General features: G+C 41.0%; 1 protein-coding gene and 2 pseudogenes across 4 annotated transcripts; 2 read left to right on the top strand and 1 right to left on the bottom strand.

Moving 5' to 3' along the window:
• The first annotated feature begins 38432 nt into the window (after nt 1-38432).
• SPTBN1 (spectrin beta, non-erythrocytic 1) lies at nt 38433-218529 on the top strand. Of its 4 annotated transcripts, none has more exons than XM_039887149.1 (36): nt 38433-38631; nt 88480-88674; nt 150612-150763; nt 161874-162047; nt 165855-165946; nt 167175-167255; nt 167630-167745; nt 170960-171072; nt 171873-172060; nt 173106-173223; nt 174281-174439; nt 175100-175402; nt 177158-177311; nt 178014-178884; nt 178982-179119; nt 179959-180715; nt 181558-181760; nt 186389-186479; nt 191354-191500; nt 192389-192652; nt 193973-194197; nt 194667-194756; nt 194933-195214; nt 195883-196013; nt 197115-197319; nt 197705-198079; nt 202381-202625; nt 203843-203981; nt 204719-204803; nt 206623-206819; nt 207950-208062; nt 208777-208840; nt 213208-213446; nt 214679-214852; nt 216358-216400; nt 217203-218529. In XM_039887149.1, exons 2-36 carry the CDS (start codon nt 88527-88529, stop codon nt 217419-217421), a joined length of 7095 nt encoding a protein of 2364 aa, XP_039743083.1. In that variant the 5' UTR covers nt 38433-38631; nt 88480-88526; the 3' UTR covers nt 217422-218529. The 4 variants fall into 4 exon arrangements, with proteins under 4 accessions (XP_039743083.1, XP_039743084.1, XP_039743086.1 ...); XM_039887150.1 differs by lacking the exon at nt 38433-38631 and adding an exon at nt 39277-39392; XM_039887151.1 differs by lacking the exons at nt 38433-38631; nt 88480-88674 and adding an exon at nt 115286-115817.
• On the bottom strand, nt 88027-88145 carry LOC120622514 (uncharacterized; annotated as a pseudogene).
• LOC120622419 (uncharacterized) lies at nt 143436-143554 on the top strand (annotated as a pseudogene).
• Nucleotides 218530-224700: the final 6171 nt, after the last annotated feature.

Raw genomic sequence — 224700 nt, 5'->3', positions numbered from 1 at the left:
TGGTTTCTGAGAAAGTTTTTGTTTTCCTGATGAAGGAACTGATGTAATTCTCGCTGCCCTTCCTTCATGCTTTGAATACAGTATTCTTCCTGCTTTAAATACAGACATGAGAACTTGAGGTCCAACAGCCATACTGGAACCCTGAGGTGATAAGCATGAGGGAAAGGCAGAGAGAATTTTGGAGTCTCCAGTCCCAGCCAGCATCACTGAAATGATGCTAGAAGCTACTATATTAATACTATATTAATCATTAATCTGTTTTCGAATTTTTCTGTCCCTTACAATATTTTAATATCTTAAAAATCTTGCTGGCCAAGTAGAAACTGCCCTTTCAGAGCTAGCTAATGCCTAAAAATAGTAAACAACTTACTCAGGAAGTACACTTCTTGTGTACAACCCAACCATCCCCTTTATTTCTCTCACACACCAAGCCAATATTTCCCCAGCCCTAAATCATCTCAGGACCAAGTACCGGACAACTAGAGACCATCCTTACAGCCCAAAGCCCACCAGAATTATTCAAACTAGCCAAGCTGTTTACGCTGCCTTGCCTTTCCTGCGGAAATCTCAAAAAAGGACCAAGACCTGATGCTTCTCCTGCGGCTCTATGAGGCATGGCATGCGCTCTTCAATCAAAAAATGTAAATAAATTTTTTTGTAATGGCATTGATCTCTCCATGTCGTCATTCAGTCACCTCTATAAATTAAAATTCCACAGGTACATCTTGAGAATGCTAGCAACTTCCGGACTTCTAAAGTGAGAAAAGTAAACCCCTTTTTGTTAAAGTTACTGTTATTTGGAATTTTGTTACTTGCAGTCACATAATCGTAACTGATACAAGGAATATTTGATAAAAAGTACTAGAATTGGTGATAGCAGTTTTAAAAGTAACTAAATGCTCAGTATACTCCAGATGGAATGAGTTAATTTTTTTATTATGAAAAAAGAACAAAATATTGAATAAAAGATTTAGCAAATCCATGAGGAAGAACTTTTTTTCCTTAAAACTTTATAAGGAATCATAAAGAAGAAAGTGAAAGGTAAATGCATATATAAATTTTAAACTTCTGTACAATCAAAACCATAAAACATAAGAAAACAATACAAAATACAAAAAATATATCAAATATGACAGACTATATGGTCATAAGTAAAATATAAAAGGATTTTATTCAAATTTATTAGCTATATTTCTTTACTCTGATAGATAAATGGGCCAAGAATATGAACATGCAATTCCCCCAAGGAGAAACAGAAACAGTAAATAAACACCTGAGAAAATGTTCAGCCCTGGTAGTGATCAAAGAAATGCAAATTAAAGCAACCTTGAAATGTCATTTGACACCTACTAAATTAGCATTTTTAAAAATGATGGCTGGCGAGGTGACAGTGATATTGGCACACTCATTCATTTCAGGTGGCACTGCAAATTAATACTACCTTTGAGAAAGCACTATGGCAAGCATGCAGAAACATTCGTGCTTTTTGACCCAGTAATTCCTGTTTTTGCAATTAGCTCTGAGGAGAATAATTCAACAGAAGCAAAGAGACACACTCAGCACTGTTTTTCAGAGTCTTAGCAATTCAATTAAATTCAATTAACTATATTTTACACCTTCCACCTGCCAAGCAGAGACAACAGGGAATCAGAAATTAATAAGACACTGTATCTGACCACAGTCCAGCGGAGGAATCAGGTAGGTAAATACAGTACAGAATGGTGTAATAAGTCCAGCAATAAAAACACAGATAAAGTCGAATAAATCAGACTTTTAAAAATTAAGTTTATTGGGGTAACATTAGTTAATACAATTATATAATTTTCAGGTGTACATTCTAATTTCACATCTGTATATCCTATTGTGTGTTTACCAAAGTTCAGTTTCCTTCAGCTACCATATATTTGATCCCCTTTACTCACTTCACCCTCTCCCTACCCCACTATATTTGACCCCCTTAACCCCGTCTACCTCCCCTTTTCTCCCCCTCCCCCATCTCTGGTAACCACTAGTCTATAGTCCATGTCCATGAGTCTCTGTTGGTTTGTCCTGTTCATTTGGTGCTTTTAGGTTTATATCCCACATATAAGTGATATCATGTGATTTTCAATCTTTTCTGTCTGGCTTATTTTGCTTAGCATGATTATCTCAAGGTCCATCCATATTGTTGCAAATGGCAGTTATTTCATCTCTTCTTATGGCTGAGTAATATTCCATTGTATATATGTACCACAGCTTCTTTAGCCAATCACTTATTGTTGCTTCCATGTCCTGGCCACTGTGAATAATGCTGCTATGAACATCAGTGTACAAATATCTTTATGGATATGAGTTTTCAAGTCTTTGGGGTAAATATCCAGTAGAGAGATTGCTGGATATGGGAATCAATTCTTAGTTTTTTGAGGAACCTCCATACTGTTTTCTATAGTGGCTGTAGCAATTTGCAGTCCCATCAGCAGAGTATGAGGGTTCCTTTTTCTCCGCATCCTCTCCAACATTTGTTATTACTTGTCCTGTTGATTATAGCTATTCTAACAGAAATGAACTAGATTTTGATGATGGGGGCTAAGCAGGGTAGGTGAGCGGGGAGAAGACAGGGTTGAGAGAAGGCTTACTAAGGGGACAAGGTGAACCTATAGGCAAAAAGGCTCAGAGAGTTAAAATAGAGTCAGTGAGAGTCCAGTACTGTGGGAATAGCGCTTTCAAGAGGAAGTTTGTGGAAAACCAAAATTTGTGGCAGAGCAGAAAGAGCTTTATTGCCCTTGTTTGCCGTCTATAATAGCAAGAAATGAAACATTCTTAAATCACCAACATTGGAAATATCTCTTTATGAATTATGATACACAATGGACCTTTGTTCTACCATAAGAATGAAAATTAGGAAAAGTAATATAAGGTACTTTTAAACATGTACGATATGCAGGCAGGATACCTGAAGGGAGAGCATTGCTCTGAAATTTACCTCTGCTTCTTTTTTCTCTCAAAATTTTTTTATTGAAATATAATTCATACACTATAAAGTCCACCCATTTAAAGTATACAAGTCAATGCTTTTAACATATTCGCAAAGTTGTACGACAATCACCACTACATAATTCCAGAATATTTTCATCATCTGTAAAAAGGAACTCATTGGCAGTCACTGACTATTCCTTCCAGCCTGTGGCAACTACTACTCTACCTTGCCCTTTGAGAAGCCTCCCAAACCCCTGCTGTCCTCCCCAGGCTTGAGTAAGCAGAGGCAGCACCTATTCGATGCTCTGGTCCCAGTGGGATATTGGCCCTCCCCAGAGTGTAGTTGTCTGAACACAAGTAAGTACCACCTTTTAAAGCCTCAGACATAACACAGTAAATTAAATATAGACTATGTAAAACTAAAATATGTTATAAGAACAGGTAGCTTGCTCTGTGGGGTTATCAAGGTCACAATCCTCACCTGAACTTCTCCTCCCTGAGGTGAGTCCCATTTTAGCTCCCACCTCCCAGCTTTCCTCCTTGATATCTAGAGCCAAGAGAGTAGGACCAGTGAAAACCAGTGCGAAGAGAGCATGAGGGTGGGGCAGGAAGCACACCTTCCTGGACAAACACACGCAAAGGAAATGGTGCGTTTTCATTTTCCACTCCAGCACTTGCACAAGGTATGGTTACTGTGGTGGCTTGGTCTCTGGCCACCTTCACCAAGTTCATTATCTCTTCCTCTCCAGCCTGCAAGAGACTGTTTTGTTCCTTTCCCAGGGACACTGAGTGTAAAAGCTGCAGTTCTCTGTGGAAATGACCACAGATGAGTTTCCTTGCGATTGTGTTTGCTGCAATTTCCTGACTAGCTAAGGAAGACACTGCACATTTGCTGGTGAAGTTTGACCTTTTTGTCACCACGGCACATTCTCTTTAGCGGTCTCAGTGGTTAGAAGACTTTACTTCACTCTCCACAAACTACAGGAGTGATTCATTGCCCTGTTTCTCCCAGTCTCCTGATACACTGTGTAGTGAAGACAGGGATGAACCATAACAGCATGTTGAAAGCACAGACATAGAGGCAGGCCAGCAACATTAGGAGGAGCACTGACCAGGAGTCAGCATGTGTAGGCTTGGGTGTAACCTCTCTGTTCTCAGTTCCTTCGCTGATAAAGTGAGGGTTGGACTAGAAAAAGGCCCCAGCAGTCCCTGCTACATTGAAATTCCATAGTTTCTTCAAATTAGTAAGGTCAGGCCCAGGTCTCATTGTTTAGGAGATGTCTGGTCTCAGGGTCCTTGTGAGAGAGGAGGGGAGGCAGAGGTGGCAGGGGAAACAAGACAGAAGGGAATATAAGGGACAGGAGGAGAAGGTTCAGGAGGTGATGGAAGAAAAGGAGAAAAGCGGAGATGGGAAAGGACAAAGGGGAAGGAAGGGGAGGTGAGGGAAGGCATAGGAAGGGATAAATAGAGGGAGGAAAGAGCAGATAGGGATGAGAGGAGAAAGTAAAGGAGGGAAGGGGACTGGAGAGGAGAGTACAGATGGACAGGAGGGAAGAGGAGGGGATGGACGGACAAGAGGAGAATGGAGGGGAGGAAACAAATAGGGAGGGGAAAACGGGAGAGAAGAATGGCAAAATTATTAAGAAGAAAATGGAAAGAAGGTGGGAAGAATGGAACTAACATTTCCAATGTCCTACTAGATATCAATTTCAAAATGACCTTCCAGGGAGGTACTGATATTGCTCTTTCACCAACGAGAACCTGAAGTTTCAGATTATTTGGGACTGTCTCCTGCACATGGAATAAGCAATAACCCTCTCCTCCAAAGGATTTTGATGCAGTTAGACAGTTTTTGAGACAAGCCAGTCTAAGTAATTTGCCCAAAATCTCACCGAGTTAATCATGGTGCTAAAACTCATACTCAGGCCCATCCAATTCTGAGACCTGTGTTCCTTCTACCCTACTAGGCTAAGAAAAGAAAACACAAAAAGAAGTGAGGAAAGGTTTCAGAGTGGATACCTCTTCGTGCATATAATAAAAAATGGAGTGAAAAACCCTCTCAATAAAATCTACTGTCCAAAAATAAAATAGAGGAAGGAAAAATTAGGCTGAATTAAGTGAAACCTATTCAATTCAAGGAACATATTTAAGATAAAATTTCAGAGGCATTCTAGGTACATTAGACTTTTTCCATAATTAACATGTCTCTCTCTGCACTGGGCTGGCAATAACTCTTACTGTTTTATTTTTTAATAGGGATCTAGATTTAACAGTGCATTTTATTTCACAGCATGTTCACAATCTTGATAGCACTTTCACATTCATTATTTCTTTTGACCTTTAAAATAATGATAATAAGTAGGATTTCAAACAAAGATTTTGGAATAAGACCTCAGTTTGATTGCCACACCCGTCACTTATGAGCTGTGTGACTTTAGGCAGGTTAATTAACCATTCTGAGCTTCAAAATTCTGTCTTATAATATGGAGATAATAAAAGTGCCTACCTCATAGGGCTGTGGTGAGCATCCAAAAAGATAACACCTGTCGAGTGTTACCTAGCTCATAAAGAGTACTCAAATAATGTTAATCAGTATTATTTTTACATATGTTTGTCAGAAAAATTATCTGACATTTAAAAACTGGCAGAAAAGATTACCAGACCTTCTTTTAGTGCAGTACTGGGCGTGATTTTTCTATTGACTTTACAACTCTGTAGGTACAGACCTGAAAATTTGTGCCTGGTAAAGAGGCAAATAAATAAAATCTTTAACATGTATTCATACTATATTTGCCTAAGAGATATGCTTTCTCCCTCTTGAAAATTATATTCTATTTGAAGCTAATACAGATAGGCCTGCCCTATTTACTTGAAAGACTCTCAGAAAGGTTGTGACTCCGAGAGTTTGAAATAAATTTCAGTTTTCTCAAATTCCAGGCAAGTATTTTTGTTCTGTCCTATTCCTTTGCCAAAAATATTCAAAAATAGAATAACAATAAAGAATATAATACAAAAGAATATAAGGCCATACTCTTCCATTAGGCTTCAGCAGTTTCCAGGCTATCATCACAGCCTTCACTCAAAGCGAGAAACACCATGTGAAACTGCTTTCTAAATGTTCTGCTTCTCTAAATGATTTTCAAACCCGTAGAGGAAAAAGGGACACTCTTTAAAGACAGCAATAGTTTTAAAAAGGGATGGGGTCAGGAATCTGATGGTTCTCTAACCTAGTTAATGGGAAATCAAAACTATTCGATGCAAAACAAATTTAATCTACACTGATTAGATAGAGGAAGACTGGGTTAAATCTATCTTGGTGTTTGAGCAGACTCAGCATCTCTGAAATCTTTATATTCTCTTTTCTGGGCCCAACAGGAAAGTAAGCTTTCAAAATTAGAAGAGTAATTGAGAGGGAACCCTGTATCGGTGGGCTAAACTCATTGTTATGCTCTGGATGGGGACACCAGTTGAGACATGACCTTGAATTTCTAAATTGATTTGGGGATAGTAAATCCCCTTTGGTATGGTGAGGAGAACACAGGATGTGTGGAGGGAGGGAGGTAAGCAAGAAGAACATGAAGAAGTAAACTGTTCACTTTCCACACATCAAGATTCCAAATAATTTCTAAGTGTCCAGAAAAAACTTTGAGTGAAAGACATAGAGTAATCATTTTATTTTTATTTTGCCAAGTAAGATAAAATCAGGGGAAAAGTTATCATCTACTGTCACCATCACCATCATGTCATAAAATAAAGAACATTTAATTTCCAAAAAGTAGAAAAGATGTAAATTTCATAGTTTTTAAAAACTAAATAAACTTGGTGTTATGAAAAGTTCCTATACTGACTATTTCTTCCATTGTGCCATGGTCCTTTAGAAATGTCACCACTGACATAGTGGGAAACCACTGACTTAAGTGACTGGTTCAAGGTCAATGACTAATCACAGACAAGTTTCCCAAGTCTGTACTTCTCTACATGTCTATGGCCAAATAAAGTTCTCTAATAAATACTCTCTAGTAGGGTATTGTAATGTATAGGTGAGTAGGTGATCTCGGAAACTTGACATTAAAATGTTACTTAGAATTTTTTCCCATACATTAACTGATTATAAGCCTAGACATACCCCCAAAAAAGGTTATATGAACATAATAAATATACGTGTGTGTGCATAGATGTGTGTGTATGTGTGTGTTTAATGCGTTATGGAAGAATTCTTTAAAAATATTTTTTAAAAATTTTAATATGTAAATTAGTACATACCTGCTGAAACTAATGACTAAGACATCTAATATAGTTATGTCACATATAACACAAGTAGAATTTCCTTTCATTTCACTGTAAATTGTTTTAAAAATAAATATTTTTTAAAGAATAAGATAAAAAGGCACAAATAACAGAGACAATTGAAAAAAATGTTTGGTCTACTGGGGCAACTAAGAAACAAAACCAAACAAGGCAGATGATATCAAGCGTTATTCATTTACAACTAAACCAATTTATTTAGGAATAACACCTACATGAGAAAGAGAATATATTTTGAAAATGGAAATGTGAATAATTTCCTTAGATGACTTAATTTATATGAAGAGGAAAATCTGCTCACAGAGAATATGCAGAACACAAATGACAGTGATTGGAAACAAAGCTGTAAAAGGAGGAGAGAAATATTCCAGGCCAAGGAAGCGTTGGCCAGCTCATACTTGAAGTGGGGGGCTGAGACATATGTCATAGCCCATTAGACGCCATTTTAAGAAATTAATAATTTAGGGCCCAAGGGGAGCATTGGGTGACTGTAGTCATACATATAAGCGAATAACAATAAGGACTAAGTGTTCTGTCATTTCATTGCCCTACAGGTTCCTGGAGAACAGTAAACAGGGGCACAGTGTTTGACTCACTAGATAAACAACAATAATAAGAGGAATCATTATGGTTCCAATTCGGAACTCTAGCTCTGCAGGAGGAAGCCACATAATCCACTCAAGTCAAAGAATAAGAAAACTCAATTAGCAGCTATCCTCCACCCCCAACCCCCTCTGATGAGGGAAAGGAGCAGAATTTTCTCCCCATACTCCCTAAGCCATGGAGGTGTCTCTTGAGCATCTGAACAGCAGTCAGGAAAAGAGGCTGTTCAGTAAGTTGATACTGTAAACCACAGGTCCTCTGAAAGAGCTTAAATGGAAAAATAACACTAGTGGATAGATTTGAATTCCCAGTAAAACCAAAGTTATTCTTCCTATTTAGTTCTGGTAGACACTTTCATATTTTAAATAAACCCTGTATAATATTTGTGATTTAGAATCAGATTTAAAATCTTATCTTTTGATGCAACAAGCAGTCTAGCTTTTCCTGGCACTCAGGACAAGCAAAGGAAGCTGTTATCAAGCTTCCCAGGCCTGAGAATGTCCACCCAACACGCCCCTCCTGGAAACATCTTGAAAACAAAATGACTCCCAGACCCTCCCATTTCCCTTGGTTATTGCAGTCAGAGCCCATCGTGAGCTTAAATCCTGTGTCCTACTGGAATATATCCCCAAGCAGAAGAAAACAGACCTCGTGATCCTGATTTTTTTGAATTTTAATAAAAAAGCTAGAAATACTTCTGATTCCTTTTGCTTCAAGCTTCATCTCAGCTGAACTCATGTTAGTCTTTCATTTATAGGGACAGTCTCTGTGAAGAAGTGGGGAAAGCATGAGGGAGGAAGAGTTCACGGACCTGGCTTTACTCTGCCTGTACCAGCGCCAGCTGTGTGTTGATTGTGATCATGCCATTTTATTTTCTATCTCTGAGCTTTAATTTCTTTAGCTGGATAATTAGGATCTTTTCTAGTTTCAAAATAATATGATTTGATGTTTATAACTCTGTGCGATTGGGCAGAAAGTTTGAATAGTTCTGTTGCCCAAAAATAAACTGGCTATATCACTCCATTGTTGAATGATCAAGGTAACCAAATTTAAAAACCCTTGGCTTATTATTGTAGCAACCTTAACTACTTACTGGCTTGACCATGAAGCAGTCCTTTTGATTACTTAAAACAGCAATCGAAAAGATGCTCAACGGACTTAGAAGAAGTATAGATGAATTCAGCGAGAACTTTAACAAAGAGATAAAAAACATAAAAATGGCAATGGATATTCTAAAAGGGAACCAGTCAGAAATGAAGAACACATTATCTAAGATGAAAAGTATATTAAATTGAATAAACGGAGTGAATAAAGAAGAGGATCAAATGACCTACATAGAGGATGGGGAGCCAAGGACAATTAATCAGAATGACAAGAAAAAAGAAGCCAAGACTATAATAATAATTTAAGGAGCCTAAGGGACACTAGTAAAGGTAAAAATATCCATGTCGTAGGGGTCGCAGAAGGAAAACAAGATGTTGAAGAGCTATTTGAAGAAATAATGATGGAAAATTTCCCTAATCTGGTGAAGGAAATAGACATAAAACCCCAGGAAGCTCAAAGAGTCCTCAAAACCAGGAACCCAAAGAGGCCCACACCAAGACACATCATAATTAAAATGCCAAAGGTTAAATACAAAGAGAAAATCTTAAAAGCAGCAGGAGAAAAACAGTTACCTACAAGGGAGCAGTCATAATACTGGAAGCTGATTTCTCAAAAGAAACGGTGCAAGACAGAAGGGCTTGGCACAAAATATTCGACGTGATGAAGACCCAGGACCTACAACCAAGAATGTTTTATCCACCAAAGCTATCATTTAGAGTTGAAGGACAGATAAAGAGCTTCCTAGACAGAAATAAGCTAAGAGAGTTTATCAACACCAAGCCAATATTACAGAAAATGTTGAAGGAACTTTTTTAAGAAGGAAAAATATGTATCAAAAACAGGAATAAAGAATGGTAATAACTACATTCTTATCAACAAGTACCTCAAATGGAAAATAATTAAGTGCTCTCACCAAAAGATAGAGTGGCTAAATGGGTAAGAAAACAAGACCCCTACCTATGCTGCCTACAAGAGACTCACTTCAGATTAAAAGACACACACAGACTAAAAGGAAGGGGACAGAAAAAGATATTGCCTTGATGGACCCAGAGGGTATTGTGCTGAATGAAATGGGTCGGATAGAGGAAGACAAATATCATATCATTTCACATTCATGTGGAATCTAAAGAACAAAATAAACAACAACAAAAGCGGAAATAAATTCATAGATACAGAGAATATCTTGAAGGCTACTAGATGGGAGGGGGTTTGGGGGTGACAACAAATAAAAGCAAAGGGATTAAGAGGTACAAAGAGATAGTTGCAGAATAGACATGGAGATGTAGAGTGTAGTATGGGGAAGATATCAATAATGTTGTAATAAATATGTAAGGGGAAGAGGTGTACTAGATTTAGTGGGGTGATTGCTTTGCAAGTTATGTGAATCTCTGATCACTATGCTATACAACTGAAACTGGTATATTATTGTATGCCAATTATAATTGAAAAAAACTCATTGAATTGTAAAATGTAAATACAAGCAACTAATTGTCTATTATATTTCAATAAAGCCAGGGGGAAAAAACAGCAATCAAAACAGTTAAAATGGCTTAAAAAAATAAAAACCATCTTTGATCGATTGGTCTTAATCACATAATCTGAGCTTGAGACACATATCCCACAGGTTGCTTTGTAAACTCTCCTCCCTTAGTGTCTATAAACACAACTCTGCTGCATCCTGGATGCTGCTTCTTATTCAATTTTACAACTCCTCTTTCTCTGTCCACCCTCTACATGTAACTTCCTTAGTATTCCTTCTCAGACCTTTTCCTCTCTCACAGTATTTGCTCTCCTTAGATGATTTCACCTTCAGCCCACAATAGTGTGTAGTAAATGTTAACAAACAGGGAGATTAAAAAGTCCAGATTTTAGTGTTTGCTAACTTCTGTGATGTAAATACTCTGACCACTGCTGGATTCAAGCTACCAATCATTGTGGAGTTGGGAGCTGATGCACAAAATCAGCCCTTACCAGCTGTATGAGCTAGCTCCAGCATACCACCACACCCATCCTTTCAATTACTACCTACATGCTCTCTTTCTCTCTCTTGTCCAGACTCAAATCTATCTGAATTTCACATCTTCTCAACATCATCAAGGGAAAAACAGACACATGATCTTCCTAGCAATCTTTTCCTGTATTCCCAGTGTATCAAGGTAACCATGGAGAAAAGTGAGTGACCCAGACTATGAGAGATGTGCTAACCTTGAACTATTGTGTGAATACATCTTTTGAGCAACAGACTATGACTATATGCTGGTGGATGGGAATAGAGTTTTTCCCAGCAGGGAATAGATTTTTCTGCTCAGTCATCACGTGAAGTGGTTTCTCTTGGAACAAGAAATGGGAGATGAAGAATGCTTTGAACTGAAAGAGAGAAAGATCTAGGGCCTAAGACCAACTAAGTCTGAATCTGAAGTATAGAGAAGCCTAGAGTTGTTCTGCTAGCAGAGGAACTGCTGCTATCACATGGAGGCAGTGGATGTTAACACCAAGTTTCTAATCCAGCAGCAACATGGAGGCTGAAAAGGCAAGGCAGAAAAGGGGCCAATTTCTGGAGATGCCAGACTGAGGCAGCAATTATGGACCTGGTTAGTCTTCAGAGGGGACAAGCCATTTCCAAGGCTGGAATGGAGATACATAGGCAGCAGTCACTCATAAGTTGGCTGATCCCAGGGAGTCAGGATCTCAGAAGGGCATTAACAGTAGCAGCAGTAGCAGCCAAGCATCAGTATTAGAAGGTTAGAGGGGAAGAACCCAAGGGACTTGCTCTGCAGCTCAACTGAGAAGCGCTCCAAGATACTCTCAGAAATAACTGATAGGACAATGACAGCAGCTGGTTTCCAGCAAGTAGTTCCACACAAGCCCAACGCTATAAGAAATTAATATACCAAGGAATAATAACTATGTTTTAGTCACAGGCCAGTAGGGCCAGGGTATTCCCTTGCATTACATTTATTTCCATCTATATCAGACCATCTATCCTGATGCCTAAGCCTGAAAACTGGGAGTCATCCTGTATTTTCTGACCTACCTCACATGACTAGTCACAAAGTTAGCGGTCTCCGACCTTTTTGGCACCAGGGACTAGTGCTCCCATGAGAATCTAATGCCTGATGATCTGAGGTGGAGCTGAGGTGGTGATGCTAGCATTGAGGAGCAGCTGCAAATACAGATGAAGCTTCTGGAGCCTGCCACTCATCTCTTGCTGTACAGCCCAGTTCTAACAGGCCATGGACCAGAACTGGTTCACGGACCAGGATTTGGGGACCCCTGATTTAAATGTACCTTTGATTTATTAGTTCTTTGCCCTAGACTGAACCAACAATGGCTTGAAGAACTTTCTGGGCATTTTCTCCTATGCTTTTCATCAGCTAAATATGGATGAAGAAAACTGAAAGATATAATCTTGTCATCCTCAATAAAGTACATTTTCATATTCACTAAGATATTACATTTAGAATAAGACACAACATTTAGATGTATTCCACACTTATATGTATTCACAAAGAAATAGAAAACAAATGCAGGTTAAACTTAAATTTTTCTCATTCATGCAAGTTTAATAATAATTAATAACTTTTAATAATAAAAAATTGTAGACTCTGGTTTTAACTTTAATTTTAATCAAGGCTGAATCAAATATATTTGAGGTTTATATTAGTTTTTTTTTTCCAAATATTTACTTCACATTATCTCATTTAGTCCTCACAGTAGCTCCAGAAGGAAGTTACTGTTTTTATTAATTCGTTAATTTATAGTTGGGGTAATGGAAGTTTAGTATTGTATAATAAATAGGTCAGGGTCACACAGCTAGTAAATGAGGGGGCAAGGGTTTAAATTTTTGTAGTCTGCCTCCAGGGCGACTCTTAGACAAACTGCTAAATTGGCACCTCCCTCTCCTTTACTCCTGACATCTAATTGATATGACAATTCTCTTTCCCATTTATTGACCTAACTAACCCCTTCTATCTAATCCAACTAGCCTGAGTTTGTTCAGGCTTCTTGCCTAGATTATTCCTTTAGCTTTTTCATTAGTCTCTTTGTTTCTAGTCCTGCAACTAAAATACAAATCTGATAACTTCCTTCTCTTATTTGAAATGTATACAAATTAAAACTACAATGCGATTTCACTACTCTTATTAGTCTGCTTGGGCTGCCATAACAAGTTACCACAGACTGGATGGTTTAAACCAGGGGTCCCCAACTCCCGGGCCATGGACTGGTACCGGTCTGTGGCCTATTAGGAACCGGGCCACACAGCAGGAGGTGAGTAGCAGGTGAGCTAGCAAACCTTCATCTGTATTTGCAGCTGCTCGCCAATGCTAGCATCACCGCCTCAGCTCCACCTCAGATCATTAGGCATTAGATTCTCATGGGAGCATCAGTCCCTGCCGATTGGGGACCGCAGGTTTAAACAACAGACATTTATTTTATCAGAGCTCTGTAGGCTGAAAGTTCACGATCAAGGTGCCAGCAGGGCTGGTTTCTAGTGAGGGCTCTTTTTCTGACCTGTAGCTGGCCTTATCTCTGTATGTATGGAAAGAGAGACAGACACACATGCACATACGTGCGCACACACACACCCACACACAGTGTATCTTCCTCTTCTTATATGAACACCGGTCCTATCAGATTAGGGCCCCTTTCTTACGACTTCATTTAATTTAACCTTAATTACTTCAATAAAGATTCTAACTCCAAACACAGTCACATTTGGAGTTAGGGCTTCAACAAATGAGTGGGGGGAGTAGGGGACACAATTCAGCCCATAACAACTACACACACATGTGCGAGTACACACACACACACACACACAGAGCAAAATGACTAAAATGAAAAAAAAACAATATAAATTGCTGGAAACTGGAACAACTGGAACTCTCATATACTGCTGCTGAGACTTTAAATTAGTCCAATCACTTTGTTAAACTGTCAGAATCCAACAAAGCCAAATATATACTTATGACCCAGAGATTCCACTCCGAGGTATTTTGTCCAGTGGAAATGCAAACATGTACCAACCAAATGACAAGTACAAGAACAGGCACAGCAGCACTATTCATGATAACCTCAAAATGGAAAGAACTCAAATGTTGATATGAAACAGAAAGGAAAAATAAATTATGGCAAATTCATATGAGGAATATTATATAACCATAAGACTGAATGAACTACATCTCCACATGACAGAATGGATGGTGCTCAGAAACGTAATGCCATCTGATAGAAGCCAGATGCAAAAGAGCACATATTTTAAAAATCCACATAAATAATGTTCCAAAACAGGCAAAACAAATCTATCATGTGGTCCCAGTTGTCCCCCTTGGAAAAAGGAGTAGTGACCAGAAAAGAACAAAATAGGGTTTTAGGGGTTCTGATTACTTTATGATCTAGTTTCAGGCTATGCAGCTGTGTTCAGTTCATGAAAATTCATTAAGCTGAATATTGATCATATGTGCACATTTCTGCATATATTTTACAATTCGATAAAAATTATTCTTAAAAAGAAATATTCTAAAGACTCCATATCACTCTAGAATAAAGTCCTAATACTTCAGCCTGGTTCCCAGGCCAACCTTTCCAGCCCCATTTATATTATTCCTGGCCTAAACTCCAGCCAAAACGAGCTATCATCAATACTCACAATGCATCATGCTCTTTGATGCTTTCTTCCTGCCTGAATACTCTTTCGATTTCATCTGTTTCATCTACCTGGTTGACTTCTTTTAAATTTTAAAAATCAGCTCAGGCTTCATTCTCTACCGGGAAGTTTCCCCTCACCACTCCCAACCCCAGCTGAGTTAGAAGTCCCTGCTCTTTCCTCCCTTCACATTCCATGTACTTATCACCCTTAGTACACTGCAATGTCATTTTTGGTTTATAAATCTGTCTTCGCTGCTGGACTGTGATGTGATGAGGGCAAAGACCATGTCCTTTATCTTAGCATACACAGTATCTAGTGCTGGGCCCACCACATAGCAAATGCCCAAGAACAGCAAATGAATTAATAAAGAGATTAATGAAATTTACTTATATTTTCATTTTGGCACAAGATTTTTCTTTAGTCATACTAGCAAGAAAAAAATTTTTTAAATGAAACTAATTTGGTGTCACAGGCTATCCTATGCCCCAAATTTAGTTTGCAATGAGTGCTTTGTTCCCCATGAACATAAATGTCAGGGAAACCAAATACACATTTCTTAAAATATATAACAGTAATATTGCCCATTCCCTAAAGACTGTCCAACTGTACAAAATAACTGCATTCCTCTGGAATATGGGTGAAGTGTTAATGTTCTTGGTTGGCTTGAAACTCAAGAAATTCCTCTAACATCTAGATTGGCCATGTTTCTTGGTGGATCTGCCAAAAATTCCTCAGATATCCTGGTCTAGGATTTATGAACTGCGAGGTTTATAATATTGCAGAGTGTAGAATAGACTATTGTTTTACATATTAGACAAGTCAAGTAAATGCAGTGAAAGCTGCGATTGGGCTTGGGGCCTGAAAAGTGAACCAAGTTGACAATAGTCATTTTCTATGCAAGTTCTAAACAGGCTTACACCAGGCAAAAGGCTAAGTAGTGGTCATATTGGATTCTGTACAATATTTCTTCCTACGTCTGAGTTTGAGCTTCAGGTATGGTTCCAAAATAGAAAGCCAGAAAAGGTATTAATGATAACAGGTAGGATAAAAAGGATAGTATCATAGCTTTATTATCCTTGTGCCCTTGATGATATTATATCCTTGATAATAATTCCTGGTAAATAAGGGTGAACTATTTGCAACAGAACAAGCACAGATGTGAAACCTGACCTCAAACTGATTATCACCCAAAAAAGTTAAGGCAAAGGTAAAGAGACAGCAGTCTATTTTAAATACTTGTACAATCTGAGTAGTGAACCTAGACCTGCTTTTAGAGTATTTGCCTACTCCCTCTGGATGAAAAACTCTCACCTACTGCATCTCAAGGATCGGACTTGCAGACTTATTTGTACTATCACTGATACTACCCATCCTCTTGAGCCACAGCTGATTGGACCAGACATAGACACGTGACTCAAGCTGAGCCAATCAAATGCTCTGTTTGGATTTGGGCGGTAGTTAAGCCAGTGTTCCAAATGAGAGAAACAGTAGGGCTGCCTGCCCCGCGATTTAAAGTGGAAAGGAGAGAGGAAGCAGAGAAAAGTGGACAGAAGGGATAAAGAAGAGATACAATAAACCATTACGGTGGGATAAGGAGTTGCTGTTTCTGTTTCCAATCCTCTGGAGAGATCTGATATATTCTCCACCCAAGTCTGGCATGCTCTTTATGACAAAACACCATATTTTGTTCCTGCTGGTTTAAGTGGGTTGCTTAAGTCCTGGGACTATGGCATGAGTGCTCTGGTTCAGGCAGGAGGTTTGTCTTTACTCCCCCAGTGCCTTGGAAAATTGAGAGAAGGTACAACTGAGCCCAGCCCTCATAGTCACTGCCACCAGCTGGAGTTTTAGCTCTGAATTCCAGGGGCTTGTGAGCTGTTGGTTAGTGGGGGTGTTACATGGTTCTTTAAAAAAGGAAGCATGACATCGTGAATAATGACATTCGAGTGTCAACAATACACATTTAAGCCTGTGGAAAATTTTAATTATGATAGCTAACATAGGAAATTGCATTTATGTACGGAAACTAAATTTAGAAGCCTGGACAGATTGTCAGGATCCCTCCTAAATCCATGTAAATAGCTCATGCCAGGTGCCAGGAAGTTAACTGCAGTAGCAGGGACTGGCCAGGCAGGCAGGTCCCTTGGATATCCTAAAGTCTGAAGAAAAAGGTCTTTTCTCTAGGCAAGTTTATTTTTTCAGAAGTCTTATCTTCCAAATTAAGAGAGAATTAACAGTTTCTGAATCATTTTCAAGGCGGTTCCTATTCTCTCCTTGCTCTGTGTCCATAAACAAGGAAAGGGTGTGGTCACAACTTGGATTAGCTCAGGGCAGTGTTTCTATAGTCCAGGCCAGCTGCCAGAGGCAGGACTCAACAGAAAAGGGGAAGTGTGGGAGTGGGTGAGGGGAAATCCCTAAGGCTCCTTCCTCTCACCACTGTGCCCCCCATTCTTAGGGTCTCCTTCTTCCATGGTGTTCTTCTACCACGTCAAGTCCTAGTAACATGAAAACTGCAGTCAGAGATGAAGGAAGTGACATTAATGGTGGATCACTAGGGCAAGGACATTGTAGTCAAGCAGACATGTTTAAAGCCCTGGTAGTACCATCATAGCTACTCTCAGATCCAGGCAAGAGAGGCCTCTTGAGGGCCATGAGCTCTAGAGAGCCCTACTCTGGTCTTTCTTAGCAGTGCTCCAGCCCATGGACTGAAGAGTCCACAGGGTCAAAGGAACATGCCCACCTAGCCCATCTCTCTCCTCTACACCATGTTCCAGGTCCTGAGACACCAGAATTCCCAGAGTCCTGCTTCCAGAACCTGGGCAGGCCTCTTCCTAGGCATATCCTCTCAAGGGTGTGTATTTTGATTTCAGGGTGTCTTAAGAGCCGTTGTTTGTAGAGTGTGGACAAGAGTTGGTTGTTGCCTGCTGCAGTACAGGCCCATGAGTTTCAGGGGTGGAAAGAAAAGAGCACCAGGCCAGGGACTGGGGCTTGACAATCTATGTAGCACCTCTTTCTAACTCACAACAGAGTCTAAAAATTCTAAATTTGAATCTCACTTTCCAGGTTGTTATGAAGGTTTATTTTTCAAAGCAGGAGGAGAGAACGTATTTTATTTTTATTTACCTATTAGCTTGACGTATAACTTTTGCCATGGTATATGGCTCTCTATTTGTACTCTTCCTCTAGGCTCCCCAAATGTTAGGAGTGGGTTACGCCACTACTTCAACACTGTGTGACCGTAATTAAGTTGCTTTATGTCTCTGAGTCCCAATTTCCTTATTTGCAAAATGAAGGCAAAACAATGGCAGTTATTTTGAGAATTTAAAAAGTAATTAGTTTTATTATTGTTATGTGCCCTTTGGCAAGTTACTTAATTTCTCTGTGCCTCAGTTTTCTCATCTGTCACATTGGAGAATACTAACAGTACCTGTCTTATGGGTTATTATCAATTAATGTATGTAAGGGTCTTAAGAACAGTGTCTGGAGCATAGTAATGCTATGTAAATATTAGTTGTTATTATCATCCACTGCCCACTACCACCACCTGGCCAATTGGATTAAAGGAAACAGCATGTGCAGTGTGTAGGTCACAGTAAGACACACCTCTGCCACATGTTTTAGTTACTTTGAGACTTTTCTTGTACTCCATATTCATCCTGTGATTTCAAAATCCCTACCAGACTTAGGAAGTAAGAAGCCTGTTCCTGGTTCCAACTGTGACTGTTGCTTTGGCCAAGTGTAATCTGATGAATACAAACTAAGAGTCCTGTCCTGGAATAACCCTCATTCTTGTCTGTAAAGGCTTTGAGATCCACTCAGAAAGGTGCAAAACAAATCTTAAATCTCTAGGCAGAGATGTGATGGTGGCAGCAAGTGAGAAATGGGGGAGGGATGTTGGCCCTTCTCCTGAGATCCACCAATTGCCATTCCTTGCTATGGAAGTGTTTCTGCAGCCCTGTGCATTGGCAGGCTCTCCAGTCTGGGCGGGGTTTGGGAATTAACTTGAAATGTTAATTTTGTAAATTAAATCTAGAGAAGGCTGATCTTCCATAAGAGGATACTTGATCACACAATACCCATAAGCCACAGAGAGCTACAAAAGGGTTTCCAAACCACAAGTCCCACTGCCTTCTGCTACACAACACTGTTTTTGTGGATGAGCAGCTTTCTTCTACTCAGCACCCAGGCAACTCACTCCCTGTCTGCTTCGACTTTGTGAGCGATCACCAACAGGCAACTTAGATACCAGAGCTCTCATCTCTGGTATCTAAGCTTTCACTCATGGGAGTGAAATTTAAGAAGGGTACCAGAGAGGCCATTAGCAAAACATCAAGCATCAAGCCTCCAGCTCCTCACTTCAGTAGCATCCTCTCTCCAAGGACCCACTGCAGGCAGGTTCTTCCTACATCTCCGTGCTCTAAAGACACATTTTATCTTAGGAATGTTCTATTCCTTATTCACATTAAGCCATAAGTAACTTAAGAACAGCATGGAGTATTATAATACCCCTCTCAAATTTTTCATTTTAAAAAGGCTTAAGGAAGTCCTAAGCCAAAGAAATAAGGCAATTTCAGACAGCAGTCAGCAGTTGGAGAGGGTTTTTGCCAGGGTGGTGGTCCTGAGGAATGGCAGGCTTATTCCAAAATCCTTCTCACCTCAGAATCTGTTTATTCAGCCTAAATGCTTCCCAATCGGTGCTTTCAAGTATATTAGGAATTGACTCCACAAATTCATTGGTGTCACTGTGGTTTGGGGCTGGTCGCATGGCTATTCCCCAGGGCCTATGAGCAGTGACCATTAAATCCCTGTGGCTATGGTTTCTGTTGAGGCCTTTGCTTTGGAGTCCCCTTCTCATTATGGTCAACAGCTCTGAGTTTTATGGACAGCCAGGAAGTGGTACCCTCATCGTCTTTTATTTGTGTTCAGTGGCTCTGACCACATACATCACTGCTACATCATAGCAGTGGATCATTTAAACATATGGAAAAATGCTAGAGTGAGGAAAAGGAGCACCATGGTGCTGCCAACGAGGGTACTTGCTTAAATTGATATAAGTGGTACCTTTGTTTTTAAGATAATATTTGAGGCAGGGTGAAAATAGGTAAATTAGTTTGCATGCTATGCTGAACAAGACCAGCAATAATTATAAACACCCTTGTGACATTTCTTAAAGGAAGTAGCTTCTCTTATGACTAGTAAAAACTTTTTCAAGAGTTAAACATCTGAGCTATTTAAATTCCTCTGCTTAGTGTGAAAAGCAAATTAAGTAATCACATTGCAATCACTCAAATCAGAAGAATGAACAGTGTGGTTGTTTTTTGTGTTTTTTTGTTTGTTTGTTTTTCTTTTAACTGGTGGGATAGTAGGGGAACATTTAAACTGTCAAAATTCAGTCAAAATCTTTAGCCATTAAAAGTTTTCAGGAGATATATAATATGCCTTACAGATGATTAGCTAGGATGAATATCCTTATGGAACAATCAAACTAACATCTATTTGATTATTGACTGCTGTGTACTACAGAATGAGTGTGGAAGTTCAGGGCATGGGGAGACCATTGTGTGCTATAGGGAGACCATTGTGTTATGGGTGTGTCCATAAAGCTGCAGAAATATTTTTCTTAACGTTCTGTTTATGAAGCTTAGTTTGTTGGACAGCTGCTGAAGAGTCAAACCAAAGGATATGATAGTTACTATTTTCATCCTAATTTAAATGAAATATCTAATTTAATGAAATATCGGTGATACAATAAGCCATAGTTTACACCAGCTCTTCTCTGCTCAAAAGAAAACAGAGCTATCTCTAGTTTATTTCTCATGAAGTAAAGATTTGATTCCACCCTGAATATATCTCTGTTTATTTGTAGAGCTGTTTCCTGTTTTCTTTTTTTATCAAAATATTTCAGCTGTAGCTTAACAAATTGAGTAGGTATAGGAGCTTTTGCCCCAACCCTGTTAGTCAAGTGTGTTTAATCACAGCTCTGAAGCAGATCCACAATGCTAGTAATTGAGATATTTAGAAAAAATAAAAGGGAAAAATATTTTTATTCTACTGAGAATCTCCAATGGGAAAAAAATGCAGATAGAAAGAATAGCAATGATAAAACAAAATGAGTATACCTATATTATATAACAACCAAAAAAAGTGTCATGTCGCATTTCTACGTTTCCTTTCAAATAATGAGCATGTTCTTTTTTTTCTTTGAATATTCTTTGATGTTTGAGTCAGCAGTCTTAAAGGCCTAGGATGATTGATGTCTACCCCTTTATGAAGACTTTACATATCCCTATCCAGTGCCATTATTTGTTGATTTCATAGTCAATACTCAGAATATATGTTTGTTTCTCTATTTCCTATTTCTTGGCTGTGATGGTGGCTGAGGGTGGATATCTTACTTTTGCCCTCGCGGACCACCTACACAAGTGAAATCAAATTCCAAGGAAATGTAGTCTAACTCCCTCAAGCAATACATAAAAATGTTTTATTACTGGAGACTGAATATATACCAGTCTGTTAACAAATGCAGCTTTGGGGTATCAAAAGTTGGAGACTTTTTTCCTGTTTCTTTCTACAGAGGAGTCAATAATACTGAACAAGAAAGAACTGTGTTACTTTTAGGCCAGAAGAGTGAAGGCAGCACTTGGGGAAGTAGGAGAGTTAATCTCCTAAATTGAGCTGGCAGAGGTATACTTAGTGAATCCAGTTAACTAATCTTTAATTTTTGTACTAGGCACAGAGCCAGCATGTCCAGTTAACCAGGAAAGATGATTAAAGAGAACACTATAAAAATGCTGAACATAATTCACGATCACTAAATTAGGTATCTCTAAAGCTGACGATCTCGCTCATATAAAATGCAATGACATGACCCAAATTGTGAGGAAAGGAATCCAACTTGGTTGGAATAGAAAAGACAAAACAAAAAGAAGGAAACTTTGTCCCATGAGTCGTTTTTGTTTGGAAAGATTTCTAAAGATTGAATTTAGGCCTACAGTGCACCTAACTGCAAACTGCAGCCTGCCGATAAGCAACCATGGAACTAAACTCGGCAGTTCAAGGTGGGAGAAAATTAAGTGGACAGAGTCTTCTAAAGATGCTCTTCTTACCAGAGCTTATTTAAAAAATAACAGTATGAACATCATTTAAGTAGTTTTCTTACCAAACAAGTTAAATCTGAATCTCAACATGAGGAAACAGTTTCATAAATTCAGATTGTGATATTCCACACGATAAACAGTCCGGAGTCCTTCAATTTATCAATATTATAAAAAATGAGAAGAGACCGTTCCAGATAAAACATAAGACTGTTCTACATTAAAAATAACTAAAGAGGTCACTCACCCTTCTTGCTTCACTGCATCCTCATAATGACCGCACGCAGGAGGCAATTAGCTCCATTTTACAGACTTGAAAATGGAGCCCAGCAAAAGAAAACGGTTTGCCCCACCCCCAACGCCAGGGCACCTGTCCAGATCCAGGCTGCATCATTTCCCTTTTTTACTTCATTGGTAGGCTTATGTCATCGGCATGATTGCCAAAATGCACAATTTCTTTTTTAGATTATAAGAAGTAATGCTTATACATTTTGTAATATCATAAACGTACCTTCTCTCTGAATATATTGTTGGCTGCTGGGTCATGAGGCACGTAAATGTCCACCTCTAGATGGCCATAGCAAGCCTGTTACCAAAGGCGGTAACAGGCCGTCTGATTGGTCCACATCCCTGTCAATGACTGGTGGATGCCTGGCCATGTGATGCCCACCTGGCCAATGAGAATGAGGAGAGGGTTCTCCAAGGTATGCTGGGAAATTCGCTTAATCCCAGAAATGGCTAACCCTAACCCTAATCTTAACTCACAGTGGGAGTGGGGCTCTCTTCTCCTTCAGGACATGAGGCTCCAGCCACCTTGTGACCACTAGGAGAGCAGAGAAAAGCAAAGAGACGGAGAGACCTGGGTCCTAGGCAGCCATCACAGAGCCCCTGAATTAACCACCCCAGAGGCTGCCCTGCCTTTGGACTTAAGCTTGTTACAGAGAACACTGTATTTTCTTGCTGTTTTAGTCACTCTGAGTTGGGTTGCTGTTACTTTCATGTTTGCTATTACTTTCAGCTGTTACTTTGAACTGCCTCCCAGCCTAGTTTTCGCGCAATTCCATCATGACTCACTCTCCTTTTTAGCGAATCCTTTTTCTGCTTTAATCAGCTAGAACTGATTTCGGTTACTTGCTGCTTAGAATCCTAATGACATAGAAGAGAGTCTGAACTCAGGCCTGTCTGCCAACGAACAAAGGTTCCGAGACAGGAACAAGGGAGAGTATTTGGAGATGGACATGAGAGGAGGTAGGACAGAGGCTGGAGCTCCAAGGGTTACCTGCCCTCTCTTGGGTAGGAACACTGAAGGTCATAGTGCAAGGCCATAGCAGGGGTCAGATCCTGGTGGGGCTTGAATACTAAGCAGAAGAATGTTGACTTTATAAAGTCACGAGATTTTACCCAAAGAGTCACTCACTGAAATTTTTATTTTAGGGAGTTTGCCCAGACACGGTATTTGGGGGCCCTGAGCGGGAACTCTGCTATCCTCTGAGCTTCTACTGTGAGCCATTCAGGTCTCCACACCATCTCTGCTAAGCCACACAGCTCCCCTCTCAGAGATTATTTTTCCAGATGAGAAGCCTGTGGTGCAAATCAGGGAAGGGACTGCCCAAAGCCCCTACACTGGTCAGGGGCATTGCCTCCCCATGCATTAGAAGAGAGTTAGCACTCCCGGACTAATCCTGCCAAAATAATCCGCACAACTCCAGGAAGGGAGAAGCCTTTGTACTGATCAGCAAAATGTTTCTGTAATTCTCAAAACCCAGTGATCAGGTCACTTTAAGGTTGTCTCTTCTTATGGCTACTAAGGCTGATAAGTGACATCCCATCTTTTTATGCTACATTAAATAAAGCCTTTGCCACATGACAATAAATAATAACTAAAGAGAACCGATAACTAAATGCAATGTGTGATCTTTGATTGGAGCCTGTATGCATAAAATCATTATAAAGGACTTTTTAGGACACAATCACCTTGGTAAATCTAGATGAAAGAACAGGATTTCAAGAATTATATTTTGAGAAATGCGAGTATGGGAAATACTCCTTTAACTGAAAAGTATTGTACTCCGCCATGCTAGATGTTCTCAAGGATATATTATCTCATTTAATCTTGGTTATTTATAGGAGAAGTTGATTTCCTATCGAAGGTAAAACTCTAATTATTACTATGATTGATGAGGGACACCAATATAATCAATTGTAGAATATCTTATCTGGTTTATAGATTTCCAGTTAGTGCCTAAATGCCAATTAGGATATATCATTAGGTTGAGGAATTTCAAATCTTTGAGGTTACTTGAGATCAATCTTCATCATTTTCTAGATGAGCAAAAGGGACCCAGTTGGGCTAAGTGATGTATCCATAGCAGTTAGAAGGAAAACTGGTTTTGCAAATCTTGCCCTTATAATTTAGTACCCTTATAATAAAGCCATAAAGATTGATTTAACCCTTGCTTAATATTAACAATAGACTATGCATCATAACAGCCTGCCCTGAGATAGTACCCTTGCATAGAAAGAGCTTGCTTGGCTTAACAACTTTAGGAGGAATTGCATGATAATCCTCAAGGAGCAAAGAGCCTCCAACTCCTAGCACTTGTAATAATGCAGGCAGTCTGCCGAGTCCAAGCCAAACCAAGACATGCCCTTTGCTTGACTTTTTTTTTATTACATAAGAAAGCACCAGGAGTTCAAGCCAACACATTTTTCTACCTAGAAAAAAAAGAAAAAAGAAAAAAAACTACAAAAGAAAAAAAGAACTGAGCGCTTATGGATGATGGATTACAAAAGAGTCCTAAGTCTTTTACTTATCCTCCTGACAAACATTTCCCTTGTAACACGTTCCCAGCAGGCCTCAACCCATCTGGTGGAATGATGGGAGAGAGATTAAATCAGTTTTCTCTTTTATAAAACGTGTGTACCTCCTTCTCAGCTGGACTAAGACTTCAAATTTACATCCCCTATTTTATATCTTCTTCTGGGAATAATCTCATGACTCACACAGTGGATTTAAGGAAATTAAAAAGCCTTTCCTCTTAAAATGACATCCCTGACTGGGTCATGCTCACTCTTCAGGGGCCAGTGGAATGTCTCAAATTGGTGATAGTGAGAGTGTGACTTCTCCTTGTGGTGGGGCAGATACTGGTGGGGTAGGGCAGGCAAAGGGCTCTAGAGGGTACAGTGAACCACAGAGGTATTTATAGAGGTAAGCCCAAGTGTAAATAGCTGGAAGAACACATACAATGCCAAGAGGGGAGGCTACTGAGATTGGGGTTACTAAGGGTTTGGAATTGAATGGAAATTGGCTTATAGCACAAATGGGTCAGGGCCAGGCAAGAGGGTCTCTTGGAAAACAGCCCCAGATTCTAGCTGGCAAGTGTGGCTCATCATTTGTGGATGGCAGGGCCTGGTGTCTTGAATTGGCCAAGATCAATGGACTTGAAAGAGGCACTGGTCAATGAACAAAACTAAGAACACTAATCCTTACATCTGAGGAGATCAGCAAGGTGTGAAGTCAAGGACAAACCCATAATTGGACAAATAATCAAGTTTGACAAGGGAAGAACAAGAATGCAAGCACGAGGCCAAGGTGGTCAATGACAAAGGAGTGCAGTACAGTGCTAGAGGTGGGATAAAAGAGTGATGCCAGAGCCAAGGAGTGGATGGTACAGGCACTCTTCATTCTGTTCCTGCTGCTCTGATGGGATGTCTCGTACCACCAGAAGCTTGTTTATTCTGTTTCCTTGCAGTTCACTGAGAATACAAAGGGGAAGGAGAAGTTCGTTTTGGGGTAAGAGTATGTTTGTGTTGATTGAAAGTTTGAGCTCATAGGAACACCAGAATTTCAAACATGCAGGCATTACTACTGGAATATGCAGTAGGGGCAGTAGGAATGGGGAAATAGGGTCTAAAGGACTGCTCCATGATCGGCCACACTGAGTTCTCTTACTGACTGGGTGGAGATCCATGGCTCAGGCCAATGTGTACTTTTTAGACAAACTCAGTGGGAATGCATACATCAGGGGGAGAATGCATACATTTGCACTCAAGAGCCCTAACAGCTCAGCTCAGATACATTTATGCTTATGCTTGGAGGGGACAGAATGAGACAGCTAAGGTGCTGGGGAATGCTAGGTTCCTAGCAAGTAAGCCTGAGAACACTGGGCACCAACAGGGCAGGACAGAAACCGGGGCAGGTAAGCCCTAGGGGTGCTCCAGAGCCTGCTCAAAGAAGTGGGTAGAGCGTGGGGTCCAGTTGACAGGATGTCAGTTTACCTACCTTTACCACAGCTTCTGCCACCTACCTTTACCACAGCTTCAACTTTCATCTATTTTGCACATTGGGTTTCTGTGATTTTCTTTCATTTGGCTTTAGGTCATTTGAAAACCACCACCCTATATCAACAACACTAAGTGTTGTTCATGTTCTCAGCTCTGTTAGATGCTATCTTGACTATTCCTCAAGGAGTTTGTAGTCTCTCTGGAAATCATATTAACAAAAAGGACAGAACAATATAGGGTAGGACTTAAATGCTAAGCAATGTGTTAGGGGTTACATATGCCTCATAACTGCAAGAAAAAAGAGATCCCCAAGTTGTGGGGGTGAGGGGCCATGTCAAAAAGTAGAGAAGTTTCTATCAAAAGAAAAAAAAAGTGGCATTTGAGCTGAACCTTAAAGGAGGAGAGGATTTGAATAAGGAGGTAGGTTATTCCAAGCTGAGAGAAAAGCATGAACAAAGGTATCGAGTTAGGAACTGTCAAGGCTAGTTTTGGAAACAGTAAATAGAGAAAACATATGGATGACTGATAGTGTTTTCCATTTTTCAAATTACTTATTCAGATTGTATCCTGAGCAAGAACAATTCCCTGTGGTTTATAAATAGGTCCCAGTTGTTTTAGTAGAATGCAGTAATGATGATCATTCATGGAATGTTTCAAAGAGATTTCAGTTTTTCAAGGGCCAGGAGAGAAAATGTATAAATGTGTAAGTAATGGTCCAGTGCATAAAACATCATGAATAAAACCTAATACAAAGTTTATGCAGAAACTTAGTGTTGCTATCAGGTACTTGTCTCTGTCTCATTTTCCCTCCAAAGATTTGCTCCTGATTTACTATGCAAAATGCCTAAGGCTTCAGATGGCATGTACCTCTGGAAATAAAAGAACAAGAATAGAAATTGAGAGATTAAAAAAAAAAAAAACAAGCACAAGAGATTAAGTCATTTGTCTGAGCTGACAGGAAGGGTGGTGCCAAGGTTACAATTCAGGACGCCCTACTCAGGTTTCCTTTCAGCCAAGATCTTGAATACTGAATTTCTATCCACCTCTGTAACCAAGAAGCCACTAAAATTGTACAGAATTCCAATTCCTGCGATTCCTAAGATGAAAACCATTTTACTGTTTCATAGTTTGGGGATCCCAGTTGCCTATATTTGAAAAACATTCTAGTGCTTATGTATATGTTACATGGTGTCTAAAAGAAAAATGTTTATATTGAGTTAATTAGGTTTGAGACAAATCTGTATTTTTTTTTTTGCAATTAACATCATCTTCAATTTTCTAGCACTGTTCTTTTTTCCAATCACTAACATTTATATCACTATATATTGTTCATTTTGGCCTAAGAAAGATTTGAATGAATACATCTTTTTTATTTGTATTTTTCCCTTTGGTTTCCTCTAGTACTATACACTGAGGACAAAAATAAACTGATGATTATCTCAAATATTCTACCTTCCAGTCATAACTGGACCCTGAACTTTGTTCACAGCTTGGACTGATTAAAATTAAGTTTTAATAAAAGTTACAGTAGCAGCAAACTACTTTATTACAAAAAAATTACTTAAGAAAAACATCCAACAGCCAATCCTATCTTATATCTTAAGAGATCACTATCGAACAGCTCCAAAACTATGAAATAACTCTGTTACTAGTGATCCTACAAGTTTTTGCAAGAATTTGAAGTTGTATCCGCCCCAGCTCTCTAAATAAGAATGAGCGTTATTAAGTAGTCCTCTCATTTATCTTATGGGGTAATAAAACCCCCACCAAAAGCATTTCTGACCATTCTAATAACCTTCTCAAAAATTCTTAAAATACTCCTTGAATTGAAAAGGTAGCTCCACTCAACTTATCAAATGTAATAACTGCCTACCAAAAATGTCCTTTGACAAGCAGAATTTGTAGCCAAAGTGTACTATTATCACACCATATTTAAGATTTACAGAATCTTTTCTCAATAACAAAAGCTTTACTTGGTTTAGCCATGCCATGTGTGTAAGTTTTACATTTCATGAGGATTTTCAGAGGGAGTGGGTGAAGTATTCTTTTTTGGACATACTCTCTTTTACAGTGCTATGATAGCAACACTGGATTATATATTAAACCATCAGCTAATTAGCAATGAAGTTTACAGGCATAACCTAGATAAGCATAGTCTACATATGTTTTTTGGTTTCCAACATCCCAACATCTTTACCTTGGGTATAAAAGAACTAGAATAGAATTTGGGAGATTTCTACTCTAGAAGTAAAATCAGGCTTTTCCATTTGATACATAAAACAAATAAAGACAAAACAAAGAACAAAACACACCAGTTTTCTGAGATGTAGAAGTTTAGATAACTTCCTTTCTATGCAGTCCTCAGGAAGTAAGATTCAAAATATGCTCACCAATATTTTAGCATTATATAAATTGTAAAGAGCGGCTACATACACAGGTGATCAAGAAGCACACCTTCCTTTCTCCATGATGGTCTAGTTAGGCTTTCCCAAGCTGGTACCCCTCCTAGCACTATTTCACTGACTGTGACTTGAACAAAAGACTTGAGAGTAGTGGCAGAGTATTGTGGTAATATTGTTTTGAAAATTTGAGATGCAACATCTACCTCTTGGTTGACTTATGAAGCCTGGCAGTACATTAAAGGATCAGAGAAAATCTTCAATTAAGGTCTATTTTTGGTTATCTTAGCATTTCCCAAGCTTAGTTGACTACAGAACCCCATTCCTCTCTAGGCCATGCACTAGTATTCTGTGAGCTACCTTTGATTAAATGTTGGCTTGTGCAAGAGTGTCGCCTATCACTCAGACACAGAGGCCTCAAAGGCTCACTCAATAGCTTTGAGACCTTGAGCAAGTTACCCTCTTAAAATCCTAGTTTCCTCATCTGAATTAAGAAGTAGAAAATAATATCTATCTCTTATGATGTTTGAAAACAGATTCTATGCTAAATAAATATGCATCTCCTTCCACTTACAATCCATGGTAGTATAAATCTTTGTCTCAACATGCATTCCTATATTCTCTGTGATAGGACTACTTTCTCCAATATCATCTTCCAGTAACATGGAGATGTAACCTCACTAGCTGACTTTTGACTTCAGGCAAGTTACCCTCCCTCTTTGTGTCTCTGTCTGTAAAATGGAGATAATAATGGTACTTGCTTCATAGAGTTTTAAAGATTAAAGTTTAATATAGATTAAGCACTCAGAATAACACCTGGCATAAAGAAAGTGCTCAATAATCTCAATAAAGCTACCACTAGTCTTATCTTCTAATTATACACTGTGCTCTAGGCACAGTCAGCTCCTTGCTACCAAGGATACCTGATGTTTTCCCATGTCCATGTCTTTGTTCTTGCTGATCTCTTCACCTAGAATGCCCTTCTTCATCTTTTCTACCTGGTGATATCCTGTCCATCCTTCCCAGGCCATCACAAATGCTACTATCTTGGTGAAGCCTGTCCAGATTCCCCCGGTTTTCACCCTCACTGAATGAAACTCGTCAGGGCTTTATAGCTCTCTCTTGGCTTTTATCAGATTATACTTTATATCCAGTGAATTTTACACTCCTGGAGGAGCAACATACACACACACACTTAGCCCCAAACACATCACCACACATTACCACCACACACACTCAGTACCCAGCAGTGTAATCCAGCCCCTGCTTTGGACTAGGAACCAGGAAATCTGGGCTCTGGTCCCTGGCCAACCACTCTGTAACCTTGGGCAAGTCACTTCACAGGAGCTTTGGTTTCCTCTTTCTTAAAATAGTGGGTTGGAGTAGACCAGCTCTAAAGCCTCTTCGATTTTTACCTTTCTGTAAGTCTAGTACACCCTTCTTGGGCAGCTACATACAGGCAAGTGGAATTTCAAGTGAATAGAAGGAATGAAGTTTGAGTCAGAAATGTCTGATCAGACATTGCACTGTTTGTAAAAGCAAAAGACTAAATAACCTACTTAAATAAAGTGTGGCAAATAATAAAATGCTATGCAGCTGGAATAAAAGGAGGTAGAGGAGTTTAGGGGAGAGGAGGAAGGAAGCTTACCTTGTGTGGTAAGGAAAGATCTCTAGGATGTATTAAGTGAAAAAATAGCAAGGTTCAGAACTGTTTGTGGTATACTACCTGTTGTCTAATAAAGGGAGAGAAGTAATAGAAATATATATTTGATTTTATTTATATATGCTCAAGGAGACACTGGGCAGGTACCCTAAAAGAATATATAAGAAATTTTAAAAAGTAGTTACCAATAGGGAATTGGGGTAGAGTATATGGTGGATGGGCACACAATAAGAGTGAGAATTTCAATGCATACCTTTTAGTATTATTTTGATTTTTTAATCAAAATGTGAATGTATTTCATGTGAATATATTTCCTACACGAAGAAAAAGCTAAAATTAAAAGTGAAACCTCTGATTGTGACAATGAGTATTTTAAACAAAAGCAGATGTTTATCTTATTTATTTTCAGTTTTCCATGGGGCTGGGAAAGAACTAAGGAATGATTCACTACTTTATTGCTGCAGCTTTGTACTAAAGTATGAAGCCCCGTGGTAAACTTGTCATTACAAAGGTAAAACTTGACAGTTAATGTGTTCCTGGAGTTTTCTTGTGAGGCCAGCCACATTGATTCTCCAGTTCATGCCACCTGATGCAGATGGCTGAGAAAGCAGACGCTTCCATCCATCTGGGATGTAGCTGGTGATCGTGTGGAAGGTGAATGGTACCAGAATCAGCACCCCTGCTCTTTCTGGAGGATCTGGGAAAATTCTGTTGAGGAAGAACGGAGGGTCAGCCTAGCAAATTCTCAAATCCTCTGGGAGGGCAAATTAACAGAGAAATGATTAGAGAGGGCTCTTAAAGATGGTCAAAAATAGCTATGCCTACATTACAATAGCTAAGACACAATTCGGAGGAAGCTTTCAAATAACTTTCCTAGCCTACCCATAGAATCTACCTCTCAGATAGCATAAATCTTCCCACCAAATGAGTGAAATCCCAGGTTTTTCTCAAATTAAGTTAGCCCACTGCCTTAAGAAACTTAGATCTATAAATATTTTTTGTTCCTACCACAGAGTGCCGTAGCAATTAGAAATCCAGTGTATAATTTTCTCAGCTTGCTTTGGTCCAAGGTCCTCTTTGCAGAGAATCCTGAGAGTGTAAATTACTTGCAGCTGAGACAGGCCCATACTTACCCAGCATGGACTGCACCAAACCCCAGCACTCCTCCTTGGCTGCTCTTGGGAAAGCCTCAGAAGGGCTTTTCAAAGTGGACCTCATAAAAACAAACACCCCACCTCTACCCCCATCTCCTGTTTCCTTCAAAAAACAAACAACAATACTGCTCTGTTCACCAAACACAGGAGGATTTTCTGTTTAAAGTCTTTTTTCTTATTCCATATTGGCAGCATTTATTAAGGAGCGGATGACTTTCAATTTGGGTGAACTTTGCTTGAAACATTAGTCCATCAGAATCCAGGTGTTTAAAACTTTTTAAGACTTAGATACATCCATAGCCTTTATCTAAAAAACGTATTTTGAAAATTCTATTAAAAGTACGTCAATTAAAAAAAGGATGCCTTTGAATACATATCGCCAGTCATTATGTTTGCTTTTAAAGCTAGTAATAAAATGTCTAAGATCTTATTTCCCTTTTCAAACGCTGGAAACAGTTTGGTGTCAGATGAACCTGGGTTTGAATTTTGTTTTCATCACTTATTAGCTGTAAGACCTTAGGCAACTGACCCAACTTCTTTGTGCCTCAATTTCCTCATTGATAAAATGGGAATAATAACAGTATATCCCACATAGATTAGTTGTGAGGATTAAATGAGTACAGTAAGTCCTCACTTAACAACATCAAGGTGTTCTTGGAACTGTGGCAAAACAATGTATAACAAAATCAATTTTACCATAGGCTAATTGATATAAAAACAAGAGTTAGTTCATCAATAGTACAACAAAATGATGTTGAACAAAACATTACTCAAGAACCTACCTACATGTAAAGTGCTTAGCAGAGGGCCTAGAGATATATATGAGTAGTAAAAATAATAATGTTAAAACAATAACAAAAAAATCATTATGCCTTGTATCTGATTTGGGGGAAATGCTTATTAACCAAAATCTAGCAAATACTTCTTCATTTTTGTGATTCTTAAAGGCTTCGATTTCCATCTTAAATAAGGGCTTATCATTGAAATTGAACTCTTGCTTGTTCTAAACTGTGTATAAAAGAAAGAACTCAAGAGAAGAAACTAGCTTGCCAACCATGAGAAATAAGCAAGGAAAGAATTTCACTGCCTCCATGGCAAGCGTTCAGATCGTCTTAGTGCTTTTAGTCATCCTCTGAAAATGAGACGTAACGTTTATGTTGTGACCATGCATCCCCACCCACACAGCATCAGAAGGCATAGGATGGGAAATGAGGATACCCCAACATTGGAAGTATGATTAGAGAGCAAGATCTAACCACTCGATCCAGGCAAAAGAGTTTCTCCTCAAATCAGCTACATGTTAAATTTCTCTGAACTCTGTGGGGGAGTGATTTTTCTCTCTTTCTCTTTGTTCCTCACCCATCAGCCTATGAATTTCTGCAATTTCTTGGATGAATTCTAGGCATGAATCTAGCCCACTTCTGGAATCCTTTACACAGGCTGGAAAACTATGTCAAATTGGGGGTTTAGGGTGACAGGTGATTTATCTTGAAGTAATGGCACTCTGACATTGCCAAGGTTATCTTTGGACTATCAAAAGAATGACACCAGTCATGAAAATATTAGCCATACTTGTTTTCTGCTCATAGGACAGCATCATGGCTTGGCACCCGCAGATACCAAGGCCATTCTGATGGATGCACTACGGGAAGCCTGGAACTCAAAAACAACTTCACTTTGGAGTTCTTGCTTTGTGGCATATTCCAAGTTCTCGTTGCTTTTCTTTAGTTTTCCTGAGCCTAAATAGTGAGGATGCCAATTACCGCGATCCTCGTTGACAGTGTCTGGAACAGACTTGCCCAACAGAAATACAATGTGAACCATGTGTTTTATTTTAAAATTTTGTAATAGTTATATTTGAAAAAATAAAAATAGATGGTGAAATATTAAAAATAGGTTTTATTTAACCTACTATATTTAAGATAGTATCATTGCAACATATAATTGATATTTTAAAAATTGAAATTTTATATTTCTTTTTTTAACTGTCTTTGAATCTGATGTGTATGTAGATTTTATAAAATTCACAGTTAAATAAGTAGATTCAGATACCCCACTTGTTCCAAACATTCGTAAAACTTTTCTGATAACTGAACCAAGACTCAAAATTTAAATTTAAATTTAAATTAATTAAAATTAAGTAAAATTAATCCTCTTTCCTGCCTCTTTCCCCAGGCCCTGGCAACCATCAATCTGTTTTCTATCTCTACGGATTTACCTATTCTGGATATTCCATTTAAATAGGAAAACAATATGTGACCTTTTGTGTCTGGCTTTTTTTGCATTATGCTGTGTACATATGCTAAATATACTACACTAAGTGTACAATGTACTAATACACTGTAACATGTACTAGTGCTTCATTCCTTTTATGGCTGAATAGTATTCCATTGTATGCATGTACCACATTTTACTCATTAATTTATCCATTGATGGACATTTGAGTTGTTTTCACCTTTTGGCTATTGTGAATAGTGCTACTATGAACATTTTGTGTACCTGTTTTCAATTCTTTGGGGCATATAGCTAGGAGTGTAATTGCTGGATCATATGGTAATTCTATGTTCAACTTTTTGAAGGACTGACAAACTGTTTCCCATAGCAGCTGCATCACTTTACATTCCCACTAGCGATGGTAAGAGGCTTTTAATTCCACCACATTCTCGCCAATACTTGTTATTTTCTGTCCCCCCCACCACCACCATGTTTATTGAGCTATACTTGATATATAGTACTATATAAGTTTAAGGCATACATTATAATAATTTGATGTATGTATATTGTGAAATGACTAACACAAAAAGTTTAGTTAACATCCATCATCTCAAATAGATACAAAATAAAAGATAAAGAATATTTATTTCCTTAAAATGAAAACTCAAGATTTACTCTTAACAATTTTCATATATATCAAACAGCAGTGTTAATTATTGTCATCATGTTGTGCATTACATTCCCAGGATTTATTTATCTTGTAGCACCATTTGACCACATTTATCCAAACCCCATTCCCCCACTCCACCAAATTTGATCTCTTCCACTTACGAAAAAAAAAAAATTAAATCTATCCTAGTGGTATGAAGTGGTATCTCCTAGTGGTTTTGATTTGCACTTCCCTGATGACTAATGATATTGAACATATTTTTTATGTGCTTGTTGACTATTTGTATATCTTCTTTGGAGAAAATTTTATTCAACTCCTTTGTCCATTTTTTAATTGAGTTGTTTGTCTTTTTGTTGTTGAGTTGTAAGGGTTCTTTGTGTATTCTGAATACTAGACCCTTACTAAATATATGATTTGCAAATATTTCCTCCTATTCTGTAGATTGTCTTTTCACTTTCTTGATAATGTCCTTTGATGCACAAATTTTAAATTTCGATGGAGTCCAGTTTGTCTATTTTTGTTGTTGTTGTCAGGCTTTTTGGTGTCATATTTAATTATCGATTGCTTATTCCTTGAAGCACATTTCAAAAGAAAAATAAAATGATAGCTTTATACCTGAAAAAATACAAGTTTTATTTTACTCGAAATTTATAAATTTACATTCACTCGCTAATTGGTTGATAAACAAAATGTTTCTTTGAACATGTTTACTGAGCAAAAGGTCGCTTCTGTTTTGCATAAGCCACAGCTATCAGATTTTTGGTTTTCTTTTAAGAACTTAGAAACAATTATAAAGCAATCTGGACTCTAAATATTTCAGTTTTTGTGACTTCCATCCCTCCCTACTTTTTTTTACTGTTATCTTGCCCATATATATTTTGATGGCAATATTTTTAGTCTTTAATCAGACATTTAAAAAATACGCAACTTAGTTTTCACTGAAAGAACTCTCTTTTCACACTCATATTTAATTGGTTTATGTAATGTTTAATTATAATAAGTGTCCTTACTAAGTATAATAAGCATAACTGCCATAAACGAATTTGGGAACAAACACAACTGACTTTGTAAGTATACAGCGTGACTGTAGAGAGCTGAAATTACAGGTGTAGCAGACTACAGCCTACTAGCAGAGTTTGTTTAGAGTGCCATGGACATGGGTCAATATGTTTACAACACAGAGGGAGTGAACAGAGGGAGGCAATTCAACAAGTGGGTTAAATGAAGAATTAAGAGTGCATCTATTCTACTATTTTAGAGGTGTAAATTCAGAATTACTTGAAAAACTGTAAAAAAAAATGTTATAACATACACATAGCATAAAACCATTTAAACCATTTTGTGTACAGTTCAATGGTATTAAGTACCTTCACATTGTTGTGCAACCATCACCACCATCCATCTCCATAACTTTTTTCATCTTGCAAACAGAATACTTCTTAATAATTAATATACAATTCCAAGACACACAACTCTGATATGCTAGCTTCTAAGCAGATATCTCTGGTACTTAGTAGCTGTGTAAATAAACGTGGACAACTCACTTAACCTACCGGTGTTTCAGTTTTCTCATCTATAAAATAGAACTAATATCTATCCCACAGAACTGACAAAAGACAAAATAATATGTTAAAGGACTTTAAAAAATGGAAAGCATTTTATAGTTGCTACTTATGATCACTATTATTGGTAACAGAAAATTTGAAGATCCTTTATATCTGTAAAAATTTTGTAATAAAGTACTATTTCTGTGGGAGACAAAGCCATATATAATCACATGGTTCTAAAAATGGAGAGTAGAATGGTACAGACATGATATCAATGAGTTCTAGATTCCTTTAAATTGACCTTAATTCTATTGTGAAATAATAAACTTCAGCAAAACTGCTTCAGAGATATTTGAGATATTTGAGGCGTATTATCTTTTCTAGATTCCTGCCTTCCATAGAGATATATGTTTTCTCCAATAATCTCTCCAGATTTAGACTGTCTTTTCTTTGACCTGTTACTTCCTTTTTGTTCAGTGGTACATTGTGCTCTCTTGGATGATGATTTTTTTCACCAAAAGGTAAAAATTTGAAATTGTGAGCAGGTATTTAATCTGAAATCTTGCCCTTTACATTTCTGGAATACTTACTGCCACTTCATCAGAGTACCTAGCTAAGGTTGTGTGTGGTCTCGCTTTCTGAAGAAAATATTTTAAAAAGTAAGTGGGAATGGAATGGGGTAGGGGAGGTGACTCATCCATCAAATAAAGATTTATTCAAGTACTGTTATCTGTGATAAAGGAAGCAGTTAAGAGTCACATTTCAGAATAGCATTGGAAGAATTTAAACTGAGGCATTTCCCAGTATTGCCATTGTTTTCTTTGGTATTTCATTAACACTGTGGGTGGGGAGGTGCAGGGGAGGGCAATGGCCCTAAATAAGTGAAAGGGAAACAACTTCCATTCCTAGTGGATTTCCCTTATTACCTAATATGTTGATTCTGTTCAATTCAATTCAACAAAAAATTTTGAGTACCTCTGAAGTGTCTGCTTTGTACAGTAAACAAATGAACCCTACCCTTGGAGAGTTTACCTTCTGGTTGTGTTAATCAATCTTCTGAGAAAAACGTTAAATTATTTTCCTTTCTCAATTTTTTCCATATATATCAAATATAAGCATTGGTACATTCAAAGTGATGGTGAAGGCCTAAAAGGAAGAATCATCTTCATAACTTGCTGGGGACAATTTAATTTAGTTTTATTCAAAAATATTCATTAAAAAATACATACAAAAGTATAAACCCATCAAGTTTCAGTTCTATTGATTTGAGATATAAGCATGATCTAAACTATTTGCCCGTCTTTTATTTGTGTGTTATTCAGGGGTTGAGGGCTCGATCTTTCCTATTTTTTATTTTAATTTTGTTAATGTTTTTTTCAATTACAGTTGACACACAATATTACTTTCAGGTGTAAACGTAGTGATTAGACATTTATATAACCTACCAAATGATCACCATGATAAATCTAGTACTCATCTGACACCATATAATTATTATATTATTGACTATATTCCTTATGCTATACTTTACATCTCCATGACTATTTTGTAACTACCAAAATTGTATTTTTTTAAGGTTAGTCTTTAGGGGAAAAGCCTTGGGGCTTTTCCAACAGAGAAGGGGCCTCTTCCCTCTTAAGCTTACAGTGCCTCCACAGTCGGGCATCTATAGAGCAGGCAGAAAATCAGTTTCTCCAGACTCTGCTTTCTATAGAGTATTTCTAGTCCTGGTCATGGTGATGACACCATTCTTTCCTTCCCAACAGTGGTGGTGCCATAATTTCTACATAGCCTGAGGGATAGACCGGGTCGACCACCTGATCGAGAAGTGGCCCTGGCACTTGACAGAAACCTCGCCACTCTCAGGGTATGTGGCTAGGGGGAGAACTCAAGCCCTCGCCCGCGCCTTCACTACAGCCAGGTCGTCCCTTTTCCCCAGGAGTGGCTCCGGGAGATTACCCACTTCAGGTGAAAGGGAGCTGGCGTTATGGCCAGAGGCGGGAGCAGGACGAACCACTTGTAGGGTCTGTTCCCAGCTACCCCCAGGGAAAGGGTGAAAAAGCACTCAACAAAGGAGAAAGATCTTGACTTCGCCGTAGGAACAACCCTCCTACCCCCATCGCCCAGTTTCTCACGGGGTCACCGTCGCTCTACATTAGGGTGGGCAGAACTTACAAAACACCACCACCTAGATCTGAACCAAAATCAACCAAACGACGCTTTAAAACCTCCCTCAACACTCTATCCATCGCTTTCCAAACGCAAACGTCGCGGGCGAAAAGAGGCTGCACAAGTCACTTAGACAATTACGCTGCCCCTTTCCATGGCGATAACCAAATTAGCCTCAAATTAAACGTGAAATTGGCCCTCGCCGGCTGTGAGAACAAAGTCCCCATTGTCCCTTTGCCCGGGGGCGGCTGTGCCCACCCTGCCCAGGCTAGCCCTGGCCAGACCCCGCGGCAGGGGACGAGATCCGGGCTGAGCCCGAACAGAGCCTCGGCTGAGGAGAGGGAGGACGCGCCCCAGGTCCAACGCGCTGGCGGAGCAGGCGCCGGGTGGGCGGCTGTGGGACTCCCCGCAGGCGCTGAGGGCGGGAGAGAGGGAAGAATCGAAGCAGGAATCAGGATGTGCGGGAGAGGACTGTGCACGCGCGTTTGCGCGCGCTCCCGGCTCCCGCGCGCTCCCTCTCCCCGCCCTTCGTCCCCCGCCTTGCCTGCTCCCTCCCCTCCTCCCCCGCCCCGCGCTCCCGCCCAGCCCCCGGAATCAGTGCAGCTGTTGCCGTGCAGGCTGCGGATTCCTCCAGTCCCTCCCTCGGCCGCCTCTCCGCCCGGAGCAAGCGCGCAGCCCCGCGCAGCAGCGCCCACCGGTCCTGTCCTGTGAGCCCCGGCCCCAGCCGCGGACAGCCCCGCGGAGTCGCCTCCCGGCCCACCCGCCCGGCCGCCGAGGAGCGGGAGGAGGACGGGACCCCGGCGCCCCCACCCCCTATCCGCGGGAGGTAGGTAGGGGGCCTGAGGCAGGAAGATGCCAACTCACTGAGGCTGCCTCCTGGGCGGCGGGCGGGCGGGCGGGCGACCGGGAGGAGGGGCGCGGGCCCAGGCCGGGAGGACGCCGCTGCCCTGCCGCTGCCCTGCGCCCCGGGAGCGGCGTGGGGGCGGGGAGGCTGCAGAGCCCGGGCGGAGGCGGTGCAGAAAGCCTGGGTCTTCAGTGCTTACTAGTACTCGGGTTTTGTGGGGGCAGGGGCGGCAGGCCCCGCGGTGAGGCCGATCACCGGTGAGCAGCAGATCACCGGTGCGCACCGTGGCAGCCCAGCCTCATCCCCAGCGCAGGGCCGCCGATTCCTCCTCCCTGTCTCCGCCGCTGAGTCTCTCCAGCTGGACGCAGCGGCCCCTGGCGCGGGGGTGGGTGCGGAGTGGGCAGCAGCGAGGGTATATTTTCGGGTGCCCTCGTTCTAGCCCGGCTGTAGGGAGCGGGGGCGGTGTTGACAGGGCCGAGCTCTGCGCGTAACGGTACGGGGGATGCGGCCAGGCGTGGTCGGGGCTGCGCTGCGCTGCAGCTGAGCCGGAGGCGGCGGCCCGGCGTCACCCCCCCGTCCCCCAGTCCATCCAGCCCATCCAGCCCATCCCTCGCGTCCCCCGCCCGCCCCCCCGCCCCCTCCCTGCAGTTCCCACTCTCCCAAGGGCTGGGGCGTGAGCCGCCTGCGGGCGCGGAGCGGCCGCTGCGCCCGCCCTTCAGCTCCTGCCATCCTCTCTTCAACAGGTTTGTACCAGCGCGGGGACTCTCTGAGCCTGCCGTTGGGGTGGTGGGCTGGACGCCCCTCTCCTCATCCTCTCATACCACGCCCGCGGCCTTTTTTTGGGGGGAGATTTTGTTTTTGTGATAGGAAAGATGCCAAGTGGCTGCCATCAGATGGGGAGGGGAAGTGTTGTGGGGAATCAGTACACAAACCATGTTCATTATTTTTTTATTCAAAAGCTATGCCACATAGTGAGGAGAGGGCAAGTGTGGGGTGCTTCCGCAGAGGAGAAAAATATATTCGGTGGATTTATTTGGGTGGGGATGTGCTTTTTTGGCAAGATGGATGGCTCACGGTTCCCTCGCCGTGATGCAGCACAATGCAGCAGTATCGCAGCCTCCCCGGGTTCTCGTTGGCGGGGCTTGGCACGGCCACTCGGCGCCTGCGGCCCCCGCCCGGCCCCACCCAGGCCCGAGGCTGCCCTTGGCAGAGGCTCGGAACTGCTTCTACCTTGTCATGCTTCAGTGGGACATGGCGTCTAGAGGACCAGGTCACCTAGCTGTGAGGGTGGACTCTTCTCTTTGGGGTGACTCCCTCCCGCCCAGCCTGTTAGGCCGTACTCTGATGAAGGGGCGCCCTGCAGCGCTATTGCGGGCAGAGGTAGCGGGCCTGCGGCTGCGGATCAGAATCTGATCTAGGACCAAGGGACCTGAGTGGTAGGGAGGGGCTGCAGGGAGGACGCGGCCCACTGGTGTGCGGAGGCAGTGATGCAGTCAGTATTGGGAGTCGCAGTGTCTTTCTGTGGATCACCCATTATTTTAACCACAATTAAGCTGTCCATCAATTTCATATATGAAAAGTTGATGTTTATTGGGTCTTTACAGCTATTACAATGGTTAATACTAAGAATATGAATTTTTCCGACAGGGAACCTTTTTTTTAAAAAAAAATAATTAAACGATTACTCTGTTTTAGTTCTTATGTCCCTGAGACATTTCTAAAAATATCAACATTCAGTAAGTTTTATATATTTTTTGGTAGGTAGTAAATGATTAATCTGTATTTGCTTTGCTTTCCTTGTTTGCTTTTTCTGTAAATCCAATTACATATTTGGATGCTTTATTAGGGATTATTAGGTAAAAGAGCATCAATTGATGGTGAATCGGTATTCAAACTTATTGATTTAGATAGCCAAGTTAATTATAACTAATGGGATTATGACGGTAACTGACTTCATTTATGTTTATTTACATATATTTTTTTGTATACGTATTTTTTGCAGATGTGGCTGGGGAGGGGATTGAAGACAGACCACCAAGGCCTCTGTGGCTGATATCTGGTCAGAAGGAGATGGTTGCCAGTGTTCTCATCAGTTTAGTACACAGGAAGTTTCCCCTCTAAATGCCAATTCTACAGTTCATTTATTCAGTGTGGGGTGGCACATGGGTGCATTTCATATGTCATCCAGACTCTTCTAAAATGTAGATAGGTGAAAAAAGGAATTTCAGTGTGCTAACTGGAAGGAAAGGTCAGTGTTTCAAAGCAAGGGTGTGTCTACTTTTTTTTTTTTTTAATTTCTCATTAATTCAGATTGGTGGCATTTGATAACACATGGCTCTGTAGAGTAGAACTGAATGCAGATTGTGTGGTTTATGTTCATTATTTTCAGTTTCTCTTAAAAGAGAGCCATTAATATATAGAACTTCTTGGATTTGGGTTTTGTTGTGCTGGTTGTAGGAAATCGTATTGTATAAAGATGTCTGGGAGTACTGTTAGCATGGATTATCCAGACATTTGGGATTTACTACGTTGTAAGAAAATATCCTGTGTTGATGTCACGGGAGGTTTATCTGTTCTGACTTACACACCAGGTGCTGAATTCTGTTAAGTTAAGCTCTTTGTAACTCTGTCCTTTCTGGACTGACCAAAACCTTCATCTGAGAGAATGAGAAGTTTGGGGCCAGCCAAGAAACTGGTAGTCTCATCTCCTGTCACACAGGGTTTCTGAAGAGAATCTTTTGGGTGATAATAGTAACAACTGTCTGTGATGTCGTAAAAGCAAGTGAGAAGACCTCACTCTCTACGTGTGACACATCCTGAACAGAGACTTGGCATTGGCAGAATTTCATTGTTAGTTTGTTGAAGTGGTTATTTTGTCTTGCTTTATGAAAGTATGACTTTACATGTGGAAGTACTATTTTGAGATGGAAGGATTTTACTACTAGTAAACAAATAGACATGATGAGTGGAAATTATTTGATGTGGTTTTGTTGAAATAAGCTTTTCATTTTAAGAGCGTATTCTTAGAGAGAATTTTAAAACCCAATATATATATTTTTTACATGTGGTGATGTGATGCTCCTTTAATTATGTTGGGCACTGACCAACATCTGCATTATAATCAGGCTTTAATTAATGTTCTGTGGTTGTCCTTATGGTAGTCCTGGTTTCTTCCTGAGATACGATTGTGAATGTAAACCTTTCTGCCATAAGGAGAAGGCTAATACTGCTTCTGGAAAAGTTACTTCTATAGGTCTGTGGAGGTGAGTAAAACATCTTATGGATTTTTCTTGTAAGTTTCCCGTCTTTGCTGTTTCTCAAAGCAACTTTTCCTTGCAAAAGATCTAGTTTAATACTCTTGATTTTTCTGTTAACAATTGTCCTGTATTCAGGTTCTTATAGTGTAGGAATAACATCAGTCTCTTTACCTCTATTCCAATTAGATAGACCCAAACTTCTATTTTTAAACATCACTGGAGAAGGCATTTTTAGTAATGTCCCTTGTTATCATAATGAGGTTCATGGACAGTGAACATCAGGATCTACTGGGAGTTTGTTATAAATCAGATTCTTAGAGCCCCCAACCCAGATTTGTCCAATATTAATTTGTATTTTTTTTGGTTAGTAATTATAGGTTTTATTTCTTGATCTACCACTTAACCATTTATAGCATCGATAAAGCCAGTTTAACAAAATGAAAACTACATATGCATGCAAAATATACATACTAGATGCTGTAAACTGTAGACAAAAACTATCATAAAAATTGGTCATAATGTATTTTTAGAAAATATTTGTATAAATATGTAGACTGTATTATTGCCTTATTAACATTTTTAAAATTTTTATTTTATTATTGGTTTCAAGTTCATGGTTTGTATTTTAACAAAACCCCTAAGAGATTTGTATGCACACTAAATTGAGAAGTTGCTCCACTGCTTCAGCTAAGGGACCTCCATATCAAAAAGTTCCTTCTCATATTTTACTTTTTTCTTTTGCTGAAGTATCAACACATTATTTTCCCTTGTGTCACTAAGTGGCATTGAAGAGTGATGCACTCACTGTGAATTACTTAATACAGAAAAACTTTATAAAGTTCTTCTTTAACATTTTGGTGGAATAAAATTATTTGGTGGAATAAACTATAACTATTTGTTATAGTTTATCTAAATTAATTAGTTTTGGGGGTTTTAAAATATTTTTTTTGGTTCTTTTTTAAAGTTGAAAAACAACACCCCCCCCCACCCTCCCCCGGTGGCATTGGCTTTGAGACAGCAGAGCTGGAGTCCAGGATATGTAGGATCCTCTCTGCTCTCCTCTGGCATCTTGTTCTCTGTCATCAGCTGTTTCTTTTAGTATATTCATATCCTGGCCTTCTAGTCCATTCTTTTCTTAAAGTTGTTTTTGTACATCCAGTGATAATAAAAAAATATGTTACAAAATCATAAACCAGTGGACACTCAGGCAGTGACTACCTAGCTCAAGAAGAGGAACCTTATCATACATTCAGAGTTCCCTGTGTGCCCCTCTGTCATCCCATCTGAAGCAACCACTGTCATGAATTTTGTGGTTCTCATTTCCTTGCTCTTTATGGGTTATCCTTTTTAGAATTATTATTGTATTTTTATATTTTTGAACTTTATATAAATGAAATTATACTTTATGTATTTTTCTGTGACTTACACTTTTAGATTAACATATTTCTGAGATTCATTCATTTTGTTGCTATAGTTCATTCATTTTCACTGCTGTATAGTATTCCACAATGACTTACTTATTCCTATTACTGTTGATGGCAATTTAATTTGATTCCAATATTTTGCTGTTATAAAAGGGCTGCTATAAACGGTTCTTGTATATGTCTCTTAGTACATATGTGGAGACAGACACACACACACAAACATACAAGTTGTCTGTTTCTCTATTTCTGGAATGAAATTTGTGGATCATAGATATGTTTATGATCAGCCTTACTAGATAATACCAAACTTTTTCCAAAGTGATTATACCGTTTACATTCGCCCTAGTTGTGTGTGTTACTGTTGTTCTATAACCTTGCTAGTACTTCGTTTACCAGACTTTGAAATGTCCAGGCAATACTTGTGAAATGTTATCTTATTGTGTTTTTTGTTTGCAATTTCCTTAATTATTGTGGTTAAGTATCTATTTATATTATTAACCATTTGGGTTCCTTACTTGTGAAATCCCTGTTGAGTCTTTTGCCCGTTTATCTTGTAGATGGTTTTCCTTACTGATTTGTAGGAGTTCTTTATGTTGATTGCTTACTAATCCTTTGTGGATTATAAGTATTACAAAAATTACCTCCCAGTTTGTGTTTTTTAAAGAAACTTTTTGTGGTTTTTTTTGATGAATAATTCATAATTTCAGTAGAGTCATAATTAGTTTTTGTTTTTTAAGGTTTGTGAGAGCGATTTCTTTATAGCAGAAAATTTTTTCTTAGTTTGGATTTTGTAGTCAAATCTTGACTCAAATCCTAATGTTTTTGAATACCAGTTATGTGGTCATAGCTAAATTCTAGACTTGAGCTAGTTCAGTACTCTTGGAACCACAGTTTCCTCATCAGTAAAATCGAAATAATAATACTTATACAGTTGTGAGACAGCAGTGTACAGTGCTGGGGACATAGGTGTTTAGCTGATAATAGTTCCATTACTTTCTCTTCAGACTGCCTAAGCTATATGAGCCACCATCTTCTTTTGAAATGCTTTGCAAAAGCTACCTTAACATTTTGATGTCAAAAGAGCTATTAAACAGATTATTTTATTTTTTAGAAGTTATGTATTGATTTTATATATATGGATAAGACCACTTACTGGTCAGTTCAGGTTTCCATTTTAAAAAGTAGTGTAATTACATTTTTCTTTTTACCAACAAGTATTTATACTAATGTTCTCTCTTGTCTGCTACTTGAAGATCACTTTGTAGAATTTTTAAAAATTATTATTTAGTAAATAATTACTGGATACCTTCTCTTGCCAGGACTTGAAGTTGGGTTAGGGTGATAATGGTGTGGGCTAGCTTAAAGTTGGATAAGAATTAGTTCCTGGATGCAAGAACAATATATTCTACTATATTGATTTTACCCTATATATGTACGCAGAAGATAGAAGAGCTTTTACTGACTAGATATGTGACTTCAGCAAGCTATTAACCCTTTCAGTCTCAGATTTAAATGTATGAAGTGAAAAACTTAGATGAAATTGTAGTGGAGTTAAAACATGGCAGATATGGGTACTACTCCCTTTGTCCCTCGCAGACATGGAAAATAATCATGACATTCTTTCTGCAGAGCTGAGATAGAGGGTTAGTAACATTCTCAGTGTTGTGTCCTAGGCAGTAACTACCAATTGACCAGGTTTGGCCCTTAGATTTTAAGATCCTGTAACTTCTAAAATTCTGTGATGATAAGATATTTGAGTAACACCTCAGCCATGTTCAAAATACAGTGGAATGGAAAAAAACTAGAAGTAAAGAAACAAAAAGGTGATTGTGGGGGTCCAGAGGGTAAGGGAGCAAGTTATGGTGGTGGCCATGGGAATGAGATGGAGGAGAAAGATGGAAGGAAGGTTATCAAGAGCCAACCCTGTGACAACTATTTGTAGGGTACGTGGGTGGGAAGTGAGCCTAAGTGGTTGGGACGAGAATCAGTTTGTCTTTAAACATGTTGTTTGAGGTTTCAGCAGAAACCTAGTGGAGACAATGTTCAAAAAGTTGAAGTTAGGTCAGGGATAGTGTGGCTGACGGGAGGCGACTGGATGCAGGAGTCCTGAGCTTTGGGTCCTGGAAATAAACAACCAGGTCTCTCCAGGCACTGACAAAGTGACCTTGGCTCCTATGTGTGCTTCAGAATCTTCATCTGTAAAATAGAGGGAATGACAGTACTTATCAAAAAGGATTATTAAAGCTAAGTGAGATAATCCAGTGCCCAATCACAGTATAGTTTAATTACCATAAAATGTGGAATTTTTGCTTTGTCTCAATTTTATGCTTTCTTTCAAATAAATAATTTGATTTGTTCAGAAAAGATACATTCCAGTAAATAATACCATTTATTCAGATAAATAATGCTGAATCAGATCTGTATTAAACTTGTTCTTATGTATTATGTCAAAATGCAGAAATAGGAAAGGCAAACCTGATTAATATTTATTTTTAATGAATAAAACACTAAAACCCTAGTATGTGGGAAAAGGCTAGGAACAAATAGTTTATAAAAGAAGAAATCAGGGAAGCCAATATCTATATTAAATTGTTCAAACTCACTAGTACTATAAAATACAAATTAAAACGAATAGATTAATTTTCCTACTTAAGTTGATAGGTAGAGAATGCTCTCTGAGATGCTATGAGATGACAACTGCAGCACCTGTTGAGAGAATATTTGGCTTAACATACACCTAGTTTGAAAACAGTTAGGTTATATATACATATATAGATAACAGAAACCTTAAATGTCGATACCTTTTGGACTGAAATTTTCACTTGTAGCTCTATAATCTAAAGAAAGAATTAAAAATAGAGCAGTTAGTTTTAAATAAGGGTTTTAGCAACAATGACAGTGAAAAGGCAAATGGGGCATAATCAAATAAATTATGGCACAGTCATAGGATAGAATTCAATGTAGTGCCTAAAATAATGGTTTGGAAGAATATCACTGAAGTGGGAAAATGCTAACAATATAATTCAGTGGAAATAATCTGTATAACATGGTATAACTCCAGTTTTGTTCCATTAAATAGAAGACTGAAAGAAAATACATTAAAATGTTAATAGTTTGCATTGGATGGTGGATTGATGGGAGATTTCCTTTCCTGTATGAAAGGAAATTTCTATGACTTAATGTTTCTCATTTTGAATTTTGAAATATTTTACCCATAGAGAAGAGTACAATCAATAATATAATAGACTACCATGAGATCATTTTTTTTATAATCAAAAAGCAATCAACACTTTAATTTTTAAAAAAGGAAAGAAGAAAGCAAACCTGGCCAGGTGTAGATCTTCGTTAAGGAATGGTTTAAAATTCCAATGGATTGTCACATCCGTCCTTCTCTGTACTTACCTCAGAACAGTGGGGAAGTGTGTAACAGCATCTTGAGGGGGTGGGTCTGAGAGAGAAGTGAAGCATCCCAGGGTAATGGAATGCTGCCTCGAGTCTCTGCAGTCATCTGGGCCAGCTTATAAAGTGGGGAAGACCAGGACATTTTGGTATTTCGGAACTTGAAGCTTGCTGGGAGAGAGGAGTGGAATTCTGTGACGTGCTTGTTCTCACTTGTGGAAACCCATACTGCTGTTGGAACACATTTTGTAACCATAAGACCACCATGTATCATTGGAATTGGTTGGAAATATAGATAAAATTCCAAGTGAAAATTTTAAAATAAAAATGACTCCAGATTTAGATTACTTCCAGTTAATGGTTTCTCAGCATTTGAGAATATTGTAGGCGAAGAGTGGGAGGAATGAATTTTAATGATATCCTTTTTTATATGAAAGGAAATTCTTATGTAATGTTATATATGATGTTTATATATACAAATATGAAGCATCTACCTGTTCTATCTTATCTATATATCTGTATCACATAGGTGAGAGAGTTGAGTGTGATTGAGTAATCTCCATCATGAAGGGAGGCAAAGGGCTATTTTAAGGCTTTTTAATTGGGGAATATTATAGGGAGAGTATTTTGAAGATGAATCCCAGGAATGAGTCACGTCCGTAGCTGGAGTGGGAAACGTTTGGGAGAAAATAGTACTTTCTGTTTTATGGACCAAGTCCCTAACTGTATTGGCACTTTGTAAAATTTATCTTATAAAAGTGAACTAACTTACTTCCCATGAATTTTGTATGTTTCCTGCTGTGAACCTTAAACAATTGATTGAGGAAGGTTTTAGGATTAAGTGTGTTTTGAGATATGAAAGTAAGATGTTACAGTTTCAAGATGGCTTTAAAATTGACCCTCCTTTATACGTGTCATTAATTCCATTCTTAGTAAACTCTAAACTGTGAGAGTAAACTCCTGAATGGCTTTTAGAACAGTTGGATATCTCTGCTCTAGAATCTAGAGATCTCTGCTTGTTCTGATCTTTAACATATAAACTTGAAGCTGTTAGGTAGTAAAATCCGTATGAGAACATAACTACAGATTTTTACCCAACAAATGAACTAGGATGAAATTTGGAGCGATATATAAATATAATTGTATTCTTTTAAGCATATATGTTCAGTATTTAATTTGTGTAATTAAATATGTTTGTGCTTAGAGAGTTCATTAGCCTGATAGAAGTTATCTCTGGGTGATGGAATCGTGGAAGAGTTCTAATTTCATTTCTCCATATTTTCCTAATTTTTGTAAATGCTTCACAATAAACTCTTGTTTTTTTATCAAAAATAGTCTAACACCATAATACCTCATTTTAGCTGGCTAAGAATGAAATAAAATGATTAATCAGCTAATATGCCTTTTGCTGTTCAAATTTTTTCTACCATAAATTTCAGAAAAGTAATATTAACACTGAAGGTGTAGAGAACCCCAAAATTTTAAAAATATTTTTCCATTCCTCATTTAAATGTGCATTTGGTTAGGGCCTTGCCATTTCATTACTTCCATGGAGTGTGGGAAAAGATGTAGGAACTGGGCCCCAAGGGAGCCTCACAAACATCCTCCAGGAGATCAGCCTCCATGGCTACTGCCTTTGGCCCTGGATGAAGTTCTTGTTGTTCCTGACCCTCTTGGGTGGCTGCTTCAGGGATAATTTTTGTTCTAGTGTGTTTGTCTTAAGACCAAATCTAAATGTTCAAGGGATTCATATTTTTCTGGAATGTTCTTCACCAGCTGTACAGCATCTTTGGGGTAGGATAATTCATGTTCTTATTGTGGCTTAGGACCTTTGTGGGGGGCTTTTATCTTATTTATTTAAAGGAGAAAGAAAACCTAGATTCTTCCCTAAAATGATGCTATTTACTTCATTCCATGATGTTTAAACATTTTCCATGGTATTTTTTTACCGAAATTTATTTATTTCTTTTAATTAGTTTCAAGTATACAGTAGGTTAGACATTTATATAGTTTATAAAACAATCCCCCCTAATTGCTCTTCTCTCCTCTGGTTTTCCACCTAGCCAATACATTAATGCTAACTGCATTCCCTCTGCCGTGCTCCCCATCCCTATGACCATCTATCAACTACTAATTTGTACTTCTTTTACCATTCAACCCATTCTCCCCAACCTACCCCCGCCCCATTGTATTTTTAACCTGTAACATACTTTTAGGGTGAGAACAATAGTCTTAAAAGTTAAAATACTCATTTCTTTACCTTTTTAGAATCCCTGAATATTTGATAATCTGGTAATATACACAGAGTGTATAATTTTATTCCGAATAGCTTCTGAAGAATATATACTTTCATAAAAGTATAAATTAACACAAATCATGACATAAAGTTAAAAAATTTTTAAAAATATTTTCTTTTTATTAACCAAAATAATATTTATTGTGGGTCATATGAAAAATAAAAATGAATATAAAGAAGAAAATTAAAATCACTAGGTGAATTCAGTGACCCTATAAACTTGGAGTTAACGTTTTAGTGTTTATCCTTTAAACCTTTTTTTCCTGGTGCACATATTTGTTCATGTCACAAATAAGGATCAGTTCTCAAATCTTAGGCTGAAGATGTAAAATTTTGACAGTCTAAATAATCACTTGATGTTTATCGCTTTCAGTTTATACTTGTAGCATTGCAAAACAAAATCTTTTACTGGTCATATTTAAAGCTATGGTGTAAATACTGTTTATTGCTCTGAGCTGTTTTTCGTGATGGAGATGTTAAAGAAAAACAGTGAAGAAACAGAATGTCAAATTTGCTTATTATAGATACTTCTTGCCAGGAGGGGGGTGCGGAAACTTTTACAGTGGAAAAACACCAGAAATTAAGTTCTCATTAGATAATGTGTGCTTTCTGTTTTGTTTTGAAAGGAACTCCCATCAGAATTGCCTTAATTCTCTTGAGAGATATCTTCATATACTTCAGACAACATGTGATTTTACTTTTGTCTTCAGATTTCAGAGTCTTTGAAATAGCTACCCCATAAAATGGAATGGATGTGGTTATTATAATCTTGGTTTTAAATGTAATAAATTTTACCGGGCTGGGTTTGGTTATAACTGTTGAAAGCATACATAAGAACTCAGCTTTCTTATGGTCTATTTATTAACTGAATTCTTTAAAATTCTACCTTTGAATCTAGGATCTGTTTCAAGGAGAAAAAGCAATATTTGTATTTGGTTATGCAAGTCAATTCTTTAAGCTCTGTTACATGAGATGGGTGGAGGTGACTTTTTGGCACTTCTTTGTTGTCTTAATTCTAGTATTTGACCTCTTCCTGAAGAAGGTGCTAAAGTGGTTTCTTCATGTCCTAAAGAAAGAGGGAGTGGAGAGAGGGGAGAAATACCCTTTCCTTGGAAGAGAAAGAAAGCCCTTTTCAGCAGTTTCCACAAGGTGTTCTATTGGTCTTCTTTGGGGTGGTGGGCCCTGAGGAAAAGTGGCAAATGACCTTCTTCCCAGGTTTAAACACTGAAGGCCAGTGGCAGCTCTTTTCATAGTTTAGAGGGAAAATCTGAGCTGGTGGTGTGAGGGATGGAGTAGAGTTTGGTGATGGAGCTCAGCCGCACTAATAGACTCCCTCTGTCCAAACGGGTTCTTCAGAAACTGCCGACCTGATGGGAATCATACCTTTTGGGGGTGACTAAAACCCTTCAAAGGAAATGCTTGATGGTTAATGTGCCTATGCTATCCGAAGCCTGGAGTAGGGATCTCAACTTAACCTCCAGGCAGCTGCAAATGTTGGGCCTAGCACTTGAGAGAGGCATCCAGCTGAGACAGTGAGCATACTGGTCCCTGTGCCCCAGGTTAGGGGAGAGCAGGAGGCTGGAATGTGGCCTTATCTGGACCTCTGACCGGATGAGCACACCTGCCGCTATTTTAGGAGGTGAGTGGTGGTCAGAGATATCAGTCGGGTGACTTCTCTGAGAGGGACCTGGCCCTTCTCACAGTGGGGTTGACAACTCTGTGCTGCCAGCTGTCCTTAAATACCCAATTTATCTCCTGGGGCGGAGTTGAGGACACATCACAGGTCTTAGAGCAGATATTTGTGTGCCATTCGAGCAGGAAAGAAACCAGTGCACACCTTGGGTTTTATTCTTTGTTTTAAAGGTAAGTTTTTTTTTGTTTGCTTGCTTGTTTTTTAAATCAACACCCACTGCTAAAGGAATTCCTGAGTTTCCGTGATAATAAGGATGATTTGTCATTTTGAAAGGCTTATTTTGCTTTTGAAGTATATGTTTCTGACATTAATACCAGCTTTCAGTCTAGTTCTAGAAATCTCGTTTGATTTTTAAAGGGCAAAAACTTAATTAGAGAGCAGGCTTATTTATTGTCTTATTCCTGAAGAAGACTATTCTTATTTGGCAGTTTTTCATATATATACTTCCAGCTCTGAAGAATTATTTTGTTAGTATACGTTTGTATGAATATTTTATTCTTAATTATATTATGTATATCTGTTGGGCTATATTATTAAGGAAAACTTGTTCACATGAATTAAATATATCTTTAGTGGGTCATCCTTGAGAACTGCTTTTTCGTCTTCTCAACTTTTAAAGTTAAGTAGATATTTAATGTAAAGTATATTGATAGCTGGCCTATCACTGGAATGTTGTGCAGCTGTGCAAAGCATGAGGCTCAGATGTGCTAATTTTATGTGTGTGTGTGTGTGTGTGTGTGTATACACATGTATATATATATATATATATTTATATTTATATGCAGGAATGGAATGTAGCAGCATGTGGTTAACCATTCTAGTTTGTTTTCAAAGAGCACTTTTTTTTTTTTTTTTTTTTTGCCAAATATTAACAATTAGAACATTGGCTTAGAGGATGTACTGCTATGTTAAACTGTTCTTATCATGGAGGTAATGGGATTCATTAAATACTAAGATTATCCTTTCAAATATACCCTGTGCTTCGAAGTGTGGGCAGTGGGGCATAGCTGGAGTTTAGCATCTATAGTCAAGGTGTCCCTTTTTAAAGATTTGATCTTGCTCTTTCCCCGTCCTTATCAGTTATCTTTCCTTAGTCCGTGAGTAGTCAACCTTTCTTTGGGCAGTGAGACACAGCGTTCTCCCCCAGTTTGAGCAGTATTCTGATACTCGTTTTGGGGACCAATGTGAACCATTTGGACTAAGTCACATCCACATGGGAATTAGTTTGATTTTTTTTTTTTAAAATCCAGGCACTGTGTGAAGTGACCTGATGGGAATAAATGACAGATTGGTTATATAATGTGGCAACATCTTTCTTAATGTGTCTTCAGAGATAAGTGGAATGTGATCCCAGGAAGGCTGTGCATAAAAAGTTGGAATGTGTTGGAGAACTGCCAAGAGATTGGGAGCAAGCACTAATGCAACCTTAGCCTGCCTTTAAATAGCTATAGTTCAACAGAATATCTTAAAATTTGTTGCTTCACTCAAGCAAATTTGCTCCTCTAAGTGTATGACCAAGAAAGAGAGATGGTTGTTTTCCTCTTTAGTTTATCAAGTTTTTTAATTTTTTAAGGTTTATTTCATTCATCTTTTAGTTTCGACAGTCTTAAAAAATCTAGTGACTATCTAGATGTAGGAAAATACTTCTGTGCAACCTCTTATCTTGCATTTTTTAAAATAATGCAAAGACAGATTTATTTGTTTGCATAACTGTGAGGAATCGGATACTAGATAAGGAAAGCAGTCTTATATGGAGAACAACAAGATTTTTTAAGTAATCTAACTTTGGGGCCTACTTATCTTGCATGGTTTTACCTGGACTAATTACTAATGTATTATCCCAGTTTTCATGTTGAGCTTCTCCTCACCCACCACACTTATTGCAAAATATGCAGTCTTCGTTTTTTAAATAAAAGTTGGGGCCCTGGAGGTTTAAAATAAAAGCCTATATTTTATATGTCTGATATATTGATATTTGAACACTAAAACATTGTAGAAGCAGAGTAAAAGGCATTTGTTACTGTCTTGCATAATCTTATTTTTTTATTCACTTTTTGACTTAGTATTAAGTTCCTTGGCAGTTTGTCTGCAATACTTGATTCTTGTTTGTAATTGATTTATTTTCTAACTGTGGTCTCTCAATTTTTAAGAAGTAGATAGGCTTGTTTTTTAAGTCAGGATGGTAAAAACGTGGGAGGGAATGCAGTCTTTAGGAGGGGTCCTGTACTGATTTGAGCCTAATGGTGACATGATCAGTGCCTGCAGATAGTGGGGGGATAGGTAGAGGTGGGGGCTGCCTGCCGGGATAATCCTAACAACCTATTAATTTGGTTGCTATGAAGATGAATTTTTTTAAAATGCAGTATTTGGATTAGTGAATGGAAATAAGAAAACAGAGAGGATTTAGATGTTAAATATAATATGAAAATAGTGAATGAATTTTATATTGAGAGGCTTAAATACATACCAAGTTTCTATTATTTAAGAATTTCTTAAAAGGTGATGTTAACAGATATCTTAATTATCCTGTAACAGAGTGTATTAGAAATTTGGATTTAGACATTGCAGTAATTTTATAGCTTTTTATAGTAGCCCGCGGATGATTTTATGTCTTTGTATTGCTGTCTTCAGATTTATAAGTCTGAATTTTGCTTTGTCACTCTTGGTATCTTACATATATTGCGGAGGGGGTCTCCTTATAGAGAAACATTATTTCTGGCTTTATGTAAATGCCTTATACAGAGATTTATAGTTTGTAATTATTAACCCTTTGGTCAGTAGAGTTGAGGTTATTTTTTTAGGTATGTTTTTGTAATATGAAAAATACATTTTGTTTTTAAAACATGAAAACATTTTGTGGAAAACGTGGGGATACTTAGCTTCTTTAGATGTATTGATCTCATTATTACATGACAAATGGTGTTGGTGACATGTTGGAAAATTTCTTTATTGAGCCAATGATTTCAAAAATTTTTAAATTATGTTTTTGCCTTTCCCTTCTCGTACACATTCCTTGTTTTTAAAAACGTACTCTTGGATAGTCAAATAGATAAACTGAGTTCAGAGATGTGTGAACTGTGAGCCAGAGCCACTGGTTTTCTTTGTGCTTAGCATACTATTATCTGATCTGCTTGTGTGAACTTGCTTTTGGATAGTTTTTACTTTAGACCATCCATTGATCTAGAGTATGCATTCCTTTAATCTTGCAAGAGTCTTCAATCATTCACTATCAGATAAGCAGGCAAAAAATAAAATATTTGAATATTCTATTTTCTGGATTATTGTCCAAATTAGAAAAATAATTTTAATTTTACACATGCATATTGAATGTTACCTCTCTGTGTATGCCTTGTATTGGCATAAGCTCATGAGACTAGGAACATACAAGATTAGCATATAAAATATTCCAGACATAAAAGTTGACAGAATTTGCTTATATGTATTGGGGTTGCACAGAACAGAACCAGTGTTTTAACTGGCTTTTTGTGCAGTGGAAAGGCAGATGGAAACCTTACAGAAATCTGCTTACATGGCAATGAATTGGACAGGTGAAGACCATGTGGAAGTTCATACCACGGGTAGGTGGAGTAATGAGCTGGTTTATGAAATGCTAGCCATCTTAGATGTTTCTACAGCTGTTGTCAGCTAGCTGAAAATAAATTGAACTTGTTGGAATGGTAAGAGTTTTGCTCTCTTGTAGGCTTAAAGTAGTGCTTTAGATGCCTATGAAGATATCTACTTTAACATTATTGTAATAGAAAAAAATTGGTAATAGCCCAAATGTCCATCATTGATAAGTAGAAGAAGGAATTTTATAGTACAGTGTTGTAGTGGTTAAGAGAGGCTGCCTTGGTCTGAATCCTGACTCCATCATGGGCTCTGTGGCATTGGGCAAGTCAGTTTCCTCATCTGTAAGATGGGGGCAATCTTGATACAGACCGTAGAGAGTCGTTGTGAAAATTAAATAAATTAATATAAGTAAAGTGATTAACCTAATGTCTGACAAATACATAACTATTTAACTATTGGTTATTACTATATTGATAAAAATATTATTATTGAAAACCTAATAACATAGGAAGGTTTTTAATTTAAGGGGAAAAGGCACAAGTTTATATAAATGGTATGATTTCAACTATGTAGAACAACAAAGAAAAAGAGGTAAGGAGGAAATATTTTGGGGGGAGAGTGGTGGGATCATTTGTGATTTTTGTTTTTGTCCTTTAGTGAAGGACTTGTCAGAGCCTTTCTAAGCTTAATAGGCATTCTAGGGGAGAGAATAATATACGGTATTTCCCAAACTTACCTGACCTTGGAATTCTTTTATTGCCATAGCCTCTCTTAGGCCCACGGTTTCGTAGAACATGCTTTGAGACACCCTAGTCTAATCTGTTCTTACACAAAGCAGAAATGTTAGAATCGCATTTTAATTATTCCATACTTTGGGAAGAAGCTTTGCTTTTGTTAGAGTTCATTATTTGATGAGTGATTTTTTATTATTATCAATCTAATTGCAGGCAGTGTGTGTGTGTGTGTGTGTGTGTGTGTGTGTGTGTGTGTTTAAATTTAGTCATTATTGGTTAACATGCCTGTGTTGAATCCATAGGATTTTTTTTCTTCATTTAGTTGTTTTTGTGTCCTAAATTTACCATTGGAAAGAATAAGGTTAAACAAGCCATGACCACACATCTTAGTGGTTATAAAGGATTAAATTGGTTTGAACAGATGGCCCCAAAACATGTAATTTTTTTGGGGGCTTCACCATTTGTTCTTGGTTTTCTCTGATTTTCCATAACAAATTTTCTGAAAGTTTTGACACTACTGAAATGAGGGCTCTGATAAGAGGTATTACTTCTTTCTCTACCAAAAGGTTTTGGATTAAGACATAGTATTTGTTGCCAGGGATTTGATGCATGCGTATGTAACAGATCTTATTATGGAAGTTTTTGCTTAAATGTGGCTATAAACTTCGTATAATAAAGCTTTAGGTAAGAAGGATCTCCTCTTTCATAACTATGTATTAGTAAAACTTTATAAAGACTAACTCCCCAGACCTTTGAATTTATGGCATTATGGTTTTTTTTTGTTATGAATTCAGTTTTTATTAGAAATAATGTGAAATCGAGGCTGAGAATTTAATTTTCATGCTGTTTAATTTTTTTCCTTTGCTAGTGAAAAGGTGTGAAGGTCAGTTGCTGTTTCCTGACAGGAGACACACTTTTAAATCTCTCAGTAACTCAGCAGTCCCCCATTCTTCCTCTTTCCCACTGTCATTGACCAGTGGTAGACTTGCCTTCTGAAGGTGCCTTGTGAAGATTTGAGGCAGAAAAACCTTCCTTAGAGCATAGTTTCCAGTTTTGCCCTTTTTGTTGATTTTAGAATCATTGTAGAAAAAGCATTCATGACCCACCACGAAACAAACATTAAAAAATGTTTTTCACATGGCCTGACGCTGACAGGAGTCAAACTTAATATATCAAGGAGTATTACAAACATGAGAGTCGTCACTGTTCACTGCAGGGCTGCTCCCAGGCCTGGTCCCAGGACCCTTGCCTGTTGCAGGCTTCCCAGGTATTTGGTGACCTCAGATGCTTGTGTTGGGTTTCAGCACCGTTAGCCTCGCTGTAGGTCTGCTTTTGAGAGAGGATTGTTTATTTCCATCACTTCAGGGACTTGGAGTGCGGTCCCCTCATGGACCACCCTGTGGACCAGCTAGGAAGGCAGCTGTTAGGTTTGTGGTCGAGCGCTGTTTTCACATTGCTGGCTGCAGCTCATGGTCAGAAAGACTGTAGAGGATACATAGAATTAGAAATTTCAGAGCTGGGTATGATCCTGTAGATTTCAGTACATCCACACCATTGTGTAAAATAGGAGACAAGCTCAGAGAGGCCAGGTGAGTTCACACAGCCTCACACAGTGTCAGGGAGCATTATTCTGAGCCATTTGTAGATATGTAGGAACACTCAGTTTCCTTGTGACCATCTTTAAAGTGCTGAACCTTGAGAGACATCTTACCTCTGCTTATTTTGACCACTTGTGATACATTTAAAAATTATATTAGAAGGTGAGCCTACGAGTTAATGCTCTTGTGGGCAGTTAACAGCTCTGTCAAACTAGCATTAACATTTATTGGGAAACATTTATTGGGAAAATAGATTACATTTTACCAAAGATTAAAAGAGAGATTTTTTTTTTTTTTTTTTTACTTAGGGAAAGAAGTATGGAACTAAAAGTCAGCACATACAGCATGTCTACCTTTGTCTTAATAAAAATAGCAAACAACTGTGCCCTCACTGCCCCAGCTGGGCTGAAGGAAGGTGAAAGTCATTCCAAGATAGAAAAGGATCTGGTTAAACATTACTTTGATAAGTTGAATATGCTTAAAATTTTTCAGACCCAGGGTTGTAGATATGGGCGGACGGAGGAATTCTGTCTGCTCGCAGATGATTTGTGTTGTGTATTATCAGTGATTTAAAAGGGGATAAAGGACAGTTCTGAAAAACATGATCCTCACCTCCCCCAACCCCTCACCCCACATGGATTTGTAACCATTTAGGAAATCTAGGGTACAATGGGTGAAAGTAAAAAAAGTTAATCCCATCTTCCCTTGGAATCTTCTTCTGTGGAAGGTAAGACTAGGCAAGGAGTATCTTTCCATGGTTGAGTTCTGTTTCAGAGCCATACGACATGGGTGAGACCCTACCTTTGCTAGTTTCTTTGGTAGGTGACCATAAAATTTATCATCCAGATTGTGTAATTTATGGGAATGAAAGGGGACACTCTAAACAATTGTACCATGACAGCAGGCATAAACTGAGACTATCAGAGGCAAACCAGACAATATGGTCAGCCGAGTCTTATCAAAATACCTAATCTCAGTGTTTTACTTTCTTCATGTTATAAAATGGGCAGGATGATAGTATTCATTTTTTAGGGGATAAGGATTAAGTGCAATAAAACATGTAAAGAGTTTGGAATGTTTGATGCCTAACCGTTCAATAGAGTTATCTATTTTTTAAAAACTGTTATTTAAAGTATTTAATTCACATAATAATCACTTACATATCCAGTATACTTTCTGTTATCTTCATATAATTTCTCCATAGCAAATTTTGCTTTTAATTTTATTGAATTAATAACATTTACTAATAACTTCTTTCTTTTATGGCACTTACTCAAACTTAATTACTTGCTTTTATCTAGGCCCTTTACTCAAGTGAAGGCCCTGAAAGTAAAATTTACTTTTACTTTGTCAGCTACCCATGTATCTGGCACTTAATTGGATAAGTAGCATCTGTGGGCCAGAGAAGGATGGGCATTGGGCACTTGTTTATTAGGTGGTGACTAATTAGTATCCACACTAGAAAGAACAGTTTTTACAGTTGACCTTGAAATATTGGAATTGTTGAATGGGTGGGGAGTGCCAAAACTAGATCTCCTTGCCTCTCTCAAGTTGGTTTCTCCTAGCATAGTGACATATAGGATTGCCAGATTTGGGGAAAACAAACCAGAATGCCCAGATAAATTTGAATTTCAGATAAACACATCTTCTTTAGTAAAAGTTTATCTCATGCAATATTTGGGGCACATGTAAACTAAAAATTCATTTTTTATCTGAAATTCAGCTTTAACTTGTCATTATGTAATTATCTGGTAATCCAGTTATATAGTCTAAAGAGACTTTTTACCCTGTTCAATATAACCCACATTCAAATGTGTCTACAAAAGCATAGTCCAGTTCCTATTATAAGTATTGTGTTAACTTTTAAAAGTCCATGTTTTTTTACCCGTCATTGGAATGGACATTTGAGAAGTTGTTACTGAGTAGCTGCTGCTGGGTAAGGCCAAGATAAAAAGGAATTCAATCTGGTTTGCCACAGCAGCAGGGATTACATTTGCTGTGTGAGAACTTCTTGGCTGTGAGTATGGGTGGACTTAAGCCAGCTCTTTCTCCTTGGAGGGGAGTCCATTGGTTAAGGTGATTTATTGGAGCCTTGGCCAACTCAGGGAGTTTTCAGTTCTGAGGCTGAATTACTTTAGTAATACTCTGAGGAGAGGGAGTTTAATTTTGCATCATTTATATTTCACTTGTGAACGTAGAGGGAACAACTTCTATTGTCATTAAGCGTGACCTTCAAATACTCTTCCCATTAAAATCTCTTCTTCCTGTTTTTGACTTTCATTAGTACTGCCTAGAAAATGCCGGTGAATTTTTTGCATTAGCCTTGGAACTCTGTCAGTATTCATTCTGAAGGGCACTGCATGCCTTTGGGAAATGGTGATTGGAAGATTAGGGCCTGTGGAAACCTGAGAGTCTGCATTTTTTGTACTCTGGATATGATGACTGTTAAGTCAGGACCCAGAGAAAAAGCTTTACCAGGTTAATGATACACTTGGTGAAATTAGTAATGGTAAGTGAAAATTGAGATTGTGCCTACTGGAGAAGAGCATGCCAGAACAAACGGGTTTTGGACCAGTACTGGCTTTGTAATTGCTGCCATTTAAAAAGCTTACCCAATGAAAAGCCACAAGTTTCAGATTATACTTGAAGAAAAATGCACAGTGGTAAGAGCTTACTATCAGGCACAGATAGTGTGTAGGTGGATCAGCCAAGGGGAAAAAAATTCAATTAGAGCTGTTTGTTCAGAGTACCAGATTTGGAGGTGTATTTTGTTGTTAACTGGTGACTTTCCAGAAAATAATTTCTTTGTATATAAAGACTCATGCTAGCCAGGCTTTGGATGCTGATAGTTATTTTGAGAAACTTTTTTCCTCCTTTTACCTTCCTTTCTGAGCTTGCTTCTCTTCTCCTCATTGCTTCCTTAGTGGCTTATTCCTTTTGGACACTGTTTTGCTCTTCAGGAACAAAACCCAACGTTTGTCATTGTGTCATAGGATCAGTTTGCACGATGGATGGAATTAGTGTTCATATGTGTCTGGTTGGATGTTAATGGTAGAAATGTTTACATTTTTGAGCAGTGATTCTCCATTTTGGCAGCACATTGGTATCACCTAAGGAGCCTTTAAAAATGCAGATGTCTGGGTCCCACTCCCAGAAAATTCTGTTTAATTATCTGGAGGTATTGAATGGGCACCAGGACTTTTAAGACTTCCCTGGTTGTTTCTAATACATAGCCAAGTTTGCAAGTTATCCTTTGGTCTACTCTCAGAATTATGGCTCTAGCCTATGCTATCTGATAAGGTAGTCATCAGCCCCCATATGGCTACTTACATTTAAATTAATTAAAGTTTAGTAAAACTAAAAATTCAGTTCCTCAGTCACACTAGTCACATTTCAAATGCTCAGTAACCATGTAAGGCTCATGGTTACTGTTTTGGACAGTGCAGGTATAGAACATTTCCAACATGATAGAAAGATATTTGGACAGCCTAGATTTAGGCTGTCTGTGGAATGTCAACAAAACAGGGCAGGAGTGGTGAACATTTGAGAAGTCTAACACAGGAAGGACAGGCTGGGAATAAGGCTAATCCAACAGGACCTGCCAGTGCTGAGTTACCGCATACGTTTTTAGCAGCCTTTTTCTCAATGGTCTTTTGGCACCACAAGCCCTGCAGCAGTTGGTGCAATGGATTATGTGTCACAACTTGCTGAAAGGCCCTGTTTAAAGCAAGCTGGCCTGCAGGGGTGTGGTAAGGACTGAGGGCAGGAAATGTGAACTCTGAATCAGGGTCTATAGCCAGGGAAGAGAGAATTAAGCTTTATTCCTGCAGAGTTGAGGAATGCCCTTTAAGGAACTGAAGCATGGGTATTTGGGGTAAAACTAAGAGAGAGAGAATTCTATCCCTTCTGCTGTAAAACACCTGCCTCAGTTATTTGCCTCTTCTGGCTCATCTCTAGTGTGTAGGTGAGAAAGACAGTGTTAGCACGCATTACCAGTGAAATAAAGTTTTATGTGGGCCCCATGTTCTTAGGAATAGGGCAGGGAAGAGTTGAGGGGATCAAAGTAAATCATTTTTATTCAGACATATCACATAAAAATGCAAGTAGGGTAGGGTCATGAAAAGGAGAAAGGGGGAAAATGAAGTTTGCCAAAGAATGTGGACTTTCTAAATGATGCTTTCTTCAGGCAGGTTGTCTTTCTAGAATCTGCATCCTGCAGGAGCGAGAAACCCTCAGGCCAGTAATCCAGTCTGTACTCTTCAGGCTCTTTGGTGAGCCTCCTGTCTCGTATTACCCTGAACATTAGCACCTCCCGAGGGACAGATTTCTGTTGCTTTTTCCTGAGCTCACCAAAAAGGAAAAGCCAAGTGTTCATGGGCGCAGAGAGTGGGTAGGAAAAGCTCTGCCAGTGCATGAATCAGAAGCATGCAAGTGGTCCAGGGGCACGAGTCACAATGGCTTAGCAGGGCCTGTGAGTCAACTTGAATTTTTCCTTATTTTGTCATTGTCTGCTATTAATCCAGGATTAAGTTTAAGGGACTGTTGCAGGTGTCATTTCCTTGTTTTGTTAACATTTTGCCACGTTAAATGTTATTCATGGGGTTGTATCTAAATATCTGTATTGGGAAGTGATAACCACATAGCACTCACCCTTTATCCTCCTGAGGAATGAGTGATCAGGACCTGTCCACTCTGCTTTTGACTGCTGGGGAAGGAGGCATATTTCCTTCCTTTCCATTCCCATTGTCAATTTTTATACATTTTGTTAACACTCATCTTTTATTTTGAATTATGTTCAGCATTTTTATTTTACCTGTTTTTCTATATTCTCTTGAGCTTAGAGAGCTGGAGGAAATGTTAATAACTTCTTTTAAAAATAGGAAAATGGAAGATTGAGAAGGCCAACAAGAAGAATAACAAGCAAGCAAGCATTAATTAATATCTCGTGTGGCGTAGGACGCCATCTTGGTAACTCGAGAGAGGTCCTCTATTGTTTGTGGATTTTGGACGTCTTTAAGAATTGAATTTTAAAGGGCAAGTGAAAATTTACCTCTAAGCCCTTGAAAATTTGCATTCTGAAGTACTGCAGTTCTTAATATAGTATATGCGAAATCTAGAAATAAGTAGATCTGGGTTCTCAACAAAGATTAAGTTGCAAGTTAAAAAAAAAGGGTGAGGTGTGGTCCTTCAGGATCATCTTGTTTGGTGGTTTCCAGACGAGTACCTCAGAACCACCTGAGAGACTTTTTAAAAATTACAGGTTTGCTGCATCCCATCCCTGTTGAGTAGAATTTGCAGGCTCTGGGTCCAGGCATCAGTATTTAAAATTTCTAGGTGATTTTGCTAAGCAGCCAAGTTTAAGGACCATAGGCCGTACTGGTTTGCCTCAATTTTCAGATGAGGAAACTAAGGACTAGGGAAGTGAACTGATTTCCTTGCAATTAAAGGTAGCCAGTTAGATTAGAGAGGGATGATTAGATCGTGGACCTTTCTAAGGTCCCTTACACCCCTGCGAATTTATGACTCTAGTTTTACCTTAGACTGATGTGATGTCTGATTTATACTATAGTCTTACTGAAATTTACTTCTTTTCATTTTATTTTTAATTTTTGGCAGTATTCTCCTTTTTCATTCCTAGAGCGCTGTTTCTTGCTTCATTACAACAGGTGGCATGTCACAGGTCACATAAACCCGGTGTGAACTTGGAGAGTGATCTCTGGGACCTTTTTTCTCAGATTTTAGAGTTTTGCATTATCTCATCCTGGTGGCTTCTTTGTGACTTACAGTTTCCTCCCTCTCTTCATTAAAAAAAAAAGTTCTATCTCTCGATATATTTTTGGCTGCAGAATAACTCCAGATGGTACATTTTGTATAGGGAAAAAATAACAGAATTTTTCACACTTTTTTGTGAATTATTTTCCTACTTTTAATTTTATTGAATGTATTAATCTTACAAAGGACTCATTTTGTATAGAGACTAATCGCTGAGCAAACACACTTGTTTAACATCTTTAATTCCGTTGGCAGAAATTAAAGGTATTGTTACTCTTACATTGTTACATCATTTGTACTGTCTTACATCTTTAGCATATGCTAAAATAATCCAATTTTCTAGAAATAGAAAATTAAGAACTTTTAATACTTGGGTTTTGTCATTGAGAAAAGAGTACCAAAAATGGGATCAAATAAAATGATGTAATTGAAAGTACTTTGAAAAATACATGGCAATATACAGATACAAGTTATTGATTTTTTGAAATCATAATTCTGACTTGAGAGCTGACATGGTTTCAAATAATTAAGAGCTTTCACAGGAGCATGCATACAGAAATCCCTAATTGCGAATAATGTTTCGCATAATATTAGTAAGTATGTGAGTTATTTCTAGAAAATGTTCTTTACTTTGATCTTTTCACTGATTTTTTATTAGTTGGATTTTTCTGGATCAAGGATAGAGGACCTATGATCTTTGAGCTTAAAATATTTTGAACCCTAGCTGTGATTCTGGAAACTAGGAGAGCACCTTAAGGTTAATCATTCATGCTGCTCTTACAGAGCCAGCCCAAGAATCTGCTTAATTGTGCTGGGTTGATGATGTAAAAGATAAAAAACAACTTTTTGGTCTTCTTATAAAGAGGTCTTTTAATTCAGAAAGAATTTAAGGGGTCTCCACTGGTAGTGCTTTAATTCAGGTAGAATCAAAAAAAAAAAAAAAGGGAAAACAGGACATTTGAGAAATCTTGAAAACATTGAAATAGTGATGAGAGAGTTCCTTCAAAAGGCAGTTTCTCCAGAAATTTCTGACTGGGAATAAGCACTTAGAAATAATTGAATGCTTTGATTAATCTACTGTGTCCGAATTTTCCCTTAGTTGTGGATGTGTTTTCTCAGACTAAGCTGGATAACTGCTTCAGTAGCATAGATGGGCATGGAGCTTCTGTCAGAAAGTGGAGTACTTCCCATTGCTGGGGTCTGTGCTGGCATCAGAGCACAGTTCTGCCCTCACAGGGCGAGAGTTCAGAGGAGGAAATGGGGAACCAGTGACAAGTCCTTGCCAGGATTAGTGTATAAACTGCAGACTCAGAATTGGTGTGTCTTATTCAGGTAGGTGCCAGACAGGATAGGAACAGCTTTCTGAAGAAAGATGATGCCTGAGACAACTCTTGAAGAACGAACGAAAGATTAGCTGTGAGAGAGTCTTAGGCTGAGGGAACAACATTACACAAAGCCATGGAGAGAGGAGTGTGTTTTGGGAAGTGTTCTGTTGTGGCCAGAACAGAGTGAAGGGAGCTGAGGCAAGGCGAAAGGTCTTGCATGCCTTGAAAGGAAGTCGTACCCAAAAAAGGAAGGGAGAGGGTGTTGAAAGATTTTAGGCAAGTTTATGTGTTATTCAAAGCTCACTAGAGCTCCATTATGAAAGAGAATGAATTTCAATAAGGCAAAATGGAAGAGTAGACAATAATTCTGTCCAGAAACACTGAGGGACTTCACGTAGGTCAGGATTATGGTTCTTAATTTTTCTGGCTCCAGAGAAATTGTTAATAATAAATGTGACAGGAAAAACTGAATTCCCCATACATCATAATCTGTCACTGTGAGGGTTTACTCTCTCTCCCATATAGTCATACGTTGTAAAGTCTCCAAATCCATATTTAAGGGTTTCGAAGATTGCCAGCATCATTAACAGGACTTTATAATTTTCATTATCAGCCAGATATTACAATTTGAACTGTTGTGGTTAATGTTCTTGGTGAAGAACAAATTGGTAATTTTTGGCCATATTATGTAAGAATAATTTTTTTTGAGTAATGTTCCTGAAGACTTGCATGCAAAGTAGAATTTTCAACATTGTAAGTGCATTATAGCCATGCACCACTTAAATTAATCTTCTTGAAACTTCTGTGAGTTAAGGAGTCATTTTTAAGTAATTCTTATTTCTCTTCAAAATCTAGATTTTCCTATTAGGCTTTGCCTATAGGCCCTTAAAGAAACAAACATTCAGCATTGCTGGTGAATGTAGTTATTTATATGTTTCCAGAGAAATAATGTGGTACTTTAAGAGCTTGAAAAAAAACCCTGTAAAATATTTATTTCAAGGATACATTGTAATTTTTAAAATAACTTCTAATTATGAAAGTAATACATTAATGAGCTTTCATGTAATCATTCCAGGGCTAACACCTGTTAACTTTTTGGCATATTTCTTGGTCTTTTTTATTCACACTTGCTCACGTGCATATTCTCACATACTTTTTTTACATAATGGTGCTCACTTTGTAATGTCATGAATTGTATCCATTTTTAAAACTTTTTTCAATAACATTTTTTCATGGCTGTGTAAGTACCCATACATTCCCCTATTACTGGACATTTAGGTTGTCTTCAGATTTTTTTGCCACCATCAAAAGCACAGTGATAAGTATCATTGCATTCACATTTTTATCCACATTTACCTTTTCCCATAGATTCCTAAGAGGGTAATTGCTGAGTCTAAGGAGTTTTATTTAATACCTGTTTCTGAAGATGTGCATTCCCATGACCTTCTTACTATTCTTGTGTTGACCAGCTTTACTCCTGTGGCAGATGTCTTCAAACTTAAGCAAGCTGGCAGCATTTTATATGGGATTTGTCTTTTTTTACTTTAAAGGTTGGCTTCTGGAACATTTATGTAGATCACAGGAGTCTTCATGCTGAGGACACATGGACATGTGTCTTATGTCTCAAGCAAAGATATTCCCAGCCTACAGTAGAAATGTAATTGACTACTGGGTGAATTTCCCTTTAATGTGGACTAGGAATGAGATTTATTGGGTTGTATAAACTTGAGCAGAAAAGTTAATAGAAATAATAAAAACTGTCAGACTCTGTTTAGTTCTACTATGCTTTTAAACTCAGATTCTTTTAAAACTGTTTAGAAAATTGTTGTGCAGTTTAATGTGTCTACAGAATATTGAATATAATATTTGCCGGAAAATCCCATCCTTTGACGTTTAGTTAGAACCAAAGAGTATATCTCAGTGTTTTCAGTTTTCTTATCATTTCTGCTGTGGTCTGGATTGCTCTTACTTACATATTCTATACACCCTATGCTTCGATATGTTCTAAATTTAAGTAGGTTAAGGCAGGGAGAGAGGGTCTAAGCCTATGTGCCAAGGTAGAATATTTTCACGTTAGAATTTTCTATTTTTAGCTCACGTAATATTTACGGCTGAATGGCCTCTTCAACAGGAAGCCTTTTAAATCTTACATCTAATTTTAGGTGCCGATATGGTGCCTATCGAAGACATAGAAAGTTAATGTGACTTCCCCAGAATCACATGAGCGGATTACTGTCTTGTCTTGGAACACCTACAAAGAAAGGGTCCTTCTTCAAGACAGATACAGTCACGACACAATCTCTTTTCTTACAGCAGCACTGTAGAGAATTAAAGAGAAAGAAGCAATTAAATGTGGCATCCAAATCCTGAAAACAGTGAGGTGCAATATAGGAGAACTGGGCAGCGGACAGAGTGCAAATTTTTATGTAACTGTAATGAATACAGGCATGACTCATTTGAAGTTAACTTCAGATGTGAAGATTGGGTTTTAAAAGTTACAGAGAATGATTATTCACGTTATAAAATGACTCATTCCTTATAAAAAGGACTTACTATCTTTCTTTTAAGAGGATAGTCCCCTGGTGCATTTGGGTACTTGTCTGCCCCCCCCCTTTTTTTAATTGAATAAGAATGCCCTATGATACAGTTTCTTTAAAAATAACAACATGACCTATGATATGACCCAGGTGTTCTACTTCTAGACATTTACCCAAGAGAAGTGAAAGCACATGTCCACACAAAAACTTGTACACAAATATTCACAGCAGCTTTATTTGTAGTGGCCAAACTGGAAACAACTCAGATGTCCATCACAGGTGAATGGATAAGTAAACTGTGTTATAGCCATATAATGAAGGTCTCTTTCTATATAATTTAACCAAGCTCTTTTTGGAATGTTTTATTGTTGTTGTTCTTACAAAATTTTGTTATAACATTTTTTAAATTCTGGGAAAGTCAGAATTTTATTTTAAAAAAGGTAAATTGAAGAATGTACAATTTATTCAAATGTGTTTTTTCATGTCTTACAGAAAAATAGCCTTGGTCTAGTAGATATTATAACTGAACTAATGGGAGGAGGGTTTGGGTTTGGGTGAAAAAAGAAGAGGGTTTAAGAGGTACAGATTGACAATTATGAAATAGTCATGGGGATGTAAAGCAAAGCATAGGTTATATAGTCATTACTATTGTAACAACTGTATGTAGTGCCAGGTGGGTGGGTACTAGACAAGTCAGGGAGATCACTTTGTAAATTATATAAATGTTTAACCACTATGCTGTACACCTGAAAGTAATGTAAAATAATATTGAATGTCAATGCTGAGGAATAAAAATTTTAAAAAATAAATAAATGAAGAGGAGGGACGTCCACTTCTACAGTTAAACACAGATGGGTACATACAGTGGTATTTTTGTTACCCAGTGATAATTACTTCATCTGTGCTGTTCACAAAAAGTAACCACCAATGTGAACTCTGTTGTTTCAAAGGAAGAGTTATTCTTTATCAGAAATAAGTTAAAAAGTATAAATATCAGAAATAAATTAAAAGCATATAAATAACAGTAATGCTTTCTGAATGTTCCATATATTGTTTTAAGCATTTTATATGCATTAACTCATTTAATTCTCAGAACAATTCAGAGATATACGTTTAATTATTAGTCCTGTTTTACCTATAAAGTGAAGCACAGAGAGTGCTTAGTAATTTAACCAAATAAGTAAGTGATCAGTTTAGATTATGATAAGTCAACACCGTTTCACTAGTAGGCAAAGACATGCAGATTAAAATAATGATGGGATGTCACTTTAGAGACCTTTTGTGATCTTAACCATAATACTTGGTGTCGATCAGGGTAGAATGAAAACAGGCCCTCTCATACAGTGCTAGCGGGAGAGTCCATTTCTGTAGGGCAATAGATTTCTAGAAATTTATCCTAAGAAAATAATGGCCAATAATGATTAACAATAATATTAACCACATTCATGAAAATATCATTGAGGATAGTGAACAACTGTATGTCTTATAGAAAGGACTCGGTTAAATAAATTATGGTATATCCAAACTGTAGAACACTGCTCAGCTACCAAAAACAATAATTTGGGCATGTGTTTATGGAAATAGTTGTTCAGGAAGTAGTAAACAGGGATAAACATACAGTGCAAAACATGACAACCCAACATCTGTGCACGCCCTGTGTTCCTGGTTGTGGGTATTTGGCTCCCCACCAGGGAACCAGCATACCCAGCTTCCTCCTGTGCTTACTGCAGTGCCGAAGAAACTTGTCATCTCTTGACTCATAACATGCATGTCCAAGGAACTCCTGGGGTTTCCTTGGGGAACTCTCTGGGGTTCTCTAAAAATACGCATCATAAAAAATGGCTGGCTTAGAGGAGAGAGAGAAGGAATGAATATATTTTGTTATATCTCTTATGTTAACTCCATTTAACAAATGCAGAAACAGAATTTTAAAGCTAGGAAATCCAGCCACAGCAGAACATCACATTAGTTTTGTTTTTCCAGTCTTCTCTAAGCCCACTTGAGTATCATCTTTCTCCTTCCCTTGAGACCTGCTCCACCCAATGAGTTTTCTTCTTTACCTTTTTGTTGTCATGCCCTCCTCGGTGCTAGGACTTTACTTATTTTCCTGCCAAAATATACCCTTTCAAATGAAGTCTCATTTCCTCTCAAGTCCTTTTGGATGTAGATGTTATATTGAACAATGGCATGGTGTGTTACCGTTCTCGGGTAATTGAACATAATCAGCTCCCTTTTATCAAAGGTGTAACTATTTGAGGAATCACAGAAATTATAACACCCGCCCCCGACCCCAGCCCACAGTGGTAGCTCTCCCTGAATCCTCTTCCAATACATAGAATTTAAAGGCCTCCTTGATACCAAAAACCTTGTTTCTTGTGTTACAGGAAGAACCTTCTGTGGTGCGCTTTCTGCAGTTTGAAAAATGCCTGCGAATATTTTGGGAACTGAATATTTGGGAAGGGTTACCCTCTGGCTGAACTCTGCTTGCAAAATCCATAAATACAGGGTTTTGGCCCTTCACAGCAGGACAGGTGCAAGTGTGCACCAGTGACCTAACAGCCAGAGACCATTTCTGTTCACATCCTGCCAAGAGAAGAGAGAATAACAAAGGAAAAAAAATTATAGTTGGCTTTCCTATTGAGGACATCCATTAAGAACCAAGCTGTTGTCGACTTGTTCTTATATATTTTTGCTTAAAGAATGGATGTTAGAGTCCCAATTGGAAAGACCCTTTGTTATGTTTTATGAGGTTGAGGGTGTGTCATGGAGATGGGACTTCAGAGTTTGGAACCAAACCCAAATTGAGAGGCAACAATAGAGTATTTATTGCCTAAGAGCATAGACCAGTGTTTCCAGTGGGGCTTTCTGAGGTGACGGAAATATTCTATGTCCACGCTGCTCAGTTGAGTCTTCATGAGCCACACGTGGCTCCTAAGTGCATATAGCTAGTGCCCTTAGGAGCTGAATTTTAAATCGTATTCAGTTTTAATTCATTTAACTTAAATAACCACATGTGCCTCATAGCAATCATATTGAACAGCATAGGATAGATTCAAAAACTAGACCACTTGAGTTCAAGTCTATATTCCACTAACTTTTTACTTCTCCTTAATCTTAGGCAAGTTCCTTAGCCACTTGTGCCACAATTTTCTCATCTGTAAAGTACAAAAGACAATAGTGCCAACCTCAGAAATGTTATTTTGAGGGTTACATGAATTAATATTTGTAAAGGGTTTGGGCCTGGCACGTAGAGCTATATAAGTGTTTGCTAAATAATGCGCATATATATATATTTTAAATATATATATAAATTTTAAATTTTACGAGTGTGTGTGTGTGTGTATTTATATATATATAAATAAATCCAGTTCCATGTTGTATTTTCTTTCAAGAAGCTCCCATGCATTCATTATCAGTGCATTTTCCCTTAAACCTTTCAAGTACTGTGGAGATCAGAAAAGTCATTTAATATTTATTGAGGCCTTTGTGGCAAGTGCTGTGCTGAGTGCTGGAGATAACACATTGTGGGGGCATAGGAAACTTGGCTCTTACCCCTCATCCTAATAAAATAGGTAAAATCTAGCAGAGTTTTCTTATCTAATGTTTGTGGATGTTTAGCACAGAAAGAGACTTTAGAAGTAGGGTAAATGTTTAGGTTTAGACCCAGAAACCTGGAAAAACTTTGTTCCTGCTCCTGGTCAGCTTGTGGGTACTTCAGCTTCCACCTCCTGACCGTTAGCTCACACTGTCCTTTGCACCTATGAGGCCAGATGTGTCCTGAGGCACTCACCACCCACTTCAGAAGCCTCGATGTACAAATTACCATTTGTCTCAACTGCAAAGGATCTTTCAATTCTCAGATGAAGATGATTATTGTTCTCCTATTTTAGTTCTTCTTTACAAAATAGTGGGAATATTGGATAGTAGTTTTTTCTTTTAATTTTTACCCTTAACTAAATAAAATTTGGAAACCATGTTGGTCCCTCTATTTTTTTGTTTAACTTTACAGATTCATGAGATTGAAAAGTCTGTGCGAGACCATGCTATTCTTTTTGGTTTATATAAACCTTTTTTAAAAATAATATAAGCCCCCACATTTATGAAACACTAAAAGTGAGAGGTTTTGGACCATAATTTGAGAAGAAATGGACATAATGAAGGAAGGCAAATGGTTGGTTGTCTGTTGATTTGCTTTCAGCACTTGCTAAAAAGTGGAGGGAGGAGGAATTCCGACAGTTTGCTTTACATATGAAAAATATTAAAATGTCAGCATGGCCCAGCCACTGACATAAGAAAAATTGTTTAAAGTCTCTAAATGATGCCCTAAAAAACAGATTTGTAATTATCTAATTAAATTAATAAAGGCTACAGGTAATAGAAATAATATGGGAGGCATTTTCTGGCAGATAAAGCTTCAAAAACGTTTATTCACATCTGTAGATGGTTATGGAACCCCTGTTGTTACTTTGCTTTCTCCCTTCCTTAGCCCACATTTCTCACTACGAACTAATAGTACATAATAATAAAACCCTGGATGTCAGCCAACACAGAATTTTGGCTAACTTTTAGAGTGTTTGTGAAAGTTGAAAAAGCAATGCAGCTGTTATACTGGGTACTTTCCAATGGAGGATATGTTTTCCAGATGAAAGCACAAATAGTCATTGAAATGTAATCAGTATTTTTGGTATTTGGTATAATAATTTCTTTCACGTTTTGTTATGTTAATTAATCATTTCTTAGGGTTTGTTTTGTGCTTTTTTTGCAGCCTATAATCAACTAAAAGTGAGGGAATGAATGAATGTTTTAGGCAGTTTTTCATTGTATGTTGAAAAAAAAAAACAGTGGCAAGTAGCTTCATTTGTTAGCCAGAGACTTATTTTTAAATAACCACATAATTTTTGTTTAAGATATTTTATTGTGAGACTGATGTTTTAGGCAACAGAGGGACTATAAATCCCAAATACAGTTCCAAATAAGTTCCAAATTTTAGAACTGGAAACTTCTAGATCATTCAGGTAGCCTGCAGCCTCAGTGTTCAGGTGTCCTCGGGGCTAGACTGGCTAGAGATGCCTTTTCCTATGAGAGACTTGACTTACTCAGTGAAGAGCTCGCCTTTTTCATCCCCATCCACCACCCTAATTGAGAAGGGGCGTGCAGGTGATTTCATTGGTACTTGGGGCTTAGAAACTGTTCTGTTTTAAATTAGAAGGGGCTCTAGTTAATCAAGTTCTCAGCCCTTACTTTTAAAGACCCTGTTACCCACACCTGAGCCTAATTAAATCAGTATCACCAGAAGTGCTGCCCAGGCTGGAAACCACCATTCTCGTCCCGTCTTCTGTCTTTATAGATGGGGAAACAGGCCCTGAGCCCCTAGGTGACATGTCCCAAGGTCCCTACTGACACTGACCTGAACTTAGGATAATGGTTTACTAGAAGAGATATCAGTCTCTGATTCGGGATCTCTGGTGATCTCTCCTAAGAGGCTGGGAACTGCCCTGTGGAGAGTGGGGTCACGAGGCACAGAGAGCAGGACCCCAGGGAAGAGGATGGAGCATTGATCTCCCTGCCCCTTTCACTCAAGTAGGAACCGCTAGTGGTTTTCCCACAGGAGCTACTACATTCCTCACTAGGAATGAAAACTGCCTCAAGTGCTCCAGTTTTTTTTCCCCCAGAAACAAATAGGTTTATAATTAAGCTAAATGAAATGGCAGCTTTCAGACCAGTTGCTGTTTATCACAAAAGAGCTTTTTGAATAGTTGGTCACCTCTGCATTCCTTAGAAGCCTCTTTCTCCCCTTTTAGAGAATAGTACATTTTGTTTAGGCACAGAAGTTGGTATAACTGACCATTTCTAATGCTACCTGTATCCATTAAGGAAAACTTAAACCAATTAAGTGCTAACCTGGCTGAATAGCAAGGTGTAGGTCTGTGGTATCCAAAAAGAGGGGTTGGACCCCACGGACTCTGAGTTGGTCTGTTCCCAGCCCGTCTGAGTTGAAGGCTTTGTCTAAACTGCCGTTCTTACCTGCACACTTCGTCTGGCTGCAGCTACACACCTGAGGGTGGTAACCTGGCTTGTCCCCTTGCCCTGCACTGGGCACCTTTGGGGTACTCTACCTGGTGCATGAAGCCTCTGAGGACAAGAGAGCACAGAGGAAGGGGTTCTGGGGAGCTGTGAGAGAAGAGGAAGCCGGGATATGGAACAATTTGTGTGCATAGAAGCTTTCCTTGAGAAAAGTTTGATTACATTTTTGGTAAGTATAGCTCCCTGAAAATTTGTACTGCAGGTGACATTAGCATATTTTGGAATGTTTGGTAGAAAAACATTTGCATTGTAAAGGAAGACTGGATTAAAGGGCTTTGGTTCATTTCCAGACCTGCCGTTTATTTTTGTAACATGACAGCATCTGTTTCCAAATGTAAAACCCAGAGAAATGAAGAAAAGAAAAACATGGGTATTTTTATTTTCAGGATGTCAATCAGAGAATTCACCCATCCCTTATTTACAGCACTGACTGGCCTCTGAAATGACCCCCTCCACCCCTTTCCCCCAGTGTGAGACTGTGGCTGTGAAGTGGGAATTGGTGGTTTTCTGCTTTCTGTTCCAGAAGGCCTCAGTGCTGATATCATCTAGAAGCTGATGGTGAGGGTTTGTCACTCTTGTCAGGAGCCGGTTACAGGGACCTAAGGAATGTGCACCAGATTGGGCAGCTGGCATCAATTTAGGCTGTGGGATGATCAGGCTGACACGCTTGTCTGACTTTACCTGCCCATCCCCCTGCTCTTTGAGGAGTTGGTTTACATCAGAGAAGGCTGCTTCTGACGTTGCTGACTATTTCTGGCAACAGGCGCAATAGAGATGGAAGATGCCTCCTGCCATTTAGAGGAAATGAAATATTCACTTCAGAGAATACATTTCGAGGCCAGGATGTACATGCATGGGTGACAGCTCCTTGCCTGCTTTTCCTGCAAGGTTCTGTACCTAGAGAAAGATTAATGGACTTAGCCTGAAGTCAGAGTTGTGTTCATGAAAAATCTATCTCACTGCAAAACCAAGGACAAACTCTGGCTTTGCTGGTTTTTTCCCCCCCTTTTTGGAATGTACACTGAAAGCAAGGGGGAAGGGGGCTCCTCATCCTTCATTTGTAAAGCTTATTCAGCTGGTTAGCAGGAACTTTCCGGAACTTCTAGAGGGAGGGTTTTGGAGCATGTGAGTGGTAAGCAATCAGGTTGAAGAGCACTAGCGCTTATTGGCTTTGCCCTCATTAAGAGTAAAGAGGGAGCTCTGTACAGACTCCTGAGCTAATATCATGAGCCTGCTCACCACAGAGAAGAATGCTCTTGACATCATTGCCATGAGAAAAGACGAGAGCTGATAGTCTCTGCCTGTGTAGCTGGTGTCTTTCTTGGCACAGCAGTCACTCTGGATTTTACACTAAGAAGGGTTTTAACAATTGTGATCCTTAAGTTAAAAAAAAAAAAAAATCCCTTTGCTCTTTGGAGCTTACTCTATTGAGCTTATTAATTGAAAAACAAAAAAACATTTTTGGGCCCTGGTCATCCAGTCTCACCTGTCCCCAAGACTAGAATCTCCATTCTGCTGTGTTATACTGTTTCTTTGCATGTTGCATTTGGAGATGTGAGAATGATTTCATAGGAATGCTGAATAAACCAATGGCTTCCTTCCTGTTCTTGGAAGACTAGGCATAGTGTGAGGGGTCTCTTTGCTCACTTGCTTAGTACCTTTGCAGTCACAGCAAACTAAGGAGACCAGCGCCCTCCCTATCATCCGCCTACAAGCCCAGTGTGGGGCAAAATGTGTTTTAGAGAAATCTCTTTGACAGGGGCTGCCTATTCCTTCTTCTGGAGGGTCTGAGGGATTAAGCAGATTTTAAGAGTATCCAAGGCTTTGAGACAAGAAATCTTCATAAGCATGAAAATGACCATCCTTTTAGGTCACCATTTTGACCCATGCTCTCATCACTAATCTCACAAATAGGTCTTCTTTCTAGCATCGAACATGTCAGTATCAAAACAACAACAACAACAACAACACATGCCCATAGCCAAAAGCAAAACCAGCCAACTTATGGCTGAGAAATTGCTAAAAAGGCCTAACACTTAATCATCCCATAGCTGAATGTGGTTACGATGAATGGCTTTCCCATACATTCTTGCTGTTTCCACGTGTATCAGTTCACTTATTTTTTCAGAAATGTTTCAATGCTGTCATCTTTCTATAGAAAATGGGTGAGATCTGGACACTTCTGGGAACTGCATTTAAACCACCATAACAAAACAAATTCTATAGCTTGTGTGGTACCTAGGTTATTTGACTTGGTTTGTCACCAGTTCATCTTCTAGTATATCCCCCTCATTGGGTCAGGACGTGGCTTCAAAATGACTGATACTAGATATGTGTGCATTGATGTTTAATGTCTGGGCTGGGGAGGCAGGGAGGTGGGGACTGATGAGTTCAGATTCCACTCCATTAGAGCAAAAATCACAGTAATTTCTTAGGGAAACTCCTTGGAATGCAACCCTCTAAATTGAAGAAGCAAAGAGATTTTCATTTAAGCAGTATAAACAAAGGACTTGAAACACAAGCTGTTTTATATTCTGATGTTCTGACTTTCTTAAATAAAAACTATTTTTGTGCTTTCACAACTATTTAGGTAGCAGGAATGTCTCCACCTTTTGCAAAAGGCAAAATCCCAGATTCAGTAATATGCCCTATGTGACAGAGTGTCACCCCAGCATAGGTAGTATTTTCTAATTAAAAGCTTTTATTAATAAACATGTTTTATTTGGTACTTTATATTTTAAAAAGTGTAAAAAAAATTAAGTATATAGTTGCCTAGAAATAATCGTTCTGATAAATATTTCAAATGATGTACTTAGTGTTTCCATCGAAATGTAAAAGCTGTTTTCAGAACTTCTTGCCTATTTTTTTAATGGAGTCGTAAAACCTAATGAAAATGTTTATAAATGTAGAAAAATACTTTAATTTTAAAGAGAATGCAAATATTTTCTTAATATGAAAGCATCCCAACAAAGAAAGGTTATAATTAAAGTAATATTCAGTTAAAAATAGGAATAGAAAAGCCATTCTTTTGAAATATCCTCTGAGCCCCATCAAAGAGAGTATCATGCATACCTTGGACACCACGATTTGAGTACTGTAGTATTCCTACAGTGTACTGATCCCAAGAATGGTGAACACTTTGTGGTTAACCAAATCACAGAGGTTAATTGAAAGGGATCTTAGAATTCTTGCAGCCCAACTTCCCACACAGTACTTGGGCTGTCAAATGGTACTTCTCCACCCTGTAGGAACCTCTGGTGATATTGTGAACTCCCTGCTCTCTGGCCAGCCCTCTGCATTTTTGGCGAGCTCTAGTTGTTAGAAAGCTCCTTCTAACCCTGAGTCTTGATGAGTTTATTGCTCCCTGACTGCCAGGGAGCCTGTGCCAGAGCCCACACGAGAGCTTCTGGAGCTACTTAAAGGTTGTTTCTGAGTATCCCTTTAAATCTTTTTCCTCTGTGGGTTCAGGCTCCTGGGCTGGAAATCCCAGGTGTCTTACAGCCTGGCTGCCCCCTTCTGGACAGTCTTGAGTAGGTGAGTACCCCGGGGTTTTCTCACAATGAGGCCACCTACGACCAGGCTGCCTTCTGCTAGTGCTTCACTGTGAGCTGACCACATTTTCTTTGGACTGCTGTCAGTTTTCACCTTTTCTAACTTGAGGTACTTTAAAAATCTCAATGTCGGACTGTATGTGTTCTTGAACAATTTTGAGTCTCTTCTCAGTCCAGGATCCTCCACTGTGCTCAATGTACTTACTGAGGTAGTGAGGAAAGCGCTGACCTGGGCCCTGGAATATGAACCTGCCCCTTCTCTCTCCCACTTTGATCCTTTAATCTTCAAGCCAAGTGTGGCTGTTCAGTCAGCAATGAAAATTTGATTTGGGAAATTAGCCTCTATAGTTTAGACAGAAATTTGAAGTTGCCGTTGAAATTTTTCCTGTGGTCTGCGGGGGAAATACAGTAAAAAAAAAAAAAGTGTAGATAATTCTCAATTTAGGGATTTATTTCAGTTTTTGTTTGTTTTTAACTATTTATAGCTTTCGTTTGAACAAATTTACCATTGGTTAAACTGGAAGATTTTTTCTTCTTGATAGGGCAGATTTGGTAGGGAAAGTGCTTATACTACTCTTGAAAGATGAGAAAGTTTTAAGTATAAAGTTTATTAAATGTTTACTTATTGTCTATTATGTGCTGGACATTATCTAGAGATACACTGATTTAAAAAAGAATGCCTAATCATGGAGAGAATAGTGTATAAGATGAGACAGTTAATTAACAAATAATGGCACAGGTAATTATTGAAACATTGTTGGTACTTGCCCTGAAGAAAAGATAAAAATGAGCATGTGACAGGAGGCCCTGGGCTGGGCTGGGGGCTTCAGAAGAAACTTCTTAGAGAAAGACTGACCTGATTTTCATTTATCTGAGAATCACAAGTTACTGAGACATAGCAACTCCATTGCTAATGAAATTAGAAAGCCTTCCTTGATGACAGCATCCTTTTGGGGTTGGGATTGGCATTGGCATTGAATGGCACAAAAGATAGCCATTAGAGTTCACTCTGACAGCACTAAATATCCGGCCACCACTGCAGAAGCACAGAAGGCTAGCAGTTTGTTTCTCTCCAGTTCTCTAAATTGCCCTACCATCCTGTTCCTTCTTCACTCTGGTGATGAGTTTGACCAAAAAAAGCAACTAACTACTTTGAAAGCAATTGGTGGAAGCAGGAAAAACAAAATGCATGTTATGTTGTAGATATTTTGGGAAGTAGGAAATGGGTTTATTAATAACATATTTCAAGGAGATGAAAGGACAGGCTTGATTTTGGTCAGGCAAGAACTTCAAAGATGCAGTTTCCAAAGTCCCATCACCAGGGAGCTTTTAAAAAAGTCAGAGTGGTCTGGATGTTCTAGTTCTTGTTCTTTTAAGCCTCTTTCTCCCTGTTGGGAATACAAGGAAAGTTGCTGCTTTCCTTTGCTCTTGAACTTGATTGAGGGCTTCACCAACTAAGACCTTATTTTCACTTTGAAGTAATTTAAGCACTAGAGTGGGGCTGGCAAGCAAATTTGAGGTGCAAGCCCCTGTAGCTTTGGATAGGCTGTACTTGAATCCTGTGCCTTTTTGAGAAGTTGAGGTGTTGGGTTGTTGGTTCAGTTGATTGGATTATGGTCTGACCTTGTGGTAGATATACTTAGTTATGTCTAGTCACCTATGATGAACTCATGCTCTTAGTTATGTATCAGAGAGCTCTGTGATTCTAAACTTATGGCAATATTTTAAACACTGGCTAATTTTTCTTGTACATCAGTGTTTAAATATAGAAAACCAAAGTGAATCCCCATGTTTACTTTAACTGGCCTTTGTTTACCAAGCTCGATATCGAGCACCTTTGGAATCAAGCTTTTAAACAGTAATGTGAAACATTCTAATGGATTCCAGCCTGTACACATTGTTAAATAGGGCTTAATTTTTTTTTTTTTCGGATCGATCAGATTAAGACAAATTTTAATAATAGAGGTTTGATCATGTTAAAATTGGAATTATTTGCATGGTTTTTCTAGGGTTGATGTCACTTCTCCTTTTCGAGTATCATAGGCCAACCTCTACTTATTTCATTTATTTGAAAGTTTACAGATGTGTAAGTAAGTTTGGGAAACATTTACCAAGCATACAAAAAGAAAAGACTGTTGTTAACCTAAACAAGTTTGAACTTCTCTCTGAGAAATTTTAATAATATTTAAGACTTTAGAAATTTGGATATTATTAGGCAAGCCTAGGCTTCAGGTCATTTTGCAAAGGAGAATGATTCTTAAAATATTACATATTAAGACAAATGTTTATTTATCCCTAGTGTGATTGTGAAATTAGTGATTACTCCATTCCTATCCAAATATGACCTGTCTTTATTTTGCAACAGTTGAAAATAAACGTCTTATAAAAAATAAATTCTTTGCTAAGGGAAAGTGAAAAAGTTGTTCCTTATATAACAATGAGAATTTTACTAGGGTCCAAAATACATTCTATTATGGCAGAGGGAAGCATTGTGTGTTAGAGTTACATTGCTTGGAGAGACACTGCTCCTAACACCTACCATTTTATTTCACAGTTATTTCTGAGCACCCGCTGTGGCTTAAGCGTGTTGCTGGTGGAATAAAGACGAACAGAGCAGAGAGGGTCCTGGCCCTCGTGGAGCTTAGTGTCTCTGTGTGTGTGCGCCACATTCATTTCATGTCGTGTTGCTTTTCATTACGGTTTTATATATTTCTTTCATTTGACCATTATTCCAGGTATTTGAGATATACATTTTTTTCTTGGTAGATAGGCAGAGAATTGAGGCTCTGGAATGCTCTAAGAGTAAAAGTCAGCTTCCAAATAGCACATGATTGATCCTCTGTTTTTGGGCACACACGATACTGACTTATGAAATTTTACAAAAAATAAGGCAGTGAAATGCCAGACTCACCGAACATTCAGGATCAGCATTTTGGTAGCAGTGCCGTTAGACCTATATTATAAGGTATTTAAAAGTATCTGGAAGTAGGAGTAAGACCAAAATGGTTATTTATAGTGGCTGAGAAACACCATATTGGCCATAAGATTATGGCATTAGGTCTGCATTGAGTTAATGATTTTGATTTTAATTATTCCTCTATTAGGAGAACAAAAATAAGGATGATCTTTAACTATCAAGTATACAAAGATGGCCATGTACTTCGTAGAAATTATTTTAAGCATATTTTGTTTGAGTCAAGGTAGGTGATTTTGAGACTTAGAGACATTGGAAAAGCTGACATTTCTAGATCTGTTTTCAAAATAAAGCTAGTTTAAAAATTTTTTAGGGCTCGTACATTTATATTTAGAATCTAGATGTTATTGTTTTTAGGCAGAGAAAAGAAATAAGGTACTGTATTTAAAATGTTAATTTAAAAAATAGTAAATGAGGATAATTTTTATGCAGTATATTAAGAATTTTTCTTTCATTTGAGGCATTCAGTAAATCTGTTTATGGTTTCACTGTTCTTTGTACAGTTTACTCTGTAAAATGGAGGAAGGTGAAGGAGATGCCCTGTTTTCCCCCTTATATTGTACTCTTCCTTTTTGTAGAAATGCATTCTTGGTCATACTGCGTAATGTGTTATTAAGCCATAGTACTTTTTTTTAAGTAAGGGAAGATTTATTGATAGAAAAAAAGCCCTAGTAGTTCCTCCAATCCACCTTTAGTGATGGGTTCTTTTTAATGGATTGTTTTAAAATAAAATGAATTATGATCATTATATGTTTCTCTAGAAAAGTCTTTAAAAATAATTAATTTCCTTTATAATAAGGGTTAATTTTGTTCCTCGAAACAGTGGAGCTTGGTGTTAACTTGCCCATGTTAAAAAATAAAATTTGTCTCTGGAGTTTTATTTGTAAAACTGGAACTAGCCTTCCAGTGGCATCTTTCATCATTGTAGGAAAGAGGTTATTTCTGAATATTGGGAATGAAGGTGTCTTAGTCTGTTTGAGCTGCTGTAACAAAATACCATAGATGGGGTGGCTTATAAACAATAAACGGTTATTCCTCATAGTTCTGGAATCTGGAAAGCCCAAGACCCAGGCTCCAGTACTTTTGGTGTCTGGTGAGGACTGCCCCGTGGTTCATAGACTGCTGTCATCTTGCTCCAACCTCATGTGGCGGAAGAAATGAGGTTACACTCTGGATGTCATCTATAACAGCACTGATCCCATTCATGAGGGCTCTGCCTTCATGACTAATCTCCTCTCAAAAGCCACACCTCTAGATGCCATCACATTGGGCATTAGGATTTAACATGTGAATTTCGGGGAGACACACACATTCAGTCTATAGCAGGAGGTTTATAATGGGCGCTTTAGTCTTTGAGTATTGTAGACAGAAAATGGCTAAACCATCACTGTTTCCCTCAAGTACAGCTGTGAGTGTTTGTGGAGAGCAGCTCACTGTGAAATTTTTGTATCAGAGACGTGATGAATGGGACCCATGGTATGGGACATTCTGATTCTTTTGTACAAAGAAATATGCTCTTTATTTTGTGATCTTCTAGGCCTGACTTCAAAGTCTTCACTTACTTAAAGGTGATACACATTTTCTCTTAACTTAGACAGTGTTTCTTAAACTTTTTTTCATTATTCCTTTTCTTTACCGGGAATCTTTTAGACATTTTTTTCCTAATCTCCCACCCATGAAATTTTAATAACACAGAATGCTGGATCTCTATGCTTATGTGAAAATGAGTGAATTTTTTCACTCCATCCCCAAAATAAATTTTCATTCTTTGGGAGCAATACCACCCCCATTAAGAATGCACAGAGCTAGGAGGCTTGGTTAGGTGGGTTGCTGCCCTGTGCAGTAATTAGAATTTGAACAGAGTTAACCTGTTTACTTCTTTAAGAACCTTGAGTCCATTAGATATTTTTCTGATATATGGGCCACTATTAAAGTTTTGTGCCTCAAAATACAGGCAAAATTATTTGTTTAAAGCATGGGCTTTGCAGCCATACACACCTGGTTCAGATCCTCTTGGCTTCTTCATTTCCTTGCTATGCTACCACAGGCAAAACCTTAGTTTATTCATCTGTAAAATAGGGCTAATAATAATATCTACCTCAAAAGTTTGCTAGGGAAGACTGAATAAAATAGCAAGTAAAGTACCATTGACATATAAAGTAAACCAGCAAGAAAATTAAATTATTTGTAATAGTATTGGACTTTTCTTTGGTTGTTAGACTCATCCGTTCTGCATTTTAAAGATTAGTTTGAGTTCTGATGGTCCTGGATTCAATAATTTATTAAAGATATTATAGATGTTGGATTTAGAGCTGTGTGACTCAATCCAGTTGTTTAACTCTTTGGTAGGCCCCAGTTTCCACATTTTATTAAGATAGAAAACAAAATAAACTGGTCGGAACTTCGTATATGGTGGTAATCCTAAGAAATATAAATTAATTATGTTTGCCCACTAAACAACAGAGCTTCTTGGATTTTAAAAATAAGAGAAATACCTAAAACAAAGATGAAAAGATGAACTACCAGAATGGAAAAAATATATACCAGTCAAATATTCTATCAATAAAAGTAGAATTAATGTGTAAATAGGGAGAAAATAGAATATTTTATAACATTAACAACCTACCAAAAAGATAAAATAATTGTGATTTTTATATGTATCCAGGGAATTAGAAGGAAAATCTGATCAGACTGTGATCATAGTGGGAGCTTTTAACATGCTAAATAAAACAGATGAAAATTAGTATAGGGTATTTGAAGGCCACCTTTGACGAGGTTTAATTATTGAGCATCTCTCAGTACCCTTCTGTCTCCAAATGGTCTATGAATTTTGGTGAGTTTGTACAGCTGTGTCATACTTTTTATATAGTTGATGTGTTCCTGTAAAGCTGTAAGTAACTTGGATGATTTAAAAGGTAAATGATACTGTTAAACAGTAACCTTCAAGGCCAAAAGTTTTTCTGAAAGAGTTTATTGAGCCAGAAAAAGGACCAGGACCTGAGGCATGCAGCCTACACTACCAGCAGCAGGGCTAGGTGGGGAAGACAAACGTGCCTGCCATCCTGGGGTTGACTCTAATATATAATCAGTTTGAGAAAGAAAGATGTAAATTGTTTTGAAAGACTTTACCTTGGCTCTAGATAAGGGGCCAGAGAAGATGAAGCAGAGCTAGTTCTGGCGTAGGTGTGTAATTTGTAAGGTAGAAGTTTTTGCTGCTCTTGGATTGGTTGTGGGCATCAGGAAAGTTCACTCATACACAGGATATGGTGGCATCTGGTGGTTGGCTGTTCTCTCTGTAAGAGCTGAAATGGCCATGTCTTCGTGAGCAGAGAACTCAGAATCTTTAGAATGGTATCTTGGGGCTTTTTTGTGGAGCTAGCCCCACGAACCTGAGTAACCATATGTTGGCCAAGTTTATTTGCCACCTTGGTGCTAGGTGTGGCTTCCTGCAGATATTCCTCCTTATTGACTGTTTTATGCATGCTGCAGGATTCTTGGATGGGCAAATTGTATACATCTGCTTTCTGGTGACTGAAGAGTTGAGAAAGGTGAGGCAGAACTCTTAACAGGTCTCTTTCTGGAAATGCTCAGGCACCCAGTTTGGTCTCTGAGGGTCCCTGAGCAGGAAGATAGCACACACACCAGCAGTCCAATACATGCTTTTTCAAGTCTTTATGAGCATAGTGGAAGGGTTTTAAGTGTTTGCGGAACATTTGGTCTGTGAATTCTGCCAAAGTAATTGTTAGCATATGGTTTTCCTCCTCAAAAAGGATTGGCAAATGTTAGTCACCTTTTTAAGTTTTGCTTAACTTATTTGAGCTTTTAATTAAGATTGGTTGTGTGTGTGTGTGTGTGTGTGTCCTCTTTTTTGCTTTACTCTCTGAAATCTGAGTAGTTTAGATTAAAAAAAAAATTATTTTCATGAATAAAAATTAAAGAGGGAAGCCGAAATTTTAATATGCACATGGAGAGGCACCTTACTAAATGTGTATTCATGTTCATTAGCAGCTTTGTCTAAAAATGTAACTTCCCGGAAAGCACAGTGCTTGTTGCCAGGTCCATGCTGCTCAGAGGAGTATGTGTTGTGGGCTTTGCGACTGATGGAGATAGACCAGGGTGGCAGCTTGAATTGACATTGCTCCTATGGCTTCACCTTCCAGTCCTCCATCTACTAGTTTTTCACCCACCTAGCCAGCCCATAAATAAATAATTAGCAAACACTTAATGTTTCTAGGCACCCCGGTAGAAGTTGAGAGAGAAAGACATTATGATGGAGACATGACCTCAAGTCTTTGGCCTATTGACAATACGTAAACAGAAGTTTTGTAATTATGAAACAATCTTATAATGATAAGTGATAGGTCAAAGTGTATATGTCTGGGAGGGAGTACAGATGCGGGCTGTCCAAGGTTGTCTAATTTAGGTGGTGGTGGTGGGTAATTAGTGGTGGCTTCCTGGAGGAAGTGATAGATTCATTAGGATTTGTGGGAAAGGTGGAGAGCTGTTTGGGTACTAGTTTTGGAAGCGAGACAAGAACATGAACTTTTTCCTCAGGAACTGCAAGAGCTTAGGACAGGAATAGTGGGTTTAGGACAAGAATATTAAGACCTGGTTGGAGAGCTGGGCAGGATCCCCTCATGAAGGATCTCATTTCTCTTCAAGCTTTCTGACATTAGTCTAAAGGCATGGGGAGTTATTATTCTGAAGGCATGGGCATTGGTGGGTGTTAGTTCCAGGAATGAAATGATTAGAATTATATTTGAGGAAGGTCCCTCTGGTGGCAATGCAGGGAAATGGATTAGGGGTTAAAATTAGAGGTGAGGCATCACGTAGCAAACTATTGCTTGAGCTAACTCACAAAGTTTCCAGGAGGTAGAAGCAGCCATGGGGCGTGAATATGGGAGGAGAGGGAGAAATGAAGGATGACTGAAAGGTTTCTGGTTGAGGCAACCGGGAGAAATCAGGGTGCTAGCTAGTGAGGGAGTGACAGGAAAAACAGGGCTTGGAGAGAGGAATTGTGAGTTTAGTTTTAGACACTGATTTATTGATCCGTAGGAGATAACTACACTTAGCCATCCAGGGAGCAGTTGTCAGCACAGGGTAGGAGCCAAGACAGGGGAGTGGGTAATGTCTGCTCCCCAGGGATTTTGTACAGTTACAGAGAGGGAAGCTTAGAGATAAACTGTAAAGAACAAAAACCTGTGCATTGGTCTAATACCTGTGTGACATGGAAAATAGATGTGGGATCTTGGAAAGTAACAGAACAAATAAAATGTTTTTTGTCTGGGCTTTGCCAGGTATTGACTTTCATAATTTTAATCAGTAAAGAGGAGAACTAATAGAATACTCCTAAGATTTGGAACAATGATGCTCCAGTTTTTTTCCTAATGGTTATGACCTTGTAGCAGGCAGCACATGCCAGAGTTGTAGGAACCTCTTTGCCTCATAGGTCCAAGATAATTGTTACTCATCTATTTCTGTTTTGGTCTTATTGAAGCAGAAAATGATGAAGCTTTTAGAATTTCTTTTTATCTTTTGGAAAATTCTAGTTCAGAGGACATGGAGTAGAGAAGAGAAATTTGGTGGAGAAGGCTTGGCTTTTTTTACATATTCCTTTCTGTCTGTCTGTCTCTCTCTCTGTGTCTCTCTGTCTCTCTTTCCCTCTGTCTCTCAGGATGAAGAAGAGCAGGGAAGGTAGATATGTGCTTTTAACCATCTTCCCAAAACCTAGCCATAAAAAGCATGGTTATTATGCATATTGCAGCCAGGATATTACTGCTTTTTATTCATTCAAGGATTATTTTAAAAGTTCCTGCTGTGGTGATCAAGTTGAATAGAATCTGGGCCATCACGCAGCCCGCAGAGGCAATGAGAACCCTTCCCTGGTAGAGGAGATTGGGTTTTTTCATGCCAACTTTACATAGTCTTTTCAAGCTTTCCTAAAGGCAGATCCACCAGGCAGAATTCCAAGATGGCCAGGCTTCCTCTCTTCTCTCCTCCTAATCTTCCCACAGCCATTTAAGAAGTACAGATTACTTCACTGGCCCTTGGGACACATGGCTGATGGCACCTTGGGAAAATCTAGCCTTTTATAGATAACTTCCTGGGGACACCTATATGTGTGATACAACTGCCTTCATAGCTGACACAGTTCCTTGTTGAAATGGGTTAAAGGATAATTATGTGTTTGCAGCATGCTGCATTTTCTGGACTCCCCATGCTGTGTGCACACCTGTCCATGCTCTTTCCTGGATTCTGACTATCCCTTTATCCTCACATTGCTCCACTGTTGCTGTTGAATTCCTGTTGTTGCTGTTGAATACTTAGAAGGACCCTTTCACTATGGCCCTGGTGGGGATGTGGGATGTTTTGCTTTGACATTGCCCTGAAAATTAAAAAATGTCCCTGATATCCACATTCTTAGAAACCTGAATGAAGCAATACCTTATAGCATTAATATTTCTTTGTACACAGACTAGTATCAAATTTTAAGACTCTAAATGTTAAGAGCAACTGTAAAATCACTCAATAGAATATACTTACTGGCTTAGGTGCTTCTCACCCTCATTTTTGTTTTAAGGGACAATGGTGTTAAGAATACCATTAAAGAATTATTAGGGGAAAAATATGCTTATGTTCTCGTTAAGGACTTATTTTAAGCTTAAGGAAAGGATTAACACTTTCTCATTGAGAAATTTGTGGAAAGCAGTTGGTGATTTGGGGGATAATTCAGTAGTAGGAAAAGATTCATGGGGAGCAAAGGGTTGTGGCTGGGTTTACTCAAGAGTCAGGTGTGGTGAAGCTAGGGCACAGGTTGGTTAGCTGCCCAGAAGGCTGCGGTGTGGCTTGTTCTCAGCGGTCAGCAGGTGGCACCAGATAGCCAAAACCAGTCTAGAGAGAGGTGTGTGATGGTTAGATTTCACCTGGGATTGTGTGAAATCGCTCTTTCTATGCTTTCATAAATTTGGAATTACTAGCACTTTTACATTTTCCCCTTAAAGATGGCAGCCTCCAAGGCCGAACTTTATAAAAGTCTTTGATATTGATATAGTCAAGAAAATTAACCATCTCAAAGTTCAAATGACAGTATCAAATTTTAAGACTCTAAATGTTAAGAGCAACTGTAAGATCACTGAATAGAATATACTTACTGGCTTAGGTTTTTGAAATATTTTGTTTTTATGAAATCTTATAAATACATCGCTAATAATAGTTGGTAAAAATAGTTTATCTACTGACAAATTTATGTTGTTGGGATTGATTGTCTGCCTGATGGGAATACAGGATTTTATATGCAACAAAGATCTTTTTGTGTGAGCAAAGATGGGTGACTATTTGAGTTACAGATGTCTGGCTCAGTTGTAAGGTGGACACAGTGCTTTTTCCTTAGGAATATGTAGAGTGTGTTGGTGATGTTCTTGAGTAACTGGGGATGAAACAGCTAATGACAAAAGGGGAGGCAGTTCTATGTTCTTCCACCAATAATTATACTGATTAAGGTGCAGTTCATTTGTTTCAGCTTAGTTTATTTACTATGGGAATCTGGTTGCATGTGACACCTGTGGTTCTGTGCTAGAACTTGAGAAAAGCTACATTTGAAGCACAATAAGAGAAGTGTTTCTTTTCTGCATATGTGGCTTTATTTTCTTTGTATGGTGGCATCTGTGAGGGGAAAAATCAGCTCTAGTGATTATTTTGTGGTTGCTGGTGGTGGTCAGGTTTTTTTAGTGTATAAACTCGAGAGATGAGGCCTGCTTTACTCTGATCCGTGTGCATATTCTTGGTGCACAGCGAATGAGACTTTCATTAAATAAGCATATGATAAATTATTGAATCTTAAGATGAAGGAGTGGGACAGGATGGGAGGGAGAACAAACAACATTTTCCTTGGGACTTCCTCCTTCTCTTCCTCTTAACTTACCTAGCTAGCTTTGTATATAAAACATATAGAAATTTAAACACACAAGTAGGAATTAAGAACTCGTCCTTGCTGAAAATGTATCTTCCATGCAGCACCAGGATTTATCTTTTAAAAACATAACATCCAGTAGTGTCAGTTATTAGCTGAAAATCCTGCTGTGCCTTTCATCGCACTTAGGTTCACAGAGCCCTTTGTGGTCTGGTCCCACCTACCTTTCCAACCTCATTTCCTTGGCTGTCCCCCTGACCACCAGACAGATTCCAGCCTCACTGACCTAGTCATTCCTCCAACAAGTGATGGGTGTCTCACTGTAGAGCCTATACACAGGCCGTTTCCTTTGCCTGGAATGCCATTCCTTTTGCTCAGGGCGTGACTTGTTCCCTTTTGACATTGGGATCTCAGTTTAAATAAACACTGAGAGAGGTCCTCCCTGACCACCAAATCTAAAATGTGTTCTCACTCACCTTCTATCATATCACTTCACTTTTATTTTCTTTCAACCGCCTTGCTTTTGGTCTGGCTCCTCCTACCAGGACATAAGCTCGACTAGAGCCTGGTCCTTATCCTTGTTTACTGTTATCTCTAGCATCTGGAACTGGCTGAGCATGGAGTAAGTCCTCAGTACATTCTGGATGAATAATAGTTGTATTGAGGAAGCCATATTGAAAGCTAAATGTATTTATTTCTCTTAATTTTATTAGGTATTGTAATAAACTGAAGACAGCAGTGGGCCAAAAATTGAGGCCTAGATTTTTGTTTCCCATTTATCCCTGAAAAAATTGTGTGACCATGGGTGGATCCCTGGGGTGTGGGTAGTAAGAATTCATAGCAACACAGCAACATAAATTATTGCAGCCATTACTTATTGAATATCTACTATGCACCGATACTGTCCTTGGTGCCACACATTTACTATCTCATTTAATCTCAGGCATCAGTTTTCTAATATGTAAATGAGATGTTTAGATGAAAAATGCTCTGTTCTCTTATATAACATTTTATGAATTTCCAGGAGAAGCTTAAAGATTATAGTTTATGTTGACACATAATAGAAATAAATGAGTTCATTCAGAAGCCCCAAGTAGCTATTCACCTAGCTCTGATAAAACTTTCAAATTGCAAAGTTTATTTTTTTATTATGTATTTATTATTTTTTTATTTGTTAGGCGAAGCAACCCTTGGTTGACCTCACAGATTGCAATGACCTTGTCAACTTACAGTCTCTTGTTTTTTAATTTTTTACGCCTGCAGCACCTGGTCTTCCTAGGTGGTCTCCCATCCAAGTAATAACCAGGGCTGACCCTGCTTAGCTTCCGAGATCAGCCGGGATCGGGCTTGTTTAGAGTAGCATGGCTGTAGACTAAAGTTGTGAAGTTTAAATTTTAGAAAGAAGGAAGAAGCTCATCCTTTGTTGGGCATTCATCATATTCAACTCTCTCAACAATTTATAGAGTTATCTTCCCTCTTTGATGGTTGGGGAAATGGAAGGTTAGAGATGTTAAGTACCTTGGCCAAGGTCACACACATGTTTTGAAGAAGTGCTGAAAGTTCAAAACCAGCTTTGCTTGACTCCAGAGACCTGTTCTTGATCTGTGTAAATTGTTTTACCTTCTACTCACCTTTATCCCAGTAGGTTTTGTGGGGTTTCTGCACTCTTTAGATGACTCCACAAGTTTTTCCTTGTCTTTCTCACAGAATTCTAAGGAGGAGCTGATGTGGAGGAGCCGCTGAGACAGTTCAGGATGACGACCACAGTAGCCACAGACTACGACAACATTGAGATCCAGCAGCAGTACAGCGATGTCAACAACCGTTGGGACGTGGATGACTGGGACAATGAGAACAGCTCCGCAAGGCTCTTTGAGCGGTCTCGCATCAAGGCTCTGGCAGGTAAGTGTCCTTCAAACTCTGTCACAGAGACCCAGGATGCCTTACAGTTCCTTTTAAAATCATCCACCCTGGCTCCCTTACAAGACTGGCTCACCTCTACTTAAACATGTCCCATGAGAGCTAGCTGACCATTGTATAAAGTAACCAGTTCCATATTGGGAGAACTATCAGTCTTAAGTCCAAAATGATGCAGAACAGAGAGATTTTTATGACAGTTCAGCAAGAGCTGCCCTAGAATTGTAAGAATTTTATTTTTGATGCATCTTACGTTTCAAAATGATGAAGCTTAAATATATAAATATAGCTGTGTACTTAGTGCCTGTGATGTATTAATTGACCTGACCTGTTACAATATTTACTTTGAATGATCAAGGTTAGTTAGCATTACCTGCAAGGGTTTTAGATCAAAAAGGACTAGCTTAATCTGATGAGGGGACATTTAATGCTATAACAGGTAAGTTTGCCATTGATTCATTAAAATTAGCAGAAACACATCCTCTCGTTGTGATTTCTTGCTCCCTTGTTGCTGCTGAATATCTAGAACACACTTTCACCATGGCCCTGGTTGGGGTGAGGACTGTTTTGCCCTGAAAATCAGAAAAGAGTTTTTTCACAATGAATAATCAGCAGTACTGAATCAATTTAAACCAAGGGTCATAATGGAGTTTATGCAAGGTCTTGCATCTGTACTTTGAGATTTCAAATAAAATAGTTTCTAGGTGAGAAAAGTGGGTTTATGATTTTTTTTTTCTTAATGTAATCATAGTCATGACTTAAACAGGTAAGTTTATTGTTGTTTGTGAAAATAGCTCACTTTTTTGTTACCTATACAGTGTAATTTGATTCGAGGCTTGTATCATTTTAGAGACCTCTTGATTGTAAGCAAAAGGAAAACTAACCCAAAGTGGTTTAAATGACAAAGAGAGTTTACTGATCAAATAGTAAACAAATTGGTCTTCAAGCAAGAGTTACTCCTGGTGTTAAACAGTGTGATCAGTTTCTTTCTGCCCGCTTTTTGGCTTTACTCAGTAGTGTGGACTCATTTTCAGGAAGGCTCTGGGAACACTGTAATCCCAAGATAGGTGACCTGGGTCCCAGATCTGTCTGTGAGGACATCGAGCAGAAAAGAGCACCCCTGCACCCCGAGCACTTCCACCACGGCCCTGGGACCAGTCTCACTTACGCGATTGATTTTGACGTGGGTCCTGTGCCTTTCTCAGAACCTTTCTCCAGTTGGAATCAGAGAAGAGGATATGCTGATTGACATCAGCTAATCAGGACACACTCTAGGAGTGAGGTGGTGGTGGGGAGGGGTCAGTCCCACCCAAATAGTTTAGGTAGAAAATTTGGAATATAGCAGGAAGTGGGAAGAGGGAAAAAGATGTTGGGAATACAGACAATTAAATGCTACAGGAAAATTATTTAGCTGCCTTAAAATCATTTGTTTCTTCAGTGGTGGTGATTTGAAGATCTTTCTTGAGCTTGCCTGCTTTGAGGACATAAATGAATGATTAACCAGATAGTCACTCTAGAATTGGAGCTTTATTTTCCAGCTTATTCATTAACATGAAACCTTAAGAAAACCATGATTCTGACTTGTGCTAGTGGATTGATTTTTTACATCTCTTACCTCTTTTTCTCACATCTTCATTTGAGCCTTTAGACCAGTATGATATTGGTGGCTAGTTATCTTTGAACGTGAGCCATTTATTTTCTGTTTCATTAATAGGAATTTATCTTTTAACAATGCAGTGCATCTTGTGTTGGTAGTGTAACTGCTACCTTGTGTTGTGTCCTTTACTAAGTGGCTTTAAATGTCTGTATCTCTGAGGAAATAAGGTGAGTTAAACTACTTCCTACTTCATCTTTAGGAATTGCTTTTAACAATGGTATAGTAAGAAATAAATTTTGTCTTCTCTCCAGTTCCTGACACAGAGCTCCTAAAACCCTTGGAATTTCCTGAGTGGCTTTTGTTATTCTAAAGAGTCTCTTTCCTCATACCTGGATTTATGCTAATGAGGTGACTTAGGGTCTATCCCCTATGTAGCCTTACTACTGGACCCTGGTCACTGGAGACACCAAGTGATTAGAAGGTGGGAACTTTCAGCCCTATCCACTAATCTCCTGGGAAGGTGGGGCTGGAGATTGGGCTTAATCACCAGTGGCCAATGATTTAATCAATCATGCCTACATAATAAAACCTCCATAAAAACCCGTAACTGTGATTGGGTTTGGAGAGCTTCTGGGTTGGGGAACATATCACTGTGCTGGGAGCTGGTACACCCTGAGAGGGCATAGAAGTTGTGCGTCCTGCTGTACCTTGCCCTATGCACCTGTTTATCCATTTGGCTGTTTATCCTGGGTTGTCCTTTATAATAAACTGAGAAACATAAGTAAAGTGTTTTCCTGAGTTTTGTAAGTTCTAGCAAATTATTGAACCTGAGGAGTGGGAATGGTCATGGAAACTCCTGAATTTATAGCCACTCAGTCAGAAGTACAGTGGCCTGGCACTGGCGATTGGCATCTGGGGTAGTAGCAGTCTAGTGGGACAGAGCCCTTAACTTGTGGGGTCTGTGCTAACTCAGGTAGTTAGTGTCAGAATTGAATTGAACTCTCGGACACCCTTTTGGTGTCAGAGTATCAGACTCAGTAAGATATTTCACGGGGAAGATGTATAATATCTTCTCTGGTGTGTGTAACGTCCATTTAACAAAAGTAGGAATCGGGCCTACAACCACTCGTGAAATGCCAGTTTATTACTGCAAGGATGAAAGAGTCTGGAGCTGGTTCATGTCCATTGTCCAGTGAGCTTTGAACCATTCCATTCTCCTTAAACTTTTTTGCTTGAAAATCTGACTCATATCTCAGTCACTCATCACCCCTCCTGCTCCTCAGTAGTTAGAAACATCAGAGGGAAACACCAAGTGGAAGCATAGAGAACTGAGCTCTCCCGTCTTCATGGTGTATAGCCATCCCCAACCTTTCTGGCACCAGGGACCGGTGCTCCTATGAGAATCTAATGCCTGATGATCTGGGGTGGAGCTGTGGTGGTGATGCTAGCGTTGGGGAGCGGCTGCAAATACAGTTGGTGGGGGAGGGTTGGGGACCCCTGGTCTTCCTAGAGCCTCTCCTAGTGGAATTTGAAAACAGAAACTTTTTCTCAAAGTAAAGAAAAGCTTCATCTGAAAGCATTTCCCTCACACAAGTTGGGTGAAGAGGGAGTCTCTCAAATCTTTAGCTTGTAAAAGTTCAAGACTTAGGCATGTTTTAGAAAATAATTAAAATTATTATTGACAGTAGCCACATTTTCAAAATTTTATATACACGAAACTGGTGAGATATATACTTATGCCTAAAATTGAATGTGCTACCATTTACAGTTCAGAAGGAAGATGAGAACTTTGATCCATCATGTTGTATAGCAAAGAGATTATGGCATGCTAATTCAGCCTGGGGACAGAGCTGTGAAGTGATTTTTATGCATTCTGTAAATGATTTCCCACATCCCATGAGGGCATACCCACATTCCTGACCTCTGACCAGATTACCTCAGTAGTGTGGAACACGTGGTGAGAAAGAAAGTAATTCAAAATAAGCTGGACTTCTGGGAAACCAGCATTTTATTTGAAATGAAACATAAAACTTTAAACTTTTAAGAAATGTAAACATTAAATGTTTTTGTTTTTATTTTACAAGTGATAGGCGTTTATGGTTGTAGGTTATATTTTGTGGAATCAACACAAATTAGGGGAAGTAGGAAAAGTCATCTTCTAAAAAGTACATTAAGCTTGAAAATATTGATAAAGTAATTACAGTTAATATCTTATATCAATACTCATAAACAGTGAATATAAAAAATTGGGAGAATACCAAAATATTCACTGTTTATTTCTGAGTGACTTTCCTATTTTCTTACCTTATTTGGATTTTTTCCTGAAAGAAAATCTGAGCTATTTTGTAATTAGGGGGAAACATCTTAACATCCAATGTTACATTGAGAAGTTTAGATTAATTTTTTTTCCCCAAAAATAAAGGCATATAGAGGAAAAAGCTTTCATATTAATGAGCATTAAAAAAAGAGACAAATTTAAAAAGAGATTACTCTGGGAGTTGTCACTCAACATTTATGAGATAAAGTTTTGCATAAGAGCCTTTCTGCTAAGCTATGGACATGACAAAAGAAATTGACTGAGTTTACATGGTTATGAGGAACTCAGACAGCTGATAGCCATAGGAAGATGAGGTAAAAGCACCTAATTGTTTCTTTTACATTACATGTGTAGAGTAAAGAATTATTATTGGCTGTGTTTATAGGCCAGACTCCTTTTAAACATAGTCATTTATTTGAGTGACCAAGAAATTTGGTGAAGCTTTTAAATTAGCTAAAGTAGTGATTTATTTCAAATATTTAGATTACTCCAAAAGAAATGTAACACTAGCCACATGTAATTTTGTTTTCTAAGTAAGATATTTCAGTTAATCAATTATGTAAAATATTATGCTGTCACCACATAGTCAGTATAAAAAATTATTAGTGAGATACTTTCCATCTTTTATATTAAGTCTTTGAAATCCATTATGTATTTTACTACCCACATTTCACATAGTAGTTGCATGTGCCCAGTGGCTACCGATTGGGACAGTGAAACTCAATTGCTTTCACGTATGCACTTCTATTGGCTAAAACTTTATAGATCCTGCCAAATAAATGTGAGCCTTAAAATACCCATCAAGTATTTGGTCTTGGGTCTATTTATGAAGCAGTAAGTAAATAGTTGGTCACTTGGCTAAATGTGAATTTCAGTTTTGATGAGGAATAATACATCAACCGAATTATTATTTTAAAAACATTTTAGTGCTTTCCAGTGCTAAACTGTTATCAAGTGGATGCAAGATCCTCTACAACATCTATAACTTTGCTCTTTCACCTGAAAACTTTGCACCCTCCTCAAGCACTGTTTTTGGATGCAGAAGACTCTGTACCACATTTGTTTAAAAATGCACATTCCAGGGTCCTTCCAGCCCCCATAAATTGAGTCTCACTACTGTGGGAGGGAGCACAGGAATCTCCATTCTTAATGCCTACAATACACTTTGAGAAACACTTTCCTGGGACATGACCTAAGTGTCCTCACTTAATATTCAAATCCTTTTATCCTTGAGTATTCCCACCAAAGTGAATCAACTCTTTATCTTTCCTTTAAAATAGTAATCTTTATTTTCCCTCAGTTAGCAGGTCACAGTTTATGTTCTGGTATCTTGACACCTAAGAAGGCGTAATGTTCTGCTCAAACTGAGTATAGTGCTATCTCCTGGCAGGGGGAACACACATTCTTCCTGTAATACCTGGCCTCACACACCCCTGTCTGGGTGGATCCTTCTCCAGGTGGAGATGATTGAGTGTCCCCCGCCCCTCACTCCAGGAGAGCGGAAAATTACTCTGGGCCTAAATTAGCTCTCTAATGCTAATTAAAATTAGTGGAGACACTTGAAAAGTATATCCTAAAAAAATCTACAATTATAGATAAAAATATTCAGGCCCAGGGACTGAGAATTAGAGTAGAATATGCCATCACTTTCTCCCAGGTGACTGCAAATTTCCAGCTATCATTGAAGTTATGTGCTTAAATTATTTACTTAATCCCAAAATAGACAGACCTGCACATAGATGGAGGATATTTATTTTAAAACCATAAAAGATTTTTAAGTTTACCTTTTTTTTGAGAGAAGTCTTAATGTCTTTCCTACCTGCAATCATGAGTTTTTAATTAGGTGGTCTAGATACGGGCTTTATATTTTTCATGATCTCCTATAGCATGGTGGTTTTACTTAGATACTTTCCATAGTATTTAAATTGAATATTAATTTAAAATGAACATATGTATATAATATTTTACTTTTTTCTAGTAAAAGTACAGAGCCAGCTTTTGAATATGTAAAGAGAGATATAAAACATAGTCTGGAATTGTCTAAAATAGGAAGATAAAACCTATTTACATGAAACATTAACTAAACTTGTGTAAGTGCCAAGAATGTAGTGTAGGTAATTAGTGCCCTAATAATTTAGAGAAAAAGATTGATCACAAGAGAAAAAAAACCAAAGTCGTTTTAAAAGGATGGGTTGAGTAATGTAAAGACTTTGGAACTTGGAGGGAGAGAGACTGGGCCCTGAACCACCACTGCTTTAGTTTCCTCTGCAGCAAAATAGAGACCAGGCTGCAGATCTCTGAGGCCCCCTCTCATTAAAACAGAAAGTCTGTTTTTGGCTTCTCAAAGTGATACACTACCTGAAACTTGGACTCATTCCTTGAAAAATAAGCTAGAGCTTTCCTTATTCCCATACCCATAGCCCTGGTCAGATACCCCAAGGGAAAGGCTTCTTGCATGATGGAATGGATTTTTATAGTCAAGATCAACAGGAATTTCATAGTTACCCATTATTTTCCTCATCCACTCTTGAGACTGTTTCCCTAAATTATTCATTATTTGGAATTATTCGTGAGAGGGGCACAGTCCCTAGCACATAGTAAATAAACCACCCATTATTTGTGAAATCTGAATCTGAAAGAGCATTTCATATCAAAGAAGTTGATGAAAGCTACTGAGGAGAAAGTCTGTTTAGGTCATTAAATGCAGTCTCAGATTATATCCTCGGTTTATTTTCCGTACACATGTGGCTTCAGTAGTTCTCTGATCATAGGAATGCAGGGATGTTTTCTTTCTTTTTTGGGTACAGTTTCCTCAGGTTTTCTTCCCCTCCCTTTCTGCTTACTGCTGCCGCGGTACTCCTTACCCCTCCCCACTTTTGAAATCAGGTTGGATTCCTGCTGCTGTTCCTCAGATTCTGTCCTCACCTCAGCAATGGCCTAAATCCCATAGTATGTGAGGCGAACAGTCCTGGCTGAGAAAACAAGGCCGCTATCCTCTCCTTTATTAACCCTCTTAACCACACTGAATTCTCTCTTCCTAACTCACCCCAATTCCTGCCCCTCAGTCTTCTAGAGCCCAAGTTCTCATTCCTCAGTCACCTCAGGGAATTTCTCTTGATCTTCATTCCCTTATTCATCTCTTACTTCACCCTTGGCCTTTGTCTTAATGCCTCTTCCTGCCTGACCAGAATATTTTCCTTAAGTCAGTCTCTTTTGAGGAACTCCAATCACCATTTCTCTGAGAGTCTCGGATGTTTATGATAGAACTTAGGGAATATCCTCTCTTTTGCTGGGGATTGCCTGGGTAAGCAAAAGAGAAAAAACCTATGATTTTCTCCTCTCTTATGCTTTTCTTGGCACTCTCTGTGTGCGCAAGTGTGTGTGTGTCTGTCTTTCTGTCTCCCCACCCTCCAATTTGTCTCTTAAGTATCAGCTTTATTAAGATATAATTCACACATCATAAAATTTACCCCATAAAGTATACAGTTCAGGGGTTAAATACTCAAGAGAGTTGTACAAACAATCACAACTAATTCTAGAACATTTTTATCACCTCCAAAAGAAATCTCATACCTATTAGCTGTCACATCCATTTTTACCTCCTGCTAGCCCCGGGCAACCAGTGATCTACCTTCTTACTCTGGATTTGCCTATTCTGGACATTTCATGTAAATGGAATCATACAATATGTCGCTTTTTGTGACTGGTTCTTTCACTTAGCAAAATGTTTTCAAAGTTCATGTTGTAGCTTATATTGGTACCTCATTTCTCCCTCTGCTCTCTTATGTAAATAATATTGGTAGATTAGTGAGAAAGAACAGAAAAAAATTCTATGAAAGCTACTCAACATCATCACAGTGTGATTTTTATTTGGCAGTTTCCTGGAAACAGGTGGCAGACCTATTGTAGGCATCTGAAAGTACTGTTAGACTTAGGAACTTTTTCATTTACGCTACTGGTGGGTATTTGGTATCTTACATGGTCATATTTGTTGCCTTTATTAAATTCACTTACACAATTTAACTCCTTTGCCAACTTTTTACCAATGTGGACTTGTGAGCAGGTACCATCATAGGAAGAGGAAAAGAAAAACATAATTTATATACAGGGCATTTATAATGTCCTGTACGCTTTAAAAATGAAACATGTCATATGGGAAGAACAAATTGAAAATGTCAAAATCGATTTTATATTAACAATGCAATTCAGATATCTGAGGTTTTATTTAACCGCCATTTCAGTGATACATTCAAGTTAATTTTCTAATTTGTAGAGAAAATTGATGCTGACTAGATGTTAAAATACATTTTGATTTTTGACACCAAGATAGTTAGAGAAGATGATTTTGATTATTAAACTGTATATTAGTCAGTAGTTTTGACATGACCACATTAACTAGTAATCTGATGGGAGAGGTCTGAGTAACAAGCATTTGGTCTGTGTCTGCTGATTGGCTTCTCTGTAAAGGATCCTGCATTCAAAATTATTTTGGTTAGTCCTTTTTGGTTGCCAAGAACAGAGATTCACTTGAATTATCTGAATTAAAAAAAGATATGTGTGTGGTGGAGTAGGGGAGGAAAGGTGGAGGGTTATTGCAAAGTTTTGGGAGCATGAGACCCAGAAATCCTTTAATAACTGAGGCTGCTATAGGGCTGGGGGCCATTCTCCACCTTTCAGATGGGCCATGCGCCTTGTTCTTTGGCCCTCTGCAGAGTAATAGTATCTTCCCCCTCATAACTCAGCTCATACATGGCTTTGGTGTACTGTCATTTGAACGCTACATCCTGCCAATCTTTTCTCTTTTGACCTCATTGCTAAATGACTCAATATCCTGGTTTTCTCTAGTTCACATTTCTGTGAAGTTGAGCATGGAGATGAGGCCCTGATTTGCCCAGATAATCTTTTTATATCAGGTTATGAATGACTGGATACATACAAATAATTACTTTTAGAAGAAGTATTCACAACACTGTTGAAGAGCAGACAGCCGTATGTATAAAACATACCAGCCCCCATTCATCTAGGGCTTAGAGGGCATCTGGCTGGCATTTGGAGGCTGTAGTTGGCATTTCTAATGCAGAATTCTGGCATGGTGGAGGAAGGTACTGCATATTAGGACTTTTGGGGAAAGATAATGGAGTATCTTGTCTGATCAAGGGAAGAACTAAACAGCCAATCTGAGGAAAAGGCAGGGTGCAGACAGTCCTGGAACAACAGAAATTAAGGCTTTCTCTCAATTTCTTGCTTTTGTCTCTGCCCCTCTAGGTGGTCTTCCAGATGACAGGAAATAACGGTTGTCATCTGCCCTCTGGAGTTTGCCGTCCATCACTTTCCCCATTTTTCAAGTTCCATTTGGAAACATTGGGGGTGTTTGATAGAGAGGCTATAATTTACTAGGCTTTAGATGGGGGCTACTTTCAAATCAGTGAACTGTGGTGTGGAGTATGGAGGGTTGTAAGAACATGGCAGCTCTTCCTGGAACCTCATGGAGCTGTTCCTGATAAAGGGGGTGGGTGCTGGGCAGATGACAATAAGTAACATTAAATGTTCGCAACACGTTTTGATTCAAACATAAAACTATTTTAGAAAATGCAAGGTGATGTTCACTATTGACTAATTGTTTCCTTTAAAAAAAAGCATTCAATAATGTCTAGTTTCCTTTAAGATCTTCGAAAAAAATAAAGTTAACAAAGAGAAACAAACATTAGCATTTCAATCTTTAGAATATGCCTCTAATAAGATGTTTAGTTTACACCTAAGTTATTAACTAATGAATCCGCATGATGATTTTGTGCCTTCGAAACAGTCTGTCCCATTCCTTCTTCTTGGGGCCTCAAGGACTGGCACCATTCGTAGAGTATGATGGGCACCCGGTAATAGTGTCATTCCAAATTTTTTAGCAGTGTGATGATGTAAACACCATATTAGCATATGCTTTACTCACATGTAATCTATTTTTGGGACACAGATTGTGTGTGTAAAACAAGCAATGAATGCGACATATAAGTATGCTGATTCTTCTCCCAAACTCAAATCTTAGCTTTTTCATTCTCTGATTGATAAACATGTCCATTTTCTACAATTAGGTAATCTTCAAGGGAATTTGCTGAGCTCTAAGTTTTGACCTCTTTCCTGCATAACTGTGAATTTCAGAGCCCTAAGGTAGTGACATAATTGGGTGACGGGCACATGTTATTGTGTGAGGCTGATAAAAATTTTGCCACACAGGTTTAAATTTCTTTAGACTCCTTAGATTTCTTGAACATATATGTGAATTGCTTTTTATTAGCCACATGATTGTGTCTGTAGGCATCTTAAGAAACAGATGGACTGGAGTCAGGGAGACGCTGTGCTCTTGGCCAGAACCCCAGGCCCTCCCAGAATTACATGTTACCCACTAGATTGCCCTATAAGTGTTCAGGAAACCCAGGCTCTCCCCGCTGTCCCCAGCAAGAGCCCCCAGCTGCTCCATGGAGCCATCTTGCCTGTGTGGTCCCCACTGACCTTTTCAAGAAACTTATTTAGCCTTTGTTATTCTGTACCCTACTCCCTGAATCTTATTAGTTTCTTGTGAGTGCTCAAAGTGGGTATATCCATATTCTCCCTCTAGCTGACAACTAAACAACTTGAAGACAGTGACAAGGAGTAATATTTTTTTCAGCATTCCCTACAGCACCCATGTAAGTCTGAATGCAATTAGATACTTTTACATTGTGTATTACAACGCGATGCATTCTAGAAAAAGAAATAAATCCTGCAAAAGTGGACAGTGAATGTTTTCCCTTCCCCAAACCTATCTCTATCCTTAAAGATAATTCCTTTTAAAAGTTCGATGCATATATTTTGAGGTATTTTCTCTATACATTATTGAAAACACTTTTTTTTCTCTAGTAATAAACATAAGAAAGACCGGTTGATTGTTAGAATGAGTTTAACCTCTCTCCCAGGGAAGAGTATAAATTTGTCTTAGGTTTTCATTCTTGCAGGATCTGATCTCACTGTTATAATATTAACTTTATGGAGATGCTTTTGTATATAGGGACATTGTAAGCTGGTACAAACCATTATAGTGGGGATGGGACGTACTTTACATATCCTTTACACAATGCTCTCTGTTTGGCCCCTGCCCCCTTTTGTGCTGTATTGTCTGCCCCTAGGGTTTTACCCTTTTTGTTCAAAAGAGCTAAAGCTAAAGATCTCTTTAATTACCCATTCCCGCAGGTCGCTTCAGTGTTTCTAGACCTCTTCCCTCTTAGCCTTCTATGTTTCCTGATCCTTTAGGCACTTTTGAGGGAATGGGGCATCTCTAAAGAGGTCAGCCTGCAGTCTTCCTTTGTTTTCCTGTGTGTCATCTTTAGCCTGGAGTAGATGCCTGCATTTGGCATTTGATAATTTAATGGTTCATTACAAATTTATAAATGCTGGGCACAGTTTTCCTCCTGGAATCCTTTTTTTTTGTGTGACTTTATGGATAGGGAATTTGGTGAATGTGGTGGCCAACCATGACAGGGAACGGAATGCTATAATTGTAGTATATGGTTCCTAGAATACTTCCATTTTCCTGTGATAGCTCTAAAGGCCATTCATCTGTCCCTCAGGCTAGGACAGGAATAGACTAGAGTGCTGTTGTCATTGTCGTTGTCTTAACTGGTATATAAATTAAGCCTTATATGGTTAACACCAACAGAAACAATCTAGTAACTTCCTAAATCTATAGAGCCCCCATGTTGAGAGCCATATACTTTAGCCAGCTTGGTCCTGTGGTCAGTTTTCACCTTTTTCTCTAGCCAGTGATATAACTTTGACAGTTCCATGTATTGATAGTCCCAAAGCTGTTTTATATACTGAGTTTGGAGAAATAAATTTACAGACCAAATCTCTTAGTTCTGTATATGTCTCTACTGTGAAAACACAAAATGTTATACTTGGACCTGGTCACTTGACAGGGGATTAGTGTACGCTTCCAGCTTGTGCACTGAACACACCATCCATGGAATTGTCTCCTAGCGTTTGAAGGAAGGCTAATGTTAGTAGGAATGCTTGTAAATAATGTAGAGGTATTCAAGACTGCCTTGAGAAATACGGGATGGAAGGGAGGCAAGGTTGGAGAACACATTTGATACTAATTCGAAACCCAAAACCCTGGCAGTGAATTAACAGGTGTGCTTATGTGGCTTTCTTTGTGCATTTAATCAGCCGTAATCTTAAGGCATGCCTGTGTGTGTGTGTTTTAAACTCTCACATCTGGGAACCATTTCACTTAGCACACCCAACACCATTATTGCCTGAAGTAAATTTTATCATGGAGGATGAAGTTTCTAATATTTAAAAACCTGAATCATGTTGATCTAATCTATAACTGAATTATGATTTTGAAAGAAAAAATTTTGAGCACAGTGTCGGTAAGAAATAGAGTTTCCATGACAACTTAGTACGTATGTAGGATATTTATGTGTGTATACACAGCATTAAAATTTCACAAAAAAGTGTTCACTTGTAGTACATGAGATGCCCTGATATTTTCTATTCTGTTTCATTTTTTTAAATGCTGATATTGATCGATAAATTGAATTTTATAACTAATGGTGTTGGAAAACTCTTTGTTAGCAGGTACATTTAAAAGTACTTCTAAGTGGTCCCTATTTTTAAGCTTTGTGAATCATAATTATGTGATTTGACATTTATCAAATATATTAAAGGTCATATTTGACTTTTTTTTGCTTCATTTATTAGCGAATGAATGAGTGACATGTTTACTGAGCACCTACTATTCTTCAGGCACTATGATTAGTGTTAGAAATACAGAAATAGGTGATTAGGTGGAAACAAGTCTGTGGTCAGAAGAAAAGATTTATAGTTTCACAAAAGAGAAGCAATGGTAGTAGATGGAATGGAATTTTAGGCTAAGCAAAGGTTCCATTAATGGCGTGATGGTGCCCGGGTCTGTCAGGGAGCCATGTGCAGAGTGCAGAAGGAGCTTAAGGTAGAACTATAGGAGTGGACAAGTAGGGCCTTGAATGCCATACCAAGGAATTTAGTCCTTATCTTTTTGGACAATGATTTTCAACATTTAGCATAGGAGAATTTTAATTTTCAAATAGAATTTTGTTTGTTACTTTAGTATGTAAAATGGCAAACTCCAAATCATCTCGATGGACTAGAGTGGCCTCCCCTCTATTTCTGCCCCCGAGACTCCCGAGGCCCCTAGTGACTTAACCTGAGAACCATTGGTACGGGTTCAGGGAATGGTAGGATCCAACTTGAGTCTCCGTAGGAGCCCGCTGGGAACACCGAGGAGAATGGCTAGAGGGAGGGAAACCATTTTTGAAGACCGTCATGATTTTCCAGGGAAGAGACGAGGAGGAGGCCCTGAATCTGAGGAGGTGGCAAAGGGCTTGAGAGAGCAAGGACCTAAACTGCTGAATTGGAATCCATGGGACTTGCTCTCCAGTGGGCTGTGGAGGGTATGAGAAAGCCAGGAGGGAGGAGCACTAGTTTGGTTTTGGTTATGTGAAGCCTCATGTCAAATTTTTCTTTTGGGTGCCTGTACTTGGGGTAGATGAAGGTTGTGGGGGGCAATTTGGTCATAAATCTACAAGGCAGACCACTGTTTAGAATTTTTTTTTTTTTTGGCTCTATCACATGACCTCCAGTTTTCAGGATTATGCCACATTTTCTATAGTTTACATTTGTCTATATTCTCTCTAGCCTTTGGAAACTGTATGGGCCCTAAGGCGCTCTCGGTCTGCCTGTGCATATGCAAGTTGGGGCCTGAGCTCCTGGATGTTCCCGGTTCAGGCATCCAGGACTGCCTATCTCAGGGCTGATGCTGAGATAGGAAGAATGGCTTTAGAAGCCTGGGGTCCAAGAGTAAATCCCTGCTCTGCTACATAACCAGCTGTAAACTAGTGGGCTAGTTACTTCTGTAGGCTGAGAATTATAATTTCTACCTTGTGGGATTGTTGCGAGAGCTTAAAATAATGTGGAAGGTGCCTAGCTCAGTGTGTACATACAGTAGGCCTGTGTGTGAGGTGTTAATTATAACATTCTATTACGAAAATAAATCTTCTGAAGAGAGGGCTCCTCTCCTCTCCTGCAAGGAGGCCTCCCATACTGAAAAATATTACATTAATGCAAGGTGGGAAGATTAGAAATCAAGGTGGAAAAGCAGGACCATTCAAAGGTCACATGTTCTTATGGCCTAAAGACAGTGGTGACCCATGGCTTTGTTTGCTATCGTGTTTAGAAGGCATTTGTGACTCTCAGGCTTTCTTCTGGAGGTCAAGAAAAGCACCGAAACAGACTTTTATTTTTTTAATTTTAAAGAAATAGTTGGTTCTTTGCATTTTCACCTCCTCTTACTGCATTTACCAGTTTGAGGTTTGTTCTCAGGGCACATTAAAAGATTATAACCCTAAACATTGATTGAGAGATGATTTAGGGGGAAAGTGCAATACAAATATTTTAAAACTTAGAGTAGAGGTTGAGAAATTATTTTTCCCCCGCTGCAAATGGCCAAGATTGGAGGGAGAGAGATGGAGATGAGAGCAGGAGACCTGTAATCCTTAGAGGGAGGGAGACTTGCTCAGCATAGAAAATCCAAGTCAACTAGGCTGACTCTACGGGAAGAGGCTAGTTCTTCATGGGGGTTATGTAGCTTTAGTGCTCTGTTCCTCTTTGTTGAGACAGCTGTAGTTTGTATCAGAGGATAATAAAGAAGAAATAGTGCTAGATTTTCAGGGGGATTATTTTTAATACTTAAAATTCGTGTATCACTTTCATCTGGGAGAAGATTATAAAAATATTATTATCATATTAGGAGCTGTCTTTGGTAGGGGACATTACCCACATTTTACAGATTTCAACCTGAGATTTTCCGAATTGCGTTGTTTGTCCCAGTCTGCATGCCTTAGTGGTACTATAAATCAGAGGCCCCTGCGTTCCAGGGTGGTTCAAAGCCTCTGATGCCTATTTTTGACCTGCCTTTTCTAACTCTCTTGGAAATTGCTGTCCTTCCCGTAAGTATTTGTAGGTCTCTGAATGCCCTTTAATTCATGGAAGAAAATAATCTTGTATCTCTCCCTACAATTACTTCATATTAGAGAATTATGAATAAGACTTTGAGATACCCTGGGAACACTTAGACGAATAGAACTGTTGGAAGAACATAAATTAAGGCAAAGTTTTTTGTTTTAAGACATGAATACTCATTTGATGACGTCAGTGATGATTGAGCTTATTAAAACCTTTCACACTAGAGTAAGAATCAGATATTTTACAGTATTCTTTTTGTTTTTGACTGTCAAGCACAAGAGAAGTGTGACTAGTTTAAAAAGAGAGGCCTATTGACCTATATAAAAAAAGGGTCAAACATTTACTTGAGTTAAATAATATAATAAAAAGAATTATAAGATATGGAGATATAAGATATAGCTAGTTGTGACTATTGGTAGGTTGTACAAACAACTTGAAAAAAATTTTTTGAAAAGGGTTATGTTTTGATTTAAGAAAGGATGAAATTAAATAAGGAAGGTGTCTTAAGACCCCACCAAGTGACAGTCATAGCTGAGTACTTCATTTAACATGTCTGCTATTCTGTTACTACTCTTGTTAGGGAAAAGCCAGCAGCTGAACATTAAAGTCTAGGGAAAATGTTTCTTGGGTAAGAAAGCTTTTTTATGGCATTTACAAAAGTGGCTTCAGATAGGAGGCTACTGTCAGTACTGTTACTGTAGTCGGGAGATCTAGGTGCTGCTGGGCTTGGCCAGTTGAGACTTTAGAGAAATCGCCTAGCTCCTCTCAGCCTCGGTTTTCACCACTTGAAAAACGAGAAGGTGGGCTGGTTAGTTAGTAAGTGTCTTTAGGCCTCTAGTTGTGTGCGCACTCCTGAGGAGTTAGCAGGCTGCCTTCCTGTGGTTACCAAGGTGAGTTTGGCCTCTTTTACTGGTGGTTTCTGTGTGCACAAAGAGACTCGAACTGTTTGTGGGTATAGGGAAGATAGCAACCTTTGTCCTTCTCCAGGAAATAATAAATGCCGTGTGACTGACTCAAGTCCTAGTCTCTTGTTGACTTTTTCTTGTTAACTTTTTGTTTGATGAGTCAGAAATGCAGGCTCTTGGAGAGTATTAACAAGACTTTGATTATAACCACTTCAGATTACAGGCTCTTTTCCTGTGTAATGATTTTTGCCATTTGCCCTTCCATAATCTTTAATAGGAAGAATAGAAGGACAGAGTTTTTAATCAGTAAGAACCTAGTCTATTGTTTCGTGAGCCCTTATTGCTCTAAAATTATCCTTAACAGAAAACTGTGTATATGTCCACATTGACAAGATACCAATATTCTTTAGCTGCCTGGGCAAGTCTAAATATTTCAGGATAGTTGATGGTGGAGCATCACAAAACCTTAGGAATACAGAACACTTGTCTATTTAATATCAGCCAAGGTGATCCTGTGTGCAGGTGAGTCTGTATATGCATACAAACACACACACACACACACATACACACACACACACACACACACACAAATCATGTGAGTACATGACTGCTTAACTATGACGTGTTACTATTGACTGTTCCTAAACTACCAATTGATCACTTTTGTGTTTCGGGGACCCTATCTCAAAGATGGTGACTGAAAAAGTTTTTGAACAATTTCATGAAGGTTGGTGTTGTAGAGATCACAGGCCTGACCCTAGTGGTAACTGTTGTGGTAAATGAAGGTTTCTCTATAGCACTATATACAGATGTGAGGCTTGGAGGCAATTTGAAGACAACACCTAATTTATTAGGCCTTTTGTTGTGAAGATGAGAGTTGGCAGGATTCCCATGAAGTGTTTTTTTTAATCCCCCTTAAAGATTGAAGATAGGACTGCAGAGGGATCCGTGTGTCTATCTGAGAACATTCTGTTTGATCTTTATAGTCATAAGTATTGTTATGTAGCAGATCTCTAGAACTTTTTCCTCCTGCAAAACTGAAACTCTATATCTATGGAACAACTAACTTTCCAATTCCCCTCTCCCCAGCTTCTGGCAACTACCTTTCTACTTTCTGTTTCTATGAGTTTGACTATTCTAGATGCCTCATATAAGCGGAAACATACAGTACTTAACTTTTGGGGACTAACATTTCATAAAATGTCCTTGTAATGACTTAGCACAGTGTCCTCAAGCTGCATCCATGTTGTAGCATGCGATAAGATTTCCTTATTTTTTTAAGGCTGAATAATGTTCCATTGTGTGTACATACCACATTTTCTTTATCCATTCATTTATCAGTGAACATCTGGGTTGCTTGTTCCTTTTTACTGTTATGATAAATGCTTTGGTGAACAAAGGGTGTGCAAATATTTATTTGAGATCCTGCTTTCAATTCTTTTGGATATATACCCAGAAATGGGGTCACTAAATCATATATAATTCTATTTTTAATTTTTTGAGAAGCCATCATACTGTGTTTCACAGCAGTTGCACCATTTTACGTTCTCACCAACAGTGCACAAGGGTTCCAATTTCTCCCCATCTTTTACTGTAGCTTTTATTATGTTATTAAAGTAAGATATAGTGGATAGAAGTTACCATCATGGTCACAATTCATGTTTTTCCTGGTAAATGGTAATTAAAAGAGTAATAGAAATTGTTATAAAAAGGTGAATGGAGAGGTGGTTATAGGTGAGCATGGCAGGTTTTAGATAAAAGCTTGTTAGTTTCTCTCTGATCTTACTTTATTCTTTACTTATTAAAATTTCAGTTGTGAATAAATCTATTTGTTATATGTTTTCTTAAGATGCCCCTGAGTAAACTGCCTCAGAATATCATAAGAATAATGAAGAAAAGCCCAATACAGAAAACTGAGAAAGGATCTTTGAATGACAGAGTTTATTGGGACTGACTATGTGTTTGGTTCTGTGCTGGGCCGAGATGATGAAAGCGAAGCCGCCCGTACCATAGTCTATGTCCTCATTCTCTCTGTACCTGGTACAAGGTGGACATCAGAAAACATGGAAAAAGATGGATCATCTGCCACTTAGTACACACTTGTTGGTTCCAGCATGGCATTAGATACTGGGAGGTGAGGTGGGAGAAGGGATGGGGATGTGCTTTCTCTGATTTTGAGCCCTGGGCCCACTTCATTGACAGAGACAGGAGTAATGAATGTCATTTCCTTTATCCTCAGCTTCCTCTACCTTCAGATTTGCTCTAGAAAGGAGAGAGGCAGCAGGAATTCAGAAGGCCTACTTTCTAGTTTCTGGTGTGCAGTGACTTATTTTGTATCACTGGGCATGCCGCTCTGTGCTTCATTTTTCTTGTCTATAAATGAGATGGTTGGCTTAGGTAGATGAATTTTGAAAAGGACCTTCTTGACACCTATTAGCAGTTCTGGTTCTTATTGTGAAGGATTAAGGTATGGACTAAGGGGCGTTACATTAAGTGGAGTAGGCATTGCAGTTCACCATATGGCACCAGCTCCCTCACAGAGCTTTTGCTGTGTTCAGGCTTCTGAAATGGTTCAATGGCTTTGGAACAACTGTTTCTTAGCGGATAGTGGGTTAGGGGGTGTAGAGTAAAGGTTACATAAGGTCTGCATCTGCCCTGAAACAGATAGTGATATGCTTCCAAGAGCATTATATCCAGAGGATCTTAAGAGACTCTCTTTCAGATCCATTGGTTTTTAGGGAGAGCATTGGAGAGGCCAAGGGACTGGCTCAGGGTCATAAGGCCAGTCATTGTCAAAAGCTGAGACTGGAGTCCATAGTTTACTTCTCTTGAGTTTGTAACTGGTGCACTTTTCATTATTTTAATTAGGTAGATAAGACTGGTGCACGAGATAAGCAATACTCTAAGGCAAAGCATGATAGGTGCCAGACAAGGGGGGCTGACAGCATACTGCTATAGAGTTTCTGAGAAGAAGCAGTCATCCCAGCTGGGATAATCTGGGAAGCCTTCCTGGAAGAGGGAAGTTTTGAGCTGGGCTTAAAAGATAGGTGGACTTTAGACCCAAGAGAGGGGAGCACCAAGAGCAGAGACTTGGAGATGGGAAAACCCAAGGCAGGTGGTAGATCAGTTTGGCTGGAGCAGAAAGACAGGAAGGAGGAAGGGATAAGGACTGACAGTTATTGAGCATCTGCCTTGTGTCAGGCACAGTGTCATCTCACCCTGAGTGGTAGAATGACTTCCTGACCATGCACTTGTATGTGGACATCACTTCTCCCCATCTCATCTGTGTACTTGAGACTTGTCTTCCTTGGAGTAAAAGTCAGTTATACTTTTATCTAGTGGGAAAATTCCTGTTTGAAAAGGGGGAGGACAAAAAAAGAGGAAAATATTGTCTGTTTTTGAAAAGAAGGTCTCAGACGTAGTTGATAGTATTTAATTCTTTTACAGTAGGCCTGGAGCCTGCCTTCCATTTAATGGCAGCTGGCGGGCCTTGGCGCTCCTGAGTGACTGGGCTGACCATGAATTATTCAGGGCCTGTGCCCAGTGAGTGGCTGCCTAGCAAAGTCCTGTGGGAAGGAGGCTCTACTATCTCATTGGGAGATCAGCAGAAGCTCAGGTGCTAAGGAGGGAGAAGTGACTGCACTCTTAAAATATTTCACATTTTAACAAGCCAGGGCTGCACGCATTGTTCCATAGCCTTGCAAGTGGGTGATCAGGACCTGTTTTTTAAAGAGCAAGAAATAACACTCTCTACCCCCAATTAATAAATAGAATAATCTATGCTCTCATGTTAGCATGGCACATGTTGGCAGGGATTTGGTTAGAAGTTACATTAAAATTGCAGGTAATGTGGCATAGCAACAGAGAGCATTGATGCGGAAGAAACCCTACTCTGCTCTGTTCTTTTTTCAGCCAAGTAGAGAAATGCTGTTGTCGATCCATTCAGAATGGTACTTACTGAAACTATAACTGTCACTAACCTCATTTGTTACATGCTACCTACCCATCTTTGTATTTGCGTGTTCATGCATGTGTGTGTGTGTGTGCGTGTCCTATTTCCTCAAGTAGGTTGAAAGTGCCTGTAGAGAAGTCACTTCTTATAGCATCGTGGGTCCCTCTGATGGGCGGGGCAGAGAACATGCTGCATGGGTTGACTTTTGCTCTCTGTAGACCAGAACGTATGGGGCCCGTGTCCTGATGATGAGGTTTGCATCCCTCCGCTCCCTCCTTCACCCCGCTTCCTTCTCTAGGTGCCTGTACAACCTACTCTTTTCAACTTTTCTCATTACAGCCAGTCTATATTAAGCTCCCAGAGAAGGTAACGAGTAGGAATACCCGAGGGCAGGGTCCAAAGGCCTATTTTCATGAAGAATAGATTTGTATTTCTTTTCCCATTTCTTTCCCATGAGCTGTGCTATCAGGAAGCAACATCTTCTCACCGTCGCATCTACCTGCTTATAAAACTCTGGCCTGATGCCTCTGAACACCTCTGTGTGTGTCGGCCTTTTCCCTCCCTCTTAGAGGTGGGAAGCAGAACCAGAAATCCTGGGCAAGAGCAGGCCTGGCTCCACCTGCATTCCTCAGATGTTCTTTTCTTTTGAACTACTCTACCTGCAGTGGAGGAGCCCAGTCTTGGCTCTGGCTGGCGTTACATTCACAGGCATAGCAACACCTGTTTGCCAAAGGTGGGGCCTCCGGACTGGGGCATACTTTTGCCCATACAGGGAAGCTTTGTTGGTGTAGATAATAGACAAATAAGAATATCGGGGTAAGGTTTGCCTGGGATAGAAAACTGCATTCCTTCCCCAGGACCTTGGGTGCTGGCTGGTTACCTAGTATAACTTGCCATTTTTCTCCGCAGCAGAGATGTCAGGCGCTTTGTATTTAATTTTGCTGTGTCTGAACAAGAAGCCGGAAAGGGGTGTGAATGGAAATTAGATTTGCCCGGATATTTTATATTCAGCCATATAACTGGATAACTTTGTGGGAGGTGTGTGCATGTATAAGGAGAAAGAGAAAATCATATCCTCCGAGGAACAGAGATAGCAGTTGCTGCAGATGGAAAAATACCTTTAGCCTTCTTTTTAATTTTTCTCCTAGTTATTTTAAGTCCTGACGTATCAAATCTCATAGCCTCACCTCAAATAAACATTGGACTTTCTAAAAACATGGGCCCTTTATAGCTTGTTTTATAGTGAGTATTGTGTTCTTACTCTCCCTGAGGTATTACTGCTTCTATGTCTATAAAATATGATTTTGAGTGTGCCTTTCCTGGTGTATAATGGGGTAAGTTAAAGAGAAGGGAATGAGTTTGCGAGTACTTCTCAGGCAGAGGACTGGTCCTGCCATTCCAAACTGTCTTTGTCCAGAAATCCAAAGAGATGAGCACTCTGGTTCCCAGCCTGAAGTCAGTGATTGCACATGAGACCCACAGCATCCTTTAGCTGGTAGCCTCCTTGGTGAAGAGATGTCCCAAGGGGGGATAGAATTAGTTTTTGAAATTTCTTCTCTGAGAAGTTTAAAGATTTCTGATCATAGCTGCTAGGGTAGTGCTAAGATCTGGAAACAGCAGTAGCGAATGGCAAAGAATTTGGCACAGCAGTATATATGTGAAACCATTTTGTTTTCCTGTCTCTCCCTGTTCCCACCACTTCTTTCCCAGATCTTGGGTTGGTTTTTCAAGTCCTTGAATGTGTACAAATCCCATCATATTTTAGTATTTGGTCATCCTCTCCCAGACATTTTCAATCTTGCTAATGTTTAGATCTTCAGGAAGTGGACACCTCATAGTTCACCCTTTCAAGCTTGCTTAATACAGGAAAAGCATTTCTCTCTCTCTCTCTCTCTCTCTCTCTCTCTCTCTCTCTCTCTCTCTCTCTCTCTCTCTCTCTCTTAACCTATCAGACTACATAAAGCCTTTTGGAACAGAGGATTAATCTCACCCCTCTAGTGTTCCCATTCACATGTTACATGCTAAATCATAATAAATCTTAGTGTACAGGTCCACCAAATATGAGAAAAGAAATCAAACCAAATCATACAAGACCAAACAAAGCCCATTCACAACAAGAGAATCCTCAAAGTAGTAACTTTTGCATGAACTTGCAGAGACTGTGCCTGATCGTGACCCAGACTAAGTGTTGTAGAGGTTCACGTAGAGGCTTGCTTGAGTTTTAGGTTTATTTTGATACCACTTATCAAGTTTTATGGGTTTTCTGAAAAGCTTAGAAACCATTAGTAAGCTGTTATTGTACTCTGAGTACACAGGAGAAATAGCACTAGACTTGATTGGTCTGGGATACAGGCTCTGGCATTCAGCAACTGTGGGGCCCTGAGTAAGGCACTAGATCTCTGAACTTCAGTTGCCTTGTCTGCAAAGGGGACACAATACCTACCTCACAGGGTAGGTCATTTGAGAAGATGTAAGTGAGAGCATTTTCTAAGCTACAAAATGCTGGAATAATGTGACGACGTTGTTGTTATGGCCATTCAGTTTATGTAGAGATCGATGATAATTGGGACTATAACAATAGTGTTCAAGAGGGAGAAATCCAAATCACTAATACATTTAGAACCAGAAGGAATTTTTTTTATGACTGTCTATTCCAATCTGTTTGATTTATAGGTGAGAATTGCTAGGCCTAGGGAAGGTCAGACATGCATGCAATTATTTGGCTTCTTGGTGGCACTCGGAGTTGGGGTGGGCATGGGTACCTGGCTCTGGACTTGGGTCTTTCCACCACATCACAGCACACACATAACCACAGGGTCTTGATTTTACCTTTCTGGCATCACATGGATGGCGGATGCATGTTACTTAGGCTTCAGTTGCTTTGATTCCATTACCGACTTTGCCAGTCATTCGTGGCTGGAATTATTCCTGGGAATCTCGATGCAACTTGAAGGCAGGCACAACTGCTCATCACAGTTGGCCACGTGTGTTGATATCTCTGTTGTGGGTTAGAGAAAGTAGTTTTTCAGCTTAGAAAAGATTGAGGGGATGGGCCGAAATCACAGTGTCTGTTTCTACAGAAAGCTTGGTGGACTGACTATTCAGCATTCTGAAAACTGTCTCACTTCCCTTAATGATCCTTATTCACATGCTACATGTTTCTGCCATAGATGTCTTCAGGAGTCATCTTAGATCACTATAAATAAAACTGTGGGTAGGACCCCTGGCCTCTTATTTATTGAGTTAGAGCTGGGCAAGCATCTTTAAATTCCTTTCTTCCTCAGACTCTCCACCCTTTCCCTCCTACCTCCGAAGATAAGTGTACTGCTAAAGCTCACTGCTCCACCCATACCTTTGAGCCATTTTCCCATGGCCTTTTCCTACCTGTGCCAACTTAGGACTGAAACCTGTGCGCAAAGGACATGCTCAGGTGGACCCTGCCCCAGCACCCCTTCCCCTGGTCCCATAGCTCCTATTCAATAGTCTTCTCTTCAGCACCCCCACCTTCTTCTTCTCCAACTCCTTGTAACCTCGCTTCAGCTTTTATTACCCCATTGACCTCCTGATAAACACTGGATTACTTTTTCTCTGAGTTCTAGTTCTTTGTGTTTTTTTTGCATTGCTTGAGTAGCTCTCTCCTCTCTTGGATTTCATTCTGTAACTCCTTAGGTATCTCCACTGCTATTTCTTCTTCCTCCGGGACCCTGGCCTTCCCCAGGGCTCTGTGCTCAGCCTTTTGCCTCCCTTCCTAGATTTAAGCCCACTGCAGCCATAACCCTCACTCTGTGCACAGGACTATATCTTCAGCCTTGAGCTTTAGTTCCATCCTTGACTGCTTCTGGTCATGTCACCCCATGTGGTTGCAGGCAATTCAGATTCAGCCTATTTAGAAGAAAATGGTCAGTCTTCTCCTGCACCCCATAGCCAGCTCTGAAAACTGAGTCATCTTCAGCCCTTGCCTTTGAACTCCCACTTACAGTCTTTTACCAGAGTCCTCTGGATTAACTCTTACATCAGTCCGCTCTTTTTTGTTTGTATTGCCACACCCCGACTCATCCTTTGACCTAGACAAACTGCAGTAACCACCTAAGTGACCTTGCTGCCTTCAGGCTCTTTTCTTTCTACATTCTAACCTGCTGCTAGACTAATCATCCCAAAGCCCAGCCCAGCCCTCATCCTCCTCTGGCTCAAAAGGCTGCAAACGTCCCCAGCCCAGGTTAGTTCCAGGTTTGCCTCTCATGGCTGACAGTCCCTTAAGTTTCAGATAAACAGTAGCACTGTTTCTGGGACAGTTCAGGCGGTACCTTTACTTGAGCTGCTTTCCTCCCATGAGTAAAGGTGGCTTCTCCCTTTGTCCCAGCCTGTTGATAATCTACCTGCATTTCAAGGTCTGGTCAAATGTTGTCCTTCCTGGAGCTGATCCTGTTTGCCTTACTAGGCAGACTTGACCCCTTGTCCTCAGAACTCTCCCCGCACCCCAGCCCATATTCTCTTTTTCTAGTATTGGCATATTTTTGTCCCATCTCTTTTGGCCAGCAATTCTCCCCGTCATCTATGAATGCTCCAAAGCACTAGGCAGTGTTCCTTTCACACAGTTGGTGTCCAGTAAATAGTGAATGGAATAAAAAACGAGTGCCTTCCTTTACCACCTCCTCGCTGATGAATTGGAGGTGGTCAGAAGAGCCATCAAGATCGGGCCTTGTTCTTCCCTGGTGCCATCACACCAAATTGGATTCTCACTTCTCACCTTTGGGGTTATAAACTCTTCCCCAGTTTCAAAACCTGTCTTTACAATACTTGCATGTGCTCACTCGGCTCGTTCTAAGACTGCTCTTTAGGATCGAATGTGACCACACTAGTCCCAGCCTCTACTCTCATCACATTGTATGTCACCTGGTTAGTTAAAAAGCTTATTTCACCTACTTTCCCATACCAGAGGGAGCGGAAAGGAAGTCTCTAAAAGTAGTGACTCCCACTCTATTCACTAAGTGGCTTAAAGATAAAAAATAAAGTATCGTGAATTGGCAAATACTTTGCAATCTCATTTTCTGTGCCTATTGCTGGACACTTAAAGACTTTTCACTTCAGCAGTATATTTTATAGTGAAGGAGAGGCATGTTAAGATCTTAACTGAGATAATTCTCCATTCTACTCTTTGTAGCCTTGTTGTGATATGTGGGGTGAAAATGCAAGAATAAGTGCATTTTGAAAAATATACTCCTAATTTTGAATAGTATGACCATTTTTAAGGCATTTTCACATCATCCCCTCAGTGACCTTGTAGAAGTAGGCATTAATTATCTCTGTCTGACAGTAGAGGTTTAGAAAGAATCCAGGGTTTCTCTAAGGTCATAGGTGATGAAGAGGCTTGGCCAGAACTGGAAACTCAGGTCTTGGGAATTTCAGTCAAGTGCTCCTCCCATTGTCTCTCATTTGCCCCCTTCCTAAATTGCACTAGCGGTTAAAGAGCTTTAGAAAATGCTGTCACCTCTTGGATGTTGAGAAATGTCTTTGAATCCTGGGCCTAGCTTTAGAAAGCTAAAGGTTGACACTGGATGTATTAAAAACCCAGCAGTGTGGATGGAAGGAGTGGGGGTTGTTCAGAGTTGAACAGTTAGCTAGACTCTAGGTTTGTTTTATCTCTAGCCCAGGACAGGATGCAGTTGCTTGAATTACAAGTGCCCTGGGGACTAAAGTAAACCTGGGGTGGAGGCCCACCCCTTTAGTGTGGATTGGAATCCCTCAGGAATGACATTGCCTTCTTCCATGAGTATAGCTGCAGGGCTCCATGTTTGGGAAACACCAAATTAGTAATTAGTTGTCTGCCTGTAGTTAGTGAGGACGGGAGAGTGGGGGATAAACTAGGGTTATTTTCTAAGAACACATTTGATCACCATTATTTTCGATGTAGAGGATTTTATTTGTGGTTGAGCTTAGTGGGAGAAGCAGCTAGGGAGGAGAGTTTAAATATTTTGAAGAACCCAAAAACTTAGAGGCCTCCGTTTTACTAATCAAAGTAGGATTTGAAGGTAATTTCTGTTCTCTTATCTCATTGGTTCATAACCTCCAAGTAAGGGATCCTTGAGGTGTTTACCTGTGTCTCTTTCTCCCATAATGCCTTGCAAATCGGTGCTCCCATAAATCTTGCATCGAATTACTATTATAGGGCTAGTGTTATCCCATAAAACCTCTGGCGTAACGTCTCGTGGTGTCAGCAGAAATCTGCTGAGGAGTGTCTTCCGTGAGCCTGAACTTATACGTCCTCTCGTGGTGGCTCTGCAGTGTCCAGAGTGACTTTGTTTTACTTTTACACGGTGGCCGCCCGGCGGTGGTTGGCGCCCGCGCAGTAGGGACGCCATGCGCGTCCAGGTGCGCGGTCCGCGTGGCCGCGTTATCTCCGCAGACGCTAAATAGTGGATGAGCCGCCCCAGCCGGGGACCTGCGGGGCTCCTTACACTCCCGAGCGCCTCCTTTTCAAGTGATAGTAATCGGAGACTTTTCCGTTACGTGAGGCTCTCAACAAAAGATTGTAATTCCAGCAGCTTTGTTTGGGAAGGTACCACCGCGGCGGGCGCGGCGCGTCCTGGGCCCGGCCTGGAGGTCGGAGGCTCGGGGCGGAGGGGCGGCTAGTGGGTGGGGGGCCGCTGGCCAGCGGCCTCCCCCGCGCCCCTCCTCGTGGTACAGCCTGCGTTTCCTCTACAATGCTGTTATGCTAATCAGGTGACATCACCGCCCAGCTCACGGCGAGTGGCTCCTTATTAAATTACAAACCGGCGGCCGCCGCGGGCAGCCGGGAGGAGGTGTGTGCGCTGCTCCCGCGAGCTCCGGTTCGCGACTCGGCCAAGCTTAAGATTGGCTGTATTTTGAAAAAATTTTAAGTAGGACTCGCACCTCCCTCCATCGATCCCTCCCGCCCCTCCTCGGTAATTTATTTCGAGTTTCTAGCCAAGGGCCACAGAAGGAAGGAAAGCAACAAGGAATTAGGTGCTTAAGTGGTAGCTCCTGGCCGGCTAAGGTGGACTCTCCTACAGCCAGCCTCCTATCAGATCACCCTGCTGGACTTTCAGACCGGAATGGGGCTTGCCTAAGGTCCAGCCCTCTTCGCAGGGGCCGGGAGCCAAGCCGTGCGGAAGCTCCTGCGTGTTGGATGGGGGTAGCGGGGGCCGAAGCGGGATTTGCACCGTGCAGCGGGTCTGGGTGTTACGCGAGGCATAATGGAATTGCAGAGGACGTCTAGCATCTCCGGGCCGCTGTCGCCCGCTTACACGGGGCAGGTGCCGTACAACTACAACCAGCTGGAAGGGAGATTCAAGCAGCTACAAGGTAAGTAAGACCCCCTTCTAAAGGTCGGGCCTGCCCTCGGGCCGTGCCTACAGGGGTTCTGAAGCTTTATTTGTGCCATATGGTACGTGACCCTAATCAAGACGGGCGGCCGGCCACTCGGCCTGGCCCCAGAGCCTGTGGTTGGCTGCGAGCACCCCATTCACTACTTAATAGACTTTGTTACTCTACTCCAGGAAAGCCACCATTTGGAATCCCTCTGGCTCTCCAGTATCCTTTTGGCTCTCTCGGTGGTCAGGTGTGCGCTACCCACTGCACACCCATTTTCTGCCCTTTAGCTGTCTTTGCATCTCAATAGCTCAGTGCTAATAGACCTATTAATATGCAGATGCATGCGTCCAGGTCGTCTGTGTTTCCCAGCCCCCAGCCTCTTACCTCTGGGAAGCCTAAAGGTGTAAAGTGCACTCCTCTACACCCAGTCCTTCAGAACAATAGCAGAGGGGAGGAGGGAGTGGTCTTTTTGTTCCTAAGCCTTGAGTAAATTACAGTTTTGATTCTGAAGCTTAATTTTAACTCTTGATGCATTGTGTTGGGGGAGAGCCTTCCCATCAATTTAGTGGGCTATCTAATTTAAAATGAAAACCAGTTATTGTCATTTCATTGCTATGAGTTGGATTAGTTGGATCAATTACAGGTTTTTGGAGTCTATATTAGTCTCAAATAATTGAATGAATCCAATATTTTCCCGCACATATCTTTATGAAGAGCAAGGTCCTGTGCACAGCAGTGTGTGGGGTGATGGGCCTAAAGCCTGCAGCCCCCTTGGCTGCCCCTGCCCAGCCAGTAGGCCTGGCCGGCGGCGTCTCAGCTTAAATATGAAAAAGGATTCATAACTGAAAACAGAACTCCTTCCGATTGAAAGCCCCTGGAATCAAGTAATAGGCTGGGCATGGCTCTAGTGCTGTGAAAGAGTAGCCTTCGCAGACTGTGTATGTTTCTTATTTTAACTCTTCTTGGTGCCACAAATGTGGTTCCTGTGAGGAGGAGGAAGGAAGGAAGCAGCTCAGTACTAGAATGTTTTCATTGGGAAGAGGGGGGAGGATATTTTCCATTCATAGGTTTATTTGTCTTGTGAAAGTTGACATAATGACACTTTCCTGGAAAACAAGAGACGGAACAGGTCGTGATTTTAAACATTTGCTAGGCTGTGCTGCATTCCCTGGGCAGTTAGCTAAGAGGAAGCTCCATTTCCTTCAGGGAATGGTTATGTCTGTGGTTCATTCTTCTTCTTGAGTTCTTAGGAGGTGGAATATGCTTTTTTGAAAACGTGATGGGCCAGGGCTGGTGGGGTAACTTGCAATTGGTAAATGGAAGAATGGGGGTGTGTTCCTTATCTTCTGGGTCTGCGTTAGAAGACCTATAGTTTCAGGTACTGAGAATTCAGAATGTACCTCTTCTTCACATGGCCCAGTCTCCCGACTTTGTTTTGTCTTATCCTAAAGAGAAGGCACCCGGGGGAACCCTCCATCAGAAATCCTATCATGGTAGTCACTGAAGAAATGAAAGACCAGGGCGGAAAATATAAAGGTGTGTGGGGAGGAGTGTACTCTTAGGCCCATCCATAACAAAAGGCTGTTATTCTGAAAGGTTTGAAGATAGTTGTAAAACTGCTCTCTGAAAAGGGTGGAGCTTACACACAGGAAATGTCTTAAACTGTCTTCCCTGGTTGAAGTGAAATTTAAATTAAAAAAAGGGAAAAAACACTATGTGCTCCTGATATTTTACCTCATAACTGTTTCTTAAGGGAATTCCTTCAAAAGGGGTGGGCTTCACATTTTTGTGTGGTGGCTTTTTTTGGGGTGTGTGACCTTTGTCTCCTAATTTAGTTCCAGATAAACTTTTTTATTTCTAAATATTGTGGTTTAGGAGTTGCACAAGCTTAGTGTTGGTATTTCTGTAGTAGAAAACCACCCATGTTGAGGAACTGAGAAAGAAGAGATTAACCTTCAAGTATGGTGGATCCCAGAATTACAAACATTTGGGATCATTCTTAGTAACAAATGGAACTGATCGCATTTTAAGCAATTTCCGGGAGAATTTTTGATAAAACCTGTTCCAGTCCTCATCCCCTACCCTCCCATCCCCGCCTTTCTGATATTTTGTTTAATATTTGTAGTTCTTCTAGTCGTCAACATTTTTTATAACATACAGAGTCTATCTGATTTAATTTTGTACATGCCTGCAAAGCAGCCTTTTTTTCTATATATAATCATGTAGCACTTGTACCCCAATATTGCCAGATTGCTTCTCTGAATCTATTAATTTTTTTTAAAATGCCTCTTATATGAACTTATTTAGCATCTGTGTTTGAGAGTACTGTGATTTCATGGCAGATATTTCTGCATTTTTGTTGGTTTCAAATTTTCACACTGGATCCTAAAAATTTCAGTAGGGACCATGACATTTGTTGTTACTAGCTCAGGAAATATGGTATTAAAATGAGCCCGGTCTATTTAGATAAAATAGTTTTTAGGGATTTATGGGTGAGTAAATAAGTGTGATTAAAAATAAAACCTCCGTGATTTAAGAGACTGAGATGTAGAGGTGAAGTCGGTTATACCAATGCTCTAGGCATAAGAAAAGAGACAGGACCTTCTACTTCTGGTGGTGTCAGACATTTAACCACCAATACCGAACGCTCACACCTTACAGACACACCCAATGCACTTGCTTGCGCTCTCACTCTCTCACAAAAAGTTCACTGCAAAATTAAGTTACCACCTTCTTCAGTCTGTTCATTTGTCTTATAAGGTTGGGTTAGTTTGGTTTTCGTTTTTAAAATAAGAGAGGAATACTGAAATACAACAAAACTCAACCTCACATATTTAGAAAAATGTGTTTGTAGTAGCAGAGAGGTTCATAATACCTTTTCTCTAGTTTCATATCAGACAGTTTAAGTCCTTACAGGAAAATATTCCTGTTACTCTTCTACTCAGAAACTATTACTTGTGCCTGTTGTGTAAATTAAATTCCAGATTCCTTAGCTTGACATTCAGGACCCTCCCCCAAGTGGTCCCACCCTATATACTTCCTGTTTCAGCTCCTGCATTCCGATCAAATCTTCCAGGTAGGCAGGCCTGCACTGCAGCTCGTCTTAAAACCCAGCCCTGTGTTTTGCCTTCGTCGTCTACCTTCTGCCTCAAATGACCCAACTTCCATTTTTTATATAGAAATCCTTCCTACAACTTTTTATATTCACATTCCAGTTATTCCATATAGCCTCTCCTTGTCTCTTCGTTGGGGTTCGTGGGGTAAAAGATCTCATTCAGTGCTTACCGTGTACCAGATTTATTAGTGTAGGGGCTTTATATATGGTATCTTTACTAGTTTTCATAATACCTATGAGATTTTAAAGGGAAGAAGATAGAATCAAGTAACTTGTCCAGGGTTACAAGCACTGATGGGCTTAGGCTGCAGCTTGTTATGTAACTTTCTCTTCCCAGACTTCTATGTATTAATATTTCATTTCTGCAAAAAAAAAAAAAAAAAAATGACAGGCAACATTGTGAAATGCCTACCCTAACCTGATTGCATCTCCTGCCTACCTGCCCCCTCCAGAGCGCTTGGCTCTCGCAGTGAAGTTAACGAAGACAGGACCTAATTGACAAGCATCAAAATGAACTATTTCTGCCTTCATTGCAGCCTGACGCTGACATCCAGCACCTGATATTTCTGGAGAAGGTGCTTGCTTTTAGCTTTTCTGGTTCAATGAATTTATCCAACTGTCCAGAAAGGATTACGAAGTCTGTCTTCATTGGGACATAGAGGGCGACTAAAGAGTTTGAGGCCATAGGAACGCATTTATATTAGTGCTCCCAAGTTTATTACATGTCATCTCATCTACAGTTGTCTTGTTAAATTTCTTTATTTATTTTTGTTTTAATTTCTTAACTTGGGGAAGGAATATTGCTGGTTTTATACAAATAGATCATGAAGAAAATTTATTCTTAAGTTTTAAGAAATTTCCAGTTAAGGTACCTAGATGTTTGTCTTGCTTAATTTCTAAAACTTGGGTTACACCTGTTTGTTGAGAAGAAAATTTTAAGTTTTTAAGTATAAAGTAATATCCTTCAAATAGTTACAATTATGACAATGAAAAGAGTTGGTGACAAATGATATTCCTATTTTTGTTTGTAGGGAACAAGATTTATAAGAATGTTTTTGGGTTTAATGAAAGCAAAAAAGGTTGGAGTTTTGGTCTGGATACCTGGCAGTACTATGGTACTATTGTTTTTCCAAGCCTAGATAACCTTGTGGAATAATGATAATTCACCAATTAAAAAAACAAACAAACAAACAAAAAAACTTTTACCAGTTTACCAGCATTTCAGCTCAAAATTTAGAAAATCCTAACAGATTTGTAAATTAGAATCCTTTTTGAATGATGTAATAAGTATTATTAACGTGTATAGCACTTAACTTTAATATGTATCTCGCGTAATTAAATTAAATTATTTAAAGTATCCAGCATGGAATCTAATACTTAGCAGGTTCTAAATAAATGTGCATTTCTTTAGCACTAATAACAATTCTGTGTGTAGATATATATTCTCTTAAACTTTTTATAGAGAAAGAAAGAGATCGTTGGATTACGACCAGTAATAGAGGACACTACTTCCTTAGAATCCACGTTTCCTGATTTCTAATTTGATGGTACTCCTATGGGACCAGAGTACTGATTAAGTATCAGCCACACCAGTTATCCGGTACCTTGAATTCATTCTGGTGGTGCGGAAAACTAATGAGCTCAGAACTGCTCAGAATTCTGGACATGTGAAGCTCTCATTTTTTTGATGGGCTTGGAACACAGACAGTCAAGAGAACACCTGATTCCTTTAGCTTAAATCCAGCAGTTGACTGGGATGACTATTAAAGGGACTGTTGGAGGCCAGCTAGGAGGAAGAGGAGGGTGACAGATTACTTCCTCTGAGGAAAAGATACCAATTTTCAGAGGATTGTGAAATAAGGAGACTCTAAATGTCCTGACTGCTGAGGAAGCTTTCTGGATGACTATATTCCCATGCCTTGGGCCTGAGAAGGGGTCTGTTCACAGCCCCACTGCCTCTTCCTCTGTTTTAATCTCATTCCATGGTTTTCTAAAGCCCCCCATGCAGCTATCCAGTCTCCCTAAAGCCAGGCCCTGTAAGAGCTCTCCCGCTGCCAGAACTTTGGGGATTTGGCTTTCGCCAGCCTTCATATCTCTAGCTGCTCCTTCCTCAACAGCACTCCTCATTCCCTAAACCTACCCTGTCTTTTCTCATCCTTGAGACACTGCTCTCCTGGTTTCTTCCACTGGGAATTATTTCCTCTGTCAGGGTCATTCTTTTGAGGTTTAGTTCAGATGACACTTCATTCTAAATATTCCCAGAGGGAGAGGGAAGGTCACAATTCCTGGTTGGATTCCCTTCATTTAAGATTTAAGCACTTGGTCATTATGTGATTTTCAACTGACTTTGTTGCCAGTTTGAGTATTTGCCTCTGTTTCCTCTGCATTTCGCAAAGTCTGAGAACGTAAAGACAAAAGTCTGACATAACTTGCCTTATACATAGTGGTCACTAAGTCTTTGTTAAAGGCTAAATAAATGAAGTTAATATTATGGACTACTTTATTGCAGTAGTTCTCCAGATGTGGTCCCTAGATCAGTAGAATCAGCATGCCCTGGGAACTTGCTAGAAATATAAATTCTCAGGCCCCACTTCTGACCTACTGAATCAGAAACTATCTGGGGATGGGGCCCAGCAATAGGTGTTTTTAACTAGTCGGCATGGTGAATCACTCCCTAATTGGATCATTTGTACAGTCTTTGCAATTGGGGGTTGGTTGGGGCGGGGGGCAGTAAGAGAGAGGAACAGACTGCATGAATTGCTCTCAAATAGGAGCAGATATTATATCTGATTTCTTACTGAGAATGAAGAGTACTGAAAAAGTGTTGTAAACAAAATTGTAAAAGTGGAAAATGCAACTAATCAAGAATGGGCTCCATCTTGCTAAATCAGAAGAAGCCCTTTAACATCTGTATACCTTAGCCACCTCATCTGCCAGATGGGGTCATTTATCTGTCCCAGTTCCCCCACCGAGTTGGTGTGAAGAGCAGTTTAGAAGGAGATGAAAGTTTAGAAAAAATAAGGAGTAGTATGTATGAGTTCTGAGGACAGTTCAGAAAAGCATCTGATTTAGTTCCATTTATATTCTTAAGGACTCTACTGGATTTAACCTTAAAAATCCCAGCAATTTGTGCTGTGGAAGGGAGGCAGGTGGCACCTGGCCATGGGTCTGTCCTGGATATCTGAAGCTCTAGGCTGCTTTCTTTATCTGAGTATCTGTTAGGTTTCTCTTCAGGGTTGTGTTGAACAGCAAATGTCATAATCTAGATGATGTTTCCTTGAAAACATCCATGTTTTTGAAACTATAAAATATGGTTATTCTTTACATAATACTATATATTTTTTCTTTTAAAGAAACCTACATATAGATGAAATCTAAGAATTCCAGTATTATACAGTAGTTAAAATATGGACTTCAGGGTTTGTTTCTTTTTCTTCCGGAAAATGACATGAATGGTGATAGAGCTTCAAATTTTCAATTAACAGCCATACATGTGCACATTATCAAAATAAGCCAGGTAAATTTCAGTCATTTTTAGATCTTGGTGCCTTTTTCTCCTCTTGGCCTGATAAGTTATCAACTCTTAGGCCCCAGCTGTGAAAAACTAATGATGGGAAGTAAATGATAGGGACATTGTAAACATTTTTTTAACTTCACTATTCTTTGCTGGCTTGACTAATTATACATTTGGCAGTTAAATCATTTTGTGGGTGCAAAGGGCTTGCTATTTAAAAGCTTAGTAGTTGGTCACTAATCTAGGCTACTTTAGAGCAAAAAGAATCCTAAGAAATAAAAAACTGATTTTAAAAAGAGAAGGCTTGCTTTTTTTGTTTGTTTATTAACAAATATTTATTTGATGAGCTTTTTGATGAGCAGCTGTCCTCTGGTTAGAACATGTGTTTTGGCTGTGCAGAAGATGCTGGCTGAGCTGACCAATGAATAGAAGCAAGTGCAGAAATAGCCTTGTTCTAGGTGAGAGACTCAAGGTAGGGGATCAAGAGCTGAGGGACCCAGGTGGAGGAATTAAAGCAGATTCAGGGTGGCCAGAGTTTAGAGTGAGGAACAAAGCAAGCAAGGGCCTGTAGGAAGATCATTGAATAAAGGTGAAGGGTGCATGGTCCTCTTAATCAGGTTAAGGAATTTGGAAGTAAGTCAGGCAGTGAGAAGCTCCTGAAGGATTTTAAATAGGAGAGTGCCTAGTTCTGACTTTTTTTTTTTTCCCCCATTTTAAAATTAACAGCTGGTCCGACTTCTGAGTATGATGATTGGTTTTGGAGGGTAATGGTCAAGAGAGGAGGCAGGAGATCTTTTTACAAGACTCCTAAATGTTTCGTATGCACATTCAAGTTTAAAGAAGTGCTGCCTTGGAAATAATCTCTACCTGTCTCTTCTACCCCTATGAGCAGAGAAGGAAATAGTCCTAGAAAGATTAAGACCTTTCTGAGGTTTAAGTTTATGTTTTATATCGTCTGCATTAAAGGCAGGGTTTTCGTGGGATATTATTTTTCTTGTATGTAAACTGGATCATTTTAACTATTTATAAAAATAATCTTGTATCCAAATGTATAGTAGTTAATTAAGGAAAGTTCAGTATTGCCTTTGGAGATGACAGGGCTTAAACTCATAGTTGATTAATTCCTAGCTTTGTAAGTCTTTGTAGAATTTGGCTAGAGTTTTTCTACTTACTAATCCTAGAAATTGTGAGGTTAAACACAGTTTCTTTTCATTTACCTATTTGGTATTAATGGAGAATTAACAAAAATACTCTGGACCAGCTTTCTCTAAATTGTTCCAGAATTTTATCACGGCGTTCTAGGAAGTAGAGGCTTATTTAAGTTTGTACCTGCTTTATGACTTCAACCTTTTATATACTTTAAATCTATTTTTTTAAGGAAAAAATACCCCCCCCATGTTTCATTTTAGTAAAATGATGCTATATTTAACGAATGTTACTGTCCTTGCAGTTAAGACTTAAGTCCAGTTTCACGCATATTAGATTTACCTAGCAGTGCCTTCAGGTTTGGGTGGTAAAGGTGGATTTGAAATACATTAAATATCCGTTATTTAATAAGTGTTCATTTTCTATGAGTCTGCAGGTGAAGCTTTAAAATTACTGGATATTGATTAGGGGGAAAAAGCACCTGCTGAAGCTTGTTGGCTAGAAGTTTTCTTGTCACTTAGAGGAAGAAAGTAAAGGGGCGGGAAAATAAGTGACTTTTGTTCTTTACTGGCACCACTCCAGAACCTTCCTGACGGAAGGGGCACAAGCAATGAAAGTAGTAATCAGAAGGTGACTCAGATGATCTTTCAGAAGCAGGGTTGAAGGTCATTAACTGACAGTTAAATCTCTAGTGTTCCAAAATTCTTTTTTTATATTTACTATTTCACAGCCATACTATGACACCTTCAAAAGAAATAAAAATGAAATAGTTATATAAGATCCTACAACCTCAGCAAATTTTAACTTTCTGATAGTTCATATACAATTTAACACTTATAATTATTGTATAGATTCAGTTTTGTCTTAGTGTCTTGTTTATAGTGTTTACTTATTTTATATTATAAAATTTTCATATGTGGTTATTTCTGTGCCTCTTGCCAAATATTGCCAAATTGCTTTCCAAATCAGAGCAGTTTATTTACTAATCTGAGTCTCTTTCCTCATCTGTGAGATGAGGGTAATACAATTCTGTGTGATAAGATTGTCCTAAGAATAAGTGAGACTCTCCATAGTAACTGTTTGGCACAGTATCTGGTACATAGTGAACCCTCAGTAATCAATGACAACCATTATTATTACAAGTCCTGGTTAAATGGCAAAACAAGGCCCAGCAGGGGCCAGTCTTTTGAACTTGAGTTTACAGTCTCAGCCTCCACCCCCACCTCTGAAACCTGTTCTGGGTGTGGTTTCCTTTAGCATGTTAGAAGAGTAGTTTGCCTGAAAATGCACCCAACTGAAACACCCCCTTTTTTGTTCCCCTTTAGAAAGAACACGGGGTTGATGGCAGTCACTTGAGTCTGGTGTCTTTGAATGTAGGTTGAAGGTCACAATGGTGGTGCCTCTCTCAAGTTCTGCGTCTGGAGCAGTTACTGCTGAAGCCAGAGCATCCAGCATTTTGTTCAAGAGAAATACTGTAGCCAGACTAATATTAACCACCCTCCATAGATTGTTGAATGCCTCGACTGTGTTTGCTTTTGAAAGACCTTTCTTAGCCTGTCTCTCTCTCTCTCTCCCTATTTTGTTTTCGAGAGGCACCAGGACCTTTAAGTAGCAAATCCGGTAATCACAGTAGAAATGGAGACACAGGCTGGCCTATATGTGGGTTCACAAAGGCTTTGTGAAAGATCTGGCCTTAAAGTCCATTTTTAATTCTGAAATGATGTAAGTGGAAAATTAATTTGAAGATCACTGAGGCACACTTTATTCACAAAGAATGTGACCAAACATAAAGTCTGGAGGCTCTGTTCTTCTTTGGTGGCAAGGAAATTACATAGGCTGTGTCATTATTTGGGTGACTTTTTATCCCCCACCCCGCAGTCAGAGTGCAGTTGCGATGGAATTTTAGAGTGAGAGCTATCTGAGCGCTGACTAGTTGGAGGAGTGTGTGTGTTTTGCCCGAATTCCTTCTACAAAACCATAGACCTTATTTTGGTGACACTGACATGCACATGGTGGTTATCTCTTGGAATGTGGTCTTAGCATTTTGAATAATTTTTTTTAAAGAGAAACTTTGAAAGTCTATTTTAAAGTGTAAAGTATACCGAGTCTTTGAAAGTCAGCCTTGTCTGTTTGAATAGTTGACTGCCAGAAAGTCTCTGTAGATGGCTAGCTTGAATGTACGGCAGTTGAGAGGTGAGTATAGTCTGGTGTAGAGTGGGTTTCTGGTGCTCAAAAAAAGCGCCCTGATTTCTGTTGAGGGGAGATGTTTATTCCCACAGAGGTTTAAGCAACTTGCGGTAAAAAATTCAGCCTTGCAGTGGTAGAGGGAGATTATGCATTATCGGCGAACAACTGTCAAGCAGATGAAATCCCGGCTGCACAGTCTGTGGTGGGGTGTGGGCGGGGTGGCCAGGGGAGCTAGGGAGGAAAGTGCTCTGCACCCTGCGGTGGTGGTGTGCCGAGGGCTGCTGGAGGCTGGGTTCAGTGTTAGGACATTTTCTCTCATATCAGAAACACAAGGGTGGTGGAAAGCATGTGGGCTGTAGATTCACATATGCCCCAGCATTCAAATCCTGGCTCTCCCAGAGACCTCTCACTGAGCCCCATTTTCTTCATCTGTTAAAAACCGGGGTGAATAAATAGTCCTTGGGTTAGTTGTGCAGTTTAAGTTAATATGTTGTTTTAATAGGGCGACCAGCTAATCCTGGTTTGCCAGAGACTTTCCTAGTTTTAGCACTGGGCGTTCCATGTCTGAGGAATTTCCCCGAGTCCCAGACAAGCTGGGAGATGGGTTACCCTAATTATATATGAAAGTACCTGTTACTGTTACTGTGTATGGAGGACAGGGTGTGTGTGTTCATGCTTGCATTCCTTTGGAGTACTTGGCACATAAATAAATGTTTCATTAATAAAGGAATGAACGAATGAGTAAAATAATGAAGGCAGCAAGACATATACAGTTGTTTCAAAGTTAGTTGATCTAACCTGCTGCCTCTTCTCTCCTGAGGAAAGAGGTGACCTCATCAGCCACATAATAAATAATGTGTTGAATGAAAGAATGAGTCACATGATAATGATTTTGGCTCTGAGATGTGGCTAAACTGTAACTTCAGGAAGGGCTTATCTCGGGTCTGTCTTTTTTTCTTATAAAATGAAATTTTGGTAGCACTCTAGGGACCTCCCTCATATAGTCCCTGTACTCTTCAGGGCACTGGGGGATTTGCTTAATTTTAGTGGGGAGGAGCAGAGAGGGACACCCACAGGACTAAAGTACTTGGAGAGAAACAGCTCCTTAGAAATTAATTAGGCATCAAGTGTCTCTTCTGTTTTTTCTTTTTCCTTCCAGTGAGATAGGGCAACTGAGATTCCGTTTTCTAGGTGTGGTAGCCTTTCAGAGTTTTATATTGTGTGACTGTAAAATGAACGTTACTTTTCTAACTGCGAATATGCCTTTGATCACAGTGATATAGCATGAGTAATGCTTTTCTAGAAGCCAAGCAGTTAATAAATACTCTGAGCAAATAGAGGCAGGGCCTCAGAAATTTAGATACCAGATTAATGTGCACACTTGGCCTTTTAAACTGAAGATATCCATGAGAAAAGTTATTTTGGTCCAAGATCTACTTCCCAGCCTTCAGTGCCTCCCAATTCCATACCACCACCTTAAAAAAAATCTTTGGTTTTCCTCTGCAAGTATATATGATTTCAGTTTTGAGATGGGAGGTTATTTTTTTTACTTGAAACACAAGGAAGCAATTTTTAAAAGTCATACTCATTCAGCAGTGGGCTTGACTATAGTTAAGCTTGATTAGGAGTTCTTGGCCATAGAACCACATAACTGCAGTCTTTATCAGGGTAGTACAGTCAGATGGCTTTTTGGGGAAAGAGAGGGATAGAGTTGAGGGAGGGGCACTAGCGCAGTGACCTGCTTGGCAGGGGCCCTGGAGCTGGCTGTCTTGGGAGCGAGTGCCACCAGCGGGCTGGGAGTCAGATGGGAGGGCGGGCCCAGATCCTCAGTTCAGCCATTGTCATCCAGTGATTCTGAAATGACCTTCCTTACCTCATTTTCCTATGAGCTCATAGTTGTCTGCAAACATAAATTATGTCTTGGATCCTTGCTCTCTTTTTGTTTGATAAGAAGCAGCTCTTTTGCTCAGTGTTTTTTGGAAGAGGAAAGTGAGGCACAGGTCACTAACCGATCCAGCAATTGATTTGGGGTCTTCCTCTTTGTTCCCCCTCACCCAGTGGGAATTCACAATGTAATTTATTTGCTAAGGTTCCAACCTACATTGAAAACCAACAAACAAAACGCGTTGGAGTAGGATACCTGCTGGAATAGTTATTGGCGTTACGCAACCCCCGTTGAGTATTCTGCCTTAAGGACAGCCTCTGTCTTCAGCTCTTTTCCAGGCACTGGGGTACAGTTTCTATCCTTGTCCTTAAGAAGCTCACAAAAGAGGAAAACAGATACAGTTTTTGTAATAAAATTCTGCAAAATGGAGAACACTTGCCCTCCCTACTCTTCAGGGGTTACTGTGAGAATCAGTTATAATAATGTGTGTGAATTCTCTATGAGAAACACAAATCCATAATAAATCTAAGAAATTTTTGTTGGGGGAAACAAATGGTGAGGCTGTCTTTGTTCTCAGGTCCCCTGGACTAATCTGATGTCCACTGATGAAGGAAACAGAGACCTTTTCAATAACAGTGGCCAACATTTATTGAAAGCTTATGTACCTGATTCTGTGCCATTTATTCTATGCATTACCTCATTGCACACTCACAAGAGTGCTAGAGATAGGCACAGACATTATCTCTATTTACAGATGAGGAAACCAAGGCTTGGAAAGATGAAGTGCCTTGCTCAATGTCATAGAGCTAGTAAGTGGTAGGCCTGGCAGTCACACCCAGCTGTGTGTTCACAGAGCCCTACTCAACACTGCCTCATCAGAGATAGTTATCTTCCCGGGAGGGGTTAGGTGTGGCTGGGTGTGGAGGGAGCTGTTGGACCAGGTCCTAACAGAGGCCTACACAGTTTTTTGAGTCTGCTTTGAAGTAGCTTCCTCAGCCCTAGCTTCTCTGAAAGCATCCTCCCCTCTGGGCTTAGGATTTATGATGTGGTTTCCTTCCTTCTGCTTCTGAAGGTCTTCTCCTCCAGGGTCAGAAAACCCATTGGCTGTTGATCATTTGCTGTGCTGGAGTCACTTGGTGCTCTCCCTGTGTTCAGGATGGGCCATGCTTGTGTCACAAATGTGGTGGTGCTGTGAGGACCTGCTCAGTGCAGTCTGGTTTGGATTCAGAGGTCACGCCCTTTTTACCACATTGCTCAGGAGTCCACTGACGCCTGTGATGTAAACGGTCAACCACAAGCTTTTCTCCTGCACCGAATGTGACTTAAAAATTTTTGTGGGCATTCTGGCACGAGGCCCGTATGAACCAGGTGCCTTCATGTACATATTATTTACTCTTTCAGTAGCCCTGTGAAGTAGATGGTGTCGTACCTGCTTTGTGGATTGAGGAACATGAGGATCAGAAAGGTGAAATGAAGTGGCTTAGTCAGCAAGTGACAGGATGGGTGACTTTGCGAAATTCTGCAGGAAGAGGGGGCCGTTTTCAACATCTCTTTGAACTTAAAGTGTGTGCTTTTTCTGTATAGGTGGAGGCAAATACCAAGGCCTAGTGTACAGGTCTATCAGCACATGGGCAAATTGTATTGATTTTAATTTCATTTTAAATTTTGCTTAGACATGTATTTAATCATTCTTATTAGGAATTCAGCTAAATTCACAAGTGTTTTAAAAGTATCATGCTTAACCTAGCAGCAAAGTTGAATTACACACCTTAAAAATGGAAGGCTCACCTATCAGGTTTCTCAGATATCACTTTCTGATAAAATTGTTGCTATTGTGAGTGAATCGTTCCATTAAAAACAATACACGTCTGTTAATTTGCTTATCATTGGTATTGCAAGGGGCATAACATTGCTGTGATTGGTAACGCATCTGCATATCTTGAAGGACAGAGCTGACATTCACCCACATGTAGGCAGTGTTTGGTAAATGCAGTTCGGATATTGGGGAGAGGAGTGGATGTTGAGCCAGGAAATAGTCTGAATTCAAGGGATATTGAGCCTTGGTGTATCAGGATCCTTTTCAGCATAGCTATAGACATGTGCATAGGTAAACCCACGGCTAGTACTGTGCGGGCTCTGGATTTTGAGTTGTTAGAGATGAAATTCCTGCAGCCAGAGATCTCGTGATGCAGAAATGGTGGTGACTCAGTGGTCTCTAGACTCTTTATGATGGCTCAGCTTCAGGGTATCAAAGACTCATTTGCATTTGTCCACAAACCTCTGAACTAAAAAGCGAGGGAAAATGTGTTTCCATATATTTGGAAAGCTGGGTCCCAACATGCCTTTGCTTAGGCAGTCATGAAAATCTTGTCTTTCTTCCTTTGTCCTGAGGGAATTAACCTGTAACACAAAAGAAACATGTTTGGGTGGGTGCATACCACAGCTTCCAGAAGAACCTGGTTTAGTTTAGATTATAGCAGCAGAGTTAGAGGGAAAGGTGGGTGATGGTGGTGGCCACTGTTTTATTCCTGTTGTCTCCTTTCTGCTGCTGACTGGCTCAATTAATGACTTAAAGCTAGCACATCGATTGGGAGGTGTACCTACGCCCAGGAAGACAGCTTGTTGGCTCTAGCTGTTGCTTCAGTATCGTTACTGTGGTGATAGAAGTATTGTTATCTAGAACTTGTTATCAGAACTCAACTGGCAAAACCTGGAAGCCAGTTGCTTATCATGTGCTCTAGTTCAGCGGTCCCCAACCTTTTTGGCACCAGAGACTGGTGCTCCTATGAGAATCTAATGCCTGATGATCTGAGGCGGAGCTGAGGCGGTGATGCTAGTGCTGGGAAGCAGTTGCAAATACAGATTGATGAAGGTTCCCTCGCTTGCCTGCCGCTCACCTCCTGCTGTGCGACCTGGTTTCTAACAGGCCACGGACCACTACTGGTCCCCCGGCCTGGGGACTGGGGACTCCTACTCTAGTTAATGCACTGATACAGACTGGTTGTTGTCATAGAGTAGCATGTGCCTCCTAAGTAATGAAGAATAAGTGCTGTGAGTGAAGGCAGGATAAGGTTTTAGAACATGTTAATAACTCTGAGATCACCGATGGAGTCGTCATATCCATCCAGCAAGTGAGTGTCATGGTGACCAAGTTACATTGTTAAGCACACTAGAAATACAGGTGTGTAAGAGACAGTCACTGCCTCAAATTACATTCTAAAAGGGAATACTGGGTAGAAAGTGCTAGGTGTTCTAAGACATGCAAATAGTATCCCTCCATTGTAGGATGTAAGAGAGGCTTTTGGGCTCTGACATTTGAGCTGCAACTTTAAGTATGACTAGGATTAGTTAATGAGATGGTGGGCGCTTGGGGTAGGGATGGGATATGACCAGAGAGAGCCACAAAACTAATGAGGAATTTTGGGGAGATGGATAGTCATCTGCTTAGAAGGCGATGTATATTTTTTCCATCCATTTCAATTATTAATGCTTGGTATTAGTTGAGATTTGTGCCCTTTTTTATTAGCCAGCGTCCAGCTCTCGTTGGCACAGGTACAGGGAATCAGGTGCTTATTAGCAGCTGATGTTGGTGAAATGACCTTACACAAGTGACTTGCCTTTCATTTCTCTCACCTGATATATTGCTCTTGTCTGATAGAGATTTGAAGATCCCTGCAAATAAATAAATGGTATGTATTACTAGTAGTACCAATAAATAACTTTCATTTTTCAGTGGTAACTTTCATTTTGCTGCATGCTTCTCTGAGGCTCTGCTGGGTAGATGCCCACTGCTAAAAAAAAAAATGGAAGCATGTGTGTTCTCTGGGCTCACAGAAACATTCTTGGCGGGGAACTACAGACTACTGAGGAGAGGGAAAGCAAAAGCAAAGGCATAATATAATAGCCTCATGTGCAGAGAAGGAAAGTGGGTCCCAGGTGTGGTACCTGATGGTAATAGTAGTACAGCTAAGGCTTCCTGATACTTGCAAGCACTGTTGTAAGTATTTTGCATGTATTGATTCATATGCTTCTCATAGCATCCCTGAGAGATAAGAATGTTCTCTGCGTTGGAGATGAGGAAACTGGTAACAAAAGACGCTTTGCCCAGGGACACCGAGCTAGTAAGTGGGGGAGTAGGGGTGCCAACCCAGCAGTCTGTTTCTGGGTTCTCTGAACCCTTAACTACTTTCCTGGGTTGCCTCAAGAGCATTTCCCCTGTGATGCTTGAGACCTGTGCTTTTGTAAATCTCTGATTAGCATTTTGTTAGGACCTGGCAACCTGGATTTGGTGAGAGCAATTACTGGAAAGTAGAAATTCCTGATCCTATTCCAATCGTAAAGGATCTGGTGAGACTTTCACTCTTAATTGGTGGTGGTAGTGAAGGGCGGCATGGTAAATGCAGTATAAAATTCAGGCTTTGCCTAGTCTTGCAGGACTCTGTTCTTTTTGGTGATAGACTGCTTTTGGTGATTCTGGCAGAATAAGAGAGACTCAGTTGACAGTGCAGACTTTCCCCGCCCCCCCGCCAGTGGTACAAGCTACTTGTCACCATATCACAGAACTCACCATCTCTGTCCTAGCATTATTGAGTTTTCATTGTTTAGATGTTTTCGGTTTTGGTAGTGGTGCTTTTTGTTTTCATTTTTGCCTGGTGTTTTGCCAATAAACAGAATTATTTGTAAAGGAACTTTGAGAACCTGGAATGAAGGTACTAGTACTGATGTAGAATTTTGGAGTTAAAAGTATAATGTTCACTCCCAGGACATAGGCTACACACAAGGTAATCCTGGAGCAATTTTCAGTGGTGACGGCATTACCTAGGAACATGGAATTGGGCCAAAACCTACATTTTAAATTCAGATTCTTGGAGTTTGCTGACTTTTCTTGACTTTAAACATTTTCAGCTGCTGGAGCATTTGTTAGTGTATTTAGGCCGAGTTGCCTTATGTTAGATGATGTCCGTGTGTGAATAAAGTAGATAATCCCTATTTCTGGTTCCACTGCTGCTGCCAAACATAAGTGAAGACTTCCAGCTGCTCTTTTCATTTTGTTTTCAGGCCGCTGTTTGAATTTCCCCATAGCAGATATAAAAATAGTGTTTAAGAGGGGCACCTTACTTGTCATACCTTAAAACCACAAACTTGGTTTTGTTTGCCATCCATTGTGTTGTAAGTTTGGCATAGGGAGAAGCAAGTAATTTATATTTATTGTTTGTACTCTACCTCGTTCCAGAAATGATTTAATTTGGCCTTGGTTAATGTCTCCTGATGATCATTTTTTTTTTATGTGTGCGTGATGATAATTCTACTGCCTGGAGAGTCTGGAATCACAAGACTCATCATATGATTGCTACGTTGGTGAACACTGGTGGTGTTCTCTTTGGCTTCTCTATCCAGAAAAATGTGAATATCTTTCTTAGGGCTTGACATTGCTTGACTGAAAGGTGCCATTTCACTGCTATATGTCCTTTTTCCCCCCAAAAAAAATTTCTTTGAGGGTGCTGGAGACAAACCCTCTTGTACGAATGTGCATTTTATAAACTCTTATTTTGATTGCTTTTGAAAATAAAGCTTATGTTATTGATTTATATAGTTCAAGTGATCTCGTTTGCCTTTTCTTTGAAATGTGATATACTTAAAACATAGAAGGAGCTATGACAAGTATGTAGTCAGAATGAATTATAGTAGTTTGCCTTCACCTTATAGTACCCCTCAGGTATAAGAGTGTGACCCAAAGAGAAAGAATACAGTACCAGATTATGAACTGCCATCTTTTGAGGTTGATTCTGCGGAGCTAATAGCCAGTGTGTCGACATTATATGGATAAACCATATATCACAAACCAAACATTTCTGAAAACACCTAAACTCCTTATTTACGTTTACATACAGAGACCATAGCACCCAGCGAGGGGTGCTTCATCTCTTTATAGTAGAAACAGTACAGTAAGGAAAATCTCTGAATGTCTTAATACCAGATCCTCACTTAGCTGGAGCACATGGCTGAAGATTGGGCAGTCAAAAGTTGCTGTTTGGTCCTGCCTTTGAATTGGGAAGGTTTGTCTGTCGTGTGAAGTTTTGAAAAGCACCTTTGTGAATCTCAACTCCTGACTATCAACCTTTAGGTTTAGGTATCATGTAAGTCTTACAGAATTGATGAGAATATAGGAACCGGATCTAACCAACGCATTAAGACTAAAAATATTGTTTGTCAGGTCTTGCAAGAAAGTACAAAGTGACAGATCCTAAAAACTGTGAAAGTAAATAGCCTACAGCAGTTAACGGTATTTACTTTGGAAGCAGGTTATAAACCCAAATTTCTATGCTGAAATTCGATGTTTTTTTTTTTTCTTTCCCGGGATATAAGCTGCTGATGAGACCTGCTTTCTGCTTTTGCTCGGATGAACCCGCATGACTTTCCTCGTGTAAATAATTAACAGGGGAGTATATTTACATTAAAGTCATATATGAAAGCAGTTTCCAGGATGGTTCTGACAGCTTCTGGCCCCTGTGGGGAAGGAAGCTAATACGGAAAAAATCCAGGCTTCCAAATGGTCAGATGGAACCCCAGAATATCCTCTTCATGACAGCGATGGCTACAGGGCTATTTTTCTGTGAAGTAAAACCCCCTATGAAGGTGAAGGTTAGGCTGGGGTAAGGAGTAGATTTTCTTGTTGGCAGATATGCTGGGTAGTAGGAGTTAAAGGCAGAGCTATACAGGCACACCTTGGAGATAGTGCGTTTGGGTTGCAGACCACCCCCTGGTAGAGGGTCTTCAATTTGCAAAAAACACAACATCTATGAGGCCCAGTAAAGTGAAGCACAATAAAATGAGGTATGCCTGTATGAGGACTAAAAAGCATCGGAAACTTTTGGGAAACCAGCAACATTCAGATGCTTTGGACCCACTTTTGCTGAGCATTTTTCGTTTTTAATGCCCGCACTGGCTCTTCACAGCCGATTTCTTGACTGCATCACATAAAGAGGTCAGATTCACCCCCATGATTAGGAAAGCAGTTTGAAGCACAGGCCTTGTGGATTGGGAGGATCAATAGTGTTGCCATCATCTGCTTCCTTGTGTGTGGGGGAGGGGTGGGTGATTGTAACCGTAGTATTGTCAGATTGTTACTCTTCTAACAAAGAAAAAACTTCCTTCCCTCATAGCTTCTTGCTAGTAAGTAGTTAATTCCAAAAGGAGTTGGGTTTCTATAACGTACGTCCAAAAAGTGCCAGGCCTGGAGGTAGCCAAGATGAGATGAACACATAACAAATTTAATGATAAAACTGATAAAGGATGGAGAGCAAAGGAGTTATCATAGTCATTAAGTGTTTTCTTCGTGATTAAAACCTTTTGTATTCTTGGCATTGGGGAGGAAGGGATGCTCTGAATTAAGAATTCTCAATAAGGGCTTCAGTGAGACACCAGATGGTGACTGCCCTGCTTGCTCAGGACATGGGCTTCCTTTGGTGTTGACAGAATTTGGTCTTGCTTTCCAAGGAATCACAGCTGGCACAGAGCTGCCACAGCTTCTGGGCTCTCAAGGTTACTCTTTGGCTGGCGAGACAACCCTGGGGAAGCCTAACATTCACGTTTTGGTTTCTTTTCCTCTTTTTAAAACCCTTTATTTGTCGTGGGCCCATTTTGAGGCACTTCCGGGATTTTCCTGGGGGCATATCCCCCACAATTTAAAAAAAAAGTCTAAGGCCTGAGCTCATGACAAGAGTAAAACCCCCTTTCCCTTGTTATTACTCTGCTTCCTCCTTACTGACTAATTAGCCAGCTGCTGCAGGTCTCGTTAAACTTCATTAATCCTGAGCATCTGCCTATAGGAACTGCCTCAAGATAAAAAGAGGAAACCGAACTAAACATTTTTGTTGCTGCTGCTAATTACCCCAGGCTATCCTTTTGATTAATTAATTGCTCTGCATCCTTCCAAATCTGAATGAGAACCTTAGCCCCTGCCAGATAGCGGGCATTTCACTCTCCCTTGACTGCAGATGGTGCTGCTTTGTGGTTTGGTGCATGAGATACCTGTAAGTATCAGGCCAAGAATAGAATGGCTCTGGAAAACCAGGTAAAGAAAAAACATACCTGGAAGTCTGGTTGTGTATAACCTCAGCTTGTTCAAATCCTTCAGTAGATATTGATGCCTTTTTTTTTTTTACATGCAATCTTAAATTATCTCATCTGTTACCTTATATGATAGCAAAATAGTTACAAAGCTAGTTTCCTTAACTAGCTGGTTCCAAAGGAGGAATTTTTTTTTTTTCCAAAGGAATTTTAATGGAAGTTGGGATGGGATAGAATGGATGTCTCCGGGCTGTGGTTAAAGGTGACCTTTGAAAAGGAATGTGTTAATCTTTGAACATGGTGGGTTGGTGGTGACTGAAAGCAAGGACTCCTTGAATGGTGCAAGGTAAATTATACCCCTCCCAGGTGTCAGGCAAGGGATAGGGAGCACACTTCCCTGATGGGACTTGGAGAAGAGAGATTCATGGAATTGAAAGAATAATCAAAAATATAGAGGATTCTTTCTGATGAGGGCCTCATCTTTCTGATGAGGAGTTAGAGGACAGTTCTAACTCCTGGTGTTAGAATTGTCAGGAATTAAGGTTACCCTAAGAGATTCATCCTGTGTGCTCCCTTTAGGTGGGGAAAATCTGTATTCAGGATTCAGGCTTTTGAACCCGCTTTCATCTCAGTTGCAGCATAGTTAGTACAGAATTATGTTTAGAGTAGTGGGGACTATGGAGGTACACTTCGGTTTAAAATCCTGAGACTCTACTTGATTTGTGACTCTGGGCAAGTCACAGAACCTCTCTGAGCCTTAGTTCTTATGCAAAATATACATTTGATGATAAGAGTACCTACTTTACACAGTGGTTTTGAGAATTAAATGAGTTTTAGTGAAGTGCTTGGAAGAGTGCTTAGCCCTTACAGTAAGCAGTAAACCTAAGTATGGGGATGGATGTGAGAGATGACGATTGAATTCCCTAATCGTTTAGGCCTGTGTCATGGCGTTTCTCACATTTGTGGCTGAAGCACTAGCAGATCAAGCCGTTGGGCTCTGATCTTATCCCTGCTGCAGTACAGATTGGTGGTGTCATCTGGACTCAGGTCTCAGCTGTGAAGCTTTGACCCCTTGACTCACCTCTAGTCTCTTGTCATCCTGCAGTGTAATTACCTGTGGAAGAGGCTGGTGTGTCATTAAATTGGAAACCCCTCCAGCATCTGTTCTGACTTCCGATTGCTTAGTCAAGCAATTTACAAACACTGGAATTTGTTTTTCCTGTAGATGAAATCTGAGGTGGGACCCCAGAAAATAAAGGGTATAAAACTGGAGCTCTTCTGACCAAAGTGCCAGCAAGAAGGTACTTGGAGCCTGACCTCCAGGCTTCTGACTTGATCCTTTGGCATCCCTTGCTGGGAACCTGTGGTTTGAAAACCTGCTCCTGTTCCATCCTGTAGACGTCAGTGTTCCTTCAGTGAATGCCACTTATTTTTGTATTAATATCCTCAGTGTCCCCATCTATTAAAAAGAAGTACTAATATTTGATTACCTTATTTTGTTTACAAATGTTGTATTAAGTTAAATAGTATAAAGTTAAATAGTGATTTAGTATTCCCCAGAAGAAAAACTGGGGAATTTTACTTTAGAGTACTCACTGAAGACAGCATTTCACGTACGAACTTCTGTGGTGCCCTGGGAGAATTCATTTTCTTCCAGTGTGTGCTCAATCGGTAAATTTCAGTTCTCTCACCAAGTAAAAATGAATTGTGTCTTTTCCCTTCAAATGGAAATGCCCTTTAAGTATTTCAAAAATGGTACATGTTTATTTAAAAAAAAATCCAAAAACAGTGCAGAAATACAGAAGCAGATATATCTTCTGTCTCTAGTTTCTCGCTTGAGGCGATGACAGTTAATAGTTTGGAAAGTGTCGTTTCACACCTTTTTATGTAGTTACTTACATTTAAGTACATATACACACACACACCATTCTGTAAGTGACTGTTCATTCATGGCCATCTTCCTAAGTCTGTGTACTGCAGATTTCCCTTATTCTTTTTAATGCATACACACTATTCTTTTATATGGATGCATTATATTTTATTAGTCTGTTTGTATATATTTAGTTGTTTCTGTTCTTTTCTGTTTTGTTGTTGCTATCCTTTTTTTACTGTTATTTAAAAAATCTGCAGTCTGTATCCTGCACATCTTTGCATGCTTGCACAGGTATTCCTAGAAAGTAAATGTCTACAGGTGTGATTGCTAGATGGAGGAAATGCATATTTAAAATGTTGATATTGCCCACTTACCCTCGCAGCAACTACATACGAGTGTGCCCATTTCTCCATGTTTTCAGTAAGGATTTGTTTTTCAAGTCCAAGAAATAGTTTATTTTCACTTTCTTTCACTAGCCCTGAAAGAGGAACTTTGGTCACCTCAGCAGCACCTCTACAGCCTCCAGCCCTTCCCACTCAGTTCCAAGATTATTATCTTTATAGAGGCTTAGGAGGAGAAGCGACCAAGGTTTACATTAAGCAATAAAATCCCCTGCAGAACAAATCAGCTATATCAGTAGGCTTCCTAGGCCGCATCTAGGCAACTACCAGGAATACTCCTCCTGTGGCAGGGTTAGTTTACTCTCTCTCTGCTCCCCCATAAACTACAAACAGCCAGGTTCCCCTACCTGTTATAAGCACCCTACTTTGTAGAGTGGGAGATGAAGCCTAGCTTGTTAGAGATGGGAGGGAAATGGGGTAGGGGCCTGCATGAGGGTGCACACTCTGGGAGTTATAAAGATCTGCCTTCTATTTTGTGGGAAGAGATTTGCATGTTGGTTAAGCAACACTGGTTTGTTTCCAAAACAAACAAACAAAAAAAACAGAAAAACTGATCTCCTTCTTTATGTCCCCCTTTTGTTGCTTTTTTTTTTTTCACTTGAAAAAAATTTAAAGTAGATGACTAGTAAGCTAAGAGGATTCATTATGACCTCGGTGACACCTTGTGCATTATCTTCTATGAAACTGCACTTAAAGCTTTGGTTAGTGTTTTTATTAATGAAAAATAGGTTTTGATTTAAAAAAAAAAAAACTAGTATAAACTGTTAATGGTCCTGCCCACATTTGATCAGTGTGAGGGATCCTTTGGTGCCACCACACCTGTCTACTGGGCTATATCATAGAGGTTGAATCTGAGGTTATTTCCTCTTTCAGTGTTTCTGCCCTCCCTTATTAAAACAAGGCAGTGTACAGTGTGCTGCCCGCCAAAACTCTGCACTGTTTGGCTAAGAAATCTTGTGTAACCATTTATTGTATGGGTGAGGTTGAGGAAAGCCACAAAGGAAGTTAGCAGAATTGTTTTTCAATATTTGACCTTGTGAGTGATAACTTTCTCTTTTTCAGTTTAAAGATGGCTTAAAAATAGCTAAATGGTAGTCGAATATGGGTATCATTTATCTAGTGCTCTGAATTCTCGAGGAATTGAAAATTGCTCACTAATTTTTTAAGGAGAAAACTCATAATGCTTTTAGGTGTCCTTTACAGTGCCTTTGTACTTATTTACTCAGTACAGGATCGCTCATTTGTTGATTGACCTAAGGTGAAAAAAAACAAAATAAAAAACGTTAGGCCTGTATGGCTGACTGTGAGGTGCTTGTATGTATAACATTTGCTTTTCTACATGGAATAATTTTTCAAGCAGTGAAATGGTTGGCTAAGTTAAATATGTAATTGAGGATTGGGTCAGAGCTTATCATCTAGTAAATTACTTTCTGAATGAAGAATACTCAATGAGAAGTGAAATTTTGGTTTGATGAACTGGGATATCATTTAGAAAATAATGCTGAGCTCTAAAATTCCTTAGTTCATTTCAGGGAGCTTTTCATCTTTATAATATTATGCATTTTGTTTTCGGATTTTTTCACAACTATTATTTCTGAAATCCAAGTGTAGTTTGAACACCTTCCCCCCCAAACACATATGAAGGCTTAAGTTTACATGTACAATTGTAGTTTTGGAGTTTTGCCATTGAAGTTGAGACAGTCTTATTTATCAATCTGCCATTTCAACCCTGATAGTTTTTACAGTGGGTCATGGTCATTGGCCAGAAGGGTTTTAGGTGACTGATTGGTAGTTTTTTTTAAGAAGAAGCCAGAAGCCAGTTAAATTCTTTTGTTTCATTTGTTTTTAAATATAACTTCTCATTAAGTGGAACCTTGTCATAATTCTGTAGTTCGAAGTGATAACTCATCATCACTATGGCTTTCTTTGTTCCAAAATGCTGTCCTTTGTGGTTTAAATTTACATGTGTAACTCTATTTGGAGGACTTCCACGATGCCTTATCCTACAGGGGAATTCATTCAGGAAATGATGATTTTAGTAAATGCTGTGCTATCCCTGAAAAGCAGGCAGCTTTATGGTGACTTTCAGATCTTTGTTCCTCCTTGTCTTTGTGTGTCTATGGCTTAAAAAAGAGTCCCTCAGATCTTAGCCTTTTGGGCCCAATTACTACAGCGGATTTGGACGTCCCCATTTCACGGGAGAGCTGTCACAAACTGCTCTGAGTGGCTGAATTGGTGCAGTTGTCTTGTGACAGCATAGCCTCTTTGAAAACATGGAGAAGTATCCTCCTGTATCTTGAGTGTCCTGACAACAGTGTGACTCCAGTCTGTGAAAGAGAGTTCTGTTTTTTTCCTCCCTGCACTGTTGACCCTAAGAATTCAGGAAAACTGGAGAAGCTAGAAATATTAGTAAGGGCTAGGGTGCACACAATTTGATTTTTAATGTGCTGGCTTAGACCAGCTACATGGTCCACAGAACAGGGCTGCTGTTTGTTTTTTGTGCATTACGTGAAAAAAACAAACATGGTAAATTTAAATTCTCTTTTACCACCTCCACTTCATCCCAAGACTTCTATAACAAAAACCTACCTTTAGCCCTTGAAAATGAAGCACAGGATTTTGTCTTACTCGTGAATTTGTGTGCCACATGATATACTTAGAATATAATATTTACTGCTTCCTTAGTTGTTGCTTAGGAAAAATAATACACAGACACAATCCCAACATATTGCAGTTAAATTACCTTTATAAAGTCTTATCTCTATTGTGTCCATTATGGCTGTTCCCCTTTAAAAGATGCTGTCCTGGTTAGTCTGTATTAATTCTCCCATATATATTTGATAATTAAGGATATGGTATCTGTTTAGTTCCAACCCTTTTTTCCCCTTATTTTGGGGGTGATGTTACAAGTTACCCTCAGTCCACCTTGGACTTAATATTTTTTAGTCTTCTTCCAGAGGGATTTGGGGGAGGATAAAGTGTCCCTCAGAATAAGAATGGAGGACCTGAAGCTTGCAAGGAGAGGTGGTGAGAAATTGGGAGATCTGGCCTCAAGCCACCAAGATCTTCCTTATTCTTTGAATATGAAGGTGAGGCCTTGAGTTCCAGGCATGCCTTGTCCCTCCTGACAGCTTGGGTAGTGCACTTTTAATACTGTCCTGTCAGGACAGTGCATATTTGCTAAGCTGATCTTGATTTGAAAACGGAACCTAACAAATGGGGTATGGGACCAATGACATAATACAAATGTTTTAAACCAGGAATTGACATATTTTCTTTAAAAGGCCAGAGAGTATCTATATTAGGCTTCATGGCCACATAGGGTATCTCTCATAGCTCTTCATCTTCCTCTGATGCCGCCCTTCCCTGCCCGTCCCCACTCCCCGCCAATGAAAAACTATTCTAGCTCCAAGCCTATATATGAAAACAGGCTACATGTTGGAGATTGCTGATGTCTATTTTAAATTGATCTTTTCACTTATGAAGGAACCAACCTGAGATGGATGACTGTGATTTTTTTTTCCCCCAGTCGTTTTGGGGAGGTAACATCTTGTTTTCCTTGGGCAGTGTGGGATGTTAGTGTGAGTGGGTGGGAGCTCTGGGTTTCTTCAGGGTTCAGATGTGGATTCTAATCTTGGATGTGCCTTTGCTTAGTCACATGCTCTTAAGTGGATCATCGAAACCTTTGCCTCTTCTAGTTAGAACTAATGGCTTGTAATAAACAAGGGTCAATTTAGCGAAGATCCTAACACAGCATCTACAGTGCATAGGAGGAGCGTAGGACGGACTTCATCCTCTGTTCTACCAGTTCTCCCCGGCAGCAGTTTCAGGCCGTTTCCTGCTGGCCTGTCCCTTAGGGATGGAGAGTGGCAGATTAGCAGACTCATGACATGGCTTCCTGTGTACATACGAAGGCAGTTTTGAAGTGTGCCGCCCCTTTTCAGGCAAATTTCATGAACGATTTCTTCATAAGGTTTGTATTTTTTGAAGACACTTCTCTCTCTTGGTTTTGGTGTTTTATGCTACTGTTAATTCACCCTAGTTCTCACCTTAGCTCTCATCTTAGAAGAGTTAATGGTGTTACTCTGCCTGTTTGCTTTCAGAGTTCATCCCTACCATAACCTCAGCCTCCTCCACAGTATTGGCTTTTTGTAGATTATGACTTTACAGGGCTCACCTTGAAGTGTTAACCACAACAGGCAGGCGAGACCCTTGGAAATTGGCTTAATGTCTCAGTTTATTGTTGTCATCCTCTCAGAGGTTCCCTCTGCAGAGCTTTGGTTTCCATGTTGGCAAACTAGGCACCGTGTTGGCAAAATAGGCCTTCCGTAAGCTGCAAGCAGGGCCTGCTCTGCTAATGTAAAGCATGGATGCAAAGGTTATACACAGTTTATAGTTCTATGGTCTACGTATCAAACTGTTAGGTATTAGTAGAGAATTGCATATTTGCTGCTACGCATGCATTTAGAACAGCTGTTTACATGCGTTTTGTCCATGAAATTGGTTAAACTCTTAGGAAAAACATTTTAACTCAAGTTCTATTTATATACAAATCAGCAAATATAAATTAAAAGCCTCCAGACTAATCCGTCACAGGGAGGCCTTCAGTCAAAAGATTAGTTTCCTTCCTTTCCACTGCCTCAAGATAACAGTTTGATTCTCCATTATCAATACAGCCAGTTGCCTGTTTCCGGTTTCCTGCTCTGTGTATTTTGCATGTTGCTCATGGGAAATGATTTATTTATTTTTTTAAGCTACGGCACATATGTGGGGACTTCACCCTACTATATTCTTTTGTTTTTAATTCTTCTTCTTTTTTTTTTTTTAGCAACTCAATAACTGAGCTTTAATGGATACATTGTTAAAATTAGTATAAATTAAGTCTTGTGACCATTGGCCTGTTTGGGTCATGTTAAAATAATGTTCTAATTACAACTTCATTGTTTTGCAGCTTCACTCTTACTGTACAGGTTTGTGGTGGCCGTTACCCAGAAACAAAACAAAAACAAACAATTTTGTCATACTTTTAGGTTCACTTTGGGCCCCTTTTAATATGAAAGAACCACAGAATTACAGTTTTATCATTTATCAGACATCGAGGAACAGTTGCAAGAAACAATTTAGTTGTGATTTTTAGTACCATATATTGATAACATTTAACTATTTAGGGCCTATGTGATGTGGAATTTCTTTCCTCCTTAAAATTTCAGTACGACAACCAACAGCAGCAAGTTTTATTGAGAGCATATTCGTTGTGCACTGAAGCTTTGCCAGTTGATTCAACAAGTGTTTATTGTGCACCCACTCTGCCAGGCATATGCTCAGGCTCTGAACAGATACAGGGTTGAGTCCTTGCCCTAGAGGCAGATACAAACTAGTTGCTGAGAATAAGACACAGGATACATAATTTAAAGATAAGTCTACAGCCATGCCACCCTGAACACGCCTGATCCCGTCTGATCTTGGGACCTAAGCAGGGTCGGGGCTGGTTAGTACTTGGATGGGAGACCACCTAGGAAGACCGGGTGCTATAGGCATTAAAAAGAGAGAGAGAGAGACAGACAGACACCGACCACATCCCATCAAATGAAGAAGGCCTATAAGAAAAGCTAATCTTGGCCTGGGTCTTAAAGGAAGGGTAAGAAAAGAGAAAATCCCTTCCAAGTAAGGAAAATGGTTAAGCAAAAGTGAAGAAGAAAAAAGAATGTGTAAGGTGAGGGAAATTATGAATAAGATCTGTCAGATTGGAACACAAAGATGGTGAGCTAGGAAAGATCCCAGAGGAAGTAGGTACCTAGGGAAGGCTGCTCGGGACCCTCGAAGGCAAGGCCCAGAGATCTTGACTGTCTTGTGGACAGGAGGCCACTGAAGGTTTTGGTACCGTGGTATGACTTTGAAAAATTGGGAAGTTGAGTATAGCAGTGATGCTTAAGGTGGGTAAGAATGGGAAAGGCACAAGGCAAGGGGAACTCCAGTAATTGTTGGAGGGTAGGGCCTGAAACCGTCCTCATTGTAGTGAACTTTTCTTTCAAACACCCAAAAATATACTGTTGAAATCATTCTCTTGGCAACTGATCTTGTACTGCTCCGTGATATCTTTTATTATTTTTTTAACTTTCCATTTTATTTCCCTAGCTAGGACTTCTAGTTCATTTAGGGCAAGAGACTTTGTCTTAGACATAGTTCTTATATACAGTATGCATTTTATAAATATTGGTGCTTATGAATACTCTCAACTTCACATTAGTCCTTACTCAGGATGTCTTCATGGAGTGATTGCTTCATTGTCTCCTTTTCTTCTCAGCTTCCATCCTTGTACTTCCTTTCTCCTGTGAACCCAAGTCTATACCTAACTTAGTTTAGCCATGTGTCTATACAAAGAAAAATTGCACACGATCGCCAGCTCTTAGTTACATTAGGCTCTTATCTTAGCACGACTGAAGAAGATCCTGGTAGAACATATTCTTGGGTTATACCAGCATGTTCAGACTATTTGAAAAGTAGAAGATTTGCTCTCATAAATGAGGTATAAATTCAGTCTTTAGGGGAATAACAAACGTTTCTGTATTTCCCTTATTTTCTATTCAGAGATGTCTCATATCTTCAGACCTTTCTTTGTCCCTGTCTCCCACCCCTTTTCACAGCCGGAACTGTGGCATATGGTGAATATGATTGTGTTTATTTAGCAGTCTGTGCAGAGGGCATTGCAGAAAGATGCTGTACAGTTATTTCCATAACACAGTGCCCTCCGCTATTTCTGTATCCTATAGCTTAACTCATGCTGCACACAGTGTTCACTTTTCCAATTACAGCAAATTCTTCAGAGTAAATAAATATATAAAGTCATCTATATTGATAATAGTTATTCCCTAAAAAGAGAGGAAGTCGATTATGTACTTCTAGAAGGGAATGATGATGGGGAGAGGATATTCACTGTCCTTTGGTAGAAATTAAGTAAATGTTTCTCTGATCTAAATATCTCATCCTCTTTCTCTAAGACGTCCTCTGAAAATTTCATGTAATTTATCAGAAGAAAGACAGTGAATATAGATGCTTGGAAGACAAGATGTAGCCGTGCCTCCTAATCCCTCTTAACCTCACTGAGCTTTTTGGGCTTTGATGATGGGAACTCTGATGTTCACCTCTCTGACAGCGTTGCTGTGCAGATATCGTGAGCTTTGAGAAAGTATAAATTGCTGTTCAGGCGCATGTGATGGTGGTATTGCAGGCATGCCATCTTATAAGATTCTGTTTTCAGGAAAGAACATTGTAATAGAATTTCACTTATAATTCACTCCTTCCAAGGATCAGAAGCCGATGTAGATATAGGTTGGGTTTTCTCTATAGTTCTCATTTTCTAGGTGGTTGGCTAATTCATCTCTGAGCCTTTAGAGCTAAAGATTTAGCTCGCGGAATGTTCACACTTAGAACTACTTCTGGTTCCCAGGTTCTCGGTTCCAGGGATATTTTGGTAGAATTTGTGTTTGTGGGAAAGTTGTTTTAAGAGAATGTTAGGAGTCCTTCCTGACTCCCACGCATTGACACGTAGACTGCGTCACCGAGCTCCTTCCTTTGGAGAGCTGCTCGTTCTTTTTGCCCTTTCTTCTCTAGGTTTCCCACTTTCCCACCTCTGGACTGTTGCTAGTGCTGCAGCTGCCTCAAGTCCTGACTTGAATCGGCAGGTATGTGATGATATCCAGTCTGCTAAGTAGTGTCCTCAGGTAGCATCTTTGGTTCCATTCTGCCCAGCACACTGTGACAGTCATTGCAAAGAGGGATCAGTGAGCAGTGCTTACACCTGAAGGCCTGCCCGTATGTGGAGGAGTGAGGAGACGATTTTCTGTAGCTTCAAAGGTGTAGCAAGCCTCCGTGGCCACAGAATCAGATCTAGTCTTTATGGAGTCACCATCCCAGTAATTGGAGTTACCCAGTGTTGGTACAGACCCTTTGACAAAATAAGGACTTGGGTTAGGATGGTGAAATAATCGTTGAAACATGATTTTTAAAAAATTGTTGCACTAGAGGCTTTAATTGCCTGGTGATTGAGAACCAGGCTTTGGAGCCTGTCTGCCTGGAGAGTGACTAATTCCTGCCTCGCAGAGAAGTTAGGTGGAGATCGGCCCCTGGACAGAGTGAATGCTATTATTGTTGTAATTAAAAAGAGAACGAACAAACCATTTTCTTACTCGGCCACTCAACAACTTCCTGCCACACACATGTAGCTTCCCCCTCCCTGGGATTTTTAAGGAGCTGGCCCAGGTGGGATTATTTTTTCGCTTTTGAAAGAAGGTTGATTCAGATGACTTCTAAAGGTTTGTTCTTCCCTGAGATTATATGATTCCATGATCCTTGATAAATTTTTCAAGTGGTTTGCACTGATGAGAATGGTACCTCGCTGGGGAAAAGGAGAAGGAACTAATTTAATGAGCAGTTATAACAAGCCAGGCACTTTTATGTGCATTTTACCTCCTCCCATTTAATGCTAGAGCAACCTTTAGGTGAGTCTTAGAGCAACCTTTAGGTGAGTCCATCTGAATAAATGCAGTGTGGAGGGGGTGGGGTGAGGGGCAGACACAGGTGGGAGATAGATACAGGGAGCAGGCCTAAGAGATGCCTATTTTTTGGAGCCACCACCTCCCGAGTTTTGGGCAGGGCTGGGTAGGAACCTGCCACCAGAGTCTGACTCCGTTGTGTTCTCTTGGAAAGAGATGCTGGCAGGATTTGGCTTCATTAATAGCAGTACAAAACCCTGACAAGGAAAAACGAGAATGGAAATGGCGTGGGGGACAGAAATGTCCACTATCACACCAACCCAGATGGAGACTACCCTTGTGGTTCTCACTGCTGCTGCTTCTTTGCCTTGCAAGCCCTTTGTGGAATGGATGGGCCTGAGGGCAGGGAATTTCTGCTGCTACCAGCCAACATGCAAACTATTTGTATCAAAAAGACTTTGATGTGGTAAAGAGAATAATGAATGAATAGCATCCCAACTCAGCTGTCCCTCTCAGCAGAATGCGGGCCTAGACACTATGAATGTCACTTCCTATTGGTGTAAGCCCAGAATGTCTCCACCCAACCCGCACTGCTCACATCTAGGGCTGGATAGTCCTTTGTTGTGGAGGTCGTCCTATGCACTGTAGGGGGTTCGTCAGCATCCCCAGCTTCTACTTATCTTATGCCTGGTAACACCTACCCCTGAGTTGTGATAATCAGAAACTGCTCCAGACATTGCCAGATAACCCGTGGGGAGCATAATCGCTCCCAGTTGGGGACCACTGATCTAAATAACCAAATCAATAAGGGAGCTTGTTAGAGCTCCCTTTCACATCACCAGCTTTGCTCATACTTGTAGAGCTAGAAATGGTTTCTCTTCCCTCGGCTACTCCTTCCACCTCCTCACACAGCTCAAGCAGAGTGACAGCAGCTTGAGCTTGGAAACACGCCTCTGGACTGTCTTCCACTGTCGGTGCCAAGGGCCTCCTGCTCCTCAGGCAAGCGTCTGGCCTGATCTGCCCTGGCCTTGCTGGGTTGGGTTTGCAGGGGTGATGTCATTGTGCCTTCCCAGGAAGGGTGGAACAAAGGACGGGGTCCCCAAGGACATGCAGCTTCATCCTCAGCCCATCCGCTGGGTAGATTTTTTTTCCCTTCCTTTCCCTCCTTCTGGCCTAAGAAGTGATTGTTGTTCACCAAGCGATCCATTGTAAGAAGACATGCTAAGCTGGGCGAGCTTTGTGTCTCCGACTGAGCCCGTTTCCTGCCCCTCGTGTGTCATAAGGTGTTGGTTCTGGTCCAGTCCCTGGATGGAATCTTCCACGCCTTTTCTGGTGTGGCAACATGAGCCTGAGGAACTTGGACTCTGTGTGATTTTTCTAGTATGCTACCTGGAGCCTGCTCCTGAAGCGAGGAGGCTAGAGAAGTGGGGAGCAAGAGAGAGGGCAAGAAGGCACAACCCTTTTGTTTAATTTTTTAACTTATTTTCCTCCTTTTTCTTCCTTTCCTCCAATGGCGTTTCTGAGGACTGCAGCAGCTCTGGGAAGCCCTCTCTGCACAGATCCTCATTCAGCCTGTTTTATTTCCACTCAGTTCTCTCTGCTCCACTCATGACCTCTATGTGTGTCTCCTTATGGGGAGGGCTGTAACTCTTTAGGACAGGGTGCTGTAGGGAGTGCATTTGCTGTCATTTGAAGCAAATCCTTTGAATCTCCTGGTAAAGAGACCTGTTAATTCACAACCTGAAAGAAGCCTGGAGTGGTTCTGTAATGTGAGATTCACCCAAAGGAATGACAGTTGACTAAGGAACATGTTGTATGTTTGTTTATTTAGAAATAGCTTAATACAAGCAGGTTTTCATTTTGATCTTGTTCCCTTGATAGGCTGGGTGTGGTAGTGACTTTGAGCCCCAAACCCTTTAATTAAACAGCCTGAGATACCCATCAAGGGCTTTATGAAAGAGATTTCTAACTCCAGTATAGCACATAAAAGATATTATATATATATATTAAAAAAAATTATTTGACCCTAAATACATCTGAACCATACCTAGGAGAAGCTTAATTTGTCTGTGTATTCTGCTCTTAGGGAAAAAAAAAACCAGCAACAACAAAAAAACCCCAGCTCCCTGTGTCACTGTTGTAAAGTTACCATCCATCAGGATGATTGTGTGATTAAAAATGGATGTGATCTTTTCTGTGTGACCTATTATGATGTTATTGGTGCAGCTCCTTTTTCAGTCTGTCATGTGCCCTTCAGTGCCTTTTTCTTGTTACCCTCAATCCTGCCCTTTCTGATCTTTTGTTTTTGGTTGGCCTTTGTTCTTGGGGAAAGGCCCTCTTTTCCTCTGGACAGGCTGTTCCTTTAGGGACATGCTGGACTGGGAGGAGCTGCTGGCTGCAGCAGGTGGCTGCTGTCTTGGCAAGGGCCCCAACTGCCTCACCTGCCAGGCTGGCAACAGTAAAGGCTTATCCCACCTTGTCTCTGCCTCTCTCCCTCCCTCCCTGTGGTGGGTGGATGGAGGCCTCAGCAAAGCCTTCCAGGCACACCTTCCCAGGATGCTCCTCTGGCCAGCCTGGGAACCCAGTACTCCCAGGCCACCTGGTACACACCCAATAAACAAGGATGGTCTTTTAGTTGTCACCCACTGGCGTTGAAATACATAAAAAATTGGTAGGATCCTCTTTCTTTTATTGTAGATTAATGCGTAAACATCTTGGTGGGTTTGGAGCTTGCACTGGAAAGAGTAGGTCTTGGGTACTTTGTGTGCAAATTCATGCTGATGAAACTAGACCTACTCCTTATTTAAAAGGGAAAACCACAGCGGAATGAGACATAATGAAATGGGACTGACTTTCAGCATAACGAAAGCGTTCTTTCCTATGTCCTGCATAAGCTTACGTGCAACATACTTCGCCACACTTGCTTCATTACTTATTACACTTAGAGGAAATAATCTTTTGAATCTAATAAAATAAAAAGTTGGATGGGCTAAAAAACCCAATGGGACACCATAAGTAACTAAATTTCTATAAGTGGTTAAATACTCTAAATTTTTTCCCAGCATAAGTGAGGAAAGTGAGCAAAGCTTTGCACATCAGAAAGATGACTGTTGAAAACTGTCAGGAAGTACAGGTGGGTGGGTCCAGGGCACATTCCGTAGATCCCGACCAAAAGTCTTTTCGAACCTTCTGCAGAGGCAAGAAGATTGGAAGCCTATTTGTATGGAATGTTAAGGGCCAATTCTGAGAATATACGTCTAGACTTTTATCCTTTGAATTGGACAGAACTTGATCACTGAGGCTTGAAACACAATACTGTTTCCTGGATGACTTAGATGTGCAGTTACCACACATTAGAGCATAACCTAGCAGTTACCTTTTCAGTTTGAAAAGTTGAAGTTTGGCGATGTAGCCGTCCACTCAGCTTACAGAAGGGGACACTGAATCTGATGTCTGAGCACATTTTTGGCAAAACCATAGGCCCGAGCTCTGCTCTCTCCATGCCCAGCCAGATCTCTTTGCACTCTATCGTGTTGCCTGCCGTTTTCTGTGTTGTTGACAGGGCTTATGACTCAATAGGTTAAAGGGTCATGGCAGATCAAGGTCATGAGTGAATTTATCTTATTAGGTGATGCCTGGTTCTTTGTGCAGGGAAGGCGTTTCTTCATGTCTTCTGAGCTTTTCTGCCCCACATCTTTCCATGTGTTGTGTGCTTCCCTTACACTCGCCTTGTGGAGGAACAGTAACTATAACATATATTAGAAACTTTGCCAGTCAAATGTTAACACTACAGGGCAGGACTGCAAAGGACCCCACTGTGATCTACTGTACCCTGCTGCCTCTTCAGCGGAGATGGGAGAAAGCGACATGAAAGCAAAGGATATTCCACTGGTGGCATGCTTAAGGGCTCAAAATGTTCAAGGACTTACATGATTCTTATATTCCCAAAGAATTGATTGTGTTTAAGAGAAGCTAAGTATAGGTTTCATTAGAGTTTAGCTTTGCTGTTCTTCCTTTTTCTGGGATCCCGTGACTGCTGGCACACAGGTGCCATTGCCCATGCTTGTGACTAGTGGTAAAGTGAGCTCTCCTCTGCTTGCAGATGAGCGTGAAGCCGTGCAAAAGAAGACCTTCACCAAGTGGGTCAATTCCCACCTCGCTAGAGTGTCCTGCCGGATCACAGACCTGTACACTGACCTTCGAGATGGACGGATGCTCATCAAGCTGCTGGAGGTCCTCTCTGGAGAGAGGCTGGTAAGTGAGAATGCTATTTAGTGTCTTACACTGTTGGTGGGAAATATTTTTGAAAAATCTAGTATGGACTTGCCTCCTGCTGAATTCTGCAATTAATGGTTGATATTTTTGAAAAGGAGAACTTCGATAAGTGAGATGTGCACATTGGGGAAAGCTCCCATGTGACATTCTTGAACCTGTAACAAAGTGGCCATGTTCTGGTAATTTGTGAGCTTACTACCTTCAGTCAGAGAGATGTTTGATTGGTGTTCCCCATTAAACAGGGCACAGTGTTGGTAATGGAAGGTCCAGGCTGGGCCACTGGCTCCAAGGTGATCTGTATCCCACAAGATCATGGAATAATTTTACATTTTCTTATTAATCTTTGTCTTATTAATTCTCTGGAAAATTTGGGCTGCCGTTTCGAAGTGGCAAGGATTGGATTCAGTGTTCTTGTTTTTTATTTTTTGGGTTTTTTTCCCCTTTCTTTCTTCCCCGAACACTTTTTTATTACTTTGGGGGTGGAGGAAAAGGCTGGTGTTTGTCATCTCCTTGGAAACTCAGCTTCTGATGAATTCACCGCATCATTTGGGCAGGGGCGGTTTTAGCCTACAGTGAAAATTTTATCCCCATTTTGTTTACCAGAGCTACGGCAGCTGTCTCTGATGTGCTTTTTATGAACCTTAAACCAGTCTCTGTAACAGACCCAACAGGTTTTGTCTCACCGTGGTTTAAAAATGGATGCTATATTCTACCAGGGCAGATGCAGTTCCGTAGGTGGTGGTGGGACTGAGCCAAAAGCTGACGCCCAGGGAGAGAGCCCCACATCTGTAGTGACATCACCAGGAAAATATGCTGGTGGTTGGCAGGGCTGCCAGAAAGCCTTATTTTTAACTTGATCTCCACCCTATAACTTGACAGCCACATGGCTGTGTGTGCAGACCGACCCACACACCTCTGACCACAGGCAAGGGCCTCAGGTTGTACCCTGCCCTATTATTAGCCCAATTTCCTCTTTGAGCCCGGTGGGGGGAACAGTCAGGGTTTTCTCTCTCCCTGCTTCTTTGTTGAAGAACAAGTTCTCTAAAACAAGGTTCCTCAGCCCCCAGGCCATGGACCAGTACTGGTTCATGGCCTTTTAAGAACTGGGCCACACAGTGGAGGTGAGCGGGCAAGCAAACAAAAAGCTTCATCTATATTTGTAGCCGCTCCTCAGTGCTAGCATCACTGCCTCAGCTCCACCTCAGGTGATCAGGCATTAGATTCTCATAGGAGCACTGGTCCCTGGTGCCAAAAAGGTTGGAGACCACTCTTCAAAATATAGTGAGGCCCCATCTCATCTGTAGTGAGTTTTGTCCGTGCTCTTTGTTCTCCATTGTGCAGGTGTCGTTGTCTCATTTTCTTAGGGAATTTGTGGGTCAGGCTAGACAAACTAGATAAATAAAGGATGTTTCTGCCTAAGACCGTGATGGCTGTCTCGAAAGTGGTTTGTAGGGTGAGTGTGGAGGGTGGAGGCAGTGGGCCCACATGGAGAGGGTGACGGCTGGTCATTGATTACATTTTGATTTTTTTTTTTTTGAAGTGAGTCTTGTCTGAGCGTAGGCTAGAATTATTGTGACATACGCCTTTAGAGTTTTTATAGCCAGACTTTCCCTCCTACATCTCAACCATTTTTCTCCTCTCTTAATGTTTACTCTAGTATGATTGTTTATTGATTTTTTTTTTTTGAATGATGTTTTGAAAGTAGCTTAAAAAATCAGTAAAGGTTACATAGGTAGAAATTAGTTTGAACATTTATTTTTGTTCCGATAGGGTCCAGTCTTCCAGGCTGTAGGGAGTAAATTGTTTACCTTTGAGGGACCATAATTCTTTTATACCAAGAAGATTGTGTCCTTGATTATGTCCACATAATATATGAGATCAGGCCCATTGCCATTTTTTTTTTCTGGACAGAACAACAAAAATATTCATAGGGAGGATAAAAGCAGCCAACAAAGCATAATTCTTAGTTGTGTGTGGATGCTACCTACTGTTCTGTTTATTTGCTGCTGGCAATAATATATATATATATTTTTTTCTTTTTTTTTTTGCGGTAACCCAGAAATCTAGGAGAATGGAGATGGGGAAGAACATAAGCTGGCCATCATCTCCAACCTGTCATGAGCTAGTGCCAGAAATTGTTACGACTTTGTTAAAAACCTCAAGTGTCTTCTTTTACTATCCATTCCTCACAGCCAACCCTCATTATAGGTTGGGCAGTCTGATTAATCTTATTCCAAAAATAAGGATACCATAGATAGAATGAGCTAAAGCTCTTGTGCATTCGGACTGGAGATTTTTAGCCTGTTTGGCCCTGGGGTTTATTTGGTTCATGGAATTTGCCGTTGGTTGCAGGGGCTGCCAGGAACTCAAGTTAGAGACCCTCCCTGTAGGAGAGGACCTCATGAGGGCTTGCCACAGAGGAGCCTTGTATATTCAGATTCCCAAACTAATGAGATGGTTAAAGCTTCTAGGCCTGGGTAAATTAATGTCCACAGCTAAGTGTGTATCATCAGATAACATTCAGTCAGCACTGGGCTTTCTGCACCAGTGATCGAAAACCCTGGGTAACACAAACATTTGCACTCCATCTGGAGCCATGTGTCAGTCTGCATTTTAGCTCCAGCACTTACCACCAGCTTAGCGTGGCAGTAGGTAGTAGATAAATGTTTGAGGGCCTGGAGTATCTAAATTTACTTTATTAATAGGTTCTTAGAGCCAGTTTATCCTTCTTTACAGAGGAAAAATTTTGATTTTTACCGAGTGGAATGCATTGAACCAGACAATTCCACCCTAACCCCACCCTGCATTTTGGCTCAATATAATTCGAGTTAAATTTGAGCGGGTTTAAGGGAGACATTTGGGTTATCAGGGCACTTGATTCTGATGCACTGGGGAACATCAGAGGGCAGAGATCCCCAGCTCTGGTCCTGGTGTGGGTAGGATCCATGCCCAGAAATGTCCCTCTCTCTGCTTCAGGTATGTCAGCTTATGAGGCAGTGAGGAAACTGGGCTGAGCCAGGAAGCTGCTGCTAATTGAGATTGAGTTGATGACAAAGAAAACCATTATTTTCCAATATCTTATTCTGAAACTACTATTGACTATAACTCTTTATAAAGGCCTCGCTTTAAAATTCTCTAAAAATGACTGTTGTTTTTAGCATCAACTGAGCAGGTAAAAGTAGCGGGCATAGAACCTGTGCTGGTCACTTTGTCACTTGCCAGATTAGAGCAGGACTTGAAAGGTAAAGGCGTGTCCCACGACAACACTGACATTTAGAGGGAGTAGGGCCTCTGGCACAATATCGTCAGCCTGGGCTTTGGTTGTAAAGTAGAGCCCACAGATTATAACCCAGGTTTGAAGCTTGCCTGTCGCCTTCCCTCCATGAGCCTCAGCAGTGAAGAGTAGTTCTAAGTAGGATGGCCAGTTTTCTTCTGCCTTGCTCCTGCCAGAACCTCTGATGGAAAAAGGACAGGGTTTTTCTGAACACCTCTGCCCTCCTCTCAGCCCCTGCTGTTTCCTTTGGCAGGTGTCACGGGTTTTTGTTCGCCTGTCGTTTTCCTGATATTCTGTCTTCTTACTTTGTTAGTCACAAAGAAGAGAAAGCAACCAACCCACCCCCCCCCCCCCACTTTTTTGGCCACCTTTAATTCCAAAACAGGCTGAGCCAGGTGGAAAAGATAGATTTACCATGAGATTTGTTTATTACGCCTTAAATTTCACATTGAACTTCTGAGTGAGCTTTACATAAAGACTTTGCTAGGAGAACCATACTGATCTGTATTGTTGAAACGGGATTTTGTGGACTGGCCACAGAACCTGCTTGTTGTTTATAATATCATTTGCGTGAGAGAATTTGCTTTTGTTCTAAATAGCAGCCACAGAAAAATGCCCCCGTCAAATTGCTGTTCCACTGCACAAATATGAAAGTAAATTAATAATAATAGATACCATGTGATAAAGCAGGGGTCCCCAACCCCCAGGCTGCGACCAGTACTGGTCCGTGGCCTGTTAGCAACCGGGCCACACAGCAGGAGGTGAGCAGTGAGCTAGGGAAGCTTCATCTGTATTTGCAGCTGCTCCCCAGCACTAGCATCACCACCTCAGCTCCACCTCAGATCATCAAACATTAGATTCTCATAGAAGCACTGGTTCCCGGTGTCAAAAAGGTTGGGGACCACTGTGATAAAGTACTAAATGCATGGCCCCAAAGCCCTAGAGTTCAGAAGGGGAGTCTGGCCTTCTGGATGGGGTGTTGAGAAACCCTCGTAAAAATGTGTGTGGGGTTCCAGCTGGATCCAGGAGGAGAAGTAGAGGTTCATGTGTGGACAGCCAGAGTTTATAGGGGTCAGGTGTTTGCAAGGCTGATGAGAGCATTTGGGGATGGGCATCAGAGAGGAACTGGTATAGGGAAAGCAGCCTGGTTAAATTGGAGTTTGTTTTTTGGAAGAAGTGATGATGGTAACTTCAGTGTGTATTGTTTTTAGTGTTTACTGTCACACGTTATCTCATTTAATTCTCACAGTCTAATGAAATGGATAATTTATGCTTTATAGAAGAAACAGACCGAGTGACCAGGGTCTTGCCTGCCTAAGGCCAGTATCACAAGTATTAGAACTTGGACTCCAGCCCACTCTACTGTCGGTCGGTCTCCTCCTTTCCCGCTGAGCCCTACTAAAAGAGAAGGTGCTCAAGCTTGTTGGGAGTGAGTGCCAGCCAGTGAGGAGACAAGCAGGAACACAGTCTGTTGTTCCCTGATTAATTTTAATCGGGCAAGAATCGTTTATATTCTCCTTAAAGCTCAAAGTTCGGTGTGTAGGAAGGTGTTCAGGGACTTAATGTGAAATGAGTTTGGTTGTATGTTGTACTAGTGGAGATTTTGGAAAGTAGTGCTTCTTATCCTGCCCTCATATAAAATAGAGAGATATTTGTGTGTACGTGTGTGGGGGGCGGGGCTGAAAATCTGTTTTTGATTTAAAAGACAAAAGCATAAGCAAGTGTCCATCACACAGGTATACTAAGACTAGTTTGTGTCTTTTCTCTATTCCCTCTTCAGTTGAACACTAAGGTCAGCAGGCACGTTAGAATTTACCGTGCATGCTAATAAGCCTTCCACCCTCCAACACATAAATTGTATTTTATAGCTGGAAGTAACTTTAGTGGCCACTAAGTTAGATTCCCTTCATGTCATAAGTATTGCAACTTCAAGACTATGCAAGGTCTTTCAGCTGAGTTGTGACAGATTTAGGCCTGGAGTTGGCTTCTCCAAATTCCAAGATACTGGTGCTCTGTCCACCCTGTAACCTTTGATGAGCTGTCGCTCCAGGTGGCTTCAAGGCAGCTTTGGACACCCATGGAGAAAATCCCGAGAGAGTAGGGGTTACCAGGGTGGAACAGTGTGGCTCAGCTATTCGGCAGCCTCCTAAAATACCCTGCCAAGAATCCTCCCTTATGTCGTCTTCAAGGAGGCCAAATTGGCTCCAGGAAACATTTGTTTTCTTTTTTCCATCTCTCAGCTCTGACAAAAACTGTCTTTGTGATTATACCATAGTTCTGCAAATTGTGACACCCCACAGTATATAATTGACCCAGACTCAAGACTGGGTGGGCAGTGGGGACAAGAGCCATGGGCCAGGAAGGAGCCATCCAGATTCATCTTTCCTTTCTAAGGGCATTGGGTCCACTTGGGCGAATTTGACCAAGGCCACATTGCTTTTCAGAGGCAGGGCTTGAACTAGGTGCTCTAATAAGCAATTAGAATAGGGTTGTCAGATACTAGATACTAGAGGTGGTTATTTAGCCCTGTAATTCCTACTCCTTCAAAGTCAGAAAGAAGATGGGGTCTAGATCAAAGCCTGGAATGGAGCTGTGGTTGATAAAGATACAGGGCTAGAAGCGACCTTAGAGAGGGGAAACAGGAAAAGCGCCTGCAAAACACAGGAACACGGTCCATGATGTGGGAAGAGCGGGGAAGCTTGTTAAAATTATTTAAAGGAGGATCAGTAACAATAGGCATTTCCTCAGAGGAACCACCTGCGTGCCTGCAGAACCCCCTTGTTTTGAGTCACATGAGTTTGGTATTGATCCTTGTCTCTACATTAATAGCATTCCAGTCTGCCCCATCAGAGACGACATGCAGGACAGAAATGCATATGTTGCCCTGGGAACAAACCTGTGTCACAGTAGGAATTTGACAATAATTAATGGAAGCAAGATGGGGAATGCCCCTTTTTTTTGGCAGAATTAGCCACTCTTGGGGCGAGGCTTAAGAAAAGTGTTTATTATTGAAAGATGAACCCCTCTCCCGAGTTCCATTGTGTTTAGTTTTCTCCATTGTTACCTCTCCTTCCTTTTGAGAGGATGGAAGTTTAGTGATATAAAAATAGCTCTTAAAAACAAAAACAAAAACAAAAAAACAACAAAAAAAACATAACTATCTGCCAGATGGGAACTGAGTCTTTTTATTTCCTTTCATGTGGAAACGTGCCACTTTGGTTTTTGGTAGAGCATAAAGAGAACTAGTTTTGGATCCCTGGCCCACCACATACTACTAACTAGCCGCATGGATTGCGTCATCTCTCTAAACCAGTGTGTTCTTATCTGTAAAACGACGGTAGTAATTATTATTATACAGTGTTATTGTGAGGATTAAATGTGATAACAGATATGAACCACCTAACAGAGGTTAACAGAGTTACTGCTCAGTAAATGCCAGCTGATCATTTTTAGATCTTGCAAGCTACACAGCTTACCTGACCAGGGTATAGCTCTGTGAGATCATTAACACTTCCTAAACTTAATCTCTTATAATTATTGTTCTCGTGCCTTAAAACATTTTAGAAAACCCCTCCGAAGCAAGTAGAACACAAGACTTGGGAGTTGGTATACTTAAGTTTTAGTGTTGTTTTTACTCCCCTCATACTGTGCCATCAGCATATCATCTGACCTTCACCATGTCTTGTTTATTTTCCTGGTTTAAAAGGGGTTAATATGCCACTGAAGGTAAGTGCTCTTCAGTTGAAAGGTGAGAAAGTGCTTGAAAAACGTCAAGGTGGTATAGTGAGGTGATAAAGCAGATCTCCTAAACACTTCCACTGCACAGTTTAAGTTAGCCTAGTTTAAGTTACTAGCTACAGAGCAATAATAACATTTAAAATATCTCTGTAAATCAAGCTTTTCAGACATGTTTGCTAGTCATCTTTGAATTATAGAGTTCTTACTATAAAGGGAAGCCCAAGTATTGAGGTTTAGGTATTTTCACAGCCTCTACCCTCCCTCATTCCATCTCTTCCTCCCTCAGGACAGCAACCAACCACATTTTTCTCTACCAGCTTTTCTTTTCATTCTAGTCCAGAATTTTATTTGAGGTGGCAGAATTAGAAGAGTAATAGTGTCATCAGTATTTGGGGGCATATTTGCTTTGGCTTTTAAATTTGTCTTTCAGTTGATGTATGTCAACTTATCTGGCTCTTAGAGGAAGAGTTCTAAACATTTCCCATTGTCTACAGAAAGGTATGTTATTTCTAAACAGTTTAAAGCCCAAGTAGCATAGGGAAAGGGGAGAGTCCCCCTTTTTAAGTGGAATTAATTGTTGGGAGAAAAATACTTGAGGTGCCCTTTGCTAGTAAAGATACTGGGTTTGAGAACACCTTAACGATTAGTTTACTATTTCACTTATATAGCAGCCCTTTGAGATAATTATTGATATATCCCCATCTTATGGGTAAACAGTTAAGAAGTAGGACAGTGATTTGCTAGAACGTGGGGAGATTGTTACATGAACATAAGCATTTTAACATCAGTGAATTGCCCAACAAAAGCATATTGTGTAGATCTGGTTTGCCCACTAGTTTGATGTTTTGAAAGATATAAAGGCCAGGAGCAATAGGAAAATTAAAAAAGTAAATATACTTTAGGAGAGGAAAACAAAGCATCAACCCCTCCACCCTCACCCCATCTTGGTTTGATTTTGGGAGAATTGCTCCCAAAAAGGGAGGGAGTCTCCTGAGAGCTTTCCATTTCCTCTGACTTTTGGAAATCAGTGAGTTTCTTTTGTTTTTTTAACCATTTGAAAGGAGCCTAATCATTTACCCAAAGAGGTTCATTTGCCAATTTTATTTCAGTTTCTTCTTTTGTCTCATGCTGTAGAGTTTCTGGTGCTTGCTGGGCACTTAAGTTGTGTCTAGGTCTGGAGTGAACTATCCTTAGCTCATCTGGCATGGCCAGTCAGCATCAGCATTGGGTCCCTACCATGCGGCATTAGACTTCCCCAGCCTTTAGGAAAGTGTTTGGACCCCTATCACATCCTCCCCGCTCCACGCCTTTGCACCCCGTATTCATGCGAAAATGTGCATGCTTTCCACTGAGATTTTGGGGAGAGATATTAGGGGCTTGAATGTCTCATGTACGTTTGAGATTGAGTTTTTTTGGTTCTTTTTTTTTTTTTTTTTTTTTTTTAAGAAAAAGTCTGCAGAAGCAGTGGTTATGCCTGATGACGGCCTCCCATCTATTCCTTGTTATTCTCTTCCCAAGCTCTTTCTGTAATTTCACCCACACTATTCCTATCTCCCTCAATTAGGAAATAAACCTTTCTGCCTACATGGAGGTAGACTTAGGAGACTTATCTGTTGCAGTTAGGAGGATGCTTCTGTCTTCATTGCTCTGCGGTTCTCAGCGTGAAGAAATTTTCTTTGATTGAAACAGCACGTGGAGGATGGACCACTGTCCCACTAGTCAAGTACACAATCGTTGAAAAGAGATGAGAGGGAAAGGTTTCAGAACAGCAAAGAGAAATGTCAGGGCCCCTATGTCAGAGCTCACACACATTCTTAGTGGCAGTTCATCCCCATCCCTCAACTTGGAACAAAGTTTTAACCAGGAGCCTCGTTGAATCCAGAGCCACCTGGATATGTGATGAATAAGGGGCTGCTGCGAATAGTCACTTTGTCAACCGTGAGAAATTACCGCTGATCAGAGATCAGAGGAACTGGAGTTATACACATGAGAACCAGATGCAGAGTTGTGTGACTTCTTACCCAAGGGGCACTAGGCCCACCTGTCTCTTGAGGGACTTGAGGGACACTGCGATTCCACACCCATCTCTCCCTCTGAGAAGAGCAGCGTGACAATGCCTGAGGCCAACTGAAGGCCATTGAAAGAGAGCTCGCCAGTATCAGATACAGAGTCTGCCACAGAAATGAAGCTTGAGCCCACCCCTTTCTGCTCTACTTCTAACCTTTTTATTATGTCCGTTAGATTGCTCGATTTTGATGTAACATTATCACTTGACCTAACATAAATAACAAATCCTACCATTTCCCACATACCTGAATAAATTAATTGTGATGTTTCTGAGAGAAAATCTCTTTTTGGGAAGGACAGGTGGTCTGTAAGGAAAGCTATCATAATAGTGTGAAAAGCTTGACTTTTAGAGACATTTATTTTTCCATTGCTATTTGAAAATAGAATCTGCCACTTGTGGTAAGGCCTCTGCTTATAATCTTATTTCCTCAGGGTTAAAACACAGTCTTCTATGCTCACTATTTCTTTGTTGTAAAGGAAGAGAAAGTCAAGAAAAAAATGACATAATCTAAGACTTGGGTACTTAAAATGGCCACTTGTTACCCAAGTCATCTTCCCTTTGGATGTTTTCCATGTGGCTAATAACTGAGAATCTCAGCTGTCGGGGGAAGTGGGAAACAGGCAAGACATTACCGCGGGGCTTACTGTGCCCTCAGCTGCCGAGTCGTTCGTTGCCTTTCCCAGTGACACCAGCTCATATAACATACACCGCGCCCAGTCTGTCTGTGTTCAGTTCACTCCATGTGGGCCTTGTGCTCTGAATAAACCAGAGGCCACTGAGAACCTAGCAGAATTATAAGGCATCATTCCTCCTCTCAAGAATCCAGTGGTCTAGTTGGAAGTAATAAAAGCAATACATGAAACAACATCAAAAATATAAGATACATTATAATCAGTTCCTGAACTCTGTGGTCCAAACCATAAATGTATAGAGTTGTGAGAAAAGGGTGACCTGTGAGAACTGGAATAGCTGGGAATGTCTCCTCGAAGGGAGGATATGCCTTGACCTGAGCTTGAAAGGTGGGTGGGCTATGGTGAGATGGCCAAGAAGTCACTGGGAAGATAGGATGGCAGCCACCAAGCCAGCCAGGTTGAGTACATTCTTCTGGCCAGCGGGGTATGCACAACCTGGTGTAGTCTTTGTGAAATGGTGAGATCAGCCTGAGGTGTAGCTTCTGATAGAGGGGGAGTGATGGGAAATAGAGAGGCTTGGGGGGATGGATGGATCCAGGTTGGGGAGGACATGAGCTTGTTCTCAACACAGTAGATTGTAGAGACCCGTTGAAAAGTGTGTGTGTGTGTCTGTGTCTGTGTCTGTGTCTGTGTGTATGTTTATCTTTTGCTTTATTTAAAATGTTCACCTTCCAAGGACTTTTTTTGAATTTTGATATAACTGGGTAAAAGGAAGAGACATGTAGGGTATCCAAATTAGACTGTTTTTTTCTCCTTTATTTTCAATAAGCCACACCCTTTTAGTCTGTTCCCTCTGTCATCCTCACAAAACCATCTGATTCTCTTGATCGTGGTGAATTGGTGGTATGTCCCCTTGTTTCATTTTGAGCCACCCCTAGGAAACCACCCAAACCAGCAGGTGGCAAACCTGTTTTTAGCTTAAAGCAGCCAGAAAAATTTCAGGGACGCTTTGCCATTCATCTGCAAAAGATTTTATGGGCAACAGCAGTATCTCTGAAATTCTTTGCAAAAATTGGGTTCCTTTTTCTCTAAACTTCCAGTTCCTGTGCACATTTGTAAATTGTGTAGCTTCCATGATTTCAAAACAAAACAAAACAAAAACTCGAGTGGTTGGTTACCATCCCTTGAGTAAACTTTCTAAGGCTGTTAGATAAATACTGTCCTTGGACTGAGTGAGCACACGTGGTTTTTAATGGTTTGGTTTGAGTAGGAGAGAGCTGCATGAATGGGCACATGTGAATTTTCTGGGCAGTAGCTCTGGGCCTGTCTCTGCCCCGCTAGATGATCCGTTTTCACCTTTGGCTCACTCATTTCTAGCCTAAACCCACCAAGGGACGAATGCGCATCCACTGCCTGGAAAACGTGGACAAGGCCCTTCAGTTCCTGAAGGAACAAAGAGTCCATCTTGAGAACATGGGGTCTCATGATATCGTGGATGGGAACCACCGGCTGACCCTTGGCCTCATCTGGACCATCATCCTGCGCTTCCAGGTAAGGGAGTTGGCCCGGAGAGTCTACCTTCCTCCAGGGTACGAGCATCTTTGTGAAGCTCGCCTTCCCCCATTCTCGAGGGACTGGGAAGACCCGGTTGAAATGGCATCTTGGAGTCAGATGGGTGGAGCTGTGTGTCACATTCAGCTGCCCTACTGTAGGCACAGCTACTACTTCCTCCCTCAGTTTTGCTGTCTTATGAAAGTCTTGGACTCTCTTGTCAGATAAGGGGGTTTCTGGGTTGCATCCCAGCCTTCCACTCACTGGCACTTACTCTAAAGTCTGTTGTCAGCTGCTCAGCTTTCATAAGCAAAGATGGGTTGATGCTCGGTTGTAGCACTAGGCTGTCTGAACGTTGGAACGTCACCAGAATGTGGCACGTGTCAGAATATTTTTAGGAGAAGATGGTTAGGATTATGACCTATGTGAACTTGGTTTTCGCCTTCTCATTCTTCTTTGGATTTGAGGAAGCAGTCTTCTTGGGGAATGTGCTAAAAGCCTTATGGTTGTTTGAATTGACGACAATGTTGTGGGTTTGTTATAGTCAACGGGAAGGCTCCAAGTATAGAAGTACTCTGAGCCAGAAGGCACTCTCAAGGGCATCTTGTTCATTTCCTTCACTTTTATGAGGAAACAGAGCAGCCTTGATCCGGATCACACAGGCAGTCAGGCAGGGCTGCAGTGCATGCTCTGACTCCTTAGAAGAGAGCTCAGCATTTCAGGACTGTGAAGCACCTCCGGCCTGATTATTGGTTCTTTCTCCAGGCGAATAATTCACGCTCATGCTTTTCAATTAAAAATTGAAATGCAGGAAACACTTCTTACCATAGTGTCAAGTTACTCTACAAACAAATGTCCTAACAGGTCTTTCTCCTCAGTGGCTGTGTTCTCTGTAGCCTGCCTTTCCTTCCTGTTCTGCCCCTTTGATAAAATCTGCTTGATTTTTCTGAGTCAATGAAAATCTCACCAAAAAAGGGTAAAAACAAATCAAATTATATATAGCTCTCTTTGTATTCTTATTAAAACTCTGATATCAGCCTGTAACCAATCTTTTTTCTTCTCATTTCCCCTGGGTTTGGATTTGAGTTAACAGTGTTCTGGGCGGTGGGGAGGGGATGGGGTGTGTGTGTGTGCCCGCGCACGCTCTTATGTGTAGGGGGTGGGGGCTGAAGCAGCTATACACAGAAACTCCCCTCATGGGTGGTTCCCAGCCTGGCTGATCATCCGAGCCATTAGGAAAGCTTTTCCTAATTCAGCGTCCCTGTCCCAGCCCCTGTGATTCTAATGAAGTAAGCCTAAGGACGAGCCCCTATTGAAGATGACATCATTCATGGAGTTAATTACAGCAGTCAATGACTTTGTTTTGAAACAGAACTCTTATGTAGTTTTCTGTCATTTCATTCCTGAATGATTTTAAAATGGAGTGAATGTTATTAAATTCAGTAATTATTGCTTGGTTTTAGGCCAACAGAGGTGAAGTTAACAGGACACTCCTTGAGCCTCACTTCAGTTTCGTAGGAGTAAAAAAGTTCAATTTCTGTTGCCTTTGGCCTGTAGTAATCAGAGCATGGACGGGCATCCTCAGGGTGGCCTCTCTTCATATGGGATCAGTGCCCACATTGGTGAGCTGGCAGATGCAGCCCTTTCCAGGCTTCTCGGCCTGAATTGGGTTGAGTCATTGACTAATTAACTTCCTGACAGCTTGCCTTTTTTCTGTACTTGAACTTGTAAATACCGATATGTACTTTCTCTTTTTCCTTTGAAGCAAGAAACATAGGCTACTGATGTCACTGCATGGCCTGCAGTGTTAGTGTCTTACATGAATGACCCAGCAGCTTTATTAAACTATCACCCGTTCTACAAATATGTGTTGTTTCTGCATGAGTCAGGGCCCAGCTTACGTTCTTGCCCTCCCCACGTAGCTACAAAGATTTCTTTTTTTCCCCAGCTTCTGAGTATATAGCCTTGTCCTAAGGTTCCCAGTGTGTGTGTGTGTGTGTGTGCACGCGCGCGCTCCAGAACTCCTAGGATGTAGCCTGCCTTGTCTATACAAAATAGGTATCCATTAAATACTAATGATGACACACAAGTGTTATGCTGATGTCCTTTAAAAAAGAGTAAAACATGGGGTGGGAAACTGGAATGAAAGTCTTTGAGTTTGCCTAGTCTAAATAGGAAGCTGTCTTCATTTCACAAGGATAGACTATTCTAAATGAACAAGTCTGGAAACAAATTTCCTTCTTCACATAAAAGCATGAGAAAGTTGACAGGGGTTAATGTCTAAAATTCCACCTGCCTTCCCTGGTGAGTCTCTGTCTTACCCTTTGAATGAGAGTTACTCTTTACATTTACTTTCTACACGTGAGCTGATTCTAATAATAGAGTTGAGCGTTTATGCAAACTTAGACTTCACATACTTACCACAATTAAAAATGGAGAACTTTTTTAGGAGTGTAGTTATTTCAACTTCTAGTTGTTTTTCATGTTGAAAGTTTCTTTTTAATCTTGTACTTATTTATTTTATCCTCCTCGGAATGGTTAGAGCTGAAAGATGATGGCTGGCCTCCTTGGCCAACACCATTCACCTCCAGCCCCCATCCCACATTTTATTATTATAGGCAAGAAACTGAAAACAAAAAGGTATTTATCATTTGTCTAAAATCACATAATTGGTAGGCAGCCCCTAATCTAAAGCACTAACATTTATGGGTTCCTCTCCATGAGCTCAGTGCTTCATGTTCTTTATTCATGTAAGTGCACAGCAGCGCTGTGAGGGAGCCACTCTTACTGCTGCCATTCCTCAGATGGGAAGCTGGGGAACTAACCCAAGGACGCGTAGCAGCTGGCGGAGCCTGGGTTCAGACTCAGGCAGGCTGGCTTTGGTGCCCACTGACCAGGCTCTATGTATAATGTTAAAAATATGCTGCCTGTGAGTGGCTTATGAATGCAGACTGTCTTAGACCATTGGGGCTGCTATAACAAAATACCACAGACTGAGTAGCTTATAAACAATACCAATATATTTCCCATAGTTCCGGAGGCTGTAATTCTGAGATCAGGATGCCACCATGGTCAGATGAGGGCCTTATTCCAGACAGCAAACTTCTTGCTGTGTCCTCCGGTATTGGAAGGTGCTAAGGATCTCTCTGGAGCCTCTAATTTATAAGGCACTAATCCCACTTATGAGAGCTCCACTCTCATGACTAAAGCACCTCCCAAAGGTGGCCCCATCTCCTAATACCATCTCCTTTTAAGTTTAGGATGTCAGTATAAGAGTTTAGAGGGGATATAGTTACCCAGACCATAGCACAGGCTGTGGAAGAAGCACAGCAGTTAGATACATGCTTTCTCAGAGAGTTTGTGCACGCCACTGCCTGAAGACTGACCCACTATCCTCATCTGTGAAGGACACACCCTGGTGTGGAAAATGTTTGGTCGTGAAAAACAGAACTGAATATTTCTGATGAGATTTAAGGTGTACCGTGTGGACAGTCCTGCTAGCTCGTAGTTGGAAAGATGAGCTAGCTCAAGGGTAGAAATGACCCATAATCGGTTCTAAGAATTCATGCAGGTAACCCATCTTCACTGCCATCTTTCTCTGTGCAGAGTGGAAAGTCTAGCTCTGGTTGGCGTTTCTATGAAGTGAACCCTGGTTTCAGAAAGCCATTCTCGTTGACACTCTGAGGACATGGTCCACAGGACCGAGCTTTGACCTGGAGTTCACTCTTTAAGATACGCAGACCTGTTCTTCTGTGTTGTTGGACAGCTGACCCATCTATTTGTCTAATATTTCTTTGTAAATCTTAGATCCAGGATATCAGTGTGGAAACCGAAGACAACAAAGAGAAGAAGTCTGCTAAGGATGCATTGCTGTTATGGTGCCAGATGAAGACAGCTGGGTGAGTGTGAACTCAGAGGTCAGGGCCGCCTTGCCCAGGACTGAGTTCCACTATAGTCATCACTTACCCGGTGTTGACAAGTATTGCTTCTACTGCTGCCATTGAGGAGTGTTGTCATGTAGCCCATGAGCAGTTGATAGGCTGACCTTTCAGCTAGCTCTCAGAATGGAAGGAATTCTGATTTATGGCCTGGACCTCTCATCGCCACGATCAGTCTCCCTCTCTTTATTAAGGAAGCTCCAGAGAACAGTATGTCTTGGACTTTACAACCCTCAAACCATGTTTAGGAATCATATCCATAGTTGTGGGTTTTCTCCTTCCTTTTATTTCTGCTGCTATGGGGGCACTTCGTGCACTAAATGTAAGAGTAACCTGTGCATTATGTCTCATTTTTCCTCTTTTTTTTCTTTTCTTTCATTGAAATTTCCATGAAGATGTATTTTAGGGAACTGCATCTTTTTTGTTGCTCGTGGAAATTGCCGGGGCTCATAGGCACTTACTGAGAACTGATTATGTGCCAGGTTAATTGGAGAGTTGCTATTGGGACTACTTGGTGGAGGGTGGATAGAACTGTCATGGGCATGATCAGTCAGTGACAAGTATGGAAACCACAAAGGGAATCAAGTCGGGCAGGAACCTTTAATCAGTCACAGATACAAAGTTACTGATAATCAGTGTGGTATAGAATAGCTGATTGATCAGGGGCAAGTTTCCAACATAGGGACGTTTTTCAGAGAGGTACTTGATTTGCAAAACTTCATCCCATTCAGTGGTGTAAGGAAAAAAAGCAAGCTGAGTGTCACATGAGCAGGTGACAATCCCAGCTATTTCCTCTCCTGAGGTAACCTGTGAAATCGGTTCTCAGTGACTACACGGTCCTGATGCCTTTGTTGGCAGAGTAGAGAGCCAGTGGAAGCAAAGAGGTGTCAGAGGCATCTGGGTTGTGGTCACTTTTTCCTCAGTAAGGGTGGTGTTTTAAATCTAGGACACAGTTTACATCTTTTGTCAGGTTGAATTACCAAGAAGAAAAAAGCCATATGGATATACATTTTATTTTTATTTTATAGCAAGTCGAAGTTGAAGTGATATTTGCTCTGACTTGGTTGTCCTTACTAATACTGCCTCACATTTTTACAGACTTTAAAAACAAAACAAAAAAGCAAAAAACACTGCATTTAGCCAAAATATAAACCTGTATTTGGTAATCGTTGTGCTTTGTCTTTGCCAGGTACCCCAACGTCAACATTCACAATTTCACCACTAGCTGGAGGGATGGCATGGCCTTCAATGCACTGATACACAAACACCGGTAAACAATTCTGGGGTAGAGTGTTCGCATTCTTCCATAGCAGATCTGGGTGACTTTTGATCCTCATATCCGTTGCCTTAGATGTTGCACCACGTTGGAAATTCCTGCATTCCATGTGAGGAAAATGTGAGAGAATATGTAAATTCTCCCAGACAAAATAAACAAGTTCTCCCATTATCCTCAGTTCCTCTTAATAAACTTTGAAGTGTTTATTAAAAAAATCAGGTTTCATTCTTTGATGATTAAATAATAATGTAGAGTTTTACTCTGTGAAGTGGTGACTAGCACTTTTGGAGTAATAATCGTGTCTCATTGGTCACATGATATGGTTTCAAGCCATGTTTTTTGTTGTATTCCATTGCTGTTCTGCATAGGCCTGACCTGATAGATTTTGACAAACTCAAGAAATCCAATGCACACTACAATCTGCAGAATGCCTTTAACCTGGCAGAGCAGCATCTTGGCCTCACCAAACTGTTGGACCCCGAAGGTAAGGACTCAGGAGACAAAAAGGTTGGGGACCGTTAGCATCTCTAGCACTGGGGGGAGCAAATTTAAGATCTGCTTTGTATCTGTTTGTTTTATTTGTACAATATGCTTTGGGAATTATCCAAGGAAGAGAAGCTAAATTTTGGTGTGGGAATTACTTGAGGATTTGTGCAAAGGAGTGCATTCAAAAAGGCCATGAAAGATGAGTATGATTTAAACATGTTCCAGAGGAGAGGGCCTGCTGGGCAGAGGGCTTGCGTGAGCAAAGGTGAGGAAGGTGTTTCTGGGGACTAAACAGTTCACTGGGAATGGTGTTTAGAATGATAATAGGAAGGTTCCGTAGAAAAGTGGGTAGGGGCCCTACAGTTAAAAATTTTTAGAGGTTAACAGCAGCAGTGGGGAGTCATTGAAAATTCTTAGTAGCTGTGCTCAAAGGAAGAGCACCTACCTCAGGCTCTCTGGCAAGCAGCATGGCTTAGAGAGGGTAGAGATTGGGGGCAGGGACCTTGTTAGGAGTCTATGCAGTATTTCCTTATAAGCAAGAAGAGCTTAAATGAGGAAGGTGCATAAAAGGGTGTGTGTGGGTAGAAGAAGGAATAGCATTCACTCACAGTCCCTTCTTATGACCTGCTGCTGGGAGGCACAGAATCTTTGCATGGCATTGATCTCTCTATGGGTTCGTGCAGCAGAGCCCCAAGGACTGACTGACGAGGACGGTGGAGTTTACCTGCGAGGGGGCAGCCCTTTAGCTTTAGCTCCCTTGCTTAGCAAAAATCCTAATTCTAGGCTTCTTTTTAGCATGCGATATCGTAAGCACTTTTTCTAGTTTTGAGAAACATTAAAGTATAAGGATTTTTTTTTTTTTATGGTGCTGGATCTTTTTAGATCTTCTCAGCTCTAAGCAAATATTAGAGAGAAAATGGTATGTGAGTGAAAGTTTAAAGTTCTTATAAATATAGAACAGGAAGTTTAACTCCCCAAGGGCAGATTGAGGTTATGAAGCTGCCAAGCAGGCTTCTTGCTGTTTTCCAATGCATCAAGTTCACTGATACGTTCACTACAGGAAGCTGGGGTAAAATTATCTTTGTGCTAATCCATTAAATGATTTCTCACTATAAACAGAAAACAAAGATTCTTTGGGCTGTGATAAATCTTCCTATTTAACCCCTGTCTTACTATGGGAAGGCATTCTTACTTAGCCCTAGCTCTTTGTGCTTTGATAAAGAACCTTTTCTTTTTTTAATCACTGACAAAATTTTTTTTAACTTGCTCATTAGTTAATCTTTCTAATCACTACCCAGTATGAAAAGGGGATTGATGTTCCTCAGATCACAAGATGAGGAGCTAAAAAAGGCAGTCGTCGATGTCACTTACCCTGTTGGTTGGATCTAGAGTATTAGCTACCTTTGCTATTATTGTCCAGTATTCCACAGAGCCATTAGTTAACATGTGGTTGTAGGCAAGTTTAAGGAAAAGATTTTGTCTGCCTATTCCTTCTTGGTTATGTTGAGATTTTGCATTTATGGAATTGCATACTTTTTTTTTCCTATCTTGTCTTCAGTTCTCTCTCCTTGGGGCGCACTTTGATGAGGCTGAGCAGATGTAGGAGTTGGCCACAGGGGCTCGAGATGGGAGCAGTAGCTGTGGTTCTGGCCCTCACTGCCACTGACTGCCTCGGCGACAGTGGACAGGGGCTTTCCAGTCCTGTGTTCCAGTGTTCCCATCCTTAGAATAAGAGAAACAATCTTGCCTCACACAGGGCTGCCAGGATAGAAGTGAAGGTGCATGTGTGAATGCATATCGAAAAAGAGCCTGATCAGTTAAGAGTCATCCTGTATGTCCTCTTCTTGGTCTATCTCGAGTTGAGTACTTCACTCAGTAATGCTAAACCTTGAAGACTTCTTCACTGATGTGCTCCCTCCCTCAATATTTATTGACTACCCGCTTCGTGCAAGACAGCTCACTGGAAATTGGGGAGGTAGAGTATCACTGGGCTTACCAAGACAGCGTTCTTATCCTCAGGGACTTAGTCTTGCAAGACATATAAAATGTGCATAAATAATTATAGTACCTGGCAGAGAGTAGACTATGTCCATATAAACAAAGTCCCTAAGGGAACAGAGGGTAGAGACAATAATTCCAACTATAGGGATTAGAAACAGCAGTGTTAGAGTGGTAACTTTTCAGCTGGACCTTGAAGGAAGAAGATGATGGGGTGGGGAAGGCCATTTCAGGCAAAGGGAAGTTGTGAGTAAAGGAAAAGGACTGCTGGGAATGTGGGGCTGTGTATGGTGAATAGCCAGTTTGGTTTAGATATATAGTGCCTGAGAAGAATTAGTAGGCTATAGAATGAAAAATGTCTAGAATAGTGCCTGGAAATTTGAGGAAGCCTGAACAAATATTCAATGTATGAATGGAAGGAAGGAAGGTTATGGTAAATTCTAGAGGACTAAGGAGCTTATACTTTATTTTTCACACTGCAGGGCACTTTCAAGTAATTTTGAGCTAGGAAAAAGTATATTCACAGCTGTGCTTCTGGAAGATCAAATAGGTGCAATGTATAAAGTGAACTGAGTAGTAACGAAACACAGTAAGGAAAACATTGCTTCAGGTCTGGTTATGTAACCATAAGAGTCTGAACTATGACTGACAATAAGGATTTCATAAATGGAATCATCCAGACTCTGACTCAGTGACTAACTGGATATGGGCAACAAGGAGATAAAGATGTCTGTCCACAGATTGAGTGGGAGAAATTCTGCTGCCATCAGCAGAAATGAGGACTCGAGGAGCACAGACCCAGTTTGGGGGAGGGGGGGGTGGGTGTGAGCAGAGGGGTTAACATGGTTGTCTGGGTAGTAGCCACATTTCTAAGAGTTCTGACTGAATTCCTGTGTTCATTTCTCTGTAGTGGTTCTGCATATATTTTGTCTTCTTGGTGGCATGGGATCCTCTGGAGAAAGAGTCATGTCTCTTAAGACTGTATTTCTTAATCGCAAAAGTAGAAGACGTTTATGAATATTTGTATAATAAAAGAGTAAGATAGTTTCATCCTGATGAGCCTTTCAAATGATGAGCTGTTGGGCATAACTCTCAAGTAGAATCAAGACGCAGACCTCTTCAGTGTTAAACAGTTAGTTGTTCCGTGGTGTTCTTGCTGCCTGAGTGGCAGCACAGGGAGCAGAGTACTGAAGGAAATGTTCTCTGGGTTACAGATATCAGTGTGGACCACCCTGATGAGAAGTCCATTATCACTTATGTGGTAACATATTACCACTACTTTTCTAAGATGAAGGCGTTGGCTGTTGAAGGAAAACGAATTGGAAAGGTGAGCTCACACTGATTTTATAAGATGTGAGACATAATGAAGGTTCAAATCTGAAAGTACTGCTACTGAGCCCCTTGTTCTCCCATGCACTCATAAATTTAGCCAATAGCAATCTGGGGGGGATGCTCCAAAAGGGAAGTAGACAGAAGCCTCTTTATCCCAAAGAGTAAAGGGAGGTAGGAGTGGTGGCTGAATTATTTAGGAAGGGATTTGATGGGGATCTCAGACCCAGAAACACCCCTCCCTTCAACCTTACCAGAAAATTGGATATTGAAAATCTGCTTGAGCCGGCTAATGTCATGGGCTTGAAATATGACTTCCCACAGTTTGAAAAAGCCTCAGTAGTATGCTTTTTATTTCTCATTTGGCTGATGTTCACCTGCTGTATACTTCAGAACACCTCAAACCAGATGGCATTGTCTTCTCAGTGCAGTAGGAATAGAAAATCCATGAGCATTCTTGGGACAGGACCAAGGAAAATAGAGAGCCCTTTTTGTTTCTCTAGGAATTTTTGGAGCTGAGGCAACAGGAGTCATTCAGACTCTTAAACCTTTGCCTGGGGGTTGGGAGGTTACAGAACCCATTACAGTTGAGTTAACCTGTCATTGCTCACAAATAATAGCCACAGTTGGAGTGCCTTATTAGCAAATGGTTCCTCGGGATTAGTTAAAAGCTTGGTTCCAAAGTAGTCCTAGAAGCGTCATTAAGTGTGCATGTGCTCAGTTTGGGTTGCAGTCACATTCTCTTTGCACATTGTGATAAGGATCTTACTTTTCCATTTTTCTAACTCCTGTTTACAGGTGCTTGACAATGCTATTGAAACAGAAAAAATGATTGAAAAGTATGAATCACTCGCTTCCGACCTTCTGGAGTGGATTGAACAAACCATCATTATTTTGAACAATCGCAAATTTGCCAATTCACTGGTTGGGGTTCAACAGCAGCTTCAGGCATTCAACACATACCGCACTGTGGAGAAACCACCCAAGTAAGATGCAAATTGGAATGCATTATCATTAATATGGGAAGGGAGAGCCTTGCAGTCACAGGCCCCTATTTTCTGACTATGTGTGTGATCTCATTTCTTAATGAATGCCTCCCACCAGTGGGGCCTGTCTTAACTCCTTTTCATCTGACCCTGTGCATTGCTGAGATTTGTTAACAAATCACTCCCTCTGTGAGTCTTTTCCAGTAGATCGTGCTACTGATATATGAGACACCTAAGAAATGGTGCTGGCCCAGATCTCTTATCCAAAACTCTAGTGCCTAACGTGTTTCACAATTCTGTAGTTTTTGGATTTTAGAGAAGTAGCAATTGTGTGTATGTTGTGTTTTATGAGTTCACGTGGGTCTGAGGCAGTAACCCATAACAGGCCCACTTGATATACTATAGCAAAATGTGTAAATAAATATTCAGTGTTAGGGAGAAACAGATAATAAATAGTTTATATCAGTTCAGATCAGGTTTTGCTGCCCCCAAAAGTTTGATTTTTCACACCTTTATAAAGTTCATAATTGTGGAATAAGGATCGTGGACCGTATCTCATTATAGTTCAAAAATTGTTCCTTTTTCTGGAACTCGACTCAGTTGTGAATTCCTTGCTGAGGTCTCTGAAATCCACTGAAAGTTAAATTAGGTAGTCATTTGAAATAATTTTACTGAATGCATTCAGCTTTGCTCTCTGAATGAAGTAAGTTCATCGCCCAGGACTTATGGTCTAAACCTTGAATGGGGTGGCTAATAAGAGTGGTATTGTGTGCCCCCAAGTATAAATCTCAGTAACAACAAACAAACAACCACAAAAAAATTCCACAGTTGGGCACATTTTGAGGTCTGTAATACTCAAAAGCTAACCCACTGTGGTTTCTCTAACATGCGTTTCACATAAATCAGACCAGAGATAAATGGCTTTTAAAATTGTGTGGCTGCAAAATGTGTTTTTTTCCCCTGCCAGAAGCAAATTAATATTTCCCCTTGAAGAAATAAAATACAATAAATAATGTTTATGGCTGTTTTTTTCTGTGCTTCTTAGATTTACTGAGAAGGGGAACTTGGAAGTGCTGCTTTTCACTATTCAGAGCAAGATGAGGGCTAACAATCAGAAGGTCTACATGCCCCGGGAAGGGAAGCTCATCTCTGATATCAACAAGGTAAAACCGATCTGTCTGGTCTTGCTTCGGCCCGGCCTCCTGTAGGCCTCAGGTTCTGTCATGGGTCTTGACTGCTGGGAGGGCAGGAGACACAAAGGGTCCATTCCCGCTGAATTGATAAGAGGCAGCTGTTGCCCAGGTATTGCAGAGAGTCAAGTGAATACTTGTGGTCGACTGGTCTGTTGAAGGTTTGAGGGGAATGTTAGATTTTATCAAACAGCCAGGATTCTGCCTATTTATCTTGTTACTCTCATCTGTCTGAGGCAATTGACTCAAACATCTTTAAATTGCAGAAGGGAAAACACGAAACCTTATTTCCTGTGTTCATAATCTCTAGAAGTTGGGGCTTGGAATTTTGTCTCCTTCTCACAGTGAAGCTGTCAGACAATTTCCATTATTGTGTGTTATGTCAGCAATTATAGAATTTCACAGTGGGCATTATTTCCAAGTAGAAGTTTGAAAAAAATCTAAAACTGTAGTCAGTTGTACCCATTAAGATTCTTTTAAGAGGAGTTTTTTTTTTTATGTGGATGGAGTAAGATGTATTTTGTAGACATGAATTTAATGTGGACAATCAGTAAGGATTTGGGGGAAAAAATAGTAAGGATTTTAGAAAAAAATACTCAGTAAGGATTTTGGGGGAAAAATATGTGAATTAAAAACAAGTGGCTCAGGGTGGGGTGAATGAAAGATTAATAATATTTCTTCCTGAGAAAAATCATTTATCTTTTTTATATGATCAGAGCTATTGAAGAAAATTACTTTGTTTCCTCTCAAATTAGAAATTTATAATTTAGTTATATTGCTCCTTATCTACACTGTTTTGTTTTCCAAGTACAAGACAGGACCTTTGATTTAGATAGGGGAGATCATTCCCATGAGGCTAAATTGAGAGAAAACTTATTTTTTCCTCAAGGCGTAAGAGTTAGTGAAGGTGGGAATGAGACTTCCTTTGTAAGTTCCCTTTTAAGGTCTTTTTGAGAAATACTAGCTGTTGACTGTAGCCAAGGAAAGTTCCTTGAACATTGCAGGAAACTGTTCTTTTTCACTTCTGTAGGCCTGGGAAAGACTGGAAAAAGCAGAACACGAGAGAGAACTGGCTCTGAGGAACGAGCTCATAAGACAGGAGAAACTGGAACAGCTCGCCCGCAGATTCGACCGCAAGGCAGCTATGAGAGAGACTTGGCTGAGTGAAAACCAGCGTCTGGTGTCTCAGGTTGTGCTCTAGACATTATTCAAGAAACTACTCCCTGGGTAATCTAGAAATGTAGGCATACCCAAGGGCCGCAGGATAGCTATTTACCAACATCCCGTATTCTGAAGTAACTGTCAAGTCATCATGCCCACTTCCCATGAAGAGGATGTTTATAATTTCTAATATACTTTCTCTTCTGTTTATCTAACTTTTCATAGATTTGGAAGTAGCTCAAGCAGAGTTTTGTTTAGAGCCAGAGAGCAGAGTTTTGTTTAGGGCCAGTGAGTGTGTGTGAACCATTCACATTTATTTAATTTTTAAAAATTCCCTCTTATCCTCAATCTTTGACCAACTAATTCTTCAAGGCAGTTAGACTGGCCATGAAATAAAGAAAAATGACTTTCTTTTATACTTGGATTAACATAAACTGTCATCTGCTTCAGTCTCATAAGTCAGGTGCTAGATACGAGTCGGACCCTGCTGTAAAGTGAGAAGTTACTGATTAGCTTTGCGGGGGTGGGGGTGTCTGGGCTTATGCATAGAGTTTTAAGGGTCCTAAGGAAGACAGTGGGGGTTGGTTTCCCACGGGGTGAAGGTGTGCTGAGAAGTCCACCTCTGTTCTGTTTCTTTGATCCAACTGGATGCATTTTTTTTGTTTCTCTTCATCCTTTTTCTCTGTAGGACAACTTTGGTTTTGACCTTCCTGCAGTAGAGGCTGCCACGAAAAAGCACGAGGCTATCGAGACAGACATTGCAGCGTACGAGGAGCGCGTGCAGGCCGTGGTGGCCGTGGCCAGGGAACTCGAGGCGGAGAATTACCATGACATCAAGCGCATCACAGCAAGGAAAGATAATGTCATCCGTCTCTGGGAATACCTGCTGGAACTGCTCAGGGCCCGGAGACAGCGTCTCGAGATGAACCTAGGGCTGCAGAAGATATTCCAGGAAATGCTCTACATTATGGACTGGATGGATGAAATGAAGGTAAAACTTGACTGAAAGGCCATATCTGATCCAGTGAGGCCTCTGTTTTCCCACCCACTAATCCCCCAACAAACATTGTGCCCCTTGTCTTACTGCCCGCTCTGCAAAGCTAGAGGAGGGCCACGGTACCCGCAGGAGGATTGTTAGCTCACGAGTAAAGTGAGATGTGCGAAGTCTGAAAAAGTTGCAGTGAAGATCAGTTCTATAGCTTGAGGTCTGCTACTGTGATTTAGATCTGATGCAGATATATTACATGGCAGGGTATCGATCAGATTGGGGTTTTCCGTGTTGTTAATTCCTTAGAGTCGAACTACCTGTTCATCGCTTTGATCTATGCGTGAGTGGCTCTAGTCTGGGGAGGTGGCCCAGACAGGTGGCCCAGGCAGGTGGGAGAGTGGTAGGCAATATGGACAGAGTGCACCTTGGGAACCAGTCAGCCAGAGTTCCAGAGTTCAAATTGTGAGTGCCAGATCTGCCTGCCGTTTTTGAGCCTCCTTTCTTCATCGTTGAGTGGAAATCATACTGCCTGCCTCACCCAGTTATGACGGGGCTGGACACGATAAAGTGCACGGATCATAGGACGAAGCTGGTCGGAAGTGGATGTCGGTGCCGGTTTGTGCTTCCCCTTCCGTTATTGACAGTCCCAAGCAGAGTTCCAAGCTTTCTCTCCACCCAAGAAGAGGCCTGCCATTCTGCTAGAGCCCTGTGCCTGTTCACATCCTCTCACGCAGGCCATGGGAAGCTCATCCATGTCAAGCAGTTTCCCAGCTGGAAGGTGTTTCGCTTCGTAGCTGAGACAGAACAGGGCAGTTTCAGGTCATATCATGAAGCCTCCGTTACGTCAGCACACTGTGTTCCCAAGCCTGACCTGATGCCAGGGATTTCCTTCTGGGATGTAAGCCCTCGTCTTTTGCTTACCTCTTGAACTGTTCCTGGCAGAGGGCAGGGTCACCTGATACCATCAGTTTTTCCTCTTAACTGTCCCAGATTTATGATGTTATAAAGTGTCATCTGTCTTGACTCGTTAAATAGAAATGTTAATAAAATCTAGCCAAGAAGTGCCTTTCATTTTATAAATCACGATGTACATTATAATTCAGATTGGGCCAGAGACTTCCTCAGCATTAAGCGGGATGTAGAAATTTCTGGAAAAGATGTTTGATGAGGCCCCCAGATTGGGCTAATGAAAGAAACAAAAGAAAATGTTAGTGGGTTCAGACTTAAAACAAAGAAGCTGCTCAGGCCCATTCTCCTTATTTGGTTAAAGGTGTCACTGGTAAGCTTTTCAACTAGATTTCTTCTCCCATGGATTGTATAGGTATTGCAGAGGCATACCAATAAGCTCTTAACTGAGGAAAATATCCACTTAAGGGGTCAGCAGCTTCTGAGAGATTCCTCTGAACTTTGAAGTGAAACAGCTCTATCATCGTTATCTTCTTGAGTAGTTGTTGCAGAGTTTCTTCTTGGAGCCCCAGTTGACATTTCATACTGGTTCCTTGCCCTTGTTTTTTCTGTTCTGTACTTTTTAGTGTATTATTCCAAGGTAGATGATCGTTAGTTCATTGCGTCTCTCCTGATGCAGGCCTTTAGGTTTGGTTTGCTTTGCTCTGGTTTGCTTGTCATCTTCCCCTAAAGATAGGGGAAGGATGGCTGGCCAGAGGGAGGGTGCAGCTTGGTTGCTGACGCTCAGCTTTTCCAAAGATTATAAGATGCTGAGGTCAAGGCTGTATTCATAGATGCCTTTCTTGTGCACAGGTGCTGTTATTGTCTCAAGACTATGGCAAGCACTTGCTCGGCGTGGAAGACCTGTTACAGAAGCACGCCCTGGTGGAAGCGGACATCGGCATCCAGGCAGAGCGGGTGAGAGGTGTCAATGCCTCCGCCCAGAAGTTTGCTACGGATGGGGAAGGTAGGCATGGACCATTCCAGACATTGCCTCCTAGTTACCAGAGATTCATCTTTACAGAAATAGCTAAGTTATGTGTGGCAATGGGGCTTTTGAAGTTACTGAGCTATTATTGTAGGTTCCCAGCAGGTTTGTGTCTTGCCATGCTGTGGGTACATGAGATACAGTGGGGTGCCCTACCAGACACTTTAACTCCGTCTTGCTTTTCTGAAATGGACATGTGTTTTCCTTAAATACTCAAGTGCTGCTTGTTTTTGAGTGGTTCAGTGTTTGGCAGTAAGACTTTGCCGGACCATACCCGATGCATGCCAACAACCCAGTGTGTCTGCTCAGGCATCTCTTGGCTTTCACACCTGGTTGCACTTATCTTTGTTTCAAGGATGTTTGAAAGGATTGGGTTTTATTTCTTACATTTTAGAAACAAATGTAGCTGCCTTTTTTCTTAAAATTTATATGCTTTTTTGGTTTATAAGTGATCCAGAATAATACTTAGAGCAAAAAAAGAACACTTATCATTGCCCCTTTTCTCCTTTTACAGTCAAGTTCCTACAGTGTGCTCTGTTGCCTCATAAGATGGCCCTGCACTTAGAATTGAACTGGTAACCTAGTTGTAAGAGCATGGGGTATAGCTTACTGCCTGCAAATGATCAGGAACCTTTGCTAAACTCTGTCACACACCCACATTCCTTATTTGCCGTTAAACAGGTTACAAGCCCTGTGACCCCCAGGTGATCCGAGACCGCGTGGCCCACATGGAGTTCTGTTATCAAGAGCTTTGCCAACTGGCAGCTGAGCGCCGGGCCCGCCTGGAAGAATCCCGTCGCCTCTGGAAGTTCTTCTGGGAGATGGCAGAAGAGGAAGGCTGGATACGGGAGAAGGAGAAGATCCTGTCTTCAGATGACTATGGGAAAGACCTGACCAGCGTCATGCGCCTGCTCAGCAAGCACCGGGCGTTTGAGGATGAGATGAGTGGCCGCAGCGGCCACTTTGAGCAGGCCATCAAAGAAGGTGAAGACATGATTGCAGAGGAGCATTTCGGGTCAGAGAAGATCCGAGAGAGGATCATTTACATCCGGGAGCAGTGGGCCAACCTGGAGCAGCTCTCAGCCATTCGGAAGAAGCGTCTGGAGGAGGCCTCGCTGCTGCACCAGTTCCAGGCGGATGCCGATGACATCGACGCTTGGATGCTGGACATCCTCAAGATTGTGTCCAGCAACGACGTGGGCCACGACGAGTACTCCACCCAGTCTCTGGTCAAGAAACACAAGGATGTGGCAGAGGAGATCGCCAACTACAGGCCCACCATCGACACGTTGCACGAGCAGGCCAGCGCCCTCCCGCAGGAGCACGCGGAGTCTCCAGATGTCAGGGGCAGGCTGTCAGGCATCGAGGAGCGGTATAAGGAGGTGGCAGAGCTGACACGGCTGAGGAAGCAGGCGCTGCAGGACACCCTGGCCCTGTACAAGATGTTCAGTGAGGCTGATGCCTGTGAGCTCTGGATCGACGAGAAGGAGCAGTGGCTCAACAACATGCAGATCCCAGAGAAGCTGGAGGACTTGGAGGTCATCCAGCACAGGTGAGTCGGGGATGGCTGCTGGGTGTCAGGGGCACCAGCGAGCCCCTCATTACCACCAGTGACCAAGACGGACTACCCTGCTGAATTGCTTTTTCAGGTTTGAGAGCTTAGAACCAGAAATGAACAACCAGGCTTCCCGGGTCGCAGTGGTGAACCAGATTGCACGACAGCTGATGCACAGCGGCCACCCGAGTGAGAAAGAAATCAAAGCCCAGCAGGACAAACTCAACACGAGGTGAGCGTGAGTGAGGCCAGCACTGTGTGCTCCCGTGGGCAGGGCCAGGGAGGGTGAGGTCACCTGCTGAGCCTTGCTGTCAGGAATTTTGTGCATGGGGTCACTGGCATTGTGGCACTGATGTCATGGCATTGGCATCTGCCTTTCAGCATACCCAAATTTTGCAACAACTGTTTTGAGGCGATGTCATTTAGGGCAGCCCAGCACCTACTCCTCCCCTCATCAGTAGTTAGGGCCTTTGTGAGATATCACACATTAGTGTGGCTCCTGTGCTGTCCCTTTGAAGATTATTTCTGGATTAGAATTTAGACATATTTGAGATGTAATTGGCCAATTGAAAGTCCTGATAATCAAGGTAGACCTTTGTCCTTGTCTAATCTTTCTTTTGAGTAAACCACATTTGAATAGGTTATGGCGACAAGGTGGCCCCAGTTCTGAGGTTTACTGTTAGGTATTGGGATTGGAAAATATTCATTAGATGCAGCTCAGAGAGTAAGATGTGTGTACATGAATGAATTGACTCTTCATGTACATGAATGAGCAGACATGAATGAATTGACTCTTGGGGACAGATGTGTTGTCACAGTTCATATTGGAGCTCTTTAGCACATCCCTCTTCATGTCAGGCTTTTTCCAGATTACATTGCATCCCTGAGCTGTTTCAGTAATATTTGATGTCCGTTTACTGAGTGAGATGATTTTTCAAAAAACATGTAGTCAGAGCAAAACTGGAGTGAAAAAAAATTGCAGCTTCGACAATCACTATTAATTTCATTATCCAGCCATGAGCTGTCAACCTCATTTTCACACTGCCCTCTCGGCCGCCCCTTCCCCGCCAGGTGGAGTCAGTTCAGAGAACTGGTGGACAGGAAAAAGGACGCTCTTCTCTCTGCCCTGAGCATACAGAACTACCACCTCGAGTGCAATGAAACCAAATCCTGGATCCGGGAAAAGACCAAGGTTATCGAATCCACCCAGGACCTGGGCAACGACCTGGCTGGCGTCATGGCCCTGCAGCGCAAGCTGACCGGCATGGAGCGGGACCTGGTGGCCATCGAGGCGAAGCTGAGCGACCTCCAGAAAGAGGCAGAGAAGCTGGAGTCGGAACACCCGGACCAGGCTCAGGCCATCCTGTCTCGGCTGGCCGAGATCAGCGACGTGTGGGAGGAGATGAAGACCACCCTGAAAAACCGCGAGGCCTCCCTGGGCGAGGCCAGCAAGCTGCAGCAGTTCCTGCGGGACTTGGACGACTTCCAGTCCTGGCTCTCCAGGACCCAGACGGCTATCGCGTCAGAAGACATGCCCAACACGCTGACTGAGGCAGAGAAGCTTCTCACACAGCACGAGAACATCAAAAACGAGATTGACAACTACGAGGAGGATTACCAGAAGATGAGGGACATGGGCGAGATGGTCACCCAGGGACAGACCGACGCCCAGTACATGTTTCTGCGGCAGCGGCTGCAGGCCTTGGACACTGGATGGAACGAGCTCCACAAAATGTGGGAGAACAGGCAAAATCTCCTCTCCCAGTCACACGCGTACCAACAGTTCCTCCGGGACACCAAGCAAGCCGAGGCCTTTCTTAATAACCAGGTAACCTTCGTTGTTGCCTTTGCTTCCTTCCTCTGGGAGCAGGTCCTGGTTGCCTTTTGAAATGTGTTGGCTGGGGCTGCTGATTTAACCTACACACCTGAATGGAAGTAGGATGGTTTAGAGAGTTTTGTTCTTTCCTGGCTCCCAAGGCTTTGAAACCCATCACGATGCAGAGGATAGGAATGACAGGTTTACATGGGAGCTGTCCTGTCTTGCAAAGCGTGGTTCTGTTTCAGCTACTGCCCAGGACCCTCTATGTTCATAGTATGTTCTTGTAGTATCTCATTAAATTGGCCACAAACTGTGAGCTATTACTCCAATTTTAAAGGTACAGTGAGGACTTTTTTTTTGGACTGAATGGCTGTCTTGTTCTAGAGGAGTCAGAGACTTGACCCAATGACACAGGCAGCGATTAGAAAAAAGAAGACAGCTGAGGCTGGTCGGCAACATCAGGGCTGTTAATTTCTCTTAAAAGAGAGAGTTTGAAGGGTATGTTGCTTTTGCCTTCATGGACATGTGAGTGGACCCTTGTGGCCGATGCACAAAGCTTTGCTTACTTTCCTCACTCTGGGAAAAAAAATTAGAGCATTTAACCACTTAGGGAAATGTAGACACTTACATGGTGTCCCACTGGGTTTTTTAGCCCTCTCAACTCTTTGTCAGATTCAGTAGATTGTTTCTTCTAAGTGTAATGAGTGATGAAGTGAGTATGATGAGTATATTGCATGTAAACGTATGTAGTACACAGGAAAGAACGCTTTTGTTATGCTGAAAATCAGTCCCGTTTCATTATGTCTCATTCCGCTGCGTTTTTTTTTTCTCTCTCTCTCTCTTTAACTAAGGAATATGTTTTGGCCCATACTGAAATGCCCACCACCTTGGAAGGAGCTGAAGCAGCTATTAAAAAACAGGAAGACTTCATGACCACCATGGACGCCAACGAGGAGAAGATCAATGCTGTCGTGGAGACTGGACGGAGGCTGGTGAGCGACGGGAACATCAACTCCGATCGCATCCAGGAGAAGGTTGACTCGATTGATGACAGGTACAGTGTTTGGAGGTTCCTAAGGAAGTCTTGCACTTTGGGACTCTCAATCATCTGAATCACTGGCCAAAAGTCCTTGGGACTCTGGGTGGTATATGGGCACCTAGCAAAATTTAATTTGCTTACTGGAGAAAATCAATGAGCAGCAGATGGCTGCCTGACATCATAGTTCTCATTGTAAGACGTGCACAGTGTCCACAGAAGAAGACGCAGCCTGAGAGGCCACACTTATCGTTAACCATGGACTCGAGAGCAGTAATGCTGAGTAAATGCCCTTTCAATGTTGACAGAAACATGTCACCCGATGGGACCCTGAAAGGCAAAATCTTTCCCCAGCCAAGGCCACTTTCATCCTCTTCCACACAGGGCTCCTCTGAAGCCTGTCAGAAGGGAGTGGGGAGGAAGGGTGAGATTTGCTTGTTCCCCATTACCTGGCAGAGCCACAAAGGAACATTATCAGGCCTTTCTTAGAAAATTGGCCTGGTTAATGCTGTAATATCTTTTTTACAATGAAGGAAAAGGCCCTTTTCCTCCTTTGCCAAGGCATCTCTAAGATTGGATGCTTTTGTCTTATTTTTATTTATTTATTTATTTGCATTTCTAAAAGATTTTTCTCCCTGATCGAAGACCAGTGCACTCTGTTTGATCTTCACCCCTAATTCTCACCCTGTCCTTGTTATTACTAAAGTGGGAGGTCAGGGCAGATCAAGGTTTGGATACACCAGCATGGGCCAGTTCTCAACCAGCCACTTTCATCCTGGTCTGGCCCATATGGGTCAGTTACTAGCCTCTGTGCCAACTGATCTTCTCTGGTTCCAGCTTGGTTTGGATTGAGGGCTTACTGTGAAACTGATGTCATCGAGAAAGAAGCTCTTCCTCAAGGCTTCTCCTCTGGCTCCCAAATGCAGTGAACAGGAATAAACTTCTTGCTGAGAACATTTCCTTGCCTACTGTATATCCAAGAAGTTCTCCTGGGACCCCAGGACCCTGGCCCAGATTAACTCTTTATGTTACAGGGTAGAAAAAAGGAATTACTCTTTCCACATAAAGATTGAGCTCCTGGCTTTAGTCTCTCTAGTTTCTCTTTTGCCCTGCTTCAGGGCCTAAACCGTATGTTCTAAAGGTGATAGGTACTATGGAATAGGGTAGAACGTAGGCTAATTATAGTTTTATCTGTTGCTTTTAAAACAGCTACAAAAAATGAAAAAAAAATTCCCTTTACCAGATTCTTCTTAAAAGAGTGTGAGAAACAAGAATTGGGCAAGGCATTCTTGACCTAGAGAAAAAGAATTTCCTTCTAATCCTGATGCTGAATTTCTCATTGTTTTGTAAATGTGATGCCCCATGTTCTTCTGTATTAGATGCACACAGCTGGTGTCCTGAAGGTGGGCTTGGTCGTTGGGGACACGTGCTTTCTCTGTGTGTTTATACGTTCCCTGGCGCTACAGCTGCGAGGGGTTGCTGAAAACAGGTGATGTCGTCAAGACCGGAGACTCCTCGACGTGGGAGAACATTTCAGCAGCCCTCTGTTGTGGCTTAACCTTCCTTTTGTCCTTGACTGAAAGCCTGGGCTCCTGAGGTTACAGAGCCTCCTTTGGATTTCTGATTTAAAATTAAAAAAGGAAAAAGAAAAGGAAAGTGGATCCTGTACTGTCGCTCCATAAGTACGTGAAAGATAGAAGAGGAGGGGTTCTTCCCATTGGCTGCTGTTAACTGAATTCTGGTTTCACTTCAGTGTCTCTAGAGGCCTCAAGATCTGAAACTGACCTCAGAGAATACTTTTCTGTTATAAATTATACAGATCTGTGAGTTCCAGGTGTTATAGGACACAAGCTAAGTAAATATCTGAAGCTTCAGAAATAACCTGTGGTTCAGAAACGTTCTGATGCTCTTGTGAAGCTATTCTCATAGAACACAAAATCATTACAATGTGCTTATGTTCCAGGAATCTTGTCAATTACGGCACAGTTGTTGAAATGAAAAAGTACTAGAACAAAGACATTGACTCTTAACAGATGTGGGTGGAGTGCAAGGGGCCTTTAAAGTGTTTGTGATTGGGTGGAAAGGAGCCTGCTGTCCGAGCCTGTCCCTGGCTGAGCTTCCTGGCTCAAAGGAAAATCCCAGCCACCAGGAAATCCCGGGAGAGCAAGGAACAGTATCTAGCTTCATAAAGCCAGACCTTATCTCACACGAGAAACAAAGCTTAAAAATTACCAGTCCATTTCACTCAGGTACCTGCAGTTCTCTACTTTTCATAAGAACCAGAGTTAAATCTAGCACCTGCCTCGTGATGAGGGAGCTTTTGAGTCTTGTGATAGGGGTAGGAGGTGAGAGAAGAGATTTAACCTTGCCCCAAACAAAGAGCACTCTTAGGACTGTGGGAAACTACAGCCAAGTTTTACAGGTCTTTCCTTTTAATTAAATCCACGTTCCAGCTTTGAAAGGCTCTCCCAAGTTTCACTTCCCATGAATGATTTCGGTCGCCACTAGTAAACAGTTAAGCCACACTCACTTTACTCGAGGGTTTTCTGAGTCAGCAGCAGTCTCTGCTGCCTGCACAGCTGTTTTTCACTCCGCAGAATGCATCACTCGAAGGGGTCATCATTATGCCCTCCTCGCAGATCTTCGTCATTTGGACATGGGGCCCTAAGACACCATTTGGCTTTTCCCTTCTTCATGGCCCCACTACGAGAGAAAGATTACCCAGTCCGATGTCTGTTGGGCTCACGTGAGACTCGATTAGCTAAGAAACACATTCAAGATTCTGTCTGGTTATATTTCTCCTTTAGTGATTCTTCTCAGTGGCCCACGTTGTTTTTATTTCTGTCATTTCCACATCCTGTTGTAACTGCCAGTATCTGTTAAGTCTTCCTTGTTAACATAGTGCTTACATGGGATGCCGTGGAAAGGAATAGGATCTTTTATTCAAGGCCTTTGACTGATGACAGGACTCTTGCATTTTGTCACTAACTGCAACTCACATTACCTCCCTCCAGAAGATTTGCTTTATTGTCAAAAGTTCCTACCAATAGTGACTGGAATTTGAGAATACAGCACGAGAAGAACTTCTCTTGAAATTCCTTCCCCACTAACATTTTTAGATGACTAATTCTTTAACCCAAATTTTCCCAACAATCTTAAAAAAAATTTTTTTTTTAATTTTTGGTCTCTGAGGATAGTAACGAAGTAAAGGAGATTGGCCTTTATTATTGTTATAAAAGCAATAGAATGTAAAATTTGGGGGAGGGCTCCTACCTTTAATTTCATCTGTAGCACGTGCCATTTTAGTTTCTCTTTTTAATCTCTGCCTTAGAGTTTTATATCACTGAATTATACATAAGATGCTTTCATTTAGCATTATGTAATAAGCATTTTTCTATCTTTGCATTTTGCCTAATGGTATAAGCATATTAAGATTCTTTTTCCAGAAGTTATGGAACCCCTTTCAACTAAAAAAAAAAAATTTAGAGTCATTATCTGTATTTAGCATGTACCCGACAGTCTTGTTTCCATTCATGTTAACTCCTGTTGTTCTGTAGTCACTGGTACCTATAGGAGCAGAGGGCGTTTTCCTCTGGTTCCCCAGGCAGGTAACAGCTGCAGTGCCGTCACTTCTTGTTCCAGCGCTCACTGAGGACACTTGGCGTTGCTGTAAGATCTTTCTTGCTCCTGAAGAGGGTTCTTTAAGAGTCAGTCCACAGCAGGTGCTCACGGCGCTGCTCTTTCTCATTGCTGTGGAAAATCCAAGTCTGTGTCCTTTCTCATCCTTGCCGTGGAGACGGGCGAGGTCGGACCAGAGGCCTTGTCCTGGCCCGTGAGCAAGAAATTGTTTTGAGAATCAGAATGAAAAACTCAGAGCCCTCCCCACTGGCACTCTTCCTTTACCTCTCTTAATACCCTTAGGCCGGCTGGCGTAGGTTACGTCAGGGGATGTCAGGGTAACTGTATTATGGCAATGTTGTGTGATTCTCAGAGTGCGATAGCTCTCCTGTTGCAGGGGGACCGTTTAAAGTGTTGTGCTTTAACTTCTTTAAACCTCGGCTACCCTATTTATTAATGAAAAATGAGATTAGGTAGGTAGATAATCTCGCAGGTCTAAAAATTTTTCATTCCCGGTTTGTTGTTGTTTTTGGTGAGTTTTTCTCAAGATGGGAATCTGCTTATTAGGAAATGTTAATTTAAAGTCAGTTACCTGATTTATCTATATTTTCTTAGTCGTGTACATGTTCTGTCACTCAACAAGTTTCTTGAAGATATGTTTCAAATTCTACCATGGTGCCTAAAATAGGGACTTGTGTGCAAGCTTGGATCCCCCACTCTCTCCACTCCCCACCCCGCCACCCCCAGCACCAGATCAGGAAGGACTGAATTTATATGGTTCATTTGACTACATCTTCAGCCTGTCGTGTGGCCTGTACAGGTGTTTTGCTTTCTTTTGTACCATGGCTTACTCATTTGGAAGCTGCTAAACTCTCTTGTTTATCTTGTCTCCTTAACATAATTGAAAAGTGTAAGCAAACTGTTTTCAGCACATATACAAACCCAGGATAGAGACTGAGTTGTGAAATCTGTGTTTCGAGATTCTCTACTTCCTGTTTAAAAAATTATTCTTGTTATCATTATAACAGACATAGGAAGAATCGCGAGGCAGCCAGTGAGCTTCTGATGAGATTGAAGGACAACAGGGATCTTCAGAAATTCCTGCAGGATTGTCAGGAGGTATGTCTCCCTTTAACCTCTCCCTTCCTGGTTTCTAGCAAGAGCCAGCCAACATTTGGCAGAAGAGCCCCTGGAATTATAAAGTTAATTGAGGTTACAAATTCATATCACATGTAATTTTCAGGTGAGGCAGTACAGTACTTTGTCAGTTCTCCGGCCTACAAGTTACCACTTAGAGTAACTAGATTATTATGATCTGGAACATATAGTCTAGAACTGTGCTGTCCATTACAGTAGACAGACACTAGTTACATGTGGCTATTTCATTTTAAATTAATTAAAATGAAATAAAATTAAGAGCATAGTTTTTCTGTCTTACTTAGCTGTATTTTAAGTGCTCAGTAGCCAGCTGTGATTAGTGGCTGCCATACTGGACAGTGCAGACTTAGAACATTTCCATTGTCGAAGAAAGTTATACCAGGCATCGATATCCTAGAATATCCTATAACCGAAAAACATTTGTTAGTTTAATTGTTTGAAGCAATGTACATTCTTTCCAACGGAATGGAAAGAACTAAAAAGAACTGGCTACCCAGGTAAGAAGCACAGATTTAAAACATATATACTGAGTTTCTTTCTTACTTAAGACTTTCAAATATCCATCTTTCTGGCTCCTTAGATTTGTATGTAATGTGCCAAGAACGGTAATCCTGACTTCAAATTCTGAGTTTTAACATGTGGTGTTAATCTGATGGTTCTCATACTACTTCATGCTCCCCTGATACATGCATAAACAAACTTGGAAAACTAAAATTGGCCAGAAGAATGCGGTTCTCTGTAAGCTAATTGGAGAAAAGCATCTAGCTGACTTCACGTGTGAGTTCATGAGCACATCGTATTTCTCTATCTGCCAGAGGACAATGGAGTGATTCAGTCTTCTGTGGTTTTTTTAGGCTAAATTGCTTCAGCGGCAAAAATGGATTGAAGAATATTCAAGTGAAGCTGCAGAGACCTTGGGTGGGGAGGAGGGATAAAGGGTATGGGGTAGGATCAGGTTTTGTGCTAAGAACGTGACTCAAATCATCACAAACACTTTGCACGCAAACATGTGGCTGTGTGTCAAAAGAAATCTGACTCTAATAACAGTTGTCGTGTTAGACAGTCTGTCACAGAAGCGATCTTTCACGTCCATTAAACTGCTGTCATACTGTGAATCTTGCAGTGTGCTCCAGCAGCTAAACCTTAATTTAAGAAGGGAAGCCCTTAAACTATGTAGTTTAGGGTCTGTCTGTTTTCAGCACCACATTGATGAATCTAGGTCTCTGAGGAATTTGGCTGGAGCCAGACAGGCTAAAGACAGGAGTGTCTCTTCAAGTGACTTCAGGCAATAATAATCCATTTCAATAGGCTGCTCGCTTAAAGAGGCATACATGTCCCAAAACCGAGCAAAGAAAAGAGTAATGCGATCTAAAGTTAGCTGTGTGGAGTTGCATGTTGTGTTGCAGTGAATACCAAGTGGCCCTTTGGCTTTGGAGGGTAAAAGGGATCAGGAGATGGTTGCGGCCTGGGCTGTGCCTTTCACAGATTGGAGGTCCTTGTAGGACCCTGAAGTTTCCCCTGAAGCACCATCAGTGACTCTTTTTAACCTCAGTCTATATTTGAGGAGGATGGGAGATCAATGGGATTCCATGCTCTTGCTTAAAGGGCAAGTTAAAGAGTTGAAATTCATTGACTTGACCCTGGTGAAACCTGGGCTAAATTTGAAAAGAAGAATGCCAGGAAATGAGCAAGAGACTGAGCCCAGGAGAAACGCGGTTGAAATTTCCAGCCCGTTTTGCATTCACAGAAGTGTGGATTCATAGATAGAAATGTGTAGAAAAAGTAAGGCAATAAAATGATAGTCCTTTCCAGTGGAATCCCAGCAATTAGATCTTCCAAATTGCCATTCTTGGTTACAAGAAGTCCACTCCGTACTACAACAACAGTGACTACATGCCTAGGGGGTTTAGTCTTGTGTGATTTCTGTTTAAAATATACAGAAAGGTTTCAGCTGGGTTTTTTTGTCCTGGAGTTGATTTGCACGTCTCCTTGTGACTGTTCTGCCAAGTCACCAGAGTGTATCTTTTCGAAATTTCCTTGTGCCTCCTAAAGTTGGTACAACCACGATATCTGCTGGGAGTATCAGATATCCCATATCAGCATATATAGTTTCCACATAGTGATGAAATTTAGGTCAAGTTTGGGTGTTTCAAACCTCTTGGAGTACAAGTACAAGCAAAGGGATGTTATGTGTTATTCCTTGGCCATAAACGTTCTGTCATTCAGCCACATTAAAATACTCCTCTTTTAAGCCAGGGTTTCTGAGAACGGAGTTTGTGTATGTTTGAAAATCTACGTATTTTTCTGGTAGATGTTTACAGAGATGAGATTTAATACCATTGCTAGCTGTTGGTATTCTTCAAGGTCTAAGGACTCCAGGTTGTCTCTCTGTCACATCCCTTTCCTCATGGGCGCCTCAACTGGAGGAGGCATGGGTTGTGATACTGCCATTGTTGCCACCCCGCCCCCATAAACAATGCCTGGATGGGGAAGCAGCAATATAGTGGGAATGAGCAGGGGTCCACCTAGTCCTAGTTATATTTGGGGGGATACGAAAAACGTCATAATTTTAGTAGTGTTATTTTAATGCAGTATCCTGAAAAAAAATGAATAATTTAAAAGGTACTGTTTTTCTGTCTTATTCCCTCACGCTATATGTCATGTTTTCTGAAACTGGAGCTTTTTTTTTTTTTTTTTTTTTTTTTTTTTTTTTTTTTTTTAGGGAGGGTGCTATAACTAGATGTGTGTGGTGCAGGGATAGTGAGTTCAGTGCTTTGTTTTTAGCCTAATTCAGTGATCAAAGCATTTGTCATATCCTTTTCCTGTCTGCACAGTGTTCTTTTCTGCAGGGAATGAGGATATTCTTAAATGACCTTTGTTAAATGCCCACAAATAATAACTGTAGCTCTGATTCCAGAATGCTGATGAAGGGCTGATGAACTAGCAAGTTCCATAGATCACTTTCATTGTTCTACATCCCTTGATGCTTTAATCTGTAGGGTGATGTGTTCAGCAAAGAACAGATTTGTTTATAAGCCTCTGTTTTTTATGTAGCTCTTTTTTAAATCTCTCTTGGGTAGGTGATTATGAAGAGTGAAAATATGTGAATGTCCTTGATACTTTGGATAAATGCCTTCTATTGTGTTTAATCTCTCTCTCTCTCTCTCTCTCGTGTGATTGTGTGTGTGTGTGTGTGTGTGTGTGTGTGTGTGTGTGTGTGAAATACAGGGGAAATTTTTACCATTTAGTTTCCTTTTAACGTATTTTCTCCTTTGAATGAATGCCCATAGCATTTCAGATTTTAGCTACTTACATTACTGAAAAGTAATTCTTTTAAAGTAGGAAATTTAATGTCTCTTGGTACGTAGTAAATTTATCGTTCTTGCTTACAAAGAGCTTTATGAGATTTACTATTTTTTCCCCTCAATAAAGAGTGACATCAAAGATCTTGCAACTTTTTGCTTTCAGTCCCCACCCTCTCCCGTGTGGTAGGCAGATAGCCTGAGAAAGGCGAGATGGTGCCGGAGATCCGCCACGTTCAGAGCCGGGGTCTTCCCGGGACCTGCATCGTCCTCCTAGATGTTGTTTCCATGGAACAGGCTTTCTGTTGTTTAAGCGCGTTTGTGGGGAAGCCTTTCCCAGCAGCATCCCGGATACACGGGAACGGCCTTGGAAGTACTGATGCTGTGAGGGTTCCTGTTGGCTTTGTGCACCCTTCCTAAACACTTGGAGACAGGGCCATGGAGGAGTGAGGAGTTCAGGTGCAAGTTTGTTGTGGCAGCGACTGGTATAAATGTGGGCTTCTCATGGTCTCACTGGAGAATGGACACCGTCACTGAAGACATTTGCTTTGGTGCAGGTTGACTCTATAGTCCCTTGTGTATCTTCCTCCTGGACAAACAAGAAGCTCTTCATGGCTTAGCACTGTGTATGGGGTAGGAATTAGCACCCTGGCATGGCGAACTGCAGGCAGGCAGTGAGGAGCCGGGCGAATTGGGATGAGAGCCAGCAAGAGAAGTGTGTCCAGAGCCCAGGACTGGCAGACTCCCAGCCCGAGCCTCATGGAGAAAATTCCCTTCTCAGATCTGTCAGCGGCTGGCAGGCTTGGTGAAGCTTTCCAAGTAGTTCAGATCCAAGTAAACACATTGGATCTTAAAATCAAGTCCTATGAAGTGTTCTATCTAAGTCTGAATGGAAGGCCCTTTAGAGAAATAGTGGCCATAGAAAAAGAGGAGAAGGTGATTCACACATGATGGAACCATTAAGAGGGAGGGCATCATTGTTACCTTACCCCTATGATGACTTATTTATGCTTTTTGGCATTCCCATAGATACACCATGAAGGGGAGGGACAGATAAAAGAGGAAGATTTTCGGTCGTTTTGTGATAGAACTAAAAAAGTAAAAAGAAAACCAAATGAGATGAAAGACAGTTAGTCATGATTAACATAGTATATCTGGCACAAATATTTGGAAGAGAAAGAAGATTGTGACTTGGACTGGTTAGGGCAGAATTTTAAACACAAGCCTCTCTTGGGGGAAGGTTATTTAAGAGTGCCAAACAGTTTGAAAGCTGGCTCACAGAGTTTTCGTGCTTCTGGATTTAATGTTAGATACATAGTTTGGAGCAAGGCTCAGGCCAGCTTCCATACAGTGGAGATACCTGTCTTGACGGGTCAGAAGTTATAAAGTAAATATTTGGTTGTCTGTTGACATAGAAACATGCAGTATGTATAGTGTGACATAACACAACTCTTTCCAGGCAGAAAAAGGGCTGATGTCTATGATCATAATCTCTGAAATCTTCCTTTCTCCTCCACCCGCCCCCACCCCCAGCTGTCTCTATGGATCAATGAAAAGATGCTTACAGCCCAGGACATGTCCTACGATGAAGCCAGAAATCTGCACAGTAAATGGTTAAAGCATCAAGCATTCATGGCAGAACTCGCGTCCAACAAAGAATGGCTTGACAAAATCGAGAAGGTGAGTTAAAATGTTTGATAATTTTTGCATTTCTGCTGTGTGGGCACAGTGAGAAAATGAACTGGTTGGAAATGAGCTCCTTTTTACTTAACCTACCTTCTAGAACACGAGAGTCATAGCTGGCCACATTCAGAAGGTACACAGCCAGTAGAGGTCCCAGCTCACTTACCAGTCTCGACTTCAGCCCAGCTGGAGAGGGAAAGGCAGGCAGAAGCCCCACGGGGTGGTGCGAAGTACTCGATTTATCTTCTCATGAGTACTAGCGTTTAGGTTCCATTGTGCACATGATAGACTATGAGCCCCTGGGCAGGGTCCCTACTCTCTTCGATTACATTACACATATAGGACTGTGGCAGGCTAATGAGGTTCAGGTGTACAGAATTTAGAAATAGTATGTATTTTTAAATTTCTTTATTTTTCTTGTGTGCCTACTATATACTAGACACTATAATAATTTAAAATGTGTTGTTTCAGCATAGGGAGATTTGGTGCACCATAACTGACATGAATATGACGAAGTTTCTGATCCTCCCTTCTCTTCCTTCATACTTTTTATGTAGTTTCAAACTCTTAACAATTAAAAAAATGTATTATGGTCTTTTGTGGGTAGAGTTGAAAGGATGAAGTCTTAGGTTCTTAGCATTAGTTGAAACTATTTCAGCATGCTGAAATCACTTCTTGCTGGATTCCCATGAAAGCTGTGTAGTGTGCATAGAGTAGGCCATTGAATAGTAACTTCACGTGGAGAGACTGTGTGTATGTGTATGTGTGTGTGTTTTGAATGAATGGGTAAATCATAGGTCAAATAATCTTAGGTTTGTTTTTCACAGTGACATTCGTTCTCTGGCAAACTATTTATTTATAACCACAGTGGTTTTTGTTTTCTAGGAAGGAATGCAGCTCATTTCAGAAAAGCCCGAGACGGAAGCTGTGGTGAAGGAGAAACTCACTGGTTTACATAAAATGTGGGAAGTCCTTGAATCCACCACCCAGACCAAGGCCCAGCGGCTCTTTGATGCAAACAAGGCTGAGCTCTTCACCCAGAGCTGTGCCGATCTGGACAAATGGCTGCACGGCCTGGAGAGTCAGATCCAGTCTGATGATTATGGCAAGGACCTTACCAGTGTGAACATCCTGCTGAAAAAGCAACAGGCAAGTGGGCAAGGCAGACACCTACGTGGGCCTGTTCCTCTTTCACTGCTGTAGTGTTAACTCATCCACTGTGTTCTGAACCATCTACCTTCTATGTGAAGGGATTTTAACCCAGCAAAACGTTTGCTCCAGTAGCATCATGGGACATTACCAGATTCAACCAGAAAGGAACAATATGAGATGCGTTAGGTGTTTGTGCCTGGGAATACTTTTTTTTATTATCATCTTAGTCGATGGATAGTACCATCATTTAACTAGAGCAAATATTCCTTTCATTCATTTCTGCAGTTTACATGAAGGAAAGTAACCATGTTCATATACTTTGCTGTAGAACATCTAGGTATGCGATAGTTCTTAGAGTTCAGAAAATTATAAACTATAATTATAAATTACTTCACATGTATGAGAAAACAGCTCCAGTGAGGTTGAGAAAGCAAATCGGTGGCAGAATCTTCTAGTGGCTCCCCTGACCGGTTTGCAGGGTGTGCAGCCAAATCCCAGGCCCAGCCGCTCTGCTCAGAACCAGTCACTACGAAAGCATCTTTGCCGAGAACCTAGGCTTGTTTCTTCATCTGGAGTGACACCTACTCTTCCTTTGCTAAATGATTTGGTCCCTCTGCTCCTCAAGTCATGAGGTGTTAGGCAACGAGTGTTTTTCATCGGTGGTTTTTCGTCATAGCTGTTTACCTCCCCTACCTACAAAGGGAGCCAGTTTGTTCCCAGATGCGGCCCCCTTGTCTCCAAGGTATCAGAGTATGCAGTCTTCTCGGTGTGATGTTTCCAGAGTGAGACACCTCTGCTTTCCATTTTACTCGTTTTTTTCATGTCAATAAATAGCATGATTTCAGCCGATTATCCAAGTATGTAAAAAGATTATTTAGCGTTCTGAGTGAATACACTGAGGGAAGATGATAACATTAGCTATCCTTCTTGCCTAAAAGAACTGACCTCAAGGCTTTACTCCTTCCCTAAACTGGTTTCCAGCATTGTTATGGCTTCTGAACAAGCAGATGAAAACTGTCCTTTCCCCATAATTAATTCTTCTTTCCCTGTTATTTCCCTCCCAAGGTCCTGGATAAACTTGACTGTTGCTCTCAAATTTAAAAATCCTGGAAAGGGATTTTGTTTAAATTGGCTGATGGAGCAAAATGCTAATTGATAGTTTGATAGATGTTAGGAACCATTTCATAGGCTGTCCACTGTATAAATTTATATTCTTTAGTCTTCCATTTTAGCCAGTGCCAAAACCAAACATTTTATGGGGACCGTCTGTGTTCCCCTCGTCTCTGGTGTGAAATCTGGTCTGTTTCCTGCCCTCAGATGCTGGAGAACCAGATGGAGGTGCGGAAGAAGGAGATCGAGGAGCTCCAGAGCCAGGCCCAGGCTCTGAGCCAGGAGGGCAAGAGCACTGACGAGGTGGACAGCAAGCGCCTCACGGTGCAGACCAAGTTCATGGAATTGCTGGAGCCCCTGAGTGAAAGGAAGCATAACCTGCTGGCCTCCAAAGAGATCCATCAGTTCAACAGGGATGTGGAGGACGAGATTGTGAGTAGACCCTCGCCACACACGTGGCGTTTTCATAAACCTCCTGGCCTGTCCTTCCTGGAAGCCCGTGTTTTCCCTTCTCTGCCTGACTCACTTGGTTGCCAAGCTGAGCTGTCAAAGCTCATGATAGATGTATTCTCAGGCTTCTTTCCCCTCTCACGTGAAATGCAACTCCATTTTTCCGTCTGGTTTTCTAAAGATATTCTAGTGTTTTAGTGCCCCAAGAGGAGTCATTTCAAAAATAAAGAATGAGGACTCACAGCGAGCCCAGCGTTGAGGATGAAGTAAGGTGTGGGAGACTAGCCCTCGCCCTGTGGGAGAAGGGCTGGCTCCTCGGCGGCTCTTCCCCGGGGGGATCGAACACTCACTCTCTCAAGCTGGCCTCTCTGTTGTCCCCTGCTGTACTTGTTTGAGTCAAATATTTCTTCTTTTTGAGCGGTCCTGACCACTTATTTCTAATTCTCTCCAGTTATGGGTTGGAGAGAGGATGCCTTTGGCAACTTCCACGGATCATGGCCACAACCTCCAGACTGTGCAGCTGTTAATAAAGAAAAATCAGGTAAGCGTTTCTGCTTGGGCTAGCTCAGTCTGACACGTAACTGCTCCAGATTATAAAACAGAGAACGTGAGAGAGCTTTGAAGGCTTACGATTTCTCCTTGGCCCTCAAAGCTTGGCGTAAACAGTGTGTTGTTGCAGTTTAGCACGCCTTTTGTGTGTGTTCCCTGCTCCCACAGACCCTCCAGAAAGAAATCCAGGGGCACCAGCCTCGCATCGATGACATCTTTGAGAGGAGCCAGAACATCATCAGCGACAGCAGCAGCCCGAGTGCGGAGGCCATCCGGCAGAGGCTCGCCGACCTAAAGCAGCTGTGGAGCCTCCTCATCGAGGAGACAGAGAAGCGCCACAGGCGGCTCGAGGAGGCGCACAGGGCCCAGCAGTACTACTTCGACGCGGCCGAAGCCGAGGCGTGGATGAGTGAGCAGGAGCTGTACATGATGTCTGAGGAGAAGGCCAAGGTGAGGGAGGAGGGTTCTGACTCCGGAGGAGCCTCAGACGCAGCCCCCGAACTTGTTTTCTGCTGGTGCCTGTGTCTGTGTGAAACATCTCATTGTTGTCTTTTGAGTATTATGGGGGCACCATGGTGCATGACAAAGGTCGCTAAAATCTGACCGTGGTTTCCCCTTGACAGAACTTTCTTGTCTGAATGCTGATGTGTCATTAATAGTCGGTCTTCTCCCTTTTTTTTAATAGAAATTTGCCAGAGTCCTTCTTGCTCTCTAGTTATAGGATTGCCTAACTTTTACAACATATGAGATGCTTTTGAGACAAATTGGATGTATTTTTAGGTTTCCAGAAGGCTGTCGTGTACATATCTGTTAAACTGTGAAGAGTTTTCAGCCAGCCAGTATATACTTGGTGTCCCTCAGCTCTGCTTCACACTGCAGAGGGGTCTCAGTCATTCTTCAGTCCCCTCATGTTGGTCTTTCACAGAGTCTTCCCACAGTCCAGTCCATATTGACGCTCTTGAAATGCCTGTGTGTTCCACTGCGCATCTCATACTTCTGGTTTTTTTTTTTTTTCTTTTTTGATGATCCTCCTGCCCACGCTGTCACTCTATCCCTCTTTAAGGTGGTATTGGGCTGGAGGGGATGGCTGTGGTTGTGACAGTCCGCTCTCTTTGCAGGATGAGCAGAGTGCCGTCTCCATGTTGAAGAAGCACCAGATTTTGGAACAAGCCGTGGAGGACTATGCAGAGACGGTGCATCAGCTCTCCAAGACCAGCCGGGCCCTGGTGGCCGACAGCCATCCTGAAAGGTGAGTGCCGTTTTGTAAAGGTGAGACCAGGCTAAATATCTCCTATAGTCAAGGCCCTATTGAAAGATTATTGGTGTCATGAGTCAAAAGTATGGATTGATTTACACAGATACAGATTATCAAAGTATCTATACCTTGGGTTGAAAAAATCTTCAGTTTAGAAAATTACTAGTTTTAAGAGCAGTGGGAGACAAGAATACATGGACCTATAAAATAAAAGGACTCCCAAGAAGAACCACATGATACCACCTCCTAGTCTTACACATCAGGTCCTTAGAACCCCTTAGGAATAAAAATAAAAATTAGAAATGAGTGAATGTGTACGTCTCCCAACTACATACTACATTACTGTATTAACTCCAGTGGCAGTCATTTTAGGCTTTCTGTGTATGTAGCTGCCTTTTATGATTTAGAAAGGAAGGGGATCGGCTTTGTGCAATATCCAGGGCAAGTTGCAGATGAGGTCAACAGCTGTGTTGGTGTAGGGGGTCTTTCGGGTGTTTGTGGTCAGGATTCCATGGAAAGTGACTTTCCTGGTCCCTAGGGATAGGCATCGACAGGCCCTGTCTGTTTCCATCCCTGTTTAAGACAGTCATACTGGGGGGAAGTGAGAGGGAGGGACAGGAACACAGCACACCCAGGACCCACAAAACAGGAACATCAGGGCTCTCCTGGCAGGGAAGTGCATACAGCCCAGAGCCAGGTAAAGGTGTGTGCTAGACGAGGATATCATTTGTCCCTTTGGCAGCATGGTACCCAAGAACGTAAGGCGGCTCCTGGATTTGGCCTTAACATGTACTGTCAGAGGAAACCCTGACTTGTAGAGCCGGCGGAGCAGAGTTAGCGCCTCTCCCCTCCCTCCACCACCAGGCAGGACGGCCTTCAGCCTCAATTACTGTTTTGTTTGCATGTTGGCTCTTCATCACTTGAAGTTGAAGTCAAACTTTAGAGTTTTTTAGGCCCAATAGGTTAACCAGAAATTCCCTTCAAGAAATTTTGTATAATAGGCTCTCTTGGCATTTCCACCTCATTTGTTTTCACCCTGAAGGAAATTTGACATTTAAGGTCTTTTTCCCCCCTACTGCCCTCCTCCACTTTCAGTGAGCGCATTAGCATGCGGCAGTCCAAAGTGGATAAGCTGTACGCAGGTCTGAAAGACCTCGCTGAAGAGAGGAGAGGCAAGCTAGATGAGAGACACAGGCTGTTCCAGCTCAACCGGGAGGTGGACGACCTGGAGCAGTGGATCGCGGAAAGGGAGGTGGTCGCAGGGTCCCATGAATTGGGACAAGACTACGAGCATGTCACGGCAAGTACTCCAGGCAGAGCCTGAGCGGTTGTGCAATGAGCTGTGGGTGTGGAATGTCATTTGCATTCCCTGTGAGCAGATAAAACGCCTTGGACTCAAATCAGAGGTCATGGGATTTAGTTTCAACTCCATTTTTATCACTGGGCAACCTTGACTTAGGCTGTTTAGCCTCTGTGGACCCCCTTCTCCAGTAGTAAAAGAGGATGGAGCCCCAGCGGCTTACTTGGCTGCTGCAAATAAGAAGGAAGCCTGATAAGACGTTTCAGAGCTAATATCTGTCAAGTCATGCATACTACTTATTTTTTTCCAAAAGATATTCATGTGATCAAGAAATAAAATCTTCATAATAGTCTCATTGATGTCTTTACGCTCATCTCCATTTCAGATGTTACAAGAACGGTTCCGGGAATTTGCTCGAGACACAGGGAACATTGGGCAGGAGCGCGTGGACACGGTCAATCACATGGCAGATGAACTCATCAACTCTGGGCACTCGGATGCTGCCACCATTGCCGAGTGGAAGGACGGGCTCAACGAAGCCTGGGCTGACCTGCTGGAGCTCATTGACACGAGAACGCAGATTCTCGCTGCCTCCTATGAACTGCATAAGTTCTACCATGATGCCAAGGAGATCTTTGGACGCATACAGGACAAGCACAAGAAACTCCCTGAGGAGCTTGGGAGAGATCAGAACACAGTGGAGACCTTACAGAGAATGCACACCACATTCGAGCACGACATCCAGGCTCTGGGCACTCAGGTGGGTGGGGGAGCTGCCCAGGGTGGTGGGAGGTTTTCTTTCCATAGAGAGTCTTTGTGCATCTCTGAGAATCTTTCCGTTCCTTGGCTTCTCAAAATGCACCTCAAAGAATGGTTGAAATTAAATGCGTGTGTCTGCGTGCACACACATTGGTATAATGCTGCATTTGGGAGAAGTTATTAGTCCATAAAGTTATGTTTGTCACATTTGCAGACGTTGTTAGATGAACATCCTCATGATTAAAATAAAAAAACCAAATGGACACACAAATACTTGCAAATTATAGGTCTTCTCAATAGGAATTTGTGTTATTGTTAGCATGTGCATCCAGAATAATTTCCAAAATAATGCCTTATTATTTTTCATCAACCAAGTTCTGAGTTAGATATCTGAAAAGAGGTAAAACAAGATTCTAACATTCTACTATGCCTGGTCTTTTTCACCCCCAGCGTAAAACAGCGTAGTTAATGCTAAGACTTTGTTTAAAAGATGTTTGACGAAGTGGTGACAATATATCAGGAAGAATCTGTAGTATAATCACTCTGTAAGTCGCTCTCTAGGTTCTGCAGTTTTTCTCATTTTTTTAATATATTTTTTTTTAGATGAAAAATAAATTGTATCCTTTTCCCCCCTACATTTCATGGTCCTAGAGAAAAACCCAGTTTTATTAAAGATAACAGCACCGAAAAAAATCAGGAGCTTTGTTCTTGTCTGTTAGGAGCACACTGATAATCTAGTGCAGGGGTTTGCAAACTTCTGTAAATCCCAGATATTAAATATTTTCATCGTTGTAGGACCTCTGATCCTTGCTGCAACTACACAGCTCTGCCACTACAGCATAAAGCAGCCACAGACAATATGAAAATAAAGGCATGGCTGTGTGCCAGTAAATCTTTATACAAATCAGGCAGCCCAGATTTAGCAGTGGGCTGACCCTTGATCTTTGCCTCGTCTTTACCATTCTTTGCTGTGCTTTGGGGTTGCTTCTCTACAGGGTCTACCTTCACTGCCGTTGTCCACTCAGTTCACCTTGATTTGCCACTTCTAGAAGCAGAGGGAGCTCACAGCTGGAGTTCCATTCAGATGGAGTGCTACAGCTTTTCCACCAAGGAGGTGGAAGGTGTCAAGGGGATATTTAAAAGTGATAACATGGAGTGGCTAAGGGTCTGCATCATGCATAATCTAAAAGAGCCCACCACACATTGTATGGTTTCCAGTCTTTCCTTCAGAGCTGGTGGTCTTTGCAGCTCTGTGTGAAGACTTGCCATTCAAAAGCTTGTCAGCTTCGTGTTCAAAGGCTTTCACTGCACAAGAGGTCCTGGAGCACCATATGAATGCCTAAGGGACCATGATGATGCGGTCCAGATGTGCGGTTAGGGCAGGGGCAGACTCTGGTGTGAATTAGGACCCACCGCTCTGTATTGCTGCAAGTTAAATTTACTTCTCTCAACTTCAGTTCCGTGACATTGAGAATTGAGATGATGCTTGCAAAACATGTGCTATAGCAAGAGTTCTGTGACTGTCGTCTAACCATCATTAGACAACCGGAGCTTAGGGGAACTTTCAGAATGCCTAGAGATGGAGCTGGAATACTTTACCAGCAGCGGGTCTTTACTCTGCACCTGTAAGGTCATTTATTTCTAGAATTTAAAGAGAAACTGGTATCTGTGCCTGTTTTATATTTTTAAATTTCTTCCTTTTATGTAAAGCACATAACATATTAGTAATGCCATACATGTACAAAACGTGTAACTAAAAATATGCACATACGGGGGAAGATATACTCAATCTTCATTTACTAATAGCCTGTGTGATCAAAGTCTACAGACAACACTTATTTTGGATGACAGGAGCCATTAGATGTCTGTGAGGGAATCCTCAGGTATATACCAAGTGATTTGCTTCCTCGTTTTGTCATTAAATCCCTTCGCTTCGTGAGGCTCAGAGGGATGAGGGAGCCCATCGAAGGTCTAGCAACATCCAGGGCAGGAATGCACTGCCGCAGGCCCAACATCCTCCACCTCGCCGTACCCGCGAGGGTAGGCCATTTCCACCTGTGAAAGCGTATGTGTCCCTCCTGCAGTTATTAATTCAACCAGGTTTATTATAACAGAGCATAAGGGAAGGCTCTCGGTGCAGGCTTCCAGTGCTGGTGGTGTTTCCTCCTCGGCTGGTTTTACTCTTGCTGCCATCCTGATTCACCGCCATTCTCTGCTCTTTACAGGGTGGTAGGACATGAGGAAACAATATGATATTTGCACCAAATGATGGTCTTCAGTGATTCCTCAGATCAGTAGTTAACTTGTGGGAATTTTTACTTTTGCTATCCTTTTCTACCTTGCTTTTATGTTGTAAGAGCAAATTTAAAACAGCCAGAGGCACAGAAAAGTTTTTTTTTTTTTGCTTGTTTGGAAAGATTTGTTAGTTATATAGGAGATTTGCTTTTCAAATAATTCCCTAGGAACTTGCTCGTTGTGATTTGGGTTATACCTGAGCCATAGTTAATATTTCCAAAAGTCTCTTAGAACATGGACATCACATTTACCATGGAAAAGAAACCCCACTGATGATTCTTTGCGTCTTTTGCAGGAACTTCTTTTCCTTACTTACCACTACCTAAAATCCTTTTGTGTAGTTGGGGTCAGTGTCATCTCTAAGCCAACAGTGTTATCTCCCCTCATCCCCTTTCACCCCACCTACACCCCCCACTTGGTCTATTCCTGAGGATTCCCTCACAGACATCTGACGGCTCCTGTCATCCAGGACAAGTGTCATCTATAGACTCTGATCACACAGCCTGTTAGTAAATGAAGGTTGAGCATATATTTCCCCAGATGTGTATATTTTTAGTTACTCATTTTATACGTGTATGGCATTATTAATACATTATGGGCTATATATAAAACAGAAGGAAACTTAAAAATTTGAAATAGCCACGGATTCATTTCTCTTGTAAAGGCATTTCTTCCCTTCTGTCTTTCAAAATAAGGTGAAAGCCTATTCTTGTTTTTCCTCCTTTTTTACACAGAAAGTAGGTATTATGCACACTGTCTGCCCTTTGCTTTTTCTACTTAGCCATCATCTCAGAGCATTTTGCATATGAGTACACAGAGCCTTTCCTCATTCTTTTTATTTTTTAAAATTTTTTAAATTAACTTTTTTTATTTTTCAATTATAGTTGACAGTCAATATTATGACAGTCAGTATTAGGTTCAGGTGGACAGCGTAGCGGATAGACGTTTACATAACTTAGGAAGTAATTCCTCCCTGCCCATTTTTTTCCATGACTGAATAGGCGCCTCTTGTATGGACATTTGCTTTATTTCCCATCTTTTTGCTTATATAGACAATGCTGCAATAAATAACCTTATATGCATTTCATTCTCTAAATGTGCAAGAGTATATGTTGGACAAGTTCCTCAAAATGAGATCATAAAATCAAAAAGACTTAACATTTATAATTTTGATTAGTACTGCCCGTTTGCCTTCTGCAGGAGCTGTGGCCTGTTGTCCTGTCAACAGTGACTCAGCCCACTGGCAGATGAACCGTCCAACTTGAAGTTTTGATAACTCATAGATGATAGATTAGAGTATTTTCATGTAACATCTTATAAAGTCCATTTGCATTTCCTCTTCTACAGTTTCTGAAATTTAAATTTTGAAACCTGGCAAGTTAAAATTTTACCTTTGACATCAATCCATCTTTTTCAACCACATTAGAAGCTGCATTTTATGTTTTTCAAGTTTTAATGTCCCGTTGTGAGTGCTCTTACAGGTGATACGTATGTTGTTTTCAGCAATATTATCAAGTCACAATGGCAAAGGTGTTTTCACAATGTGTCCATGACAATTTTTCATTCATGATAAAAACATTGTCTTTACCCTGAAGGAGCAGATGAGGTGTTTTTAAATGTTTTAGTATATCTGGATAGATACCATGTGTTTTCTGTGTCATCCTTATATCCCAGGCTACCTCTAGGGGCGCTTCCCTGACCAACTGACCAAAGTCCCCTCCTTGCCTGCATTCCTTTAGCATTTCATTTGTTTTATCGTTCGTGCAGAACTTGATAATGTGGTTCAAGACGTTTGTAGTAAACTTAGGTTTTTGCGACTTGCATCTCCCTGATGAAATTGTGGGCTTCTCGGGGGGCAGAGGCCCCGTTATGACTTAGGGTTCCCATTAGTGCACAAGCAGAGCAGTGTGTGGCGCGTGTGAAGGGAGCGATGCCCCCCCCCCCTCCGGTGGAGAGAAGGCAGAAAGCCCCACGTCTGACCTCGCTGTCTCCCCGCCGGCTTCACAGGTGAGGCAGCTGCAGGAGGATGCTGCCCGTCTGCAGGCAGCCTATGCAGGTGACAAGGCTGACGACATCCAGAAGCGGGAGAACGAGGTCCTGGAAGCCTGGAAGGCCCTGCTGGACGCCTGTGAGGGCCGCAGGGTACGGCTGGTGGACACAGGGGACAAGTTCCGCTTCTTCAGCATGGTGCGTGACCTCATGCTGTGGATGGAGGATGTCATCCGGCAGATTGAAGCCCAGGAGAAGCCAAGGTAACACTCCCCGCCCTCTGGGCAGGAGGAAGTGCAGCTAACCAACCCTGAGTAATGCACAGATGGGGTCTTCTAGAAAGAACCGGGGGCCTCGCCTGAGAGCTTCGAGGCCAGAGCCAGATGGGGAGGAGTTTGGGGGAGCGGCCACCACTTCCTTGTCTCCTGCACTCACTTGTCAGGGAATAAGGGGTCCAGTGCTGTAAGGCCCTCCCCCTTTTTTGCCCCATGTGCCACACCCACCCAGGCCCTCCTGCCCTCATCTGCGGAGCACATCAGCCATGTACCTTGGGTACCACTAGCTCTACCTCATCATTGGGATGAGCTGGCTTTTCTGAGTTCTCTGTATCTGTTAGATTAAAAACCATTCTGTCCCTTTTCATAGACATTGCTAACGGTGTCTCTTAACCTTTAGCATGTGTTTTAATGGTGTATTAAGATGGTTATTTATTAGTTATTGTGTATCTTCTCTTGGCTGTGTTTCATGCAGAACAGTAAAGAGAAGCTAATGGATAAACAAGCAGACACATATATAACTTCCAGTTCACCCTTGTCAACTCCAGTTCTTACTGTAATTGAGAAATTAACTTCACCCTAAGAAAATAAATGTTTTTTTTATATATATACATATGTATATATATGTGTATATAGCGCAACTGTATTTCCTAGATCAGAACTTTCTAGTTATAGATTTTAATCCATGAGAAGCTCGCTGCTCTACCAGTCATTGATTTCTAAGCTGGTTCTCGCTCTGTGTGTCTCTTCATGTCTGAATAAGGAAGGGATGTCAATTGCTGTTTTGAACACACATGTCCTAACTTTTGGCAGCTAACTCATTGGGGTACAATTGGAGGGTGTCCCTGTCGACGTCTCTATACCTTCTTGAAGAGAGTCTGAATTGCATTGCAGAATAAAAGTTTGAACAGAAATTCACTGGTTTTTCCAGCATCTGTCTAGCACTCATTTTGAATTATTCAGGCACACACTCCCCCAAAAATGAGAGTAGCTTCATTCTAAATGTTTTGCATAGCTGGTCCTGAATTATACTGTCATCGTGCTTTAGCTGCAGTGGCCCAGCCTCAGCTCATACTGAATTAGAATTTAAAGCCAAATTGTGTCATCAATAGTTTCCTTCAAATTTAATTATGTGTTTCAAAACCTACACATTTATTTGAAAAGCTTGATCTCCTAAAGAGAGAGTATTATTTATCTCCTTTTAGGGATGTGTCATCTGTTGAACTATTAATGAATAATCATCAAGGTATCAAAGCTGAAATTGATGCTCGTAATGACAGTTTCACAACCTGCATTGAACTTGGGAAATCCCTGTTGGCAAGAAAGCACTACGCATCTGAGGAGGTAAGGTGCCACGTTGCTTTGGGGCCACGGGGTGAGTGCAGCTGGTGTTAAGATATAAAATGACTTCATTTTGTGAGTGAGTGAGTGTGTGTGTGTGTGTTTACATTTTTATATACCTGTGCACATGCTTATATATATTTCCTGTGTGTGTAGAATAAGATAATTGCTCAGACGCTAGGTACAGAGCCAGTAAATCTGTGGCACAGCAGACAGCTTTTGAAGGCCCTGAGTTGAGATTTTGTCCTTGCTCACTTTCATCAGTAATCTTCTCGGGTGATACCTCTTCTCTGTCACGTGCCCTAGATCAGTTTGTTCTTTAGTAGGTTGTTGCTACTTCTAGTTATGATGATAATAACGAAGAGATAAAATGGTTAGTCTGTGTGTGGCTCTCATCAGGGGATTGGACGTTCTCTCATAGAGGTCAGGGGTCTGCCCCTCCCTCTCTTACCGGATGTTTGCCAGAGGGAGCCCCCAAGTCTGGATGGGGCTCAGGGCAGTGTTGGCCTCCTCGTGACAAAACTTCAGGTGGAACCCAGCCTTCCTCTCAGCACCCCCTGCTTTTCTCTCCTCTCTAGTATGCAGCTAGAGTAAGCGGTCCTTAGATATTTCTTGGCTTAGTGGTGATCTCTATGAAAAATGTATTTTTCGTGTATGGAGTGGCCTATCAAGGGGAAAGAAAACTGGGAGGATATGGTACATTCTATTAAGATGTTCCTGGGGTCCTTCTATTTTCACAGATCAAGGAAAAGTTACTTCAGTTGACAGAAAAGAGAAAAGAAATGATTGACAAGTGGGAAGACCGATGGGAGTGGTTAAGACTGAGTAAGGACATACTTGGTTTTTCTTTCTTTGCTCTTTCTGGGTGTTCATTGAAAGCATGCAAGTTTATTTTCCCGCTTTAGTTGATTTGATGTAGTATTATCACTTACGATGTTTGGAGTTCTCTGTTTGTTTGTTTGTTTTTTAATGTCTTCTCTCACCATTTCACACTAGGTATTTTTAAGTAGTTCCCTGTGGCATATTTATTATTTTTTGTTTTTCATCTTATGATCGATGTCAGTGTTGTAACTGGGATTTGGGTGTTCTTTAGGAACAGCATGGGCATGACAATTTGGTGTCTGTCTTGGAGAGTACAGAAGCCCCCTCCTCCAGTTATCTTTAAGAGTTATTCCTGTAGTCAGGAAGGTGGAAAGTTAGCCTGAATAGGTCTTATGTTTGGTGCTCTTTAGTAGAAGGATAAAACAAAATAAAAGCTAATAACTATAATGGTTTTGCAGTGAACTGGGGCATTATCCTAAGTGTTTTATGTATTTTTCTGTATTTATTTCCCACAGTGACCCTCTGAAGTAGATCTTTTAATCTCCTTTTATAAAGGAATATGTGAGCTAAAACAAAGCTTAGAATGTACAGTATTAGGAATGCATTTAATAATTGGTATGAACACTGAAAGTAGCCCAACTCAAGCATTATTTGCCATGCTTTGCCATTCTGTGTTTGGGGCTCTGGGTTCTGCCCTCAGACACCAAGAATGCTTACTAGAAACAAAACCCAAGGGGCCTTTTCTAAAAGGTGTGTAAACAACCTAGTGAAGGCACCTCACTTTGTTGGGCCTAGAACCTTCTTTCGAAAAAAGTCCCACTTTTGACCAATCTTTGGATGAGGATTTGGTCTGTAATTTTTGAGAATTCCTAGGGCAGTTTCAATTTAGTTCAGCAAAACCCATATTACACCCCACCGTGAACTAGGCATAGTGAGGCGACAAGTCCCTAGTACAGTGGTAGCCTTTTCCTTGTGCCCATGTCTGGGCTACCAAGGTGATGAAAGGAGACAGCCAGTAGCTCCTGGGGGCACCGATACTGCCCACCGTCTATCTCTCACCCGTAAGGCCCCAAGCATTGCTGCTGGAGGTGTATGACAGTTAATGTTAGCACAACGCCGAGTCCTGGCCTGCCTTCTCACAGCTGCGGTGGACATCACGCTGTTCCCTCACGTGTGGAGGAGCAGAATGTGTACAGCAAAAGCCTTAGCCCTATAGTGCTCCCATATCCTTCTCTCCTCTCAACCCCCACCCTCAAAGAAAAGAAACAGAACTACACCTGCAGGGTGATTTATGAATGCCTGCTTCATCGGCGCAGTCTGGTTGGTTGCGTGTGGATTGTGAATTACCGAGCCCTGAGGCTTATCTCACTCACGTAAGGTTGAGTGAGCAGACTGTGCTTTCTTAGCCTGCGCTGCCCAGTGTGATAGCCTCTGTCCACATGTGGCTCTTGAGAACTTGAAATGTGACTGGTCCAAATTGAGGTGTCCTATAAGTACTAAATACACATCAGATTTCAAAGACAGAAGAAAAAAAAACTAAACCTATTAGTAATGTTTTTATACTGCTCACAAGTTGGAAATGATATCAGTTTGATATATCAACTTGTCTAAAATATGCTTTTGTAATTGATTTCACCTTTTTTCTTTTTAGTGTGGCTACTAGAAAAGTTAAGATTGCAAGGGTAGCTCATGATACGCTTATGTTAGACGGCCCTGATCTAGACTTTAAACTAGTTGTGCAGACAGCTGCCACCAGAGGGCACTGCCTTCCCTGACTGCCAAGTCACTGCTCACCAGCTGTCACCCTTGGTACCCTGTGCAGTTTTGGAGGTCCATCAGTTCTCAAGGGATGCCAGCGTGGCCGAGGCCTGGCTGCTCGGACAGGAGCCATACTTGTCCAGCCGAGAAATAGGCCAGAGTGTGGACGAGGTGGAGAAGCTCATCAAACGCCACGAGGCTTTTGAAAAGTCTGCAGCAACCTGGGACGAGAGGTTCTCTGCCCTAGAGAGGCTGACGACGGTAAGTGGCTGCTGGACGCTGAGGTTTTGGCCTGTTGGTTCTCAGGGGCAGCCTCTTCCTCCTGCTCGCCTCCCAGACCGGAAAATCCATGTTATTACTCTGTTTTTAAAAACAGTAAAGATCTTCCTGAAATTGGTGACTTTCTTGGCATGGGACCTGGAGAGACTATCTGGGCTGCCACCCCTCAGGCATTTCCTGGGCACCTAGGTTGATGATCACTGGTAATAGCTTCTTGCCTGGGAATTGACCGATTGGGGTTTGCTTTTCTCTTTTGATCTGTTTTTCCTCCTGTATCTCATAGAAGCTTTGATTTCTTGGGAGCATACCCTTATAATTTTCTTCAGAATTTCAGAATTAGAATTCCTAGCACCATAGCTTGATCCTAGACCATTGAAAAATCTCACCTTTCCTGATAATCTCTTCTGTCAACATAAAGGCCTTACTTAGAATGGGGCCTGTTCACTGGTGTTTTCTTTCCAAGACACTTGCGCTCCTGGTAGAAAGTCCGTTCTTTATGGTTTACAAAAAATGGTGTTCTTTCTGATCTCTGCATTCTGGGGACTTAAAATGTACCTGCAAATGTACCTTGTGCTAAAATGGAATAATTTTTGTGCGTGCATATTGTTCACAAAGTGGCTTAGTTTTAATTAAACTATTCTGTGGCTTTTTTATGTGTTGATTGGGTTTTGGCTGAACACAAATTGCTACCACAGCACAAGAAGCCTCCTGAGAATTGCTGCAGCTCTGTCTCAGTGACGTTTGAGCTCTGATGGGACGTCTAGCATGGACCCTCATGCTCAGTGCCTTTCTTCTTAAGCAGAGTTCAGACCTGCGTAGTTCATTGAGAGGTTAAACCCAGTGTCCCTGGGGGCATAGAGACAACTCACAAGAATTCTGCCAGCCCATGAAATAGACTTGTTTCATCACTCAGGTCTCTGTGTCCTATAGTTCTGAGTTGTTGCTGCAATTCCTGAGACCCTGATACCGTTTTACGTAGGTCTTAGAGTTTCTGGTTGGCCAGCTCTACTGTAGAAAATTCAGGCTGGAGGACTTCCTGGGTTTTCTAGAATGCTTTTCCTAAAAGAGGCAGAGTTTGGGGCTCTGCTGAATGTCACCATGTTTTTCCTCAGTTGGAGTTACTGGAAGTGCGCAGACAGCAAGAGGAAGAGGAGAGGAAGAGGCGGCCGCCTTCACCTGAGCCGAGCACGAAGGTTTCTGAGGAGACCGAGTCCCAGCAGCAGTGGTGAGTCACTGAGTTGCCCCTGGAGTCTTAGCTTTAGTGGCAAGTGAGGTTTAGGGAGCGTCTTTTCTAAGCCTGTGCTATGCCAGGCCTAACCACATGTCCTTCCTATTAATTACTTCTGTAGAACTTTTAGAATCTGTATAGTCACTCCTAGATAACATTCGAGAACACTGACTTGTCCACAGTCACATTGCTGTGTAGGTGGCAGAAGTGGAGTGTAGACAGTGCCCTCTCTGCTGCACCCATGTGCCTGTGCACACACTCTGAGAATGTCCATACAATTAAGTGGATGCAGTGAACCACCCACGCGTCGGGCCAGTGATTTTATAGTGATGCTTTTTGAAAGTTTTGGGTGATTTTACATGAAGGACAGAAATGATCCTCTCTCTCTGAGAGGCCGATTATTTTGCTGTGGTAAGAGCTCCATGACAACCCCTGCACTGCTTTTATGGGACATGCCTGCAATCTTATTCTCTGTCTAGAGTTGGTTTGAAACACTTGGAAAGTTTTTTAAAAAAGAAATTAAATTACGTAAAGGAGGGTTGCATATGTTTTTCTGAGAGAAAGCTTGTGATAAGATTGACTGATGTCGGTCTCCCCATGTACTCTTACTGTTTTTCTTTCTCCTCTTCTCCTTTTCTTTCTTCTTCCCCATCCCTTCCCTCCTCTGTCCTCTTCCACCCCCTCCCCCCCCGCCCCGCCTTTATCTAACAGGGATACTTCGAAAGGAGAGCAAGTTTCCCAGAATGGTTTGCCGGCTGAGCAGGGATCTCCACGGGTTAGTTACCGCTCTCAAACCTACCAAAACTACAAAAACTTTAATAGCAGACGGACAGCCAGTGACCAGCCTTGGTCCGGACTGTGAAGTTCACTACCATTTGTCAAGAACCACTCTTTCCAAATCCTGTTGGTTTGACCTTTTGTCTTCCACTTCACCTACAGTGTTACAGTTTTACTTAATTCATAGCCTTCCTTGGTTTCATATTTGTTTGCGTTTAATTCATGTTTATTTGAGTCTTTTAACTGATGGATGCTCAGTTGCCTTTAAAGCAACATACTTATTTTTTGTTTATGTGAGCTTTTTACTTTATTGAGATTTTACAGCGAAAGCCTTACATGAGTAATTGAAATTTAATGAGATTACAGCAAAATGAAGAAGAAAACTAGAATCTGACAGGTATGACATGTCCAGTTATACTAACAGAGTGCAGTACTGCACCATATGTAGCCCCCTTTACAGAGATTATTAACCTACAATAGTTTACTCGTAACTGGGAAGACTGGTGTATGAGGAATGAGACTTTAAGTACTAAGATTAAAACCGGAAGTCACCTGTGTGACATGCCATGAAGGATGCATTCATTTTTTGAAAATGACAAGGAACAAAAAGAAGCTGGATCTACTTAGCAAGCTATTTCCATTTTTAGATGCAGAATCTCAAGTATTTTGAGACCCTTGGATCGTTCATTTCTTTTTACAAACCAGTTCCTCTCTCATTTTTTTCTGCCAAGTCCTGAATTGAGAATTCTAGGCTCGCTTGCAGCCAGCCTCAGGAGTAAAGTGCCCGCTGACTGCTGCTGTCACCTCTGCCTTGGTCACTGTTGGCACCACTGTAGTGCAGCACATGACAGCAGTTCTCAGCATGTTTCAGAAGCCTGCCTTCTGGACTTCCAGGCCTGTCCATTCAGTGGATGACTTCAGGGTATCAAACTGATTTTCAAACACAGAGTAAAAGCCATCTGCTTCACCCTGATTACTTGAACGATGCACGTGGTGGGCCACCCCTAGGAGCAGTCACACACCTCCTGGCTTCAGAAATAATTTCAGGGTGTCCCTAGATAGAAACTTCATTGTATGTCTCGTATGGATCTTCCGATTCATTTTTCATTTTCTTAACGAAAATGAAATTCTTTCGTGGAGTTCTCTAATAAGGAGTCCTTTAGGATGGCATCTGTCAGACCACCAGCAGGGATTGAAAATGTTTTAACAGGAATTCTGTTCCTTAGGACTGAAAGCTAACGAAAGAGGTGATTTCCTGGTACTGATAAAGACAAAAAAACCAATCCATATTACATCAAAGTCTCGTGAGACATTCACTTGCTCATTTGCCATATTTAGATATTAGTGGAATCAGAAACCTGTTTTGATATGTGTTCTCCATGAGTTAAGTCTAATTTGTCTTTTCATTTCATGATGCATGTCTTTTTTTTCTTTTGTCAGGATAACATCATATAGCATCTTGTTTGTTTTTCCTTATTTCTATGTACATATCTATCTACTTGTGATTGTAGATGGGTATATAGATAGATGCCAAGCTTCTTAAATTCTGGGGGTAGTGTGCACCATTATTGGGTCTCTGCCTTAAAACACATCAAATTCCATTTTAGAAAAAAACCACTGCTTCGTCTCTGGTTTTTAGGGAGCCCTGCCGTCTGTTTCTGGCTCCAAATTACATGTGTCGTCGATCTATATGTATATGTGATGTTTCCATAAATATATGTTTAAATTTTGTATTATCAAGATTAATACCCAATTTTGTGCTTTTTGTATTCAGAAGACAAAAAAAACACAAAAAAACAAAAAACCCCACATGAGCACATAGGAAAGGAGTGATGTTTTTGGCATTTGTTCTCATGCCTATTTTTATCTAGATTTTTAAATTGTAGCTTGCCAGAATGAATTTATTTTTAATTACAATTGGATTGTATTTAGAAGAAAAGCCTTTTTATTCTTTTTAAGCTATGGTGCAGAGACTCAAGTTAATGAACCTGAAAATAATGTTGCTTCATGCACTTAGAAAACCAATCAGGTGTTTCTCGTGCTACTACTTGTCACGTTGCATTCGTGTTCACCTCGCGATATAAATATCTCGGGTGTACTCAGCCACTAAAGCACTCCGGACTAATCGCTAAAGAGAAGCAACATGGGGTCGGGGAAGGGGGTGTATCCACGTGTACCCATTGTTTGGTCATAGCACTATGATTTGCTTTTGATGTTTGTCTCTAGTGGTGTGTTGTCTGTTGGCATGCTTAAGCACATGTCCATTAAAATTCATTTTGTTCCTTTTATTTTTCTTGTTTTCTTGGTTAGTGATTCATTTGCATAAACATTAATTATCTCTGCATACTGGTTTGGGGTTTTCTCTTTCCTTCTAACTCCAAAGAAAAAAATTTTTGCTGCAGCAATTCCCCCAGAAGAGGCTTGCCTGGCCTTCACCTACCTACCTTGAAGTCTGACCAAGTATGATAAATTTTAGCCTTTTAAAAATAAGCAGTCCTCTATCCAGGTCATTGCTGTCACTAGCAGTTTTCGAGTCACATCTGCAGCACTAATTTTTTTTAACCTGATTTCTATACACACTAACTCCATGTCTCCCTGGACTCATGCCTGGCACAGGCCTTCCAGACCAAACTCACACTTCCTCCCCACCAGAAGCTTCCTGAAATCTCACACCAGAACAGATTTGTCAACTTTAAAATCCACTCCCTTTCTTTTGACTCAGGGTTGTATTTTATTTTTTTTGTTATTTCCCCTCTCCTTTAAAAGTGAAAGAGAAACATTTAACTAGCCTACTGCTCATAAGCACATGTCCACAGGCTGTCACTTATAAGGCCAGCGTAATCACCATGCGTTCCCCTGCGCCCCCGCCATGCCTTTCTTCTCTAAGAATCCATTTTCCACATTGCTCTACAGAGAAAGCATTCCAGTCAAAACACCCTTAAGTTGCATACCCTCTGGTCTCATCCTAAACCCTGATGCTAACGGTGATAGTTTGTATATAGATGGAATATATAAACTTGGGACTCCTGCCCAGACACTTAGATAAGACCTAAATGAGAGATCCAGTTCCTGAGAGTTGACATATCTGAGTGTTCAAGTAGTGGTGGCCAGTCTACCATTATCCTGTTGGGGTTGTCGCTGCTAATTTGGTGTCATTTTGGTTCTGGGCAGCAGTGGTGGGGGACATATCTAACGAGCGTTGCCATTGACACCTCCATGTTTGTCCGTGTGTGAGGGGAGCAGGTTGTCTATAACCCACTGCAGTGTCAGCCGCACCCAGCTTTAGTAACGCGTTGATCCCACGCCCTGGGCGTGCCAGCCGGGGGCTGCTACAGTTAATGGTACACAGTCGATGGTACACAGGCTGAAAGCGATAATGACTCGAGACCCTACTGCATTTCCCAAGCCGCAAAGCCATGAGGGTTACAATATAAATGAGCTTGGGAAGGAACAGCTCCCGAAGACGTCTCCAGCCTGAAGGGTCAGAGCCGCTGGAAGCCTGGCTGTCTCTGGGCTTCCTCGTCTCAGTGCAGCAAGGCTCCGTGATCAACCAACACGTGATGGGGAAGGCCCTGGTTCTGTCTTTGTTTGGGGGTAAATAGCTGTGTGGTGTTGAGTGACTGTGATTGGCTTTTCCAGCTCCTTTAACACAAACTACAACCCACTCACGATACAACTTCGGCAGATGTGGTTAAATTGATGTTTGTTGACTTGCCTCATTTCCTTCCAGCTCTTAAGTTCCAAAGTCTAACTGGGATGGTAGATGTGAAATGCATGATTGTCGTCCTAATTTCTGCATGTGTTTATGACGATGTGTTGAGGGGAGCGGGGAGGGGAGAGCCAGAGAGCATTTTCAGAAACCAAAGGTCTTTCCTTGTCTTTGGGGGAATGCTGTGTAGTTCTGATAGAGTTGTCTATCGATCTGTTTGTGAATGCCCTTTCGCTTAAACTTCTAGCCCTTCTGGTGGCGTCCTTGGTTGTAAGGTGGCTGCTGTATAACGTCCACTCTCTCATATTTAATATGTGTGATTGTTATCGTTGTCCTTTTGTTTTAAAGTAACCATAAGAGGAAATGATCTGAGTTATATTAGAGAAAATGGATTGATCAGAGGAGCAGAGTGCAGTAAAACTCATACTGGCATTTCGCTTTTCTCATTTTCCCATAAATGGGCGGGCATTAATCCCTTCCCACCTTCTAATGTCCTTGGTGTCCAGCTGGCTTTCTGGGATGTGCAATGGTTTTACTGTACTGCCTCGATCTGTGCCAGGCATTTATACACAGCCACGTGTGCGAGTCAGTTAGAGCGTATGTGGTCACCCCCTTGAATCATGGGGTTCGCTGACTAGCCTCTCTGCTGTCCCTAGATGGCAGAAACAGTGGACACAAGTGAAATGGTCAACGGCGCTGCAGAACAGAGGACAAGTTCAAAGGAGTCCAGTCCCATCCCTTCCCCCACCTCTGATCGCAAAGCCAAGACTGCCCTCCCTGCCCAGAGTGCCGCCACCTTGCCAGCCAGAACCCAGGAGACGCCCTCGGCCCAGATGGAAGGCTTCCTGAATCGGAAGCACGAGTGGGAGGCCCACAATAAGAAAGCCTCAAGCAGGTAACAGTGCAGAGGCGGAGGCAGTAAGACGGGGAGTCAGCCCATTAAAGGTCAAGGCAGGCTGGTCTCAAGGTGGGAGGGGAGTGCGCGTTCACGTGGTCGATTTGTTCATAGTTTCCTAGGCATTACGTTCTTGGGACTGACACTGGAAATTGGGAGTGGATGTTTCTTATTCACTGAGAGAGGAAGTTACGTGTGGATGGAAAAAGCAAAATTAGAGGCCTGAGTAGTTCACCCAGAGAAGGAATGCTACTGGGCTAAGGCTGGGTCTTCTCTAAAGAGAAGTGATTTCATGGTAGTTTTCCTCGTCGTGGGATTTTTTAAAGACATTTACTCTTTCTCCTGCCTCGCCTCCATGTCAGTCTTTGTATTCATCATCTCCCAGTAGCTCTAATTTCGTTATCTCTGTTGTACAGATGAGGAAACTGATGTCCTGAGAGGTTAAGAAAGCTCACTGTCCTTAGACACCTAGTAAATGGCATAGCTCGGGTAAAACTCGTGTCTGACTCCACAGCCTGTGTGCTTAACCAGTAAACCAGACTGCCTGGGACCACCATGTACAGTTGTGCTGGTTGTACATTAGTCAAGGAAATCCCGTCTAAGCTGCCATCTGCACTGAGGACAGCGTAGATTCATTTAATGCACTCGGATGGCTGTAAAGTATCTCGTTCTAATATACACTGTGTTACGACAGTTTGCCATGTCATGAGGAAAGCTCACCTTTTTCTAATGCATCCAGAGGTATTATAAATATTAATGGCCCTGGATCTGCTTCTCTGTCAGGTTGCCAGCCACAGAAAGAATGAAGCTGAAGTGGGGAGCTGCTTAAGGATGGGCATGTTTCAAATGAGCCTGGCTTGTACCCCATTACCACAAGAGGGTATCACAGCAAAGAATCCAAACACCAAAAAATCCTTTCCTGTCAGAGCCAAGAGTACCTTTATTGAACAGAAGAGGGCACCGTGTCATTGTTGTCGTCGTTTCACCCCGCCCCCTTTCCTGGATGCAGAGAGAAAAGTCACCCTCAGAAACCTGCCACCATGGCAGTGTGTGCTCTGTCCCAGGAGTCCACAGAGGCATTTCCTTCCGTTTGTTTAGTTCTAACAGATTTAAGCGTGGGCTTTTAGTAAGAAGCCACAACACTTGTGAGGATCATTTTCATATTAATCAAATTCCTAATTCTTCAAGGGAGTGTGGTGTAGAACCTTGACATACCTTTCTATACTGCGCAGGTCCTGGCACAATGTTTATTGTGTCATAAATAACCAAGAAATGGGTTTCTACAAAGATGCAAAGACAGCCGCTTCCGGGATTCCCTACCACAGCGAGGTCCCTGTGAGTTTGAAAGAAGCCATCTGTGAAGTGGCACTTGATTACAAAAAGAAGAAACACGTGTTCAAGCTAAGGTGAGAGTCGCTGTGTTTCGTGGGTGCTGGAGAATGGGCGTGTTTATTCTCACTCTGGGGGTTGGTTTTGTTAGATACTGTGATCAGTTGGTTCTTCTCTGCCATTTAAAAAGTCACCAAGAAAATGACAGACCAGTTTGGTACACATCTCCTTTAAGATCTTTGGAGACTGGTCAATCACCAGCTTCCCTGCGATTAATGGCATAGCCAAATACTGAAGAACAGATGGTTTCATTTTTATAAGCTGGAACTTACTGTTCTCTAAGAGAAAATGAGCTATTCACATTTTACAGTTTAAGTTTAGGGAAAAAAAATAGTTTCCCCATTTTTTCAGCTTCTCTGGACTCGGGAGATGCTGTTCTGTGCTCTTAGTTTTCTGGTGATGGGTCAAGCGCGTTATCCTGGAGCTGGATGGAGACAAACAGGAAGTGAGGGTGTGGGGCCTGGGACTCTGTGCTTCTCTCACTTGCCCAGCGGGTGCTCTAGCTGCCTCCAGAACCATCTATCTCTAAATGTCTCTACCCTGTTGAACACGTACACCTCCCCCAGAGTGGATCCAAGCTCAGAAGTTCTGCTTATACTTGGAAATGGTCAGAAAAACCATTTTTTCTTTTAAAAATGTAAGAAGGATCTGTGTTAGTGGTTAGGATGTGTCCTTAGTTTAATACTACTTTGATCTGTTGCTTTGGGATCTGAGAAGCTTTGGTCCTCGGTTGCGAGTGTGCCTCGCGTCAGTTGGACTAGGCCAAGGACTGCAAATGAGAGTGTCAAATGGTGTGATTTACTGAGCTCTATTGACGAGCACTGGAGGGCTCTCATAGATGTCTGGAACACTGTTCTCTGTAAGACAGGGCACAGACAGCCTGGCTGCCTCCTCCTCTTGTACTCCCTCGATGCAGCTTTAGAGGGTTGGGGTATTGGCAGAGGGTACTTACCCTTCTCCCCAGGGGCAGTGCCCCCTTCCTCTTGACAGCAGTGGAATGAATGAGTGAGTCTTCCAAGCTAGTGGCTTCTCGGTGTCACAATGATGGCCTTACAAGGACAGTTTAATTCTAAGACGTACATTAGAAGAGACATCTACGAGACCATTTCTGTATGTCTCTTCAGATACTTTGTTTTTCATAAATTTGGAGGATGCAAGCTCAGAAGCAGAATTTCAGAAGGGCTCATAAATTTTAAAGAGTTTTCTCTTGAATTCAATACAGAGCAATGGTCAGGCATCCATGTGGTCTTTGCACAACAAAACCAGATGTTGCTTCATTTGGGACTTTTCATCCTTGCAGTGGATTGAAATATCAGGGTGCCTGTGTGTGTTTTGATGTCCAAGGGGCCACTGCTGGGCCTATGCAGGCCCCAGGAATGGTCGGTGATGTGTGCAGAGCTCTGATGGGCATTTCCGGCGTTATCTCCCTGGCCTGCTTATATTTCACATAGGATATGGGAGTTGTGGGAATGTTTTTTTCCTTAAGTTATTTTGTGACATACTTACTTTCTTCACATTACAGACTAAATGATGGAAATGAGTACCTCTTTCAAGCCAAAGACGACGTAAGTTTCTCAGATTCTTTCCTCTCAAATACTTAAGAGTTTGCAAGTGTTTGTGGCACGATAAGCTTTACTCGTAATGTCCTTCGTATAACTGATGATCAGTGATGGCTTTAGGCATCTGGTCTCCAGTCACTGACACTAGAAGGTGTTCGGTTCCCTTTTTGTGTGTAGAAGGCAGCGTCTGTCATCTTGCTGTCTCTTTGCCATGGCAGGAGAGCTAGCCCAGGGTCCCTTGAAGTCCATGGAAGAGAACTTGCACACCCCCTCCCAGTGGATGAGGCACAGTGAGGTGGTCCCAAGACTGGACGTGGGTCTCGATGGCCCATCAGGAGCCTCCCCACTGCACCTCACTGTCTTGAACCACCCATTTCATGGTTGCGCTCCACCTTGAGGGGAGAGAGGGTCAACTGATAAGAAAACAGCACATGTAATGCTTTAAATTTGAAAAAGCTTCTGTTTAATTTACACGGTGTTATATGTCAAATGTATTTCAATTTTTAAAAAAAAAAAAAAGGGAAGAAAGAAAAGGAAAAAAAGCAACTTCTGGGGTGGGACCTGACAGCCCATAGGTGGAGACCCGTCTTCAGGTTTGTAGGGCCAGATCCTAAAGCGATGACCTACAGGTACTGTAAACTGAATTCTTGTGAGAGTTGAAACATATTCACTCTACAATGAAGCAGAGGTTCATTTAGGAACTGCTCACCCCTGAGTTAGCCCTGTTCCCCAGCCTTCGACTGACAGGCTCAGATGGTTGTGCATTTGGAGCAAGAGCATTTTGTGCCCATCCCTCTTCTTTGTCCAGGAGGAAATGAACACTTGGATCCAGGCCATCTCCTCCGCCATCTCCTCTGACAAACACGAGGTGTCCGCCAGCACCCAGAGCACGCCAGCATCCAGTCGGGCACAGACCTTGCCCACCAGCGTTGTCACCATCACCAGCGAGTCCAGTCCCGGCAAGCGGGAGAAGGACAAAGAGAAAGACAAAGAGAAGCGGTTCAGCCTTTTTGGCAAAAAGAAGTGAACTCCTTTCCTTTACCTCCTGCCCTTCTCTTACCTTTTCAGTGAAATTCCAGCATGCAAGCTCAGAACCAACACATTACTCTCTGTGCCTAATGTTCCTCAATGTGGTTGATTTTTTTTTTTTTTTTAATTTATAGATCATTTCTTGGGGAGGGTAGGGAAAATACACCTAAACACTTTATCTCCAAGTTACAAAAGTTTGAGGTGCAGAGGGAAGACCAGATTTTTTTTAAATGAAATTATATAGATTAGATCTCAATATTTAAACTGTTCCTCAATTTTGTGAGGCTGTGTTGGAAATAACTCGCCTCTAGTGCTGTTGGTTTGCAAGGCAGCGGTGCTTGAACAATATTTCCTGTGCTCACCAGAGACAAAATGTACCAATTTCCTGACACCATTCTCTTCCATTTACTTCCAGTGGTTACCTTGAGTCTTGACTATTAGAAGCGCCCGGGATGGGGCTAAGTTTAATTCAACAGATCGTGTATTATGATCTCGCTGCAGCATAGTGCAGCTCCATGTTAACTCCACAGACCAAACCATTTGTACCTGGCAGCACTTACTAACACAACATGCGGCTTTTCTGCATCAACTGCGACGACGGTCAAGAATGTCGGTATACAAGAAGGAATAGAAAACTGATACTGTTTTAAATAATCTGTAATTTCAATTTTTTTTTTTTTTTTTGCTGAAATACATTATATTGTATGTTTGAGATAATTCTAGTACAAAGTATAATAAAACTAGATGTATAATAAACCCTTTAAATCATTGGTTAAGTGTACAAGTGGAACTGAAGCATTTACTGGACAAAGTAATGTTACTCTAATGGTTACTTGCTCGTGCGTTGCCACACTGTGTTATAATTTGCTTCATTACCTTGCTATTTGATACATAGTGTGCATTTCTCTCTCACTGTAACGAATTGTAATGACAAATTTTCATCTTACTGCACAATCAAAATGGCATTGATAGGAATGAACTCCAGAGGCTGGGCCTGAGCAGGAAGGTGGTCCCTCAGGCCCGGTGCTCAGTTGTATGACCTGTACCTCTCAACTTTTGCCCTATCTGTTAAATATATGCTATGTCATTAAATGCTTTTAAATCTAGCACAGTGGGTAGTTGTTGTTTTTCCTTTCCTACGTGCATTCCATGTAAGGAAATTGCCAAACAAGAAATAGCAAACAGGAAACATTAGATAGTCTATCTGGGTTTCTGTCTTGGGTTTTTGTGCACAAATGGTGTACCAGCTTTGAAAACTACAGTGAACAGAATAACATACATAGAATGTCTTACAGCTACACATCCAGGTTTTAGCCTTTATTCATGAAGAAGTTATCAGAGAGCTTGCCAAACCTGAGCTCTGAGGCAGGTTGGCAATTTTTTTTTTTTTTTGTAAAGGTCCAGAGATAGTAAATATTTTAGGTTTTGTGGGCCATACGTGTTGAGACTCTGCTGTTGTGTAACACAGAGGCAGCCGCTGACAATGTGTGACTGACTGGGTGTGGCTGTGTTCCAGTAAAACTTAGTGGACACAAATTTGAATTTCATATAATGTCTACATGCCACACAATATTGTATGCTTGATTTAAAAAAAAAGTCACAATGTAAAATCTATTTTATACAGATCATACAGAAACAGACAAATAGGCCAGATTTGACCCATGGGCCAGTTTGCTGATGCCCACATAGGGTCATGGGTTAGATTTGTGTGTTACACTTGTCCTATTTTATCTGTCTTATTGATTCCATATCATTTGCATATTTCCTTATATAAAGAAGCTGGATACTAATATTATGGATTTTCAGTAAATTATTACACAGAGGCCATGCCTAGCATGACATCAGTTCTGGGCTTCACAGCTGAATGGCATTGGAGCTTTCTGTGACTGCTCAGTGAACTTAAACCCCACCATCTCTTCCTCCCCTGCTTCTCACATGTGCCCAGTGCCATTTATCTCACCATGACACTCCCTTGCTTTGCTCAGGATTAGAATTAAGTTGTTCAATTCTCAACAGATGGACCTATGACCAAAATGTTAAGAAAGAGCATCTTGGAAAGAATCGTAATTGATTACAGCCTTGACTAAGCCAGGCAGTTGGCAAGTAGGCCACACTCAAGTAACCAGCAACTCAATCCCATAAAAAGTACAAATGCATGGAACATTTTGCACATAATTCCAGGGGTTCAGGGGTTCAGTGGTCCCTGACTTTGTAGCCGGGGTTTGGCGGTGCTTGCTCTCCTTGCTGTAACTTGCTGAGGATCCACTGAGGCCTGAGAGTCGAAGATGACGGACATTGGGGAGGAGAAACAGGGACAGCTCTGTGGCCTGTCAGGGCTGATGTCAGCAGGTATGATTAGAACACCCAGTCAAGACATCTTCACTGTCAGAAGTTACAAGCTATATAGCTGTGAACTTGGATCCTGTCAGGAAATAATGGATTTTTTAAAAATCCTACAGTATTTGAAGATTATACTCATTTTTATTGTTTTAATGTACTATTTAATTTTTAGCGATACAGGATGGGTGATAATACTGGCCTCCATACATCTGAAAAGTGAGACTCCTGTAAAATAAGACAGGGTATGAAATGGGCATGCTTGATTAATTAAAGGCCACCTTAGTCATATTTGAACAAGTTGGAATGCATCTTCAGTTGATGGCACCTTAGTGTCATGTCTTCTTGCGGGTAGAGTGTGATGCTTCTTACAACCCACGGCATATTCAGTTGGGTGATGGGCACATTTTTATCTTCTCACCAAGTTTTTGGCACTTTTAAGATTTGTCACGTATGAGGGTCCTGTGATATTTACTTCTGGATACATTGTTTTCATGTTAGTAGAAATACTTAAATACTTAGGAAAAACAAGATAAATGAGTGTTTGCCATTATTTGAACTGACCTTTCTAAGCATGACCCATAACCCAGAAAGCCATAAAAGAAAAAGATAAAACTCTATCAAAGCTCAAGACTTCTGTCATCATTAAAAGTCATGGTGAAATCTTTCAGTTTCATTTCCATCAATGAAATTATCCTTTTTGAGTCTTAAAAATGTTCCATCATTTGGTCAGAGCCCTTTTAAATTGGCTTCTGAGTCCTTGATAATCCTGGTAATCCTGATACCTTCCTCCCTATCTGGCATGACAAGAAGTCCCAGGCTCATCTAGTGCATTTCTTGCCCCTAGACCTGCCATCAGATTTCTCTAGAAACCCTGGCTTCCCTTAGTGGAAAGTGATATTCCAAAACAATAATTGGTGTGCTAGCAATCCTCATTACTACCTACCGGGCTGGTCTTTGTTTTCTAGGCATATCAGTAGGTAGAGCTAAGAAAAAATGGCTCTAGTTCATAACAGGATTGCAGGAGGTTTTTGTTTTGTTTTTTACATTTTCTGTATTATAATCTTCACTCAGAATCATGGCTCTCAATACAGGGTGCATGTATTAGAAGATCCTACAATAATTACTCATGTGCTTTATCCCATGTTACACACACGAACTCAGAATAGTAATATTAATAACTGCATCAGAACAGGTTTGGTTTTGTTTTTTTTTTGTCTTTTTGTGTGTGTGAATGATTGCTTCACATACAGTTATAAGAAATTAATTCAGCACCCTTTACCCAGTTTCCCCCAATGGTGATATTGATATGGTCAAGACACAGAACATTTCCATCACCACGAGTCATGAGGATCCCTCCTGTTGCCCTTTTACGGCCATACCTTGTCAACCCCGCCGCCTCTAGCTTCCAGCACCACCAGTCTGTTCTCCATTGCTATAGATTTGTCACTTAAAGAATGTTGAATAAATGGAATCACCCACAATGTGACCTTTTAGCACTGACTTTCTCACTTGGCATAATTCTCTGGAGATTACCAGGTTTGGGGGTGTATCAGTTGTTCCTTTTCTGAGTAGTAGTCCATGGCGTGGATGTACCATAGTTTGTTTTACCACTCACTGAAGGACATCTGGGTAGTTTCCAGTTTTTTACTATTTCAAGTAGAGTGCTGCAAGCATTTATGTGCAGGTGTTTGCGTGAACATAAATCTTCATTTCTCTGGAATAAAAAGTACCCAAGAGTGCTGAGAACTTTTAAAAACGTATTTGCATGTGTTCTCCATTCTCCTGTTCACCTCCACTTTTATGTCATTTTAGTGCAGTGTCTGAGCAAAGAGTTTCTACTTTGCTCTCACCCTCTTAACCTTGGTTTAGTCTCAGTTTATATTTAATGCTCACCACCAGTCCTCATGCGTGTGTTTCCTAGTCATTTTGGTTGAAGCTCATTACCTTGGCGGTAGTGATGTGTGTGTTTTAACATTAGTTTCTTCTTGGAATCCCTAAACTGCACCCTCACCCCCTGATTTTTGGCCAGTTCTCTGAGTCAAGCACTTAAAAGTGAAGTGCTCTTTTGTTGCTGTCAAGACTGAATAAAAATTTCCCAAGGGGGAAATAAATGTGACCTTCAAAGTTTTTCAAGATTTAGACTCAACTTTAAGAATGCAGGCTCCCCTTAGAAAAATGAGTTTTTCAATTTATTAAAATAAAAAAGGCTGTGAGAAAGAATGTTACATCCTGTTTAGGGCTTTGTGGTTTGTGTGGGAAAAGAAAAATGAGCCTTCTGAAAAGGGATTCAGGAAGTGGAATTGGAGGGACTTCCTCTCCCTTTAAATTAGGGATCAAGATGTATGAGAAACTGATGCTTTTCTTCTATGCTGTTCGAAGTATTTTCATTCAAGTTGAAACACCACCAACCCCAAAGACAGTGCAGTGGGCTGATTTGGGAGAGTTGGTGACAGTGGGTAGAATTATCTGGGAGAAGAGCCTCATTTTGGCTCTTTGTGGGGAGCTTGGAAAACATACAACCTCAGGAATGCCCGGGTTTCTTAAGGCACCTGGGGCAATTGCCTGAGCGGCCTTGGTTGTCTTCATTCCCTTCACCCTACGTGTCAGCTGCCAGGGGTTTGTTTTTTTAAGGTCAGGTCAGTGTCACAGCAGGAGAACACCTGGACTCAGAGAAGCCGGAAGGGCCACCCTTGGCACTCCTGCCCGCCCGGCTCCCACTAGGCCTGTGGCTGCTGCCTGGGGAGCCTCTTCTCTCTATTCACTTCCCAGCATGCACCACGTCCTGAAGGGGGCACGTCAGGGCCTCTGGAGCCGTGTGGGCTTGCACAAGTCTCCACTTGACTTTACTCGTCCCTTCAGATATTTATCACACTTTGGGGACCCATTGTGTCTGGGAGTGGGAATGGAGGGGGCGGTCCAGCAGTGGAGTTCCCTGAAACTGATTCGTTAGAGGGAAAGGGAATTTTCTCTTACATAAGCCCAAGGGGACTTTCTCCACAGGGTGGGGCATCCTGCATTCCAGAGTCTGGGCGGGAACCTGGGAGCTTTCTCAGCTGAGGCGATCCTTGGCTCACAGCATTTTCCTTGGAGAATTCGTTCAGTTGTCAGTCACCATTTTAGTTTCCTTGTCACAGTGAGTAGTTTCCAATGCTGCCGTTCTTCAGGTTTTGGTTTTGTGAGAGAAACAGCCTCAAGGTTTTAAGCACCCCGTCTAGGGCCTCCATCTAAGGGAACGGTCCCACAGTCTTAGTTAAAATAGTCAGGAAGAGTTTGTCTGAACCGGTGTGTGCTGATGTACAGGCCGGCTCTTTGCTGCTGCCATCTGTTACACGTCTGTCACATCTCTCTACTTGTCTTTACTGGGTGCATGCGATTTGATTACTTCATCCAGTTTGCTTGGCCTCTGCTCTTCTGGAGAGTGTGGGATCTGAGCCCAGACTGGTTGGAATCATGGCTCCTTCACCATCCAGCCAAATAAGTATTCCCTCATCACCTTTGCAAAGCACCTCGTAGGTGCCAGCCACTCTGGTTGCAGCCCTGTGGAGCTGAGAGTACGCTGTACTCCTGATGTCTGCTTCATCTGAGCCTGGGTCTAATTATCTTTAAAAGGGGATTGAAGAAAGGAGGTGATGAACGTTGCACTCCATAAATCAATTCCTTCTCTCTCACTGCCAGGAGTAGGCTCTCCGTGTTTTTTCTTTCCAAAAATAATTGTATTAAGAGTGCTTCATAGGTCAATAGCAGAAAATTCACATCTAATGGTATAAATAACAGAATTTGTTAGCTCACACAACTACAACATCTTGGGGTCAGGCAAGTTTAAGAATTGATTGGCTTCAGTCAGGATTGCAGGTGCTACATCTATTCGTACCCTGTCAACCTACCTTCCTCCATGGGTGAGTTTTGGCCTCACCGCCCTCCTCCACAGGTGAGTTTTGGCTTCACAATGGCTTCCCTCCTGGTAATGGCGGCAGCCAGCACCTCTGGCGTCATGTGCTTCCTCGTCTAGGAGGAGGGAGACGGCTCTTCTTTCCGCAAACAGAACAAAGCCCTGAGTTTCACTCTGAATAGATTAATTTAGGTTTCGCATCCTTCCTTGAGCCACATCTACTACAAGAGAGATCACCTCTGGTAACCTGCGCCCTGGCCTCTCCAAACCACAGGCCATTACAGAGTAGAGGTGGGTGGGATGGGCCCCCAGTGTCTATCACAACATAAAACTGAGAAAACCACATCAGAGAATAACAGCCTTGAGGGCTGGCTTGTGTGACGGGGGGGCGGGGGGGCAGGTGGCGGAGATTGAGTGTGGGGGGCTAAAGCCCCCACATCCTGCATGATCCTCAAATGCTGCATACTTGGCATGGCGCTGGCTCCAAGAGGGGTGGGGTTTGAGAAATAGTTAAGGGCAGGACCTTTTCTGAAACAGCCACTTTTCTTTGAAAAGGAAGAAATGGTGTTTCCAGAAGGATCACCTCCTGGAGTCAGGTTTGAAGCTCTTTGCATTTTAAAGCACATTTGCTGATGTCTTCAAGGTTGCCCCTGACTGCACCTATTGATAATTGCCCCTGAGTTTTCCCTCCAAGGTGCTTGTGTGGGAAGCTCCTGGCTTCAGAGAACAGCAAGGGCTTCTAGGGATCTGGTCCCACTTGCTGCTCTTCACAGAACTCCCTTCTCCAGCAATCTTTGGGGTGGGGGTGAGGGGGTTACTTCAGTACAGCTCAGCAGCGAAAGGAGATGATGTGGGGATGGTATACATTTATGAATTAACCAAATCCTTGTCTAAGGAATTTAATTTTTTTCCTTTTGAAATAAAGTCCTCAGAAAGGTGCTATTATCTGTTTCTTTGGGGGAGTCCTGAGTTCATAGCTGGAACATTATTTAGCCAAGAGACAGTGTATGTGGATGCTCACTGACCCCAGGCGCCCCGCCCCATGAGC

This window comes from Pteropus medius, unplaced genomic scaffold (assembly GCF_902729225.1).
Source record: "Pteropus medius unplaced genomic scaffold, Ma_sr-lr_union100, whole genome shotgun sequence".
Classification (NCBI taxonomy): domain Eukaryota; kingdom Metazoa; phylum Chordata; class Mammalia; order Chiroptera; family Pteropodidae; genus Pteropus; species Pteropus medius.
This window is presented reverse-complemented; position numbering and strand designations above follow the sequence as displayed.

What these genes read in the sequence shown, in the direction of transcription:
- SPTBN1 (XM_039887149.1), top strand. Translation starts at nt 88,527, where the DNA reads ATGACGACCACAGTAGCCACAGACTACGACAACATTGAGATCCAGCAG. An exon ending in TCATCTCTGATATCAACAAG is followed by an intron (nt 173,224 to 174,280) that starts GTAAAACCGATC and finishes TCACTTCTGTAG; the next exon opens with GCCTGGGAAAGACTGGAAAA. An exon ending in ACCGAGTCCCAGCAGCAGTG is followed by an intron (nt 208,063 to 208,776) that starts GTGAGTCACTGA and finishes TTTATCTAACAG; the next exon opens with GGATACTTCGAAAGGAGAGC.